This window comes from Athene noctua, chromosome 14 (assembly GCF_965140245.1).
Source record: "Athene noctua chromosome 14, bAthNoc1.hap1.1, whole genome shotgun sequence".
NCBI lineage: Eukaryota > Metazoa > Chordata > Aves > Strigiformes > Strigidae > Athene > Athene noctua.
In genome coordinates this window covers 12,777,148-13,065,505 of record NC_134050.1, presented here as the reverse complement: position 1 = coordinate 13,065,505, position 288,358 = coordinate 12,777,148, and the positions used below count along the sequence as shown (strand labels likewise).

Sequence of the window (288,358 nt, the reverse complement as noted above, 5' to 3'; positions counted from 1 at the left end):
TGATGAAAAAATAAAATATAGTTCTGCATTGAAACTAATGCTTAAAGGTGTTGTATATTTACTGTGAAAGTGCAAATGAGAGACAACTAATATGGGGTTGCATTTGTGGTTATTTTATAGTTAAGATAACCAGTCTGCTACCTACATTTTAAAATAAGAAAAGCTTTATAAATGAAAATATACTGTGCTGGAAATGTTTTACAGTACAGAGAGAAGGAATGGTTGACTATGAACTATAGACAGGTCTTGTTACATGCAATTATGTTATCATATGGAATTTGGTTTCAAACTTCATGAATATACATGGTGAAAAGTCATAAAAATCACACTTACGGTAGTTTTCCATACCTTCAGTTTTATGAAGCAAGGACAGTATGGTACTTGTAGCATGGCAGAGCAGAACTAGATGAAAATTGTCCCATTTTTCAGGCCATTGTGGACTTACACATTTGCTTGGGGGAGAAGGAGCTCAGTCTTCTGTTTTTAAACTAAAAAAAAAAATAAAAATAAAAATCCTTTTATTATAGTAAGAGGAATGTTTTGAGAATTAACTAAACCTGACCTGAACCCATACTTCCATATTATGTCAAAATATACGGGAAATCAGGTAAAGTTGGTTTGGGTAAGGAACACAGTGTAAAGCTGCTCCTAGTTAACAGGCTTATCAGAAGCCTATGGGATACAAGCAAAACATGTTAATGGATTTGGGAGCTTTGGATAAGGCCCCTACATGTGTTCTGTTGCTTAAGTTGTGGGTTTGGTTTTTTTTTATTTTCCACTACTGGGTTCCACTGAGTCAATACAGCATCTTTATGTACCAGATAAGTAAGAGGTAGAACACAAGGTGAAGAAATGATACTTCCTCAAAATGAACTGGATCCACTTTCAGGTGTAGTTTCACTACTTGGTTTGCTAGGAAAAAAACCCACACAACTTGATACATCTCATTTCTGCTAACAACACATTTTCAACTGAGTGCTTTAATTCAGGAGAGAATATTTTACTTGAAATGCTATGAAATTAGTTCATTATATCACTTATGTCAGTTTACTTTTTAACATCAATTTTCCTTTTCAGAAAATGCATACTACTTAAAAGCAAAAAAAAAAAAAAAAAAAGAAAGAAAATCAAACCTACTACATTTGTGTAATTCATTGCAATATGGTCAGCATTTTTGTGAGAGCATTGTATACTTACCAGTCTCACTAAATGTTTCCCAGACCATATTTTTAAAGCACAGGTCTCCCTTGCTTATTAGTTCAAAAAGCTTTTCTTCTAAGCTTGCTATAAAATGTGTCAGAAAATTAGGGTCAGTGAACAGATACCTACTATTTTGCACTGGTGAGGCAAAGACTATGTATTGTAGGATCACTGTGAAATCAAATAGTTTGCAGGACTGGGAAAGCTTCAGAAGAACTCTACAAAAGTGACTCAAATTCTGAAAAACGTGTCTCAGAGACAAGGGAAAAGGTTATGAGGTTAAAAGGTTATTTTGATACTTAGTGACCTACCTTGGTCGTTAGTTATAAAGAAAAAATAATTGATATTATACGGACTTTTAAAGTATCAGCCAAAGGTTTAACAAGATAAAACAATTGACGTAGGAGCTAGAAAAAATTAAGCTGAAAATATAATATTTTGCTCTTCTGTAACTCACTCATCCAAATCACGTTGCTAACTGAAAGCTAACCTCTTGCCACCGTGCGCAGTATTTCCACCACAGAAATTTTGTTTACTACAAACACTTTATACTTTTCTTTTGATTGCATGTCAAAGTAATATTTTCCATGAAACAATTCAACAATTCTGTCCTAGCAACCACTACATTTCAGTAATAAGAATCATCATTAATTCATGTCACACTGTTTTTAGACTAGTGAGCTAAAACTCCATGGAGTTAATAACAGTCACAAGAACTGAAACAGCAACAAGACAAAACAGACTGCTCTCAATTTAGGCACTGAAGTCCCAATCAACTGTCTTTCTAAAGAAATAAGTTTTGGATCAAACACAATTCATTGACTCAGTATAGGAATTAATAGATACATTTTATTCTGTAGCCTTATTTTATAGAAGTCAGTTTAGTCATACATTGCTTGTGTCCCTAAAGACAAGTGTACTGTTCAAAATGTCATAAACTTGGTTCCAAATTCTTACAATCTATAAAACATGTTCAGTTCTCAATCTAAGGTGCTATTCTTCGTTGAATGACAGTAAATTAAAGCAAGTGTGATTCACAGAAAAATATAGATGTGTGTAATATTTTTTACTGCTGCAAAATATGTATTCTTCAGAACAAAAACATAAAGTGGAAATACTATGATAAGTAAAACATAATTTTTAATTTTTCACTTTTCATTCTGGTATCAAGCTGTATCTCCTTTAGCTTCATAGTGTGAACATTGCCTTATTTGGCCTCATCTAAACTAAGACATCAGTAGATATAGGATAATAAAAAATCAAAGATATCAGAAATCTCAGAAAAAAATTAAGACATACACATAGGTGTACATATTAAGAGTACCGATATTCATAAAAACTGGACTGAATTCTTGTCCTGTATCTATTTCTTGTGATTTTGAGTAAAATATTTCAGTAACTGTGGTATCGGAATGTCTGTAAATTCAATTTACTCTTTCTGTATCATCTGTTTCCTTTATGCCAGTTGTATTCCTAATGATGTGGTAACAATAAGAAAAAGGTAAAATATGTGAAACTAAAACAAATACATTCCTAAAAAAAAATGTGTTAATATCAAAGCCAGTGTTTAAACTTGCTTTGTATTTGGTTTCTGTGACCATTACTGACTACCAAAGGAAGTATTAACCAGAAACATCAACTGTAAGTGTTTATTAGAGAATATACTTTGAAAGTAAATATTGATCTGTGTTCTACTAATCACATAATGAATGAAAAACTATATCATATGATCTGTGTTTTCAATCAAAACTAATAAAGACAGATTAAATTTCTAATATTTTACATCATACCATTAAAGCACAACTGACATGCAAAAACTGCATAGCAATTACTTTCAAGAAATTAATACACCTATTTGTGGCCTTTTAAAACAAAAAAGAAGATAACTTCTTCAAATAAATTATTTGCATCAAATTGCGTTTTTAGTTCTACTCCCAAAACACAGAAGTAGCTACTGAAAATATAATTGTCGCATCCTAGTGAAGGATGTCTGTCACTTTATATCAAAGTAAAATACTCTGGAGTTTCATTCACATGGCTTTAATTTTTAATTTTAAGGTAAAACACAAAATTAATATTTTAGTGCTTTTCCCCCAACTTTTAATCTCAAAATGTCTTCAATAAAAACTGCTGTTTGCTTTTATCCTCCAATTCTCCTTTCCAATCTCCCTCAGGACTTAAATCCACATGGAACTCAATTTGAAGAACAGAAAAGGGGAAGAATGTGTTCATTTCAGGACACGATACTGTAAGTACTGGCTGATGACAATGCCCGTTACTCTGTTATGCACAGATAGGACTAAATTCTCTCCAGACTAAGACAGTGACAGACAACAGATAACTTCAGCTAAAGAAATGAAGTAGGTGAAATGTATCACATGGAACCTTGAAAATCAGAAATTTTCTGTTCCTTTAGAAAGGAGCAAAAAGTACCACATTTTCTTAATAGGTTTCTTACTGCTGCAATGCAGGAAGTAATGTATTAGGCATCCTCGACTTCTTTAGTTGCACAAAGGTTTTCAAGAACTATTGCAGAGACCAGAGTCTCTGAGCACACTTGGAATAAGCAAAAAATCCAATAGTGTAGATTGCACAGGAAAAAGCAGCCCCTGACCCTTTCCTATAAGGGACCAGCATATGGGCCATACTCCTGGAGTGTGACAGGCAGCACTACTCTTTCGATATGCTGACATACTTTTGTATTTTAATGGATTTTCTTTTCGTTGGTTACTATTGTGTATGCTTCTATTCGTATATGTTAAAATAGAAATGAAATGGAAAGTATAGAGTACACCCCAGTCTAAATTACATATAAAAATCCATCACACCGGCATTGCCCCATTATGCAGAGGCAACCCTGTGCATTAACATTCATGAAAACAGAGTTCATGAGTCACCTCAGGGCTTATGCTCCCCATATAGGTAGAGACTGAGCCTGTCGTGGCAATAATACCCTTGGTACCAAGATGGAGCATGCCATCTGCACTGCAAAAGGAGCTCCGGCAGCTAGCAAATTACCAGGGAGGCATTCACTGTAGCCTAGAAGGGTCAAAGTTGTGATGGTAGCAATAATGGCTGTAAGAGTATCCTTAAACCCATTAGAGGAGCACCAGGAGCACAAGCTATTTTTCAGGGTGGGAAGAAAAGTAATTTGCAAGACCAGAATTAAAATCAGAAGATGATCTTATGGCTTTTGTATTACTATTTTCAAATTAAGCAATAAAAAGGAGTGTGAATTGTATTAATTCAAACAGAGTATTTTCATTCTTGTGTAGCCAATACAACAAGGGGTGGATTAATGTTACTTTGCTCTGACATTGTTGTGATTACAAAATGCTAATTCTTAAAAATATTTATATTGCTAATTAAGGAAGAAAGTCAGACATTCTAAACTCTGGCTGCAATCAACACAATTCACTGCTCTGAATTTTACAAGTTCTGAATTGTGAATTGTGCTGATTGCAGGCACTGCTCTGGATTCTTATTAGCCAGTCAAACCATCCCATTTCTACCAACCATTTTATAATATATTCTATTGTATTATGTTCTGCAAATCCTACTACTGGGATACAAATATTAATATCACGAAGTACAACAATAAAACTCATTCTGTATCAGCATAAAAAGTACACATAGATTTTAGAAATTAAAAAAAAAGGCAATAAAGCTATGAACACTTCATCATGCTGACACAGGAAGAGAAGTGAACTAATTGTACATAAAAGAAACTGAGGAACCAAAAGAAAGTAGAAAGAAAAAACAAAGAAAAACCAGAAAAAAGGGGGTCATGAAACTGTGTGCCTGTGTCTGCATGCTCATGTACGAAGTCTTAAGTTATAAAAAAATTCAGCTGTACGCAAACAACAGTAAAACAGAGGACAGAAATAATAACAAATGAAATGGCAAGTGGCAATGTTCTAAAACACTGGCATTAAAGCACCATCTGAGGGCAAATGAGAGAAGAAAAAGACTGAAAGTGGGGGAAAAAACATGCAAATACATTATGAAAGAAAAAAAGTCTGTGTAGACGTGACATTTCAGTTGCCTCATACGAACAGTAATTTATGCACTTTGCTACGATTTGTTTTTAATTACTGGGCTACCTTTTTATATTATTTAGCTAGTATAGGCAGGATAAGATTTTCAGAGAGGAATTATTATTTCGTAACTAAGACAAATGTTACAAATTATTAAAAACTTCAATGCAAAAATATGCATGTACTCTTACAAATGCAGAACTTTTTTTCTTCCTCTAATAAACAGCAGACTAGTAAACTATCACAGGACACAGATAACTTCTGCAGGGAGACCTGGCAGCACTCGAACACCGCAGTTAGAGAGTTATCACAGTCAGAGGGGCAGAAGAAAAGCCCTTATCCTGATTACAGTTTGTGCAATGCATTTGAGGATTTGACCCATAATCTGTAAATCAGGAACTTTGTTCTCCTATGTAGATCCAGACAACACATGAAAAAGAGAGGCCTGAAATTTCAGTTCAGTTTTATGGGATTTCACTGCAATATTCTGTAATATTGTTATTTCAGGATTAGAATGTGTTTCATAAGTCAAATCCCCCATTTTTAACACTGAATTGTATCTTTTACTTTATTCTTCATAGAAATTTGTAATGTTTACATACAAGCAATTATAAGAGTTCAGTCTTCTGTGAAGGTTTAGCACACGGGTTTATTTTTTATTTCAGTGTAAAGTGCTTGTATTATAAATGGGTCTGTACATTTTATATTACTTTTACAAGCTACTTACAGCATGTACATAATGACACCTATGCTCAAAATGTCACACTGTTGACTGTAGTCACAGGCACTGATAACTTCAGGGGCTGCCAACCAAGCAGAAAAAATTGTATTAATAATAGAAAAAAAAAAAAAATCTTTTAAATGCTTAAACACAAAGCATGAAGAATGTGCTGATGTGGTACAATTTATTCCCATACGTAGAGAGGAACCAACAGCAGATGTTTAAATGAATAATGTACAGACCTTAACAATTCATGCTGATGTGTCCTCACTTTTATCATTTAGCTGTTAAGGGGGTGGTGACATTGTGTCATTAGCTGTGTGATTAAACTTAGTATCCTTTATCCCCGCAATAAGTTATTAAAGCAGTATTCCTAACACACTGACTCAGAGTACTGCAAGACACCACACAAACTTTTCTTTTTTCCCCAGGTATAAGTGTAGTACATAACAACACAGGGTTTTTGCAAAACATAAGAGCCACTGTTTGCACATATTAGCTTGAATACATATGATGAACAAAATCAGTACCAAAATACTCTAAAATAAAAATTTTGAAACCTATTTATGTCTTAGATTAAAAATTCGCAAGTTATAATCTATTCACTAATAATATTGTTTCAGTCATATGTTAGAAAATGCTCCTTTTGGGCCATCTTAGTGATATTTTATCTACTATATCATCAGAGATGTGGTTGTGAGTTCACAGCAAGGTCTATGATTTTTCACTTCCAGAATAAATGGAGGTGACATACTTAGCCCCAGTAAGGAATAGAAGATAAAAACCTTCACACAATAGGAGATTGACAGGGACTATTTTATTTGGTGGTGTCCCATCAAATCAAAAAGTTTGTTTAACTGGCACCTCAGTTTTTTATGTTTTAGGTAGGTACCACGCTTCAGATATCTTATTATTATGTCAAGGAACTTAAAATGGTTAACTTAATGGTTTGATAATACCACAACTGGTAAAACAAGACTTTAAAGGAGATTCTTAACATTAATATTTCCAAACAGGATAAAATCTACGGTATTGTCTCATTTTTGATTGATTGTTTTGAGCACATTTTAAACCAACAGTAATTCATGCTATTAACATCCTGGGAAAACTTAAAGACTTGTATCAGTTTATATCCTTGTATACATATCCTACACAAAATGACTGAATCAGGAAATTGCTATTACTTTTTTTTTTTTTTTTTAAATTAATAAACCAGTCTGGTTAAATTGTGAATTTCCACAAGTCTCACACATAAGAAGGGACCATACAAAGCATGGTAATAAAAACAAAAGGAAAACATAGGCATAGAGGGGCAAAATCAGAAAGGAAAAATAAGGAGCCACTAGTAAGGGATGTAACTAAAAATGAAATAATCTATAAGTATATGAATAGTAGGAAGACAATGAGTAAAGAGGCTGGTATTGTGTTCAACCAAGAATGCAATTGATAGATGATGCTCAGAAGGCAAATGTATTTAATGTCTTCTTACATCAATCTTAACCAAAATGTCAACTGCAAGCAGTGGATAGCACAATCAATATCAATGACAAAGGGGCAAGACCTCAGTTTTTTACAGAGAAGCAAAAGGTTAGTAAGTACTTAGGTTGGAAATTTTAAAATCAGCCGTAACCGATAAAATTCATTCTAGACTACTTTAAAAACTGACGAGACTTTCCAAAGCTATTAGTGGTTCAAGAACTATTAGTGGAAGGTGGGTAAAATACTTGAAAACTGAAAAAGGGATTCATGGTATCTATCCATAAGAGGGTGGAAAAGCTGGCATCAAAGGATACAGATGCATCCCATTAATTTTAATTCCCAGGAAAAAAATTGAAATAATAAGCACCTAGAAGATAACAAAGAGGTAAGTAACAGCCATTACGCACCTGTCAGCAACAAATCTCCATGCTACACAGGTTGACAGGCTTTGGGGTTAGAGGAGGAATGTTAAATATCACATATCTCTTCCTTATTAAGGCTTTAGATACTGTTGCATGTAACCTTTTTCATAATACTGTCTACATTAAAACCTCACAGGAACAGCGCATGAATGCTTATAAAAATTGCTTCTCAGAAAGTAGTTGTAACCTGTTCATTGTCAAAGTGTAAGGCTGCACCAAGGAATGTTGTGTAGGTGTCTGTCCTAGGCATGATAACATTATAATTGATGACCTGGATGATCCAAGAGAGAACACACTTACTAATTCTGAAGCCAACATCAAGCCAGGAATGACTGTAAGTATATTGAAGGACAAGCTCAGAATGTAAACACAAGGAGAAGAGCTGGTCAGGTTGAAGCTCAAGGACTGTTGTAAATCACAAACTGAACATGAGTTAACAGTTCCAGTGTTACCGGACAATGACTTCGCAAGGCAGGATTAGCGTAAAACTGCCACTCTGGTGCAAGATCTCTGTGCACACCTGCCCTTTCTGAGGAGGTCAAGGCCAACACTCCTCCCCTTGCCTGGGTTAGAAGCCTATTTAAATATGCCAGATGAAAAACTGGCCAATAGCCTGATTCCCAGACCTTACCTTGTACTTTCATGTGAACTTTAGAGTCCTTAAATGAATTACAAAAAGACAGTCATCACCTGTGTTTTTTATATGCAAGCCTAAGGTCTGCACCACAAACAAAGGAATCCTTCCACCCAGCCCAGCACTAGTGAGGCTTCAACTAGATACTGTGCTCAGTTTTGAATACTCTTGTTCTGATGTAATAGTACCAAATGGAGCATGGCAAGTCAATCACAAATATTGGAAATGTAGGACAGGACTGAGAAAATTCATCCTGTTTAAAGATCAAGAGACCACAGGAGAAGTGTGATTATCAGATTGCTGAAAATAAGAAGGTGTCTACCTGCTCTTCATATCCACGATGGACATAGCGAGAAGTAACAGGCTGAAAATATGAAGCGCAGTTCCACCCTTTTCCTTAGCCCCACGCATAGGCTCCCACCACCTCCCTCAGGTCAGCTCTAGCAGTTATGTGGCTGCAGGTGAGTTAACTGAAAATTTGTAATGAAAAAAGCGATTAGATCATGGCCTGTAAGTATAAGTTTAAGCTGATTGTCATACTGAAGGTTCAGGGTAGGCAGGAGGAAAAATTTCTAGGAGGATAATGAAGCACCCGAATGGAGTGCCTGGGAAGATTACAGAGTCTCCATTACTGGAGGACTTTAAGTACACTTTACACAAATATTCATCAGAAATGACTTAAGTATAGCTGCTTCTTCCTTTGGACAGAGAAATAAATCAAATTACTTTAGGTCCCTTCCAGTGTTGAGACTCTATGTTTCTGTCATGATTAGTAAATTGGAAAGTAATTTCATCTCATGGAACCCCCTCACTTAAAGAAGTATTTAATACTACTAGTATTTCATCAATCAAAATGTCAGAAGGACTAATTATCTTCCTCCTAAAAGAATTTCTTTTTTGCTCCAGTTTGTTATAAGTAAGCTGTGAAATGCATTGCTGGTATATACCATTGAGGAAAAGTACTTCACAGAATTAAAAAATGAATGCTATACTGGATAACGAAGTGTATTATAGCATGGTGTATAAATCAGAAAGGGGTACAAATCTTTATATTATGGAATGCAAAGCATTCATTGCCTAAATAGGCAAATAAAAAAAAACTGAAAAGCTTGCCCTTTGGACAGGCTATATCACAATTACCTGCTTTTGTGGGTTTTTTACCTTCCATTTCAACACCAAATAGTAATCAGTGTCATACACTAGGATAGACACATTGTTTGGATGGAAATTTTCTAAGAAAACACTGGTTTAGAGTTTAATCCTATTGTTTAGCTGGAGATTCCTAAAAGTTTCTGCAGCACATCCCAAACTGAAAGATATAGGGAAATCCAAAATTATTCTTCTTAAAAGAGTATATTATTATACAAAAATACATAGACTCTAAGAGACATAGCAAACAGAGTTCTGCACCCTGGATTTCTCCCACCATAAATTACTGAGCTGTCCGCACTCTTCAGTGTCTGAAACGTTTCTCAACATGGAGTTTTCTACCCAAGATAGTACCTTCATGATCCAATAATTCAGTTCTGCAAGGTTATTTTAGAGGATGTCTACATTTTCACAGTAACTACTACTGAAACAGCAAGTCAGCAACAGAGAATTAGCATATGATTTATTAAACATCAAAGAGTGTTTTTTTCAATAAAAAGAAGAGGTAAGCATATGGCACATTGTGTTTAGCTAGTGAATATTTATTAATATCAAAAGAATCCTGTAATATATTTGTATTTCAATCAAAGCACACTCTAAATAGCTTTTTTTTCCCCCTAAATTACCCACAGATTTACATTAAATTGACAATATTCCTAATTTAAAAATTAATTACATCTCATGCACCTGGTGGCTTCCTGTAACTAATGGCTTGGGACTATGCTAATAAAGATCTACATGAATAAGGTAGGGTTACTGTAAGAATTTTTTTTTTAATTGGCCTAGATATATACTTATCTCTTTTTTTAAAAAAAAAGCCTTTTTCAGCAGTGGCACTTATCTTCCAAAATGATTTTTTTTTTTCCCTAATAACACCATTTAGTAGCTCATTTCAAAAGCTGCTAATAGGTATCAAAGTCAGGTATCCCAGTCATACCTGGGAGGTATTAAAACCAGTTCCTGAAGCAGAACTGTTACAATTGTCATTTTACCTTTATGTTTCATTTCATTTGCTTCATCGATGTCACTGCTTTTAAATAAAATGTTTTCCAGTTTGAGATATCTGTGAACAATATCTGACAAGAGAGATTAAGAAATAAAATGTTATCAGATGCAGTGAAGATATTCTGACAGAAATGTTTTAAACTCTTTCAACTGAGTAATTTCTTTGAGCAGTTCCAGCGCATTTCACTCTGAACTACTGCAAGCCTAACCAAAAGCATCTTTCCCATCTCATCCAAGGAGTCACGTATTTCAAATTTTCAAGTCTCATTCCTCCCCACAATCCCATAACAAAGGAAAAAGTTCACCTTGGTTCAGTCTTTAATCAGTAGATCGCCGGACATCATCTAACAAAAAAGTAGAGTTTATATTGTATAATTATCAAATTTGCATACCTGCAGTCCATTTTCATATCCCAAACCAGTAGAAGTTTTTGCCCTTTCAATGAGTACACAAAAGAAACAAGGTTCTAAACAAGGCACCATTCCATAACCCCATATATCTCTATCGAAAAAATGGTAAATGAAGGATTCCTTGAAGTAGTATGCTGTAACAGAGCAATTAATCATTTCTGTGTAAAAAAACTCCAGAATTATTCACAATCCTACACTATCTACCAGTTCGAACTTTTTGGCTGTATAGGTTAAGTCTTTTGTGGACTGTGCAGAATTATAATGCTTCTGTGTGTTGGGTGAAAAAGCTGATTTTTATGGAATCCTAAAGGCAACACCTACTGTTAAGAAGTACCAGAAACCATCCACTGCTGCTTTTTTCACCTCCTGTAATAGACTATACACTTCACAACTAAACAAAGTTGATGTTATAATGCAAAACAGTTGCAAGTTGGGAAATAATAATACATGTTATTATCATAGCTGGTACAGAAAGAAATAAAAGAAAAATGTTAGAAGTAATTGCATCTGTAAGAAAAATAAAGTTCTAAAAAAGCATTCATGTAGGATATTTTACTTTTCCTTTACTGAACTACTTTTTTCCTTTGAAATAAATAATAGATAAGAATAGTAATCAGTAACTGTTTGTTAAATGTATGAACACTTGAAATCAATGAACATATGGGAGAGACAGAAGCACTTAACTACCAGTTTTGTGAAGACACGCTATTGCTGAAGACTCTGAACTTGTCTCATTTTCTGTAAAATGTCCTTTACTACAAAGAATTATTTTAAGTTCTCCATCCTCACACAGTTCCATTGCAAGATATATCTGCTAATATTAATAAAGAGAGAATGTAATGATTTTGTTATTTCTGATTTTAGTTTCTTTTAATCTTATAAAAATACATTGTGTTCCAGCTGCAGTGATGACATAGAACCCCAATTCACTTAGTATTTTATGAACAGGAGGCAAAAGATAACTGACCTCCCACAAATATTGCCAGTGTTTACTACAACAAGCTCTCAAGCTTTCAAAGGATATACATTTTAAAAATATATAAAACTACTATGAGTTCAAAACAAGGACTAAATTTGGATTTAGCTTAAAGCCTCTTCCATTCAATGCATTATCAACAGCTTTTATGGAAAGTCTAAACAAGTACCGATATTTGAAAAAACATAAAAGTGCAACTTTTCAGGAACTAGGAATGGAAACTGTAATACATTACTCAAATGAGACTTCTGACCAATTCAGTACCCCAAGAAAAAAAACTATGCTTACAGCTAACAGCAAATACTATTTTACATGTGTTACTGCAACATTTATAATATAGTGCTGTCATTATAAAGTCCTGAGATCGTTTCTGTTCAGCTCAACAATAACACATTTCCAAGTAATACAGTAAGTTACAGTAAGTTAAAGACAGAATAGTAATAATTTAACCTCAAAAACAGGATTTCCACCGTTCTTCGGCTTTATAACAATTTCTGAAACAGAATTCTATTAAAAAATGGAAAGACTGCTTATGGACTGATGTTTCTCCTTGTCAGAAATCCTATGGACACACAAGAGGACCTCTTCCCTTGCAGGTTGTAAAGAAACAACCCTCCAGTTTTCATGGTGACTGTATTTAATTGTTGTGGCAATAGTTCTGAATAGAATGGGGGAGGGGGGAAAGGGGGAAACATGAGAATTGGAAGAAGGAAGAAATTAAAACCTAGGCTGTAGTAACTGTCTCTGCCTATCACTGATCAGCAAACAAAGCAGTCTTAGTCAAGGATTTCCCTTGACATAAACTGGTTTTGTCCTTTGTTGAACTGCTAGTTTATATTTCTGGCAACAGTGGCATAGCAGGAATTTAGAGGAAAATAAAATATAAATATTTCCACAATGTTTTGGCCAAGAGCTGTAAGATTTCTGTCAAACTATAAAAATGTTAAATAAGATATATGATGAGGTACCATGGAACAGAGATGGTTCTTTTGTTTGTTTTTCAGTCTATGGACACTAGTGCAGCAATTAATGAAATCTTAGCTTCGGTGCCTCAAATATCTCTTTGAAGTGTATTACATGATCACGGTTCACTCTTAAGATGGTCACCTCCTGTTCAAGTAGCTTCATGGCAGAACTTCCACCCTTAGTTATTGATGGGAAGCGCATTTTACACACATCACAATATCATTTTTTTCAACAACAGCAATTTATTTTTTAAAAAAGCCATAGGATGTATTGAAGAAATGAATGGGTCTTACATTCAGAAGTGTGACTACCAAGTAAATCTTAGTGTCTTTCAGGATTGCCTCCATTAATCTAACAGATTTGGCCCAAAACATCTTACAGTTTTAAATATGCAATTTCATGAAATGTCCTGTAAGCCTTCAAGTTTGAGTATGATGAAAATGGTTGTGATTGTATGCAAACACACCGCGGACTTATGAAACAAAATAAAAAATAAAAACAAACAAAAAAATTTTACTTAAATAGAATAGGTTGTGTTCAATACGCATATAAAATGAACACAAGAGAAATTTGTTGGGGAAATGGAGTTAAAAAAAATTTAATTATTCACATTGAAAACTAGCAAGCTCAGTGGAGCTAATACCCATGATCTCACAAATACATGAGCAAGACCAAATGAGCAAAAAATTATTTTACAGAGCACGAAGCATCCCAGTACCTAGCAATTAAATAATGGATTTTGGTATCAATGAGATAAAACAACTTGGCCTACCCTACATGAGGATATCCCATTTAAACATAATCATACCCAGTATTGCCACAGCTGCCATGTGCTAACAACGACCAAAGTGCAGTATTTTTCAAACTTGTTAAATAAACCAAAACTTAAAATAATTTACTATTGCCTGTTTAACAGTTTGAAAAGTTTAGACTATCAAGAGGAACAAAACAGTGTATCTGAATTTTCACTGGGTAAATTGTGAGTTTCAGGATTCATCATGCAGCCACAAAACTTCAGGCATGAAGTTATACTGCTAGATTCATATTGGCTCTAGGATTTTTTCCATTCACTCCTTTCCAGGAAGTTTTCCATAGATTTAATAAAAAATCCCACCTTTACTTTGTAGAAACCTTCCACACTGCTCTCCAGGAACTACCCTCATTCTTTCCAGGAAATCTGCTCCATTTTCTAGGAAATATCTTGCACTTCCTAGGAAATATTCCATGTGCTTTCTGGGAACTGTTTTGTAGAAATTTTCCCCTTTATTCTTCACATATTTACCTCGAATATCCAAAACTGTTGGTTCCAAAAATGTTTTGCTGAGTAGGACACTTTGTCTTTGCCAGAGGTACTACAAAGGTTGTGAAGGGAACAGGAGGGGGAAAAAATTCTTAAGGTGGCAGCAGGTGATGTAATAATCTGCAGAGAATGGAGATCAAACACAGAGAAATGCTTGGCTTGCCTCATCTGCTGTCAAACAAAACCCCACTGACTTCTCTGGTCAACCTGGAATAGTGACTGCTAGCAGTTCAGCTACTGAGACAGTGAGTGGATAGTCACTGTATAAATGCTAGTAGTAAATACAACAAAACAAACTACCTTCTATGATGCTTATGGCTTGGGAACTGCAAAAAACTGTCTGTAATTGAGAATTTACATATTAAAAATTGTTCTTAATAAAGTGGCACTCCCTGAATATAATACTGAAGAAACCAAGCGTTTCGTAAAAAAGTGTGTTTTAATCAAACTTTCTCATGCATTTTTGTGAAACTCCTGCAAGATCTAAAAGTGGATACTGTTTAGATGACAGCAATGAAACAGCCAACTAGAGAGCTACTACACGTTCAATTGCTAGGGGTAATAAGGCTGACTATCTAATATAATCTGATATTGCTCTTGCAGTACTGACAACATCTATAGCTACACATCTTTAATGTCCTGGTTGAGACTGTGTGTCCTCCTACTAACCACATTTCCCACATAATTTACAAAAGCAAATAACTGGTTGTATATTCAGACATGAGTAATTTTGGATGATAGTTACTTTATACCCATGTATACGAATATAAATAACTGTCTATGTAGGAATGCTACTTGAAAGGGGACCCATTTATGTTAATATACAAAATGATGGATTTCACTCTGAAATTTCAGTTTCAGTGTGGGTTTTTTTTTTTTAGGTGTACATAGAATACAAACTCCTTCAACAAAAGTTTTTAAAGTTTTCAACCAAACTATTTTAAAGCCTATAGTACTAAAGAAGGGATTATGATACAAGATAAATATGTCTCCATCAATGTGTTAACTACTGCAGGAATGATAAAAAAGAGACTCTGTACATTAAGAATGAGCTACAGAAAAATTAAAGACAATAAATTTCAAATCCAACTCTAAATTTTTTCACCTACTATCAATATAGTGTTACCATTTACACACTATTATATAGCTGAAGAGTACGATACTTGAAAGGTATCAAGGGTACAAGTGAGTGGTAGGAAAAACAGAAAATTGCTCACCACATGCAAACTCTGACTCCTAAAACAAAAGCTTGATTTTCAAAATATCAGGAACATGAAAATTTCATTAACTTCAACCAAATGTGTGCATTCCCAGTATTCCTATCTAATTGTACTTAGAATACTATTCAACAGAGCTGTAAAGCATGTGACCTCAGAGGTCAATTCCTCGGGAGCTGAACGAACAAAGAATCCAAATTCAGAGAAGACTGAGCATGTATTCACCGACCACGGGATGGATTAATTGGGTATCACCTGATCAGTGCTGACATGGATTTAATAGAGTTTTACTTACTTCTTTAACTTTATTGTTTTCCCTACAGTTACCCAGACCTAAATCCTTAGACTAGTTTATAACTTTAAAGCCTGTAAACATAATGTAACATATGTTAGGCTACTTGTAGAATTAATAAGCCCTTTCAGAGCATGTGTTTCTTCATCAGTTTATACAGTGGTAAGAAAATACATCTACTGGGTGTGTAGATCAACCTTCTTCATGAATCGACTCAGTCTTAAGAATTAAGGCATGCTATCACTAAACAAATATCACTACAAACAACTACACCATTTCAAAACATTATGTAATTCATTCCATTTATTATATTACCTTGAGATAAAACAATAATGCTAAAAGTCTCTTAAAAATTTTTTTTAAAAAAGATCACTATTTTAAGTTAATTTGTTCAACACATCTTCCAGTGAATGGGATTCATTTAAACAGTAAAACATATCTGCTGTGGAATTCCTGTTATGCCTACCTGATATGTGTTTTCATTAATTACTTGAAAACCAGCAATTCCTATGACCATTGAAAGTAATGTCATGTTTTCATTAGGTGAAGAATTGAAAAAAAGAATTCTCCGTAGAAGAGATTTTACTCTATTATTTAATACTTTAAAGAATTCGGTGGGAAATACAATACTTGCTTTAATTCAAATAAATTAACACTAGTAACTGTAGAATATGAAGAAATACATACTCTTGAAAATACACCTCAAAAATACAATAGCAAAGAAAGATAGGTCCAATTACAGTTTGTTTACCTCCTCTACACACGCTTTTCATCCTTCAAAAGGTGAGGCTGTTTGTTACCCTCTCTGCCACTGGCTGCTTTGCTGGATGCCTCTGCTAGCTCACCTCCAAAACACATGTGATCTTTGTTGCAATAGGGATCAAAAATAGAACGTTGCTTGGTCCCAGTGAGCCTGAGCACATGGTGCACTTTATGGTCTTCTATGTTCAGTCTTATATAGGCTCTGCCCAAATTAAATAAAAGCACAGAGACTGGCAGGAATGTGTCCACTGCTTGAAGAAATGGAATAAAACTGGAGAGACAAGGGGGCTGGTGGAACACAAAAAACCTTGTAGCCTAACAACAGCTGTCTGCCACACTGACGAGGAAGTAGATTGGCAATAACACAGCATACTGGTTCGGGCAGCAGATCTGCAAAACCAAAAAAGTGTAGCAAAAAAATAATACTTCAGCTTGTCTATCTACAGAATGCTGGTTGCATTCAGAGATGGCAAAAAACATTTTTTTCCACCAGACAGTACAAAACTATAATAGATTTTTCCTTCAAAGCAAATGGTATACAACACATACTTCATTAAACCTGGGAAGTTGTTGATTTGGAGTGTCAAATAAAAATGAACTTTTGCTTGTAACTGGCACCATGTGAGGACATACTTCAGCAGTACTACCAAGACAGTGATAATAACACAAGTATTTCTGGGTACTCTTGTAATTCCCCTGGAGAGCTACTGATTTGCACATGATTCCTCAAAGTCTACTTTTCTTTAAAAAAAGGAGCTGCACAAAAAGGTGCAGAGGGAGTTAAAATGCACTAAAGAAGGCATGCTTATCAGGGCAAGAAGGCTAGAACTCACAGTTCCTCCAGGGTGGAGAAGAGAGAAGAGGCAATACCTGAAAGTGTTGAGGAATTATCTAGGAAACTATTAACTACCTTTAACTCTTGGAAAACCATCAAGTTGAAGATGCCTAACTTTATAAAAGGGAGTTGTTCTTGCATTCCAGATGGCTAGCATGAGTGAGGCACAGACACACATGTGGTCACCCCTCACCAAGCATCTACTGCCCACGCTGAAGCAGCTGCTGCCCTGCCCGGCTGTGAAGGACATCGCTCATCTCAGGCAGTGGAGACCACAAGGGTGATGGCATTTTAGGGACCGAGAGAGATAAATGAGCTAAAAGAAAGATCCAAATTTCAAGACAATGGAAAACATTGGCTTAACCTGAGAGTGCACAACATGCATTTCTGCAGAAAACACTGACCAAAAATTTCAGTAGGTATTCTGCAAAATCTGCTCTGCTCCAATACCTTTGATGCACCTCAGAGATAAACTCAGATGTCATTTGAACATTCTTAAGCCCTTTGGTTCCTCCCTATCTCCTCACTTCCCAGATCTAGGACTTTTCTTTTTGAATGACAGATGGCTTATTAGAAAACAATAGTACAAAATCCTTATATGCAGGCAAAAAACTACTTAAGAGAATGTTCTTTTCTGATATAGTGCTTTTATAATGAGACATAGCTTCTAATCTCACTCAATAGCCTACATTCTGCAATTTACATGAAATGTGATTAATAGCCTATTTCCATATTTAAGTCCCTGACAATATTAGTATTCTTATTCCTACTATATAAGAAATTTTTAACTGTAATATGATAAAAGTATTACAATCTTTGATTCTATGAAACCTACCAGGAAAAAAAAATGTGGTAACTAGCACAAAGAAGAGATAATCTCAATGACACATAGAAATATTTTTGTTCTCTTGAAGATATTCTGAAAATACAAAAAAAGGCTAAAATCCTGAATTTATTTTACATTTTGCTTCTGGACAAAATTTTTGCATTAAAAAATTCTGAATAAGCAAAGTTTTCTGTTGACAAATCAATAAACTGAAGGATATATTAACATTATCAATAAGACTATGCAAGAAAAGGGAGGGTTTACTTTTCCAGAAAACCTCTGTGAACCTTTTGTCTAGCCACAAGATAGTGCTACTAGTTCAAAATAAACTAATAAATAAATAAGGGACCTACAGCTGCTTTAAATCAAGCTGCCACCAAAGGAAAAAAAAAAAAAAGAATAAAAATGATTATACATGAGCTTTTTCTTGAAACTTCCTATTATTGATACTTTAATCATCTTACGAGAGTCATGTAGCCTCAGACCCTTATGGTGGTCAGTACCATAGGACAAGACATCAGGAAAGCCTACCACAATGTCTCTGAGCACCTAACAGATTATTTTGCAAGGTTTTAGTATTCAACAAGAAACTATAACAACAGGTTAACCAATTAAAAAATGAACAGACAGCACGGCAGACAGTCCTATGGACAGATAAAAATAAGAGTGGCTGAGAAGAATCCAGCATACAGCAAGAAGAGACAGTACTCTGGAATACACAGTAGAGTTATTAGATATCCAAAACTCAAATGCTCAAGCAGTGAATTATCTGCCTTAACCACTCTAAGTAACTATGACAAATGCACATTTTATACAATTAAAAGCTGTACAGGAGAAGCAGATGAATATTTGTTTTGCTTTTAATAAACAGGGACAATATATCTTGCACGTGATACAAACAGAGAAAGAGCAGAGGAGGGAATGTTACATGACAGCTTTAGGCACCTAGAAACACTTCCCTATCATATTTGCAGCTTGCTTTCTGTTCCACTGTGAGTGGACAATGTGATCAAAAAGCAATTTGAAGTTATTTTTCCTTCCCAACTCAAAAGTGTTTTTAAGTGCTTTTGATCAGGGTTAAAATGGTGAGGGATCCAAAGGGAATGCGAGCTCACATTGATATATTTAGTTGTTACTGGCCAAGACAGACATACTAATAGATAGACTGTCCAGAGTGGATAAAGAATGGTCACACGCTAGGAATTCCTACTTTCAACTTTTTGGTGTCGAAAGGTAGGAGCTACATAGCCCACATATTAGAATCCAAAATCACAGATCTTTTATTTCAATTCCTCTAAGATTTTTAGCATCTGCAACACCTGAACTTGATTAAAAACCAAAACAAACCAGAATGCTGGGTTTAAAGCTTTATTGATTGCTCATTTCTACGTTTGGTGTATCTGCTTCTAAACTGAGCCAGAAATTAAATCTTCTCTCAGGCGTAGCACCTCCTTTGGGAGCTGAGAAGTTACATCACCCTCCTGCTACAATTTTCCTCATCTGTTAAGATAATGTCACTTATCACAACTAATGTTGTGAAATATTAATACATGAAAAATCATTTGTACAGGAAGACAAGTACTGCAAGAGCTATGAATGAATAGTGTGGCCTCCTCCTGCAATTGTTTATAAAAGAGCAACACCTAGAACACACAAAAACAGAGCCAGGACCTCATTGCAGCTGGCAATGTGTGCAAACAAAAGCAAGATGATGGTCTCTGTCTACACATAGCTTTCTACAAACTGTTCTAATAAAGCAGTGAATATCTTTTCATATTATGTAGGTTTTCCCAAAATCTGACAGAGCACCATTCTTTAGAAAGAAAAGCTAGAATTAATCCTACCCTCTTGCAAAAAGTAAAGGCTCAGCACAAAAGGCCTCAAATATAAACCATAAAAACAGTTGATCCTATTAGTTAATAATTTAATACATAACAAGTCATAAGAAATATGTTTTTACCTTCAGTTTAAATGAAAACAATGTAATTCCCAGAAAGTGAAAGGTGAATTCCAAGAAAGCCCATGATAAATTCCTAGCAAGAGGGGTAATTCCTCAAAAACATGTGGAAAATCTCTACAAAACACAGAAAACTTTTTAGAAAGCAGAAGGGAAATTCCTTTAATTTACAGGAGAAAATATCTGGAAAGCACAGAGAAAATTCCTAGAAAGCAGAAACCAGAAATGCCAAGGATACATTATCACCCCTTCCCTCAGTGCCAAAATAAGAAACAGAGTGCAAAGATAGAGCCATCATTTAGGTCAAACACTTCTAGAGACTCTCTTCCAGACTGATCTGTCTGTTTATTTCTGCAGCCACTGAGGGTCAGATACACAAAGAAAATGAGGCAGAAGGTAGGGGTGATCTTCCCTACCCTGTGTTGCAGGTGCTCAAAGTCTGAGCACACCTAAAACTCTGTTTTCACACATGCCCCCAGCTGCCCCACTTGTGCCAGGAAGAAAACAGCTCAAAAGTTATCTTGCATCTCAATCCAAACAGGGGTTTCCAGTGCAGTCTTCCCCAGGTGGCTGCTTGGCTACAGATGCTCAGAAAGCACCAAAGCGTTTCTGTCGGAGAGCTCTCTCCCTGGGAGCCCAGCAGCAGGCTGCTGTGCCCAGCACAGCCGCACGGGCAGGCCGTGGGGGGCACGACCCCCCTATCACTGAGAGACACAAGTGCACATCTTGCACTCTCCCTGAGGAGTGGGATGTTTTATCCTCATCAAGGGATCAGGACAGACTCCCCCAGCTCTTCTGCTGTGACTGTATAGGGTGTGTGCCGTGACTCTTCGTTTGGCCATGGGTTAAAGGAAGGTGAAGATCTTCTCAATTATTTGAGGGGAATGGTTCAGGGCTGTCTGGCAACAGGAGCCCTGGGAACAAAAAGACCAAAGACACATCCCTTTCTGCAAAACAAACACTACTACAAGACTACAGACATATCTCCCCATAGACAACAGATTAATATCTTAAGCTCTCCTACATAACTTAAACACCTAGAATTACCATGATGTAGTAAAATATTGACCATGAATATACTTCAAATATTTTCTTGATCTAAGTGTAAATATGCCAGTGGTTGAGGGCTTTAGAAATAACTTACAGATAATTATTTCCCCATATCCATACCTTAGTCAAATCTAGGACAGATGTTCAGCTAAAATGTATTACCATGTTACAATAAACAGGTATTTCTTGGTGTAAAAATACAGCCCATACTCACTTTATTCGTGCTTCTCCTTTGTTTTCCTATTGGTTTTGTTTAACATTTCTGTATTATCCCTAAATTACACTGAGCATGCATAAAAGGTACAAAGGACCTATTTATTAACAGAGATAACAGAAACTGGTTACTACTCAATTACTAGTTACAGTCAGCAGTTATTAACACAGATATCCTTGACCTTCATCAATCAGATCCTTTTATTCAAAATTTTAAAATACTGAAATGGGAGATTTTGAAAAGGACCAATAACAAACAGGCACAGGATTCCCATTAATTTTCGTTGGTCAGTAAAATAAAGGAATAAAAAAAGTACATTAGGCTCAGCATTACATTAACTGGTCCTATCCCATTAAAAGAAAAAACAGCAAAAACTACTGAAGGGTCTGCTGTGGAGAGTTTGGCTTACAAGTCTGAAAAGCAGGCTTCCAGTGTTAAGAGAAAGTCTTCACTAAATAGCAAACATTCACGTCTGTGCCACTGAAGACATCAGTGCTATAAAATCTGCTGTGAACATGCTATATTTCTGTTCTGTACAGGCCTAACGCCTTAGTCCCTGCTATGAAGACAGATCTCCTGTTGGCAGTATCAGAGGTGGAAAAAATGACTGCAGGATTAGAGCCTACATTTCCTATAGTTTTTATTTATGGCCACTTGCCAAAAGTATTCTAGAACACGTCCAATTATTCCATCCATCCAATGACACTCAAATATATTCATATCAGTTTCAAACTGACTATAAAGTCAGTGCAAAAGCTCATGAATAAAGAGAAATTCTAGTGACAAGCTGCAGGAATCTTAAAGCAGCTGAAGCTGGCTGTAAGACAATGAAAAGTCAACTAGTGTGTGCATTTAACACAATGACCTTGAGTCCTCAGTACAAACACACAGACAGATACACGACAATTTTAACAACTGGTCAGCAATGAATGCTATGTGAATAAGAAAGCTGTCACAAAGAGATGGGAAAAGTCATCTATGCCTTTCTTTCTTTGGTCACTTGTGAAGATCCTCTAGTGAAACCATAAATGCAGTGAAATAAATGTGGATTTCATTTACACTGAGCTGTTTCTGGTAATTCCAGTGAAGTCAATGAGCTCTGCATTTACACTCAGGTCAGTGGGATCAGAATCAAACCCTAAGTGATTAAAATCAACAGAGCACATCATCTGCTGATACCACTGCCCAAAAACTGGGATAAGCCTCAAGCATGCTATTATCAGGTTACATGATTTCACTGTCAGGTTGATGAGTTTGAAAAGCAAACTACAAACTGTGGAGGATTTAATTTTCCCAGGCAAAGGATATTTTCTTTCAATTAAAAGGACAAGACTATGTCATTTCTTCAAAGTTAAAACTAAGTTTTGTTCTTTGCTTGTAAAATGCTAGACAGAAACATTTTTGCCCTGTATTTTACCAGAAACACTATTTTTATCTGTGACTGGAATGTGAAGAACATGAAAGTTTGATTTAACTTAAGTGCTTACCATGCAACACCACCAGAGATCACAAGACCGTCGATATCACTATTACAGTTGACACAACACTGCGAAGTGATTCTGCAAATGGCAGAAACAGCGGCCACAAACTTATTTAGTTCTTAGTGATGGTAAGATATAAAACCATGTTCATCCTTCCAAACTCAGACAGAAGCTTGTCTCAATAAAGACTAATGGGATTACAAAAATTCTGGCTCAGGAAACTTCTAAGAGATAAAGTAAGTTGAAGTGTTATGGTATGAACTCAATACTTCTAGATAATCTGACAAAGATCTTTCCTTAACTCCACCAACACTGGAAATCTGTTTATGTTTTTAACCTTTTCACATTTTGATTGCAATTTCCTTTCCACAATCTTCCTAAACCATTGCTCTGTGCATTTCAGAGTGCTAAAATGCTCAGTTAATTACTCTGAGTTAGGAAAGTAGACACAAAACTTCCCAGCTTTCTAACTGAAACAAACAAACAAAAAAATCAGCTAATACGCAATCTTTATTAATCTGTAACTTTTTTAGATTACTCACAGTTACTAATTAGTAAACCTAGCAAAGCAGAGGTCAGTTGAGTAGTTTTTGGCAAAATAGAGTCCAGAAGCATAGACAAAAGGGGACTTAATTTTACACAGCTCTGATTCAAGATTTCTGGCTGCCTTTCTGCGTTCACAGTTGTCCTACTCCAAGTTTGGCAGGAATTCAGGGTGAACGTTCACACTCATCAAGTGCCAAGGCAGACTTCAGTGCTTAAAATCAGAACTGGAAGTCTTGTGAGCAAAAGAAATTCATTCTGACTCCACCAAACCTGAGGCAGCCAGTAAAACCAAATTTAGTAGCCACTACCAACTGCTCCATTTGAAACTATCAAAGTATGCCAAATACACACCTAAGCCCAAGGGTCTGGGAAACAACTAATGAAATACTGGGAAAATCTCAATGTTTGGCAGCCAAGAACAAGAAAACAACAGTTCAGACAAGCAAAATGTAATTAATCATTGCCTGGTGAGTTGTGTTTTAAATTCCTTCCCATACTCAGTAACTAGAACGCTCAACCTGAAGCTGTGACTGAAAAATGTTTCAGTATTAATACCCACATCTCAGGTGATTCTGTTTGACATTGTAATAGTCATATAATTTGTTAGGCAGTTATCAGTGCAAAAGCCTGCAAAAAGGACATTCTGTTAAATAATATTTTATCAGCAGAATAATGAAAATCTTAAAATAATCTATGCTAAATTGTTACAGTATATAGTAATGACCAGTGCTGTAGGCAGTTACAGAAAACCTAGCAATTGATACTATTGGTGTGTATGAAAAAAAATATGATTTTTAGACAAAAAACCCAACAGCTAGGGTAACCATCAATACAATTGTATACACTTGTACAAATATACATGTAAATGTAATATATCTTATTATATTTCATATATAATATATTAATATATATTGTTTGTGTATATATATACACAAAAATGTACAAATATACATGTGAATATATCTAATCGCACAACCAGCATAAGTGCCATTACACTTCAATTACATACTGTTCCTACTTTTTTTGAGATCTTTTCAAAAACGATGTTTTACATCTGCCATACTGCATAGCTATTAGACTGCTCGAGGAGTACATTAAAAGGGGTAAAACAACAGAAGCTATTGCTGTAATTCATTAGGTCCCATTCTAACACACTATGGAGTTGCGCACACTAGCTGCTGATAAATTTCATTTCCTCATATTTAACATTATTGAAAGAATCTATCACCTTAATTAATTTGAAAACATGTTTCTCCCCTATGTTTTTCTACAAGATTTTTAAAAAATAATTCATCTTTTTCCCCAACAAGTCAGTGTAGATCTGTAATTCTATTTCATCTCCTGAGATGGGATCCTACAGCTTCTGTCCAGGTAGAATTTTATTTGAAGTACTCCACAATATAAGAGACAAATCCCTAAGTTCAAAGGACTGGGAATGGCTTTGCCTAAAATAATCAAATGCAAAGAAAGACCTTCATACAGGAAATGTGGGTGACTGCATGTACACATAATTTCAGTGATAAATGTGTCCCCCCCCAAAATTTATCACTTATTTCAATATATTATTTGATGCGTATTTTTATGTTGCTATACATTTAAAGAGACACAAAATCCTAAATTACTTTTATCTTTCATTTTGTTCAAATGTTTCACAACGTAAGCCTATCATAATACAAGGCTCTTCAAGAGACTTAAATAGTATTAAAATACTATCTTCAATTCGAAGGGCAAAATACCTGGAAAATTAAGGTCACATAATGTTACAAAACCTAATGGAGTATGGATTTCTGCTTGAAGTACTTCAACCAGAAACCTCAGTAATCTTAAATCTGTCTCTCCTAGACATAATAAGTTTTAAAAGTTTGAATGGATTTCAGAGTATGTTTTGTATACCTTGTAACTTCTGAGCAGGCTGCAAAGTATTAAGTTCAGAATACTCAGCTGTCAGAGGAAAAACAAATCTTTCAAAACAAAGGCACTCTTACAGGACATTACAAATGTCCAAGTAATATATTTCGAACCAGTAAATATGATGTTACTTTCTTGGATTACATTAGTGTTTAAATATACATAAACACCATAGTAATAATAGGTCAAGGGGTTCTAAAGCAGAGCTTGGCATGCTTAAAAGATGTGCACAACCATATAGAAAAAGCTGCACCTGACAGTTACTATCAGAGTATTTACCTGGCTCCTTGGATGATTCTAATGTCATCAATTATTTCCTAAGGGTACACACCAGTTGACTTAAAGCATAACAGAGAACAGCCTAAAACATCTTCAGACTAGGAATTTTTTTTATATGCTGCAACAGATATTTTTTTTTTTTAGATATCCGACCTCTTATGGTCAACATCAGCCAAGAAAAGCCACCACACTATTATTCAGCCCCCAGGAGAGACCAGAGAGAGCACCTCTGACAGTCTGAGCCCTGACAGCACAGGGAAGAGCCTGTGCTACTACAAGAACCTGCAGCCTGCTCTGCAGTTCGTGGTGACAGCACGTGAGCAAGTAACACATTTCAGAACTGTGACCTGGGGTCAGGAATTCCACTACTTGCCCAGCTACCAAATAAAGAAGGTCTAACTCCATCTCTTGCCTGGAAGTAAAACCAGTCCTTTATAAAATAATCCAAGATGTCAGACGAGGAGAAAGAAATTGCCAGTCATGACTTCCTCAGCTGAACAGCAGAACTCCCATCTGCATTACTCCAGTTGTCCATACAAAAGGAATTGGACAGAAATTCTGCCTAATCTGAACTAAAGTTAGTCATGAAAAAGAAGAAACCTGCTTAGATATTTACATAGGTTACATTAACGATCCTCCCAAAATCTAGACAAACCACCAAGAACTGAATCCAAAGCCAAAGGAGCACTATGTTGCTCCTAAGAACTTCAAATGAGCAGAAATACCAGGTACTACATTTGTTTTAGTTGGAACCATGCTAACAAAAGCGGCTTTAAATAACTTCTGGGGTTTTCTCCTCTGAGTTTGGGATTTTTAACCCTTCCCTTAGAGGCTCATTGAGATTAGCAACCTGGTTTCCAGTAGATACCCGATGTACACATGATACATTTTAAATGGGGTACTGTCTTACTCATAAAATCTCAAAGGTAAAAGAAAAAAAGTATCTACTAACCTTTGAAAGAATGCTGCCAATAAGACCTCATTTGAAGACTGTAAAATGAAAAAATAATTTCAAAACATTGCAGCCTCTTTCAGGAAATGTCTGGCTAGCCATCTCCATGAAATATTAGAATTGCTGTCACAAGACCTCACTTTATCATGTGCTGTGTTCATGTAGAACTTGATTTTTTTTCCTTTGTACACTGAGGTTATAAACACATCAAGCTAGGGACCTATTAACTGTTTGGCACAAGTCTATTACTCTATGGTCCACTGGAAATGTAGAGTACTTTATTTGTCTAAGTTGAAAATAATTATATCGTATATTTCTGGATATCTGTCTCTGAATTTAGGACAACAGAAAACCACAAAACCCAACTATTACAGTAAAGATGCATTTACCTGTTAGATTACTGAGGCCACTGAGACTGTGGCCAAACCGAGGGGCAAGTACTCCCTACTGTGCACCATGAAGTTCTGATTCTTTGGCAATTCACATCAGGAACGGGATTGTGTCATGGCTGTTTTCCAGTACACACATCAGGTTTTTATGGAAATGGATGCTTCAGGAGAGGCTGAGTCCTGCTCTGCACATGTTGGAATATGTGAAGGGGTAAAGCAAAAGGCAGGGACTCTCAAGCAGCCTTCTCCAGTTCAGCCATTAACACGGAGAGGTAAGTTCTCAGGAGGTAGATGAATGCGAAGTCTCAGTTGCATGTGTGACTTGTCTTTGCTATTTGCAAAATTAAACCTTTTCCTCCCTGTAGATCATCATCACCATCTTCAAAAACCATAATAAAAGTGTTCTCATTAAAGGCAGATCTGAACACCTAGGAGTTAACAACCCTCTGTACAAGTACAAGATGTGTAATGCAAAGACTGAAGTTTAGGGAGCTGTTTCCTAGGTGGATAAGTACCAGGGCTAGATATGAATAGACAACTTCACTGGAGGCTGGATTTTGACTTGCAGCTGGCTTCCACGACAACCTGACACCAGTCTTGGTAACCCTCATTAGCTTATTTCTTGCTACATCTGAGATCTGGGTAACTCAGATGCTCTCCCACATGCACAGTCCCTCAACCAGCAACAAAATGCAGTTCCTGCATGGCAACAACATTCAAACTGGGAGTTGTGTGGGTCACAGAACTCTGATCTCCCCAACATGACCTATGAAAAAAAGATCTTGTACAGCATGTAGTTGCAGGAGTCCTTTTAAAAAAACGTCTAACAACACTGGAAAGTGTTCCCCACGCCATTGTCACAAAGTTTCACAATGCCACAACAAGCCTAACTGATTCTGAAGAGTTTGTTATGAGATTCTTATGCAATAAACTTGGGCCGAACAGCAAACACAGCTTTACCAAAGCAAAAGGGCAAAATGAATGAGTCTTCAAAAATCTCTGCAAGAATAAAGAGGACAAGTAAATTCAGGTAAAATGGCCAGAATAAGAGTAATATAGGTTTTATCTGAAGTCTTTCACGTGAAGCATTTCACAGACCCCTCTCACTATGTGGAAGCCGTACAAACAGAATACATGACCACTACACAATATTTCATAACAGGGGCAGAAATCAGATCTCTAACTGAAACTGCTTGGGGAATTTCTGGTACCCAGCTGGACTGTGGCATGGATACCAAGCATCACTCCTGTCTTCAGTTGAGAGCTCTCGGTAGTTGACTCAGCCATAGTCTGCTGGTCATATTTTTAAAGTATTGATACCACATCTCTCAGTGGTGTTCCCCATATACAGCATCCGTGAGAGGTCATTACCACTGAATGAGGAAAATCCTCATTGAAATAATGTCCTCAAAAATCTATAAACCTGCCCAAGACAAAGGTGATTCAAACCCATGGCACCAAGGTCTTCAGCCACCTGATATTTCAATAACAGCTGTAAAAAATCCATGACATGCAGGTAAGAAAGACAAATTTATACATGTACCGTGTTAATCTGGGTATGTAACAAGAATTCCAGAACAGGAACCTGAATGTGTCACTGTTTCATACAGGGAATATCTACAAAAACATTAATTTTGGTTACCCACTCAGGTTAGCATGATGGCATTAAAATTGTGCTTCAATACATTAAGAACAACACATCGAATTTGATGCCAAAATTATATGGTGATTAGGAGTATGAATGAAATCACATTGTGTGATTTTTTGCAGTGATTTAACACTGAAGACCAGAATGGTCCAGCTGCAGTTACTTCATACAAAATCACCGAACGTAAACTCCAAAAATAACTGTAAATGTTTAAGAAAATACAAGCTCAAATTCTAGCAACCCATCACAAATGGATAGACTCTATTTGGTAAACAAGTTATTTTGAATCGTCTACTGCATCATTTATTTCACCCACAAGGTGGCATCTTTATGCTACTATTTCTTTCTTTAATAGCCCAGATAGGACCAACCTAGCCTTTATAAAAAATACTGTAACCTCAGATGAAAAGTGGAGGCCACTGTACAAAGATATGTTAGAATTTATATTCAGAATTCATCACTATTTCTTCCTTTAAGATCAAACGTTTACGGAATTTACCACTGAGATAGGAATCAATTTGCAAGTCATGACATCCAGTTCAACATTTTTCCAATTCAACTTACCTACTAAATATAAAAGACAAATTGCTTTAGACATGATTGCAGAAATTCTCTTGGTATTATATGTACTAATATTGGTATTCTCAGTATTAAAACTTTAAAAATGAAAACTGCATAAACACGTATAAAGCTAGCTTAACCTGTAAAGCTGGCTTTACACCTGTCTGATACTGATCAAAACAGTCCAGTCATTCAATACGTACAACCAAAGATCTGAATTTTAAAAGTTATATAAAGTTTATTATTAAAAATGAAAATCAAACATCGGTTAAATATGTGCCTGCCAAAAAAGCATTCTGTGCTGCATGGTTACCTACTAGTACGTATATTACATAGGTAAACAGCTATATCATTATGTATTTAAAATAAATTATAAAATCACAAGTAATTATAGATTTACTGTGTCTGTGAAAATGCACTGAAGGTAGCACTAATTAAAAAGTAATTGTAAATTACACAAAGATTTCCTAGATGACAGTAAGGCAGATTTTAATGCAAGGTCACAAATAAAGTAATTCTATTAAGAGGAAAAAGCTAAGCAACTAAACATGCCTTTCTCCCTAGAGGTTATGTTAACCCTGCTGTCTTGTTTTCATCGCTGTTCTTTTGTGTTTGGTTTTCTGCCATAATCAAATGTATGTATTCCTTAATTCCATTCTTTGTTATCGTGAACTGGGAAGGTACCAATTTTTCTTTTACATTAAATAAAAAAGTTCACAGGAACACACATGGCTGCATGCACACAAACACATGCTGAGCTAACTACTTTATGCAAAAAAATTCAAAATATCAACTATAATTTCAAAGATTGGCTCTCAAAGATTGGAAGGGGGGAAAAGGGTACAGAAAACCATTCCTAGGATCTTCCTGAGTGTATCACATTAATGCATTTTACTTAGATCTTTCTTGAAAAGGAAAACTCGGTGGTGCTAAATTAAACGCCATTCATTTTTATCCTGCCATTGACATGCAATTTGAACAGTCATAAAAACCCGAACTCTATCAAAATTTAAGAATACCAGCAGGGGAATGTGAACTGTATGCACTGCTGTAAGATCATATTTACTGAATAGAAATGTCAAGAGTGAAAGTTAATTCTTACAGTTATGCTACTTCAGCCATCCAGCACAACTTTCTGTGTTCCTTCTTAAAGATGGCCTACCATTAAATGGAATACACTCGTTCCAAGCTTCTTCCATCTGAAGACTCCTAAAAGCTTTTCAGCAACAACACAAACTGTTCCAGAAATTTTGCACAGACTGCTGTATGAAGTACATGAAATTGTTTCCATAGTTAAACAACTAGTGTAAGTGAAATAGGATACGCAAGAAAAAAGTGTCCTCTTACACAGTAAAATAATTATCTTGGGCATTGGCCTGTGGCAGTGAAATAGCCTCCAATAAACTCTATGCACTTGTGACGGTTTATTAAAGACTTGTTCAAATATAATTTCATACCTTCCCTCTAAATTTCTGGCTGGACTGACAGTAGGTGAAAAAGAAAGCCTATAACCTTTCTACATCTACATGCTAAAACCGTGAGAAATTAGACAAGTTCAAATAAAGACTTTTCAGCCCTGGATAAGGAAAAAGTTGAAAACACATATTGTTTCAATGAAAAACAGCAAACAAAAAAAGCAAACAAACAAACCAACAAATTAAATACCCATTTGGTTGGTCTTTTGGGAGCAGGTACAGGAGCATGAAAGAATCAGCATCCCCCCTGTAACTTCATGAATAATTTTGGTCCGACTTTATTACTTGGTGAAAATTTATTAAAAAAAAAACAAAAACCTGTCAAATTTGTGAGCTGGACTACTACGAGAACAGAAAAAAGGAGATTTGTTATGTGCTCAATCGCCCTGTGTGTCCAATCACAGTCAACAGAGACAGTATTATTTGAAGGAAGGGCCTCTATTGAATTTTCTTTCAACTACATGCATGAGTTAAATTCCCTAAGTATTTTAAGGTGGACTTTTACTACTATAAAAGAAGGTGAGGCTTACAATGTGATGTATCTAGCTATCACAGATTAAGGAAAGACAATGAAAGCCCTTCAAACCTGACAGAAAAATCTTTTGCCACAGACATAAATAAAGAATCACAGCAAGGAGTCAATCGGAACAATGATGTGGTTTGAAAAATAAACTACAGAAACATTTCTGACATATGTTAAACAGGAGCTACTTGTAACAAAATATTTCGTATTTTACTGGCATCAAATATGGGTGAAGATAATAGACCCCTCACCCCTTCATTGGAGCTTATACCTGGGACTGATTCATCAAGTTCAATTCCATGCAGTTGCAGGCCACCACAGAAAGGATGCTTACCACATAACAAAATCCACATAACAATCTAATCCACATGCTAAAATACACCCTATAGGTCAGACAACATTTTTCAAATCCCGTGACAAATAGAGCATCTCTTGTAGAAATTAACCGAATTAACCAAAACTATCAACTATAATGGACCACAGGAAAAAGTAAGCAATCAATATCCAGAGCTACTGCAACAAATCATTTATTAAATAACATCTCCCTTCCTACCATTCTTTAGTGACTTCTACTCCTTTCACTTTTCATATTTAAAACTATATATAAACGCCTTACTCTAATCAAAGCTATCTGCTATTTCAGTACCATTTATGCATTTGGTGTTTTGCCGAGAGCCTCTGAGAGCAGGCGTCCCCAATCTCAGCGATGGATCCAATTGCTCTTGGAGCTCCTGGATGCTCTTCTGAGTATTAATGCATAACACCATCATTTGCTAGCTATTGCTAATTAGCATCTGTAATGAAAATGCTAGACACAAAATATGCTGCTTCTCCAGATGAAAACATTTCAACATCTAGAGAAATTAAGCAGTGTACAAAATTTACAATAGTTCCTCCCAACTGTATGAAACATTACACTATCAGGAATGCTTTTCCCACACCAAAGAAAAATTTACTAAATTGATTTACTAAATTGATTCCCTTCTTACGAAGCTGAAAGCACAGAAGACATTGCATACGAGTTTCCATTTCTTTTTTGTTGAAGTATTCAAAAAAAGTACTTCTTTCTGACAATTATTTCTCACATAGATACAAGGAATGAAGATCACAAGATTTTGCACACCTCCTGGACCAAATCTAACATAGGAGAAGAATAGTTTTAGAAGTCTTACAGCTTATGTGAAAATGTATCCTGACTATTTTCAAGGCAACAATTACCATGTGCCATAAAAATTCTAGAATGATAAAACATGTTTCCGTTATCCCTCAATACTGCTAAACAACATATAAAACATATACTTTGCTTGGAACTATATTCACTAGTTTTCAATTCACATGAGTATTCATATCTAAAGAGATCACAAACATTCTTATCAGCAATTTTAATAAACAACCATTCAATAATATGAAATAAGACTTTTTTCCTAATTAAGATGGCCTTTCTAAGTAGATACAAAATGATAAATAACTTTTGAAAAGGAATAACAAAGTATGAAGATTTTATTTCAAGTTCAACATACTTTTTCTACATGTACACAATGGGAACTACTTATGACGAAAAGAAAGGTAATAGCTAAAACATTTCATGATATTAAGCTATTTTCGTAAAACAACAAGAAAGTCTGGTTTCTGAAGGATAAAGGCATTTTCTATATGCAATGGATCAAATATTTTGTCTAACAACATATTAGTCCATATATGTTAAATGGAAGCTTAACTAACAAAAACGTCTGTTCCATTATAAACTGTGTGTTTATGACATTTGCCAACTAAATATATTCAAAAATGAAGAGAGAGAAGCACACCGATTTCAGTAATCTGCTGATTTCAGAAAAAATACCCCATACGTCTAGCAGATCCTACTCTCTCTCTCAGACTTGAGGATAAAGCACAAGATTAATCCAGTTTTTAGAAAAAGTGATTGCTTAGTTTTAACATTGTTTGTTACCTCCCTGTTTGCATAACCACAGTGCATTTCTGACAAACAGAAAAGGATGGGGGTGCACAGCCCAGCTGTGAGATCCAGACAGGCTGTTCTTTTATTACCAAGGTTATTAATAGTTCAGCTGTGTTTTCATTCCACTTAGACCACCTTTTATTTTCAAGTGTTTCTCTTAGACATACTCAGGAATCATTCAAAGTATTTACCAAATGGTTATTATTTAGAGGATGTTTGCTCTGGAAGAGTAGCAAACCACACGTTCTTTCAAAAACTGTTATGCATGTGTAGAGTTTAAATTTCATGCCATGTGATGTTCTAATAAAGCATATCTACAAAATACAGAAATGCTTTTCAACTGCTAGGTGGATAGGGAGCAAAGACTCACTCTTTTTAATCCTTAGTTAAAATTTTAGTTGATAGAAGAAACAAGATATGCAGGCATGCGTATTAAATGTCACACTATCTTGCTACAGTTTTATGAGTATTAATTTATGAAACACATAATTTAGGTATTTTTCTTTTCCCTTCAGTATTAATTATCACTGCACCTGACCAGTGCCAGGCATTGCTTTAACAATTTTTTTTATGAGTTAAGAAGTTAAAAGCAACCTAATGGACATAAAATTCAGAATTGTATCCAATATAAAAGCTGAAGCATTAATGACAATGTTGTATATATATAGAAAAGAATAAAATGAATAAATGATCTCATAAAGAATATTGAAGTGTCTTCAAGAGAAAAAGCTTAATCTACTGGAAGTTTGGATTGTATTTCTTTGCATAATGACTTATCATTCAAAACCCACAAGCAACTAACAGACCACATGCAATTTTTCTGAAGGCTTTGAGAATATATTTCACCTTCAAACATGCAAACACAACTTTCCCATTTGTGCTTGCAGTTTGACAGAAAATATGAAACAATAAATATTTAAAACATTTAGAATTCCCACTGGTTCTGGTCATAATTTTCCTCCTTCAAATTATTGAAGACAACGAACCTGTTCTTACTTCACCAAACTTAGGGGGTTTTATTATAATTATGTGAACTGAAATCATTCTCCAGTGCAAACAGAACTAACCCTACTACCATTACTGACATCACAATTGTTCATGACAAGACCAAATTTCAGGCATTCTCCCACAGAAATCTAAGATTATCCTCTGCAAAACACAGTGATATGAGTGAACACATTTCAAATCCAACATGACAGAAATTACAGACAAGTTACAAATAAATAAAATCCCTTGGGTTTGAGAGATCATGATTCCTCAGACGTTCCAAGAAAGGTAATTTACACCCTGTGATGTTTCAGCAAAAAGTCTAGACAAAAAACACAGGACCTGATCCTTCTGCTGGCTCAAATGAGTGAGACTTATTTACCTGAACATGCATTAAAATACAAAATTATAGAATACTAAAATCACCAATATTTTGTGGGCAGCTCAGTCTATGTTTCACACGCTAAAACTTCAGTTTAGATTGGCGTGTCAGCACACTAACATTTCTTAATGTTAATAAAGATAAAACTGTCAAAGAAGACTTTGCACAACACAGATGTTTGCTTGTCCAGCATTCAAGGTTGCTCCACAACCTTATACTTGGCACAGCAGGTTGGAATTAGACTAATATGAGATTCAGCATCAGGAATCTCCGGTAACTGTAATCTCAGCAAACTTCTCATTCATCTACTGATCCCAAAACAGTTTGGAATTTACTTTAAAGAAAGAAATGTTATTACCAGTATTCAGATAAACAATACTCCACTTTACAGGCTGCAATATTTATAGGAATAGGAACCATGAAAAATTGACATAACACAAATTTTTTCCAAGCTATCAGGATTTGCTGATTGTATACACAACGGGGTACTCCACTGCAAAAAGAAAAAGTATGCACAGGAATCAACAGAGATTCCTTTAAAAGATACTTGCATAAGAAATGGTGATGGGAAAAACTTTACACTCCATCTCACTCCCGTCTTAACTATCTCATTCTAAGTATATCATCAAAGCTGCCATGAGCAGTTGCTAACACTGTAATTAATTCTCAGGACCCTTTTGTTTTACTATAGGGAAAGAATGTGAAATAGTTGGGTGAACTAAATTGAGCATCAAGTACATTCAGTTTGCTGATGGCAAATTGATTTTTTCACAGCAGGCTATCAGTACAATTTCAGACAAGCATTTCATTAAGATACAGCATACATAACTCCTTATAACTTTGAACTACCTTCAATACAACATTAGGATCAAAGAGCAATCAAGTCTTTAAGACTATTCTTAAAATAAAAAATGGGCACTTGACACCATGTTCTCTAGACAGAGTAAAATAAAAATCAAATTCAAAAAGCTTGCTTGTATTGCATTCAAGTTTACTAACAACATAACTGGTATGAACTGTTGCATGGCAATTTCTATACGAATTTCCCAGCATTTTCTTTAAAATGTTTTAAACACCTGATGTCAGTTCTAGACGAAAAAACACAAAATCCCTGTTACTTTTTTCCCAAATGTCTTGTCAGAGAGCAGTGCTCCTCTGATGATTAGGCACAGAGGGCAGTTAGTTTAGGAGTGCAGCAGAATATGGAGAAACACTTTCCCTAGTGTCTGACAGGCCAGAAGGCCATTCCCCTGCAGCCTTCATGAAGTTTCTCACGAGGATGGTAACAGTAACAGAGAAATACCAAAAAAGAAAACTCTGAGCAGTGCTAAACACACAGTCCAAACCCTACCACTTCTCTCCAACTCATCCCACCTGAAGGTCTTCTACAACCTACAGCACCACCTGATGCAAAGCGGAAGGCTGAAAGGAATCTGGGCAGGATAAACAAGTGGGACTGAACTGGGGAATCCAGAAAACAGTATTGCCTAAAACTGATATTGAATTTCTTGCATTTAAGTAGAGGGTCAAATATGTTAATCATTTGGTTAGGTTGTAATTTGGGTTCAGCAGTGACTGAAGTTGTTCCAGAGTAACAAAACTTAAAAGTAACAAACTGTTCATGCTGAATTCCTTTTCAATAAAAAAAAAAAAAAGTTCATCAGTACTTCCTCTAGCCTCAGTTCAATTACCTGTGCATATATCAAAACCAGTGAAAAAAAATGCTGCCTTGTTTGCTGTTTTTTTTTTTCTAGCCTTTCAGACAGTTACTTGGCCTTTACTAGAATTTTTAGTTGAAAGCTCAGCCTTTAAATGCTTTCCAGCTTGCTGCCAGAAATTATGCTGCACTCTGTACAGCAACAGGAACTAACAATTTATCTTTCTCCTCTGTTCACTCGGGTCAGTTATCACTGGCCATCTCTCCTTCTGTCCTACCCATCCCATGGAGTCTTATCTCACATGTGCCAGAACTTCCTTATCTATTCCTATCAAGCACCTCCTATTACCTCCTGCACTCCCACTCTGCCTTTCCATAACCCCATCTAGTACTCACTAGCATCTTCACAGGCTCCAGACAGTCACTTCAGTGATGCTCTTTTTCCAGCAACTTCCTTAGCTATCTTTGAACCAATTTCTCCTAGTGCTTCGTCCCTATTCATTCTCTTTCACCTTCTCAATATTCTCCCCTTGCCTCTAGAAGAAAAGGCAAAAATCTCTCTAAAAGAATCCAAATTCCCAACCCCGTGGGAGATACCAGAGGTATTGGTCATCTTTATTGTGTCAGTCTAAACTTGAACCTGCAAGGATTCAGTGGAGTCCACAGTATCACACCAAAACTAGTGACAGGTAGCAGATACAGTTAAAATGATCAGCTGGTAAAGAATATACTCACCAACCTCTAATGCCAGAGTTGAATTCAGCTGTGAATTAAATATTTGAAACAGTCTTGTAAGTAAAAAACATTAAGTATTTAATTTAAGTGGCCCAAATTAGGACCGAGTGTCAGATTACAATTGGGGTTTTGTAACTGCAGGAATTTTTAAATTTTTCACGGTTGCCTAAAAAAAAACGTTAACTAAGAGTTTTAGATGGCTTGTTTTGTTCATTTTAGCTCGAGCCAATTATTCTGTGTACTTGAGTGTTTTTTAAAAATGCAAATTTGATGCACAAAATATGTCAATATGGGAAAATTCATTATTTTATCAATGTGGAACAGTTCAGTGAAATATCTAACTGTATGTGAAAACTCAAAGAACAAATGTAACTCACAAATCACAACTGAGTTTCCTCAGTTCTGTTACACTTGCTTAAGATGATGAAACACAACACTTCTTTTAATTGGTTGTTCCTTGTTGCTTCTATACAGTGCTGCTTTCCCTGAGAGATTTAAAATAAGTAACTGGAAATTAGGAAGAGAATTAGTCCATTATTCTGTAGCAATGACACAATGATTAATTATATTAGTTTACTGCCCCTTCTGCTTTCAAACCCTGCAGTCCTAAAATGAGTTTTGTTCAATATTCCAGAAGGGATATGAGAATTAAATTTATACAGTTTAACAAATTCCTGCAGGAAAACCATACTCATCTAAGATAGTAGATGGATGAATCCTCTAATTTACAATAAAATGCAGATGGCATACCCCTTACTGAGCAATGCACAGATAAGGAAGCCTCCCAAATGAATCCGAAAAAAAAAAGACTGTGCAGAGACATGGGTGGAAATACATCAGGCAAGTCTGAGCCTGTGTGCCCTCCTGGAAAGCACTAAAAAAAATTTTACTGTTATTCTGTCTATATGCAATAATTATACTTTCTTTTACCTAGTTCTGTTTAAACTACCTAATATTTTAAACACCCTGAGCATTTTCCAAGCCCTACTGAACATGAAATAAATGAATGGCTACTAGGGTCTAGGGGAGGCAGATGGAGGTTTAAATCACTGCCATACCAACACAAATCCCCACATATTCCATGTCTCTGGTTAAATAATGTATTTTAGAAAGAGTATCTTACTTTTGAGGAATAATGTTTCTGCCATGTTTTCAATGTTGGAAAAAACATTCAAATGCAATCCTACCTTCTCATTGTACACCTTTTGCATGATCTTTTACATAAATCAAAATCTTTGGTTTTAATTAACTGACTTTGCTTTTTCTCTCCAGAATTATGAATAGTATCAGAGTTCTAGAAAATTAAATACATAACTACAAAACAGCTATGGCAACAGAAGAAAGACTCTGCAGCTAACCTTTGTGCCTTAGCCCTGACAGGGACACTGTTTACTGTTTTTAGAATATAAAAATAAACTGATTGCAAAGTATTATTTCCATGTTTAAATGAATAATCCAAAACAAAACAAAGCTCCTATGTGAAGAATGCAAGAGCTTTATAGGATTAGGGTCTACACAATTACAAAGTAGATCTGATGAAGAGTTTGAATGTTTGAACTGCAATTTAATCAGGCTATAGCTACATTATTGGGAAAGAGAAAAAGCAGCAGTAAAGTTGAAGGACGTATTTATGGCTTGATTTAGTAAATTGGCATTTCATATCACCAATATGCTGTATTTCAGTAAAGTAACTTTTAGATGACCTTTTCTGTAATCTCCGGATAAACTGGATTATTATGGCAAACAGAGAGAGCTAGCAATACATGTTACCTAAGAATACTTTTAATATCAAAATTAAACCCTGTACTTTATCGCAAATTCAGTTCATAATGAAAAAAGACATACCATTAAATATGAGAAAATACTGAAGTCTTCAGCTACTAAGCCAGAAGAATCTAGATAGTTAAAATTTACTCATATTTGAGATAAATTAACTTTGTCATTTTCAACTCATTTAAAATAAGTTGCATGACAGGTAAATCACATTTGACATGTAAATAAACTTTAAGGCAGACAAAAAAAAATCCCCCACCTCCTGCACAACCAGGGGAGCTGCAGGCCATGTGTGTTCCCGCAGCAGGAGGGGCTGGGGGTGCAGGGCAGGAGGAGGCAAAGTTGAGGACACAGCCTCTCACTCGCAGGCAGCAGAGCCAGAGGCCCAGGTGCTTCTGCCTCACAGAGAGCATCCTTCTGCAGCCTGCTGCCTCCCTCAGCAGTCACCGAGGGACGTTCGGACACACAAGGGAGGTCTGGGCATGTCCACCAGCAGGCAAAGGGGCAGAGGCCACTACGAGCCAAAGCGTGGGGTTTTCACACGTGGCTCCACACGTGTCTTCAGCAGCTGGGTACGTGTGAGGGCAATGTGAAGATCTCACCTGGACAAGGACTAGAACACTTTCTTCCTTGAATTATTTAAGAGATGATGCAGTTAATTCAGGGGGGGGATGACGGCGGAATTAAAATCCTAACTCTTGCAGTGCTTTTTAAACCCAATCCTTTCCCTGGGCACACACCGTCCACGAAGTCAGACCCTGAGCTCTGGCTCAGCCACTCTGTGCCCAGTGGCCAAGAAGCCGCTTTACCAAACAAACCCTGTCCCACCATTCTGGGCCCAAGAGTGGCCTCCCCCACCCCACACCGCCCCAGGCTTTGGTCGGAGCTGCAGCAGCACCCACGAGTGCATGTGCTGTCCTGGGTGGATGCAGTAATTGCTCAACAATTAGCAAAAGCACCGTGTTCTGTTCCCCGAAATCACTATTGCACGGGTGGCAGTCAGACCCATGGCCAGAGACCTGTACCCACCTTGGCACTCCACACATGCCACAGCTTGTGGTGCCCTTAACTCAATTGTGTGGGGTTTTTTAAATTTAATTTGTTCCTACATCTGTTATTGCAGGTTTCTTTAAACCTATGGAGTTGCTGCTTGCCCCTCTGTAACACTGAAATTCAGAGCACTCCCCAGAAGGCTCCCTCACGGAGGTTTGCTACGGCTGGCTACACGCCATCACCCCAGCCCAGGCAGCAGCTGAACCGTGGCTGTCCCAGTTTCCAGCCCAGCACTGGACTGGTCCCACCTGCCTCCCAGATGTGCTATGCACAGACACACTCACCTGCTCTGACCCACTGCTGTGTTCCCTTTATCACTGCATTTTTGGGTGGTTCTTTGGTAGCCACGGGCTATATCCTTCAGGTAAATCCAGGTCCAGTGCTGTGTATTCATAAATTCTGCTCTGTTCATAAAATTCTGTGGGAGAAGTTGAACAGTAAGAGTTACTGCCTGGCCTGCCTGTAACAAAGAGCTTAATCCTTAGCATCAGATTATCTCAGACACAGATACATTTATCTTAGAAAAAACCCACAGCATTCTTAAATATTGGTATTTTCTAATTCGTTCAGAACATCACATATAATAAGCATAATTCAGCTAATTACACTTGTTTCCCCAAAGTTACTCACCGCTGGAGAGACAGCAAAGCCAGCAGGTGCACAATGTCATAGCAACGCTTATGCCTGCAGTCAGCTCCCAGCTCAAGAGACAGCACCTCTGGGGATTAGAACATTAAAAGCTATGTTCAAGCAGTAACTATACTTTTTTTTTTTCCTGAATTTTCCAATATTCTTCCCATGCCAAAAACATTGTAATTTCACTTTCATAGATACAAATGTCTGAAGTACCTGATTGAAATGGATTTGATTTTCCAGTAAAAAACAAAGGGAAAAGGTTCTATTTTAAAAAGTGCTTTTATTATGCTCATTATACATTATGAGATACGAATCTGAAGTTGCTGCAGTCTCCCTCAAGTACCACAGGGTGCTTATTTCCAGCTCCTGCTGAGTAGAAGTGGCTCACCTCAGTGGCCTCTCCCATTGTGGTACATGAGGAGGATCCACATCAACCCAGGGAGGTGGCATGCACCCCTGTTCACGTTTCAGAGGGCAGGAAAACAAACACGGTATTATAAAGCTGCTGGAGGAAAAAACCTAATTTCTGCATTGCGAAGCAGTGCATGACAGTGGTTTTGGTGAGGCTCCCTCAGCACAGGCAGTACACTGTTTTAAAGCTTGACTGTCTTACCTGAACACAGGAAAAAAAATAAAGGGACAAAGTAAAGAGAATGCTGAATAGTTAGGACACAAAAGGAAAACTGCTGTATTAACTTACTGGACTTAAGCAGGTATATAATCTCAAAAGGTATCTGAATGCAAGCCAAACCTAACAGTCAGTGAGGATCTTTAAGATGTCTGGTTTTTTTCCCTTTGCCTGGACTTCCAGTCTAGCAGCTCCTACCAAAACCAGTACTGACTCCCACAGTTTTCTTCAATAAGAATTGGTCCTAAAGATGCTAAATTTAAAAAGCCAGGCTTAAAAACATTTGGTTTCACCACATTAAACAGGCCTTTGAAACCAGTAGTATTCAAATAGACAGGTCAAATGTATGAGGTTTAGTATTAGATCTCAGATATCTGCCCATTAATTAACTGAGGTTTTAAGGACTAAGGTAATAGATCAATTAGTTAATCCAAGTAAATTGTTATGTATTCCTTGTATGCCAGTGTAGCTCTCATTAGTTTTTCCTCAAGATTCTTTATTTCCTAGACTTAAAGACATGGGTATGTATTTGTCAGCCCTGGAATAATCTGAAAGAAGTGAAATTGGCTCCTGTCAAAATTTAGGGACAAACTGGGGTTCTCTTTGCTTTGGGTACAATTTCATGACATTCCCACTAAAGTTTGAGCACTTGTGTTGTCCCTTCTTTAGGGATGTTAAATTTTTCCTTGCAAAGAGGGAGCGTCAGGGTGGAGTCCCCAGTTAGAATCTTGCTTTAACTTGGACACAGGACATCCAGTTCTGTTCCGGCTGACAACACTAGCTGTGACCAGGAGTTCCAATGCCAAGAGAGCTTTCTCAAAGGTTTATTTAATAAAAAACAAGGCTTTCCAGACAAAAAGGCATCTTAAAAAAAAAGGAACCAGTTGTAAGTATATTTAAATCCCTCAGTATCTGCTATCCCTAACAGCTTGGGATGAGCTCTATTACTTAAGCCACCTCTCTCTCTTGTCTTTTCAGGCATCCTTTCCAGATTACTTCAGTTTCAGTCTAAGAAAAAAAATACATCAGAGCAAGCAGAGCCCAAGGCGACAGTGAGTGACTTAGGTATGTCTGAGAAAAGCCACTTCCAGTAGAAGAGGTCATACATAATGTGCCAGCTACAGAAGAAAAATTGTTTGTTTGTCCACTGTGGCTTGTGAATCAAGAGCAACTCAGACTTCTCTAAGATACCTACATTGCAGATCCATGTTCCAACCCACAGTGGCCTAACAAGTGCATTATTTCCAGCACATCCACCCACCCCGAGGAAAGCAGGGCAAGAGCCAGCTCACACAGCCACCCAACAGTCACCTAGGGTAAGAGCGAGAGGTCTTCATACGGGGTGGGTGATAACGAAAATATGGAATCTAATCTAATGCAGGACTGTTTTCAGGGGGTTTTGCCCCACTGTCCCTGGCTAGCTGTATGACTAGCTAACTGCCTTTTTGGGACAACTAAAGCAGGACTGCTTCTCTGAAGTAACTGCACACATATAATGTGCGGGCTCTTTTTATAACCACAAGTAATCCCTCTATTCAGATCTGAGAGGTTTTAATATGACCTTTTCCAGCCCTTCTGGTGGTTGCTCCCAGCCTGCCTGTGCTGTAATTTACCTTCATCATGTCTGGGTTGAGCTGACCTGGCTTGTTCAGTCTCCTACAGATCCATCGTTTGTTTATTCCATTGGTGGCTGTACAGAGGAGACACAATGAATTGTCTCTGTGTTCCTTCCACTGAAAGGTTCCAGTTGAAACTGTCTGTGTACCTTGTCAGGAAACTTAAGACCAACAGAAGTAAATAGTCCTGTGAAATAAAGGGCATCAGTTAATAAGAGAATAAGCCTTCAGTATTATGACAATATGACAACAATAGCAAGGCTAAAAGACAAAACACATCAAAGCCTCACACAGAAAATGATACTTTCTCATGCTACATTTCATTTTTTAGTTCAAAATATTAAGTGCAAGTAAGAGCCACATACGAAGAAAGGAACCACTGAGAACGCTGCTGTGCTCCTCTCAGTCAGTACAAGACAATCTTGACCTTCATGCCATAATATTAAGCCAAAGTTCTTGAGAGGGAGGCATTGTTTCAAAAGCCAGATGTTTTCTTCAGGGGTGAGAAAAGCCTGTTAAAGACTAGGCTGAAACCCATGAGGTCACGTTATGTTTGACATGTGACATATAAACTTTATCTGAAAAAGGAATTTTAGAAAGCTCTCACTCCTCTGTGCTACTTAGCCGTGCTTTGAACAGAATCCAGCATAAGTGTGTACTAACGGAAAGTCCCTGGGAAAGCTTTAGATATGGCTTTAGATACCCTTGCTATTTATCTAAATATTTATCTTGTGATGTATGAGCATACCTGCTTCCCTCCTTAGGGCCTGCTGAAAGTTATTTTTGTCTTGGATAGGTATGACATTAAATACACAGGAGATAAAAGTGCCACCAGCTGCCGCCACCCCCCCATCAATAGCAACACCTGAGGAAATAGAGAGGTAAAATGATGTCGTCTATCGTACAGCAGAAATAGAGAGGTAAAATGATGTCATCTATCGTACAGCAGAAATAGAGAGGTAAAATGATGTCGTCTATCGTACAGCAGAAATAGAGAGGTAAAATGATGTAGTCTATCGTACAGCAGAGTGGCACAAGTAAGAGCCCATATACAGATGCACAGAAATTGTTACCTCCTTCACAGTACAGAGCATAATAAGCTTATCAAGTGCCAGCACCTTTAACTAATTGCCATGACAGTGACAATGTGACATTAAGAGCTGCAGTGTCACTGACAATAAGTGAAATTCAGGAAGTATTGTTTGAACAGACACACACAGCAGTAAATGCTTATCTAAATTTTTTTAGACAACCTGACTTTTCAAATCTTGTAAAGTGCTCCACTATACAATTTCTCAGTGCAGGTTCATTCAGGGGGAAAAAAAAATAAAAATTTAAAAAAAAAAAAAAATAATAGCAAAGGGCAAATATTAGCAGCACACGAAAATGCAGAATCTGGGCCTGCAGCGTGGAGATTAATTTCACCGCCGGCGCGGTGCGCGGGAGCCGCTGGCTCCATCTGGTGGTCCCGGGCGCCCCGCAGCAGCCTGCGGGAGCCCCCCCCCGCTTTAGCGGGACCCTCTCTGGGAAGCGGCTGCTGCAGGGTCTGAAGGTTCCCCGCGGCGTGGGGACACCCCGCACACGGTGTCAGCCCCCGGCAGCCGCGGTGTCCCCTCAGCCAAGGCCACGCCTGGGCCTCGAGAAAGGCCCGTGCAGGTACCTGACACACGGCACCTTCTGTCCGGAAAGATCTGGGTCGGTGTCTACGGGAGAGACAGACCCGGGCAGCTCCACTGGGCTGTGGAAAGGCTTAAGGACTTGGAAATGAGATCAAAAACCACTCAGACTCCACAGTAACTTCCAAGCGATATGGTACACGAGGACATTTCAAAAGGCAGGCGAAGCTGAGGTTTAAGGTACCCCAGCTGCACCTAGATTGTCAAATTCTTGCAGACAACCCTTTTTAAAAGTGTGCAATATCAAATATTCTAACACTAATGTCGCTAAAATAGTAAAAGTTATAAGTAGTAATTACCCCATGAGCAGACAAGTTCCCTTAGTCTTTTTTTTTTTTTTTTCTCCTCCTTTTTTCCCTTCCCCTGGCAGCATCTCAAATCAGTTCCTTTTCTGGCCATAGAACCATACCAATATCACAGTCAGTGCATCAGTCTGGCCTTTCACAGCCCTCCACTGAAGTGTTCACCACCTCACCTCAGGTAAAATAATCAAACAACAGCCAGGCTGTAACAGTAGGGCTTATCGGTGTTTCTCCTTCATGAGAATTCAGTTTAAGCTATTTACAAAGTTCTTTTTATCTCCAACAGCTTTGATACAACTGTAGGTATTTTTAAGAAATAGTATGTGTGATTAGTATCTATTTATATGGCCACAGCTTTATTAGATATGTGTCTTTTCCATAATTGGTGAGTTAGGGAAACTTTTGGAAAACACTGCTGTGTTTGACACTATCCATATACAAATAAAGCTCCTTTGACAAACGCTTTAAGCTTGGTTCACTCATATATTTGAATTGAAGCACTATCTTTTTCTAGAAAGAAAATAAAGGGGGAAATTAATTTCCCTCTTTCCCCATAATACCAGCTTGAGAGAGAGCTATCAAGAGATATATAAGCACTAACTGTTTTCTGCTGGATACTTAAGGGAAACAGATGGGTGTAATTATGGTTTTATGGAGGTCTTACCTAAAATGCTTACACTCAGCTGCCACATTACAGTTTGATTTTCAGTTATAAATACATATATTAATCTTTATAAAGGTCTGTGCAGGTTTTAAGCTAAAGGGGAACATACAACTTCATAGCTACTTCACAGGGAAAGAAACCACATCCAAACCAGAAGGCACAATGACTCTGGAACCTCCAGGACCTAAACGAGGAGAGTGCTCCTTGCTTAAAACAACTAAAATCTTGCTGCAAAATCAGCAGAGGGAGCCAACTGCCTTGTTTTAGAAGTACCAATCCTGCTCACTACCGTACGGGCAGCCCAGCAGCCTGCGCGGCATCTTTGCATTGCTTTACCACAGGGTGGTGAAGCTCCCGTTACCGGAGAGGAGGAGGTTGCCTCGCTGTGTTATTTGGTCTAAAGTGAATATTGGGAAGACTTGAGCTTTGCTGCATCATTAAAGTTTCATGACCAATCCAGGCTGTGCCACCACCTCTGAAGTGACCAGTACTTAATGCTTTGAGGAGCCTGAGAAAACACCTATTTGGTTGCAAAAGCTAACTGAGGGACAAATTAAAATATCTAAAAAAAACCCTCCTCCCACACCTTTACAACTGTGCAGGCATTTTATCTTTTCATACGAGCTGCAGAAGTTTTACTCGAATCAGTGGGGACAGTTACACATACCACTTAACCTCTCTGACAAAACCAGCAATAACAATACTGCAACACCACCCCCGTAGTATCGCCCTCTGTGCTTACTCACCTTTAAATCCTTTAACGGAATTCTCCTTTTTTTCCCATATAACGAGACAGTGTAAAACAACAGGTAAGCAAATAATTATCATGATGCATTTTAAAATCTGAATTGTAGTTTTGACAGGTAATATGAACACAAATGTCCATGTGATTTTTGAATCTCTAGTTCCAGAACCATCTTTTTTTTCCCCACAGGAATTACAAGAAAACACATACGAGGTTAAAAGACACAGTCCTCTTGCCCCCAGCTCAGAGAGCCTTTTCCTCATGACATCTGTTCTTCATTTCTCACCATTGAGAATGGTGGGTTTGAAGGCTAAACTATCTCTGAGTGACCTCAGTTAAATCAATCAGTTTTCAATGCATTTACACAGGTACTCTTGAGGGAACAGCTTGATTAGCTAATCATTTAATTACAAACTGCTGAATTAATAACACAGGCGAACTGAACTCAAAATGAGAAGGGTGGTACAGGACTGACAGCTGGGAAGAGGTGAGACAACCAATGTGAATTTATTTGTAAAGTGAACGTGTGATTTGGAAGCAGCAAAATCCAATAAATGCAGAATAAGATTAATTCTGCAGGTATCTTCCCTTCTCTAACCAGAAGAGTAGAAGGCTGAGTTCTGTAGCTACAAATACACTCAGATATTTACAGCATCTCCTAATTAGGGCCATTGAAAGGAGAGAAATTATTTATTCTCCTTCCATTCAATATCCTTCTGCCATACGAGTCATCTAGACAGCAGATGAAAGGTTTGCTGGAGTGACACTTCTCCCAGCTCCGGGCTGACTGTCTCCAGGGTGCTCCAGCATGTGTCCGCAGCACAGCAGCAGGCTGCCTCTCCCCTGCCCCAAGGATTACGGGCCCCACGGGACCCCCATGGCACGGGGCTCAGGCTGGCATGATGCAACACAGCATAGCACAGTACCAGCAGTCTGGGAAGAGCTTTGAACATGATGCAAGAGCTACCACCAAGCACTGAAAGTGCCACCACAGGTGATTGCTGCGATTTCCTTGTCCAGCAGACTCATGCCAATCAGTAGTGTTAACACTGCAGAGATTTTTGTGGTATTTAAAGGATCAAAAATAAATATTAAGACCTTCATCTTCCTCAAATGGTATGGAATATTACTTCTAGGTAGCCTTTATGAGGTTCATTCTCTAGAGAAAATCCAGCCTGTTTGTAATATCCCTGAGATAACCTCACTCAGAGATTATCGTTACAGTATCTGCATTGTTCAGGCCACTGTGACTGCTCCCATGCTGGCAGGCAGTGGTGGCTTTGCAGCAGTGGGTTCAGCATTGCCCTATAACTCTTCACTGGATAAAACTTCCCTGTAGGTAAGAAAAGGTTTGTGTGATTCTCAGCATCATTCCAGGACTGGAGATGCTAACCTCAAGCCCCATTTTCAGCACAGTGGCAGAGCCAAATCCCCTCCTCCATAACGAATGGTTTTAGCTAGGCATCCCAAACCTGAAATGCCTCACAATGCTTTCATTTAACACTGCCAGGTGACAACTCTGCAACCAGGTCCGAGGGCTACATTCAATTTCCAACTCTGCTGCTGTGGCATGTGTTGTTCCTGCCTAAGCGATAACCACCGGTGGTGGGCTAACGGCAGTGACTGGTTGTGATGGCTGCACCTGGCTCACCGTGGATTTGGGGAAGACAAATAACACTACAGTAGCCAAGGGCTAATTTGAACAATGTGCTCACCTAACCACAGTGCTGGTCAATGCCCAACTCAAGCCAAATTTGGAAGAAGCTAACACCTGTAATCAGTATGTAAATATGACTTAAGTCAGTTATTTTACTCCACGAACAATGGAGGCCCAGGGCCTGCTGAGCTCTCCTGCACGGCAGTGGGCTGCATGCCAGGATCTCCCCTTGAGCAGGGACACCTCTCAAGGTTACTCCTCAAGGTTGAGAGAGTCCCAACAGATTCTTGATAAGGAATTAGTATCATGCTACACTTTGAAATTCTAACTAAGTGATATAAAGGCTTGACTGTGCACATATAATCCTTTAGACATAAACCATTGACCAAGGCTGGGACTACGTCTGGATCCAGCTGCACCTAAACTCCTCTCTGAGAAGGAGTTTAGAACTGACGGGGGCCCTTTCTGAATCTCATGACTCAACGGGAGGGTCTTCCTGACAGTTTTGTCTGACCCTGTCCTCTATGCAGCAAATAGTCGTGTACCTTGCTGTTGAATCTTGTTAAACCACTGTCACATTTACTATCAAACTTTGTTAAATGTCTGTTTTATATCAATAAACATATTGCTGCTTCTGTCTTACAAGTGCAATGTGTCACTCCATCCACAACAGCTGCTCACTTGTTCCATTAGCTTATCATGCTGTTTTTCACAGTTATAAATGGGAAATGTCTGTAAGTACATCACAAACATGGATGAGAGCCAGTCTGACAATGTCTCTAAAGCCCTCAGAGACCACAGGGAAAAAGAAACAGTGTCCAGTGTTTGCTTAAAAGCACTTAATTTTTTAATGTTATTTCTCATAAACTGAAGCCCACCTGTATGTGTTAGTATACTGCACTGCAGGTGCCTGAGGTAGCTACAGTTATGTGTAAGATGCAGCACAGAGTTTGAGTGGGATGTAAGGATAAATTTTGAATTGATTTTCCCTTTATCTAAGCTCTATATTGTTTCTTTATTTATACCATAAAATAAAATATCCTATAAGTTTTTTGTTTAATTTCTCTGATTTACAGAACACTTTTGCATAGTCTGCTGGTTATATAGCTACCATCCCATTCTATTAATATTTTCATCGTTAGAGATTAAGGGTGTTTTCCATTTGCTGCTTGGCTGTGGGACAGGACTGATTAGCTTGGCCCAGTGATCTGTAAATTCAGGAGCGTTGCACTATGCACCACAGACTACACCATATAGTATAGACATGTGCATAAACTGTTTCCTGGACTTAAATTTAGGTCTGTTTAAATGCTGTTGCAAGAAACATTCAAAGTGTAGTAAATAGAAAAATGCAGTTATTTATAGAATGAACACACTGACTTGTAAATTACTGTACGGTCCAGAAGCGGCTACATAAAATAATCCCACCACTCCAATACCTAAACTTTCCTACGACAACACAGTTTATCTGTTTTACTTTCCATGTCTGAAGATAGCACTGTTCTGCTGCTTTTTCATGGTCACTCTATGCTGACATTTGCTGTGTCCAATATAAAACCAGATTAAGTTATATGAGTTTCTACAAGCATAACTCAACATTTGAAACTATTGGGGCACTGTGTTTGGTCATTCAGCCAGGAGAGAAGTTCAGCCCAGTGCAGGCAGTCAGCACAAGACCTGGCAACCAGCTAAGTCTGTCACGTCTATCCACAGGAGCAAATCTCTGTTTCAGAGGTACAATCCAAACACTAGCTCTGATTTGAATATTTTATGATGTTTTTACTGTAAATTTCCCATAAGGCTCCTCATGAGTTCCCTGTTTGTCCAATACCTGCACTACATCGAGAAACTCTTGTAAGTCTACCGCAAAAAATGAAATGGCACCAACCCATTTTCCTAGAGCAGGATACCATGGAATAATGAGCAAGTACTGAATTTATGAGAGATGCAAGGACCATTTCTGCTCTTACTAATGCCATCAAAATCAAGAGCAGGCTAATAAGCAAACAAGGAAAAATATTCAAGCATGTTTCATTTCCTGTCCAAATGTCAGTGTATAAAAATAGATTTGTTTTTTTTTTTTTCCATCTAAAGTGAACTCATGACTGTTATTGAGAAACATTGTCATTCTATTGTGGCAAACGATCAGGTGTATCAGGTAAGGTAGGAATGTTGGAATAAAGGACAGATATATCATCATGGCACGGACCCTCTAGGAACATAGCATCTATGGTATGCCTAAAATAACTAACATCTCCATCATCTGTACCAGAAACATGGATTCCCTCACTGACTTTCACAACAAATCCAATAAGCATTGCCTCAGTATCAGACTGCCTCTGGAACCCTTCTGTACTGACATAATTATCCTAGGTGCTACAATCAAGATCAAGAATAGTAACTTACAAACTAACATCCACAGCACAATCATAAATCAGTGTTGCTACTTCCATAAAACTGGTAACCATCTCAAACACTCTCCAAAAGCAGTAAAATACTCCCTGACCTTCAGACACTACCCTATTTGCTCTGGGAAAAACACTTGCATGTCTTATCTCCTTAACCTAAAAAGGACTTTTCTACAGCAATAATATACTGTGAGATAGCCTTTACAAGGAAACTGTTATAAATTACATGGTATGCAGGAAGAAGTTATCTGAAAAGTGTCTTTCAAGAACCTCTTTTCAGACATTCGGAATGAAAATGGAACAAGTGGAGCTAGATATTTGACAGCAGATCTGAACATTGCAGTTTCTCATCTCCACAGCAAATATTCCCACAGCAAACGCTTTTGACAACAAAGCCATCCAAATACCATGTTCCTTTTGTTACATATCCTAATTTGAACTCTCATGGATGTCTACTTAGTAAGTGCTACCAGTCTACTAAACACTCTCATGAAACTGCACGTAACTACACACTAAAATGGACTTTCATAAACATTTACTAAAGGGCAGGAACAGACAGCAGGATAACATTTCTCAAAAAACAATCACTCCACCTCTCACTTCTTGCTCCTGATCTACAAAGACAGCTTCAAAAGATGTGCATTCTCCTTAGCCCACAACTACTGCCTATCTTTATTTTCCCTCAGATTATCTCATTGATATCTAATTAAAATCAGAGAAACTCAGCTGCTATTTAGATTTGAAGTCTAGTGCCTGTATTTCACACTTGAAAGAATTGCATGCCCAAAAGCTTTTCTACATCTTCCTGTTTATACAATTTAAAAAGTTACCTCTATCAACAAATTCTCTCTTAATCATGTCTGAAGAGCAGTACAGCTGTAACCCTGAAAGGATTCCTTACCCCTCAAGCCAGTAGACCTCCAGGTCAGAAAGTTGCTGCTGATAGTTTTATACTCCCGTAAACCAAACTGAGAGGAACAAATAACGATAGAAAAACACCTGCAGTGTTTGCTTGACTTTTTGCCAACATTTTTGTTCTATTTCTTGTAAATTATTCCATAATTCTTCATTTTCTAGCATTTTTTTAATTTTAGAATATCTTTTCTGATTCCTTCTGATTAAATATGCTGCAATAGTGTTTTCATCTCACTAGTAAACACTGTGTTCCTTGGCACTTTAATGTATACATACGTTTAAACTACAAACATTTTTTTGTTATTTGTTCATGGCACATTTACGCTAGTTGAAAAACTAAAAGGCAAAATATCTACTTGGTATTGAAAACTCCATCACAAATAGTGAATTGATCTCCTGTGTAAGCATAGCTGCTTTTGTAACCATTCTGCTATGCCACCAGTAGTTATCAACTTAGCTAATAAGTGTTAAATGATATTATGTAATCCATGTTAATTGAAAGCAGATGTACTCAAAGTAAAAATTTGAGATTGATGTGCAAAAATTCCATTTCACATATTTTATTGTTCCGCAAAGCACATTACACATATAAACATGCAGTCATTGAATAATGTGAATTGTTAAACACCTGTTTGTGTTAACTCTAACACCATTCTGCTCTAATGATACTGGAAGAAGTATGTCTTTGAAATTGTCTGTAGGGGAATGAAAGTCAAATTTGTAGCTGTCATTTCTTCTTCAACAAACCTATTACTGAAGTGTAATTAAGCTCTTCTCCAACTGCTTAAGCACAAAGAGGATTTTCCCACTCTACATGTAACCCATTACTAAAGACAAGGAAAATTGTGCCCTTGGTTGCATTTGAGGATTTTCCCACTCTACATGTAACCCATTACTAAAGACAAGGAAAATTGTGCCCTTGGTTGCATTTGCAGGAGCCTAGTGCATTCGCAGGGTTTTCCACCGTGTTCCTGGCATTTGCTTCTGCTATAGTTACTTCCAGTGGAAAACTTCAGGGGTTCCTCCTTGCTTTCTTTTCTACACATTCTAGGTTGTGAAACAGGCTGTATGATAAAAGAAAAAGTAACTACGAAACCTATCACTTCTCTTTTGGGCTACATGGGCTGTCAGATTGTAGAAGAGAGACCCTTCCTTTCATACCCGTCAGTGCCATTGCCAGTGTGCCGTTGGGCTTCAACAGAGTAAACGCCCCAAGTATTTCAGGCCCTGGTGCTGTGGTGTCCAGCAGCAGGAGCATCACAAGCCAACATCCAAGCTGGATAATGTTGTTCTTATGACATGCAATGCACTGTGAAGCTGCTGACACACAGATTTGTGTTTGAAAGCATGTGAAGTCATACATATGAGTTTCAGGTTTTGTTCTGCTTACCAACGTGACAAAGTTTACAAGTATTTTTTTTAACTCTTACTATGTCTTAGAGAAATAATAAAAAACAAAGTTAGCCTTAAGAGTGCTCAGACCTTCAATTCCTGCCAGCACACATCCAAAGGGTATCATATATGGTGACAAACTGGTACACTTGTACTTTTAATAAAGGTATAATATGCCCTGAGTAAATTTTATTAAAACAGATGCTCTCCAAAACTAATGGTATAGTTAACTAACTTACAGCCTTTAAGAAATAGAAGGCTCTTGTTGGCTCTGCTTTTCCAGGAAAAGAGGAAATCATCAGTAGTCTCTCCCATTTTTACCTTTGCCCCTAGATGAAAGCTATACAGCACACAGTTTTTGTGCTATTAATGGTAAAAGATAGGTCTTTGGTGGAGGAATTAATTACCAACTGAGAAAAGATGATACCTGTAGCACAGATAAGGGTGATTAATTCAGTTACAAACCTGCATTAATTTCCCTGTGCCAAGACACTGTTTTGAGAACAGGAGTTTGACAGAAAGCAAACACACAGAAATTCACATACAGAAAATGTAAAGGCTGTCCCTTCATCTCACGGTTTTCCAGTCAGCTCATAATATCCAGATTTTCATTTCTTCAAAGAAAATAAAACAATAGCTGACTACCAAGTTAGTGGCAAACAGTAAGTCACATGGATAGAATATTATATTCATGTCTTATTATTTCGTATATAAACCTTTACTTTAAAGTGTTATCTAAAATAACATACATGGTTACCAGACCAAATAGCCCATATAATCTATGCTGAAAATATAATCGTTATTTGCAGGAACCTAATTAAAACTGTGTTTGAGAACTGCAACAACCCTACTCTTCCAGAGCCAGACCACAGTCCAGCTTTATGCTGCTGGGCAGAGCTCTAAGGAGGAAGATGCCCCTCACACACATGAAGAAAGCTTTGGCTACACAAAGATCTGGCTCACCTGCTTCTGGAAGAAGTGGGAAGAAGCTTGCAAACCATCACTCCCTGATCAGGTGTCATGTCTTGTTACCTATCCCACCCCTCAGGCTTTACAGTTACATGCCACCCTTTGTTCAACTGAACTCTAAAACTGCTCTTCCAGTCCTTGTAGGTGTTCTGCCAAGACATTGTGTAATTTAGCCAAAATAATAATTAAAAAAAAAAAGCTTAGACATCCTTTCATTCTGTTTGAGCTTCTACATATACACATTATCGTCATCTTCTAGCACTGTTGGTAATCACAACTACAAGAAATAAGCAAAGAGAAAATCAGGAATATATGACATTATTTTATAGGCACTTCTATAACCATGTAATCTGCTTCATAGTTAATTTACCAAATTTCAGTATCTGCTTTAAAGAAAAACAACTGGTTTGGGTTGTATAAAAATGCTACCTTTGAGACCCAAGAAATCCCACACTGCTTTACCAAGCATGAATTAGATACCTGAAGAATCATTCCTTGCAAACAGAGTGTCTAGTATGCACTCAGAAACAGCTCACACAGAGCCTTAGTATTAGCACTTGTTCTTTTGTGATTTAATAAAAAAATCTGTGCTTCAAAAGAAACAGCTCATCAGATAATCAGACTATTTCATAGGCCTTGAGCAGTCAAGCTTCCCCCAAAAAATCACTGAATAAACCAACAGGATTACAATTTTATGACTACACATTGTATTCATCACAAAGCATGGCCAACATTCACACTGAGGTTGCAAGATTATTACATGGCTACCTGTGCTCTATAAAATAGAGATATCATGTTGAACAGATTATAAAATGGTACTGCGGTATTAGATATTATTAACATATTACTTTTATTAATCTTCGTTACCTACCACCAAAACATTAGCACGTCAGTGTAAACACTGCAAAACATATACATGATTTAACAGATTGAATATTGACAGATTCCAACACTTTGTTATCTATCCACAAGATCTAGAAATAAGGCATATGGTCAGCAGATAGGAGAGTTTTAAAAAAACAGCCCAAGTGCTTTGCTTTCCTCCCACACACCTAAACTCTGCCAGTTATGCTGCTGGATTCCTCATAGCAAATCTCGTATCTTGAGGAGGTCATACCTGAGGAAGACTGTTAGCTGGCTGAAACATCATTCTTTTTGTTTTTTTCACTTTCCTGTGTACAAAGAAAACAAACAATGAATAGCTAGAGGGCTCAGTCTTTGTAAAAATCTTGACAGAGTTTTCTGCTAGGAAGATAACTGCATGGCCTGAGAGACTTCATTTGTTCGTGTTCACACATTTATACACAACTGACACTTTATTCCACTCAGAGGATCTTGACATAAAATTGTAGAACTGATCACATCTCTGTGACAGAAGCTTGACAGTTTTCCCACACATCCCTGTCAAAACTTCCCATCAGTAGCTGTAAACAGAATTAGCAGGGTGGCCACTTAGCAACCAAGTGCTTTTGCTTTTGCAATCTTACAGCATGGCGCCGTCTCCTTTTAGGCTGAATGCAGTCCTGTCCGTATGACGGCCACTGAAAATCCTGGGGCAACGTTTTGCTATTCTGACTCTCCACTTCTTCAGAATCAGAGTCTTCTTGTTCCATTGAAGGGAAATGCCTATCCGGAAAAATCTCCTTCAATTTGCCCTCAAAGAATACAGCTAGGCACCGTCCAGCCTCAGCAACCTCTGAATCTGGCTGTAAGAGAATAAATAACCATTTAGTGCTACTGCACACAGAAATCATTAAGGATCAAAACCAAATGACTACCCTACCCTAATGTCTCACCTTGGTTCTGCCTGCTACATCTCCATCAGTCTCCTACACGCTTTCTACAGTCCATTATTGTCTCTATATTTACAAAGTAAGTACAAACCAGAAGCTGCTATTAAGGAACACATTTCTGCACCTCTAAGAAGAAGAGATGTGTGGCGAACTAGAAAGAATAGCAGTCATCCTTGCTTAGGAATTTCTATGCACCTGAATTTTCCCTAGTTATTTTGCTGGCTATGACTGGCTTCTCCCAGAAAACTCAAGCATCATTCCAAAAAGTTGCCCACTAAGATGTCCCTCTTTCATTTTAGATCCATTTGTACCTTATGTTCACAGATCCACATATATCTCAATTTCTGTCATATTATTTCCAAAGAGCAAAACTGATTAATACTTCTGTTTATCGCAATCCCATATCTGATGTCAATGGAACCAATAGTTACATCGGTGTGACAGCTTGAAAGAGCAACTCTCTGGTTTGCATCCCCCCACCCATACATATTAGAGAAACCTACATAATTGAACTTTGCACAGTTCCAAAACATGAGACGCACGTCAGTTACAAGTTCGTCTGGTGAAGAATAGTGGGACTTGTTCTTTTTTTGCAGCTTGTTTCGTATGATTGACAAATCCATTGGCCTTTTGATGATCTGATAATAATGCCGAGCCTGCAATAAGAATAAAATGCAGGTATGTAACCTTTTTAATTAAAACATTTCCTCTCCAATGCATTCTATCCAAATTTGGACAGCAGTCACTGCAGAGGATTTCTTGCATCAGTTAAGAGAACTCTAGACTTTTGGTGCCTACACTTGCATATCTTCTTCCTGGGTGCTTTTTGGTTTGATTAAAAACATATTTGCTTGCAAGATTGACCTTGAAAATAGAACACTTCAGTGACTACTTTGCTATTTGCACTTTCTAAAGTTTATCCCCAGATATAAATGTCATCATTTAACCATAATCAGTAATATATGTAACACTGACAATTAGCTAACATTTCCCCCAAGCAGTTATAAAAATAATGCACTGAGATACTGGCAGCTGATACTGTGGGAAGTAGTCTGCCAAGATTGGCTAAAAATATGTTATTATGCACTCTTTCTAAAGTTCAACCAAAGTCTTTTTCAATGGGCACCAGCTACCACGATATCCCACTCTTTAAATCTTTCTGTGTCAAAACCTACTTGTTAGATAATGTGTTTCATAAGTACATTGCAAGCTTTATTAGGTGGAATGATTTTTATATTGTTATTTGGACTCTTCCTTTCCATAAAACCTTTTCTTCCCCCTCTCATTTTCCTCCTCCAACTTGTTTCACATTGCGTTCTATGGTTGCAGTAGCGTGAATTTACATCTTCCTTAAAATAGCCAGTTAATATTGCAAATGTTGAGTACATGGATGAAGGAGGAGTCTCTACATCTTCCCCCGAACTCAGTCACATTACTACCTTTGTGCAAAACACCAGAAAAGAGGGTGACCAGGGTTATTTCTAAAGCAGACCTCCCCTATGGCAGTGCAACATTCTCCATGTGTGAGACACAACTTGCAAAAACAGGCCCTAAAAACAGGTCCTCGTCTGGGCAGGACATGACACCATGTATGCAGCAAGTCAACTTTCTTAATCACTGGAACCCCTCATATACCTTTAGTATCCTACCAGCATCTTAAATTAGCACCCAAACCTTGCCTGAGAACATTGGCCAGCATTTACATGCCTCCAACCTGGCACCTTCAAAGCACTTGCAAGAGTGAAACACCTACTCCTCCCTAGGAAGCAACACTGTTCAGAAAAAAAGCTAATGAATATCTTTCAGGAAGATGAAGGAGAAACTCGCAAGGTGTGCCACAGTATTCTTTGGATTCCCTCTAACCCATGCATGTGCAGTACTCACCAGGGGGCTAACAGGTTCATGGAATGGGAGGCTCATACTGCTGCAGAACAGGGAAAGCACCAGCTTTTCACACTTCTGTAGAAGCCAAATTTGAAATGCATTTTAATTCAAAAAAAGAGTTTAATTCTTGCCCTTATTTAATCATAATACTAACAACAAGAGGTCTTTTCATGTACTTTCTGCATTTCTGATGTAAAATGGCACACTTGACTCTAACCTGGGGGATGTTTTGCCTCATAGCATTTTTATAGCTTTGAAAGTGAGGATAGTCAAGAAATTCAAGAAAGGAAATATTATGTAAAAATTTTTGTATGCATGTATCTTTCCTGTAAACTTTTGGGAATTCATTGCTATCACTATTTCCTTTCTGCACTCCAGATCTATTCCTTGAATCTTGGCTAAAAGAACAGCAGCAACAGTGTGGAAACAGTTACATGGAAAATGCTTCACTCTGTTCATATCCATTCATACAAATGGATGTAAGTGATGTAGTTGGTAGTACTGTATGAAAACAGGTCTGTTTAATCATCATTAACTTGTGAAATACTTATACTAGTCTTCATTTTTTTCACTGATACAAAATATGCACTACAAAAACATATAAAGCCATGTTTTCTCACAAGCAATGGACTTTCTAATCAACTCCATTTTCTAAATAGAACCTCACTAATCAAGACACAGATCCCAACTATTTCTGGCCAGTTGTACCCAATGCACTATAAACAGGGATCGCATCAGTGTCAAGATGTCCAGCTCTTCATGGACAGAGTAGCTCAGGTCTGGGAACAGCATGGATGAATCGGAGCAGTGCTGTGGCTATACTCATAGGCCTTGCCAGGGGGCCCCAGTGCTCTGACAACTATTGCTGTTGTCTTTATGTGTGGTGCCCAGACTAGACTGGTGCCTTATTCTAGGCTTCATTTGAGCAGGGCCAGCTCAGCATCTGCACTCAGCTGTATGGACTTAGCCTCCCTGTCCAGCTGCCACCAATATACACAGGATATTTATTTGGAACTTGTGGCTTCAGAGTACCAAATAGACTTTAAGAAAAGGTATTTTTTCATTTGGTAAAGGAAACTGGTAATGGGGATGTAAAGAGATAAGCTTTCATCTAGGATGAGTTAACAGTGCCTAGATGTCATCTTCAAGGGGGTTAATGGTACATACAAAGACTGTATGATGGTTTCAATCCAACTGAAAGTCGGAAAGTGTCTACATCACAAAAATTTCATTGCAACTGGCCTAAACAGATGGCTGAGAAGGTGCCAAGTCTTAAAGGAAAAAGATTCAGTGGCCGAAAGCCAGGCCAAGTTGACTCAGGAAAGCTTGCTCTGCAGCTGAGTGCAACTGCCCTGTTCAAAGGAGAAAGAAATTCCAGATTTGTTTCATCTTTCTATAAAATGTCATTCATTTTTAAGTTGAACAGCAATGTCTAGATAGAAGAGGGTGATATAACTAAATACTAACAATGATTTTGTTGTATTTACTACTCTCTGAAACATTCGGTAGCAACTGAATCAAAACAGCCATCTCCAATGAAGAGGCAAAGCCTCATGCTGAGATCCTATGTCCTTTTTTAAATAGTACAGTATATAGTTATTCACACCTTCTGGTCGTAGTCATCAAGGCCATATTGTGCATTATAGTTGTGACTGTAGCGTGTGTTTTCACAGTCATATTCTACCTCTGGCTTCACTGGATTACGGCAAAGCGTGCACACCCATTCTCCCCTGCAAAACAAGAAACCAAAAACTTGTGTCAAATTTTGTGAGCAACCTTGTCAAATAACAAACCTCAGGAACCACTGTATTTGGAAACAAGTCTCATCCTTAAGTAATATTACAATAGCCAGCAATCTGAAACCATTCATCATACTAGATGTTCTTCAAGAGATTTGAATCTAATTAGAAGTGTAGCATTTTCAGATTCTACTCTGAAAAGTCACAGAGAAAAAGGCAAAATAGTAAGTGTTTGAAATCATGGACCAGCAGTGTGTACAGCTGCTCTGATTCAAGCGCTGTTTTTAAAATAAAAATATTAAGGAAAAATAGCCAACAGTTGGTTCATAAGACAAAACCAGATCCATTTGATAATTGATACATTTATTATCAATTTATATGATAACTGACATATTTATTTAAGAAATCAACATTATCAGAAACAGTCATAAAATATGCTAGTACACATGTTCCCAAACCAAAGAGATGTCATTCTTCATGTGCATAAGTGCCCTTCCTAGTAGATGCACTTTCAGAAACTGCTTTAAGAATTTCACGAAGGCAGTGATGCAACTTCTGCAACATCAGGGCTTGAAGAGCAATCAATGAAGGTATATTAAAGAACTGTGAATACAGAACTTTAGTTCAAGGAATTCATTTACGTCATTAGAATTTAGAATTTTGCCAAGGAAGTTTATTTTAAAAGCAAAAGTTGGTTTTCACATTGTTTTGAAACTAGAGGTTTAATGACTTAGCTGTCAGAGAAAAGAGTGAAAACCCCAGGAGATGGAAATTCCTGCTTTTTGAACAGAAAGAACAACCGAAAATCTCCGAACCAATATCTCACAAGATATTTTCTCAGCTGAGGTGGTTATTTGGGCTCAGCACAAATGAAGTAGCTTCTGGTCCCACCCGGTAATGATTTGTAACAAAATTCAGAATTATACACCACCAGTAATGCACATTATCCCACCTCAATTTAAAGTTTGGTATGTCGATATGTACCTAATTCTGGCTCTTTGTCCTGTATAATTCATCTATGACAAGTTGCTAGGAAATCTGTGTCTTAAGGAAATCAATATCCTAGATATTTCCACAAAAGCCCAAAAAATCCTAAATTTCCCATAAAACTGGCTAGAAAACTGAATAGGAACTCACTGATTGCCCTTTCCTTGTGCTAGTCACTGTTCTGGCAGAGAAGAGTTGACATCTACACCACAGATGTTACATGGTGTTAGGATTTTATTTTTCTCCAGTAAGTGGTAAGAATGTTTTTAGAGCTCTGGTCTGCCCCCTCCTTTGTTGTACTGGTCAGATAACTGCAGAAAGGACATACATAGCAGGAAACAGTTCTTGCTAATAAATCATCAAGTTCCTAGTGTGTAAGACAGTTCTTCCCTTTGCAAGAAAAGTAACAAAAAAGGCAAGTAAGAGATGTGGTCTTGTCCTTGTTTAAGGTTGACACATACATCCCTGAGAATATATTCTGCCCCAAGGCAGTGAGCAGAAACGGAGCACATTAGCAAAATGTCATACACACTCACACTGGAAAGCTGAGCAGGGCTGGAACATGGCAGGAGAGATGGAAGACCTTGGGGCAGTGATCACAGCACAACAGTTCTCCTCCATTAAGACACACAGCACAGAAATCCTCATTTTCTATTGGATTGACGTCCTGAGTAACCGGAGATTTTTTCATGATAGGGATGCCATTGCTGATCTTCTGATCAACAGCGGGAGGATCTACAGGAGGAGAGTGTGTCTGTCCTGCAGCCTGGGATATGAGAAATTTTTTGTCCTCCGAGTTCTCTTCTTTGGCTTTCACTCCTTCAGTTGGTCTATCTTTATTTATCTTAAAGGAAGAAAAATTTGGGGTCACACAATCATTCTATAAGCATGTGACAGCAGTGGTTATCTGTGGACAAAATGGTTTCTTTGCAGTGGACTCTACTGAAGAGGGCACTGGGGTTCAGCAGGCCCACGCTCAGCTCGACATCTGCCATGGGCTGGCCAGGTCACCTTGGTGAAGTCATTCCCACCACATACCACAATGCAAGAGAGCTGTACAGACTTCATATCACCGATGATAGAAACAAGATACTTTACAATATCATTTGCAAATTTTACATTAAAAACATTAAACAGCTCAAAAAAAAAAAAAGAGTATAGTTTTTTTATTCCCATCAGAAATTCCCAGTTCCTTCTGTGGAAAGAAGCTCAAGACTACAATGAAGCCACAGAAAATAAAGATTTGGAAAATCTATTACACTGTGATTTCTGGAATTGGTTCCTATCATTCAAATACGCATTCGGGTCAGTTTTAAGCTTTTTATCCTATATTTGTAACTAGACAGATAAGCCAGGCTGTTTGCTAGAACACAAAACCACTACCAGCTATCCAATCCCAGACACAGATTTCTAAGAAATGGAGGTATCAGGGAGCTACACAGCAAGCTAAAAGCTGCTTTCTCTATTAGCTCCACCCATCACAGAAGTGTCCAAGGGCAAAACGAATCAACAGACCTGTTCAGTGTATAATAACTTTCAGAAACTCTGAGTACAAGTCAGTGGAATAAAGGGGAAAAAGCAGGTAAAGCATCAAGGAAATTCCACTCACCTTTATAGACATACTTGAAGACTGGGTCCCACATTCAATTATCAGGAGGAAGTTGCCCTCCTGCTCATTGTCCTGTGGCTGGAGCTTAAACACTGGGAGCTCCCCCACTTCTGATCTACATATTTTTAGACGTTCCAGTCGCACATAGGGGATCTTCTGCTCCTTAGGGCCAGCTCTTCAACCAAAATAAGACATGGTTAAATGCAGTCATAAATGCAAAATTCTCATCCCTACTCAGTTTCAACGTTTTTCATGCACTGTTGTTTGTGCTTCTTTTCCTTTGTAACTGTGACTCTAATGGCTAAACGTTGAAAATCTGAATTTTTTTTCTGATTCTTTAGGATTCTTTAAGACTCAGGCTGATTGTTTAAGAAATGTGAATGCAACCATTTTAAATTAATCATATGTGGAAGTGCATTACTAACTTCTGTGCTAAAACTTTGCCCTGCTCTGTATATTTTTGTTTTAATTATTCCAATTTAAATTATGCTTGATACTTCTCAGTGTATCTGGATTCAAGCAGGAACACAGCACATCAACTTTACTTTAAAATATTATCACAGCAGGAGCTGAAAACAAAATTTTATTAAATTTTTGAGATGTCAATCCTATTCTCGTTATATTTTTTAGGTTTAATTGGGACTAAACAGTTTCTAATCCAGTGAGATAAGTTTGCAAATTTGTATTCAGTCTGGAAAATTACATAGAATAACAAAAATACATGAACTCACCACTTCTTTTAAACTGTTTTCCAATTTAAGAGAATACTTTACAACTTACAGAATTATTATCTATAAAAAATCTTGCATTCTTTTTAAGTTCTCCATTACCATTAAGTATGAGAAATTTTCTAAATACATGCATAAAATTTCATGGCCAGTGCTTCTGTATAAAAAAAGACTCTGTTACCTAACATTCTGATTGCTTTTCATATCCATTTCAAAATGTTCCTTTTCACAGTTATTGGAATCTGGAACAGAAGATAAGAAAATGAATAAAATATTTATAATATCAGAGTCAGATTAGGGTAGAAAGTACTTCAGTATTCATGTATTTCTGACTGGTGTTTAATATGATATCATAAGTGAATTATGGAATCATTTCATCTATATGTATAGAAAATGTGTATGCTATTTTCTATTCTGGGATACAGACTTTGTCTTTCTCTTTGCTTTCAACCACAGCTTCTGTCCTGAATATGAAGAGCCTTTCCAAAATATTTTGTCAAAATGGTTACATTCCCAGAGAATTATATATGTACACAGCCATGCCATATTCATCTATATACATGCAACAACATAAGTAATCCTCTTTGCTATACAGCCTTCACTTGAGAAAAACAGACCTACTGAGGTCTGAACCCCTGAGGCTCAGGAAGTCTATGCAGTCTCCTGCTCCACGCTAAGAACCTTCTGGACAATTCTAGTTACTAGAAAACAGAAAGGAAATCTGCCACTGAGGGATGAAAGCTACGCTGTATGATTCCTTTCTCTCCTCCAACATATGTAACATATAAACATATGAATTCAAAACTATTGTTGCATAAGCACACAAGTAACTGTAGCTCTTGACTGATACTAGACACAAAAGTAATAAAACAACTTTGGAGATGGGATGGGGTAGAGATGAATGACCCAGTGGATGCCCTTGTAAATACCAGTCCACTGACAAATTTCATAGTAACTCCTCCTTTTGTTAGGAATTAGTCTGACATAAACAATACTAACAGCAAAGCAAACCATGTATCATGGCTATCTGGAGATAAGTGAGTGCCAGGAAAACAAGCTTTTTTTAAAGAAAATCTAGCTTGTGTCAATGGTACCTAACCCATGGCTTGAAAGCACTGTGCCTCTAAGATATCCTGGTGTTCCCAGCCACAGGAAACAATACGATCAAAACTGATAGGGAAAGGTGCATTTTACATCATTCCTGAAGTGTTACGGATTTGTGATTGTTTCTCAGGTGAAGGGTGGTAGTCATGGCTCTGGACAGAATTACTAAAGGGTGACTGCACACTGAGCTGAAGGAGCAGCTCTTGTGGCACAGTCAAGCCAGAAGATGTTCCAGTAGTGCTGGGTTCCTAATATTCATCAGCATTTCCATCAGCAACTTGTCTCATGAAATAATAGTACCTATAAAACTAGAGGGGTTGCAAACACTGTGAGCAATGCTGACAACTAAAAAATGAACTTAATACATCAGAGAAAAAAAATCTCCTAAATCAGTAAGACTGAATTGAGATAACTAAGTATTATGCTTATGAAGGACCAGATGACTGTAATAACAAAGGAAAATAACTGACTAGGGAACTGTTCTGTAGAAGGAACTAAAGGTTAATGTGGACCATTCACTACATGCAAGTCAACCACATAATGCTGCTGCTGCTGCAAAAAGGCAAATGCCATCCCGCAGTGTATCACCAGCGGTGAGGAATGTAAAACACAAGAAGTTGATACCCTGGCTCTGCATGGCACCCCAGAGGCCTCAGCCGCAGCTGTGGCTGTGGGCAGTGCTCCTTCACTGCGGAGCACCCAGAGTAGTGCAGCCGGAGTGAAGTGGTTTTAAAAAGCACAACCCTGAGCCATGAGGAGAGACTGAAACCATCAGATTTGTTTAGTCTAGGAAAGAGAAGCAGAGAGGGTTTATGCAAGCCATGATAAGAAGAAAAGTGGCTGTAAGAGGGAAAATGATGAAATTATGTACAATTTTTACCACATCCCTTGAGGCTAGGATAAGAAGTATTTTGTTGTAAATTAAGCTGAAATGTTTAGATTTGATATTAGAAAAGGATGAGTCATTGGAGATATATACCAAAAGCAGTGCAGTTTGGCAGCACATCACTGCTGAAGCCATCAAGTCCTACTGAGAACCTATAGCAAAGATTATGCTGCCTTTGCAAACAGTTCATCTCTGTCACTGGTGCACATAGTGACTGTATCTCCTCAGATGTCCCCTCACTGCACACCTTTAAACAGTGAGAGCAGGATGGGAGTTGCTCCCTCCTGATCCTTGTGAAAAGAACTGAATTCAGTGCTCCATCCTCTTGCACAACAGGACCTGCCCTTTGCACAGAGTAAATCTGTAACATCTGCTATAGATAGTGAGATTCTATATGTTGGGGATGCTTTCTGTGTGTGGTGTCACATGACCCAAACCAGATACTAAAAGCTGCTCCTCTGAAACGCTTAAGCCTGACTGAGGCACAGCTTTTTAGGGGTGCGCCTGATTCTTACAACTCACAGAAATGATTGTGGCTTAATTGTCACAATTTGGCATAGTGTGCATAAGAGAAGACAAATGCATCTCTTCTTGGCTCACTGAGCTAGGCCTCCTTTGTACTAATTAGAATTCTTTGAATAAAAATACAGCACAGAGATAGAAATATTAATTCATCTTTTACAGAGAAAAGCAGCCAAATACTGGCATAAGTCACAGGATAACAGCTTGATCCTGCAATCCCTTGCTTGCATGAATAGTCCCATTGACTTTTAGTGTTTGCAGGAATGAGGCTTTGCACTGTAGCACAAGGATGCTGGCAATTTGCCCACGAAACGAGTTAAATAAGGTCTAATTCTCCATCAAGGCTGAAGAAATAGGCCTTGGCTGAAGGGAATGTTCCACAGTAGACAGAGCCAAGCAAATGCACATACTGTGCAATATATTAACCCAACAAAAATTTGCTATGCTACTGATGTGAAGGACTTAGCAGAAGGCACATTACATTTCGGAAGTAGGGAGGGTTTTAATTAATTTGGACTCTTCAAACCAGCTCTTCAATAGTCATAACTGCAGGTCTCATTAACAGGAGTGCTTCTAAGAGAACTAATACTCCAGGTACTTCACACAGACACACTGATTTCTGGTTCATAGATGAAGGATGTTAAAAATTCAAGGCATATCATTTCCATGTTTTTCCTCCACAAATGAGATCAAACATGCTTTTCCATTGGATTAAGTACTCTGATAATATTTGAGGCTTGCTGCAAATACACATTTCTATGTAAGTACATTAACAAGCATACTGCTTTGCAATGCTTGCAATGCACAGTCCTAAGAAAGAAAGACCAAAAACCTAAATTAAATAACAAATACCTTCTTTGCTTCTAAGTTGTGTCATTCTGGCATTCATGGGCAGAAAAGAAGTGTTGCTGAGCAGTTCAGAAGGGCAATGCTGAGATTTTTTGATCGAAAGATTAATAGGTTCTTCTAGCACTTTTTGCATAGAAAGAGTTAATTCATTAACTACATCTTGTCCAGCAGTAGCCAAGCTGTTTTCTAGAGGATGATCTACACTATTGAAGTCTTCATTTTCCAGCTTCAAAGAAAAAAAAATATCAAATTTTATTAGTAGTTTTCTTTCTTTCTATCTTAAGAAAATAATTTGTAATCAGTCTTCACACACCAGATAAGGAAAGCTTTACTTACTGAAATAGTCAGTCAGTCGAAGGCAGCTAACAATAACATATGCTGTCAATGAAAGTGAATTCCCTTTCACTAGAGGAGTTTGTGCAATTCCTACCTTGCAATTAGTGCTGCCCTGGAGGGCATCTCCTGGTGTGAGGCCAGCGGCAGCCCCAGGACTCAGGTCACTTGGTGCTCTGCCCAACGCCAAGCTGTAGCTGGGCACCAACTCTGGTGGAGCATCACAGTCACAAAGGGCCTTCGGGGATGGGACAAGTGTTACAGCGGCTGCACCTTGCATCTGTGGCTCAGCCAAGCTAGATGGCCTTGTTGAAGGTAACTCCATTTCTAGACTGTTTGAAAAGCCCACAATGCTTAAGGATGCTGAACGCTGGGAAAATAAAAACCAACAATACGTTAGTAAGTTTTTCAGGAAGAAAATGCTACTGTTCTTTCTATAATGGGTGAGACACTGTTTCAGCTACACATAATCAACCAGCTGTGCCATGAGGTCTTGAAAGTATCTATTGTAATCTTACACCGGGAAAGGAGACACTTAGATTACTCTTCTGTGATTTACAAGACGTGTCTTCCTTCAACCAGTCCAAGGGATCCTGATTTTTAACTCCCTACAATGAACGGAGAAATCTAAGCATGTAGAATATTGTACTAAATCAATACTTGATATAAACCCTATAAGCTTCCATTAAGTTATTCCAGACAAAATAAGATTCAGATAAGAAATTTTATCACTTTATTCAAAAATCATCAGATGACTATTCAGAGAGAAGATTCAGAAGAAATAAGATTCAGATCTGACACAAGTGGATGAAACTATTGTTAATGATGCTGAAAACTTTATGCTAGTTAGTGAGTCTGACTCATTAAAACCTAAGGCACCTGCCTTTTAAATATTATAGTGTAAATCCAGAAACATCCTACATGTACTGAGGAAAGGATGTACATGTCTAGTTTCCAAAGGACGGGAATATTTACCAAAGTCTCTGAATACTTTTAGCAACATGCATTTTCTACTGTCACATGATTTGTTACTGCCAAAACCACAGAAATACTGTCATCCAAAACAAAGCAAATCCACCCGTCTAGGTGACTTCCTTAAGCTGCCTTACATCTAGGAATGTGTACTGAAATCAGGGCTCTTCCAGCATCCATATGAAGCAAATATAAGCAGTCTTAAGCAGCATGCAGATCAGTGTCATTTGAATATGTAATTTTCTATTATATTTCATTATAGTTCATTGCTGTTTCACCCTTGATAACTGACTGAATAAATCCTTTTCATTTGGCTACAATACAGTAAGTAGCACTCAGTGTAATATAAATCAAGACAAAAGAAATGTGTTGATTGCATCTGAATTAGAGTTTAATTTCATTGTTGTACTTAATTTTCTGCTAGGGGCCTGTGAATTAGAAGTGAATCTGAGACAGGACCCATTTTCTAAAGTTAGTTAGTATTTTTCTCAACTGTTACTCCATTTTGGATTTTGATACCTTTGTCCATCTTATTCCAACAGTCAAAGACAGTAGACTAGATTGAGTTGTCAGCTGTGCCTGTGTAAATCCTACATAATGCCAAAGTCAGTCTTTAATTCCTCTGCTTGCAATGCATATCACCTGTGTGCTAAGAGAACACTCTGCCCACATACTAATTTCCACCTAAGGATGTGTTTTAACTTCCTTTTCCTCAGTTTGCAATAAACACTACAGTAGGAGCTTTGCCTGAGCAGTGACCACTCATATTCAATGACAGAAAATAGGCTGCATTTGAGACAGAAAGAGATCAGTTCTTCTGCAGTGCTAGGGAAGTTTTGTACTATTCTACCACTCAGTGCTCTAGTAAGTCTTTTTAAACAGTGCTTTCACGTAGAAGGCACCCCAGAGACCCTGGTCTCTGCAGCCAGGGTATTGGCCATTTTCCTCCTCTTGAGGCAGAGTGTCCCTGAATGGAAGCAGTCTAAGCTGTAATAACTTCTTGGAACCAGCTGGAACTAGTCAAGCACCTTCTCCCTACCTTACATTTGAGCTGAAAACTAGAACACAGCAAACGAGGAAATGCATTGGTGGAGGCACAATTTTCCATATACTCTGATAGAGCATTTCTAAGAACGCTCAGGTTTCAACGGAATATATGTAGGTCAGAAAGGAATTCAGCTTTCATTGTCACACATCCTAAAGAAGTCTCCGAAGATGAAAAATGTTCATTTGCTGTCATAATTTTCTTGTGACAGGCTCCTGCACATGCAGTGACAATTGTGGCCTATCAAGTAAACATTTTCCTTTTCATTCCGTCACTCTTTTTATCACAAACCTTTTTCAGATGACAAAATAAACATGTGAATTGTTCTCACACCACTTACAGAAAATAACACAAAGAAGCAGAATTAGTGCTTGAACTGAGCAGATGGACTGTAATCAGTCTTGCCTTTTCCCCTTATTTCAAAGTCCACTGTGAGCATTAATTAAGTCCCTGTGAGGTAGTTAAATAATTAGTTAGATTCTCAAAAGCACGAAGCATCCACAAATTCCCATCCAAGTCAATAGGAACTACCTAATGCTGTGCTCCACTAGAAATGGGCATGCTGAGGCACACACGTGGCAGGCACACCACCCAAAGCTGCACAGCAACTTAACTGGAGACCTTGTGGCTATTCCCTTCTAATGGCTACACGCATCCTCCCTTACTTGTGTTCCAAGAGCGTGCCATCGCCTATTACGTATTGAGACCTGACCTGCTGCAGACCCGTCTGTGTGTAACTGTATACACTGCAGGTGAAATGTTAGCCCTACTAAGAAAATGGTAGGATTACTCCTGGCTTCAGTGAAACAAGTTTACTTACTGGGAGGAATTGCTGGGACAATTCCTAGTGCAGGAAAAAAAAAAAAAAAAAAAAAAAAAAGGCACATGCATACGACTTTGTTATAACTAAAATTTTTAGAAAGGTGAAATTCAATTGCATTGCATGGCTATATCTTTTTTACTCTTCCAGCTAGCATAAGTTTCTTCAGAGATCTTTTTAGATTATATAAGCCAATATAAAACCTTACTCTTGTTAAAAAGAAAAAAAGAATAATGAGGCCATCAAACTGCCATCAGTCTTTCCCTTGGGGCAAAAGTTAATTTTGTGGTTATTTTAATGATGAAGCAACATTATGATCTTTCAGTGCAAAATATTAAAACTCACAGTTAAGAACAGACACATTCCATTCTGATCCATTGGAGCTGCTGTCAAGTGTGAAGTGAACAATGCACTGGGAGCAAGGCTCATTAATAGCCTATTAATTCACTCCCTAAAATAATCATTTCTTTTGCCATTAGCAAAAATTTCTCTTATCCCTTGACAGTTCTGCTAGTTTTTGCAAATGGGATGCCTTTAAAGAATTGATCTCTGTTTTATATAAGCTCTATTGCTTTTACATTGCACCCTTTGAACAACAACAAGCATTAATTATGCTCCTGGGTAGAGGGTGGCTTCAGCTGTAGGTTAATTTTGAAACTTTTGACATTTTAATGTACAGCCTTGCATATCAAACTACATCTGTGTCATTATAATTGGAATTCTCATTGTCTTATAATTAATTGTGGTCTGATGGTCCTTATAATATAATGGCAGCAGCATCACCACCCCAAAATGCCTTTTACCACAAATTTCATAGCTATGGTAGTGAAAGGTAAGAAGAAAGAACATGCAAAGTGCCTTCAGAGAACAAAAAATAAACATATTGTTTAGTTCAAATATTTCTTTGATCACTGTTGCATTTAAAAAGGTCCAGTGTAAACATGCAGCACTAATACAGAAGAATTCTGAGAAGCAAATACTTACCTTGAAACACTGGGATTAGGATTTGTTAGGATTGTTTTGGCAAAGTCTCAAGGCTGTTGACATTAAGTGTCACAGATAAAGAAAGCTAAAACTAGGAACTGCCAATTCTCTTTGCTATAAGAGAAATAACACGCTGCAAATGGTTGCAGAGTAATGAACGGCTGCTATTAAGTGGAGCAATCCCCCTGGCAGCTCATTATGCTAGGAGGTTAAACAAATGTACTACTCCAATCCAGTTGTTTAACTCACCGCACACAGCAGCACCGATAACACTGTCTACACATGCTTCCTATTCGTATTTCTCAATTTCAGAATAGAATCCAAAGGATTTCTTTTCTGTATTCACGAGAAAAAGAATCCAAATCTTCCTTAACATTTTGTCTGAATAAACTGGAGCTGGCTTAAAGCAGAAGGAGGAAGAGATTGTATGGAGCAAGCAGCATCATGTTTTATTTATCCTTTTTTTCCAGGTCAAAGGAAAAGGTTTTTTTAAATTAACATTCTGGGAAATGCACCTAATTGCATGAAGCATGAACACATTTGTGCTGTAAGCAGCTCAAGTCTTTAAAGTCAAAAAATAATCTGATACTTTAGGAATTTGTAGGACTCTAAATTCCAGGCTGTTGTTGTTATTTCCTTCACCTTTAATCCCCTTAAAATTAATAGCAATTAGAAAAAAAATCAGCAACAAACCCACCCCGGTGCCGAGCTCAGATTCCAAGTCCTAGGGTTGGGTATTAAATTATTATTACTTTCAGTCACTAAATAATCACAACATGCTCAGTACAATACTAACAAAAATAAAACTTGTGCTGTGCCCCTCAACTCCTCTCCCACAATTTTTCACTTGCTTTTAGAAGAAAAAAAAAAAACCAAACAAACCATTAGTTAAGCACTTGCCATTGAGATGGAAGAGTTGTCATTAATAAAGTTTAGGACAAATGTGTTGGGGCAAAATACCCAAGAATGCTACCTACAACAGACTGAGATCACCTGTTCTCTCTGATAATCCTGTAACAGGAGCATCGGCATGTCAGAGCCTAGAAGTTCACAAGCATCAGGCCCCAGGAGAGGCTGAGAGGTTCCACCATGAACTGTCACTATGTTAATCTTGCATGAAATGCCACTATTGCATGTAACTGGAATAAAACAGAAGCCTCTCTCAGAGTGCTCCTTGGATGGCATGAAATATTTTCTAGGATATCCCTGTTTCAGGTACTTTATGGGGCTTGAGACAGAGTTATTGAACTAAGAAGCTGGGACTTACTATGAATAAAAAAAATAAAAAAAAATTAGAATTATAGCACTCTGTTTGCACCTTGATTATTATTTCTGGTCACCCTGTCTCAAAAAGTATTTATCAAAACCAAAATGGAAAATGGCCAAAGATGTAAAGGACTAAAGTATAGAATGGCTTCCATGAAAAAAAAAAAAAAAAAAAAAAAAAAAAGATACTAGAGACACCAGCAATCACTTTTCAGCTTCAAAAAGAAATGTTTGAGAGGAAATTCAATATAGACCTGTAAAATATAGTTATTATGAAGGTGGTGAAGGTGAAAAGATGATGAAATATTAGCTCAATGGGAGAAACCCTCAAAGGTTGCTAAGGAACGTAACCAAACCTGAGTTTGGCAAACGCTGTCCAATCTACTCACAGCTGATCAGTGTTCCAGAAGGCAGAAGCACAAGTGCCCAAGCCAGTTAGGTTTTTAGGATGAGTGGGGATGGTACAGAATGTTCACTGCCCTGGACACAACTCAACAGCTGGAGAAGACAAGGAATCCTCCCTCTCAGAAGTAAAGCCCCTGCTCCTAACTAGAGGAAGAGGTGCACTTATGGAGTCTGAGGAGGAGAGATGTTCAGCTGGCCCTGCAACACCACCAATATCTGTTGCATCAGCACCTGAGACTCAAACTACAAATCTGTGATACAGTTCTACAGTAATTATGACATTTCTTCAAATGCTAGGTACAACCTTTAGACCTCTTGCTCATCACAGCCACAAATGACAGATACATGTAAGCAAAACAGGGATTGTATGTCCTTTATTAATCCTGAAAACACAATTAGGCCAAAAATACCTTGTTATTCTCACCTCTGCTCCAGAATAGATGACCTCTCTGGTCCCGTGTGCAAATTAATAACTTAGCATCATACTATGTAAAACAACAGGAGAACCATATCATTGCAGAAGGCTGATAACCCTTTCCACAGAATTGTTAGTCTAATTGAATACTCATTCCTTCACACTGCAACTTAGCAATTCAATAGCTTGTATAGCTGTTTGCTACAGCTAGGCACAAGTCCCCAGAACAAAAGTGCAGGTATCACAAAAGTTATTCTGAGATTCATCCTCAGTCTTGCTGGCATTCCTACTGGAGAGGTTGGGTATTTGATAGGCATGGAGACAGAACAACTCCACAATCCAAAACAGAGGTCCTGGTTATGTGAGTGAAGTATACTGACAGGGGAGTGTGAAGAGAAAATTATATCCGTTTTGCACACAGACAGAAAACTTCCATTTCTAGTGTAGCATTCTTAAAAGGTGTTAATCAAGCCGAAATTACGCTAAGTGCAGTCCTTGACTTATATCAAACAATCAATCTTCTAAGTATAGAAACATGTATCCTGAACAAAAAATACAATTGACAGAGAAAGAATAGTTAGAGCAATACATAGGAAGACAGAAAGGCTGAAAAAATATCACCATTCTAAAAAGCAGTGAAACAAATAATAACAAGCCCCCACATAACTGAAGTGACATGTTTCAGCACTATACTATATACATGCATACAGAGCACATGGGCACAGACAGGAATTACTCTGAACTTTAAGACATCAGTAGCCTTGATGCCAATGTTTCTGGTCAACACCAGCTAGAAAACCCTACCTCATACAACTGGAAAGCCAAAATTCTCTCTGCTTAGTGAAGCATTTAATTTTTAATTTAATTAAGATTTAATTTTTGTGCTGATAGATGGTGAAATGTAACACACGAGGACATTTTACAAGTGCTTGAAGTGTTTCATCCTTGCTTCTCTACTTCTGCTTATCAATAACCAGCTTTAAATGTGAAGGATGGAAACTAGTGCTCATCAAAGTAACTTGAACAGGCATTCTTTGAACTCGCAGGCACTCACATGGCATATGAGTGCCTCATACCGTGGTGTAACGGCTACACTAGCACTTGTCTGGGATGATCTGAATAACGTTCTTGTGGTTTCCCTGTTTATGAGTAATGTTGTGATCCCAAACTATTAATAGCATCTGCTCTATATTGCTTCACACATAAATATGATCCCATATGCAGACAACTCATCTAGTTATCAATCAACAGTATCAAACGCATACTGTAAACATGTTTCAGAATTAATGCACAGATGTTTAATTACAGGGGCAACCAAGCCTTGCCCCCTCCAAAATAAGGGAAACCACTGGGCTAATGGAAGCTTTTCTTTTTTGACAGATCTTGGCAAACATATCATTAAACAGTTAATTCTGAACTTTGCTTCATTCTGGTTCACATGCAGGTTTGTCTTTAATGAAAGAATCTTAGAAGCCAGAGAATTACCTACTCCACCAGCAATTCTGGGCACAACAAAGGCTGTCAGAGTTCAGCAGAACTGCAGCACAAGACCAAGAAGTCCAATACCAATTATTGTCCAAAAGGCAGAATACAGTTCTTCTCCAAGTAGCAAAAGGTTTCTCTAGCCATTTCTCTACCATGTTTTCCAAGTACAATATTTTGGACTTCTCCACATTCACTTTTTCCATGTCCTTCAAGAACTTGAGAGAGATGAAATGTTCTGAATACAGGCTACGTGAAAATAAATGGACAAACACGTATATGGACATTTTTATCTGGAGATGAGCGTGAAAATATTTAATCAGGTGAAACAGGTGAAAAAGAAACACCCCTTTGCTCTTAAATAGGAACTGATCTCCCATTTAAACCTAGATTTAATATAACTGTCAGAAAAAGCAGTCAGATGTCTTTAAACAGCATTCAAGAATAATATATTTCAAGGGTTCTCCTTCATCATTTCCAGTTAGCCATTGCCAGTGCTGTCAGTACATTATGGTTTCATTGTGAACAGCTCGTTACAAAAGATCAATACAAGAAAAGTTGGGGTACTGTGTCTGTTGAATCTTGAATGTCCTCATTTCTTGCAGAGGTACCAGTAAACTAGTAAAAACCAGACAAACCTGTGTGTTCTGCACAAGAGCATATACTTCTCAGCACCATTGAAAAAATTTCCTTTTTTTTTATTTTAGAAGTATCCTCTTCTTGTTGCCTCCTCAACTTGTACAGAAATGAATTGGTCTATCTTCCTTTTTTCCTCCCCTTTTCCCATCAGACTACACTAGTCTTTCTCTTGCACATCTGCTTCCATTTTCTTCCCTCTTTCTGACTTGTCTTAAGCTGTTGGGAGTAACCTTCCTTTACAGGTCCAGAAGACAAATGAGAGCTTCTTCAACGTACATGTAGAAAAAGCCTCTGAAAGCTAGTTGGTTAGCATCACCATTAATTTTCACAAATAAAATACATATTTATGGTATTTTCACATAGTATGTGCTCAGGTTCATGGTCTTGCTCAGGCCTTAAATATACATCTTCAATTTTTACAGTCATACCCTAAAGTAAAGATATCCCTATCCTACAAAATTTGCATAGCTTTCCCCAGTCTTGTGCTCCATCATCAGAAGTTAAGGGAAAGAGCATCATCTCAGAATGCTGTGATACCATTGGCCTGATCCAGAAATTCCATCATATCTACAGGATTAAGTTAAAAATGGCAGATTTATTTGTGGCTTCCAAATCTAATTTTCATGCTGCTTCCAGACCCTCAGTAATCATTACCTTTCCATGTCTCCACAATTAACAAAATGATCTCCAACAACTCTCTGAATGGGTATTGCATCATAAATATGTTGGGTCAACAAAGCTACATGCTAAAGAAGGAGAAAATAACTTCCTTTTGGGGGCTAGTAAGGAAAGACAAGTTCTTCCACAAGATTCCACACCCAAATTCCAAGAAAAAATATCCATGAAAGACTTCTATATGGTATACAACATAAGTCATGAATAGAAGTAACAAGCAGATTTGAGCAACCAGAATATGAAGTGCTATTTGGAGTGTTTTAAACAAACAGTACAGAGAAGTAAGAGGCAGCTTCTCTGACTCCAGGGCATAGGTGATTTCCAGAGCCAGCCAGGAACTACTGATAAAGCTGAGCACTCCTGGGTTTATATTGCTTCTTCAATATTTAGGGCTTTCTAGTAGATGGAAGGATCAAAGCATGGCTCTATTATGTGCTGAAATATTCTAGAGATTGATAAATCTATGAGTTTTCTTACACATGAACAAGGAGAAGGAGTATAACAGAACCTTTCAGACCACCACATCTCCACAAGATTAAAAAAAAAATGTTAGCAAGACATTTTGGCTTACACAGTAATAATTAGTTGTAATTTCCAGGTCAACTATTCTGAAAGATTTCTCAGGCCTGATTTCATCCGAATATTCTTTTTTTTCTTTAAGTTTACTGCTGCTAGCATGTCAGTTAGCAAGTGCTGATAGTTAAATCCTTAGAGATAGGGACTGGACAGAATTTACTCAGTGAAGAAATAGGTCTTCTATTTATTTGCCAGTTCATGCTTAACAATCGTGCCAGCCAGATCTAAACACTAGAAGAGCTTATAGAAGAGCTGCTGATCCTGGCTATAGCACAGTGTGTAGGCATCTCACCGGGACATGCACACTAGGGTAGGCTATGACTGTCTTCCAAGGTTTACAAGCCATTTTGTTGACTTTTACTGTATTTTATTTTTTTCAACCTGATTGCAAATTCCAATGACATACTATATTCAATATTATCAACTAATGTTTTCCCTTTAAAAAAAAATTATTTTTTTTTTTTTAAATTCTTGATACCTTTCTCACTGGATGGATAGGTGTTTGTTGCAATGTGTTCTCAGGGGAGTGACTGCTGACACTGGCTTCTTCATCTAGTGACTGTGACAGGGAGGGACTATCACCTTTGTCAAGAGGAATTACAGTCTTCTGGGCATCCAGTTCAGTAGAACTCTCACAAACCTACAAATCACAATTAAGAATTTGTGTTTTCAAAATCACAGAAAGAGAAATGGCAATAAATTCACATCAACTCACAGCATACACAATATGACAAGACTGGAAAGGTTCCAAAACAACAAAGATGTTCGAAGTAACCCTAAGTGAAGTGATAAATGAATAGAGAAGGATTTCTCTCAAACATTAATAAATTAAAAAAAAAAAAAGTCAATAAAGCTGCTGAAGTGTACAGCTATTCCAAAAGCCTCCAGTATGCCCCTACAGGTAAGCCACTTTGAGAGTTATTCAAGGTGGGAGCTCCACAGAATTTACACAATGGAAAGTCTCAGCCACCATTCTGTTGCAATCCCCACTGCTCTGAATGAGTTTTAAAGCCACTTTATTGTGCACCTTACCAGCCTTGTAGTTTGGATGCTCACTGCACAGCACTGTCCCTTTTTCTAAAGCAAGATTCTTATCAACAGAGGAAAAGGGGAGAAACTAGCCCTGCTGACAAAGCTGTAACAGAACAGTGTGTATGAATACTGATGAAAATCTTATAGGACATGATGCAGTAGCAAAAGCAGTTACTAGTAGAATGGGAAATAACTCTTAGACCAAAGAAAAGGTGTTCTTCACTCTCTTTTCACTAATTATTCAGAATCAAAAGCGAATCTTTTTCAAGAACTCAGGACCTAAAATTTCCCGTAAAAACAAGTTGAAATGGAGAGTGAGACTACTGCAGTCCTCTGGTTACCTATTCACAAAGGAAGAATGGTGATGCTTTTATTTTCCCACCTGGTGCTCACCTTGTCTAATTAGAGATTCAGATCTTTGGGACTCAAGTTGTTTACGCAGCACTTCACAGAAAATTTTGGCCCAGTCCACATGAGGCATGAAGCCTCTGCTGAACCACAAACATAGGCAACAGAAAGTTCAATCAAATACATGAAATGTCAAAGTTGTCTCCCGTTTCTGAGCTTAGACTGACTAAACACAATACGAAAGAACTTTCAGAGAACTTACTTGTGCTTCATCTTGGATTTGTTGCTGAACTGGGGCTGGCTGCCTCACTATGTAGTTGATTTGACCAACTATGGTCTGTTGAACATGCTGAGGTGGCTTGGCTTGGTTCAGCTGCAAGTTGGACTGTCCTTGGGCCTGCAGAAGAAGCTCCAGATCCTTTTTCATCTCCTCCAGTTCAAACTGGTGGTGCATTATGTCCAGGCTCTGCTGGATGACTTGTTTGTGGGTGCTCTCATTCTGACCTGATGGTGGCGATGCTGGTGGCAGCTGCTGCTGCTGTGGTGGCTGCTGCAAGTGGTTAGATTTCATCTTCTGGAGATGACCGAGTTGCACTTGCACAGTTGATGTCTGCAAAGTAGTCTGTGTGCGGAATGGCTGTGGATGGCTTGTGTGAACTTGCTGAGCCTCATGCGATACAACAGCATAGCCCAGGGGTGCAGCCTGCTGCAGCTGCTGGGATGGTAAAGGCTTTCTCATCCTCCCAGACATGTTCTCTGGCTCTGACCACGGCTGTTCCAGTCCAGACTGCATTAGCTTCAGAGGCTGGGGGGCACCCCTTTGCTCTTTGTCATGTTGCTGCATGCTGTACTGCAGAGGAAAGGGCTGCTCATGCAGTTCGGGAGGTTGCCGAAAATTCTGATAGAGGCTTATGTCTTGGTAAGAAGGCTGAGCTTTGTTTGGGTGAGGTATGCTGAGGCAGTGCGAGCAACACACAGGTGTAGGACACTGAACTGCAGGAGGAAACTGAGGTGACTGACTCTTCACAGGCTCCAGTTGTGCTGCTGGTGAACGGTGCCCATGATACAAGGAGGTCTGTAATCCTGGCACGTTTCCACAGAGTAGCATATCTGAGTGAGAAATGTGTCCACCTTCCATAGTGAAAGCTCCTGGAAAAAACAGAAAAATTACTCCCTCCTATGATCTTGACAAATTTACACAACAAAAACTGTGAACAATGGCCATTTCCTTGTCTTCATTTCAAATATAAAAGATATTCAAATATCCCATCCAAACAGTCCTTCAACATACCTTCAAGACAAATTTTTCAAGATTTTTCTGTGATTTAAATTCATACCAAACTCCACTGATGTCAACAGAACTCATGGTTGAATTACCAGCAAATGCTTTGAAAAATTGACCTCAACTTATTTTTCTTTTAACTGATGGATAGGGCTTATACTTTCATTTTTCACTAAAGTATGAGCATATCTTCTCATCCATAAGCACAGGTACAAAAGAATGCTTCCAGGGTGAAAGTGACAAAAATAACAGATTGATGTTATGTAAGTGAGAACTGTAAAAGCTAGAAATAGAAGTGTCCTATGAACTGACCTTGTCCATACTTTTAGTCAAGAGAAGATTATTCCCTGTAATACTTTTGATAGTGTTTTGCCCCATCTAGTTTTAAATATCTTAAAATGGGAAGAGAACCAATCTTTTAGATCATTGATCAGCCCACCGGGCTGAATTTACTGTAAAAACCCAACACAGTTGGGAAGTTTATAGCTGGTGGGAAACAAAGTCACAGTATGCACATTCATTATACAAATAACACTGTAATTTTTATACAGCCAGTGTCTTAAAGCCATCGTTGTGCCCGTTAATTGTTAATGTCTCAAGCATTGCTCAGGTCCCTTGGCCCCCGAGATACTAAAGGATGTGAGGGGCTGGGCATGACTGAGCTCGGCTCCCCCTGGGGAAGGCAGAGGAAATAGCACAAGGCCCACTGCAGATACTCCGTTCCACCCAGGGTACTCCTTACAGGACTGCCAGTCACAGTGCAGTACAGAGCTATTGCTTGCTCGCACAGAACTGAATTTCAAATCCATTGGGCAAAGTCAAGGCTGTTTGATAGCCAATGACGCTTCACTTAAGGTCATTTCAATTAAAAGTTATTTGTTTAGCCCTGCACAGTGTTTCCACTAAACTAGTAGCTGTGTTCTTACATTGTGATTTTGTAAGACCATCAAAGATGATTATATATTTCTAAGTAACATTTATAAGGTAATAATTTTATATAATGTCTTTTAATAGGTGAATTGATATAAGTGGAGGGAAAAAAATGAAAGTTCAGCCACACTAGCTTTTCTTCAGAATGTGACAAAAAATACAAAACTGGAAGTCAAAATTTAAAAAAAAAAAAAAAGAAAAAAAGAGAGAGAGCACTTTAGGGAAAGTACTGTATTGTCTCTATGTGTCTTGTCTAGCTTTTGGCACTTGCCTAATAAACAAAAATATATTTTTCTTACCCAAATTGGCCAGTTGTTTAGTCCAGTAGGAGGGATCCCAAGTAAATCTGATCTTCAGCGGAGGGCCTATGTCTGTGTCACAGTTTGTCTCCAACAAGCGCTGGATCTGAAATACTATCTGGTAACAAATCAAAGGATGATGATTTTATTCACAATTATAAGACTATGAAAATACTTTATTCGAGAAACATTAAATCCTTAAAACAGTTCTCATATTTAGTGCACAATTTCAATTTACTGAGAAAATAAATTGTTCTTACCAGTTCTTTACTGAAGAGAAATGGTATGCTTTTTTTACTGCACACTGCCCAGCTGATGAAGTTCTGCACATGTTCTACCTGTCTGCTTAAAACCACAACACCTTGCAGCTGTTGCTCCAATTTCTGCTTCCTTTCACTGGTGATTTTCTGTTAATAATGTGAATCAGTAGAAGATATTTGTCATTCTTCAGACACACATAATGCATACAATCATTGGCACTACATTATGCATTACTTGCAGGGACACTTATTTAGAATTTCTTTAAACCATCAATCATAAAAAGAAAGCAAATCTTATTCAACAGATATGTCTGAATTCAGGGAAAACAATTACTTCTCCAGGAGCAAATAATCTACATTGTCCTGGCCTTGGTTTAACAGAATCACATAGCCCAGGAAAGCTGTAGAAGTTGGATCAAATTTGCTCCTGGACTGCTTTCTTGTCTCTTACAATACACAACAGAAGAGACCCAAGAAGGAATATAAAAAGAGGGGAATCATGCAGCATGTCCTCAGAATGGTCTTCCAGTCTCCATTCTTCTCAGTCTCAAAGACAGAGGCTACATTATGACCCTCAGCATATTTTTCTATGAATTTGTCTAATTATTTTTGGACCCATGCATAATATCTTGCAGCAAGGAGTTCCACACATTTACCATTTATGTAAAGAACTATCTGCCCTTGTTTGATTTGAACCCAGCACCTCCCAGTTGCATTTGATGCCCCCTACATGGACTTCAACACAGCACTGTGCATATTATTTTAAGTGTATGCACAGTCTGGTTGTGGTTATAGATAACTCAGGCAAACACTGAGATGTTCTCAGATCACATGAACACTGAATTTACTTAATCTTTAGTAATACTGAAATGAGAACATATGTTTCTCTTTTTTGTAAAGCTACTTAGCCGAGTTGCCATATTTGAGTCAAATACGTAAGTTCAAATGTAGTCAGCAAGTGCTGACTGCCTTGTCTTTCCAATATCTGCTAAAATTACCCAAGAATAACTGAGAACTGGAAACACTGATCAGATCTGATAGCAATTTTTGTGCTCAGCACATTTCAAAATAAAATATCTACTTCAGCTGGACATCCAAAACCTGAAGAGTCAAAACTGCAGGCTCTGTTACAGAAAGTAGATCAGAGGATCATTTTCAAAACAGGATATTAAATGTGCTGCTAATGGTCTTCTGTGAATTAAACATTAAAACCAGATGCTGGTTTGTTTTGTAAGTACTCAAAAGGTGCAAACGTATTCTCTGTAACTGCATTAGAAAATGTGGTTAAGTCATGATAAGCAAACATTTTGCCACTTCATCCCAAATCTTTCTTCATCATTGATTCCACATAAAATTCCACAGGAAAAAAAAAAAAAAATTGAAAATACAAGCAAAGGAACAGTAACTCTAACAGTCTATATTCTTTCCATTGGCACTGAGATTAAATTTAATTTAGTTTAATTTCCCAAGGTATGAAAGAAACTAGCCTTACTTACTTCAAGTTGTTCAAGAAGGATGTTTGTTCGTTTATTGATTTCATTCATCAGCACCATCTTGGCCGTATTTATTTGATTTTCTACCTTTTTGTATAAATGCTTTACTTCAAGCAACCTATGGGCAAGAGATACACATCCCTGGATGAGCCAACTGCTATGTCATTTATTCAGAGTTTAGTAATGTGTTACAAGAACTGTTCTAACTATTGACAGAGAACTCCAGTGAACATTGTACCACTTCCCATAAATTCTCCCACACTTCTCTTCAAGCATAGAATCATAGGCTGGTTTGGGTTGGAAGGGACCTTTAAAGGTCATCTAGTCCAACCCCCGTGCCATAGGCAGGGACACCTTCCACTAGACCAGGTTGTTCAGACCCCCGTCCAGCCTGACCTTGCAGGGCATCTACAACCTCTCTAGGCAACGTGTTCCAGTCTCACTATCCTCATTGTAAAATGTTTCTTCATTACATCTAGTCTAAATCTATCCTCTTTTAGTTTAAAACCATTATCCCTTGTTCTGTCACAACAGACTCTACTAAAATCTCTGTCCCCATCTTTCTTATAAGCCCCTTTTAAGTGTTGGAAGGCTGCTGTAAGGTCTCCCTCGAGCCTTCTCCAGGTTGAACAACCCCAACTCTCTCAGCCTGTCCTCACAGGGAAGGTGCTCCAGCCCCCTGATCATCTTCACGGCCTTCTCTGAACCAGTTCCAACAGGTCCATGTCTTTCCTGTGCTGAGGACTCCAGAGCTGGACACAGCACTGCAGGGGGGTCTCACAAGAGTGGAGTAGAGGAGCAGAATCCCTCCTTGACTTGCTGGCTGTACTTCTCTTGATGCAGCCCAGAACATTGTTGACTTGCTGGGCTGCAAGCACACATTTTCAGCTCATGTCCAGCTTTTCATCCATCAGTACTCCCAAGTCCTTCTCCTCAGGGCTGCTCTCAATACCTTCAATCCCCAGCCTGTCTTGATACAGGGGGCTGCCCCAGCCCAGAGGCAGGACCTTGCCCTTGGCTATGTTGAACCTCATGAGGTTCACATGGGCCCACTTCTCAAGCTTGTCCATGTCCCTCTGAATGGCATCTCATCCTGCAGGTGTGTCAACCACACCACTCAGACTGGTGTTGTCTGCAACCTTGCTGAGGGTGCACTCGATCCTTGTCTATGTCACTTATGAAGGTATTAAACAGTACTGGTCCCAGTACAGACCCCTGAGGGACACCACTTGTCACTGATCTCCAACTGCACATTGAGCTGTTGACCACCACCCTGGATGTGACATGCTAATGCTGACTGACTCTTTCAAACATCACACCAAGAACAGTCTTAAGGTCTTTGTCAACAAACACACACAGAAGAAGTATCCAAAACCCTTTCACTTTATACCAGAGTATAAATCATACAGATTTGTACTCTTTCAAGGTGCTTGAAATGGTTTTATTAATGCGGAAGAGAGATCCAACAGCTAACAAATACATAACCATTAGCCAAAATATTGTTTCTATAATGAAATATTTTAAATTTTACACTGGTCTTGGCTGGAATTTCAGGTTTTTTGAGGTTTATTGAAGAAGTAAGGTATTTTTTAAATAATCTTCATTTCTAATATTTTCATATTCTAGTCTGGAAACAGATTATACAAAGAAATCTTAACTCTGAAGTCAGCTGTCACATGTCTTACAAGGACTGAGGAATCATGTATTACAATGCCATGACTTGTCAGTACCACTTAAACAGGAATTTGATATTTTTAATCTTCCTATTATTTCCTATGCTCTAAGAAAAAAAAAAACCAACAACCCACATTTACATTAACTTCTGTTAACCTACACTTAGCGAAGATAGTATTTTTACTGATCACCCACTTTCATGAAAAAAAATGCATAGCAATTACCCGTCTTCAATCTCTTTAGCTGAAACCTGAATCCCATTTTTTTTCTCTTCCACTTTAGTTAGGACATTTTCCAGGATAACTCTCTGATTTTGCAAAGCTTCATCGAGATGTCTGAACCTGTGAAAGAAGGGGAAATTCTCACACCATGTTTTTTCCTGTTGATAAATAATCAACTTATCAGTTGATAAGTTTAGGAGACAAGCTGCCTTAATAACTGGACATGTCCTACTACAGATGTTCTCTGTGACCACTAAACTTTATCACCCCTCATATAGGCAGGCTCATTTCACAGAAAATGTCACTGTGTATAGACAATTCCTTACACGGCTCACACATTCCCACAGGCAAGCAGCATACTTAAGTGTTGGTAACTCTGGTCTTGTACAAATAAAGACAAACAGAAGTATTTGAAACATGCTAAGTATGGAGTTTAACTTGTGCCTTTGAGCACAACCACAAGGAACTATACGCATGCACACACAGTAGCTGGGCAGACAAAACTGGGAAGGTACACACTGCTGAAGAGCCCTGAGTAACCCCTGTGTTACACTGCTTGGGCACAAGACAACTGAACTGAGTTTGCTGTGGCTTTTAAGTTTGGACTGATCTGCAGTTTCAGCTGACAGGAAATGCAGATAAACAGTCTGAAATCTAAAAGAGCTACAGTTATACACCGGATTATGATTAAGCAGTAAATGTGTAGTACCTGTGCTCCTTATGCTCTGTCAGGAGGCAGCTGCGGCATGTAAGGGTATCACAGGTCTCACAGAACAGCTTGAGTGGTTCTTGAGTGTGCACTGGACAAAACAAGGAAAACTCACTTGCTTCATCTTCACTTACTAAGGAACATAAACCAACTGTGTCACTGACAAGGATTACTATTATAGTTCAGAAAGAGCTGTCAAACTCTCACAGTTTTATTAAAAGTCTTGATGTTGTTTTTAAAAGACCCAGACCCTGAGACCATCTGATTATATGAAGCAGGGTTTGTTTATGTTTTCCCTGGCCTTATACATCCTACAAACTGAGCACATCAAAGGGGTTCAGACACCAAATTTGTATAGTCATCTAAACTCTCATGAGTTTTAAATATCCCTCATGATTTTGAGCACTTGCCTCATGACTCTGAATGCCCTGGTTGGCAAACCAGTCAGTAAAACTGTACTGTAAAATGTAGAAAAGAAAACGTAATAAATAAACCTGTAGTCACAACAGAAGCAAGGAAATACTTTGTTCTTAAAAAGTGGCATGGATAATTGTTTTTCAAACTTGTGTTTGTTGTAAATGCAGTACATAAACTTCAGCAGCTAGGGGATATTGATATCAGGCACTAAAACCTGTTCTTAAAAGGATTTTCTAAAGTGTAACGTAATGAAGAGTAAAAATGGACAGTGGATATGTAAAGTGGAAGCATTGCTACTGTACAATCTATTCTTGCCTTCTTTCCTGCATACAGCAGAATTGTTTTAGAAAGAAGGAAGACTGTCAAGGAAAGAATGGGGGGGGGGGGGGGGGGAAGTTAAGCCATCATGAAAAAACCTCTTTCACTGAAGTTAGACGTTCACAAGTACATCTACATTAATAGTTAAGTAGGGAAGGGGAAGTTCTTTTCTTAGAACCTAAAAACAGACTTCAGAGCCTTATTTTATTAACCAGTGTAAGGACCAGCCAGCATTATTACTAGTGAAAATATTATTTTCTCAAAATGGTCAAAAAACACAAGTAGTGCTAAAGTACAATGACAGATTTCTGCAGGTCAGTGCTCAAATTCTCTGTCCACAGAACCATCAATATTATTAGCACATAAGGACATATATGGGGACAACAAGAAAAGCACATGATTGCATCCTCAAAGTATTCCTACAGACAGTGTCCCTGTCCCATTAAATAGGATAAATATCCCATTATTCTTTACCAACACACGAGAAATTAAACAAAACAGTTATTTTTAGGTAACACTTATTGATATAAGCTTGAAATGAAATAAAAACATTACTTATTTATATATCATTATTTGCTCTCATAAAATGAAAAAAATGCTTCAATTTTCCCACACCAAACCTATCTATCTTATCTAAACATTTAAGAAAAACAACTTGTGACAGGGACCATGCTCTCACGCTGTAGCTCATGTAAATGGAGCCCTTTATAGAATCAAGACTCTGAAGTGGTACTGTGACACACAGCATACAACCAGCTATCCTAATTCAGTCACTTTATTTTCAAATTGGAAAATGCACAATATAGAAGTAGAAAGGCTAAGAAAATCTGATGTCTGACAATGAGAATGAAGATATGGAGCAAATCCATGCTGTGCTCTAAAGAAAATATGCCAAATTTCCTTCTTTTTGGATTGCTATCTACTCTAAATTCTTCTGAGATTTACTTCCTCCAGTTCAATTGGCTTTCCCATCTGCCTTCTTAATATAATGTGCAAGAAGATAATTTTTGATAGATTAGGCCAAGACTTTTTATGTAACAGCATTACATAATTTACATTGTTATGAGTTATTTACTGTAGTGTCATGCTTTATTCTTCGGGAAAGTTTATTGGTTTATATTATTATTGAACCAAATGCTAATAGATGGCATTATTAAAAGAGGAAATTGGATCAGAGGTTTTTTTAGCCCACTCCAGTATTTTTTTCCTATCAAGGTACAAAGTGAACTCACCAGAATTTTTCTGATTGTACTGCAAATAGATACTTCTGCATTAAAACCTGCAGCTGACCATGCAAATAACATGTAACCAAGCAGGTCATATAAACAATATATAACCAAGGTGAATGTTGAAGAGCATATTTTCCTTCCCTATGGGGTCAGATACTCTATCTTGAAAGAAAAGTAAAAAGCCCATAATAACTCTTAATTTTCAGGAGTTGGAAAAGCCCCTCTAAGTGTTCAGTACCTGCAGAGCATGCAAGCTGTTTTTCCAAAAACTCAGGATCAAATTACCCATATTAAAACTCCAATTTATAGAGAGATGTGGTCTTTAAGGTCCAAGTATAATGAAGCCTAGTCACAATCTTATATAACAATTTCTCCATCTATCTCTGTCTGGAGGGTTTTTTAGCCTTCGGGTGATTGTAATCATCCCAGGGAAATCAGTGAGGTTTTTTGTACTGTGTCAGATTTAAGAGACAAGCAGATTTCAGATGCAAACTAAGGATAAAAATCAATGTTATCTAATTACAACACAGACCCACTGCCTCTGCCACTATTAATTCCCTGATTCAATTGACATATCAGTGAGAACTGCCACTGAGCCATGGTATTCTCAACTTACTTTATAGCTCAGAGCTGCACTCTTCAGTTTTAAAATAAGTTGGACTCTTATAAGTCAGACACTAAAGAAGCGCACATGCCTGCTTTTCCCAGGAGGAGACATCTTGACCACAATTACCCATGTTAGCTTCTTGAAAAGAACCTCACTTGAAGAATGGGGAAAGTTCAGTTGCCCTGACTTCTGAATTAACATCATTTGAGTCATCATTTTCTACAGCCTATATTTTCTTTGTCTCATGTGGATCTCTTGAAAAATTAACAGAAAGTTTTAAATCTCTGTTCCTCTGACCAGTTGATGTCAACTTCGGAAAAGCAATCTCATCCTGGCTAATAGAATCCTCCCTCAACTTGCATAATTCACAACGACTCAAACTTTGGTCTTAGAGGTTCCTACTCAGCCTTGAGACTCTGAAAGGAAAGGATAGTATAGCAAAGAGAAAATTATTCAGCTTGTGCACTAGCCTATAAATAGTTGGTATACCAGTACCAGGTCATTTACTTCTAACATAGTTTTGGGAAAGCATTGTTTCTACTCAACTGCAAAGCATAGATTTTCACTTAATGAGGAAAGAGTCTGTACTAATACTGAATATCCTTTTAAGAAAGATGGGACTAAGGGACGAAGAAGTTCTGGTGTTATGACCATAAGAAGTTCAAGAGCTCTGAACTTACAAGAGTTCACTTATTCCTAGTGCTAATGCAGAGCACTCCAGTAAAAGTTTTGTTCATCAGAGATTATTCCTGCTTAATCTGTCATAAAGCTTTGGCCCATGTTCCGAGCACCTAGTTCTCCAGTGCTTGGCTAATTCATTCCAGAAGCAGATTTCGGTGTTTCCACATCTTGTGATCACAGATGCAGAAACTTTTCAGGGCTTTTTTGGGTTGCCTTTTTTTAAAAAAAACTATCAGGAAAAATCATTGCGAAAAGCTGCCAGTACTGCAGTTTAACTCATCTGTGAGCCACATCTCAGCATCTCTTCATACTCATAACTAGCAGTAATAGTCTAGCACTCACAAGAGAACTGGTATTTTTGATAGTACCTCTGGAAAGTGGTTCAGCTAACAGGAATACACTGGAGCAATCATACAATATATAAAAGTTAGTGGGAAATTTGGCAGGGAGTGGAGGGATGGGAATCAAAGTGTTGTCCAGTGTGTGCTATTTATCTGGTGAAAAAAGAAATTAGGTCTGTTAGTAACAGTATTTAGGTGAACAGCTGTGACACAGACCACTCCCATAACTTCCCATTCTAGTTCTCAATAAACATGTTCAAAACAACGAAATCTAACTAGCACAACCGCCCCCCAAGCTACCAGATGTTACAGAATGCGATGGAGGTGAATAAAATAAAGCCGTTTCCAAACAAGAATGAAGCCATTTCCAATACCAAGAAGCCCTCACAGGGAATCCCCTAAGAGCATCATTCCTTTTCCGGGCCTTTACTTCAGGCTCACAAAGGATAAGTCAGTAGGAAAAAGAAAGGCTACTTTGAAATTGTTTTCTTCTTACACAACATGGCATTTTTCTGTCCCAGCCCAGTCCTGCCCCTCCCTACATGCTTAATTTCTAAATACAAATGTGAATGAAGGGTAAAGTTCTCACATGAAAAAAAAAAATCACAAGAATTTGGCACACTGGACTGCAGCATGACCTCAGGAATCACCAGGCTACGGGTGCTGTCTGGCAGCCAGCTCAGCTGTTCAGCTGCGTGAGCTGGGTCTCGCCCAGCAGCAGTCAGTGGCCCAGGAAGGCGGCAAGAGGATGCCCAGGGTAAGTTGATGGGGATGCTGACACAGAGCTGCAGGCTCGGCGTGGGAGGGGGTGATTAGATGTGTTACTCGGAGCACAGGTATCATGAAGGAAGAAGCAGAATGAAAGATTTCACAGGGAAGCCAAGCTCCTTTAGTTCTGCCACTCAAGAAAGAAATTGTTTATCAAAATGAAAAGGAATAAGCAGGACTCAATGTATCTGGCAGGTTTGGTTTTTTTTCTACTTCATTTCAGACCCAGGAAATCTTACAGTTTTCAGATGACAAAAGAAAGTCTGGCCCTTGTAAAGTAAGTGGCAAAAGATAGAACAGTTTAAAAGTGCAAGATCAGTGGGGTAGAGCCTCTTAATGCTTGCAAGGGCCTACAGAGAAGGTGGATGTTGTTCAGAACATACACAGACTGAACATGGCTACTGAATCTGGAAGTAGAGGATGATTATTTTCAGAAAAGAAAAGAAAAAGTCAGCCTGAGTTCTAGCATATCCTAGTATTTGCTTTCTCTGAAATATCCTGAGGGGATATCTATGTCCTAAATAAATAATATATACATAAATAATAGTAATTTAAAAAGCACAGATTACATCCCCATTAATCGTTTTTTAGATTAACTAGCTTACATATACACTACCATCCTTCTTGTTAATTTATTTTCTTTTTCAGCACATAGAATTTAGGACTACAAAGATGAGAAAGCATTTTAGTTTATATGTTTGCATTTTTTTATTTATATAGCACACACAAAACCACAACTAAGCCACAGGTATATTTTCTTACCATTATTTGTCAACAATATGAGCTGGTAATCTTGGTCAAAATGAAATGAAGTTATAAACAGTTGGAGCCAAACAGTTGGAGCCTCAAAACCACAGTCCTTATCTTGCCATCAGCTCAAGAAGAAAAATATATTGTCTAACCAATCAGGGCATTTAAGGGGGGACTGGGGGGACTTCAGTTTATATTATTCTCTAGAAGAGACCCAGAAAACTTTTAAATGTCATCTGTGGGTTTTATTATTACTATTCTTACAGACTTTTTTTTCTGTTTACACTCTATTTGGTAGTGGCATATCATGTCTCAAGTGCCTCAAACTGTTTGATACGAACACCCAGGACTTAAAAGAAATCCATCTATGGCAGACAAAGTACAGGCTTCCACAAGCAAAATCCTAAAGCCAGAAAAAAACCAATAATATAAAAAGTATAATCAGTGGGCTAGTTACACCTATGTTTATTCCTTGTTCTGTCTTTCATCTTCCTTGTGAAGAAGAATGATAGTGCAGCACAAACTCTCTAGCACAAATAAATTTATGTGAGCAACATGTAAACTTAAATTGTCGTATTAAATTGCAAAACTCTTAGGTTACAAATTGCTTACATAAGTTTAGGTTAGCACACTCTTCAGAGATTTATGACATATAAGTAAAGAAAATAATGAGCAGTAGTAGGAGAAGATAATAATTTCTGCAGATCATCATTGTACAGGGATGAGACATATTTGTCAGTGGGCTTCATCTGTGCTTGCTGATGGCAATACAATGGTCACAGTCAGGAACCACATTTGTTACTTCAGGCTTAGAAAGGGAACATCCTGTAGTGATCACAGCCTTTTGCTGCCTGGGACTCTCCCTCCCACACCTTGTTCATAAGAACAGGAGTTGCTTTATGGTAGTTTCCTGAGGGAAATGACCAAAAAGAGGACAGAAACACAGGAATAACCTTGGCCTGTTGCTGTTGTAGCCTACCAAAGCCTAGCCCATCACTCTGCAGACTGAAAAAGCCTGTAGATAGTCTCTGTGAAATGCAAATATCCAAATTTTTTCAAGTACTGTGAAATGTTGATTTTGGCAGAAGTTATAGAAAAGTCACCATCTCTTAACTGACACATACATATATTTCTGAATCCCACACACAAAGTGTGGTGTCTGTGGTACAGAGCCTGCAACTGATTGTTTTTCGACTGAATAACTGATACGAGAAGAAACAAAATTTCAGAGTTTGTCTTCAGTACCTGTGCAGTCCTTCAGGGATACAGACAAGAAGCGGTCTCCAGTTTCCTTGCCATGTCTGTGCTCCTCTGTGCATGAGCTGCACAGCCACTTATTGCAGCTGGTACAGAGGCTGTGAGCAGGTCTCTTCGCTTTACATGTGGAGCAGCTCTAAGAACAAAATGTGCAATTACATACAAGGGTAACAAATTAGCCATACAAACTCCTATCTTTAATAGACTATGATTCAGCTTGGTAAGCTTAATATTTTTCTTCCTCAGGCTAATGCAATTCAAGTGATATTAAGAGTCTGGTTATTGTTGTAAAAGAGCAGAATAAAATTAAGAACAGAACATCATAAAGGTAAGAACAGAATAAAATTAAGATCTGAAGCTCTTAAATCAAATTGGCTGCCTTTCCGTACTCTAGCACAATCAAGCATTGATTATGACATGATACAAGAATTATTCAGCAAACATCTGGGGTCCATGTTACATATAAAGTCAGAAGAAATAATCATAATGACTTGTTTCTTATGAACTGAAAAAGCCATGAAACTATGAAATAAGATGTCTGATTTCAGTTAAGGAGTGTTAGGTTAAAAGTTACTTTTGAAAATGACTGCTGTACTTTGTAATCCCTTTCTGTTAGTGTTGTACTACTTACTGATGGCTTTAACACATGAATGTACACCTTACTTTTATATCACCGAATTGTCTAGGTTGGAAAACACCTTGAACATCCTCCAGTCCAACCATTAACCTCACACTGACAGTTCCCAGCTACACCATATCCCTCAGTGCTATGTGGACTCTACTCCAACCCCTCCAGGGATGGGGACTCCAACACCTCCCTGGGCAACCCATTCCAACGCCCAACAACCCGTTCTGTAAAGAAATGCTTCCTAATATCTAGTCTAAACCTTCCCTGGTGCAACTTGAGGCCATTCCCTCTTGTCTCATCTCTTACTACTTGGTTCAAGAGGCTCATCCCCAGCTCTCTGCAACCTCCTTTCAGGGAGTTGTAGAGGGCGATGAGGTCTCCCCTCAGTCTCCTTTTCTCCAGACTACCCCCCACTTTCCTCAGCTGCTCCTCCTACGACCTGTCCTCCAGACCCTGCACCAGCTCCGTTGCCCTTCTCTGGACACACTTCTGTCACTCAGTGGCCTTTTTGTGGTGAGGGGCCCAAAACTGAACACAGGAATCGAGGGGTGGCCTCACCAGTGCGGAGTACAGGGGTAAGATCCCTTCCCTGTCCCTGCTGGCCACGCTATTGCTGACAAAAGCCAGGATGCCATTGGCCTTCTTGGCCACCTGGGCACACTGCTGGCTCCTGTTCAGCCAGCTGTCAGTCAACACCCCCAGGTCCCTCTCTGACTGGCAGCTCTCCAGCCACTCCTCCCCAGGCCTGTAGCGCTGCTGGGGGTTTTTGTGGCCCAAGGGCAGCCCCCAGCATTTGCCCTTATTGAAACTCCTCCAGTTGGTCTCAGCCCATGGCTCCAGCCTGTCCAGGTCTCTCTGCAGAGCCTCCCTACCCTCGAGCACATCAACACTCCCACCCAGCTGGGTGTCATCTGCAAACTGACTGAGGGTGCACTCGATCCCCTCGTCTAGATCATCAATAAAGATGTTAAACAGGGGTGGCCCCAACACTGAGCCCTGGGGGACACCACTCGTGACCGGCTGCCAACTGGATTTAACTCCGTTCACCACAGCTCTTTGGGCCCCGCCATCCAGACAGTTTTTTACCCAGCAAAGCCTGCGCCCATCCAAGCCACGAACAGCCAGTTTCGCCAGGAGAATGCTGACTGGCTGGCCAAAAGCTGAGGGATGCTCTGCCTTCCCTGCAATAACCAAACTCTTAAATCACAAGTTTACCTGAATAGTTGTTCAGCTATCAGTCTGACTGGCAGGCAGTGGTTAAAAGATAATGAGCAAGTTTCACTGATACATGACTTGACTGTTAATAAAAAGGAAGTAAGCCAAAAACTGTGAGGAAGGTTTGTGAGTCCCTCTAGGGTACTCCTATGCTCCAGTGAGAAATCTGCTTTACTGAACTGCTCTTAGGACTCCTAAGGGATTACAGAAAAGAAAAACCTTCTTTTAAAGAAGGTTTGGAAAATATAATCTAGTGCTTTTGAAGGCATTAGATATTCTCATTGGATTTTCTTTCTACACAAATTCTCATTGAAAGGTAAATGATGCAAGTCATGGTAATTAAGAAATCCCAGTAGAATAAGTGCATTCTAAACATTCAGCAACATGAATGTTCTTCTCTTTGAAGAGTGCATGTGAATAGACCACTTCCTATTTTAGATAAAGTTATGCTACACTCTTCAAGCACCTTACACCTGAAGATGTCAACACACTCTACTTGCATCAATTTTTTAATTTTTCCAGAACACTCCATGGATTAGGCTACACATTCTTTCCTTTTTAACAATGGAGAAAATGAAACACAGAAATGACTGACAGGGAAGTAGTATATCTGCTCTACACTTTTTTGCAATGATGTCACTGGGCAAGTCACTTGCACAATTTAAAGCAGTCTCAAGCTTTCTGCATGGGACAGAACTGACCTACAAACCATTGCTGCCCCTACAGGAGTTAAGAGGAGTGGAAGGATATATCTTCTGTTCTGCACTGTGGAAAAAGTGTTCCCCTCCACCCAAAGGCCCTGAAACTGAATCTCCAGTGTGGCTACCCAGTTCAGAATCAAGAATCCAGTGTGGCTACCCAGTTCAGAATCAAGAATCAAAAGTACAAAAGAGACAGAGGTCCAGGAGCTGGCTCAGAAGGTGAAGTCCAGCACCTTTGTTTCTTTGTCACTCTTCCCTTGCTTTGAATCACACTTTGGATAAAAGAGTCAGCAGATTACATAATAGTTTTCACAAGTTTTCACCTGTTTTAACTTCCAGCTACAGGTAATACTACCACATTCTGAACTCATTCATGCAAATAATAGAATACTGTTCTGTAACAGAGGGGGGCAGAAATAGCCAGTTTCTCTGTCCCTCCTCACGACCCAAAGTAGCAGCAATTTCTCTGTCCCTCCTCACGACCCAAAGTAGCAGCAACTAAAAAACTGTGAGAATAGTCCTGCCTGATAACTGGGTATTTAACAGAAGTGAAATCCATCTATGTACAGTGTCAATACAAGGCCAAGGTAGTAATCCTATGTGTTCCAATTGCCCTTTGCATCCACTCCCCAATAGGAAACTGAAATATGATGTGACCTTTTTTATCATTAAAGCAGGCAATCAGAAAATGCTAATTGCCTACAGGACCTAATGGGTAATCTTGGTGTAACTATTCAGCCAATAGTCTGCTTCTGATTACTTTGTGTTGAGAGCAGAAATGGAACAATGAGGAATCCAAGATATTCCATATCTTCCTAATATATTGATTGTCACAGATCCAGTCCTACACCATTGGTATCAATATTTTTGAATCAACTCTATTTTAAGTATATAGAGTCAAACTTATTCTTCAAATACAGTTTTAAAAGTACTATGAAGTCAGTATAGCCACCTCTAGCAGTGAAGCAATTACAGTGACACATAAGCAAACTCCAAGAGTCTGTTGTTCAGTACGAAGTCTGCTCTGTTTTCAAACAGTGTTCATCTGGTAGTATTTCAACAACTCACAAGGCACCCAGCTCAGTGGGTTTTACTTACCTTTGCCATAGCTGAATTACCAGTGGGAAAGTCCTTGAGAAAGAAATTTTCAACTACATCCCTTGCAAAGCAGGTCTGTTTGCACACAGGGCAGGAAAGGATACCTGAATTTAAAAAAACACCAAAACCACCACAAATAAAACAATGCACACCAGCCATGTGAACCAGGAAATTACATAAACCGCACTTCAGTATTGCTGGCTTTTTTATATCACACAGACACACATAGTTCCAGCAAACAAAGGCATTTTTCAAGACACAAATTACTTGTGGCTATTGACAGTTTAATACACAGGAAAGAAAAATAAAGCAACAAAATCCCTAGAAATACACTATAGTTCAGCTGACTGACTTCAGCATTGTCTGCATGTCCAAATTCCCATGAACTCATTAGGGTTTACTGCTTTGACAAAAACTGAGCTGCAGTCTAAATTGTATTCCTTTGTGGCAGATCTACTTGTGCTTTCCCATACTTGCTACAGTTCTTCTAGACCAGTTTTACATTACAGAGGTATACCAAAGCATAATACAGACATTGCCTAATGCTACTTTTACAGTGCAGCATGCTGTCCAATAGAGTGAACGAGAGTAACATGCTGCTAGCAGAAGCAACGTCAGAATAAAGAATAAAAAAAAGTTTCATAAATAGAAGTCAGAATTGCAAACCATCTATTAAAACAAATCCACAGGTGGCAAAATGTGATCGCCCCTAAAGGAAAGCAAAGTGAGCACCAAAACCTGGCTCCACCTTCATTAGCTACTGAGTGCAACTGAGATGAATCGTACTGTTTGCCTGGGCTGAGAACTAGCTCTTCAAGAAGGTGTCCATAACTGTATACCTGCATTTTCGTGTCTCTGCTATTTCATTCCTAGACTTCTTGGGCTAGGACTTACATTCTTCTAGAAGGTCTAGTGCTTTTTTTTTTTTTTTTAAAAAAAAGGAGTGTGTGCTTCTGACCACATTTCTGTAGACTACAGTAGATGTGAATACAGAACTTCAGAGATGGTGGTGGTGTGTCAGTCTATTTTTACCTTATCTTATCAAGTCTTTTTTTTAATCAAAGCTTTTCCATTCTGTTGAGAACATAATTTCAGTGCTATGCTCACCTTGCCAAGTGATCTATTTATGATAAATAACAGCTGTATTTTCCATGACTCAATGATGCAAACTCACTTAAAGTAAGATTAAAGCAAGATCAATGACAACTTTCTGCTGGACTGACAATGTTCGATGTGCTCTAAACTAAAATTATTTTTGAATAAGGAGAGTGGCCTGTAGATTAATTAAATCTTAAGATGTCTATTATTCTTCACATTAGACAAAGACTTCAATGTTTTCCAGGTGCTTAGTATTACCTGCCCTTGGGACATGGCTCTTGCAGTCCCTGGCCAGGTGCACAATTCTACCTCTGAATATTTCCCATTTTCAGAAGCACGCTACTGTTATTTTAACAGCAGCACTTTATATTACAGAGGCGCACAAACCCCAAACCCTTCCTACATTACCACTTCTGACAAAAGCACTATGCAGCCAGATGTCTGAACACATTCACTTTCATTCATAAAAGTTTTGAAGAAACTTTTGAGTTCTGCTACATCTCCTTTGAAGAGGACATCTTACTAAGAACCACTTCCATGAGGTTTAGGTCTTCTTTAGCCCAAATCTTGTTATAAAAGCAAAAGTATATTGTTTACTGTTTTCCAAGGTTGCATTTACAACAGAATTGTGATTCGGGGACCCAAGTGGCAGACTAGGGTCTACCTCATACTTGTTTAACCGTGCATTTCATACAACACTGAGCATTCATGTAGACACAAGAAGGAACAGGTGGTATCCATGGGTGCCTGTGCTACTCAGCTACAAGTCACCCCAGGGGAAAGGTCAACACAAGCAATTGCTAACACTTTGCTCATATTCTAGGCATGTAACGTGAGTCTTGTTTAGGTGTGTTCTGGTGACAGGAGTTACAAAGAGGCTAAAAATTCATCTGATAAATATGCCTGTGATGGCAGAAAGCTGTAGAAGTCTCTTAAGCTCTCCCTCTATTTTGCATCCTTAATACCAAGAGCACAGCTGAAAAGGTATCTTATTTACCTACAATATTTGTAGCTAATCACCCTCATATGTTACACCCTAGGACGATGTAATGCAAAATTTATATTAGTCACACTGAAACCTCTCCACGCTTTCCCAAATTATGGATGTGTCTTTTAGATATCTGCTAACAGCTCAGCTCTCTAGAGAAGTGTAAAACAGTTCTCTAGAGAAATGTAAAAACAGTAGGAGTACTGCAGCACCTAAGATGTGTTATACAGACAGTAGCCTCCTACTCCTTGTAAATGGTGCATAGTACAGGCGCCAGTGAATTGTAATGCTAATTCCTAGAAGGTGAAACAGTTTTTAAGTTTCCCTGTGAGCACTTTACAAAGTGACATAGTTATAACAGCGGCAGAAATAGACAGATAAATTTTGATTGATAAACTAGGAAGCAAAATACCTACTTTGTAATCAGCTTCTCAAAGAAGTCTCACAGGACGTGCTCTAATTCTCAGTGCAGTCGATAGGAAACCATCTACTGGTTTTACAGGGAATTGCCTCTAGCCCTTTGAGACTCTGAACCAGTTTCTTACTCCCATAACTGCATTGCCCAAGCAGTGTCAGTTCTTGATCTGGTTAATACAGAAAGAAAACCTCCATACTGAGACTACATAATATGCCACAAATTGACCAAAGGGGAAATTATCAACAGGTTACTTTCTGAGGTAAGAAATGCACGACTCTCAAACCTATTCCTTCATCTACATGCCATATGGGTGAGCACAGTCTTACACAAAACATTTCTGGAACGGCTGCTTCCTGGGAACCGAAAGCAGTGCTTGGACTTTGCCATAGCAAAGACAACTTCTGTCTACACACCACATAAGGTTAAAAAAAGTTAATATGGAAGTTACTATTTTATTACATTTTAGCACTATTCAGTTAATGCAGAATATTAAATCAAATTATACCAGTTGAATGATATTTAATGGAATGCTCATGGCCTCAGGCATGTTCATGTGAACTTTAAATTCTGCTAATTTGTTACAAACCAGTGAAGTATAAAATATGTTGTATAAAGAATGTATTAATTTGAAAATGGGAAAGACCATCTTTTTAATGTTTTCAAATATATTTAAAGAAAACGTCAATTTTCTCCCTAAGAAAACATACATCCTGCATGGATTTCAGTTCTGCACAAAAGTCTTGTTATATATAGAAATGCAGTGGTATTAAGAAATGTGGAACAGTCATGATTTTGGAGGTAGATGACATCACTGCTGATTGATATTAGGGGACATCTGAAAGTGATGCCCTGGATACGATGGGACAATATTTTGCGAGGTTTTAGACCCAAGTTATGCTACTGAAATCAGTGTTGTTCTAGAGATACACATGGAGTGCATCACACACACAATGGTCAGAGCTTTGTATTAGACTCACTACCACGGACCATCAAGTACAGCTTCGATTGTGTAAACGTCAAAGTGTGTCTTAATTATCCAAGTAACTGTGAATTCATAATGACTTCAAATTTAAAGCTCCCTTGCAATGAACACAAGACACATATAGCCCTCAGCTTAATAAAAAAAATCAGATCAAAGAGCATAACAGGTAACAGGAATAATAATGGGGATACCATGGCAATACTGTACTCAAAGTGGTCTCCTACTCGTAGGAGGACTAATCAGTAAGCACCTTCTCACCTGTCCTAGTACTGAGTTCTGTATTTATGACTTTATTAAAAGCACAGGAGATGGGCTTGCATGTTGCTAAAAGAGGGATTCCCTGAATGTGGTAGCTTCGGAGATCATACTTGGTCAGCTAATTGGGCTTCTTATTTGATTCCTTTTCTGTTTAATAAAAACCCTGTACTCCCTGGAAATGCCCAACCTTTTTCAATATAAATTCCCAAAAGAATGTAATGATAGCTTGGCATAATAAATACACTACAGAATGGTTTGTGAAGCAATAACCCTGAAATTAAACAAACCTAACACATATATTTGCAAATAGCCACTAGCAGAAGCTACCTCAACAACACAAAGCGAGCCCACCATGCTGTGCTCGTGCTCAGAGTGCAAATCACCAGTAAAGCACAATTGTCTAGAAACCTCTTACCTGTCCTGTGGATAAACAATCACTTAGAGAGCTACAAACACAGTCACTTGTGTCAGGGAGTGGGTGATTATTAAGCAGAACTGCACACACTGTGCACTCGCTGGAATCAGGCTTTGCTGTACTGCAGATGGAAGTCGCTATACCTTACACGGACTATCTGGGGCTGCTCCTCCTTCTTCAGCCAGAAACACTGACAAATCAGCAGGGCAAAAAGATGTACTGGGCCACTACAAGATGCATTTTTTCTTTTTTCTTCTTTCCTTCTTTCTTGTCCTTGCCTCTTAGATTCATTCAGGCCTCCCTTAACTTGCCTTGGTAGTACTTTTCCTGAAGTGGTGGAACAAAAATCCCATAGTGAGAATGAATAGCAGTGTCCTGCTTTCCTTCTTGTCTGGGTCTTCTCTCAGTCCTCAGAATAACCAGGAACAAGTGTGCAGAAGGACAGAGAAGAGCTTTTCCAGATTCAGGTAGCAGCAGGTCTTACAACTCCATTTACTTCCACAGTACATTTTGCAGACCATTCCCTAAATATTTTTTTTCTTGCTTTCCTACCTTACCACTGCCTCTAAACAACACTCTTAATTTGTTTTAAGAACCTGTACTTTGCAGACAGCTCATTTAAATATAGTATTATTACAGCACTGTGGGTGAAGGAAGAGTAGTCAGAAGCCCTAGAGACTCACTGTTTGTACGTATGAGAATGATGCAATTTCTGGATCTAAATAGCAATTCGACATGGAATTACAGGATTCAAACAACAGTTTACATACTAAGAGAGCAGAGGCCAAATTCAGATATGGTGCAGTCATGATGTTCAAATGAAGTCTACTATTGTTATCAAAACCTCTAGATGTAGCAAAAAGCTAAGAGAGTTGTCGATATGCTCTATTTTTGTATGGAAATTATATTGGTAGGAAGGAGTTAGGGATATTAGCATAAATTATTTTTTTAGAAGCTCATTACCTCTTGCTGTTTATTATTTGCAATCATTATTTATGACATCACATTTCCCTGCTAAAGAGATGACCATGAATTTAGAAAGGCCAGCAAGAATCCTAATGTTGGCTTTAAGCTCCATTTCACTGTGATATGTGGAATAAAACCCTATTTCAGAATTATATGCAGGATAAACCACACATAAGCTATTTTCAGTGCATTGGAGTTATCAGCTAGTACTGAACAATCACTGAAGACCACATTGCATTGAACAGACTCCCATGAAGTTTCATCATGTGAGGGATGGGGAGGAATAGTCCTACACCTACATCCTTCCAGGGCTCCACTACTCCTTCAAAAACCATCTGTAGTAGGCTAATGCACCTGACTACCACCACAAAAGCCACCGGCACCAGAAAGCAACATGCACACAGACGTATCTCTGTTCATGTTTATATACACACAGTTCTGAAGTCTGAAAAGCTTCAGCAGCAGATGTTTACTTTGCTGAATCAGTTTGCAGCCCTTTTTCATAAGCCACATGTTTACTTCCACTCTCACACTCCCATAAGCAATAGTAACTAGACAGCAGGTTGGGGAAAATGGAAATTCAAATGCAGTGGATCCGGTAGTCTGACACAGATACCCAGTCTGGACTCCCCAACTCTATGCCTGGGATATCCAAAATAGGCTTTCAGGAAGACAACAAGGTTCTGCCATGTACCGTTCAAGCCCTAGTTCCCCACAGGTCACCTTTCTCACACCACACAGCATTTTCTGCTAATGAGAGTTGCCACACTGCATCAGACCCAGGGAATAGTAAGAAGACATCAAGGTAGTGACCTTGATACAGAGAGTTCCTTTGTAGAAACACAAATAAAGAGCTAAAATTTCTGAGTTCTCTCAAGTTTGTACTCCACCTATATTGCATCAATCTAATTTGTGACAGAGCTGTGGATAACTTGCAGCAATCATCTCTGAAAGTGCAAACTGCAACTTCTCCACCACATATGGAAACGGAGTACAAAGACCTTTTGAACATCAAAAGCTGCAGCTCACAGTTTTGTTTCAAGGTCTTCCAGTCTGGTCAGGTTTAAATAGAAAGAACCCTCAAGCTGGTTGTCTCAGAAATAAATCAATGCAGATAATTAACCTATTATTATCATGAGAATTGATAAGCATAAAGAAACAAACAGTGGAGCTATCATACACACCACATTTATATTTGCTGTCCACATGTTGCACCTATTCCTCCGCTCTTTTTCCTCCAACAACCATCAGAATAATTATTCTCAGAGAGCATTAGCTACAGCTCAAGCTGCAGGCATAATTTACACTTCCTTGGAGACCCAATTATAGGTTATAGGAAACAGTTCTGAAGACAACCTCCCACTCTACAGCTTCATGTTTATATAACTAAACCCCCCATTGTTTCACTTGGCTTTTGGATCTGGTAACTGAACAACAAAGTGAGAAGGGCTGACTAACTTTAAATCCATTCTAATATTACTAAATACATACATTATGAACTGTTTCCCTCTTTAGAATTACCTTTCTACTTCCTGTTTTAGAAATAAAACATGTATTTGGTGTTGTGGATCTAATTAAAGCAAATGAGTATTCTCCTTCAAAATTAATAGGCGTGATGCACTGCATCACTTGCCTTATATGATTGCATCAAAACAAGGTTATTTGGGTCCTGGAGATATAACAGCTGTAGCACCAAGGCAGCCAAACTGAACTCCACTGCGAGACAAAATACGGTTTAAAGAACTCCGTAGATGTGCTTTTTTTTTTTTTTAAAAATATACAGGCTTAGTACAAGATAAAGCATTCTGTGTTGACACCTGAAGTCTCCTTAAGCCAGTACACCATACTTCTTATGCCAAAACTTCATACTGAAAATGAGTTTAGAGCCAAAGGAGTCCTAGAGCTCAATCTTTTTCTGAAATAAACCCCCTTGAAGATATGTCTGACCACATTAAATGCAAGTGTGACCAATGCTTGGCTGAGTTTTGGATATGCCTCACTAACAAGCATTCACAATTAGAGATCCATGGTTATATATAGCACCTACCTTACCAGCTAAAGAAAAACATATATTTTCAGCTGGAAGTAATAAAATGCAGCAAGTGGAAATCTGTCAACAGTTCAGTTGGAGTCACATTTGTTCTCTTTAATAGTCTCTCTTCATTTTATCCAATCGGTTTGCATTTCTCTAAAATATAACCTTGTTACAGTTCTTGGCATTTAAGTGGGAATCTCAGACCCTCTCTTGCATGTGGGAAGCTATCACAGCACAAGTGTGGACAGTTTTTGACTTATGCACAGAATGTGGATAGAAATTATGCAGTCATTTTCTATGATTTTTGTTATCCAACCTAGAAAAGCATAAAAGGGCAAAGCACGTTTTTAAAATAGAGTTTCAGAAAAAATAGCTCAACATACAAGTTCAATATAAAAGCATGATATAATTAAATCTACCACTTCCCAAAGCAATTCACAAAGCTGGGCAACTACTAATCACCTGTTACAAACATAAAAGTGTAACTTACAGGTTAGACAAATTACCCAATTCAGTCACAAAAGGTAAATAATACCAGGGCTTGATACCAGTTTGCAGAAGTCTGCAAGGTGTTCCAGCACATCTTTCCTGATCTGCCTTGTTCTCAGGAGTCCAAATTGTGACTAAACAGTGATTACCTGTGCTTTCGGTTTTTTTAAGAAAAAAACCTCAACAAAACTAACTGAGACAATCTTGCAAAAACATGAACTTCTCACAACAATGCACCTCCACTGCTCCCTATTTAGCTACTTTTGAAATTAATATGTTGGTGATATTTAAAGCACTAAACCAATTTAAATCGTTGAACATCTTATGAAGAGAAAGATTTGCACATAAAGGGTAATTATTTTGGCACCTACCTCCAATTCAGAAAGGAGGGATAAGCACAGGAACCCAGTTTTTAATGTATTCAGAACTCAGTGAGAAAGAGCCAGACTTGAGAAGCCAAGACAGCGTGCAAGAACCAATTTTGTATCTTCTCACATTGTACTGCAAGTAGCAATTCACACAGGTAGGAGCCTGGAAAAGTCCCCATCTGAGAAATTTCCCTTTCAGGAGATGAGGGAATTTTCTCTCTTTTTTTCTTCCCCAGTCCCTCTTCTTTAAAATTATTTCTTCCCATACACTAAAAGACTGAAAGCACACAACATGCAGAGCTGAAGAGGAGAAGAATGTGGATTCTCTGTTACATGAAGAGAGGGAATAAAGAAAGGAAAGTGACACTGGCCTTCAAAAAAAAAGAAAGACTGAGAATCTTAAAGTCCCCTTCATATAAGAAGCATGCACAGCAGCCAATCTCACAGAGATAAATTTCTTTTTCACTCAAATTAATTCCAAACTGTCAGTTCTCACAGCTTTGAACAAATTCTGATGTGTATTCAGCTTTTCCATGGCTATCTCAGAGCTTGCATGCATGAGTCATCTTAAACACATACAGGTATAAAAGTTTCCAACATCACCCCCCACCAAATACCAGGACCACTTACCTTCATCTTCTCAGCAATCTTAATACAACAGCAATAAACTACACAAGAGCTTTATGTTAGTATAGTACTATTTATAGTTAAGCATACCAAAAAGCACAAATTCAAGTATGCTTTTGTAGCAAATATCAGATGGACTTTATTTGGAAATATATTTACTTTTTCCATTCTTATATTTTGCTTAAAGAATTCATAGTGAGTAAGGAATACATTTTTGTTACAGGCAGTACTTCATGTTTACTCAGCTAAAATCATCTAGCACTTATATTTACAGTTTATCACTGGCACTTATATATGATCATACTTAAAAATAAAACTGAAAATTGAGTTGGTATTGTACTGCCCGTAACTCAGCAATCAGTGCAAATAAGACAAGCAACGTTTAGCATCATGCTATCAGAAGATTTCACAAATTGATCCTGGCTGACCTACAGCAGTTGCAGTTTCTGTCATTGACTTAAATAAGAGACACAGATGTTTTGGTTTTGCTGCTCTCCTTGCTCATATATTAACTGAGTCGCTGCACCTGGTGTCTCACTTCATTTACTGGGTCATCACCGTGCGTTATTTCTTTAGACTTGTTCTTTCCCATAGAAGTTCCCTATTTACAAGAGAACAAGGAACAAACAGAGAAACTTCAAGAATACAGAAATAAACTAGTATTTGTTCCAGTTTGCTACAGACAAATAATTCCTGATCCAAGCAGGAGCTTGCACTTCATCCAAGATCACCAAGTGGTATAAATGCACTTTTCCACTTGGCAAACACACATAGGAAGGAGAGAGAAATGGCTGAGCTGTCAAATGAGAACACATAAAAAGTAATGGAGTGGTTGTTTTCAGCAGCGTTTCATTAGGAAGTAGGTCCCTCAGACTTTAAGCCCGCTATCATTGGGCATTAAAAATTTTAAGGAGACATTTACTTGAAATGACTGCTTTGCTCTCTTTGTCTTCTTCTCTTACCTTTATTTCTTTTTCTGTCTGTACCCTACGCATGAATAGCCTTTCTCCTTTGCCATTAGGCTAGTCCCTTTTTCCTTTATCTTTTGTGTTTCGTTAGCCTTTCAACAGTGATCTCCTAACACTGTTTCCATTTGTTCTCAAACCTGAACTTGTCTAGTTTATGTTACCTCATCAATTCAGATTACCATCACCTCAGGGAAGGTATCTTCTCTTCCTACATGTTTCTGAAATCTGCTATGGAAGAGATAATAAATGACGCCTCTTATTCATCTAAAGTTCAAAGCCTGTGAAAATACAAGTAATCTACATGCCTTTGCTCTTCTTATAAATTAGTAATGAGTCTGGAATGCTTCCCCATGGCAATTAAGACTTATTCAGTTAAAATTACTCTATTCTATGATCTAAGTCCTGTCTTATTCCAAAAAAGTTACTTATTTTCTATTAACGTCACTACCAAACACTGTACAAATAACTTCAGGATTTCAAAAGCCACCATCACAAAACGCTTCTCGTCCTCACTAGTTTACTCAGCTTGTTAAGGTGAGTCACAGTATATCCTACAGAGGGCTCAGGTAGAGAGAAATCACATTTACAATGAGATAAAAGATGGTGTTTCAGTGTACCGCGATACACATATTCTAATAAAAATTATTATGACCTCTGTTGAGAACAAAGAACCGGATGTTTTTGTGTTGGTGTTGGGGGGGGGGGAGGGCAGGGGGGGGCACGGAAGGGGGAGGGAAGGAAGAGTAGGGCTAGGACCACAACTGTTACCATAGAAAGGTCCAGCATGTCTGAAAGATTAGGTAAAGATGTAGCCTAGATGTAGCATCAATTCATTTATTAAGCTAAGTAAATCAAATATTCATAATGTCACACTTGGTAACTGAAATGTAGCCCATTCTGGAAGATATTAAATGTATAAATGTATACATTAAATGTATAAATATATAAATAAAAAATGTAGAAAATAATAAAATATTAAATGACTGACATTTCTCTTCAAAACATTGCTGTTGGAAGAAAAAAAATAATGAGGGAGGCTTGTTCCCAACACACCCTCTGCTCATACAAATCTTCAGTCTCCTAGTTTATCCTTTTAAAGTAGTGCTGTAAAGGAACAGGCCATAAAAAGTACTTCTCAATACATCTATTTTTATAATACTCTAAGACAAAGAACACAAGCCAGAGATTCTTAAATATTACCTTCATATAGCAGTTCATACTCAGTGGGAATACAGCTATATCCTTGAATCAAATCTGGAAGACAGTCCTTACAGAAGGAATGAAGGCAAGGTAGCATCCTGGGGTCTCTCCTCCGCAGGTCCCATTTGCACACAGAACAATTCCTCAACAGATCCAGGGTCTCCATTTCTGCTGGCTGAAGTTGGACATCGAAAACTTGAAGAGTCACAAAATGGCTCATGACAACCCCTTCACTTAACAAAACACCTGATCACTCAAGCGCAAACTAGAAGGCAACAGCGGGATGCATGTTCTCAAAAACATTCTAGTCTTTGTGAAGAAAGAGGAAGTTCCTTGCAGCTGAAAATCACATACCTGCTTCACAAAAAAAGAGTATCTTTGCAGATTGTTGTGCAGGAAAGTGTGGTTTAAGGTTTACAAACCATGATCCCACTATCTCTCTATAGTACTTGCAACTTCTGTAAAAACTGAAGTAATCTGTGCTATTGATCTACTTGCAAAGCTGTTACCAGGATGAATTGTCACACGCTGTACATTTCCTGCTAGAAGCACTGAAAGTGAGCAATAAAAATTATTATATGCTCTTACTGCTTTTACAATTTCACCTCAATATTTTAGTTTTCAGCTAAAGCAAATAAGCATAACTGTTCATATGTCCATTGTTCCAGCAATGCATGTTAGAAAGCTGCCTTGATAAATGTACAGCATCTTCTCCCAATCTCCTTTATAGAAATTTAATTAAATGCACTTTGCAGTAATCAAATTTCAATCATCAGGATGACCACAAATTGAATTAGAGACCAAACCTGAGCTTCCCACAAGCAGGACAGTGTTCCTCTTACCAGCCTAAGCTCCCCAAAGTAAATTGAGAGTTTTGCAGTTCATGTTCCATCCTCGATTCTGAGAGATGTTGATCAGATACAGTGTACAAAGGGAAACTTGAAAGTTGCATTTAGAGGAGAAAAAGAAAATAGAGTCTCATCTCCCCTGGAGAGATTCCAGCTGACTGAAGCTCCCAGGGCCGGAGCCCCATGTAGCTGCCATTGCCTTGGCATGGTGACCTTGCTACCAGCAGAACCTAACTTGCAGCTACAATCTTCAGATTTCCCCAGCACAGAAAGGCAGCAGCTCTCATCTTAGGGCTATGTATTCTCTTGAGCAATTCTGTCTCAGGGCAGATTCCAGTGGAAATGGTTACTAAGCTTTATGGATACTAAGGTTTATTTTCTACAATACAAAAAATTATGAATGTCTCAGAAATTCACAGCCAGGAATTTTTTAAGTGTTGCATCCTGAAGTCATTGCTATTTAAAGTAGTTTAGAAAAAATGGACCATATGTTAAAGTCTGCATCATATTTCACACCCAAGACCCCATTCTAGGAACAAATGAAACTAGGTAGGTATCCACAAACTTTACCGGTACACACGAACTTTACTGAATTCACTTAGACAAATTCAAATCTACCACTAAAATTTATGACTGCAGTTTCAAAACAAGAGGTCCCTTTAGAAATGAGCTATGGTAATTGTACCTGTGGTTTGACTAATAAGCATTTTATCAGTGCTTATTATATGAGCTCACTTTTTACAGTGCATCTTCATCAACCATCTGTCAGAGGCAAATGTCACTAGAGCAGCACAGCTTCTCAGCTCGCTCCATCTCTATTGTTTCTTGCTACTACTGTTGCTAAGAAGACAAAGCAGCACCTACAAAAACATGCAATTTTGGCAGTAGGAAGTTGAGGTCTTAGACTATCACAAAGTTTAGACAGAGAAACCACAGAGAATCAGAGCAAACAAAGCCTAATACTGGGAAATGCTGTATCACCATAAAGGCCAAACCTGCGGCTGAGTGAGCAGAAGCAGGTTACCATACATTGATTTATGCTTTTTGCATAACATATGAAACTATGTACAAGTTTTTTGTTAGGAGGGAGAAGGATGAAGGCAATATAAAAGTGTTCAGAGACAGGTATGCAAGCCAGCAGTCAGGCAGCTGCATTACCAGCGACTTGGCTATGCTGATGGGAAACACCAAGTCCAGCAGCAGTGATTACAAAGAAAACTTAATTGTATTTGGCGACGTGAGGGGAACAAGGCAGGATGCAGGACACAAATGAAGATGGGGAGAGCTGGGAAGGCAGCTGGCAGGCTGTCACACCTGGAACAGGAAGAAAAGCGCTGGCCTTCTGGTGTGTAGGCCCAGACCAGAAGATCAGTCGTGGCCTGGGGAAGGCAACGGTCACCCCAACACAAACCAAAGGGGAACATCCAGGGAGCACAGGACTGGAACTTCCAGTAACACATTAATGCATTTCATACAAGAGGTTTGTAATGACAGACTCTCATAACTTTTATCATTTATGTATTTTAGAGATAAATGCTCCGTGCAAGTCTTTCAATTTCCTTTTTCTCAAATTTAATCTGATTTTTCTTTTCTTCCATTAAATGTGGATGTTGCTATACAAGGCTCATAACAGCATTTTAAAACATTTTAACATCAACTTTACAAGTTCTGTCTGTAACTGCTTCATTAGCAGTACTGTAAGTTGCCAAGAATTTGGAAAACATCGAATAAAAATATCCCCATCTACCAAAGTATAATGTTTATCAGTTTAAAAAAACCCAAACAACTAAAAAAAACCCAAAATACCCAAACAAAGGAAGAGCTTTTACATTTAAGAAGTTAGTCAGACTTTATTTAGCCTCCTCATTTCTCCTGGTTTTATCTGGACACCGTGGACAGCCATAGCGCGGGTTGCCTGCCAGCCCTCACAGGACCTTCCTGCTAAGGCGGTGAGTGCAGCTTGTGCCCGCGCAGCCCTCCCGCCCTGGGGAAGGCTCCCCGCCACCATTCCGCCCCACGCAGGGCCGCGAAGGCCGCGAAGGGCCGGGGCCGCCGGGGCCGCCGGGGCGCCGCCGCCTGTGAGGGGAGGGCGCGCGCCCAACCGCCGCCGCGCGGCAACGGGCGCCCCCGCGCGCCCCACGGCCATGAGCGACAGCTGGGGGGTGGGGCTAAGCCCCGGTCGGGGGCGGGGCCGATGATGTCAGCGGAAGCGGCCGCCCCCGAGGAGCCGCCGGGAGCGGGACGCCGTTGCCATGGCGAGGGGCGGGCGGCCCGGCCGCTGCCCGGAGCGCTCGGCGGCTCCCGGCGGGTCCTCCCCCGCCTGCCGGCCGGCCCCGCTTGCGAGAGGCCCGGCGGGTGCCTCACTGGGCTGCGCCGGCGGAGTCCGACGGCTGGACGCGTGGCAGCAGCGGCCCCGGCCCTGCCGCTAGGAGTCAGCTGGGAAAATGGCTGTGTAGGAGCGGGAGGCTGTGAACGGCTCAACCTCAAAACCAAAGCTGGATTTATTCCTCCAGACTGTTATTTCGGAAGCCAGCCCAAGGACAGGCAGCCGCCAAGGAAGGAGAAGTCCTGTCCCAGACTCGGTGTAGTATGTTACAGATTCAGCTATGCAAAAATCCCAAACCCACACAAAATACCCAGGCTGGCCTTCAGCGAAGCAGAGGTTGGAGCTGGTGGAGTCTGCATGCTTCCCACAGAGAACTTTTTGTACTCAAGACTACATAACATGGAAGAATTACTTAAGACATAAATATGTTAAGAATTAAATACCAAAGAATTGAGAGTGGTGTCTGTTGTGCATGTTAGTGAGCCAGTGTCACCTCCCTCTTGTATTGCATGCACAGGGTACTTCAGCCGAAGTCAAGCCTTCACTGTCTCTATGATCTGGTCAGCGACCTGGTTACTGACATGAGGGAGTAACAACGTTCCTTATTTTGCAGTCCCACGCAACTTACCTTTAAATCGAAACAGTTTTGCTTTGGCATGGACAAACAGCATCACATACTAGGAAATGGTGGTTCCAGTGGTCATGAAATAAAGTTCACTTTATAAACTGTTCATTTAAGATATGGACCTTCACAACTAGCAGTACCACTGGCTAAGATGTACTATTTTATCAAAGCAGTGCATGTCAGCTTTACCCTAAGAGGCCTTGAAATTACTGCCAAACACTAGGTTAGTTCATTATCTAGGATCATATCACATGTACTAGAAGGTAATTTGCAGCTATGAGCAGTATTCTAGCAGTGAGCATAAAAAATATGTGACAGTGTCTATATGCTTTTAGTCTGACACTTAGAACAACAGATAGCTCATTAGCTTTAGGTAATCGTTTGATTTTTACCATTAGATAAAGTTGCTTTGGCATGCAGGGTCAAGCCTTGCATTGGCAACTGAAGTCCTATTTTTAATTTTACAACTAAGCAAGCATTATTTTATGTAATCATTTTAAGCCAAATACATCAGAAATTCATACAGGGCAGCTCTAGAGCTGTGGCATTGCTTTCTATTAGCTGTGAGGAACGTTGAAGCTAGCTGGCACCCTTTCTGTCCCGCACATGGTAATGTTAGGAATTGTATCGTAAAAGTTAATGGACAGTTACTGTATTAGCTCAGTCATTAAGCAAGTTTCAGTACATTACTACTGTTAACCCTTAAAAGCACACCAACTCCGAACTGCCAACCTGTCAGTCCAGTAACACTGGCGAGAAGCTTTAAAAGCTTCTAGCCTAGTGTGCCACAACTACCAAAAGGATGGCATGCTGCTGCTACAACTGCTACCAATTAGTGAAATTCAGAATTAGTACGTGCAGAAGCAATTTCATTCTGTGCTGGAAGAAGTCAGCCTGATCTCTAAGAAATCCGATGTGTTCACAAGCTGTGCTCTGACTAAGATTGCAAAAATGTAGTGTTATACTATCAATGAAGAGGCAACTAGAGATGACTATGAGCCTCACATTCTGATGCAAACACCCCAGCTGGTACTCAGTACTACACCGGTAGTTTCCAAAAAGCACAAGGATTAAGATGGTCTATGTTTTGTACGCTGGCTGTGATCAGAAGCCAGACAGCTGCCATCCATCTAACAGCAGCTGAAGCACTGGAGGGACAAATGCAAGTGCTAAGTTAGAAAGGCCTTTCATTAACAATGCCATGAAAAAACAAAGTAACCACACTGTTGAACTAAATTTAAAGTACATTTTGTTTCTATGCAAAACAGTGATAATCACCGATCGCTTTCTGGGAGGCACAGCTGCTGTTGTGCAGACACACCACACAGAACTGTTCTGCACAAACCCAGTATTACTTGTGAGAAAGCTGCGTACTAGGCAGACCCTGTGTCTGCAGAAACCTGCTTAACTGCTGCTCATGGCCAAAGTCTGGCAGTAACAAGGTGGAAACCTTGAATTCTTTCTCCCCATCTATTTCAGCTCTTCCCTACTGTCCCACACTATTCCCAGGGATTTCCCCCTTCATTCCCTCCTATACCCCACCCTAGTGGAAATGGGACTAGAATTGTTTTGCTATGGCAGAAAGAAGCCTACCGATCACAACACTTACTGAGAGCAATTTCCCACACTAAATCTCTTTCATACAGCAATCTCTGGCACACTACTACTCACTTTGCATTGTTCCATGGCATTTTTGCCCACACTCCTGCTGTTTCATTCCCAAAGGCCAAGGCAATACCCCACCAATTTCACCTAGATGTCATTTTAGTGTACAAAAATCCCTGTCAACAGAACAGGAAGTCACCTTTTCAGAGTCAGCTGAAGAGGGGATCACCAACTGAAAGAGATGCACAAATACAGGAAGAATCCATCTATTTTGCTAGCCAGTAAAGAAAAAACAAGGAGGTATTTGTACATGTCAAATGCTGGACTAAGAAGCAGACAAACCACTAATCAAAAATGCCAGAAATAACTAAGCAGACAAGACTTAAGTGTGAGCAGAAGACTTAAGTCTCTGCACAAGTCAGGAAAAAAAAGAAATCATAAACTTCTGTAAATCAGCACATTTTACATACTGTCTTTATTCAAAAAATTTGAATAAAACAAAGGCCTTTATGCCACAAGCACACAGGCACCACCAACTTCTTTGATCTTCTCCTCTGCTCTTCTACTGAAGAACTTTGCCTTCACAATGACAGGCTGCTTGGGCAGCTTCCCCTTGCCCAGGACTTTGTAGTAGCCCTAGAAAGATGAAAAAACTCATTAAGTGTTTGTAATCAGCTTGCAGCCTTCTCCTACATCAAGACCTGTCTTTTAGCATACAGTTAAAACCAAACCCACAACTTCATTCAGTGTCTGTCTCCAAAATAAAATTGGTATGAATGGAAGAAAAATACCCTGCATGACCCAGTTGAGTTGCATTTGTTCAGAAAAGTGCAAACTGTAAACTGAACTTTTCCTGTTATTTACAAGCTGAATTTATTTTTTCCTCCCCGTATTCCATATACAGAAAACACTATGAAATCTGGTAAAGAAGTCACCACCCTTTCCCCTGTTTTCCGAAGGAGAGCAGTTGGCTGCACTCCCAAAGCTATCTACTACCCAGTGACTTCTGGTCGGTGCCCTGTACCTGCAAGGACATCCTGGTGCTTCTCAACAGCAGAGGATTCTCTGCATGTCTTAAACATACAGCTGAAGCTTTCGTAAGCTCTCATGGCAACAGCTGTTCTCTACTACTTGAATCCTCTCATTTCATTCCTGCCCTTTACGTTTTAACAAGGCAATCATGGCACAAGGTCTGCGTACACTACAGCTGCTGAAGCCACTGCAGGCACCTTGATCTGGGACACAACACACCCGCTTGGCAGACCAGCTCGTGTCACTGATTCGGTGGCTGGCTGAGATATGAGACATCACAGTCAGCGAATATGGATCAGGTTTTTATGTCCGAGAGCTATAGCACATCAGGACAATCAGACATGTGAAGATGTGACTCTAGTCTCGATATTACACAAGTGACTTTATATAAATGAGAGTAGTTCTGCCACATTTTTATACATACTTTCAGTAAGATTTTAAACACACAATCTTTCACCACCTTTAAAAATAAGCAAAGTCCCTGTCCACAATCACACACAAGTATGAGAAAAAGTTTTTAAAAGGAAAAAATGTAATAGTGCAAGTACCTGTGTCATTACTTATATGCCAAGATATTTGTCCCAAGAAGTTCACAAATATTCAAGCACTGTAACTTATTTACTGTTCACCATTTTCCTACTTGGATACTCAAAGCTAAGCTACACATGAAGTGACCAGGAACTGCAGGTTTGGACATGAGCAGACACTTACTGAGCGCACAACATCAATGACCGGGGCCAGTCCGGACTCCTTTTTTGCATAAATGAGCCTCGTCTGTTCACTGACAAGCGTCCACAGCTTGTCCAAATTGACAGTAGGACAGAACTTTTGGTTTCTCTTCAAGTGATAGTGTCTCATGCCTACTTTTCCAAAGTAACCAGGGTGACTGTGAAAGAAACACATTTTTCATTAGATTACATTTTGAATTTATCCTGAATAAGCAGGACTACAAATTAACACTGAATCAAACATATTACTTTATCAAAGCAATCAAAATGTCACATTATACTTTTATTTATATTAATACATTTAGTATTTAAGTGTAATAATCATTAGTATCCAAAACAAAGGAAAAATATTTTCTCTTGAAGTATTTTATTCTCCACTGAACTCACAACTATATCCTCCTCATTGGTGAGCCTGGTCCAGCCCTGTATTTCCAGGGCAACCCCAGCTCCGTGAATCCAGGGAGGGCTGCACATCTGAGGAGTTTCAGCACTCCTGTCACTAACCTGGTGACTGACTGAGTCAAGAATGGTCACAGCCAGTGAATATAGATTAGTGGTTACTGTCCGAGTACTCTAGCACACCAGGACAACAGGCAGTGTCCAGATGTGACTCTAGTCTCGGCAAGAAGTGCAGACAACATCCCTCACCTTTACAGTATGCAGCTAAATAGGATGCAGTTTAGATTTAACATAACATTTTGAATATACATAACATTTTGTGTGTGCATCATTAAGCAGGGTCCACGCTGCAACTGGCAAGTTTAGTCAAGTTTACCATACACTGCACTGAACTCTCAAAGACGTCTGGTTTAAGTGAAGAGGACTTTGATTTTAGGATAAACGGGGACATGAGTTGACTCTAACTATAATCCACACCTCACGTCTGAGGAAAAAGCACACAGGATTGCCAGGAATTTTGTTTATTCACATATAAAAGTTGTTTCTACTTCAGGAACATACATTTTGCTAGTATATATTTCAAATGTTAGCTTACTATTTATCAAAGTTAATCCTGTGATGGTGCATACCACCAGCATTACCACGCCCTCCAGGATGTTTCCTGTGCTTGCCTAAAAAGAAAAATTTAAGGTTGTTACACTAAGAATATTACATGTTAATATTTGAGCTTAGAGGTATGTTCAATGTCAGTTTAAGCCATTTACTCTGATCTATCTCCTCTTCTGAATTTGTCTCAATTCAGCAAGATGAGACAACAACAAAAAATATAACCACAGCATGCCTCTGGCTAGCTTGCAGGAGTACAAGAAGACACAAGTGCTAGCACAAGTGGTGTGAGAAGAAAAGGTAAGAATGGCCAAAGAGTTAGAAGGGATACAGCAGTGCCCCATAAGCTTAAACTGTCACACAAATAGTACTTATTGCCCCAGTACTACTCTGAGGTTAAGTTACCAGTCCAGCGAAGTCTAAAAGAATGTGCAGGGGCATCTGCCCCCGCAGAGCAATCACCTGCGCACGCTATAGCTTTCAGCACTGCTCGTTACTACCCACAATGTGCGGAGACTCCGCGCATTTTTCTGCGACCCGCGAAGACCCGCAGCACCGCCTCGGCACTCGGGCGGCACGGACGGGCACGCACTCACTGAGGGGCCCCAGCCCACCGGCGGCCGCCTCTGCACTCACCAACGCGGCCGTGGCCGTGGCTAACGTGGCCTCTCAGCTTCCGGGTCTTCCTTAGGCGAGAAGGCTGCGGGAAAGCGGAAAGAGCAGCCGTGAGCAGAACGGGCGGCAGGAGGCAGAGCTGCCGCCCGCCCTCCCGCGGGGCCGGCGCCGCTCCGAGGCCGCAGTCCCGCCGGCAGCCGCGCAGCCAGGCGCCGTGGCGGGCCGGCCCCGCGGGGGAAGGCCCAAGCGGCCTCAGCGCACCGCTCCCCCCCGCCGCGCCCTGAGCGGGCCGCGGGCTCGGAGAATCGCCTCCCCCCCCCCCCCCCCGCTGCTCCCCGGCCACGTCCCGCCCGAGAGCGAGGGGCGGCGGCGGCGGGGTCCCCAGCCCGGCCCGGCCCGGCAGCGGCGGCAGCACCCACCATCTTGTCGGCGTGCGCGAGGGAGAGAAAGAGCGCGGCCCTCGCGAGAGCGGGGAAAGGCGCGGCGGGGCGGGCGGGCTCTCGCGAGGCTTCGCGGAGGCGACGCGAGGTGTGGGGGTGTCTGAGTCTCGCGAGATCCGCCGGGGCTGTGGGGGGAAGCGCGGGGGGCAGAGGCGGGCGGGGTGGCCCGGGCGAGACCGGCGCCGGTGGCCGCTCAGGAGGAGCCGACCTGCGGTTCCGCGGCGCTTCAGGCTGTTTCTGAAGCGTGAGCGGGCTGGCGGCGCGGCACGGTCACCCGCGGCTGCGACAGGACGCCCCGGCTGCCACCGCCCCGGCTGCCACCGCCCCGGCTGCCACCGCCCCGGCTGCCACCGCCCCGGCTGCCACCGCCCCGGCTGCCACCGCCCCGGCTGCCACCGCACCGGCTGCCACCGCACCGGCTGCCACCGCACCGGCTGCCACCGCACCGGCTGCCACCGCACCGGCTGCCACCGCACCGGCTGCCACCGCACCGGCTGCCACCGCACCGGCTGCCACCGCTGGGCCCGCAGCCCCGGCCAGCTGCCCGCTCCGGGCGTTGCATTTAGCAGGCAGAGCGCTAAGGACTGCTCTATCTTAGTGACAGGCAGAGTTTGCTTTCTCTGCCCGCTGTGATCCGTAGCAAAAATAGGATTTTGAGCAGAACTTCGGAAAATTTGCAAGCTTGGTCACTTTATTAAACACCAACAACAATGGGAAAATAAATACTATGTACTTAAACACAACTGTCTGCCACACTAGAGTAACAATTCCTGGAGAGTGTTGAACTGCTTCTCAGACTTGTTTTCTATGTTTTATACCAGAAGACTTTAAAAATATATTCACTGATCGAAAACATGGCACTCAGTACTGGATTTCTTTTACTTTGGCATTTTCTTCTCAGTTAAATGGTGCACTAGTAATGTTCCATGCTTGGGAACACTACTAGTTTTAGCAATGACTATGCAAGGACAATACACTTCCTATTTTTCATTCTTTGGATCCTTTCAAAGGCTGCCCTCTGAGTAACGCTGGGATTGTTGTGTATAGCCATAGTTCGAGGATCCAGAAGGCACCTTGTCCAGTACTCTCCTCTGATTGACATTACAAAAACTGGAACATGTTGATAGGTAGTATGTTTAAAAGCTTTCTTTTAAAGTGCAGATGAAGGAAGACAGCTTTGGTGTTTGAGATGGGTTTTACTGCACCAGATTCTTCAGCATTCCATGGCTTTTTCTCACCTTTGTAGCAACTCCACAGCACTTTTCAGCTGACGTTTTATTCATAATTTTCTGCAGAAGAGTATGTATTTTCCCATATAGTTACTAGCAGCAGTTGTTTATAAAATGGCCACACTCCACCTGTACAAGTGAAGTTACTCCTTCCACTCGGAAGAACTACATCTCAAAGTCATTCTGGACCTTACAGCATATTATGGTGTGAAAGTAATGGAAATTGTTTGTGCTTACAGTTCCACTGAATCAAAAGCGTTTGATACAGACATTTCATGTACATTTAAGAAGCTTTTGTATATACACGAGTGTGAGGGAGGTAAGAAAAAAAGGAAACGACTTCACCTTTTTTGTGAATAATCCCTCGATTTTGTTCTATGAGGCTGATAGCAAACCAGAACCACTGTCAGGTTAGGAACTGCGCAAGCCTCAAAGCCGATCTAACTAAAGAAGTGATGCTGCAAATGAAGAAAAATACAGTTTGGTTTTGGGTTTTTGTTTGGTTTTTTTAAAGGTAAGAAGCTTTAGCTAATTTTCATTAGCTGTCAGACTTGCAAACATATTCAAGTATTTTGTATTTTCTTCTTCAGGCTAAGGGAAAACTTACAGAATCTCAACAGGAGTTATGTTACCACATCAAAGATGAATGTGGTACTTGGGCAACGTTCACAGCTGTGCAGAGGCCATGGCAAGCTAACCATTCCTGTCCTGCTGAAAAGCCTTCACTGAAATAGAAACACCACCCAAGCAGACTGAAGTTAATGCAAAAGCAAAGCAGACTCACATGAAACATAGGTGATCAGCTCATCAGAAATAAGGCTGTCCGCTACAAGCGGCTCGTATTCTGTTCTGATCATCTACCAAGGTAGCACAAAACCAACCTGAAAATACCACAGATCAGGAGCAGTATCTATGATATAATGACAAAAAGTAATTTGCTGCTAACCCATGCCAAGAAAAAAATGTTTTAAGAGATGCTTCTGCTAGAAAAAAATTAACAGAACAGGAATATGAAATGTCTTGTCTCAGCCCTAGTGAAAAACATTGAAGAAAAATGAAACTATGTCACGAAATAGCAAACCTACTAAAAGACAGGTTTATAACAACTATTTTATATTTTAATTACAAATTCATTTAAAAAAATCACAGGAAAGTTACTGGGTTTGTACCTACTCAACATCAGAAACTGCAGAGGTTTTCAATGAATATAAACAAACAGGTATATTTACAGAGTTTATTAGAAACCATACATACATACACTAGGAAAGGATGTACTGTACCTACTCGTTGCAGCTTGCAGGTCAAAGAACTGAGATCTCCTCAGGTCTAGCAGTCTTAATGCAGAATGGATTACAAGTAGTTTACTGACCAGAGTTCAAACCAAGTGGAAGTTTTGTATTGTGAACCAAGTACCTTATTATCAAGTTACTTTGTTATTTCTTTTAAAATTAATTAGAAGGAATAAAAAATGCCAACTCCGCCACATGAAAGCAGCCCCTGTGCGTACAACCTCTCCCACGTACCCGAGTCCATTCACCCCGCAGTATCCAGGCATCAGTGTAGCTCTCACAAACATCCGTGAAGTCAGTGGTTCTGCTGAGACAGTCAGCTGCACATAATCAGCTATTCAGTTTTGCACCAAGCATAACTCAATTCATACTAAGAAAAAAAAGCACCTGTTATTCTCAGGAATATACAAATATTTACCACAGTTTTCCTTGCTTATTACAAAATCAGTTACAAAAGCTTACAGCACATTATGTACAAATTCTACCCAAATACATAAAGGAGCCATCATCTGGCACACGGTCTAACAGCATCAGTTGTCACTTAAAGCTGTGGTCAGCTTGCTCCACTCTCCTCCCAAACTCTGAAACGCTGCAGGTGTCTCACGTGCAGCATCATAAAAAAAGTCTTTGGGTTGGTGTTTCCGCAGAAAGGCGTTAGTTCTTCTTGTGAAGGAACTTCATTTTGTTTCCTAAAGAAAGCACACCATCAGTCTCCTGTACATACCGAAAAGCCAAGGGCAATCAAAGGTGACTTAATAAATAGGCCTAATTTGTAATGAAATTGCTGTAGAGTAACTCTTCTACCTAATACCTGCAGGGACAACCAACTAACAGAATCCTGAGTGGTCAGCCGCCTGCCTTTTCTCCTCTGCCATTATGGTTTGGTTCCCCCGCCCCGGAGTGAAAATGGAAGCGTTAACAAGGATCATAATTAAGACTGGTTTTGTCAGCTTTAAGTATGCTTTCATTGTTTTCTTATTTCCTATCACAATGAAACTGCTTAACCGATTTCATCTCAGCTAAGGCTTTTTTAAAATTAAAAAAAAAAAGACATGAAAATTAATTTCAGAAATACTTCTACAGATTTTCCTCACCAAGGCCTCGCAGAAACTTGTTTACTCCACTTTGTTCCGTGTCTGGAAGCTCCTCCAAATACTGTTCAACCCTCTGCTCGAAGAGACCTGTGGGAGAGGGGAGAAAAGGGAGCTGGGGCGAGCTCTGTCAGGCTGAATCCGTTTCCCCGGCCCCTCTGCGCACCCCCAGCTTTTTACGTTTGCAGTCCTTCGCCGCTGTAACGCTGTACGATTTTCCTGCCGGTTTTCGCGCCAGAGCCGGTACGGCGAGCCCCCGGCCGGACGCGAGGCTGACGGATGGGGGGCCGCTCCGCCCGCCCTCATGTCGGCCGCGCTGCCCGCCGCTTCCCGCCTCCGCCCCGCGTCACGCCGGCACCGGGCCGCCCCGCGGCTGCAGCCCGGGAAGCGGAGCCGCCGCCGCCGCAAGGCCGGAGCGCCCCGGGCCGCGCCTCCCGCTCCCTGCCGCCGCCGGAGGCGGTCAGAGCTGCGCATCCCCCCGCGCCCAGCGGCGGCGGGCACCTCCCGCACCCCGGGCCGGGCCTGGGCTCCGGCTCCCGCCGGTGCCCGCGCAGCTCCCGCCGGCGCTGCTGCAGCGCAGGCGCGGCCTGGCCGCGGGGCGGCTCGCGCGGGCGGCGGGCCGGTTGCCCGCCGGGCTGCTCCCGGGAGCGCTCCCGCCGGCAGGCCGCTGGCTGCGGGGTGCTTTGTCCCCAGGGATGGGCTGCGGCCCCGGCCGAGCCTGCCCTTTCGCCTCAGTGATTGAAGGCGCTCGGGTGTGAATATTTTTCTGGCTAAAGGCTTTGCCTTCTCACGCCTCAGCTACCCTAGGCCCACAAGCAGCAGGCGATGTTTCCGGAGACCTGCCGGCCGCACAGAACTTGCTCGGTCCTGGCGGTACACAGAGACAGTAACCACAGGGCCAGAGCAAAACACAACCCGCACTGCAGCCAGGAAAACCACCCTTACCTTTTGCCCTGCATTTTCTCAGCTCCCTGTCCTGGATGAAGCCAGCAAACATTTGAGATTCCATAAAAACTTCCAAGAAGCGGCGGATACTCTTGGAGGCCACAGATTTACGGAAGGCCTCCCTTTGGAAGGCACGCTCTCCTTTTTCATTCTGGGTTAGGAACAGGGAATAATGGCCAACTGTCTCCACAAAGAATCGGATAAAAACCTCAGACACTAATCCATTCAGGGTGTTACATTCTGCAAAATAAGGTGCAATAAGACACCAAAATCAGCTGCTACCAGAGCTGTCAGCATTGTCATCCACATGGGGCCAGGTACTGTCACAGAGCGGTGTACTGATGCCATGATAGTCACCGAAGGGAGTTGTACCTGCTCCATGCAGACCTGGATATACATTAGATAAGGTAACAGCTTTATAATCAAGAGTGCCAGTCTGCATATAATTGGTGTATCATAACCAAGAGTCAACGAGAAATACAAATCCTCAGGAAACAGCTCCGAAAATTAAAAAATTTATGGGCGGTTCATCAAAATCATACCTCATATTTTAACTCGAGTAAGTTTTCCTGAGAAGCTTCTGAGTGACAGAATTAAAATATTTGCTCTGGGGATAATAAGTCTTTACCAAGAACTGATCAAAAAGAGTATGTTGTAGAATTTAGGTTTTCATAATTTCTGAGGTGTTAAAATAGTTTTACATATGTAACACAGATGAGTAAAAATAAATTTCTAAAACTGAACAGGGGCCAGTTTCATACTTTTTAACCACAGGCATTTAAATTCACCCTGGGCTGTTTCTGTAATTGCTGGAGGGAAATATGAACCTTCAGAGGCAACTCGGCCCCTCTTGCACTGAAACTATTTTCTGGAAATACCTGCTTCTCTCCTCTGAATATACCGAGCGCCAAGAGCGACTCCAAACTCAGCCACACCCCTAAGCATGTATAGTTAATCTGTATTGAATTAGGGCCAAGTTAACCACAAACCTCTGTTTGAGTAAAGGTTTAGAGGTACTCATGGGAGCGCATGTCATTTACAAAGAAATTGAAATAGGTCACTGACAATATATTAATGTGGGATGATACTATCAGTCCCATTCCCTGTGTGTTCAAAGACTATCTTTGATGTCGCAAAAGGTATTTGAGTACTGAAGTCCCATCTTTCTTTTGCCTGGATGGAAAGTCACAATACTACCTATGTGCTTGTTTATACAAGGCCCTGTTTCCAAATGAACTTACCATCATCGGAATCACTATCTGAATCCTGATTTATCAGTTCATTCTTTCTCTCTAGAGCCTGCTCCAGAGCAGCTTGCAATTTTCTAGGTAATAGTGTGTCTTCATCATCCATCTGACAGAGGAAAAAAAATCTCTAGATCAATTAATCTGTGCAGCAGCTACAGCAAATACTTTTGCAAGGTTTAAAATTCAGAAGAAAAACATTTTGTATCGGCTATTGTTATGCCTACATAAACAAAATAATGAAAATTATGTGCAACTACCATATATTTCTAAACAAAATTTCTTGTCACTCTCAATGAGATTAAAGGCAGGAATGATAATCCAAAAAGCAAGGTAAACATATAGAAACTTGGAATCAGCTCTTTACATGATAAAAAGTCCAAATAGTTGTTTTTAACTAAATACAGACCATGCAAAACCTAGCTACACATACACACAGCTGCTCTGGTTAGTTTTAGGCAGCTTCTTTGGTTCTTGACAGTTGTTTTTACTTTTACTTTAGTATATCTTGTTTTCTGGGTTTTCCCCCTGTTGCTCTTTTCATCTTACTTAATGCTTGTTCAGCAAAAGCGAGTAGACACAAGAATCTTAGCTCTGGAATCACTATTCACCAGCTGTATCTTGCAGCAAATTGTACAACAAAGTTTACTCATCCGACCTGCAGATTGTTTGTTAGTTTTGAAATTATTTAGTGCCACAATACTATCAGGAGATGGTGATCCTTCATCACTCTGTTTACATAGAAGGCTCCTGCTTTTCCTATCACATTAAAACTATTCTTAACCTTTTCTCTCTCACTCGGAAACTTTTCTCTACAATTTTTTCTCCTTTTCACCTCCAACAATGTGAGTTTTTGGGCTAACATGATGTTATTATCTTTGGATGTTTTTTTTTATATTGTAAATACAGTTCTTGATTTCTTCTGACAGTCACAGCCTCAATCCCTTCTGCATACCTGAAGAGTCGTACCTATTTGCAGGTGAAACTGAAAATGAGCACTTTTTTTTCCTAATCTCTTTCCCACTGCACAATCCCTGCCAAATACCTCTAATCAAAGAAACCTAATCATACTATAGGAGGAAACAGCTTGCTAAACTGCCTGGCAACATTTCAAGCTGTACTTTACCTGTCTGATGAATCGATCAGATCCCAGGTTAACCATCAAAGCCTAAAGAAAAGAAAGCACTACAGTGAAATATACCTGAAGAGACAGAAAACATTAATTTATGTCTGCCTTTTAATAGTGAAAGATCACCTGAATGGTCCCAAGCCTCAACATGAATCAAATTCCTACTGTGAAACAAGTTCTGTGCTTTATAAAACAAGAAGATGAAGTTTTTCTTTAGAGCTTAAAGTCTAATTTAACATAGTTAGATACAACATACATCACACTAGGTTAATATGCTAAAAAAAGCTGAAAGGTTAGGCAGGTCTTTTTTCTTAAACCTAAGCAAGTTACTGGTAATCATTTTTGTTAATGTGCAGATGAAAGTCTTTCAGAGGGGTTTAAAGAAAATTATGTCATTTGAGGCAGCAGGGCTTCTGAAAGGCAAGTGTGTGAAATGTTACTGATAATGAAGCAATAAAGCTGAGAGACAGAGCTGCAAAAATGTGGGAGAGCAATATTAGGAAAGTAGGAGGAAAACAGAGCAGAGATTTACATGGACCAGAGGCACAGAGCGCCTTGAAAGTGACCGCAAGAAGATAAAATTTCATAGAAAAATGACAGGAAACCAATAGGTGTAAGAGAGGAGAGTGTGCCCTTGAGTATTTTTGTGGTATTTTACTGGAGGAGCTGATGAAGTGCAACTTTTATTTGATTTCCAATATAGTATTAACAGTCTTAGAAGTAATAAAAAAAAATAATCTTAAAAGTTTTATTTTCTGTGCTTATGGTTTCATGCACAACTTCAGCATTAATAGGTATCGTAGCAGATAGCACTTCATGTCGTCTTCTTCTTCTTGTTCCAGGTACAACAAAATCAAAACAAATCAGCATATTTACAGTGTACTTGTTGACCAGGTTAACATTCACTTCTGTCGAGGTGCCAGCTATGTGAAGAAGGGCAGAATAAAGAAAAGACTAAACCTACTACCCACTAATTTTACCAAGAGGCAGTTGCCCATCAGAACTAGGCAGAGAAGAAACAAAGAGGCAGATTAAAAATTAAACGTGGATTTCTGTGGGAATGGCAGGCCCTCTTGAGGGCAAGGCCAGCCTTACTCCAGGCAAACAGTTGTGGTGCCAGCTCCTACCTCCTCTACGGGCAGCTCCTTCAGTTTGGGCAGAGAGCTGGAGAGCAGTCCCACCAGGAAGGGGGTCGGACAGCACACGATGTCAATCATGGATGAGGGCAGAACAGGAATGAAGGTGTGCTGCCAGGAGAAGGGGTACAGCAGGGCCACCACGGCGTGCGAGCAGCTCGAGAGGGTGCTGGAGAAAGAGGAACAACCGCATTAGCAGAGGTTTTTTTTGTCCACAACACACCTGCTGATAAACTTGGCGCGTTAAAATGTGAGTGCTCCAAGGGGCGGCCCTTCTATCACTTCTGACTTCAGGCAGCCCTTCCACTAGGAACTACCCCTGTACGGTAGTTCCTCCCGTTCACCTCTAGGTGACTTGAAACTAAAGGTAAAAAACTAGAATCAAAAGCAACTTCAGTTCTTAGCTGTTACAACCATGTCAGCAGCAAAAACGCGCAATACTGATGTTCTTGTGTTGAGCACTAATGCACGAACAAGGGAAAACGAGAATTAAATGGAAAAAAAAATCCTGAAGAAAAACTCTACTAAATCAGATGTAAAAAAATCCCAACACTCAATACTTACTCTAAAGGAAATCTAGTAAAAGCAACGTATTTTTCAAAGTTTGTATATTTTGGTGACAACAGCATATTTTTTTTTACAATACATCTTAACAGGCTTATTGACCAACTCTAGTGATAAAGGTATTAACCCTTCTCAGTAGAATACTCTAAAATATATGTTGGTATCTCCTAAACATTAAGGCTTGATATCATTTGTGGAAAATGTCTTGCCTTCGTTGTCCTTCCTTCTACTGAACCTGATTCCCTTTTACAGTCACATGGTTTCTAAGTTTTAAAATAAAGGAACATCATTACTAAGCTAGCTTTAGCATCAAGGGAATAAAGACAGGCTCTCCATTAGAGAGCTTTGATTTTGGACTGAGTTACAACGTCTGCTTCTTGCAGGATGAGGGTGACAGAAATTTGGATTTTTACCCAGCCCAGCATGACTGAGCTAATTTTCTCACAGGGCAAACTTCTGCTGTGCCTAATGTAGCCACAAAGAACTATAAATAACTAATAACTTCAGAGCTGTTACTGTTTGAGAATGCTGGCAAGAAATGCCGATTTCTTCTACTGCAAGACTTGCTGGAGACTTTAGGTGGCATCAGACCTCCACCGGAATAACCCTCGCAAGCATTTTTAGTTGTGGATTATTCCAAGACCAGGAGAAAGATTTCACCTGTTTGTTCCTGTCAGTGATTAACCTTTGAAGTTAGCTGAATGGGAAAAGTGAAAACGAGAGGACAAAGAGAGAAGAGGTTGGGGAAGAGCAAATGCTTGTCTTTTACTGCAAGTAATCGGTTGCATTGTTTTTACTTGACATTTCCTTTAAGATCTATCAATCACAGCGTGTTTTTGTAACATATGTTGCCTGACACAGATTTCCTGGAAAATGATGTGTTTCTCTCTCTCTCTCTTTTTTTTTTTTTTTTAAATAGCAGGCAATGATGCCGCTGTTGCCTCATATTCCGATCTCAAGCATCTACCATAGCAGGCACAGTGGTGTGTTTCAGAAGAGCTGTGGAGCATGGTACAGACTCCCAGCACTTTCTCAAGCTCACTTTAATAACTCTGTGGCATTTTCAACTACTACAAATTCAGTCATCTTAGCTGAGTGACTAAAAAAAGAGCCACGTTAAGCTAAAAGCAGGAAGACAAACATTCTTCTGATATTCGGTTAGTATTTTTTTCCTTTCTATAGAATGCCCTTTTGTAACTTGTTGTTTTACACGCAGTGCTGTGACGTAAATCAGCCCCTGCATCCTCTTGTGCGTGCTATTCCCACGCTAGGAGAGGCTTCGGGCTCCAGCCCAGGACACTGGTTTCTCTTCCAGAGCTTTCCTGGGAGCTGGCTGGGGCAAGGCAGCAGCTGAACGCAGCAAGCAGCCATGGCAGGGGATGTCCTGCAGCAGCACCCTGCTCTGCTCTGCTCTGCCACTGCCCCACGGGTCACACCATCGCCCTTGTCAGCAACGTGGCCTGTGCATTTTCTCTCTGTACAGTTTTTCAAACTTCAGCCTCAGAAAATCTTCCACTCTGAGATGTCTCAGGCTTCTGTGAAACACTCACTCTGAACTTTCAGTTCCCAGAACCTCCTGCTGCCCTCCCGCCCAGACACTGCTCGTGCAGAGGGCAGCAGGAGCCTCACACGCTGTTACCAAACTGCTTGTACTAAGTGCCTGCGTCCCTTCCACAGCTGGAAAGATTCATATTTAGAAAGGATGCGCATCTTTCACTTCAGTGTGAGGTTTTTACATTCTTTAAGGTAAAATTCATAGATCGTGGATGCAAGGGAACCTCCAGTTTAAATCTCTAAAATATGGTTCAGGTCCTTTTAAAAGGGTATTATTCATGAGAAGCATATTTGGTAAATTAAAAAAGAAAGCCTACCCTGGAAAACCAAATCCACTCCAGTTTTTCCTTTAGAGATGTGCAACTCACACATTGTCCCCCTGTTCTCGTTTATGAGAAGTAAGAAGGTCAGTCACATGATTTATTTTCTTTAAGGTGTGCGAAGCACACAAAGTAAAGCAACAGAATAGACAAATTATATTTTCAAAATATTTTCACTTTTAATAGTAATCCAAAGAGCTGGCTTTGAGTGGGCTTTTTCATTTGGTCTGTGCAGTTTTACAGGAACACTGCATAATGTTCTAGCTGTCGTTCTACTGGAAAACACTTCTTATATTACCCATCTGCAGGTAATTTTATACATGGGCACAAGAAACAAAACCATTGCATGAGTCACACACTAACGAGGAGCATAAACATTTCATCACATACTTCAGAGGGGAAGCACTGCCGGAGTCATGCACTAGTGGGAAACACTCTATGATGATCCCAGGGCTCCAGGCACCCCCGTACAGCATGGGGCCAGCTGTGCCCGGGCTCCCAGTGCCACACTGGTGTGTGCCTCCCTCCTTCATTCCAACACACGGGTAGTGCCCTGCCCCAGTGCTGGCAGCGCTAACGCCTCCTCCCGCCCCAGGGATGTGGACCCCTCCACTGGCCTGGGATGTGCTGTCTCTGCAGAGTTGCTCTGGGGAAGAGGCAGCCTTCTCCTTAAACCCAGCACATCCCCCTGCTCTGTCAGCTACAGGCTGTCCCGCATGCACACGTAACTACACGCGGAATAAGTCTACTAACAGTAGCTGACTGTCAGAAGGTGACTGTGTTTGCAAGTTTTGTGGGGTAAAAGCAATTTTCTTACATATCTGTATGTAAGGCAGTTATCCAGCCATACTACACAGCCTATGCCATGGAACTCATCCCATTAGCCTGTACTCATCCCAATAACTGCACTCCACTACAGCAAAATTAGGGAACAATTTCTAGAAAAATGCCCAGTTCCAACTGAATTCAAAACACAAGCAATCCACCACTTCTCCTTCCACTTTTTTTTCCACGGTTATCATCTTGTTAAAAATTATTTGGAATTTGTCCAGATTTTGTTTTTTCCTATGCCTTTTATTCACTAGATTAAAAAAACCTTCAGTGTTTGATCTTTTCCCCATGAAAGTATTAGTAGAGATTATGTAGTCTTACTGAGACATTCTTAATCACAAATTTCTCTCAAAGAAGAGATCTTTTATCATGTTATAGACAAAAGCTGACAACAGTTCTTTCCAACTCAAAGGTGATTTATCTTCCTCTGGGCTATTTTGTTTTCTAAATCACTGTCTCATGATGGCACACAGAAACTTTTCTTTGTTGTGTACTTGGTGCGGAGACACAAGACTCCGACTAACAGCCAAGGCACAGGAATTGCAGACATTACCGTGACTCAGCTGAATTGTGGAGACTGCTTGTGGACATGGTTTAGGCCCATGTCAAAAGCAAATTACTGTGACTTAACAAGAACATTTACTGTCCTTTAGATAGGAGGGTGTCTGCTATCAAGTTCTGGGTCAGTCAACCAGCAAACAACCCCCAGTCTAGGCTATATTAATATCTAATCGCAACACAATTACCATATTCTGAGAAGCACACGTCCTGCGCTGTTGCACAGTGGATGGGCGCTGCCCTGGCTGTGGGGGGCACTGCCGATGTGGCTGCTAGTGCTGGATGTGCCTGTTTCAGAGGACCATGGCTCGCTGCATACTGCAGATCACCAAATCTCATGAACCGTTGAAGTCATATTCAGCTACACATACTACTCATGTCAGAAATATTCCACAGATACGCTTAATAGCTCTATTTTCTCCATAGCAATAGCCAATAGTTAGATTCCTTCTCACTTCCCCCTCTACCACCTACAATTTCTCACAGACCCAAGGGAGCCTCACACACTGAGCATCTCCTAAATCCAGGACTAAGCCTCTAGCACAGACAACTGCTTGCTGGCAGGGCTCCCTCATCCTACCTTGCTACTCTCATGCACCCCCACAGTCATTTTGGTATTTTCATTGAAGGAGGGGAAGGTGAGAATATCCCTTCCTGCTCCTTTCCCAAGGGACAGACAAGCTTACTCAGCCAGGAGAGGAAGGGGGACCACCCCTGAGGGTGCAGGAGCCAAGCCACACAGCAGCTCCGTCACCCCAGGGCTGGTGCCAGCTCTGCTATGCCGATGGCTCTGGACCATGCACAGGACTGGGACCGATTGTTAGAATCCGGTCCCTCTGCTTCCTCAGATGGAGAAATGTAGCCAAAAATGTAAATTCACAAAGAAGTGTTTCCAATGCCTATGTTTACTTTTCCGCAACCTTTTCATGTTTCTCATTTCTCCCTGCTGATTTAATTATGTTACTCTGTCCACATTTGCTGAACTCTTTCATCTGCTGTGTTAACGCACACATGCTCCAGCCCACAACTGCTCTGTGACCGAGTTACCTCCCTGACCCACATCCTCTCGTCTGCTTGGAAGAGTTTTCTCCCACTTGGGGTTGGAGTCTGGATGTTCCATCCATCCCTGGTGTAATACCTCCACTCAGGTGGGTATTACACACCCACATGCCTCGTGACAGGCCACTGCTGTGCTTTTCTGTGATAGCTCCTACCCTTGTGCCATTGGTGAACTGTGTAGCAAAATCAGATGCCTGACAATTCCCTCCTATACCCTTCAACACCTCTCCAGATCCTGGATTAACTCCAGTCTGACAGAGTGAGAGAGAGAGAAGTTTGTGACAACTCTGCAAGATAAAATGGTCTGAGAGGTTTGTCTCTGTAAAAGACTCTGGGAAAAGGCTACGGAAGCAAGGATTCAGCCCATCTCTCCTCCAACACACACAGACTGCAGAGGCAGAGGGGAAGGACAAAGCAGAAAGCCTGAAAAGCATCAAGAAAAGAGAAAATGGAAGTAAAAATTGTAGCATACTGCTACAGTTTGGGTGGGAGGTGGAGTGCATATAGCATTGCTGTTACTGTGCAGGCATTTAGAGCAGAACTGTGCTGTACTGAATACAATACACAACTAAGCTCTGAAAAAATAAAGGTTTCTCTGTGTACATAACAATAAATAATAGCAGCACTATTTATCAGGTGGATAAGACTAAACAATAGCATCAGGAACAAGATATAAATGAAAACATATCAATATAGTAAGTGACAGTTGCCATACCCCAGCTGTCTCTCTGTAATCAGCTCCTGCAGCATTCCTGCAGGAAGCCAATTCTTAAAGCAAGTCCCTGAGGGTCCCTGACCAGTTGGAAGAGCTGGCTGACAACAGGGAGATGTTACCACTTTCTCCCTGCTCCACTGTGTAGGTGCTCAGCTCCAGTACCCACCCTGACCCCCAGGTGCTTTTCTGAGGCTGTGTGTCCCCACAGCCCCCCAGATCAATGGTTGTGCTTTGCTCCTGGGGCTGCTGTGCTGTGAAGACACGTGTTTCATTAACCCAGATACCACCAACTACTCACCAAATAGGGCAGAAAGGAATAAAATGAAGTAAAGTATGAAGTAAAGTATGAAGTAAAGTAAAGTATGAAGTAAAGTATGAAGTAAAGTATGAAGTAAAGTATTAAATAAAGTATTTGATACAATAGTGAAGGATATCTCCAGTTTTCTAGCCAGTGTAAAAGTGTCAGACATCACAGTATTCCTTCCTGGGCAAAATTATTGCTGATTGTTTCTGTTACAACTCTAGGATGTTTAAAAGGGGAAAAAACCCCTTCAATTCCTTTTTTTTGACTCAAACCAAAGAAACAACATGTTTTTGCAGCTTTTTAGCAAGAAGACCTACCCCATGAATATTTCAAAATAAAATCATGTTGAGTTATTGTTGTTAGAGGAAAAGAGCACGGCGATGGAGCCATCAGACTGCATGGCTGCAGCCCCAGGTTGAGAGGCACATTCAGAGGCACAGGATCAGATGCAGAGAGGGTTGGGGAGGGAGCCCTGGCAGAAGACCACTGCAGGAAGCGTATTGGGATAACCTTCTCATCGGGAACAACATGGAGTAATAAATACCTTTGTGCTTGTAAACGAATACTGAAGCAAAGCTGAAACGGAGATTTTCTGCGAAGCGAAGCTGTCACGGGTAACATCACTGCTGATGAAGGGATACCTCTGTGTGTTCATACACAGGGCTGCAACTACTGACAGGTCTGGGAGACCTGCCTATTTGTAGCATTGCTTGCATTTGTAAGGTGCTGTTTTCACATGATCAGGATTCAAAATTTAACTTGTCTTCACTGAACTTTTTAAGCTTATGTGTCTGCCTCTAGATAACGGTTTTGTTTTCCAAATTCACGCAAAATTATATAGAATCATAAAGTAATTCAGGTGGGAAGAGACCTCAAGGAGGTCAGCTGATCCAAACCCTTTGCTCAACATCAGATCAGTTTGCTTCCAAAACCAGATAAAAACTATGTTATTTTGTTATATAAAACATCTTTGCTGCCCTTTTCTGTGAAAGGCTGCCATGTTTTGGTGACAAGGACTTGAAGGCTGGCAGGAGGGAGTATCCTGTGCGCCAAGGACTTCTACCAGTGATGTCTAAACTCACTTCGACTTGTTTATGTTAGAAGCCACCTTAAAATAGTTCTTGTACATACTAAAGAGAGACTTATTTAGCTGCTGATTTCTTCAGAAGAAATTATTTGCACGAAGGAGCATCTTCCTCTCCATTGTAGTCCTTGACTACACATAGAAATGGGAGGCTCATCTGGGAGAGGAAGATCATCTTTATCCTGCAGGGAACCCAGGGAAGGGAAGAGAAGGAAAGGAAGGAAGGGAAGGGAGGAAGCTGAGTGAAATACAAAGAGGTAAAAATAAGACCTGTGAGGCAGAACTAGGAAGGGAGGAAGACAAAATGAGCCTGCCGAGCAGGTGAAAAGGAAACATAAGCTGAGGGCAGAGAGGCTGGCATGCAAAACTAAGGGACAAGACAGTGACTGGCTGGGCTGAACAACATAAGCAAGCACCAGGGAAAAAAATTTAATATGAATATAGATAAAGCTCTGTCACACACATGTGGCTAAATTATTAGGTCCCTGTGAAAGTTGTTCCTCCCTGTCGCTACAGGCAGATGGAAGGACTGAGAGGCTGCCTGATGCCAGTTACCCATCCTTCTTCGGTACCAGAGGTGCTGAGAGGGAAGGTCAGACATCGGCATAGCTGAAGGTGTGTGACAGACTCAAAGCCTACTCGTGGTACAGATGCAAATCAAATATAATCAGTGCTTTTACACTTCAGGCACTTCTGTACGGCTTCCCCCTTGCCCCACTATGCACAGCCTGCTGATAAGCCAACACAAAACCACAGTTTCTATCAGGAATAATTTTCAAACTGAAAGACAAGTTTCCTCCACAACAGTTATATTTACCTGTTTGTGAGAGACAGAAGATTATAATCAAAGCAAACACCAGAATTTGTGCTCAGCTTATTGCTGTTTGACCCAAATTAATTATAACACAGTAATTTATCTGGCCACTGAAAGAAAAATTAATGGTTACAGAACAGCAGAAATTATAGTCAGTTCATGCCTGGCTTCATCAATTAAAACAAAGCACGAGGGGACAGGCAAAATACTGGTTTAGGCTTTGATTCAGCAAAGTATTTCAGTGCAAGTTTCAGCCTTTAAGCTACTTTCATTGTGCTGAAATACTTTGACGAAATGAAGCCTCAAAGACCTTTTCCCACTTCTATTTTAATCAGATCAGCCTGCAGGTACACGCACAAGACATGACAGCCGCTTCTGAACCGTGAGTACCCTGACTGCTGTGGAAGAGTGCTGTCCAAATGGCTGTAAAGTCAGCCTCTCGTCACCAAGGAATGTTTCAGCTTCTGAAATTTGAATAATTTTTTTACTTTTCTAGAAGCCCTTCAGTGGTAAAACAAGCTACAGAGAATTGTTCAAGCCTTTATAAGGAGGTTTGGAAGTAAAGACTAATTTTTGAAGCTATTAAATAATTTAACTTTAATATATTATTTATTAACTTCTCATAATTTAATTTAATTTTTAATTAAATAATTATGTTCCAACCTTTTGGATTGAGAATTCCCTGTGTCAGAATCCTTCTATAAAGGGCCCACCTCCACGTGGGGTCCACAGGAAGGAGGACACCCCTGCCACTGCCAAGGCACTGCTCCTCACCTGAACTTCAGGTAAATCTGTCAAAATCTGGGTAGCTGCAAGAAGTTTAGGATGGAGTGGTTGCATACGTGATGTGAAAGAGGGTTCTGAACTTAATGAATTTCCTGTTACGAAATCTGACTTTTCTCTAGAGTAATTGATTAGATGTTTAAAATCAAAGTAGTGGGTGCATATTACATGGACAATTGAGTGAGTTTAGCTGTAAAAGCCAGACTAATAGTTTGCATTTTAATTTATTCTTAAAGCAAACACTTAAGAGGCAAACTAAGAGTCATGGCATAACTTTAGTAGCTGGTCTAAAGTATGCAGCTAATACCATATCTTAGATCAATACCCGACATCCTTCTTTTCAGGAAATGTGGACAAATCTGTATGGGCATATTTTAGGTTATTTTTCCTCTTGATGTCAGGGGAGACCTGCCAATAGAAGGCTCTGCTCCTAGTGTCTAAATAAAATAGGGAATTCCCAAGTGTAAATATGATCATGATTGGAGAGGAACACGTATAATTCACATGAGGATCATGGTGAGCCAAGTCCATTCGGGCCAACTCAAATGCAGCAGCCAGTCGTGAACATTTCATAACTTAATCACTACACACACTACAACAAATACTGCTACAGTCAATCTGTGCAACGGGGTAAAGAGATGAGAGATGTCCTCTGTCTGTTACAGACTGTAACATACATTACCCAGTCTTAGCAGTTAGCCAACAACTCACTTTTGTCCAGAAGCTGGTAAAAATCCCTCACTCTGCACAGGACTTGACAAAGGAAAAATATTATTCAAGAGATTAACATTTCCCAGGGTGGGTGACTGATTTAGCAAACCAGAAGCACTACTATTGCACTGTGCCTGTCAGCCTCCATGGTCCATCCACGGCTTCTTCGCCTCCTGAGCCAGGCTTCCCACAGGTGGCAAGCACAAGCCTGATGCAAAAGTGAGGACTTAACTGTGCTTTTGCCAGGGATGAAAGGCAGAGTCAAGTCACAGTGGCTCCCCTAATTTGAATGCTGACACGTTAGCTGCAAGTGACCTTTGTGATATCTCACCGAATGCAAACAAGGCCTCAGAGATAACACTGTCAGGGAGAGGGGGGCACAGACTGAGAAGGAAATGCATATTTTTCACATCACATCAGCCCAATTATCAGTTATTGTTCTTTGCAGAATCTTTTTAACTATGCTTACAACTCAAAGAGTGTAGCTACTTAACCATGACAGACCCTCACCCCTTCTGCTCCCCATTGCTTGGTGTACTCATGATGCACCCACACCCCTCAAAAGGTGTATTTTTTCTCCTCATGAAAACAAGCCAAACCCAAACCTCCTTTTTGCAAGAAATGAGTCACACTTCAGGTTTTATCTGGTGATTTCTGCAGTGCAGTCTGAGAAAAGCCAAGCTTGTAAAATTCTCATAAAGGAATCACAATATGACCTCACCTGTCTGGCAAAAGCAGTGCTGCTGTTCCTTCTCCGTGGGGCACCAGTGACGCAGTTAATGCTGGGACACACTCCAGTGATTACTGAAGGTGAGTTACAGAGAGCATGGGCACCAATTCCTCTGTGCTACTGATGATTCCAGGTAGGAGATTTTTTATGATAAACACAGCGGTTACAACCCAGTTTCTGGACTTGTTTTCTCTGACTTTAATTCATGGAGCCATGCTTTGCCACACTGCCATGTCAACGAGTACAGTTCGTGGAACAGACCTGCCCAGTGGTTTGCATCATCATCTTTGTCCCTTTTCTGGTCCCTCAACATATTTTACAGAAAACTGAGTGGGCAACATCTTCATCCATAAAGTCTTCTCTGACCACATCCCCTTTAACTTCAGCTTGCAACATCCTTTCCTGTCTTGTGCTATCTTACCCTGCCGGTACGGTTACATCAGCAGCCTCACTGTAATTATCTGAGCACGGCCCTGCAGTACATCACAGGTACACCAAGCAATGGGAGCAGAAGGGCGAGGGTCTGTCACGGTGCTTGCCTGTCCTTTCATCGCTCTCCCATGAAAGTTTGTTCAGAAGCATGTGGACAGAAAAGCTGTTTTGTCACTGTAAATGTCCCATCATACCAGAACAGAGAATGTCACAGAACTTCAAGTCAAATTTTGATACACTGGGCACTGTGCTAAAATACATGGTAAGAACAAGGAACTCAAATTTTAGTATTTTCTAAATACTAAAGACAAGATGACAACAAAGAGACCAAAGATTATACCCGTGATACTCCTGGCAGCTCATGTTGTTATGTAGGAGGGCTGCTGCAGCAATCTATCCAACTGCAAGTTATGTCAATGGCTTAAGGAACAAGCAGGTATGTTACAGTGCCATGGTGCAGCCAGAGGCAATGTCAGGGACAGCCAGCACCCAGTCGCTGTCTACCCTGCTGGGATGATGTCTCCTAGCTAAAGAGAGATGAACTCAAATATGATGTGCTATCAGGGATTCCTATTTTAAAGCCACTGGATTTGTCAGTCAAAGTAATGCAATTTTTCAATGTTTTATAATTACACAACTCACCAGAGGATATTATCAAAGTAGTAAGTGCAGAGTTCATTTTGACTATACAGGAGGCTCTCTTTTTGGTCTTCATCCAAATATTGGGAGATGGATATTTCATGCAAAATTTCCAAAGGTTATCATAACTTTACACAAATTGGTAAATTATTTTGCTTCACTAAGAGCTGCATTTTCAGAATCCAGCTCCCACCTTCCTGGAACACCTGAGTGACAGACAGCCTGAGGTCCCACAGATAACCTGCAAAGCACAACCCTGGCTCATGGCACAGATCAAGGTTGCATCATGTGGAGCTGAGAGCTGCAGACCAGAGAATGCACTGTCAGGAGATCGTTCTCCTGCAGAATAGCTTTGAAGTACTTAGCTTAAAAGAAAGCAGAGGAAAATTGATCAAAGGGGATTGTGGTTTTAATGTGGACATTATTTTTTGCTCCTGTAATACTTGTGTATGAGAGGTACATGAAAGCCCCTGGAGAAAGACACATGCAAAGTGCCTTTCAGAATGAGCACTTGGCTTTTCAAGCAACTGGCATTCAACCATACTTTCCACAAAGCTCAAGCAAATGGGATTTTTGGCCATAAGTCATTGCTTTGACACATCAGCCACCTGCCCAAGCTTTGTCAGTGGTTGAAAGAAAAAAACCCCAACTTTTTTAAGTGGAAAATTATCCTTAGTGCCCACAGAGTTATCCAGTCCCTTCCTGCAGGACAGTTTCTTAGCAGAAATCTGTAACAAAAGTGGTTCTGGCCCAGGTACTCCAGAGGAGTGTTAACTACTTGTTCTTTCCACACTGGGACCTTTGATCCCACCAGTCCTTGTTAATGTTCACACTGGCGGTTTCAGATTGCAGGCAGTCATTGCACTATTAACAACATGACAGCTGTGAAGCAGGATGAAGAATTTTTAGAGGTAGTAACAAAGGAGACGAACAATCCCAATTCCCTAATCCTTCCCATTCAAAAGCTGAAAAGAGGGAATTGTCTGAATCCCCTTGCAGGAGCTAGAGGCCAAGTTGGGAAAATGTTGCAATTTACTGTCATATGGTTATTGTGCCAATACGCAATCCCAAAGAGAATTCCCAAACAACATGGTCGTCTTCTTATCCCACTCCTTTTCACAGGAGAGGGGAAAGGAGAGAGAATTTTGTTGTGCAAATCATAAGTGAAAAACTGTTTTCCCACTGTAAAGTGTTGGCCAAAGCCTGAAGTGACATGAATAAGTATCACTGGAAAGAAGGGCAGGAGGAAAGGAGGAAAAGAAAGATCACACAGGCTCTACCCTTCTTGTGCTATGGCTTATTAAAAATGCCATCGAAGGTTACTGCATATTGAAAATACCATTATTAGATTGCTTTTCTCTGGGACTGTGGAATCTTAAACAAACCAGAGACTTAGAAAGTTCATTTTGTTTCTCAGGCTGTCTCTTCTGACTGACACACATTTTCCTACCGTCCACATACAGCTCCTCTGTTGGCATTAGTCATCATACAATCTGGGTGCCAGAGAAATGTAATCCAAGTGGTACAAAACGTAAGTATCTCTTGAGAGGGGAGAATAAAGTACAAAATTTCTCTCAAAAATCTTGAGAGACAGCTCTGCTAGTTACCTTTAACCACCAATTTCACATCACATTAAACACCACCAATTCTAGCATTTCGACTGTAAAACAAGGCACTCAGCATTTTGCAGGACCGGGCTGCATACAAACATCCTACTCAAAGATTACTAGCTATATTTGGTAGGAAAGAAAGAAGCAGAATATCAAGAAATTACAGCTACATCAGGCCAAATAATCACATACCTTACAGAAGGTTTAAGGGTTTTTTTCAGTATATATGTTTCTACTTAACAATGCTTCATAGTACAAGCAGCCTGAGAAAAACCCAGGTTTCATGAAAGGAAAGCAATTGCAGGTAGGTAACAGAGACTCAGACAGACGCTGGAGGCTGCTTCTTTTATAAAAGATGAAGGGAGCTGCAAGCTGTTGTCCCTTAGGTAAAGCAGGGGTGGTCTGCAGGTTCTAAATCACTTCTCAACAGGGGCTGATCTGGCTCTTACTGGAGGAAATGGAAACTCTCTAGTTACTTACATGAGAAATGGATGTTTTTGCTGTAGAATAAATTCTGTCTACTAGGCATGATTACATATTGGATAATTAGATCATACAAGAGCTCATTCCTTCCACTGCAGAAATTAGTGGAAGAAATTCTCTAGCTTATGTTCAGCAAGTCTGACCAGACAAGCACAATAATCCTGACAGTATTAAGAAAGCACTTCACAATCTTTGGATAAAAAAAATACCAGAAGAAATCTCAGACATCCATGCTTCTCCTGGGTTTAGACATAAGATCTGGGAGCTATTACACATTCCACAGGTACAGTATCTTGCACCTCTAAACATCTCCTTCTTCAATGCAGAGCTGATAACTAAAAAAAAGTTTTTCCCGAGACAAAGAACTGGACTTCTAGCTCCATACAGGGCTGTGCCAGATGTGACCAAGAGAGGACATAGTTGTGTCTCCTGTAGTCTGTGCTCAGAAATGGTACAGACCAGTTAGAGACTGGCAACAGTAAATTCTCACTCATGAGCTGTTTTCTGGCATGTGTGTGTTGTCAAATTTCTCTCACCTTTTTTTGGTGGAGGTTTTTGTGTCAAGGGAAAGTAAAGGGAATCTTTATTACTGGCCAAAGCTCACTGTCTGTTTACTGAGCACACTTTACCTCTTTGTCCTAACGTATGTGTTTTTACCTTTTAAGCTGCAGGTTGGCAGATTTTACAAGTGTTCTGATATGTTTCTACTGGAAAGGAGCATTTCCAGGCAGCAGGTGAGCCTGGGCAGGTCCATCATTGCCGTGATTAGTTTGTAAGAATTATATCCTACTTCTCTTAATAAAAAATAAACAATAAGGAAATAGGGAATGAGCTTTCACTTTAGTAACCTGCCCAGAAGTTTAGCTACTCTTGCTTTTCCACTTGACCTTGCTACAGGACTGGGGAACAATAGTTTACTCTTACTACTAATACCCTGCCACTTATCTCCTACTTAAACTTGAGTATTCTAACTTGAGCTAAAAGATCATGCTATGATTTTGTCTGTTAGGTTAAATCCCTAATACTATTTTTGCAAGTAGGCACTGAGAGACAGGAATCAGGCTGCTCTCAACTGCTAACTGTGCTGTTTTCTAGCGTGGCCTTACGATTCTCAAAACAACAGATTTCAAATATGAGGAGAAGCGTCAACGCTCCCCGAATATCCCGGGTGTAACAAGGGCAGCCCAAAGCTGTCTCTGTCCGTGAGATTAGGGAAACACCATTGTTTGTTCTGAAAGCCTTTGCCCTTGAATACGAGTACACACTGCTCCCCTTTTGCTCCACAAAGTTAACAGAAACATGCCTGCGGGATGACTTCCTCCAGTATTTACATATTTATGCTTCTGTCCTGTATTAGTCAGTGTTTCTGTCTGGAACCCATAACCTTTGGCCAGGTCTGGGATCTGCCTGGACTTTCTACAGTTGTGCTGGAAGACAGATTCCTTGTGGCAGTCCAAAATACTCTGGGGAGAGGTAGGGAGGTTTTTGTCCTTAACAGGATAAAGTCTTCCCACCTCATAGGTGCCAAACTTCTGCTTGCAGCTCTTGACTTCATGGGACAAGTGCTGCAGAGGAGGGTTTTGGGGGGCTGCAGCACACCAGCTGACAGACTGCTGGTCTGTGTTGGGCCAGGGGACGTGTGCTGGCAGAGGGGAAGAGAAACATAGAGGGGAAAAAACTCTCCTTGGGAAGACAAAGTCATCTGTGGCCATGCCTAAGGGAGGATGACACTGATGTGCAGGAGATTTAACTGCACTGAAGTTCGCTGTCATCCAGCACTGCCTCAGCCTCATTCCCTCAGATCTCCCCTGCATACAGGTAAGAACTTCAGGGTTTATTTACAATATCTCATGAGATATTGTAAATTCAGCTGGCTCACACCCAAGGATGGTGCATGACAGACACCTTTCAGTGGCAACGCCACCCTGAAGTGTGCCCATCCCAGTGCTCTTGCCCACCCCCATCCCCAGCACCCTGCTCTGACCCTCTCCCAGCCCAGGAGCTTCTGGTGTGACATGGCCAAGAGGCCCATCTGGTTTGGAGAAGCTCTGCAAAAGGAGTAATTCCTACTGCAGCTGTGCCAGCACAGCCTCCTAGGTGAGGGAGAATGGCGCAGGACAGGAGCAAACAAGGGGAGCAGGAGGGGGGACTGAGATGGCACTGCCACTTAGAAAAACCCCTGGCCCACCTTCGCCTTGGGGTATGTTTCCAAGTTCACCTATACAGTTTCAGAACATAAAACCCACTGCTGTCAGAGAGATTTTTTTCCTTGAGGCCCGTGCTCCTGCTTCACTGAGAAGTAGCTGAAATATCTCGTATAAAAACAAAATTTACAATAATGAGAAGTTATTTTGTCTTTTACAAGAGCAGGGACTCTCTATAGAAACCTTTCACAGCCCCTAAAGCTTCAGAAAGGCACTGAAAGGAATATTCTAGGATTTAGATCCACAGCAAAAGACAAGTCTCATGCAAACACTGAATCTGGCTGGCATTGAACTGGACCCACATGTGAAATGTAAGCAAAATATGCTCCAAGTCCTTTACAATATAGTGGATTACAGCAAGAGTGTTTTTTATTTATCAAAAATGGGGTTATAACAAAGGGACATTGAGATGCTCAAGGCCTTCCTTTCCCCTTCTCTAAACATTCAGGGGAAAAGGCAAAGAGACTCTCACATGCATAGATAAGTCACTCACCTCCTCAGCAAATATGTCCACAAATTTGTTTCCCCAGCATAAAACTAAAACAAGCAGAGAAATATTTTTCTTCCAGTGTTTGCTTTCTATTTATTTTCTGTTGCTACCTTTGTGCCTGCAGAAACACCAGCGTTCCCTGAGCCCCAGAACCCATTCATTTTGCATCTGCTGCCCAGCCTTTCAAATGCCTGAGGACTGCACTCGAGCAGTTCTCCCTTTGCAGCTGGCAGTCACAGGACGGTTTCAGAGTTGGGGTGAACAGGCAGAATGCCTGGAACATAAATAGAGGCTCCCAGCTGGGTATTGGAACTGGGATGGGACATACCACCTCAGCTGTGCTTTCAGCAGATGTTTAAGGAATTGGAACTTTAAGTTACCTCTTTATGAGTTGTTATTATTATTATTCTTCCAAGTTTCTCTACTGTTATCTTTATTTCTCTGTTGACTTCTCAGCTGTTCATGGAAAGCAAAATACTGAAAGTTCACTGGCAGATTCAAATTAAGTTTTGAAGGTCAGCAAATAGTCACAGGGATTTATTCGCCCATTTCCAAGCAGAAAAATATACATAAGCAACTTATTGGGAAAAAAAACCCACCAAGCCTAACTGCACATATCTAACCAAGGCAACCTCACAGTCCTGTCATTCAAAACTTTACTATTGTTTCTTTATTGCTGGTAGCATCACTTTCTGTGTCGAAAAATGGCAACCTCTTCTGCATGAAGATCAAGAACTATAAATTTTCACATTCTGGGCACTATAAGAACCATAAATAACAATTTATTGAATGAATCTCACTTCACTAGGCATGACTATCCCTAACTTGTATAATGTGTGAAATCATTTATTGCTTGGAGACCTGTTAAACAGGCAGCCACAAAAGCCCATTGCATCTCATTGTTTGAAGCATAAACCTCAACATCATTTATTTCTAAGCTATTTTTTGGGTACATGCAGAAATCAAACTCTTGTAAAAGCTTTTTAATTTCCTGCTCTCATTCTTTGGGCCCACAGACTGGACCTGTAAGATATTTCACGTCTTTTTTTCCACATTACTGGTAAACTCCTTCAGTTTCAGCCGTGATGCCCATAAACAAAATTCACGTCAGACAGGGCAAAGGTTCCAAGACAGACAGTTATTAGCTCAAAGCCAGAGTGTTTCATTTTAGACTTCATCCCCATTTAAACCATGAAAACCTCAATAAGTATTGAATTTAAATCCACTGTCACTTTCGCCAGGCCTTTGTCAAAGGACTCATTATTAGTTTCTATTTTACAGTACCTCCTAGATCCCCATGCTGAGAGGGGCCACACTGTATTCAAGTAGAGCTGCGTGCACACAGAGCAAGAAGCGGTCTCTGTCCTGTAGCATTTAGGATCCCAGACAGACCAGACAAAAGATAAGAAAGAGGAGCTACGTTTCCAGCATGCATCACAGAGCAGGTCAGAGGGTTCAAGAGAGCTCAGGATTCACAGGTCTTAATCCAGAGCCTTATCTACCACATCAGATTTTGTCATACCCTTTTTAAACAAAACAAAGTGTGTATATATATATAATAAAGAGTACATGCAGATATAATAAATATGAATATAAATCTTTTTGAAAGAAATGTTCTGTCCTTCTTACAGGAGCAACCACAAAACCTCATAAGCCTCTTGAATCCATCTGAATCCTCTCCTTTCTCAAAGTATGTGCTAATGGCCCCTAACCCAATGGCTCCCTCTCACAACAGAAACAACAGTTTGCTGAAGCAGAGTTTTTGCAGGAGTGTGCAATGTTTGAATATGTGTTTACTGAAAGGGATCTTTAACCTTTCTGGTTCCTGTTGTCCTGGTGCCCTATTTCTGTGTGCCAAAAGGGAGAGAGAGGAGTACTTTGCCTGAAGTGGGACTCTGTTATGCTCTGCTCTGAGGCCTGTAGGATTAGGCAGCTATCAGGAGAAAAGCTGTTAGCTTCCAATCAGGCTTGCAGTGTGTATAAAACCCTGGTTGCCTGATGAAGTCCTGGGTTGCCATGAGCCCTCAGCATCAGCATCATGAGTGTTTTCCAAGCTAAGCTGCCTTAAGCCTGTCAAAGTTGGTTTAATTGTTGTTTCTTTTCTCTGAACAGTGCCCAGAAGCGTTATATGACGTTGGCTAGGCCAGCTGTCCCAGAGAAATGCTCCAGGGAACACTTTCTGTCCCAGCCCTCACAGCTGAGGATGCCTCCTGCAGCAAGCCATCCCCGCAGTATTGTGCCCACGGCCCATGGATTGAGGCTCAGGGTACTTTGCCAAACCAGGACAAAGGAGTAACTGGGAACTCCAAAGCAGAGCAACAGTTGGCAGCAGCACAGCACAGCCCTCATTTTCTCTGCACCTTTTCTGTGATTTTCCACTCAAATCATTGTGCCATTTGAAGGAATGCAGACCTATGTCATTCTGAGTTACAGTCAGACTTGTGGGTGCCACTAATTCTGCTAAATGAACAGTAAAACAGAAACAGACAGAATGATGTGATTAAGCATGCTGTAGAAAAAGAGTCAGAAGGAACACGCCAACAGTATTTTCAAGAGCCACCTGCCCCAATATTCATGGTGTGACTCACATATCTACTAAAGTACTGCAGAAACCCTGGACTAGCTACACATCTCACCAGGAGTTTATGTGAAATTAAGTCATCCCAAATGGTCTTTCAAACTAAGGGTTACTGACAAGGGAAAGGATGAAATAAAATGTTCCTGTTGTTCTAGACAACAAAAAAAGACTGCTAAGGAAGTAACTTTATAACCTGAGAAGGGTCTGCAGCTTTAAGAAATTCTCCCCTAAAGGTTGTAAAGCTTTTACTATGCAAAGTATTTTTGCTATTATATACACTGGCGGCCACTAAGTGCAGCTATTATTTCTGGCGGTCATTCAGAGAAGGTCGGGGCTGATAAAGTGTTTAACAGAGTTTGTTTGGGTAGATCCATCTGTGTTTTTAACCACCCATATAGTCTTTTGTGTCCTTTTAAAAGATGCTGGATGTTCCCAAGTCTAATAAATTACGATCTTTATTTTTATTTGCCATCTATTATTATTTATCATGCCACAGCAAAGAACATCTTTAAGTGTTCATGCCTTTCTATATGGATTACACAAGCATCTAAAAAAGGGATGATTCTTTGCTGCGGGGCAGGGGTGCAGCCTACAGAGAGCTCCCATTTCCTTGGTAAAGGCCATGTGAATTCGTGACCTGTTGCTCTCACACTTTGGGTGTGTTCATGCCTCAGAGGAGTGAAGGAGGGAAGACTGCAATCAAAGGGCAGGGAAGTAACAGGTTTGTTGAAAGGATGTAGCAAGGAGCCCAAGATGGAGCTTCAGAAAGGAACTGTTTTCAGGTCACATGAGCACCAGGAAAAATTTCCTAACGAGTTGGGATGGACCATAGTAGCATTCTTAACACTCCCACTGGATAGATTTGGTAGGGCAGGATTTGAAACCTAGCCCCATTATAAACTCTCTGTCCTGTATGGAGCAAACCAGGTAAACTCTCAGCACCCCACTTCCCTGCCTGGCTGTACTGCATGGCCACAAGGTAAAGCACCTCAATGACAATCTCTGCTACTGTTTATGAGTACTCTGCTCCAAAACCTGAAATGAAATATTGCCAGGACTACAGTGCTTCAAAATGCTGTGCAAACATGTGCTGACTATGAAGCAGGTGAGTATTGGTATCACCATTTTATAGATGGGAAGGTAAGACAGAACAAGTGGCTTATAGCTAGTGACTGCTAGTCAATGTGTGCCCCAGCTGATGCAAGTAATTTCCACTGATGTAAAAAATTATTTAAATCCTACAGTGAGAGGATCTTCACATCTAACAACCATTCGGGACATTTCATAAAGCTTTTGTGTCCAGAGATAGTACTGTCCTGAACACGTGGCTCAGGTCCCTTTGACACTTACCTGAGCTTATCTGCTACAAAAATCACACGCCGCTCCAACAGGAGAGAAGCAAAGATCCTGATGATCTGACGAACGCTGAGGCACTTGAAAAGGCACTCAAAGTCCACGTGTTCCAGGCGCGAGTCCATGGGCCGCCGCAGCTCAATGACCTGAACACATCCGACAAACATCAGTCAGCATCACCGGTCAGGGCTGACAGCGCCGGGGTGCCCAGCACCCCAGCCCAGGCCCGCCAGCACCGCTTCATGCTTCCTCTTGGGGGGACACAGAGAATGACCCCCCTCCTCTTTTGCAAACTGAGGCTGGAGGCACAGCACTCCAGAGAAATGGCATATTACACAATTCACTAGCAAGTTATTCTTCCCAGAATACAGTTGTGCACATTAAGTCTGCTGTCATTTCCAAGGGAAACATAATTCTGCCTTCTACACACCCTGTCAGAGATGTAAAGCTTGGCTGAGTCAACCATATGAAGCAACAAACTGGAAACACAGGAGCTGGAAGCTTACAGGGTTAAAAAAGCCATAAAGACAAGGTAAATTTGGTTATAAACTTGGCTAGCAATTCAAATTCCCATCTAGATAGAAGCCAGGGACTGAACTTAAAGGCCAGGCAAAATTTAAACTCAATTTACTTAATTTTCACTCCTCTATGATGCATAATTCACTAGGTAATGGTTAAAACCTTTTTTTTGTCATAAAGATATATACATATATATACTTAACTGGGGAGTCAGGACAAGGTCTTAGATGGTGACTTGTGACATCCCTTTAAAGTCTAATTTTCATACTTCATCCATGACCTCAGGCCCTCTCCTTCCTTTTCTCAAATGCCTTTTGCTCGATTCCTTTATTATATCTTCCTTTTTACTCTGCAATTGACATGCTCAGATGTGGAACTTGAAGGTGGAGGACAGAAAAAAGAAGAGGGAAAAATAACATGAAGAAGAGAGTAAGAGAGGGAGAAAAATATGAAGTGCAAGACAGCAAATGATGAACTACTGAGGAATTTGAGGAAATAGAAGGGAAAGGGGAAAAGTTGGCCAACTTGAAGCTGTGTTGAAATCTCTGAAGACATATTAACAGGAACATATATATATCTCCTTTTTTCCATATGTCCAAAAATCACCATCACTTTATTGCTTTAGACCACTTTTATGTTTTCATGCGCATGACACCACATTCCATGAGCATACTGTACTGGGTTTAAACTGGAGTAGCCCTTACAAAATTCCTCACAAACACACTGTTTTAAGGATATGATCAAGACCACAGGATACTGGAAACAAAACAATTCATACCAGTTTAGTTGTAATATTGTTTGTGACCAGTACACAGGACTGTAAAAAGAAAATCATTGTTAGAACAGTATTAGTGTACAGATTTGATATTTTTAAGGCTGAAATACAGAAACATTATGGTGCCAAGAGTATTAGATACCCATCACTCAGCTGTTGCCCCAAAGAGCAGTAAGAATCAAACTGTGGAGCGATGGTGTACCATGAATACCTCCTCAGGAAATGCTGCCTCTGCCTACCTCTTTCTCATATTCAGTAAAGATGCCCACTCCCATTCCTTAGATTTGGGATTGCAAGCTCAAATCATATTTATGTGCCAAATCATGAGGAGCTGGTTTTACTGCAAAACTTCCAACGCTAAAATCTTGCTGCGGGGTAGGATGCAATGCAAGTTACAGCAGCTTTTATGAATGCCATGCATGTTTTCTGTTGCCTGGCAAAGCCTTCTGCTTCAGTCTGCTAATCACAAAGAAATATACTGTCTACTTCCCAATTAATCATCATCTTTGTTTAGGCCAGAGGAGCCACAATGGAAGGACAAGATTCTGTTCCTAATTAAGCCAGCACATTCCATTTAAATAACGAGTTTGTACTAGCATAACAGAGAGCAAAGCTCAACCAGAAGAGAGTTATTTGTTTGTTTGGAATTATCTCAATGTTTTTCTCTGGGAGAGTTCAGAAGCTTGAGCAGAGGATAGAGAAGTTGCAGATCCATGGTTCCCAGATATATTGACATCAAAAAAGCATTATCAGCTCTCACCACTGTTAGGCCAGTCAGCCTTTCAGATTTCCTTTGCTTCTCCAGAAGAAAATGCTTGTGACTTAAACATGCCTTGCAAGTCACTTATACAAGGAACCCTTCACATTTTGTACCAAGTAACATTACAGCCCCACTCCGTTCAAGTCAGTGGCGTTACACTTGAGGAAAATATGATTCGATGTAAAAATAGTAATAGCACTGTAAAACTAACCCTAAGGAGTGTGAAATAACCCTAGAGGGGAATTTTTTTCCTGCTTTCACTAAATGGGCCAAATTCAATTCCTATCTGCAGTAATGTATTTCCTCTATACGCTTGCCCATCTGAGTGGAGCTACTGTTAACTTACATAAGAACATGCAGAGAGCAGAATTTGACACAGCAAATGGCTAGCAAGTCTCAAGTTACAAAAAACTTTTTAAGCAAGGCACCACTATTGCCATTTTCCAGTAAGGCATATGTTGTATGTACTTAAGTCAGTAATAAAAGGAAATGAAATCCATTATATGTGTGCATGCACACACAAACTTTTATATGACATGCTTTTCCAAATATAGACTATTCCTTTAAGGGCCAGTTAAAGGGTATTTATTGCCAAAAAGAGCCATTTAAATGCTGCTGGTCACTCCTCCTACCAAGGCCAGGCCCAGCAGTAATGAGGTTTGCAATAACAACCAGCTGCTGACCTGTTCAAGCACAGTCAGCATGGGAAACTTACACTTGCTTGTTATCACTGTGATAAAGTCCAGCAACACTGTCGTCTGTTAACTACACTAGACCAGGCATACTAGGGCATTTGTGTTGTTTGTGCTTTTTTCTTAAACACAATATATTAATAAATGAAAAACAAATACGTAACAATAAATTGGCTTATAATCATCAATGGGAACTAGCATTAGCATATCAACACTGGTGCAGCTCCTCGCTTCTCATTTTGAGAGTGTGCCACCTCATATGCCTTGCAGTATCCATGTGTCTCCTCCTGTTTTTCTTTTGCTGTTTGATATTGGAGTGGCGAGGGGGGAGGCTTTGACTCTTAATGTTTGCAGTTGCTTTTTACCTCATTTCCAGCTCCAGGCAGAAAGGTTTTGACTTTAATTGTCTTTCCAGGTGCAGGAAAAGGAGATTCCATCAGACTCCTCATAAATGGATAAACCAAGGCAGCAGATATTCCCCTTCTCCTTTCAACCTCATCCAGGATCTGATCCATTAGTAAGACATACGAGAGAAAGAGACAGAACATGTCAGCACACATACGCTTTTGAAGCGTCTTTTGACCCACATGTGCGTAAATACATGGCAGATCTAAATTTAATTTTCCTCTGCCATGCATTTCTTCACTACCGTTAAAGCCACAGGATTCAATTGTACTCCAAAAATGATACATTTTCCAGTTACAAAACTGAGCCTGTTTGTGAATGCAGTTAACACAGAGACGAGGAAGAAATTGGAAAGGAGAAAGATGACAGCATGGCAAAAGGGATCTATATTGTTGGGATTTTGCCTGAACAACAGGGTGAGCTGAAGGAGAGAAAGATCAAGACAAATCCCATGATCACAGATCAGGTCAGCATCATGTCTCAGTGGTACATCCTGAAATATATATTAAGGAGAAACACTTTCTTATGCCCTGAGCATCTCTTCCATTTCAACTGAGAGGGCAGGAAAAAGCCAGACCAGCAAGAAAAGCAACACTGCCACACTATGATACCAGCAGGAAAGAGCTCTGGAAGAGTGCCGGCCGTGGTGGCAGCAGTCACGTCGCAGCCTGTGCTGAGCTGGAGCCAGCCCCGAGCAGCCTCTTGAAGCATGCCCAGCTGTTTACACCGGGTGCCTGATTAAGGTCATTTTCTGTTTGACATGATGCAGAGCAGGCAATCTAGTTTCGAAATAAGCAGATGGAACTTCTTACAGATAGAGAGGACTATTATTTTCTTCTCTCTTTGGTCACATGGGCCAACATAAATTAGATCACAGCTAAGTTTTCCCACATTAGACAGACCATATAGATGATAAACCTAAAGAAGACGAGAAAGCAAGCTTCAAAGGAGTTAGTGGTTTGACCTGAAATGGTGATCTTTTAACCACCACTCAAGAGCAAAAGGCCATACAAGAGTTAGTGGGTCTGAGCCAGGCATTTTCCCTTGTTTCTCTTGGAAATGCTTTTCACTGAAACAGAACATTAAAAGATACTTAAGCACAACATGGTGACTTACGATATCTAGTGACACCAAATGCCAACAGAGGCATTCATTGGTGCATAGTTTCCCCCTTCTTCCTTGCAACACAGTAAAGACCTAACTAAAGCAAAGCTGACCCCATATACATAGCTTGCATTCCAGTCCATGGAAGTGGCAGATAACATAAATGAAGACATTAATTTCAATCTTGATGTAATTTGCAGCACAACTATCCTCACCAACCAAAAACAGCTACCCCAAGGGGAAGTAGTAATGAACCAAGGCTATGCCCCAGGTCCCTTCGTGCTCACACACACTGCTGGCATGCAGTTGTAGTGTGCCCAACACATATTCCCTCTTCTGCAGTCACTATTTGATGTTTTATGTTGCTGGAGTTGGGGGCCATGTGTGTGTCATACCCCTGTCCGAGAACCTTCACAAGACAAATAAAAAGGAGCATTTAAACGAAATAAAAGTTCAACAGAGATCTCAGGAGATAAAATAGTCAAAAACATCTGTTGAAACCATGACTAAATGAACTGGCTGGAAGTAAAGATATCTGTGGTTCTCACGTCTGTCTTAGCAGTGGGTATTACAACAGGGAGCATAAAAGGCTTTGAGGAAGATTAAAATAACACAGGTTATCAGAAAGAGGATGATAAACATTTTAAAACAGGACTCCTTTTGCTTTTCTGATAAATAATATCCAAGGTTTAATATCTTGTGGTCTTTCAGGACTCATATTTTTCTGTAAAGACAACTGTTGCTTGTTTTGACTAATTCAGCAAAGTGCACCCTCATGATTGTTTTCCTGTTTCACTGGATTTATCAGTTAGGACAGCCCAGGTTCCTTTTACTAGGCTGGAAAAAGAGACTGCCTCACTTTTCAAGAACTTTTGTCTCCATCCACACCACATCTGTCTTCAAAACCAACAGGGATGCTGAGGCTCAAACTCTTCCTCCTTCATTTAATAGCTGTTCTGTCCAAGCACCTTCTTTCCAAATGCAGTGCTTGGAGTGTGTGCTGAGGAGCTGTGCTAAAGCCAGCCCAGGGCTGGAGTCAGCCCCGCGTGCTGCCCAACCCTGCTCCCACCCTGCGCCAGTACCGTCGGGAGGTGACCAGCCCTCTGCAGGGCAGCACCGCTGTGGCCAGACTCCAGCACAGACGGGTCCTTTCGTGGCCCAGCCCCTCCACAAGCCAGGTAATTGAAGAAGAGCTCAGGTGTGTTATGGCCCCATTCAGGGCCCAATATGCAACTGGGTGGGAGCCTTCCTTCCCACACAGACCAAAAGCAGCAAGGCAAGACCCGTGTGGCCAGGGCCAGCCTGTCACAATGCCTGGGAATAGCCCCTGCTGAAGCCAGTGAAATTACACTCACCCGTCAGCTTTGGGTTCACTTTGGCTGGATTATCAGACACTTTTTTTCAAGTTACAGATTGAACTGGGAAAGCAGATTATTTGCAGTTGTGGTGCAATGACCTTCCTTGTCTGAATGTATACCTCAGCTGCAGTGATACTTGGTTGTAAGGAGAATACTTAAATTTTCTTTTCTTTCTCTTTTTTTTTTCCATTTTTCTGCCTTATTTTTCCCCTCTCCCAACTTTTCCTATGAAAATTAGAGCACTATCAAAATTAGATAAAAACATAAAAGCAAACAAAGAGCCCCAGGACATCCCTCCATACCACAGATCTGGTGAGCTGTGTTATCCTCCCAGAACAATGCATTCCATTTTGCTCACAGATATCTGTGTTTAGATACATATTATGTTTAAGAGACACTGTGATAAACTCTTGATTTCAGAGCTTTATGAAAGATGTCAGAAGCAGAACTGCAACTAACTATTGCGACCCAATGTTTTTTCTTCATACAAGATTTGCGTTAAAGTTTTATCTAGAAAAGCTTGAAAACTGCTTTGAAGATAACGTTCTGTATGATTATTAGGCCATACAAACAATACAAATGCTACGATTTTTATTAACTTCTATGATTTACTTGTTCTTTTCAACTTTATTCCTATACAAATGAACAAGAAAAATATGTGTAAGTTCTGTGAGATTTCCTGTTACTGAAGTGAAAATCTTTGGCAAATTAAAACAATATTTCTATGAACACTGTATCAAAATTGGAAAAGGGGAAGGGAGCCATTTGACATTAGACATATTATTCTCCAAGATCACCAGCAAATCCTATACAATATTCTGAGGTGTGCACTGGATTTTGCAGGACGTTCTCAGAGGACTATGAGGCCCTGAACTGGCCTCCTAGTCCTCTGAGATATTTCAAATGTTAATCAATCAGAAATGTTATTACTAGTTAATTTTAATAACCTTTTGTCTTACAAAAGAAGAATGCTTATGGCTCTGGAGTGGACTGGCAGTTAACTGTTTCTATGGCTATTCAATCCCTCAGTTTAGCTGCAATGCCCTGCGTAATGTCTTGAAACTCTTGTGTTAAGAAATGTATTACCTAGGTAAGCCACATCAGCATACAATACAGCTTTGGATTTGTTAATGTGGAGGCCTATTAAAAGATTATCCACGCTTTCCTAGCCTCCTACGATAAAAAATCACGTCAATAGAGTTAAGCGTATAGAATTCACTTATCAAATAATCTTCTTTCTTAACCTCATCATTCCACAGCGTATTGGAGTAAAAGTGGTACTGGCCCATCATTCAAACTGCAGATGCCAAGAATTACAGCTCAGCAGAGAACAGCTTTAGAAAACAACGGAAAAAACTTCAGTTAGCCAGATCATACAGACACCCAGATGTTTTCTGAATCAAGTTCTGCCTCAGTCACAGAAGTAATAAGACATTCTTTGATAAACCCAATAATAGGGATGGAATATCCAAAACAGCAACTGTAAAATACAGTTATCTCCCATCAAAGGAAGAAATTCTTCTCGTCTAGTTCATCACTGCGGATGTGTCTCAGTAAACAATCAAATTAAAAAGCAATACTGAAAAAAAACAAATCTTCTTACCTTGGAAAATAAGTCAAAACACCCCAGTCGGCTGATGACACAATAAACTTCAGGTAGGCGTGGGCCTTTTCCACTTGGCTGATAACAGTAAAAAGAAGATTGAAATTACATATTGATTTGGAGTCATAAGGAAACACACTTGTCTGATCACACAGCCATCATGTGACATCTTTCACTATCCGCTTCTTCATCAAAATAGTTACTCTTGGAAAAGCATCATATTTTTTCCATAAGACAGGAAACTAAAAAGCATAAGTAGTGCTTATCCACTTTGGAAATCACAGCCCACTGGAGCTATATTCCAGTATCACTCCAGCTTGCAGCCATAAAAGCACATTTAACTATGACTGTAACTCATGCCTGTGCTATCACTGTCCTCTGCTCCTGCTGCGGCACAAGGAGCGGGACCACGCTGGGGTGATGAGCTGAATGCTAAGGAAGGTTATGATGGCTTTAGTTCCCCACTCCATGATGTTCAAAGAAAGCCCAACTTACAAAAAGCAAGCTCATAGACCTAAATAAAGGCAAACTGCATAAGGTAAATCATTAACTTCCTCAGATTAATGCATGATGAACATGAAACTCTTAAATAACTTTAACAGTGGCAAGTATGAATAAATGACACACACCCCTCCCACCCCCAAGAAAACAACTATAAAGATCGTCCTCTATAACCATCATATTGAAGATATTTCCTAAAGAAAAAATGGTTTAAACTGGCATGACTGATGTGTATGCCCTCATCATGCTGGACTCTGCAACCCTGCCTATACCACCGCAGGGAACGGCCCATCAGCACTGTGTGTGAGGAAAGGGTACAACTGCTGGCTGGATTCAGCTTATTTACTGGAGAAGAAGTACAATTAGGCCAGTGCTGAGCACTTTAGAAAAACCATCCTCACTGGCAAGGTCCTCAGAGCAGAGAGCTGGTCTTGCCTGTGTCCTGCATGTGTACAATGCACACAGATGGCAGTGACATCTGTGTACAGCAGCTTCCCACTGTACTTTCAATAAGCTGTGATGCAGCATCCTACTTCTGTGTAGTTGCAACTGATTTTCACCAGATCAGTAGGCACACACTTCCTAGGGGCTGTAATTTTAATAAGGCAGCTTGTTGATTTCAGATGCAGTCATATGTAGTCCCAAGACACAATACAAGGAAATCTTGGTGCTGCCTCGTCCAGGAGCTATGTCCATCTTGGCACAGAAGGGCTGCAGGTACGCTAGCAAACCCCAGCACCCCAGCAGCAAAAAGCTGAAAGTGAGGTCTGAGACAAGGGTCGAGGCTGCCTACTTTCTTGTATCTCCTGGAGCCAGCTGTGCTTGTGCTGCAGTGGAGTGAAAAGTGGCTTTAAGAGAATCCCTTGGCATCACTTGGCCTCTTTGTGCAGCTGTACATTATTGATATGCAGCAGTGACAGAACCATCTCCATTAATAACAACTCTGTGATAAAGGAGCTCAGTCACTGTTTCCATTAGCTTCTGCCTACTTGTACATTTAACCAAAGTGGCTGATCACCTCCTCTGTATCCACATAGAAGGACAGTGTATTTTTATCTTTGTCTCATCATCAGATTCTGCCGATAGAGTGATTAACTTCCCCACGGTGTGTTTGACAGTTACATGCCACACAGATGTCAGTCAAGAGATATTGAGGGGTAGCTGTGCTTTTTAAATCTGAATATTGCAATCTAGACTTGGGACTGTCAGCAGGTGCCTGCCTGTTATAATAAAGACCACAAAAAAATACCACAGCTAAGTGAATACAGATGAGTCTATTTCTGGATCCAAACCTGCTCACTACACGTCACATCTCTGAAAAAGCAGAGCCCTTTTTTGTCCATATTAGGTATAAAACCCTTTCTAAAGGCACTGAGTGATTATATCAAGCATGTGGGATTTTGGTTAAAATCATTGTGTCAAATCTGCAGGAATGCCGAAGCCATGCCAGGAGCCTTGGATAGCTCCCAATCGAGAGCTGTCTCACTGAGTGCCAGTAAAAACATCACATTCCTGGGTCATCTATAAGACCAGAAACAATAACTGCTTAGCACTTACTCAAAGATTCTCCTTTATGAAATAACATTGCTTTCAAACATCTTAAAGGCTACACGTCTCTGAGAGCTGGGATTCTTCCCTCCTTGCACTCATCATACAGAACGTCCTTTTCTGTTGTTTCAGAGACTTTCCTGCAAACAGCCCAGCCTCCCAGATGCATACAAATCATCTGTAAGAGGCAGCGAGCAAAAGCCTCACTCAGGCTGAGCCATTCTGAGAGGCAGGGCTTCTCAAATTTCTAATACTGGCAAGTCTTCACATAACCTCCCCTCTCAGCCATTAGCCTACACCTCAAAGATGGCTCTGAAACACCTGCTCATTGTGCTTTACTTTGCTTCTTTCCTAGAAAAACTTCATACGGGACATGACACTCCCCTCTCTGCCTGGATTCATCTCTCTTCACTAGGGGAGACTTGGGCACTGGGTCTGGCCAACAGTACTGGTTTAACCTAGTCTCTTCCCAGAAGAGAGTGCTTCCAAGTTGCAGGCTGTGCTCTACAAGCACACGTGCAGCTACAAAGCCTTGCAATCATGTCCTTCAAGGCTCAGTCTTCCACACAATGAATAGGTCCAGTTTAGGGAAGCTGTATGGTAAAGCAGCACAGCTGAGAGGCATCTGAGTGACTCTGCCTTGATGCAGTGCACTCCTCCTCCTGGAAGAAGAGGAATGGCAAGGATGATGTTTTGGTTTTGATTTGTTTTCAATTTGTTTTCATAGAGCCCAGGATATTTTCAGCATTAGTCCAGTATCATAAATGAAAATGCTAATGAGTTTTGTTGATAACAAGACAGTTTCCCAAGAGGATGAATATAAACTGACAAGAACTTGGCTATGAGATGGAGAAGCTGAGATCTGCATCAGGGCTGGTCCGCAAATGGCTCAGGACAGTTTTTTTTCTAGTGAGTTTAATCTGAAGTTTACTGACTAAAGCTCACTCCAAAACCTGCTTTGGCAGGAGAAACAGGAGGCTTTTGCTCCAGAAAATAAGTCTGCCATTTCTCTCTTTCGAATCACACCTCCCTGCCCATGTGCTTGAAATCTAGGGGAGGCTCCAGGGATCTCCTCCCAGTCTGACATAACACTTAAGGGTCTCTCACACACTGTACATGCCTGCTTTCAAAGCAAGGCAGGCTGTCCTTGCTGAGTTACATACTCACCAGCCATTCTGACACATAATTCAGTGGTTTGGGTTTTTCAAGATACTGGGGAGGCTGCAGGGTGTCAGGAAAGCTCCTGGTTTCATAGCCTCAGAAATAACTGGGGAATGCTAGTCCCAGCATGCTGACATCAGAGGAACCAAAGCAGTGGGGACCAAACGTGACATTTTTCCTCCTGCGCTTCTCCCAGCTTCTCCCATCTATCTTAAGATACACTGTGTGGAGAGGAAAGGCAGCAAAAACAGACCTACCAACAGCAAGAAAGAGAAATATGCACCATAGTCCTATCTTCCATCTCAAAGAAGCAGAAGTGTGGAAGGAACAGACTAGCATCAACCTAAAGACTCCAGAAGGGCTGTGCTCCTTCCTACCCAAAATGGGACAGAGCATCTCACCTGAGATCTTCTAAATGATTTGCCAGAGAGCATTATTTGGAAAACCAGAGGAAGCAGCAAGGGCTGCCCCAAGGCCACGTGAAAAAGGACCATCACGAATGCAGAGCAGCAGCTGAGTTGTCTGAAGGAACCGGCTTTTGCAAAGCACATGCATTAGCTCTGCGTAAGCTTCTAACACCCTGGGCTCCCTTTGAGACCTAAACTGTAGATGCTTCAATTACAATTAGCTGTAATTAAGGCAATGACCATATAACAGAGATAGTACATAAAAAATATTTAACTCTAAATGACAACACAAATGCCATTTTCACACACATATTGTGTAATGTTCATTCCTTTCTGCAAGAGAGTGAAAAGGACACTATTTTAATCCTACCTGTCTCTAGGACTGTCTTGATCTTTGAACATTGAAAGATGCAGATTCAATACAAAGCTTAAACAGGGAAACATGGTATTCCTGAATAACCTCCCAGCACATTTCTCCTGCTCAGTTATATTAGAGCCACACACAAGCTGATGGGGTGCGTAGCTTGAATGTATGACATCAAGAAGACAGAGGAGATGCCTCCCGTGAACATTTTTCTGCACATACTAGATAAGGCTTGGAAACAGAGATGTTCCTTAATGGTGTCAGGAATCAGAACAATTCAAATGTGGAGAGTCTAAAATGAATACATCAGTCACAAGCCATCTTCTGTGGCAGCTCTTGATCCCTTGTTAGGGCCAATCCAAATTCAGACTATGAGAAAACTGTGGGTGTTCTAAATCCAAAAGCTTGTCTTAAAGTCTTCTTGTTACATGCGAAACATTAACTTTTAATGTCAGAACACCCAATGTGCACAGGGCTGTCAAAGGTGCTTGGGGCAGAACAGGATGGAGGGAAGAAGGCAGGGGGAAGAAAAGGTTTTCTAGTGAGCTTTTTTCAGTTCCATAAACATTAGTCTGCATCCCACAAAAGTTGCTTTCACAGTGTATTCCCTTCTCCTGCCCCAGCAAATACAGGATGAACTAGTCCCACCTAACAACTCATGTTTTAATGTACATGCTTCATGTTCAGGCATTCACTCCTCCACTGACTCCTGGGGCTGACTAGTCTTAGCCTCAAAAGTGGTGAAGGAACATTTTTTTTATGTGAGAGAGAAGAAAGAGGTAGGATAGGCCGAAACAGACCCTGAAAGTTTTCATCTTATTTCTGCAAGTACAAAATCATCAGCCAGAAAATCCTGACATTGTCAAGCTTTCTGCTCTGAGAACTGGGTCTTCTCAGATTTCTGCCCTATATGATAGAAGTTTGTGTCCTACTCTTCCCGTGAACCAGCTGCCCGCTGTGGCAACAAACGGCAGGACATTGTTTTGAGGATGCAGTATCTCATACTCCAGTATTATCCCACTAGCTAGAACTAGCACCCCTCAGCATCTGCAGCAACTCCCATGGCAGTAAATCCCAAGATGCTTGTGAAGATCCCATAAAACAGCAGCTTACATGCCATGACTGTCCCTGGGGACAGGGGCTGGCACAGCTGTGGATCCCACCCATAAGGCCGCTGACAGCCCAGGCTGCCAAGGAGCTGCACTGGATCCAAGCACCTCCCAAAGGATACAGGCCTGGTATCTCTCTGGCTGTCTACACCCTCTTTCTGAGCTGCAGAGACTGTTCATGGCCTCCAAGTAAGGAAAGTTTTGCAGATTTTCCCCTACTGGTGGGTCTTGCAGCTGAGACTCTGTCAGCAGAAACCTGCTGAGAAGGTCCCTGCTTTCACCACTGTGATCCCTGTATATCCACTGTGCTCATTCTGGGCACAAGCCTAGGGGGTTGCACAGATAGAGAACAGCTAACACTTCAGTCACACCCTTTAGAAAGCCATTTATTAACATATTAAGACAATTAGTAAAACAAAATTCTACACTAAACCAAATTAAAAATCTGTATTTTCTGAGGTACACTCAGATTCACGCTACACCTGCTTCACCTCTGTTCCTTCCCCACCACATGCTCCTGCTGTTCCTGTGCTCCTGCTCTCCTTTCTGCCCCTACCCAGGTTGCTGCCCCACAGCACCGGGGACACTGTCACGTCCACTGGAGAGGGCTGTGACCGGCCGGGTGAGGCTAAGCCCTCGGCAGGAACCGCTCAAATCATGTGTGCTGCTGACACGTGCGTATCGCAGAGCCACAGCCCACAAACAGCTCTAGAAAAGAGCCTAGCAAGTTGATGGATTCATTAGCTTGAAAAAGAAAGTTAAATTAATCTGAGTTAAAGAAAAATGTCTTATTTGCATAGTAGCGAGAGTTAATATCTCTGGTACATATTGGCCCATTTCTTTTTATATGAAGATGCATACTTCTCACATCAGGTCACTAGGAAAGCTGCTACACTATTGCCTTGGAGGTATCAAGATGTAACTGGAAAACTTCATGCTAACTATGAAAGTGCAGACTGTTTGCTATGGTACAATAGGTTACATTCCATTCTAATCCTGTTCCAAAATGAAACAAAACAATATAAATACATTTAAAGAGGATACTGTACAGGATTTGTAGTACAAACAGAACATAATTGTCACTGTATTCCTTGAGGTAGTTTTGGCAGGGGTTTAGCACACACATCCCCAAAAAAAGGGTCTGGAGGAATCTGAAATCTGAATGCAGAAAAGAAAAAATGGAGCAGGTTGTTCGTATCACAACATGCCAAAGAGGACAAGGCTGACAAAAAGAAATTGTTTCGTACACAAAGGGATCAGAACAGCAGCCTCCGCAGAAGACACAGCCACCCTCACAGGATCAGGCTGGTTGGCCCACGCAGCCATGGAGCCTGCTGCCCAGGGCTGCCAAATGCTCTAGAAGGTGTGAGACACCTCTCGCTGGGTATTACAAGAGCATCTCTTGCCAGGACAGCTGGGGAATATTTTCTAAGGAATTAGCCTCACAGCAGTTGGCTTGTCTTGAAGCAGAGCAGTTTATAATGACTTTAGGGTTTTCTTATGGTTCTATATTACAAAGTATGGCCCCACCTTTCTCTTATGTAATGTTTGCCAAAAACTGCATGTAGTTCCCGAATTATGGTTATTGCGTTTGACAGAACCTGTGGGTCAGGAATGGGACTAATTGGAGGAGATGCTGTGCACTCCTGCACATCAGAGCCACCCTGACTGAAGCTTTCAGGAACTGCTCAGGAAATTGGACACCCAAATACAAAAATCTGCTTTAGAACCCAAGCCTCGAGCATATAAACAGAGCCTGCAGAATTTACCTGCTCTTTGTTGCCTGTACAAACTCTGTATGTGCATATATAAATTAAGTATGCACAGGACTCTAAACAGAAATATCACGCCGAGGTACACATCAGTGAGGCTGTTCCACTCATGCACTGACATTTGCAGGGGACATGAAATTGTTATGCCTTGTGAGCACAGCTGATCCCTCAGAAGACACTTTGGGTAACAACCCCAATTCCACCATTTCTCCCAGCAGGACAGAAGGAAGTTGCAGGATGCAAATAACAGTAGATCTTTGCTAATTTTGCCATTTCCCCAGACAGAGAAATGCTGAGATGTTTCTCTGCAGCTTCCAAAATCCTCTTTCTTTCTAAGCCCCAGACTGTGCCAGTTTTGCTCTTAGAAGGCACAGCAGGATTTGCCCCAGAAAAGGACAAGCTGGTAAAGTCCATTGGTATCACCCCGCTTTCCTCTGCTGGGTGTGCTGTACCAGTGAGATCAGACATGTCAGCTTCTGCATGTCAGGTTTTGAATCAGATGAAACATCCTGAATTAAGTGATCTCCCAGAGCAGCAGCAGATCAGCTTTGTAATTATTAGATAAATTTAGCAAGACAGTACATATTTTTCCCTTTTTAAAATTATTTTTTGCTATCTGGTTGATTGATTTTTGCCATAGCCAATGGAGGATAAAAGCAATCTTCAATGCTGTCCCAGAACACCATTTCTACAAAAGTGTGTATTACCGATTGAATTCTGTTCCCAGTATTTCCTACTATGCTAACCTATCTTCTGCACCCGCTGAAAGTCAGTGTTCTATTTTTATGTCACCTCTAATGCAGAGTGGATTTCACTGAGCCTTAAGTGAGTAAAAAAAGCCAATGTTAATCCTTCGTTGACAAACTAATTCAACACTCCTGTGTATACATTTTTTTATTGTGGTTAATTATGTCAGTCTCAGCGGGGTCCAGGATCAATTGTTTTGCATTTCACAAATGTAAGTTCTGTACATGATTCCAAACTTCGTAACATTCCCAGAAAAATAAAAGTCTTAAACTTGCTTTACCTGGTAGAGTGAAAACATTCCATAATTTATATTCCAGCCAACATCTTCAGAGGTTTTGTTATTTTTTTCCAAATATACCTTATTATTCTTTTAAATGACAACACATTAAAAAGTAATTGAATTGTACTGCTGCCCTACATCTTGTTCTGCTTATTTACACCAGCAGAGATACCTGCTAGGTACTCCACTTCTTTACCTCTGAATCACCCCCCGACCAGCCCTAGATTTACTGCAACACAATCCTTCATTGACATTTCCTTTCCACATATAAACGTTGTTGTGGCCCACGCTTACACACTGTGTTATACAGAGTAAGCAAGTCTCTGTGATGCTACCTATGGCAAATACCGCTCACAGAATTGATAAACAAGTTTTCTGTTATGTTAGTTTAAACGAAACTTCTTACAAATAGAGGAACCACACACAGCAATACCTCCCAGACAGAGCATCTGCTGTCTGCACGAGAAGGAGCTTTGCCATAGACAAAGAGCAGGCTAAGAGCAGGGTCAGGCACAGGCAGCATGCAGGATGGAGAGTGCTGTTCTAAGGACGGTGAGTTGTTCTGTTTACTGGAAACCACTGAAAGCTACTGAAGGCAGGTGCTCCCTGCTTGGAAGGATGAGAAGTCATGCCAGAGAGGGAAGGAAAAGTGCCAGTGTCCCTACCTCTTAGACAGGGGTACCTATTTACAAGTTTACAAGCTGCTGCAAATATTCATTTTGCACAGAGAGTATGCAGAAGGCTCCTGCAGCATCCAATATCCATATAAGTTCTCCAACCAAGCACAGGCAACTGTCATGTGAACGGTACAAAAGCCATGGCTCCCCACCTAGTCACTCACAACCAGCTCCAAAACTGAGAGGTGAACAGCACAAGGTAGTGCAGGAAAAACAACTGCTTTATGCTTTGCTGCCATACAGTCAGGCCTGCAGGATGGACAGAAAAATCCCTGTTTGCACTGTGCTTCACCTGCCTTAATACACTTTTCAGGCCTTTGTGCAGTTTTCTCCCGCTACCCTGACACAGACACAGACACACACCACACACCCCCCTCCACCATGCTCTCAGTTTATCAGGTGACCAGTGATTTTCCAAGTGATGAGACAAAACTGGTAGGCTGAGTCAGGTTCCCACACCACCAGTTGACCACTCCTGGTCAGGAGGACTAAAAAGAAGCCTGAGGACCTGGGCTTCCTGGCACTGGCATCAGCTTATTGCATGGTGCTGAGCAAATGGTGATGGTGGTGTGCTCTCCACTGCTGCTGCCCTCCTCCTCGACAGGGTGGCTTATTTACCTACATCACCGCCCTGCTGCAGACTGGTTAGGCAGTGCTGGCAGAGTACTTGGGAGATGTAAGCAGCTGTCCAAGAGATAAATGCTACTCGCAAATGTTTAGAAATACCACATTTGCCTTTGTTTGCAGTGTTATAGTATTTCTCATTCTGCTTGAAAGCATGTAATATAAAGAATTTTAAAAGTAAGTGCTCACACAAGAAACTTTCCACATTCTTGGGACTGATTGAGACAGCCATTACAAATTCTTATTTTACTTGAGCTCCTTACATTTCCAAATTTCAGAGTGAACAACTCCAATTTCTTTTAAAACCATGAGACACACCCTGTAAGTACAGACTATAGTTCTGAGATATTGTTTAAACTGAATTCTGCATTTTGAGGTGAAGATGATGTACTTACCAACAGTCTCCTGCAATAACCAAACCGCCGGCTCCCATCTTCCCCAGTCAGCATGAAAGAGAAAGTCTCACTAGAAAAAAATAAATTGCCCAGATGTTACTATCAGAACTACAGCATAGCTTCAAGGCAGATCATTCAGAAAGGGATATTGCCTTATCCAGTGAGAGATTTTGCCCATTGGAGGGTCTTCTCTCCTTCTGGCCCATCATCTGGGCATACTCTGTGGACAAATTCCATCAGCAGTAGATAAAAAATACCTGCATGGTTGTGGACAATCTAGCTATCTTATAAAAAGAGATGGGTGCTGAATTTCAGTGACATGGCAGTCTCTTTGTACTGGCTTTGAGGGCAGTATTCAAATGCTCTATCTCCCTTACCTTGTAGTTAGATTGTGTCTTTGGACTGTCCTTTGCTCTTAAAGGGAGAACCTTAGATATTCTTTAAGAATAAAGAAATCATTTTCTAATCCAAAAACATCAGAGATTTCCAAAATCCAGCTCATTTTATATCCCTGTCTAGGATAAGTATCATTCATGGCAGAGGAGTAAACCAACAGTTTAAAACTATAATTACAGCACAGGTAAAGGGATTGGTCTGTGAATTTGTGCCAGGACAGAGAAATATTCCCAACTGTTTTGCAAGTTTTAAAAATCATTATATGAAACACTTTCTTTGTACTGGAATGCCAGGGTCTATATAATTACAGCTGTATATGGGAAGGATACCTTGTTTCACAAACATTGGCTCACAAAGGGTCTGTCTAGGAGAGTGACAGCAGAAGATGTGAAATTCTGTGTAGGCAGGGCTGTGCTTCTCATACCAGTGTTGCCCACACAGTTGTCCACTTCTCCTTCAGTGTTTTCAGTCACTATTCAGGTGCTTCCACATACTGAATAATACAGCCAAGCAACACAGAATATAATATGTTTATGTTGCATGTGCCATACGTAAGCCAATAAGAAGTTCCATACATATTCTTGGCTCCAGTAATTCCTGCAGGTGAGTGCCAGTTACTTGTCATCATTGAAAGTCCCTCTAGACACAGTCTGAACAAGTCTTACTTCATTTATAGGTCTCAGATCATGCTTCTTAAAAAAAAATCTCATATTCTAGGGGAATATGTGGAGACCCCACCTGCAGTGCTGCATCCAGCTCTGGAGACCTCAGCACAGGAAAGACATGGACCTGTTGGAGCAGGTCCAGAGGAGGCCACAAAAATGGTCAGGGGGCTGGAGCACCTCCCCTGTGAGGACAGGCTGAGAGAGTTGGAGGGGTTCAGACTGGAGAAGAGAAGGCTTCAGGGAGACCTTATTGCAGCCTTTCAATACTTAAAGGGAGCTTCTAAGAAAGGGCCTGAAGCAATAGGACAGGGCACAGTGCTTTTAAACTGGAAGAGGGTAGATACAGACTAGATATAGGGAAGAAAAGTTTTCCAATGACGGTGGCGAAATACCAGAACAGGTTGCCCAGAGAGGTTGTAGATGCCCTGCGCCCGGAAACATTCAAGGTCAGGCTGGACAGGGCTGAACAACCTGGTCTAGTGGAAGGTGTCCCTGCCTATGGCAGGAGGGTTCCTTCCAACACAAACCATTCTGTGATTCTATCCCTTCTGCCTATTCTACTACTTCTACACCTTCAGATCAACAGGCTCTGACATATTGACGCAGGGGAGAAAAAAAAAGATACATTTTTTGAGGTTTCTTTTGAATGAAAAAGAAAATACAAGCCCAGCTCTCCCTTCCTTTGCCCTTCTCCTGTGGTCATCCATCTCTGAGGAAAGGAAGATAGGGCCCCTCTTCTAGCATAGAGCTTGGCTCCTAAAAAGTTCTCAGAACAGCATTGCTTTGAGACAAATGAAGAGGTATCCTGCCACTTTGACAAGCGTCCTGGGGTAAATGACTAGGTGGTGGGCAGGACCCTGTTCTTTTTTAGATTTATTTGAAATACTTCCATTTATGCTTTTGGGTTTAGCACTGACAGGAACCTTCAAACCTCTTCCCCTCAGCCACACAGGCCTGTGAGGCAGGCAGAATGGGGAAGAAAAATAATACAGAACTTTAAAAAAAAAAAAAAAAATTAAATACAGCTGCTCAAGCCTGAAGTGGCCAAGACTCAAACTGCTACTTCCTTAATTGGGCATCGGCGAGCCTGTGGCTGCTCCAGATGCACTCCATCAGCATTGTGCAGCAGAGGAGCACCGGAGGGATTACCTGTTGTATTCAGAGACAGGGAGCCAGTCCTTGGCGTCAGGAAAGCAGAACTGGGGGATAGCCTTGAGACGCTCCTCCGCTTCACGCATTTGCTTGGTTGGTCTTTCTAGCTGTGGGGAAGAAAATTGAGGTTCAGTCAGTTACTGTTAGTGCCAGCTTCACAGCTCCTCTCAAGAGCGGGGGGCTACTAATGAGCTCTGAAGAGCAAGGGCACATCAGCTTGTTCTTTATTGGTGCTTGGCAGAGTGAGGCATGACCCCAGGACAGGCTTATAGATGCTAGTACAATAGAAATAATCACTGCTGTGGGTTTTCTTAATGTTTTTTTTAAATTGCCTGAAACTCCCTTATTGTACAACGGCCACTTAAAACACAGTCCTAACCCAAATTCCTTTCTGCTGCAAGAGCACATGAGAAATGCCATAGATCAGCAAAAGTCTTTCCATTGACTTCAGTGAGTTTTGGAACAAATCCTAATATAGCCAAAATGAGTTAAAAGTGAAATATTTAGAAACTGAATTTAAACACAGTCCTTAAAGCACCTACCATCAGGACAAACTCTCCAGCACTGGAAAAGGTAAATTTATAAACAGGGAAAGCTTTCAGTCACTTTCTCTATGCCCTTCACTTTATAACAGATTGCTTTGGAACAATGATGAAAGCTGAATTATTAACTCCATTTTAAAAACAGATTTCTATTAATCTTCCCACTTACTCGCTTTATTGATCTTAGAATAAACTGTCTGTAAGAATTTTTCTTTTACCTTGGGAAACTGATACGTCACTTCTGGGAGGTAAGTGTTTTTAGAGGGCTTCTTTTTCAGTGACACTACCACAAAATACTCGAATAACTCCCGTTCCTGCCATTCAATCAGCTCCAGTTCCAGGGTTCGATAACTTGGAGCCCTCTTCAACATCGACTGGATGTGTACTAGGCGCTGGGTATGAGCTAGCATTTAAAAAGAAAAAAAGACAGATCATTACCTGGGACTGTAATGTGTTTGTGTAAGCCATAGTCATTCACAAAGGACTTTCCATTTGCCAGCATATTATTCCAACCACGTTCTCTTTTCAAAAGCAAACATTCATATTGTAGTCTCCCTCACTAATTGCACCCATAAATCAAAACTCTCTCCAAGTACTGAAGTGATGCAACACTAAGTCACTGAAATAATTTGCAGTTCATAACTGTTACGATGCCAAAGGTTTGCTTCTTCTTTGCACATAAGAGTGGATTGTAAGACCTTATGTGGGTGTGCAAACGCACTAGGGCCTCCAGGGTGACATACCTCGTGTCTGACTTGGACCTGCTTTATATTGGTGAAAAACAGTTCTGTGGCCTGTCCCTACGTAGCACAGCTTTATGCTAAGAGTCACTGAAGGTGTATTTTCTCCTTTCTTCTACAGCAGAGGCACAGTCCGTACAAGCCATGGAATGATCTCCAGGGAAATGGGAAAGAAAGTAACGAGGTACAAACTGCCTCCTGTGGGACTGCTTTGCTTGTGCTAATTCAGTTGAGGGGAAATCTTAGATTCATGGTCATGTCCAGTCCCTATTCAAAGATATGCCTTGATCCAGCAACTTGTTGCTAAACACCTATGCTAGTCAGTAACATCATCACCAGTTCTGGTAGACGAGTAAGTGAAAACAGCTAAGTAAAACCAGCTTCCTGCATGCTTTTTCCCACCTCTTCACACCAGGATCTCTGTGTGATACTAAATGAATGATTAGCAGCACATATCGATCCCTTAAGGCTATATTCACTGACACTGCTCACAGTTTGTAAAAGGTGGACTGCCCCTCGTGGCAGGGAAATAAGATGTCACAAGCACTTGATCACAGCAGTAAGTAATTGACAGAAAGGGAAACCCCTTGATGACCAGATGTCATACAACTCGTTCAACAACACAGAAATTAAAAATTATTTTGATAAAGCACTTGGGTCTTGGTTTGACCACGCAACTAGGAAAGCTAAATCCCAAGAAATAACCTGCCTCATCCTGCCTTGAGATAGCTCCACACTGCTGGCCAGTGCTTCATACTTGCAAGAGGTGAAACCAAAGAGTCCCCATCACCCCAGCAGATGGGGATGCAGTGAATCCTGTCATGTTACACACGACAGCTGGATCCTTGTCTCAGAATGCCCTGAGAGCATCAATGCAAATATAAGGTCACGCTGGAGCAGTCGGTTAGGGAGCCAGCAGAATGAAGATCCTCCGTTCCACAATGTGGGAGAAAGCTTCCCAGCTTCCAGAGAAGTCAGAATATCCTCCCAATAACAAGAGAGAGGCCAGGCACTGTCTGTCTTCTTTCGTGGTCTATGAGCAAAAGCAACCCTTACATTTTTTGACACAAAGAGAAACAGAACTGAACGTGCTTTTGGGGCTGGTACCTGTCTACAAAGGAGCGATGAGACTTCTTCCACACACCACTGTACAATGTTGCATACAGCCTGTTTTGGGTGGTCTTACCACCTCCTATCTGGAACAAATTTTTTTCTCTCAGACAATTTTTTCCAGCTAGTTTTCCTGTATGAACCGCAAGCAGGTGACATCTGCAGTAGATAGACATGAATGGTTGCCCCTTATCTTATAACCACAGAGCTGCACTCTGGGGGTTTTTTCACCTCACTAATAACATGATAGGTTTTTAGTAATAAAATCTGTTGTTGCTGCCTTCAACTCTTTTATAGTCCTCTCTGTGTATCAGGACTCTTGAAAATGAGGGACTTTCACTGGCCTGGCTCAAGCAGAGTTTGTGCAGGTGCTGTGCACTGATAAAGGAATTTCTACAATTTGGAGACTGCAGACTTATAAAAGAATATAAGAACCGCTATGCTGGATCAGACCCAGAATCTTGCCTCCAACAGCAACTAGCAGTAAACACTTAAAGCAGTGTATGAATAATAAGAAGAGAGCATATCTATCCAATCTCATCCCTCTAAGCTTGCACCCAGTAGTCAGTCTGGAAAACATCAGCATCTGTGAAGTGGCTGACAAAGCAAATCTATCAAAGGTCCTGTTCTTCATTATATGACAAAGTTGCCAAATCCTTGTTAGATCCTCACAGCTCATTTTGTCCTTGCTTTCCACATTCATGCTCCTGTGTTGGAAACTTTGTGAGCTCTGCAGTAATGGAGTTAGCATAGTTCAGGATGGAAAATATAGGCCATGGACAGGAACAACATGCAGTAGCAGGAGAATGTATGTTGATAAGGTCCGTGACAGTGGCTGACTAGAAGTTATGGAAGGCTGATCCCTTACCTTTAAACCTGTCATCTGAGTCACTCTCACTCTCGCTGTTCTCATCTGCAAAGGAGATAGAGGGATCAATTAACACAAAACAAAAGCAAACAAACTCGGTTTACCATGGTGAAATCAGGAAAAACCATATCTCACGCAGCCTGTGATTCACTCATGCTCTCTCCTCAGTTTTAAAATAGCTTGAAATAAACAGTTTCAATGACTTCTTATATTGCATTTTCCTTGGATTAAGTTTCAATATTGCTTGAGAATAAGAGCTTTGTTTTGATGCAAGTGCAAAATTAATTCTCCATAACAGCGACTGGTTGCACTGAACCCCCATTTATGCTGTGCTACAGAGGTGAATGTGTCATTTGGAAAATGGATTTTAACCCTTGCACTTCTTTTTCAGACTTTAATTTAAACAAAAAAATGTTACGCAGCACTAGAGAAATCGAAGTAAACCTCATGAGTTTTGTCTGTCTGGGCAACATTTTCAATCACCAGAACTCACCAAACCGAGTAAGTAACATGCAAAAGTAACCTTATGGCAACCTCATTTCTGAGGTGTACTCTCATTAAAGCTCTACTGTGCTCCTACTACAAACATGGCCTGAATTTCTTTTTGGCCCCTGCTTTTTCAGAAGCAGTCTGAAGCACAGTGTGAGTTACATTCACATGCCAGAAAAAAGCATGAATGAATTACAAGGTCAAAACTGTGAATTTTGGATAAAACTTACTGAAGCAATTACTCAAGAAGTGAACTAAAGAAGCAGGTGGGTAAATCTAGCTGATCATGGGATTAACAGGATAGACAATGCTGAGAATCCCATTTATTTTTAGCTCATCCCCATTTTCTCCTCTTGCAGACAGAAAGTTATCATTGCTCATAGACGAAAATTCTAAATAAAGTAGAGCCTGGTGTAGATGTGGAGGAAAGAAGGGAATCTGTTAATCTTGTAACGTTCAAATGGATTCACTGAACCATGACGTTTGTGACATACCTCGTAGGGACGCTGTCTCAATATTGGACATAGAAAGTTTCTTCAGTCGTTTTTTTCCTCTTTTTGCACTGTAGATGGAATTGATTCTTTGTACAAGCTGTAAAATAAGAAAATGAGGAATCAGTAAAACCAAACACTTTTAATAAATCTCTCCAAACAAAGAATTTGACCACGGATGATAGGCCAGCTGAACCCCCCAAAGCCTCTACTATTTCAAAGGGCATTTCTTATCTCTCTCATTTTCAATCCCATTTGTTTGAATCACTTATTTTTAATCTCACTCCTTTACCTATGGACATATTGTTAAAAATTATTAAATAACTCAGAAACCTGATTTCTATTTTCAAAAATCTCATAGACATTTGCAATAAAAGCACAATGAGCCTGAGGATTCAAATGTAGCTGTTATCCTCTACTACCTCATTCCTCTCTCTCTGCTATCGTTTCTCTCTTCACTTTTATTGTCTAAGTAACAGTGATCCATTAGTTATATCCAACTTTTCCAAATTCTCATGAATCTTAAGATCACATTGAATAGAGAAGTAACACCTGTGTTAGCACCTCTCTGAATTAGTGTGTTCGTATAAGCACAGAAGGAGATAGCCCAGACTTTTAAAAGCCTCTTTCAGGTACAAAGTGAACCACCCGAAGCTGGTTAGTAAAATATAGTAAATATTGTAAATATTAAGGATTAATTTCTTCCTTTTTGTTTGTTTCCTGCTTAGACAGAATTTCAGACTAATTGACAGGAACATAAAAATCTCCTGCTACTGACAGTATTTACAGCCATGTCCTTTGAAATATGCTCTCTAATAAGAACAGGAAAGAGCTGAATGTACGTAAAAATCAACTTTGTTCACAAGCCAAAAATAAATATATTGGCAGTTCTCCCCCTCTCTGTTGCTATTGTACCAGGAAAGGTTTGCTGGGGTTCTTGTTTTCTGGTGGCTTGGGGTTTTGTCACATCCCATTTTGAATTTGAAAACGCCTTGAAAAATGGAAAATTAATTTTTACTTCAAATCCATCAAGACAACAGGGTTTTCAGGATGGGGTAGGTTGTGAGTAAATGACGGGAAACATATTAGGCCAATAACAGTTATTTTCCTGAGATAGGTAAACAAATGATGGGGAAAACAACCCACTTCAGGTGCTGCTGCATGTTAGAAATAATTGCTTGGCCATCACACATTCAAAATGCTAAAGTTAAGTACACAACAATGCTCTGGCCCACAGAGCTTAAAGAAAAGTGTGAAAAATAGAACTGGGTTAAAATCCACTCTGTGCAAGGATGGCAATCTGATGTTCACTGCTCTTGGACCAGGGCAGAGTTACCCACTTCTAGGGAAGGGATTTTGACAGTACAGCTGTATGTGAAAAAGGAATAAGTCTTGGCTCCTGAGAGTTACTGTTTCTGTTTTAAATCTCAATTTTCCTTTAGGATACAGAAAGATCCCGCTAAAGGCTGGATAGAAATTTGCAGGCTCTTGCAGACAGGTGACCTATCCTCAGCATGAGCCCCGTCACCCTGCCAGTACCTTTGGGATCCTCCTGGCTCGCCGTGTAGACAGCAGCTCACTTGTGGTACTCAGGCTGTCCTCATTGAGGCTGGAAGGGGAGGAGGGAATGCCAAGCTGAGCCAGCAGCAGCATGTCGTCATGGCTGTGCCGCTTGGGCAGCCGGGGTAAGCGGTGGCTCTTCCTTTCTGACCAGTTCCCGATGCGCAGAGACTGGCTGCTGGGCTTTGAAGGTAGCTGCAGGAACAAGAACAGCTTGAGCTCTTCCCCTCCTCAGCAACACTTAGTGCAGAAGCAGCGCTTTGTGAGTGAGTGGTGGCTACACAAGGACATCACACCAGGTGAGCCACTGCTCTGCGGGATACGTGTGAAGAGAGGGTTTGAAGTTAAAACAAAGGGATAGGGGTCACTATCTAAGACTTTAAGGTTCAAAGAAAACAATAGTACTTTTAGCTTTGGTGCATTTCCATGCACCTACATCACATCAATGCTCCGAGCCTTCAAACCTAACTTAAAGGGTTGGCTGACATCAGAACACTGACCCAAGGGGCCTGATCCATCTCTTTCACTTGCAGTAGTGAAAATTAAGAGCAACTACATTGAAGTTGCTATTTTATTCTAGAAAAAAAAAAAAAGTAGAAAATCAAGCCTGCACTATTTCCATGGCGTTAAGATGTTTTAAGATCTGTCAGTGTGCAGAGGCGTGGTTACAGCTTTGTCCTGCGTTCCCAAAGAATTCCCTTTAAAACATGAAATCGTTATAATTGCAGCGGGAAGGTAAAAACTCACTGACAGGATTAAGCACCAAGTAACAGCTATCTTTAAAAAAACGGGGCTCTTTTGGTCCTTCAAGCAGTTTTGCCCAGCTCTCAGAAGGTTAATCAGCAGGCTGGTAAGGCTGCGTCCCTGCCTTCTCCTCTCAAACACAAACACCGTAAGAAGTTTAACCAGCATGTCTAGAAAAAAGTACTATTATGTCAAACAACTGTCTATTGGCCTTTACTAATATTCTATCAGCAGTATTATGAGCTATAAACCTGCAGTAGTAAACGTCCCATTTGTTCTACTTGGAGGGCTTACCTATTACAGGGCCATACTATCTGGGATTAAGCATAGGTGCTTGTGTATGTGTGGGTTTTGCATCACAAATACAATGTCATCAATAAAACATTCTTTTTATATCTGATGACTTCCAAAAGTGAAAATAACAAACAGGAAAGGAGAAGACACATGGAATTCAAAATGACCAGTGTTTCTGAGGTTTGTGCTTAAACCACAGGTTAGCATGCCAGGAAAATCTGCAGCAGTCTATACTTTAATGAAATGAATTCTTTTTGGAGATGATTGTTGAAAGTCTGCTGACCTTCTGATCTCTTCCATCTTGTTTATCATCATCCATGACTGAAAAGTCATGTTGCTAATCCAGCTATGTTGCTATGATGGAAAAACTGGGTGATAAATCGTTGCCAAAACTGCCATTCTTCAGAAAATTGAGACTTTTCTATTTCTGGTCATTGGAGAATTACCCAGGCCCACAGCTGACCTGCTCTTAGTGTCTCTTTGCTTTAAATATCAGCACAATGACAGCGCAGTTATGGCAGGACTGACTCCTGGCAGCATTTCAGAAAGAAGCTACCAGAATAAAGATAGCCCTGTTTCAAAGATACTAGAGAATACTTATTTACTGAGCAACCCTATAGAAGTCATTTTAATCTGTATATTCTTTGGTCACCCTGTGTAAAACAGAGAACAGCCAGGATCTTACTATAGACCTATATGATTCCTACCTTAATGGTACACCCTCTTGGATCTTCAGATGCTACACAATTCCTCTTTACACACACACAGCCAAAAATAATGGGTATGTATAGTATGTCTCTCGCTACGAGGTTATCTTTGTGGCTGCAGTTTCCGATTCTCTTTACTCTGCCTGATTACTACTTTCCACTTGTTCCCTTTTCAGCAGCTTTGCTGAAAACATTCCTGCTTTCAAATGATGTGCTAGGTGCAACTAAGAATCCTGATGACAGTTCTTTTGTCTCTTGGACTGTGATGCTCACATGCACGCAAAATAAGTGAAAGAAACTATATTCAACTTTGTTCTAGATGTCTTTACAAGATGAAAATGTGAATTATTATGATGTTTTGTTCAACTGCAAATTTTCTGTTGATTCAGTGCAAAACAAAGTACCTTTAAAAGGTGTTTTGAATCTCAAAATTAAGTATGTGATGAAATTTATACTTTTGCTTATGAACACAGTGATCCCATAAACAACAAAGCAACCTGGCATTTCATAGTGTTCACAAAAAACAGACTGCTTTGGAAAATTCACTATAAAATAGAAAGTCTGCAGAGTTCCTGGTCTTTTACGTTATGCTATAAACACAACTTATACAGCCTCATTAAATGCAGACACTCAGGTTTTTCTGATTATTTTATTATTCATTTATTTATTGGGAGGGCATACTTGGCCTTCTCCATTTTATAATAAAACATGCCACACTATATACTTCACATGAGCAAAGCTGCTATAGGCCTTGTGTAACAATACATGGGCAAGATTAAGCAGCTGACTTTTTCCCTCCTATCCCTACTAAAAGCCCAGCAGCAAACACGGAGGCATGCATGTCACAAAGACATGCAGCAGTACAAATCATTTAAGGCCAGATTCAGCTCACAACCAACCAGTGGAAGGATTCTGCTTAAACTCATCAGGCTGTAGTCAGCACAAAGAGGCATCGGCTTCTGCAGCGCAGCGCTGAGAAGCTGAGCTACAGCTGCCGAGAGCGTTCCCAGTAACGACTTATGCATTTGAGCGCGCTCTTTTCCAGACACCCTTTTCTCATTCAGTACGGCTGCTCTTCCTCTTATGCCATGATTGATTTTCTTGCAAAAGTTTTAAATAAGCTTCAAGCACAGAAAGACCGGTGCTGTCACGCCGTTACCTGGGAAGGTGATGTGTATTTCCTGTCCTGCGGCGTCCACATCCTGTGCAAAGAATCTAGGGAATTCTCGGAGAGCTGATGGGATTTTCGGCCCGCGTGACGGCCTTTCAGCTCCACATCCTCGTACGGGTTTTCCTTGGGTGACTCGCCTTCATGGTTTTGGGTTTTTTTTTTTTTTTTTCAAGAAAAGAAAAACAGACAGGAATGTAAAGTTAAAAAAAAAAAATCATGTGAACCAAGTGAAAGGCTTTTAGAAGAGCTCCTCGGCTTTCAGCATGACTCATCCCTCTAGCTGCAGCTGGAAGTATTTGGAGGAGAACTTGGCTATGAGGTCGACAAGTTTCTTTGGGTTTAACTGCCTTTTTTTTAAATAAAATGCAAAGATTTCACAAGACATGCGTCTGAGCATCTGCAGCTGTGGAAAATTTATTGATATATAAAAGCTAAGGCACATAACTACTTTAAAGTGTATCAGTAGATTTTTTAAATCTATAGCAGCCACTCATAGGGTGAAATGAATAGCAATAAATAACTGTTCTCAACATACCACCCTTACACACAACAAGACAACTTTTATTTGATGCTACCTTCACTTTCTTCTTCCCCTAAGAGAAGGCAAAGAAAGAATAAACACTTCATCTCAGCAGTGCCAAGAGAGCAGATAGGAAATGTAAAGATGAGGGAAGCATTTCTGCCTCGACCACACAGCACCGTCAGAGTGTTCTTTAAAACACATCTTGCTTTCTAATTAAACAGCTATTCATTTCCATTTATGTACAATTAATATCTCCCAGAAGGAAACTTATCTTGCTAATAATATATAAAGGCTTGAACAGTTAACGACTAAATATGATATAAATGAAAACTACATCAAAAAGTAGACTGCAATCTTTGAAATTTTAGCATCTGAAAATCAGAACCAAAATTTTTAGTCCAGATTTAAGTGAGATCCAATACCCTTCGAGAGCCTAAAGACCAGTGGAATAACCCACCATCTTCTAAGAACTCCTGAACTCTTTAAACCTATTCACTAAACTAGGAACCATGAACGTGAATGAGTACCATCAGTAAAATGAACATTCTGCATCCATTTCTTCAGACAGTTCATAATCAGCAACTGGTTTAGAACTTCAGGTTTTTCGAACACAGAGTCCTTCCAGTTTTCCAATCATCTTACACAGCAAATCACCCCCCAAAAGTGATCCACTCAAATTCAAGACTTGAATTTGCAGAAACTTGAAATATGCATGAAATTCAAAGCTTTTGAACCAACTTGCTTTTGGTTTTATATGTAAAGATAACTCTAAAACACAGGGTTTTAGTATAAATATATTGCAAAACAAGCTATTAAATATAAGAAATTCAGATTTTACTACATACTTGTCAATTAAGAATTGAGGACAGAATGCTATAGCATGGTTTATTATTCACATTGTTACAGAAAATATTCACTGCTTTTACAGAAATGACAGTTGATGCATAGGTGTTTTCAATGAAAGCAAGCCTTGGATTAATACCCAGTTTATTTGACTACCAAGTTTTTTGTTCTAGACAGAATATTACTTTTCCTTATTGCACAAAAGAAAACAAAAGCAGTTTGTGCTCTCTATTGTTAGGCCTGGAAGCGTGAGACTGCTTGATTCATCAATTATAGTGATGAGAGCTTTTGCTTAGCAAGTTCATATATTCACAATACAAATAAAAATATACTTTTGCTTCAGTAGTGCATCATACTAAGATTTCTAGTCAAATATAAGCATAAGAGTGAATGTTTTAACTTTGTTTTAATTAGAAGTCTGAATAACTGCTGTTCTTGAAGAATGCTTGAATTGGCAGTCACAGCTTATTATTTCATCCAGAGGGAATCTGATTCTAGAAGCTGCACTATCATCATAGTCAATCTGCATGTCACATGGAAAGAACACCTTCAGGTGCATGGGGTACTTAGAAGAAAGACCTTTGATGAATGCAATGAACAGGATAAATCTTAAGCAACAAATATTCCTTAAAAAAATTAAAGCTACAAATGTCCTGGGAGGACTATGGAATTGATTGATTCCTTCTGTAGGAAGAAAAATAAACAGATATTGCACACTAATTCTCTTACTTGTAAACTGTAGAGCTCTAGATATAATAATCATAACAACAATAAATAGTCAACTTTGCAAAATGCTGTTACTTACAGTTAACTGGACTGTACTAGCATAATAAAATTTCTTGTAAGCCCAAGTCAAGTATAGGTCAGCAAGCATTTGAGAATGGATTAATAGATTTCAAAATAAGCAGCTAGATGAGACAGTGCTTAAACATATCCTTCCTTTTGAAAACAAATGTTATTACGTTAGTCTGCATAATACCCAAACTTCTGAGAAGAAACAAGCCCATCAGTTGAAAAGAAACCTTTTTTAAATCTAAAGCATTTAAAAGTTGTAGGGTGATCCTCTTTTCCAAGACACAATGTAAAACAGAATTGCTTGAATTTAATGATATTGAGTTAAACTCAACATTACTAATGTTGACCTAAAATATTAAGTATAGAAACAGGCCCAGAGAAGTCTTGGACGAGAGAAGAGGGAGGAGAAAGGAACCATGAGCAGAGGCTGTTTTTCTGACTCAGATTCTCTACCAAAAGAAAGCTTGGGCCAAATTCCTCTTCAGTGTAATGTGGAGGTCAGCGGAGACACCACAGGGATTTTAACCCTTTCCCTAGAGCTGAGAGAGCTTCTTTAGATGACTGGTTTGATATTCAAGAACACGTTTATTTTTCTCATTTCCTTAAAAATTATTTCAGAGGGTTTTTTGTGTTTTTTTTTTTTCATTTTAAAACGATGCCTTGAGACCAAATGTGCCTCACCTATTCTTTTTTTTAAAAGAGTAACCTCCTTCCACACCAAATCTCTGATAATGGAATAGTCTGATCAATCTGTAACAACCTAGTTTTGCTGATTTGGCATTTGAACCAAGAATCTGGTTCAGTCAGTGAACTAGAAGAGATAATTTATTTGTCTAAGTATGCAGCAATTTTCAAACCTTAGACAAACACCGTTGTTTAGTATATATCCTCTCCCTCATAGATGAGACACAAAAGACCAGATATGCAAAAAAAGCATAAGGCAGCCCAGACAGACTGGCAAGAAACCCAAGATGTCAAGTAAGCTAAAAATATGTGGGAAGATACGCTGAACTGCCTTAGAGCAGCATTTAACCTCACCTGACTGCACAGGGACTCCCTTCCATGGGAGAAAGACCTGGAACTGGTGGCCACCAGCAGGTGTGGGTCCCACACCGGAGGGAGGCTCTGGGGATGAACTGCTGCTACTGCTGCAGCACAAAAATGAGAAAAGTTTCCATATAGCTGGGCTGGCTCAGAGGTTTACAGCTTTGATCTCTGCATTTCTCCTCAACACCATCACTTCTCTAGTCCCAAGACCCTGGCAAGGAATGTTCACAATCTGCAAGCTGCAGTGTTTTTGCATTAATTTGGATTTGCTGCAAAAGGAAAACACATTTACAATGAAAGAGCAAGGAAACAATCTTGTTCCTTCCATATGGATGTCTCTATTGGAAGCCAAAAGGAGAAACATTATGCACTACAGAGGCCAGGATTGTCTTAATGAGGCTGATCCAACTGCCACACAAGACAACAGCAGACTATCACTGACTTCAAAAGAAGCTGAATCAGACCCCCAGAATGCATATGGTCATATGAAATAGCAAGTCTTTGGCAAATACTATCTCTAATCACCATCCCTGCTTCTGGATCAGTTCCTTTTACAAGCATGGTTTTCGAGTTTCCCATTCTCTTGCATTTTACGTACCGAAATGATGAGTTAACACAGGACATTTATCTACACGACATTTATCTTCAGGAGATCTCACAGGCAATTTAATGATTGGTCCACAGGGGAAAGAAAGAAAAAAAAAAATAATCAAATAACCAGTGATCTTTGGAAAAGTCCTGAGGAATGCAGTGCCTTGAGCTTAAGCATCAATGAGTTTCCTCCAGCAGTTGCAATTCCTCACTCCGTGATGCTCTGCGAGTCAGCCCCACTGAGTCCTGAGGCAGCACACAATGTTCCTCTGCTCAGCCTCTCACACGTGGCAAATGGGAAGCAGAGGCAGACTCAGCAAGCCTGTCTCATGCTGAGAAAGGAGTGAAAAGTAAGGCTGAGGGGGAAAAAAAAAAAATGCAGGCAGACACTTCTCTATAAATGGCAGAAAGCAGGGAAATGCATCATTTCTTTCTAGATGAGAGAAATAATTATCAGAGGAATGAAGTGATTCACTGAGTGCTGATTATAACTCCTGCCCTTTGCACTGCCAGGAAGCGAGAAGAACCAAACAGCAGGTCTATACAGTAAGCAAAAGGGCTCATCAACTTGTGTTAACTCGGGTGCCTAAATTAGGAGCCGGTGCTCGCAGAGGAGATACCGTCTCCAGAGCGTGATGCTGAGTGCCCAAGCTAAGAGCCCACCACCTTCCCTGCTGGTTACATAGAAAGCCCAGGGCCCTGAGGTGTACTGCTGAGTCAGGCAGAGTTAGCACCTCACAAATGACAAAATATTTCCTGCGTACTAGAGCATGTGCACAAAATATAGCGCAATTAATGTATTTTACATCATAATGAAATGGGAGATGCAAGCTTCAGCTGGAGAAAAAGCAGCACATACCTCCAGAGGCAAGGAGATGGAAATATTGGCAATAAACAGGCAGGAAAAGAGGCCCAGATAGGCAGAATCAGAACTGAATAACAGACAAGCAGAAACACCCCAGTGAGCAGTCTGTAAGAACCTCTGCTGCTTTTGTGGCACCTATCCCCTCAGCCTTTGCACAGTGTTTCTGTAACAACAGACACAAGGCGCAACATCAACTCCTCTCCACACATAATCCCTGTAATGGCACCTACAAATCCTTGAACTACCTGTTTTGCCCTCTGCCCGTGACCTCTGTTCAGTTGTAGATACAGCCCACTTCATCCAGCCCACGCGCATTTGGTACACACAATCCCTTGCAGAAGATTAAGGTAAAATACAACTGGGCAAGGCAGAAGCAAGCAGAGAAGGATGGTTGGGGATTTCTGCTTTTGCTGCCATTGAAGAGGAAGTAATGGGAATGAACCTCTGGGTGCAAGCACTGCATGAGGGAACAGCACAAGATTCACATGCGGTGCAGCCTTTCAGCTCCACAGCATCTCTGGGCACTTAAGCTCAAAGAACTGCTCAGTGGTGAGAATCCAGGTGCATTCACTGCAATGGATATGCGTTACTCATTCATTTTATTCATAAAATTACGCAGATGCAGATTCACACTACCAGTGCTGGAGGAAAATTCAGCCACTGGGATGTTTATGAGCATGTTCATATCAAATGGATGAAAACCACAAAATCTCCACATTCTCATAAAGTATCTGAGCTTTAGTACATAGATGAGCTCTTTCAGTACCAGAGAAGCTGCAACTGTGCATTTTAGCTGAGGAATTTACTCCAGGATTCTGTAGAAAGAGGAACTGTTTCCATATCAAATTACAGCTAAAACACATTATATTTGCTTTGAAAAGCTGTTGCTGAACAGTACTAAGTTACAGACCATTGCTTATAATCCTACCACTCTGTATCAGCTCAGTACCACGTTCTCATAAAAGTAGTAGAGCATGTGCAATATGCAGAGTGACAAGTCTAAAATGCGATCAGCCTTTTGAGCCCTGGTCCATGGAGCTTGTAGGCAACAGCCTCTGCTCTCTGAACTTTTCCAGTTTTGCTTTGCCTTGCAATAAGCAGAAGAAACACTGCAGATACTTTCAGCTCCCTGCTATCTCTTTAGGGACTGTAAGAGCTTAGAGCTGTAATCATAACAAAGCATTAGATGGAGAAAAATCAGTAAGGCTGATAAATAGCATAAGAAATTTCACTCCCCCAAATCATCCATTTAACACTCAGTCCAAAATCATGTGCATGAAAACATCTGATGAGCAACTGTTAGCACAATACAGCATCAGCATGCCTAAACTGCTTGTGCTTCAACAGAGGTTTAACCCTGCCGACTTCAACACAGTCTCTGAATATAAACTGGGATTCAAGAGAGCAGCCTCATGGTCATTTTACTCTGTTTTACTAACCTGCAGTACTGACTAGAAACCAGGCAATAAAGCTGACAGAGACCATCAAAAGAAGCTGTAGTGGATGGTGTAGCGGTGAGACAGACTCCACAGAGAAAAATGGAGATCTAAATAAAGCACGAGATGATTATTAAAAATAACTGAAATCCGTGTATCCCAACGTAGCAACAAAGCAGCAGGCTGACTGTCAATAGGATCAGACAGCTAGAGTATTTGGCCTTTCTTTAACAGGCCCATATGGATACTGTTTGATTTAATGTGCTCTGGCTGCCATTACCCTACAGTGTCTATTATTAAATTTGCCACTAGTACATGTTCCAAAAACTCACATGTTTTTAGACTGTGAGAGGCAGACTAGAGGTATGGAAGAAGACAGGAACATACGTTTCCCTGATTACAGCCTGTATCATCATTTTGTATCAATCCTAGCTCTGTCTTTGACTAACAACTATCCAGAGACCTTTTGGTAAGGGTCTGACTAAAAAACCAGAATGTTTTCAGAGAAGCAACAGCACTGCTGGCATTGGTGCAATCTCTCTAAGTTTGCCTCAGCTTCACAGCAGCCCAGCAATTCCAGTTTCTCCCAGATTTGTACAAACCTTTTGATGCGAGATGATAACGTGACAGACAATAATGCGATACGAAAGCATGACAGGCGATAATGTGGCATGTGATTATGTGATTTTACTGGAAAGATCAGCTTGCTGTCTTTCTAACCTTTTTCCACATTTACTGGAAGAACTTTGCAAATGTTCTAATTTGAAAGCAATGTCAAGCTGGAACATCTTCCAACTGGACCTCAGTCATCATTTCTGCAGCTCTTGGCACACACAATGGAGGATTCAGTAAAACAGCTAAATCATCCCATTTGTTACATGACATGCACTATGTCCAATTTACATCAGCATTCAAAACAACTAATTGGTCTAAGAGAGATGAGGTGCCTTACCAGGAGGCATAAAGGGAGTGACATGCTGTTCTGGACTCCACAGGGAAGGTTAAGCCACTGACATTCCCTCCCCACTCAGAATCTTGCTTGTAGGTCCACACCTGCCTATTTTAACTGCTCAGGCCCCCACCTGGGTTAGGCTGCCCTGACACTCCATTTAATAACGCTGATTTGAGACATACTGCTCCATCTCCTCTCTTACGAGTTCTGACATATTGGGAAATAGCTCAGAGACCCAGATTCGTCTGTTTTCATCGCTCTGGAAAAGACTGTACTTAACCGAAGTACAACAACCCAGCCCTAATTAATTTCAAGGAGAGATGGCTACACCAAAAGGAGGACATTTTTCTTCCAGAAGGATTATCTGAAACCTGTATACAAGATTTATGTGGATATTATTTTACTCAAAAAAACCCCAAATAACTTTTATAGGCCTGGTACCAATCTGACAGGTTTAGGGCTTTATAGTGATTTATTTATCACTCAAATCTCTGACTGTGAAGATGACCCATGCAAACCCAGAACTAGTTGTCCTGTTATAGTGCGGAAATAAACAAGCAGATGATTCTCACCAAACTCAAGCGAGATATTCAAATAGACAGAGGGAAACAGCTGAACAATCGTGTATAACTACATTGTTCCACTTTGCAGTCACCTTGGGTGTCAATTGAAACAAGGTTCAATCAATCAAACACTGATTAAGTTGGTGTCATCAGTCTAACTCCTCTGAAGGTGCAAAAAATATTTGTCAGGAGAAGTATCCAGCTATTGAAAAAGGGCTCAAAATCTCCTAAACATGACACTGAACAGGTCCAGGGAGAAGAAGGGTGCATAAGAAACCCTTCCCATGAGGGCTGCCCCTGGGACCATGGACTGCAGAACAGTCTCAACAGGAGACCAACAGCAAGATCAGAAATTCATGCTGGTGTTAGAGACCCCACAGTAATGTTTCTGGAGCACTGCTCTACTTCCTAGACTGTCAAAGCAGACACAGTAGCTGTCAGCAGCTGCTTCTCCTTCAACTATCTCAGTCCTGCTGTTTGCCTCCTATTTTCATTTTCCCCCCTCCTGACAGATTTCCCACACAATTTAACTATCACCTTTTATTTAAAGCCAATCTGAAATGATCTGACTCTGTTGACTGAGAGCTTCACAGACTCCAGAAGAGCATTCTGACTGGCTCTGCCAATTACTTCCCAACAAACATAAATACAACCCAAAATGGGCCTGAACTCAAGCTCTGCCTCTGAACATTTATTTTTGACCTGGGAAGAAGTCTGTATCCCCATCAATAATATGTGACTGACTCTAGTCTCCTCAATGGACAACAAGGGAACTGTAATGTAGAGATAGGGAGAAATGAGGAGAAGTTAGAACTGAGTTCCAAGACAAGATTTCAAGTTGGCCTCTACCACCACGGCCAATATCAAAACCCCAGATCCAAAGGCCTGTGAACCAGAATACAGCTGCTGAATCCTAGCTTTAAAATAAAAGCATTTCAACTTTTAACTTTGCATAACACCTGTGGCATTACCTGGAGGAAAGATTTTTTTCACAGGAATTTCTGCCAGTTGCCTGAACCACCCACTTTTAACTATCCCCTTCTCTTGCCCATGTTATCCATCCCTCTTCAACAGCTAATCCATTTGCCCAGGTTCACATTCCAGCTGCTGGAATCTCCTTGAGAATGGCATTTCCTCAGCCAGTTGGTATTTGATGGACTCCATCTTTCACAGTATATCCTAAAATGTCAGTTGAAAAAATATCTGCATTTAACGAACAAAGGAGCCCCATGCTGCTGACTAGATCACCTGCAAGGTTACAGGAGAGATGCACAGCCTAGTGATCTACACAGCACTGGGACCTGCCACCAAGCAGCCTTTGGCACACCACCTAACTTCTGGCATAGACCAGGCCTGGCTAGGTGTAACTGGCATGTGCTGGTGTCCCCAGACTTTGTGTTCCTAGGGACTCTGCTGACAGTGAAACAGCAAAACTTCCTCAGGGCAGTATCTGACACTTATGTGCATCCTCACAGGAATTTGATGGAGAGGAATAAACTAAAAGATCTATTTCAGCCCTGGTATGATGCCAGTAGATCTATGTACTGGCCTAGCAGGAAGCCTGCCAACCAGCACAGAGGAAGGGCTAATGTCACCCCAGAGTGCTGGGCACATGCCAGTGCATGTGACCAAGCCAGGCAGAGCATGGGTTTGTCCACCGCCATGCAGTATGGTGAGCACTCAGAAGAACTCCAGCCACAAAGTCAAGCCAGTCTTGTCCCAAAGAAAAGTACGGCCTAATCCCAGTTGGGGAGTCTAAAAGATGTTAATTCATTAGTGTTGTCTTCCATGTTAGTTAACAGAATTCTATCTAAGGGTGCTTTGGATGATTGCAATTTAGTGGCAGGCACCGGTCTTGCATGTGACCCAGTCAGACAGAACGGGAAACTTACTGGGGCAAGACCTCTCTGCAGTAATATATGTGGCTGAAATAAACCCATTCTTACACAAATTCTTATTCTTAAGTAAGAGACTACACCCGTTAGAAGATGAATAATCTGATACTCATACACCTGGGCTGCATACAGAATAGTCCACCTGTGACTTCAAAAACAGCAGAGAAGCAAGAAACACTGTTAGTCACAGATCTTCAGGAAGGAAAAGCATTTTAATCACTTTCTTCTTGGGAAAAAAACTGTTTTAAATGAGGGCCAGGCAGCTATAAGAGCAAACAGCCCTTGCTTGGACAGGGCAAATGGAATTGTGCAACATCAAATGAAACATTCTCAATCTTCAATGCAACATGCACAGCCCAGCTGAGCAATGGGTCTCCTACACATCTTTGTAGTGTCCTCTTAGAGGAAAGCTCCACCTGTTCTACTCTGTCCAGCACTCTGAAGAGTTACAGAGTAAAAAGGCTTGCCTTGACAAAGTTTTCTTCCACTGTATTTAATTTCTGAACTGAGTGCAATTTCTTTTACAAACCCACACTATATTTACATGAGTTTACTGGATTTTCTCAAAATTAATATTGTGCCCTTAACCTTGCCCTTCACCTTACTCCTTCAACTTTTTTGGTGATGGTGAGTGCTGTCTTCTAGATATCAGGTGAAAAATGCCTCAGAGACACCAGACCTTAAATAACAATATTCAAATCTCAACTGCATTTAGGGGAACAGACTGGAAAACTGAAACCGTATGGTACATATGATCAGGAAATACTGTTGTCCACAAACACAGCAGAAGCAACTGTCTCAGACATCTCTTAATACTATGATAGTTCCTTGAATCTGCACAAAGCCAAGCATGGTTTTCCCAACTGGAATCATAAAGCCACATCAATTTTGGTCTGATTAAAGACTCATTCAAAACCACAAAAAGCAAAACAATGTTAAGTTTATACTATGACTGCCACATTCCTGTGAGTGCTAGTACAGAAGATGAATGAAGTCCACATGGTTCCTTGCACATGGAATACAGCCCTGATTAGTATTAGGAATGTGCATCCCTTTATACAACTGCTTCTTGATTAATGCAGAATGGATCATTATGTCCCAATACAATACCTGTCTTGAACTTAACATTCAGGTATTTCATCTATTAAAGTGTACAAAAATATTACAAAATTAAACCAAGCATCTGGTTCATGATGTCACTGTATTTCAAAGCACAATCATTTTTTGTTTTAATGTACCTTAAAACTGGTTTTGGGGTTTGTTTTTTAAGTCAGCTCTCAAAAATACCATAAACTAGCCACAGCAGTTCATCATTGTCCTGGTCATTAAAGAAGGAAACAGTGTAAGAGCACCAGGAGAATGACAAAGGTTTAGTGTGCATATGCGTCACACAAGGAGGTCATACAGTACCCAAAAAAACAATGACTCTAGTCCTAGCTCTTACGTGCTTACCAGCTGTATTTTCACCATTGCATAAGTCTGAGTGACAGCACTCAGTAAGTACCCCACACAGTATCTTGTAGATATCACAGAATCACGGAATCATCTAGGTTGAAAAGGACCTTGAAGATCATCTAGTCCAACCGTTCACCTAGCACTGACAGTTCCCACCTACAGCATATCCTTAAGCTCTAAATCGATCCTACTCTTAAACACCTCCAGGGATGGGGACTCCACCACCTCCCTGGGCAGACCATTCCAACACCTAAGATCTAACATTAAATATTCTTTTTAGAAGATACTCTCTGATAGATAATTCACAACTTATCTACGGCTCTCCTCTGCTTTTCAATGAGGGAGAGACGTCTGGCTGAGTGGCAGTAGGCTGGGGCACACAGAGACAGACAGGAGACCTGGGCTTCTGTTCTGGGGTACCTCAGCAAACTGAAGGAACAGCTCAACAGGAAATTCAGGAAGCTTAGGAAAGACAAATACAGTCCTACATGTGTGTCAGAATAACCCTGCGACAGTACATGCAGGGTCAAGGAAGACCAACCACACCTTGGCCTGAGAGTGTGGCCAGCAAGTCATGGGAAGTGGTAATTCCCCTCTCTTTGGCCCTTGCAAGGCCACATCTGGAGTATTCACAGTACCAGAGAGACATCAACAGACTGGAGATAGTGTAGAGCAAGGCTACCAGGACTGCTGGGAGCTGGAGCACACAACATAAATGAGAAACGGCTGAGAGAACTGGAACTGTTTAGTCTAGAGAAGCTTGGGAGGGGAACCCAACTGCTGTTTTCCACTGCCTAGAAGGGGTTATGAAAAAGGCAGAGCCAGACACTTCTTGGAGGTGGACGGTGAAAGGATGAAAGGCAATGGTCACAAATAACAACAAGGGGCATTCTGACTGGATAGAAAGAAAAATTCCTTCACAGTGATATAAAGAAAAAGTTCTTCATAGTGAAGGTTAAGCAGTGGAACAGGCTGCACAGAGAGGCAGTGGAACCATCCTCCTAAGATACTTTGAAAAGTCAACCAGATGTAGCCCTGAGCAACCTGATCTAACTTTGAAACTAGCCCTGCTTTGACCAGAGGTTGGACAGCTGACTCAAGTCCCTTCTAACCTGATAGTTTTTTTTATTTTATCTCATAGTGGAGTGCTTAAAGCATTGCTCAGATTCACAGCCTTTCACTGTTTTAACACCTGCATTAAATGTTTTAATTCTACTTGGGGGAGGAGCGACAATAAAACACTTTATTAAGTTTATTACTACAGTGACAATGTTTTAACTACCTACAAGTTATTAGGAGATTCAACCAGGTATAAATAAAACGCCCACCATCACCTCTAGGGCAACTGTTTGCAAAGAAAACCCAAAGCAGCAGTTTCGGAGTCCTCTATAGCTTTGAAGCCGATGTAAATCTATAAAATAAACTCACTGTTACAGACACCTGGTTTGCATGAGTACAAAAGTGCTACTTAGAGACTGGAATCTAGCACTACTGGTATAAATTATGCAGATGTGATACACAGAACTGCAATAGTTTCTTTAAAGCTGGAGATCAAACTACTTTGGCTTGTCTTTAATCACTCTTGACAGTTTATAAGAATTATACTGATCTAGTATTCCCTGCACTGCCTGAATTGAATGAAGTACTTTGGAAAGTGGCTGTTAAAAAGCAGTACAAAACAATGAAGTTCTGTGTTTGTCCACAGATCTGAAATTTTGCATTCTCTTCCCACTGCTCTGCCAAAATACCCAAATTATAATCTGCAGGGAGCTGGTTTATAGTTCCCAGGAGCTGGAAGAGTCCATTATGACTGTGTTTTACTGAATCCAAGATTTCTTCTCATCTAAAGAAAGCTTCTTACCCTCTTGCACATTTTATTTTGATATTTAACAAGCCAAAGCAAGGAAAAGAAGCATTATCACCTAACATCTGGCAGCACGTTGACAGGTCCTGAGCAAAGATGAGCACTGTCATTAACGCACAATACATTTTCAAGTATGAATTGCACCATGGTCTGACTGTTCATGGAGAAGGCTGATGATTACGTAAGGTTGCTTTCCACAGAAAAAAACTTTTTAGTATCTACATAAACTGTCATTTTTATTAACAGACACTGAACAGCAGCATTTTTTTGTGTTCTGAAAGCATTTTTTTGAATGACATAGAGGGGGAATACAGCTGAAAACAGAAAGAGTAAATTCCTGTTTTCACTGAGGCTGACAAGCCAGAGACAGAATTGGGGTATAAGGACAAAGAGCCCCTTGCTGCAATTTGTGGCCACTGTTCCTTGCTGTATCAACAGATATGACCAAGAAGAGTTTTGTTCCATTTTCTTTGTTTGCCCTTCAAACATTTGTAAGCAGTATTAGAGTGCCTCTGGTCCTCCTTTTTACTAGACTAAACAAGCCCAGCTTGTCAGTGTCTCTTCAGAGAACATGTGCTCTAGGGCCCCTGACTATCTTGGTAGCCCTCCAGTTTTCAGTAGATAAAGATTCATTGTCCAAAGTAAAATGAAGCACCCTTTGTATCTGTTGTAATAATACAACACTGAAAGAGTTAAAAACAATTCAGATATTCATCACTTGTGTGGAAAATCTGTGCTCTGAAGGGCTGCCCAATTTTCGGTAATTATAACAATTTTTTTGATGTTAAAAGAATGTATGCATAGGCCATACATTTCCTTCTAAGACCAAAAGAAACATGTTTTTCTTGTGAAGCTTAATCAAAACAGTGTTTTTGTTGTGCATTCCTGATGGCTGTATAGTTAAAGGAAATTAATTTTTCTTTAACCAGCAACTGGGACTTAGGGGAGACCAGGAACAGTGCTACAAACAACTGCTTTGGGGCAGTCCACACAGGAGTCCTGAAAAGCTCAGGCTGACCACACAAGGCCTGTGAGGTTAATCCTTCTATTGGATAAGTTCTGTAAACACTATCTCCAGTTCTTACATTTTTACACCACTGAAGGCTTCAAGACAAAGAGATATCTTTTCTTGATAAAAAGAACTATTTGGTTCTTGAAAAGCATGGCAAAAAGCTGACCAAACTGTCTGTTTCCAATACCACCCCAATGAAGTCTGAAGGAATCATGACCTCCTGCATGCCAACTGAGAGTTATGTTTGCACTGATGCATCGAACCCATTTATCCTGAATCTAATCTCTCTTTACTGACAATAATGAACATTCTTGCGCAGGGCATGTGTTCCGACAGTACACAGTGACCACAACTGCTCAACATCGTGCTGTGAGCCCATGTACTGCAAGAGGTTCTTACCTACAATGTCTTCATAGGCATTTTCTTCTAAAGTGCTCTTGGATCCAAATTTATGCTGGCTCTCAGTCCCATTTTCAGTTGGGGAAGGAGGGTACAGGGATTGCAGACTTGACGCATCCTCAAACTCAAACGATTTTCTAAAGTTTTAAAAAATAAGTAATTAGTGGCTTAGAATGCAAAATGACTCAAATATTTAGCTGAGCATTTGTTTGCTAAGAAATATATATAAACTGGCCAACAACAACAACAAAAAATCATACCTCGTGCTTTAAGGACTAACTTTTAGAAGACCTCAAGTCCTGTGCTCACAGCAGTCTTTCATATAGCAATCTGTGACACTTTTATGAGGTTGGAAGTATTGTTGTCCCCATTATGCGGACAGGGAGAAAATACAAAGAAAGTATGTGACATTTTTCAAAGGTTACAGATCAAGTTAGAAGCAGAGTCCTCAGATTAAAAATTGCTTTGCTTTTGCCAGAAGCCCCAGAAACACGTGGCCCTCTCTCCTCAAGACAGACATTTCTTTGAAAAGCATTCCTCCACCGGTTGCTCTGGGAGATGTGGCCCTTAATTTGAAAACATTCACATGTCTTGAACCTTCAGATATGTTCCTGCATAAAGGTCAGTGTACAAATGCCAAAGGCAGACTTATGTGAAAGTCACCCATTTTCCTTGCACACCCTGTGTCAAGCACTGACAGCAAAGCAGAAAGCACTGAGGAAATGAAGGCTCTCTGGGGTGGACGAGCAACCCAGGCTGATAGCTAGAGCCCTCAAAGGTCAGGCTTTCTGCAGGAATGTGAGGGGCCACTGGGTCAGATGAACCCATACAAGTGTCTCCCCCCCCAGGTACTCAAAGGAGGGGCAATTCACCACCTCTCAACCACACCTGCCCCAGTGCTGCGGAGCAGCTCTAGGGGAAGAGGAGACCAAGCCTTCGCGATTCTCTAGATTGCCCAGCACTTGTTCTCTGAGGTAATATCTAAACCAAAGTTGAGGGGTGCACGGTTTGCACTGTCAGCTGTTCAGGGGCCAGCATTCATCTGATTGATTTACTGCTGAGGATGAAATGGTATGAAAAATGGGCTCAGGTCAGAGAGTAAATCCCAGGGTGCTGTAAGGCTTGCAGAGACTGTGCTGATGCCCACACTTCACTCATTGATACCCAAACTAGATTAACAGTAAATCATCCTGCCATCAACCCCCTTTCCTATTCTCCCCAGCTGGTGTGAACAGCACATCCATACGGCCGTGGCAGAGTCTCCTGAGACATACTTCAGCCTGTTAACAGGCTCAGGAGTATCTGTACAGGCAATTCAGTGGCTGTCGGACAGACACTGCATTTGACAAGAGCATTTCCTACTTGTCTGCTGGAGCAGACTTACGGGTCTGGGGCAGGCTTAGGAGCCCCCTCTCTCTCCTTTCTCTAATCTTAAGAATACCCAGGTGCATATATGTACATCAGGATCATGGCAGAAACAAGCGGTACATTTCATACCCAGACATCTGCTCCTCCACACCTACTCGCAGTTATAAAAGATGCTTACGCACTGAAGACACTCACTGTGTATGAAATGAGACTTTCTAAAGTAGTTAAACATCCAACTCTTACAGATTTCAAGGCAACACTACGATGCAGTGACACTGCATAGGACCACGTGATGGTTTTGTGGACCAGCACTCAGCTGTTGTCCATGTGTCCCAAGCCTATCCTGCGGCACTCCTCTCCCATGCCGTGTCTGGGCCAGAGGATCTCCAACCACTAGGAAACATCCAGCTCACACCAATCTGAAATGTAAAAGCTACTGTTGGCACCAGGTCCTCTCAACACAGACTGCCTCTATGCTAGCAAGCAAATATGAGAGGCTTCCTCCATTTTACTATAATGTTGCGTTAACCACCACAAAGAAAACCAGCATTTTTAACCAAAATATTAGAAGAATAAATATCCACAGTTCATTCTCATGACATTCTAGTGAGTGCAAACCACATGTATGTTCAATATGAAACACAGCTACAAGCTGTAGACATAATGACTTATGCCTGGTCTCAAAAAGAGAACAGTTTAGAGACTGAGATTTCAATAACTATATGTTAACGAAATACTATAATTCTTAACAGTATTTGTATTGTTTCAAGCTCTTTGTAAATGCTGGAATACTCCTTACTGTAACTAAAGGAAAGACAGTAGCAAAGACAATTAAGATTTTATAAAGCATTTCCACCCAGCCTTGAAGTCAGAGGGCAAACTGTGATTTTGGGAGATTGATTTATACTTACTTAGATCATTAATCAGAGGTAAACCCAGAGAAATCACTAAACTGCAGCAGGGTAAAGCTGTTACAAACAAACGGAAATCTACACTGTACAATGTCAGACTGATGTGCAAGAATCATCAGGTACAATGATAACACTGTAAATCCTACAATTTATACTCCACTAATCACAACTTAAATCGATAAATATTGCTTTTGTTTTGGGCTCATACCTACTAACCCCACCCAGGACTGAGGCTCCATTGCTGACCCATGCTGTGGTCTAACTCTGCTATGACAGGAGACTGAACCTGCAGAACAGTGGGTGCAAGCATGAATCGTACCTCTTCTTCAAGGAATCTTCAAAACTTCATCTTACAAACTCAGTATAACAAAATACTGTGGTTCTTAGATGACTTGTATGGTCTCAAACTCAGCGAGTGTGTACTTGGAGACTGGCTTGGATCACTTAGCTCTAGGTCACATGGTGATTTGGTGCAAGAATTATCTCCTGTTTTTCATTCCTCTCCACCACCCACCACAGACCATTTTATCATTTGCCCCTTCATTTTCCAATAAAGTCTATAATTTACAGCAGAACATTTAAAAATTGTTGTCTTCTGTACATTGGAAATGCTGTGCTGAACAAAATGATGTCAACTTTATTTCACATATTCTTGTTAAAAACTGGATTTACTTCCTCTAACTAAGATTATTGCCAGAACTCAAAGATAAGCACTGCTAATTAGAGCTTGGCTTTCCACATTTCCCCCCTCCCCCCCCCCCACCGCACATCAGCAGAGCTGTTTGATCCCTTTCAGAAGCAGGTGTTCCTTGAAAATAAAGAACAGCATCTGAAGGTTCTTCTTCTCCTTTTTCTGCCTCACCATACAGGTCAGGTTGTGCTGACATAAACTTTTAATTAATTGAGCCAACATCAAGCACCAGATACTGAATTGTTAGCGTACATTTGAGATGCCAGTTAGCAGTTACTTGCAAAGCTCAGCACTAAATAACAAGAGCGTGTGTGTCTATCTTACACATGCACAGATAGGTTAACTTTTAAATGCTTATCAACAACTATGCCTACAATTTTTTAAGTGGTGAGCAGAATGAGTTTTACCATTTCCAAAACTCAAGAGGAATCATGTAACTAAAACAAGTCAAGCTCACAGGCTGCTGTGGAAACGTAGCCATATACTCTGCTCATTACTAACTCAGGAAGGATATAAAGGCCTTTCTGTACTAAAACATAGTTTTCTCAGCACTAATCCTCTACAGCTATTAAGAGTAACTTAGGACAACATTTCTAAGCACTAAATTAAATAAAATCACCAACATTGCATAAAACTGACACAATTGCTGCGATAACAAGCTTTGGAAACACAAACCCTCTGCAGGTATGTTTTGCAGTGAATAGGCAAATAAAACTATGACAGCTCAACTACGGTCCCCCTACAAGAGGATGAGGAAATTATGGTCCATTAAACATCTCAAGTTTAAATCAAGGGCTTATATGGCAAAATGAGAAAGATAACCTTTAGCACACACGACCTAGAGCTTTTTCCAGGGATTGAGGAATGCAGGCTGGAGAACTCCAAAACTGTAGCCAAGTAAAGGTATTGTACCAGTGTACCTAATCAGTGCAGTCCAGCAGAAAAAACACTTGTCTTGCACGCAACTGTTAGCATTTCTCAGGTCAAAAGCATTGCATTAGAGGAAGAATTTAAAATATTGTTACTTCAAAAATACAGCACATTTATTTATTTGAAGATCGAGTACAAGACATTTCCTTGAATTTTACCTATTCTGGGATTTTCTGTGAAAGCGCGAGTCTTTCTTCTGCCTTCTGGTCACAGGGGGTGCAGGGGTGGATGGGAGGGGCGGAGGAGCAGCAGGTGTAGGAGATGGAGGTAGGCCATTGCTTGGTTTACTTTTGTGGTTTTTGTCTGCTTCATATTCAAAGGTGCGTTTGGGCTTGGGGACAGGATTCACTGCGGTGTTAGCTGGGCTTTCGAGCAGCAGTTTAGGGTCAGCCAAGTTTGCAGTAACCCCCTGTTTTGTCTTACTGCTTTTCTCAGCCTCAGTAGGTGTTTCGGGTTCACTCCCCAAAATACTCCCTCCTTTGCTATCACTTAGGGTTTCACTCAGTCCCTCCACAGTACTCAGAGTCACAGACTTTTTTCTCCCTTTGTCAACACTGTAACAGCTACTTGGCAACTGGGGGAGGCCTCTGCCGGGCTGCTCTTTCAGTGCCTGCTCGATCTTCTGTATTCTGTTGAGCACAGCAGAGGACTCTTTCCTGACATGGCCCTTGAAGAATGCAGCAGAAGGAGGCTCGCTCCTGCCCGTTCTCTTTTCAAACCGATGGCAGGAATCCCTGTCCTGCAGTTCCTCCTCCTCTGTTTCCGGGTAAGAGCACTCGGAAAACGTTCGGCTCATTCTTCTGAGCCCTTTGAAATCAAACGTCTTCTCGCTGCAGGGAGAGGTCAGCACGCTGGGGCAGCTCTCACTGCCCGACCTCTCCCCAGCATCCCTCTTGTCCACGCACACGCTCATCCTGGGGGAGAGCTCCCGGCGGCACTCCCATTCCGTGATCTTCTGCCTGATGTCCAGAGCCTGGGAGCGGACACTCGCCCGGCTGAGGGAGAGGTTCCTCAAGTTGGTGGCAGTGCCCAAGGACAAAGTACTCCGGGCGAGTGGATGGCTCCCTATCGTGTCCCCATCTTGAGCCTCCTTCGGTCTCTCTTTTTGGTCCTCAGCCTTGAATACAGACAGCCTTTTATCCAAAGCACCCACGCTAATGGCTTTTAGAGGGTGGCTTGGGGAGTCGGTGTCCGATGGGCTCGTGGAGGTGCTTCGCAGCGTAGACGTGCGGCTGCTCCAGTCCTTGAGGCGCAGTCTGGAGCTGGAGCCTTTGGTGAGTCGAGCAGAGCGGCAAGAGTCCTCACTATCGCTGAGGGGGTAGGCTGGGCTTCTTCGTGGGGACAAAAGAGGCGGTGGAGAGACTGACTGACACCTAGAAGCAGAAAGAAATAGAAAATCAAGTCCTTGGGGAAACTAGAGTTATTTGCCAAACATCTTCTGGCTGCAGGTAAAGCAGAGGATGTCAGCATGCTGCAAAACTACCCCAATGCATCACTAAGACACCAAATACCATTCAGCCACGGAGTCGGGGGCAGGGGGCAGCAATTAACTGATGTCAGTGATGAGCTGATGAAGAGCAGAGCATTCAGCACCTCCCAAGCCAGTTTTCTCACCTCTGTTTAACTCCCAGCTTTTCCAAGTTTCCTGAGTTTAAAGGCAGCAGAGATACTCAGTGAATCTTTGCCTTGAATGCCTCTACCACCTCCAGCAGAATAGCTCCCTGACCTCCCAAATTAAGGAGTCCCTCTGCAAGAAAAAGGCACTGTCAGGGAGAAGATTCCCCCTACAACAAAAATAGGAGAAAATCCGACCAACAAGGAGGACAGTTTACTCACTGGTTGCAGTGAGGAAACCAATTTAAAAAGATGTCAGGTTTTAATTCATAACTTCTGAAGCAAAATACCTCCGTGCTCAGCTGCTGCAGTATTTTAGCAAACCCCTGATGTACACAGTAAACTAAATAAAACAGCAAAAGGAAGGCCTGTTTTGTCTTTGGTCTGACATTGTGGACAACAGATTAAATTCTCCTTATCAAAAATAACAGAAATAACTTCTTATCAAAAGTGTATCACAGACTGAAAAAACATACTAAGCTGTCCACACTATGTGTTGAAGAATATAAACTATATGGAAAGGTCTCAGCGTTACCTTGGAAAAAACCCTCAGAACAAAATTTTGCCATGGTTTGCAAGATCAGCCATTGTTACTGGGCATTTGTACATTGTTGCAAAGATTAAGAACAAAAAGACAAAAGGAAATTAAACAACACATTAATCAGCTGTCTTGGCTTTCAAAACCACGTCAAAAAAGGGGGTTTACTGCTCTGCCACAATACATACATACAAACAAACCATAGCAGAACTAATCATGACTCTTTTAAAATTTTGTCTTAGAAACCTTTCTGTTCCGAACAGTACTGAAAGAAGAAGAAAGACCCAAAACTAATGCCTTGCATATGCAGTTAAGTTTTGTTCTATGAAGACTGTGGACAAGTTGGTTTTTTGTGAACTCTCCTGTACACACAAAATTCAAATGAAAGACCTATTTGACCAAAAGAAATCATGGGAGCAAATGTCTCCACTATAACAAAGGGAGAAAAGATTCAGAAGATCCCTGACACTATGGGTTTTCTCCCCAACAGTCAGCCAGCACCTATAGGCACAGGTACCAAGTTCTGTGCATTAATCTGAAAGTCTAGAGCATTGGGGCAATTTCTGAAAAATTTGCTTTTTCTTCTCCTTCAAACACATCCCCAAACCAAATTATTAGATTTCATTCTGGTTTCCTACAGTGGATACTTTGCAAGCAAAGCTCAGAAGTATCACAAAGAGGAAGGTTCTGGTCAGAAAAGGACACCGATCAAATTATTGCAAAAGGAATCATGTCTTTTTTAGAGTCCTGTGATAATCAAGCCTTGTTGGCACAGAAATTGCACTGCTTGGTGACTTCTGTTTCTTCATCATTTTGAAAAATAAACCTGTCTATAAGAAAAGAGAGATCTCATGCCAAAGACAGTGGCAAATACTTCACCAACAATTGCTTAAAGCCTCCTCATTTCAGGACAGAAAGGATGCCTGTCAGAAAACACCCTCTTCTTTCTAGAAGATAAATTTCCTGCTATTCTATACTGCTTCAGACAGGTGTCATAAGAGATTTCAGAAGATCAAAAGCAGGCGACAGGTGATGAGTGGTTTTGGCTGGTTGTTGCAGCATAGAGTTTGAGTGAATTACGTAGAATTATCGTGGCCTACATACCTTTACCGTATCTGAAGATGAAACCTAAATCAGTCTCCTCAGACTTGGTGGGGTGCCCTGATTCTTCACAATTCCTGGCTGTCCTGTCTTCATTTCTTCAGTTTAATACCACAAAGTCACAGATTTTATATTATTCTTAACACTCCTTTAGCTTAGACTTGAGATCATGTTCTTCTAATCCCTCTATGTCACACAGGTCTGCTCCAGACCTGCACTGACTTTTCTCTTAATGAAACAAGTATGACCTGGTGGAAGTGTATTTTACATATAAAGACTTCAGCGAGGGGATAGGGACTGATTTTGCAAAGAGGCCATGCGGAATGCTTTAGCATGTTAAAACTCATTTATTAGATTCTAAATTACAATCTGTATTGACAATAGCAAAAATACAAAATGACTGGGGTACAGTCAGTAATGGGACAGCAGAGGTGAAGGACATGCTGACAATCCTCTCTCTGCCTTTGACTCGCTATATAGAAAATACCATAGGCATAGTCCCTCATCTCCTTACACTCATAAGAAACATCTTTTCAGTTGTTTCCACTATCAGGAAAAGGTCTGTTGACTCATCAGAGAGGAGGAAAAGGGTAAAAGCATGATTTGCATAACCTGCAGAATTTGCACAATGTTTCTTCTTAGAGATATGAGCCATTCGTAACGTAACTGCACTTAAGGCTCTATCTTGAAACCCCTGAATTCAGTTGCAAAACTCTCACCCACTTCTACTATGCAAGATTAGGGCTGCAGAGCAACAGGCCCTCTGGAGCTGTATGCTGTTCAATACTTAGGATACCATAGTTAAGAAAAAGATTCTGTTTTACATCGCGTTATACTCTAAATCTAAGTAATCCAGATAGAAGCTATAGGACTAATTCAACAAGAAAAAGAAACAAACCTTTATATGGCTTCAGGCATGTGTCCTCTAAAGAACAGTAGCAAGTAATAGAATGAAAAAAAGGAAGTCCAAAAGTTGATCAGTGGATAATAAAATAGTCCTTCCCCAAGAAACTTACTTCCATTAGAAGATTATTCTCTTGAAGGCACAATAGTTCCACAAGACTTTAAGACTAGTATTATTGGACAGAGACGAATAATTAAATAACTTGCAGTCGTCCATACAAAGATTGTAAAGCAAAATGTTTTTATTGAAGTTTTCTACATACACAATGGTACATGCGGCACCTTACAAAGCACATCATTAACACACACCTTCAAAATAGTATGCATAAACAGCATAAGTAAGATTATGGAATGAAGTTTAGTTTTCTTAACAAGTTCACTTGTTAAGCAATGACATTTCTTTGAGAACATCAGCATTTCACAAAACACATTGCAATAACTTGCTCCCATTGCCTATCTGATAAGGATATTCTTCCAAAACACGGCCTTTGTGTGCAGCGCTCAAACCAACTGGCAAGTCAGCAGCGAACTGCAGTCTCAAAGGCAAATCACCTGCCAAGCAGCCCTCAATGTCTTGTAAACAGGTCACAGACCCTCAAACTACCTTCCTCCGGGGACTCATTGCTGCACAGTGAGGGAAGCAGACAGAATCTGAGAGGTGGTTTCAAGCCCTCTAGACCATGCTAGCTTTGCTGTGTGAGTTGTTCCCAGAGAAATCAGCAGAATTACCCACAGTAGGAGAAAACTGATAGTATCAGTCACATATGTTTGAATTCTAGATACAATTGATCTTCAAATTCTGGTTCAGTCCTTCTCTCCAGTTTCTCTTTTTATCACCCAAACATAGAAATAATTACAAAAACTGTAATTCTCCAGACCCACTCTCAAATAAATACATGATTTCCATGGATCAATGTATGTATGCATATTGTTTTCTCTAATAAAGGCTCGTGTCAACAGGCATCTCCTTTCATCAGTTCCAGTGAACGGACGCCTGTGGATAACATGGAGCTGTATTTCATCTGCACCAAGAAGAGAACAGAATTGACTTACCACATTGCTTTGAGCTAATTTGCACCCTACTCATCACAAAGCAAAAGATGAAAAGGTGAACTGAATACAAGCCAGCAATGTGTACTCAAAGCCCAGAAAGCCAACCATATCCTGGGCTGCATCAAGACAAGTGTGGCCAGCAGGTCAAGGGAGGGGATTCTGCTCCTCCACTCTCATGAAACCCCCCCTCCCCTCAGTGCTGTGTCCAGCTCTGGGACCCCCAGCATAAGAAGGACATGGACCTGCTTGAGCGGGTCCAGAGGCCACAAAAATGATCAGATGGTTGGAGCACCTCCCCTGTGAGGACAGGCTGAATTGAGACTGTTCAGCCTGGAGAAGAGCAGGCTCTGGGGAGACCTTACAGTGGCCTGCCAGTACTTACAGGGGGCTATGGGAAAGCTGGGGAGGGACTCTGTATCAGGGAGGGTAGGGATAGGCTGAGGAGTGATGGTTTTAAACTGAAAGAGGGTAGATTTAGATGAGATCTAAGGAAGAAATTCTTCCCTGTGAGGGTGGTGAGGCCCTGGCACAGGTTGCCCAGAGAAGCTGTGGCTGCCCCCTCCCTGGAAGGGTTCAAGGCCAGGTTGGACGGGGCTTTGGGCAACCTGGGCTAGTGGAAGGTGTCCCTGCCCATGGCAGGGGGTTTGGGACTAGATGATCTTTAAGGTCCCTTCCAACCCAAACCATTCTATGTTTCTGTGAAGAAAGGCAGTACCTGCCCTCTTTGTGAGGCCTCTCGCAAGGCTGGCTTGTACTAAAAAATCTATGGTGATGGAGAAGGGCTGGTTCTTGGTGCCATAAATGCCTGAACCCTCACCCTGTATCTGACCCAAAAGTCAAAAAAAATCTATAATTTTGGACAAGACACAAATCTTCTCCTAACTGCAGAACATAGGTGCTAGCACTTGGCTGTGTATAAAAAAGGGAGAATTTAATTCCTGGGGATGACTCTGAAAGTGGGCAGTAGAAGATCAGTACCAAAAGCAGTGAGCCTGGCCTTTTGATCCAGCTGATCAGAAGCACAGCTCCTGCTTTCTTCCACTGCCAAACATCAACTCCAGAAGAGGAGAATGAGTGCAGACAATTCCCACAACTTCATGAGATATCTTTTAACAACAGAAGGCAGCCAGAATGGTGGCCAAAGAGCTGGCTTTATAAGTCTTTTGGAAATCAGAGTACAGTGGATAACAAGAATGTGAATTTATTGAAGAGTTGGCATTCATGATCCACACACTTTTTATAAATACTAATAACAACATTAAGTTGCATTTCAGACCAGGGATTAAAGGCGACGAGGATGGTTAAGTGATTTGCCTTGAAAGAGTTACAGGACTCCTCTCACTGCCCTGCTCTGACCTCTGAGGTAAGCAGCTCAGACTTCACAGCCCTGTTCTAGCTCTCCTGAAGCATCCCGAGTGACTCCACAGATCATCCTGTGCTGAGGAAAGACAAGTTGGCAGAAGCTATTCAGCAATCTTTCAGTTTTGCAAATCCCATCTGCCCTGCTTTAAACCAACACTTACAGAATAATAAAACAAGTTTTTGGCTCGCTGACCCAGGGAATTTCCCACTTCAACATGCTCATGCTTGGGAGCCCGTTTACTGAAAAAAAGAGCAAGAAACATGTTGACAAAAAGGTACTGGGTCTTTCCAGGCTCCTGATGGTGAGCTCCAGTCATTTCACAGGAACACTGATGTTTAGTAAAATCACACGAAGTCACACAGCGCTGTTTTTATTCCTCGGGACTTTCTCACCCCTTCTGCTAGGAAAATATTGTTTTCTTAGTATTTTATTTAGGCTTTCTGCTTATCCCTGATTTTTCTCAGAACAACCTAACCTGTTCCCGAGTAATAATAAAGTCAGAATCAGTTGTGACCATAAGCATGTTAGTTCATGTGTTGAGCAGACTTGGCCTGCCACACAAGGCTAGAAGCTTCTTGTTGCTTTAGCCAACATTTAAAGAGATCTGAAATAGAAGCAACAGAAATTTCTCCTTGTAAGACCAGCAAAACTCTTTTTTAATATGGGCACTAAAGCTGCCCTGATTTCAGGTAATTGAGGATGTAACTACAAAGTCCTCTGGAAATTTGTGAGAGAATGCTAAGAAATGCTCAGCTACCAACTTTCAAATTATTCATACAATACTACAAATTAATAACATTTTATGATTAATAAGAATCTTAATTTCTTTAAATAAAGAACCTCTCTCAAGCAAAAGATTGCACAAAAATGATCATTTGAAACACTAATTCAGAGATCCATTGTTAACACTCTGTCAGAAAGAACGGTAAAGCCCTCACCTTTCTGGTATCTTGTTAGACTTTTTGGCTACTGAGTAAACAAAATCGATGTGTTCAGACTTCAGGATGAAAAACTGAAATTGTGTTTATAACTGAATTTCAAAAACCCCCTAAATCCTGGGGATTTTATTTTGTGTCTAGATGAGCCTTCAGACAGTTGAAAGGCAAGAGAAATAAGAAATGTGGAGAACAAGATATAACTTACTGGGTTCTTAGATTTTCAAAAGGGTATTTTTTCCCATGCAAGTATAACTTCTCACCACATTAAAAAGCTCTGCTTGCATTTTTGTATTCAGACTAAAAATGGATTGTATTATGGGTTCAGACCTGACCAGACCCATAATTCAGGATGCAGAAACACAAATGAAAAGGCACGTTTTTAACTGAGCAAGCGGCAGGACGATGTGCATCTGAAAGCAGCGCCTTGTACACTCAATAACAGAGTGGTTCAGGAGCACACAAAGGTCCCCTGAGTAAGGAGCAGCTCCTACTTTGTGGCAACCACTGTGAGTGTGAATACTGAGATCAGTCCTTCCCAGAGGAAGGCAAAGTGAGAGGGAAGTGCACCCTGCTCACCTGTTCCCTGGAACCAAGTGTGCCATGCACATTTTGATGCACCACTACCTAGAAAGGATGTAATGGCACCCATGGTTTTACATACAGAGTACTATGGCACTCATTTCCACTGAACTTCCACTTGATATGACATAGCAGGCAGAGGAGAGAAAATGTGTAGAGACCAACAGAAGCTCAAATTAGAACCAGTGTTTCTGTGTCATTACTTCTGTGCCCTGGACAAAAAAAAAAAAAAAAAAAGGCAGTTTTGAAAAGGTTCAGTACCAACAGCTCCTTGTAACTAGTACAGTTTCACACCACCCTAACAGCACTGCTGCCAGAAAATCACCCAGCAAACCAACCACGAAAAGCATTCTTCTGCCTGTCAGACACATGCTTGCGAAAGCTGCTGGTACCAATCAATACTTTTGCACAACTGAAAACTGAACACACTACTGCAGTACAGCAATCTTCCACCTGTGCCTCTTCAGGTGCAAAAAAGCAGAGTAATTCAAAGAAGGCCAAAAAACCTTAACAACTTTGAATGAAGCAATGTTGAGGGACACTTCCCAAAAAATTTCCTCTTCCTCTCTAGACAAGAACTAGGAATAATTTCCTCTATGCTTTCCTCCAAAGAGCTATGAGAAGTCCACTTTTAGCTACCAAATGCTACCAGTTAGTGGTTTGGTTGCATTTTGAGATGAGTTATGAAACAAACCACTGGACAGAGAAGCAAAGATTCAGCATAATTTGTTTGTGACACTGTGCCATTTCCTTTCCTCAGCCCTAGCGATGTCCTCACCAGTGGGGACAGAAAGGCAGTAACTGATGCTGCAAAGCACTCAGCCAGGCAGGACTGTAAGGCAGCAACAGCGAACGCTCAGGGGAAAAATGCAGGTAGCCAGACTGGTCTAACTGTGTTTCTGGGTAGTCAAACATACAACCATCACCAAAATACATGGTAGGAAATGGCTCTGTTGCTTAGTTGAGATGGCCCAAGAGGACCCCCACAACGGATGGTACTTTGAGTTTTGACATTTTCTTTTCAAACATAAAGAAGCATCTAGGCTTACACAACTGCCTTGTATACTACAGCAAAGATGACAAACTGCAGCTTTCGCTGTATTAATTGTATCAGGAGTACAAAAGGACTTTAAAATCAATGTTACTGTTACTCCTTGTAACTAGGGATTATGGGAACATTAAGACCAGACAAAAGGGACCTTCTACACTACTGAATTTAAATCCAACCTTGTTTGGCAGTTGCAACATGTTCTGCACTCTGGCATAGCACACAGTATTGTAATTTTCCTACATAACTCAGGTAGATACCTACAGATGATATACAATTATCTTAAATCTAAAAAAGAGCTTATGGTGAGTAAAGGAGGTGAACTTTTCACACTCAGTGCTGGGCACATAGTAGTAAGGTGGTTTTTGAGCTGATTCAGCTTGGTAATGAAGCAGGTAGTACGACTTGTTGCATCTTGTCTCTCACTTGGAAAGTGATCTAAGTGGCAACAGAACAACTCCTCCTTCACCAGACCCTTTATGATTTTTGAGCTCTCACCAGGAGTATGGCCCAAAATTCCCAAAATTTGCATTCCAGATAATCACTTCCCTTTATTGTTGACTTTGAGATTGTGACAAAAAAAAAAAAAAAAAAAAAAAAAAAAAAAAAAAGACAGAAAATACTTTATAAACTGAAAAGTGAATTTGCATTATGAAACTGTTGGAAATAGGCTCGCTGTCATGGACATGTGCTAGTCATGGAAAAGTCCCACCATTTAGAGAATGAGGAGGCAATAAAATCGAAGTGGATTAATATCACAAAATGTTTAAAGATAGAAGAAAAATAGAAACTCCAATTATTTTTGTTTGTACTTTTGATGTTTTTTCCCCAAGGAATTTTGATACTTTCCATTTAAATGAAAATTGAGACTATGTCAGAACTAGTTACCAAAATGACAGGCCATTAGGACTGTGAAACAAAAAAAAAGGATCAAGCTCTGTGTGCCGTTTCTAAAAGCTCTAGTTTCTGTGCTCCCAAGAAGTTCTGAGTTAATGATAACAATCGTGGTATGCATTCACGGGAGTGCTGTGGTGAATTCCTGCGTATAAAACCCCTCTAGACCTCTGGGTCTTTGCAGTCATTTCATAAAGAGAAGTACACAGAAACTCAGCTGACTGCAGTTGAACTGTGTTTTTATGGCTTAGAAACAAAACGTCTGATTTACACCAGTGAAATTCAGGTGTCTGTCTGCCAAAGTAAATTACACGAAGTGGCAACTATGCTCTACAAGTCTTCAAAAAAAGGGCAAATAATGCTGATGAGTCAGATCCTATACACTTGCATTAGACTGGAGCTGCAAAGCAAGACAGCAAGAAAATCTGACACTGACAAATGACTGTAAAATAAATTGTGATCAATCAGTGTGCACTAGATACACGTGCATTTGCCAAGAAATTTCTACGGGTGAAGAAGATAACAGGAAATTGTGAAATTATCTAGACAGAGAGGGCTAGATTGCCTGCCGCTCTAGGTTTATGGCAGTCTTCTGCTTGTTACAAAGAAAGTGCAGGATGGTTTTTAAACAATGCCATGTTTAGACCTTTTTCACCCCCTCTGTTCAGATACAAATAACTACCCGAAACACAGGGGGTTGACTAGTCTGTAATCAGAAGCTGACTGCACATGGAAAACAATTAAAAGCAAGAATTGAAATATCAGAGCACACCACTCTTTTCCACTGAAGTACAGTGCACTGGTTCCATAGGACCCTCTCTCGTTTTCTCCTCAAAAAAGTAGTATGATTTAAATTGAAAATTGGAAGCCTCCCTCACAGTTACTCTTTTCCCATAACATGTTCTATGCAATAGATATTTCCACTGTTATATCTCCACTGTTACTTTTTTTTTTTTATTATTATTATGTTCTAGAAATGGTTCAGCATGTTTAATTCTCACCTGCTTTCTTAAGATCTTGTGAGTTTTGTTGGAGAGAGTGGCAACAAGCAAATGACAGCATTTTCTTAAATCAGGCAGAATGCACAAGCTCTTATTTGTCTATTTAAGAACTGCCAGTCCTTGAAACTTGTTCTTTAGCAGCATGTCTAAACATGACTGTTCAAACTCCCAGCATACATGGAAGCTCTCAACTTCGCTTTTTCAAAGCACAGGTGATTTTTCAACATGCTTGTTTATCTACCCTGGAATCTCAACACAATAAACTCTGTGGAAATAATTCTGCCAGAGCTTTGAATGTTTTCTACACTTACATTCACACAATTCAGGAAAGGTTAAAACTTATCTGTAGAAATTGTGATGTTTAGTTTCCACATATCTGAAGCCATTCTGCATTTGGTGATCTCCAAGTCTGGAATTCTGGTTTGGAAAAGCTGTTGTAAATAGGTCCATCCCTCTTCTGCTCTGACAAGTCAGAAAACTTTACGAGGTCACTGTATAGTTTACTGAAATACTCTATACCCAAAGGGAAAACAACTGAACTGGAAGCCACAAAGTCATGAGTCCTGACTGCACGCTAATCCAGAATAAAACCCAAGCCTGGTTTCCCTGCTTTACATATAAATCAACTTCAAGGCCACACAAAACATCATCTAGTAGACCTAAGAATAAATATCAGACAGAAAGAGAATGGGAATTCAGGACTCTACCCCATCTTTAACAACCATTCTCAATCTCATCCACTCAGTGAAGTTGCTCTCAGAATAAATACAAAATCTGTTCTTTGCATCTCCCACCAGTATCCACATTTTCCTTCCAGACCCATCAGCTTAGCTCTGGTCTTTCATGGGCTGCCAAAGTCCAGTGAGGTGTTTCTGTAGAGATTTGCTTTTTACAGTTTTCTAGTTTTGTAAAGTAGTTTATTTAACACAGTGAGAAAGCATCCTAAAAGAGCAGGTTATAAAACTGAAAACCACTATCCATCTGTCTGCTATGAAACAGGCATTCTTAATTTCTGCCATCATTTCAACTACTAATATCACAATCCAGGAAGTTTAAAGCCCGAGACATCTGGAGAAAATACAGTATGTCCCAACAGGGTAACATCAAAGTGATTCAAAAGATCTGAAAATGTCTGTGCTGCTTGCAGAGTTACTGCACTGCATATGAAATCAAATAAAAATAAACACAATAAAATAAATAACATGAATTTTAAAATACTGGCAGAATAGAAGCTCCTGCATTATCTCTGTGAATCCGGAACAACCCCAACATCAGTGCTGTCTGAATACAGCCTATCCAACCCAAATCTCTCTGACTGCCATGCAAGAGAAGCTCATTACTTGTGAACTACCTTCACAATACATGCGGACTATCTGAGGCAATGGAAGAGAAACAATAATTCTGATTTCGTCTAAAGAGTGCTCAGGCCTCTGAGGGGGTCTCATCTCTGATCAGTAGCTGGGTGCCATCCTGTCACCAAGACAACTGCAGCAATCCAGTTCAACTGTCTGAAAAACTTCCCTGTAAGCAAAGCTGAAATAATGGCATACAATCAGCACGCTCGTGCTAAGTTACACGCCACTAAGAAAGCTTATTTGTCCTCTGAAAAGCACTTTTTGTACATGTTTCTATAATATGCATGAAGCAGTCTGACAGCTTTTTGTTTCCTACTGTATTATTCTTAGAATAAGAGTAGAGAAATGTACGCTTGTTCTTCATCTTTAGCTTCATTTTATAAGTTTCACCCTCTCTCCTTTGTCCCTTAGGAGAGTGGATTCCCACCTGCCTGGATCTCCAAAGATCTCTGTGCCTAAAACTTGGACTATTTTTCCAACATAATAAAGGATATTACCTTCCTCTGTCAACTTCCCAGTCACTTCGTTATGCAATTGCACCCTGATAGTTGACATTCATTGCAACCCTTGAAGATGGCCAAAACAGTTTTCCTAACAAAGGCTACTCTTTTTTTTTTTTTTAAGAACAAGTCTAACATTCATAACAAGACTTTGTAGAAGGGAGCACTAATAATATCTCTCACAACACATGAATTTTGTGTGAACAACTGCAGGATTTTTTTTCAGCACCCGGAAAAGCAGAAAATAGAAGAACCAGTTGATAAGTGAAATATGACTCATGGAGGTGCCAAAGCAAGGGAGAGGGAAGAAAACACATGGACACTTGATGCTTTCTCAAATACCAGAAAAACATGCTCAAGTGATAGGTAATACTTCATATGTTCAGCAGAAACAGCTAGTACAGAGTTAGAGCACAGTTTTGGAATCAGGACAGATTAAGGGTACAAAGAGCATTTCAGAAGGTGCCACTGCCTGCCACGACTTATACTGACCTTTAAGTTGTGAGCCACTGTCCCTCATCACATCACATACAACCCATATGACAGACCACAGCTGCACTGCCTGATACTCACAGATTAATATATATATTTATTTTATTAAATATAATTATTTATATAATTAATTTATTGATGTAAATGATTTAATATAATTATATAAAATACAATATTATTTTAAAATATAATTAATTTTAATTTAATTTAATCATTTTACTTTATAAAACACTATGTTTTACAGACACTATGGTGAGAGAAGCAAGGGAACATAATTATGGATGAAATAACATAAAATACACATTAAGAGTCTATCGGGTACATGTTAATTGAGTATATGTGTCTCATCTTTGGAGGCTGCATTCTGCCTCTGAAGGAAGAAAGATTTGAAGGTTTACAACCCTGGCCTCTCTTATCATCATAATTTTCTTTAGTACCTCTGACCTTATGGAATGTAAAATAAATTCCAGCTATGACAGACAAGCATGACCCTTGGTACACGTTACAGTGTGCATAGATTTGTACAGATTAAGAAGAAATTGAATACTTTGCTTGAATTTAAGAGGGAATTTTCTTTCAGTTTCAGTGATGGTCCATTTTCATTAACTTTCTTTAAATATCTTTGAATCAGGGTTTGATTTTCTTCTGTCTTATGTCAGCACAAATTAAGAGTTGCTAAAAAGAAGTCACAAAAGATGCAAACATGCAAAAATTGTTGTTATAGGAAGATTTAAGGCATTGACCTCGCGCAAATGCACATATGAAAAACAAAGTTTCAGTCTAAATAACATCTTCACTGAAAATTAAATGAGGTTACTATATCTGACTGGTTACTGTATGCTTCATTCTACTTTGTTTAGCTAAACAAGCCAGGAAAATAAGGAAATGTATTGGGCATACCCACAACCAAGTGTCATATGAAAGACTTTGCCAGCCAAGAGTTGTTGCGTTTTGGGGTTTTTTTAGTAGAACACAGATTTGAAAAAATCTTTGATCTATTTATTCCCCAATCTGTTGGCAGACATAAACTGAAACAGTAAAAAAAAAAAAAAAAAAAAAAAAAAGCCAAGCTATAATTTGCCATAATTGTTGGTATCATACTTATTTACCCAAGTGTCCAGACAAGGTCAAATTTAACTTGACCAAAGGCTACATGTGGCCCTAATTCAGTGTCACTGAACATTAACAAAAGAGTGAACAGCCAGTGCTCGAGCACTGCACACACCAATATTGAAAACATGATCTAAAGGAAACTTTCCAAAAGATTCAGACATTGGCTTCTCTCAACTTTCTACTGACCATAACTGTCAACAGGAGCAGAGTTAGGTCAGAGAAAGACACTCCCCATCACTTTCTTCACCATGATCAAGGGTAACATAAACGTGTATATTACTCACCCAGTTGAAATGAACCTCCCTGATCACATTTCATCACCACACCTATAAGAGCTGTGAGATTTCAAGTCTAAATTTGGAATCAGGATAAAATCTGGGGGATTTATATATCCTTTATAAACATTTCATTCTCACAAGACCTTGGCTTCTTATCAAACTCTGGATTTAGTTTTACACTCTTCTGTTGGCCTATTAGGTTTTATAAGGAGCTGGACAATACATTTTTACTATTCATACCTTATGAGAGAATTTACATGTATTATAACCCTGAGGATAAAAACGTTTTGCTACCACTGACATGCAACTGGAATGCTGCTCAGTAATAAGAAACTGCAAGTTTTACTTAATTTAGGGCAACTAAACTTAACTTAGAGCAACTAAAAGCAAGTGGACATTTCTTATATCACCCATCCTTTCCTTTCAGGACAAACATAAAGCTCATGTCCCTACAGGAAAATACACAGATAGCATCAGGCAAAGCATCAAGACAATGAAATTGTTATGGAGCAAATGAGGCAATACCAACACCTATGTATAAGGCAGCAAGAAAAAGCAACTAGCAGTGTTTATTATCTCATCAGCTGTGAAAATATTTGCTCTCTAAAGACTACAAAAACTAACAACAAGCTCCTTGCATGGGCTCTCAACTAATGAATATCTGAAGCAACAAAGTGAAGTCCAGATTCTGACCCTAACCTACATCCCTCAGAGCCCCCCAGAGTTTGGCCCACAATACTGTTTTTTTTTCTTGAAAAGCACAAACCCGTAAGACTTCTGCTATTTATTCAGTGGAAAAAAAACTCAAGCTGTCTCATATCCCTGAAAGTAAGTTTCTTAGAAAACATATTTAAAAAAAAAAAAACAACAACTGAAACCAGGCATCAAAACCAGCACAACACACAAAAGTGTGCCAGCGTTTAACACCGTGTTTCCATCTCAGTGGTTGGCCAGCATTTAGAAAAATTACAGCCAGTGTAAGCCATATTCAGCCTAGGTATAAATAAGTATGGCCTCTCCCTAATGAACTAACTCTTTCTGTACAATAAAACCAAATTTAGTTTAGCATGTCCAAAGTATGCACCCGAAGTATGTCAGAAAAAAAGGTGTCATTCCTCACACACACTGTCATCCAGGGGCAGATCTGAGAAAGGAAAGTATGAATACAGCTGCGTAACTCAAAAATCAACTTTAAGAATTAAAGAGGAAAAAATGGAATCTCATCAGACTATACAATAAACATGCATTTAGCCAGGCAGAGAAATTAGGTTCTGTCTGAGAACAAGAGAGGGAGGGGGACGAGAGGAAGAGAGGAGCTGTAAAACACAAGTTTTAGTCCCACGCAGTCCCTTGTCCTATACCAGAGCTGCAAACTCTGGAAATTAAAGCTGCTCCTATTGGTGCCTTTAGTAAGTGGAATGCTAGTATCAGGTTCCTGCCCTTTGCTGTAGAAAGCCCATCTACTGCAAAACTGCTTATAGGAAAGGACATTAAAGAGTTCAGTGCTATGGCACTTCATGTTCTTCACTTCTGCTTTATTTAGTTTCCTCCCCTCGTGCCTCTGGCAAGCACACAGCTATCCATCACTGTGATCACTTCAGCCTACCAATCCCAGACTTACTCAGAAGCTCTTCCCTTCTGGAAGTACGCAGAATGGAGATGAAGGAATTCTGCTCTCAGTCCCTCATACCCTGCCGTAGCTTCTCTGCTTCCTGAATGCCGCCTGCTTCACTTGTCCAGCAACAAATGGCACACGGTCCAAGTGCGTTTATCAAACCTGTCCCTTTGTATGCTTAAAGGGAGGAAACCGACATTAATGTTTAACAAAACTAACAGTAGCAAAGCCCTTCTCTGTGATCTGACATGCTGACTTTGAAGGGACAGGTGTGTGAGAAATCTGGCAAGCCAGAAGTTTCTCCCTGGTTGCCCATGGCTTGACAAAGATCTTGGTTTGTTTGGGTTTTTGTTTTAAAGTTGCAGGGGGCAACAGTTTACAATTCATTCCCGAACCTCTGAACAGAGGCAATCCAGCTGCCTGTTGCTCATGAACACAAAGAAGCTGTGTCAGGTACCAAACCACAGGCAGACACAGTGAACGAGCCTGCCAGACTCAACACATATCTTGAAGTCCACACGGGTGACAGTGCTGTTTGACAGGAAAGGGAGAGGTTAAAAATCCACATTACAACGCTTTCGCGTCTCTGCCAACAGTTTCAAACAGACACAGGCTATCTGCCATCTCCCCTGTTTGCCTATGTTGACATAAAGCCGTTTTCCAAATCAGCAGCAAATCAAGGGGTTAGAGGTTTCCTGTGAGAGCAGTCTGATTACTGGGCATTTGTTCAATTGTCTGTACTGACAAGTCCTCTCACAGCCTCAGCCCCTGCACAGTAAAGCTGCTTCCCTGGGTACGTGCCCCGCTGTGCAAAAAAAAAGGGCGAGTCAGCCGGAGTTACCTATGCCGTGATAACAGGAGGATTAACCAACACTACCCATACCTGAACATCATCAGTACTACCCCATCCCAATCCACAAATGTCCCCTGTAGCAGCAATCCACCTGCCTGCCAGCATTAGCTGAAAAAAGACCTTCTGAGGTTTTGCTAGCAGGATTTGAAACACAAAGCATTTCTATGCTACTGCCACGGCAATAATTTTGTATTTCCACAGTTCAAAGTTACATTGTTACCTAGAAAAGATTACTTCTGAGAAATTCTGATGCAAACCAGGCTTATTTTATTAATCAAAATGCAAATACCATTTCCATCTATTAGCTGCTGTTAATTGTTGGTCATAAAGGTGTACTCGCTGTACAGCCAGTATTGTTGATGGCCTACGCTGAAGAAGTTACCTTGCCTTTGCAATTCTGACATTTTTTCTATAGCTAAGGAGAGAAGAAAACAAATTAATCCTTTTGATTTACCCCAGGGTTTTTCTGCAGCTCCCTCATAATAAAATATTAAAAGACATATGCTTATCGTTAATATTAAAATCATAAAATATTCCCTTTTTTTTCCTCTCTATTTAACTATTTTCTATATTACTTTAACACAGTGCTTCAAGAGGAACATTTGGGTACCTGGAACATAATTCCTGTACTTGGATAATAAAAAAACTTGCAATATATTTAGGCTCCCAAAGAAGCAGTCAGGTTGTCACAGGAACTGACATTCCCATTGACTACAATAGAATTTTATGAATTAGCTCAATAAATTAATTAAAAATTTAAAGAAAAACGGTAGTAATATTTGCCTGTTAGGAACATCATATCTTTTACAATTGTTATATTTCAACACTGAAGTTCATCCTACAAGATGCCTGCACCTTGCTGTCTGTTGTTCAACAGCTCCAGAGGGTGGATGGTTATTACATTCCCTCGTGGCACATCCCTATTTTAACACCTCATTTTAGGGCCAGTTCTATATACAGGAGCTGGCCAAAATGGAAATAATCTGATGTGGTTGATGGGAATAGTGACATAAGTTTTGAAAAAGCCACATCTAATGCAAAAGATAAAGATGGATGACTCAAAAGTCCTATGCATGGCTGAAGTCTACAGGCACACTTTTGCAAGCTTGGCTCTGTGCTGACAGCAACAGCAGAATAATCAAGACCTGTTGCTCTCCTACAGAGGGCTCTCACTGACATCTCTTGCTCAAAGTCTCCTAGGCACTATGGGCATTTATATACTGTAATAATATGGATGGCACCTGTGTATTTCCATTAGCTCCTATTTTTCTGCTTGCAGGAAAACGCTTACAGTTTCATTTGCTTTTAAAGGCCATTTGTTGTTAATGTTCCTCAAGTGGGAAGACAAGGGTAACGCTTAGTGTAGAGACTGAATCAAGCACTTAGCTAATTCCCAGTTTCTGTACCCAGTATCACCTGGCGAATAGTTACTATGCTATTTAGAGGATAAAGTACATGAAAAGATCATGAGGATGCTATATCAATGCACTTCTTGCTTTGGCTTTCTGGACAAACTGCCTTTTTCCAATCAGGGAAGAAATGCACAATAATTCATTTCATTATGCTCAGATCTTCCTTTCAGTCTTAGTCTGTACAAATTCTGCTATGGTTTCTTTTAATTTTCTGTTCTGCTCAAGTGGAAAGTATCTTTTTAGGATAACCAAACAGTGCAGGAAACTGGTTAGAGAACACAGACTCTTTCATTTCTAAATCGGTGATTCAAATCCAGTCTGATTAGGGCACAGAACGGAAATTGTTCTCCCATACTGATGGCTTTTCAACAGCTTGGGTGTAAAGGGATGATGGTCTCAGACCAGCTCCTAATGGACAGATACTCACAGAACATGAAACATCATTAGTAATGCTCATGACTTGGTATCTCTGTTGGTCTTTTCAGTGAGATTGCCAGTATCTTTCTGGACCAGAAGGCAATAGACTTTCATTCCCAAGAACAACTTCCTCCAGAAAAATTGAAATATTGACATTGATGTAAAAATGTTTTGCACATGACTGCTATCCTATATTCCCTGTGAACTTCTATCTCACTTCTTATCACCACCCAAAAAAAAAAAAATTCACATCAGACTCCTGCTCTGATTTTGATACTACACTGATGGGGACTCGTGTAAGTATTTTAGCAACTATCTTGCTCATCGCTTTTATTCACTACATTTCAGTGCAGTAAAAAGCACTAGAAAGACATCAGAAACATTTCCCAAACCATGCCGTCATAATGATTTTCTGCAAAAATATGTAACAGTTTAGTTCAGGTCTTAGTGCTACTGAGAACTCTAATGTAAATATAGTGATTAAATAAATAAAGATTGCAGTGTTAGTCTAAGCAGTCTTTGTACTGGAACAGACACAATTGCATTAAAAATGCCACTTTTAGTCTAACTTGTCAACTACAACTCTCTGCTTTTTTTTTAAAGACTTGTTACTTTTCATTTTTTAGTTAGCTTCCAGTGTTTTTAACAAATGTAAACTTTGATAGAAAAGCTAATTTTAATGATGATATATGATTTCCTGCATATAGAATCATAAAGCATTCAAAGTGCCATGAGAATTACACTACAATGGGAAGTCATTTGCCAGGGTACATTCCTGCAGCCTCCGAGTAATAATAAAACAAACTTGATCTGAAGCTGAATGAAGCAAAATGCAATCAAAATTTTAGGGTGGTGGTTTTGTTTTTTTCTTTAAAATCTGTGCAAATGAGAAGGATATATTAAGACAAATTCCATCTAAGAAAGCGATTTGCTTGACTGACAAAGTGCATGTAAAGTAAGTAATGCTTCTTCCAGAACAGACAGCTAAAATTCAAGTGAAACAAAATAGCCAACAATAGAAATGGAATAACAAAATTCCCCGCCCCCTGCCATCAACAGTTTGAGGAAGCCTAAAGGATGCATCCAAAAGCAGGTCTATTTCTTCAGTTCTATCTCTTGATCTAATCAGAAGCTGTTACATCATCTTACAAACCATTCTGCTCTTATGGCCCTAGACCACTGTGCTTACAAGAATATTTCTGCCACGCAGCTAAAGGGATTTCAAGAGATTTCAGTATGCCCTCTGATCCACTGCCCTGAGGTCACTACTGAGCAGGGTGAGGGAGGGGAACACTATTCCTGAAACCATCAGAAATCAGCACCCCACCAATGTCAGATAAAGGACAGCAATAAAGTCAAAGTTGTATTCAAGCTCTTCCCAGTTTCAGGGTCATTTGAATCAGTGCTTTGACTTGTTCCCACTGCTGATGTTTCTGTTCCTGGTGACAGTAGGTGCTCTCCCACCTCCCAGAGCCCAGTTCAGAGTTGAGCTGCCAGAGCTATGTGTCCCAAACACACATTCAACCTCACAGGGTAAATAACAGCTTTTATTCCCTTCTGAATCAAAAGTAAGTTTGCGCTGCTGGGAACTGACCTGCTGAAAATTTGTCAGCTGCACAGTTCAAGCTGTTTCTGCATTTAAAGGAGTACAATACTTGCTAATAGATTTCACATCAGTTATTCGGCTTTCACAGTTGTTTGGCTGAAGTTTATTTGTATTGTTTTCTCAACCCCAATGTTTTTTTAAAAAAGCAGTGCCTTATTACGGCTCCAATAACTCAGCATATTGCTTACTCTTAACAGAGTTTTGTTGAACCACTAATCTTCCCGTTTTCAAGTTCACTGTCAAAATATCAAAACTTGATTCTTTTTTAAAGTAACAAACATTTTCTATGGGTTTTGTTTCACAAATTCATGAAGAGCTTAAAAGATTCTCACTCGTATTTCTGAGCAGTAGGCAAATACTTTTGGCAGGAAAATACATCCCAGCAGCTCGGCACAGAGCGCGTCGTTGCCGTGAGCCGCACTCGGCTGCCAGGAGCTCTCCCGCAGCGGGGGCAAGTGGTCCCGGCCCTGGCCCTAGCCCATCTGCTGCCTGGCGCAGGCAGCGGGGAGAGCCTGGGACACGTTGAGAGCACATTAGCTGAACTCATGCCACTGGCCTCTTGGTGCTCTAATAAAGTCCCTGAGGGCTGCTCTGACTGGGAGAACTGGGAGCTGGTATAGCCCTGGCTACCCCATGACTGACTGAGCAAAAGAAGCTTTGATTTTAAAATGTATGAAATGAAGGCTTGGCTCCCTGCTTTAGGCATACGCAGCTTGCTCTCCTTTCTAAGCTATTCTCACTCCTCCCTCGCCAGAATCCATTGAAAATAAGAACTTGTACACCCAAATATGCATGAAACAGCAACCGCTAACCTACCAAACCATACACGAATCTCCCTAAAGTTGTGCTACCATCAACCACTTTAGACCCTCTGCCTTCTCTGTTGCTATTTTCTGCACCTAAACCTGTGTGTCTCCTCCAGAGAAAGGTTTGCACTGAGACACACTGCTCCTGGTTGGCTGGGTAAGCTTCTCAGCACACAGTTGGGGCAGCAACATTTTTTCCCACGGCATATCATAACACAAACTGAACTGGCATCCAAACATCCCACTAAACATTCTATTAAGCACAGATGGGAACATCATCCACACAGAAAATTTTACCCAAGTGTGAAGAATAGTATAGCTACAACCAATATATAACCAATGCTTTATGGAGACTCCTTTAAACCACGCAACTAACTGTAGAGCCCAGACAGAGAGCCTTTTGCCTGTAATTCAAATGCAGCCATCCACAAAAGGGAAAGAAGCAGCTCTTCTATCACTTGCAGCAACACTGTCCACATCCTTAGCAAAGAAAAAGTATTCTCTCATGTCTTATTCTATCATAATTGTGCTAAGACAGTGGCAATCACACATAATTAGTGGGAAAATTGTATGCATTAGAGTTTCAAACAAGACCAAAACCTCATTGTTTTAGAGTAACGCACGGAGCTGAAAATGCATCCTTTGATTTCCAAGTTATTGCCTTCTGCAAGATGCTCTCCATTCAGAAAACTCAGGACATGTAATAAATATCATGGTCTTTATGTTTACATGAAAAACATAAATACAAAAAATTACATTTTGTTTGTATTAATATTTTTCTTACAGTAGGTTCAGGGCTCCATTGTGGTGGATGCAGAGTTATCTCCCTCACCACGCTCTGTCACAGCAATGGTGAGGGAGCTGTTGTTCTAGGCCTGCCTTATCTGCCACACACCACCCCCCCCCCGAGGCATCCAGCCCCGGAGGTGAACACAGCTCTTTTGTATTAGTCGTGAAATAATTCATTTGTCAGTGCAGGCAGACTGGACTGCATCTGGATTAATGACCTGACAGTAAATTTGGACAGTGTCTATAGTTTAACACAGAGCTGAAGAGCACTGGTTTAGGTTGGGTTTTTTCTTTTATTAGGGGTGAGGAATTACAACAGCAGAAGGATTGAAATTATATGAATTAAGTTAAAATCATATTGTTACACATCAGGTAACAGCAAGCAAAAAGCACTGCAGTTGCATCCATGAACTGATCGCTCTAAATGAGAGCAAAGTACTGCACAGGCACTGCATCTCTGAAGACAATACTTCTCCCTATACAGACAAGTTTTTCTCCTCACATGAGATCACCTTTGAAATGAGAAATTTACTGTGGAAAGGGAACAGAACACTCCCAGGACAAACCAGAAGAGCAAACAACTGCCACTGCCACCCACGCTCCAGCACTGACACCAATGGAGCACTGCTTAACCCCAACGCCAGACATATCTGCACATTCTTTTAAGAATCCTGGAGGTCTCAATTCCTAAAGCAAAATATTTCTAATCCTCTGCCCAGACCACAGCCACGTAACCCTTTTTTCAAAGGAAAGAAAGTATTTCAGTTGGGTTTATTAATGTGGATCAAGAATTAATTTCACTTAAAAATAAATGATTTCCTGTAAAACTGAATGAACTTGGCTCGACTAGGACTGATTTTGAACGTGATTGTACATCTCAGTTTTTTAAGACTGAAACACAGACATGATGTCTTCCTTTATCTAAGATTTTTCTTAAAGCTTATTGTTTCTGCCTTCATCAGAGAAACGCAGTAATAAAACACAAGACCTCGATGTGCACATGAAGTAGCTGAGCATGGATGTGTGTGCACGAGGGGGACAGGTAACCACCCCAGAACAATACGACTCCACAGCCTGGCTTTGCTGTGTTCTATCATGCTCAAACATCCAGACTGTTGCTGTTAAAACAAACAAGAGAGGTTCTGCTTGCTTACGCAAATGCAGTGATTATTTACCAGGTTCCCAAGCAAAACAATCAGGGTGGATACTGGAAACAGAACACTTGCATCTCCTGCAGTCACATCTATAATCCCAAAAAGCAAGAAGCAAGCACAAACCATGTGCAAAGACCTGTTGTTCCAAAGGGGAAGCACCTGGCCTTCCCTCTACACGACTGATGATGGTTACGCAGAAGCCGAGGCCCTGCAGAAGCAGGTCCAGGTCTGGCCTCTGGTTTAGCTAGCAGCAAGTGAATGCATCACCCTGAGGTGCCCTCCCTCTGAACTTCCAACAGTGATGTTACCTGCGAATAATCACAGCATAATCTCAGACTTTAGTAAAGTTGGACATAACACTACCTTATGGGCTCCTTAGTTAAGAAACAGAAGTCATTTTATTTGATATTTAAACAATTATAAACAATTCAGCTGAAGCACTCCTTAGCCACCTCTAGAGTTCCATTAGTCCAGATAGTAATTTGGTTTCTGTGGTGCATCTCCGTTGCCTTCGCTGGAGGTAAAACTAGCTCCTGCCAAGTAAAATTCTATCCTGTTAACATAATTTCTGAAGAAGGCCTGAGCCACAAAGCTAGCACAGACATACCTCAGTACATGTTAGACTAACGGGGCTGACAAATCGTCAGCAACAGCAGGAATGGTCTCACACAGCACTGGGAGATAAAAACCAAAGCCTGTATTTAGAGGTTTGTGGATACCAGCTCAGTTCTTCCCAGGCAAGGAGAAAGACGCAACTCAGAGATCAGATTTCAGTTTTAATCAAGCAAGAGTATATTTGATACAAAGATTCAACTAAAAGTATTTAGAAAGGAAATTTTTATGAACGTTATTAGACTAGGAACTTAACTTGCAACTTTGTGCTCCCAGCAATTTGCAGATGTAATCCTTTGCTAGCACAAATTTCTGATGCCTTGCTATATGACCCACTGACATCAGCACTCTCAGTTTATCATGTCATTAAATCAGGATTTCTCAGCTGGAGAACATTCTCTAACTCAGTGAGGATGACACCTTTCCTGTGTGGACTGGGTGGAAAGATGACAGCCCACATCACAAAATCCGATCCACGCCAAAGCTCACATGATTCTGGTGATGTAGGTTTCCTCAGATGCATACGCCTCTGAGAACAGCTCTCCTCAGACACATAGTTCTTTCACACAACTGGAAACAGAATCCGTTTCTGCTTTGGCTATCTTCCCAAATCAAGCCCAGAGACTTTAAACTAAAACGATGTTTGTTCTGGCTCATCAGAGCAGTCCCTATATATATATACTGCTAAAGTCACCGTGCTAGTAAAATGCTTGCAGTGAAGTTGATTTTTGTACAATGTAAATGGTATACAAATGTGCTTAAGCTTTCAAAAGCTCATTCCTAAATTTTGATTTGTGAAACTTGTATGCACACATTTTAAATGTGCTTTACATGGGATAGACTTTGTACTGTTCTCTAAGAAATCAGAAGACAATCACCTTTACTTGCTTTTCAAGCAATTGAAAATAACTGTAATTACATCATTTTTAGATAGCTTGTAAAGTGCATCTATTGCTTAATTAATAAAAATATCTTCCTAGTTTTGTCTACATTAAGTATGCCATTTACAAAAATAGATACTAATGTGTACAGGGTTTTTTCCAGATTAACAGATATTTAGCTGAAAGCTATTAATCAGGAAAGTATCTCAAATCAATGTCTAAATAATCCTGCTTGCAGGGATATATTCTGTGCTTACAGCAGAAGGACACTGCTCATTTTTAAATAATTAGATAATTTATTTTAAAACCCTATCCAAAAGTAAAAATATTTATTTAAAAATAATATTTATTCTGTTTCTCATTCCAACACTGCCTGTATTGGGACAGCAATGCCTGGCAGTTCTATTATTTCCAGCTCTGCATCCAGCTCACAAGGTGGGACTCATACATCAGGCACAGCCTGCACTGCAGAAAATGTTGGAGCTAAAGGGAAATTACTTATAAGTACATTGGAAGAAGCCTGTATCTGCAAATTCTGAAGTTACTTACACCTCATGCAATACCCTCAGATAAAAAAATGGAAATTGATGGGCTCTTCTAAAAACAAGCACTTCCACACTTGCAGTACTCCAGCAGTACACTGCAGTAGGTGAGAAGGCTCAAGTGAAGTGTATGAAGTGCCCTGAGATCCCAAGATAAGAGATGGCATATTAGTCAGAGGTGAAGACATTAATAATGATTTACAGAAGTTATGTAGCCACACTTACTCTAAACATTTCTCAGCTCTAGACTGATGCTTGTCACATCTAACATCCCAAACTAAGCTGCAATTTTAAGATAGAATAATATATTAATATATAATTTTTTTGTTCAGGTTTTTTTCCTCCTTTTCTCTGTTAGATTAAACAGACTACAAATTTGAAACCTATGCTTTGTTAAGTAGAGCATGACCTCACAGACATAACTATAGGCCTGTTTTAATACAGTATAGCATTGAGGTGATATTTAAGTTAGAGCTGGTACTGCCATTTCTACATTTACCTTTGTACTGCAGCAAACACAAAATTAGGACAAATACTTTATAAATTAATTCAAATAACATTTCTGCATAAACACAAAGACTACAGATAAAGATTAAATCATTTGCTAAGGGAAAGCAAGCCACAATGTGGGGAGAGCACTACAAACACCGCTATGCATTTTCTTTGACTTCTGTTTTCTTAAAGTTTCCTCATAGCTACACTGATCCTCTTAAGTATGGTGCAACCAAACCAAATAGTCATTTGATGCAAGTATGCTATGGGCTCCTTTGTCTCCTGTTGAAGAGTTAATATTTCACAGAGCTGCTTCCTGCCAGAATTGCTAAGAAGCTGCTTTCAGCTGCACATAAGGTGCTTTCCTCACCTCCTGTTCTTTAGCGTTCACCTCAGTGACTCACAAGGAAGGATTAAAGTTGTGTCCCTGAAGTTCACCAAAAGCCACAAAGTCTAATTTTGTAAGTATAATAATCCTTTTGCAAACTCTCCAATAACTGCTTCCTATAAACAGCTCTTGTTCCAAACAACATCAGAATGTCCCCCCTAGCTTGGGCCAAAGAGCATTTCTAGTCCAGGCTCTGTTACTGACTGGGACGGTTAGCAGGTGCCTAGAGAAGAGAGTAAGAACAAGATGAGCATGCAGTGCTGCTTAATCAGTTTAACAATCTGTTGACTCACAGATTTTGCTTCTGTGGCTAAAAGCCTTGGGTAGATTTTTTTCTTCCATGAATTTGTCTGCTTGCAACATCTTGTAGGAGTAAGTTCTGTAGTTTAAAAACAGAGAAGTATCTTCTTTTCAACTGCTTTTCAACCTGTTGTCTTCTAGTTTGATTTGCATTGATTGTTAAATGGAAATAATTTTTTTCCCTATTTACCGTCTCTGTTCCACAGAAGTCTCTGAAGCAATATATTACCCCTTCTTCCCCTCCAATCTTTTCATTTCCAGGATGAAGAGTCCCAGTCAATCTACTCTTGCCTCACAGTGAGTGTTCCATACATTCAACCACCCTTTTCATCTTTCTACAATTTACCTAGTCAGAGCACAGTCAAGTTTGTCACACCCAAGACACACTAAAATATCAATTTGTAACAAGCGATGAATGAACTTCCAATAACTTCAGAAAGAATGCATTAGTGTGGATGTTCATTTAAATCACTTCACTTTCTTCAGATCCAAAGGTTTTCCACTCCTGTGCTAACAGCAGAAACCTATGAATCCCACAACCAGTTTCTCAGGCGAGACTCACAGTTATCCTCCCAAATAACATCCTCACTTTGCTCATCTGTCTTTCCCTCATTTTCTAAACTGCCATTAGCGCAACTCTGGTGGAAAACTGGCCTGTCGTGCCTCATGCAAGTGGTACCCACATTCCAGTGAGGACCAAAGGAATCTTAGTTACTGCAAGAATCTTGATACTTGTAAAGCATGCAGCTGTGTAGCTGTTTACTTGAAGGCACCTCCTTTCCAGTGAAGATTTTTATGATTAAAATTTAAATCCATGACCTACAAGGGTCTGATTCACAGCCAAGGTCATTAGAAAGACTTCTATAAAACTTTACTGACATTCTCTTCTGACCTATAAGGAATCACAAAAGGTTGAACCAGATGGTGATGCTACATCAATGAAACACACCTGGTGTCTTAGAATCATGGAATCATTTAGGTTGGAAAAGACTTTTAAGGTCATTGATTCCAACCAAAGAGTCTTGCAATAAAACTTGAGGTGACAAGAAAATAACACTAAAAGGATGTCTTAGCCACCAGGAGAGTAATACACCTGTGTTATGCTAGTATCAGCACTTACTGAAACTCTACTCCCACAAATCATAGAGAAGGCACATTTGAACATTTCCAAATCTCCAGTCAAATCCCACACTAAACAGAGACAATGACTGTTCAGTTTAAGCGAATCCTTGAACATGTTTGCAATAAATCCAGCAAGACTTAAACTTTTATTATACCAGTACTTACTCCACTGATTTACAGTCTGACTAGAATGAAGAATCCTCATGGTTGACTCAAATAACATCCTTACAGGGTTTCACAAAGACAGGTGAAGAAGATTACATAAGGCAAAATAAGGGATGGAAAACTGGTGCATGACAACCTATTCATCTCCTCATTTGTCATGCAAGTACAACTCAAAGATTTTCCTTAGCTTCAGGTCCACATTTGTACTTACAAAATCTTTTCCTGACAAATTCTAATCAAAACAGATGGTGATGATAAGAAAAGACAGTTTATTTGACAGTTATTATCCAATAACTTAGTATCCCACAGTACTTCATAAGCTATTTATAATGGAAAAGATTTTAAAACAAAAGAGTAGGTCCAAAGTTTGCTGAAGTATAAACCCAAGTTCCCAGCACCAATCTGTCTGCACTGATGGAAGGATGATAAATGACTTGAGAATGCCAGATATCATTAGGGATCTGGTTTTAATATTTACATATGAATATCTCTCTAGAAATTCCTTTAGCCGCACCCCCACCTCCCCCACCCCATTTTATGTTTTTACTGTTTTGTAGTAAGAGATGCCAAACACACAAACTTACAAACTGGGAAGCATACAAGGATAGGAAGCCCATTTCTGCTGAGTTTTAACACAGCATAATATGCCTAATTAAAGACACTAGAATGGATGCTGATTATCTGTATCTTTCAACAACTGCACAATTTAAAAAGTGAAAAGAGAACAGCACCAGGGGGAAGTAAGGCAAATCAACCTAATGAAAGATTTTGATGCGGGAGGGGCGTGACAATGCCACAAATGAGGTCACTAGCAGAGACAGGACTAGGGTCAGGGTTCTACCTAAGGCTCTCAATTATTAATTCAACAGTGCTTTGTAAGTCAACCTATCCCTTGGTAATCAGGGTGAGGCCATTTCATCCAGCTCAGGAAAGTTGCCTGAGATTATTGTGATACAATAATGTGTGTAGATAAATGGGAAGGTGTGGCAGAGAGCTGAAAGAAATAAATTATCAGATACAGAAGGCAATGCAGAGGCAGCCATATGTGCATGAAATACAAAAAGACAACCATAACTGAGAACAAATCCAGAGTGTTTAAACACAAAACAGAGATGTGTCATTAAAAAGAGGCTTTCCTTTAAATAAAAACAGAAAAGAAATAAACTGCTAAAAAAAAAAATCTTCCATTGATTTCACCCTGAAAATCTCAGAATTTAATTTATATTTTCCCTTTCCCATTGCTTGTGCTTGGAAAAATTCATCATACAATGGCAGGTATGCCAAAACAAGCCAGTGTACAACATCACTTTCAAGCTGACCTACAGCTCCCTACTAGGACCAAAGCCAACTCCCCTCAACTCCTCTGTCTGAATTTCTCCATCTGTGCCAGCTATTCTACCTGGCAGCTGCCAAAACAGCGACTTTTTGCTTCTGTTATTCCATTTTCAAGTGGATAAAATCAAACAGTAATTCCATAATCTACTCACCCAAATCACAGCCTTTACTACAGTATTTGAAACAGCACACTTCTCCCAGTATAAGCCTCCTACGCACATACTGTACTGCTGTCAGCTTGGAGTAACCCTGGCACAGCCTATCAGGTGTGGTACCCTCAGCCAGGTATGGCTAGAACAGATCCAACCTGGCCTGGACAAAGCGGTCAGAGCATTTCTTTGACAGTACACCCACGTTCCTACCCCAAAGTGTCCAACAAATAAATACAACCTCCACTGCTTTTCTACTTTACAACAGCAATGTCTGCACACAGACCTGTTTTACTGCAGCCTACTTAATGACTTAGAGTTACTTGTTGAACTTTATAAGGCAAAGAGTGTCCTCCTTGTTTCTATGTCCAATACCTAGCATAAAGGTATTACTGCAATACAAAAAGTATTACTGCAGTACAGAGACTCTGTATCAGTGCAAGTTATTTGCATGTTCCTCCTCTATGCTGTTTACAATGGGGTTGAAGTCTTGTTTTGAGCCAAAACACAAGAAAAATTAAGATATGTTATTGTCTAAGGTAGTGTAGAACAGCGTTCAAAACAGAATAGGACCCATGCAAGAAACCCCTGGAGAGCTGGACAAAACACTACAGCAAGGACAGAGATATGTCAACAGACACTATGCATTTGAAGAAAGACCCTTGACAGTTTGTGTGGCTGTCTGCTCACCTCACTAAGATGACATCCCAAGTCTAGAGATTTGCTTTTGTGTTCAAATGATTAATTTATAAAGGTTCTTTAATCCAGTGGCTGCCTAAACTTTCCCAGTCAAAGCATACCAAGGCTGCCCGAGGGGGATTGCAGATTTAAGTGAGGGTTTTGCAACTGTCAGTCCCAGAATGAGAGCAGCTGGTGGGCTTACCCTGTGTGAAAACCACGGGCTGAATCACTCGGCATTACTCTGTGAAGGCTGCGGCTGAGAACAAGACTGTCTAACACAGATATGTGAACTTGTTGGCTGCAGGTGAGTTGTTTACTTGCATACCAAAGCAATATTCCAAAGCAGAGTTGCCCAAAGAAAGTGTCCGCAAAACACCGCCTTTGATGAGTGTAAACTGAAGGACAAGGGAGCAATAACTGACTCTAAACTTCTTGCCATTTCACTGTACTAATTCATGAGTGAAAGGTATCTGTTATTTACATGCATCTGCACCACTGTGTGCAGTTGCATCACAGCCTTCTGATGGACTGGAACTTTACTGGGATAGTGTTTCTCAGCCACAAGTAAACACGCACAAATTTGCAAGCACACTTTGTTTTCTGGTCCACTCTAACCAGACCAATTCCCTCTGGATTTCCAGGCTTGGGGATTTAAGGTGTCCTTGCTACAGTTTTCCCCTAGCTGTGAATGATACAGTTTATCTAGTTTGTAAAGTACTTTAATGCTACAGAAAGGAGGACAAGTGAGTAAAGCAACAGAGATGAACCCTGCACTTTACATTCAGTCCTTTCACATACTCTGCCTGACCTTTAACAGGAGGCAGTTTCTGCCCACTGTCTGTCGAGGCAGATAGCAGAGAAAACGTGACAGAAACCAATACAAAATACAAACTGGAGACTGGCAACAGACAAAAGCTGGCATGCAGTCATATGGCCAAGAAATTTAGCCCAAACCCCGCAGGCCCTTCCTTGCACCGACTTTCATCATAACCAGCTGGCAAGCAGCAATAGCTTGACAGAAATATGCCAGAAGCAGACCTTTCTCATACCTCAGTTCCTCCAATCCCTACAAAAAACTGCTCTTAGCCCAGCAAAACTCTCTGTGTCAGAATAGAGATCGCTTACCTTTGAACAGAGATTTTGTTCCAAACACAGACAAACCTTCCTCAGAATCTACAAAGCCTGCAGTTCACCACTTACCTATCCAGAGTGTCCTGAGGCACTTTACTCCCTCCAGCTCTGCTGTTGACACTGGCATTCTTGTTGGCAGTCATGGTCATTTCTGCTTTCTAGAAATGTGGATATCTGTGAGAAGAAAAGTCAATTAAGCTTCAATAAGCCCGAACGACAATTAAACTTCAGGACTGTGAGAAGCACTATGCAGTGTAAAGGCAGAACTCTGGGCCACTTTTCATTCAATAAATTGCAGTCAGTCTAGTTACAATCCTGAAAAAATAAACCTACCTCTCTACTGCTGCTCTTTCACATCCACAGCCAAGTTTATCAGACCCCAGTGCTATAAAGGCAGATATCTTACGGGAATTAGGTTCTGGCATGTCTGATGAACAGAGCTTGATACAAAGTTCACAAAATATCACGGGTTTGGTGTGGTTCTTCCATCCATCAGCATACGTGGAGAACCCAGTAACTGTACTGGGTGATAATTGCAGATACCATAGCTATGGCTGGCATTTTGACCACACAGAAGCTATTCCAAGAAACAAAGAAACTATTCTCAACTTTAAAATGAAGCTCTATTATGGGAATATTTTCTAATGGTCAAATATATTCAATGGCAAATATGTTGAATACAATTGTCAAATCTGTTTGTGATACAAGAATATCTACAAATGGTTTACTCTCTTGGCCCCAAGATTCTTTAAGTGAAACTGTCTTAGGATACTTGACCTCTGATAATATAAAGAATCATTACTAATTCCTAGTTACTTCCTAGTAACTTGGTAACAACCCAAAACCTATAAATTTCATTTCAGCCATGGTAAAACCAGGACACCTGCATATCCAGTTAAGCACCCAAAAGATGGGCTTTCCTTCTGTAACGCTGCCACATATCAACAAAGAAACAGCCCAGTACCATGATTTATTTTGCCTTCATCCCATTATCTTAATAGGAATGTTGTGCTGCAACTGAAGGGAGAATACGATGATATGGATATAGGCCAGGACATAATCCTAAGGATGCAAAAGCAGTAACCTCTAACATTATGCCCCTCTGATGACTATAGACCATGTTTCTCTGGTGTAGAGGGCAGCTCTTAATGGCAATTTCCTCCATCATTGTAATCGCTTGAGAAATATTTTACAAAATGAGGGAGAAATGTATTTTCATGTCATGGTACGATTTCTAAAATGCCAGCAGAGTCCCTTGTGAGAGAAATGGAACGGTGCTTACTCCACCTGATGCTGCAGGAGTTATTTATCAAGGATGCTGCAGCTCTCCTGGCATGTGCTCTGAGTGGTTTCTGAGATGCTCCTTAGTTTATAGGCTGAAATATCTACCACTGTTTGCAGCACTGCCACCCAGGGTCTGAGCAGAACTACCAAGTTTTATGACCGTTAATGGCAGAGCTAATGCAAAAATAAGGACTATTACAAAACTTCTTGTTTACTCAAACCCACAGTAAGTCCAGACTGCCTGAGAAGCCAACTGTAATGTGATGCTGAAAAGTGAGCTGGGTACTGACAACACACAAAATCCTTGTACTAACAGACCCATCGTGGTGAAGAGGATGTTCTATAAACCACTTTATTCCAAATAGTTCTGCTACAAATAAGGTCAGAAAATCTCCTGCAGGTTGCAACTCCAGAGGCAGAGTCAATCATGCTGACCAGAGACTCCAGGTCTACTTGTCCGTCTCCAATTATCTTGCGTGTATCAATTTTCCCAGATTAAGTAGAGATTTTTTCCCCAGTTGGTAACGTTCTTTTCTACACTGAAACTCCCCAGATTCCTCCAGCATCTCACGGTTAGTGTTACATTAGCAAGATAACAGGACTGTTGAAGAACTGCCTGTTCCGACTGGAAAAGGGCTTGCTTGGGACAAGAAAGGAAACCCGCTGATGCTGGCCAAGCTTTCTAAGACCGTACATTCCACAGGGAGCCAGCAGCCTTCTTAATGTTTTCCAGCCACCAGTTCACTACTACTACTACTGTGTGAAATCTGTCTAAATCACTTATTCACAATTAAGGTGAGAAACACAAGAGATATATATGTGGCATAGAAGTACACATATTGTATATCAAAGCTTGCTAAAAAATCATTGCGGTCAGTTTTTAAAAGTGGTTATTTAAATCTCACATTTCAACGCTACCTTAAATGTCAAATAGGCCAAACTGGTTTGTTTTCAGCAAAAGAGGAACTGAGTTCTAAAAGGCAATTTCACAAGATATATAAAATTTAGCAACATAAGTGTGTTTCAGTTGAGTCTGGTACATATAGTGATATCAACTGTCTTTTCTGTGCAATTTTTCTTTAATGCTTATTTTGCATTAATGTTTTACTGCAGGTGATGCTGGTATCATCCCAGCATATGCAGAGAAAATCCAAATAACCTGCACATGGCAGAAAAATAGTCAATTGGCAATTTACAGAGGTGCCTGGAAGGAAGGGCATGATACCAAAACAAAAAAGCCACCCCAAAACAAAAATGGAGTCAGAAAAAAAAAATCTGAACTAGATTTTATGGTCATGTAGCAAGTTATTTCAGAACCTTCAAACAAGTCTGACAGCCCTGTAAGTTTATATGAATCATTGCATGGTAAGAATCTTATCCCTTGGGTTTGTGTGAGAACATTCTCCATCACAGTATTTGCAAATTATTCTTCACAAAGCAATGAAAACCAAAATCTCTCAAGTATTGTGACATACTGTTAAAAACAAATCCAAAAATAGTCATTTCACAGACATTCAGCATGGCCCAGTTAACCATGTAGCTTCCCTTTGCCTAACAATGCAGAATTCTGTTTTATTTGTAAATGTAAAGAATTACACAGAAACCCTTATTTAACCGTAATTTGTGCTTTACTCCAGGCACAGTCTCACTAATTTCACTAGGACAACTCTTAAATTGGTAATTTAATGAGCCCAGATGGTAGAATCTGGACCTTTTTCATTATTACATCAATTCTGTCTAAAACCTCCACAAACCATTTGGCACAATCAAAGACAACAGACAAATATAAAAAATGGTGTGATGGCAACATGAGGCCAGGCAAGGTTCACCATCATGACTGAAAATTGCTGCTGCAATGCAGATATTTCCTAACAGATTTTTATCATTGCAGGAAGCCCTGATGACAGAACATTCCTTATGGACCATGTCCCCTCCTCTTAAAGGTTTTCTTCCACTTCAAAATGAAAGTGTGGCCTGGAGCTTTTTTATGGACAGATGGGGCACTAAAAAACCATGACACTTTGTGCCAGTGAACCTTACAGCATCACTGAATCTTTAATTCCATTAACAGGTGTTAGCAGGGGAGGTGTAAACTCTATGCTCTCCGCACTGCAGTTTAAAATTATTCTTAATTTCCTAAAGCATCCCAACACTTTGGAAGGACCCACTCTCAGTCCCACTACAGTGCAAGTTGTTCCTCAGCCCACTCCCATTCACAAGTGGTTCAAGGCTAGAGCTAGGCTTGGAGCACCTGAAAAGCCACAGCAATCAAAAGTACATTTTTTTTGTACTATTCCAGAGCCTCCTAAGGTCTCAAGAAAACCTTCTACTTTCTTACACACAACGTATCCATCAGTTACTGCATTGCAAGAACTGATTCCCTCTGCTCCTTCTGTAGAAGGTGAATAACATTATTCATGTCAAGGCTCAGATGTCTTATACATGTCATAAATCAACAGATGTTTTTAGAGAAAACATTTTCATAATTTGAATCATGACGTCTTCTATTTTGTTAATATAATGGGAGCAGAAAAGGGCTTTTCAATTAAAATTTCTTCAGTTCAAGAGATGCATAATTTTTTGTTTGTTTGTTGGGAGGTTTTTTGTTGGTTTTAATACCATGTTCAATATCTCTTCCTATCCATATAGTCCTTTTCCCTACTTAAGTCTTAATTAGATTCATTTCACTCCATTTTCTGCACTCATTTCTAAAGCACATTTTCCATGAAATATACCGTTCCAATAAAAAGTCCTTAGAGTATGTTGGTTTTCTGAGCATCAGGAACACTAGCACTGTTTATCTGGCAGCTTAATGAAGAAGAATCCACATTCTGCTGCTTACTAATGAACACCGAACTTGCACCAACAGAAGGCAACGCCTACATGGCTCCAGCCAGGCATTCGCTGGGACCCAGGCTACAGCACAGAGCAGATGAAATTAGGAAGGTGACAACAAAGAATATATGCAGGGTTTCTAATGACTTGAGAAAGGAGCCTCTGAATGTAGGCTTCCGAGGCCTCTCCTGGCATTATCACCAACACAGGTGCCAATTCTATAAAGAAAATTACATCCAGCAAGGATGTTGAACATGTTCATAAGACTTCTCTGCTCTGGACTTCTGCTTTTATTTTTTGAGAGACATTTGTCATAACAGTCGGCTGTATGTAAAGTCCTTGTTGTCTCATATGTTGCAAAGATTAACCTACACTTAACTGTCCTAGACTGAACCACTCTGTACTGCAATCAATATAATTTGCAAGGTATAGTTTGGATTATTGAGATCCGCATATGTTCTGAAGCCTTTAAGGCAGCCAATTTTCCTACTGAAATTCCACTGATATGGGATCTGGAAAATATGGGGAAATACTACTGCTTTGGTCTGCCCCACCAGGCAGAGACCTGGAGACGTAACAGTAAGGCATTACAGGGAAGAGCTACAGTCTGCTACGACAAACACATGCTTTTGAAAAAGTACCTTGTAATAAAGACAAACTCTCAGAAATATATTATTAATAATAACTGATTTAGTCTACTTATTTTTCTCTTTGACAGCAGCTGCAGCAGAATGTCTCTAAACATTGAGAAGTTAGTTTAAAACAGTATGCTTTTCTGAGTGCTTAAAGGAAATCTTGCCCCCATTTCAAGAGGTGTTATATAGCTAAACTTAGCTTTGTGGCAATTTGCCTATTCCCTTCCAGTAAAACAGATAATTATGTCCTCCCAGAACAACATCCGTTCTGATGAACTGGAAAGTCCAACAGAATCTCTAAAGATTTCTGCCTTGAGAGAGCTTCTATAGAGACTCCAAAGAATATTTCTATAAGAACTACGTGCTTTTATCAGGTATACCTCTTCTCTAAACTGGGCCCCTGTAAATTTAGCCATGCAATACCATACAAACTAACATAAAGAGCTAAATGACCTGCTCAGCAAGGACTTGGCATGGAGATACTCAGAAAGTATTAAATCAACTATCTCATCCCAAGTTTAGTCTACAGCACACAGATAGCCTAACTATGATCACATCAACAGGCCTCTTGCAAGACGTGAGAATTAACTGCCTTCAAGGCTAGTCCTAAAGACTGGAGAAACAGACCCTGTGCTACCAGTCATGTGTACATGCCTGAGCCATGTTACACTCTAGTGTAACCTCTAAGTGAGAAAACAAGATCAAGCCATTCACACAGCTCTGTATATCCAAGTCCCTGATTGAGAATAAGTGACAATGTTTGTGGATAACAGAGCCAAAGGAAAACAGTTTCAAACTTCTCATCTTTATGACACTGCAATAGGCACAGATCTTAACTGGTATTAACTCCACAATCTCATCCAAAGTTTCCCTCCCAACAATCCACAGACAGCCTGTTTCCAATCAAGTCAGTGAATGGTCTCTCTGCTAGGTTTTCACAGTTAGGTAACAAGTTCATTTCCCACAAAAATTTCCTAGTTTAACCAACAATGGTGGTGGACTTGGCTGTCATTGTAATCTTACATCAAGCTATATTTTTTTCCCTTGAATTGAAAATAGGCAATACCTAGTGGAGAGAACAGACCACACTTGAAACATGCTGCACTCCAAAACCTGTGTCCAAATGTAAGAACTCAGCACTAAGGTCTTCTATTACCTTCAGCGCTGCTCTGCCAATTGCAGTTTCGAAATGAAAGGAAAACAACATGAAAATCAAAGAGAACAGTGTTACTATGCAGATTCACTTGTCTTTTATGAAGGAATTTTCATGAATACTAGGGTGACCGTGCTTCTCAGACTATGGAGAGCATATTGTATTGGAAAAACTACTGAATTATGGGAGCTCTCTGGTGCTCAGGGTGTTTTCTTAATCTTGCTTGCTTCAGTATTAAAACGAACTAATAGAGGTTGGTGTGTGCTTTGCACTCTTACATCACTGGAATTGTACCTCAGCTGAAGAAGCTGGTCTGAATCCAACCTCTGTTCTGAAATTTTCTTCCTTTCTCCATACAGGAAAGAGGTATCGATTTGTGCCACATCTAGTAAAGTCACCAACAGCTACTTTTCACCTAGTAGCCCATACAAGACTTCCCATTTAGATAAATTACAGCTATTGCTGTACCAGCAGGGAAGTAACTTCACTATGACTTCTACTGACTCACTTGTGCTAAATGAGTGCTTAAAGAGCTCTCACTGAATATAACAAGTTCACATTTATTGATAAATCAAACTGGAATAAACTGAATGCTCCTTTAAAAGTGACTGCTCCCCAGGGAAGCAAGAAAGAGATATTAAAAAGTACATTGCTGCTATTGAATCAGAAGTTAGTATTTTCCTGCGCAGGTTGAAGAAAAGGTTTGTATTTTTAAAAGTACATTGACTAGTTCCAGCTTAACTATCTTGATTTGAGAAAACAGAGTAGAAACAGTTCACAATACTTAACAGTACAATTCCCTGGTATTATTATAAGCTCAGAGGAAACTTAACTATGTTTTGGTGGCAGTGTGAACTCACATGGCTTTAGCCAGTCAGGAAACACACCGTCAATACTGCCCTCAAAAGTGATGTCCATCTGAAACGCTATGGTCTTGTTTCCTCATGCCTACACTAGTCACACATTCTCACCCCATCCTTCTTACAGCTGTCTGGTTCAGGGAACTGATTCATCTGAAAAATCAAAAGTCTGAGGGGGTTTTTTTCTGTTGGGAATGCTGATTTTCAGCCATTCATTTGGGTTCTTCTGGACTGTAAGGGAAACATACCTTTTAAATGCCTTCAAAATACTTGTTACTTCAAACTAAATTTGCATGCTTTCTATTTAAGACAGAAATCTTTGTAATTGTGGACAGCATTCTAAATGTATAGGCTCCTACAGCGTATAAAATACAATTGTGGCCTTGTGAACACGAAAGCTATTTTTGCGTTTAAGTTTTTGAGAACAAAAAGAGACAACGTTCACCAAGGTATCTTCTCTCTGACGTGAATGCAGCAGAAACTCATGTATTTAATATGACAAAACCTCTTAGATTTCATATGTGAATATTTGGTTTTAGATGCAAAGTATCTGCATTTACTCTCATTTGGCTTCAGCAAGCAAAACGTGTGCACCTCAGATCTGGATCAGACTTTACTACAAAAAAGTGACTTCTGGTTTCCTTCTGCTGCACTTGAGGGTCAGTCACGGTCTGGTAAGTCTTCTCAACAAGCCCTATAATAAACTTAATGAATCCTGGTTTGTTGAAAGCCCTCAGTAATCACATTTTGCAAACAAGGCTTAGTACAATATAATCAGAGGCACATATATTTTGTCTTTGCAACACAGATATGTCTATGATGACCAGGCATCTCTATGAAAACAGCTTACTTACAAATTGTGTCTAACATGCATCACAGTTCCTTGGTATTATTCTTCCTTGTCCTTTCCCTTCATCCTCAGGATATTTGCAGGAGAACACCCATTCCAGTCGCAGGAGCTCACCTGCTCTGGTTGCTTATTCCTCAATAAAGTCATAGTCCTCTAATTGCAACATCAACATCATTTGCACAATAATGAATTGTTTCTTGTGACACAACAGATTATAATTTTGCTAAGGAACAATAGTAGATTAGCTTTAAGGAACAAAGGTTCTTTTTCATTAAAAGTTTTGCATTACAAAGAATATGAGAAATGAGAAAAAAACCTGTCTTGGGGTATTTCCCACAGGGTGTCACCAGTCCCTAAAAACATCACAATACAATTCCAAGCACAGTTCACTGCTTAGTACAGACTGCCTGGGAGCATGGGCTGCAGGGGAGGCACAAAGGGAACAAACCAAGCTGCAAGTCTTAGTAAATCTTGAAAGGAACTTCCCTGTTGAGCTGACACACTGATGACTGAACCTTCCTCACCCCAAGGCTGACTGAGTCTGCCGGACAGCTGAGAAGCTTCCCGACTTTGCAACTACTGTAGGGTTTGATTCATTAGAGCATCATGCGAGGCAAAACACAGGTCACAGCCATAGCGCAGAGCAAGCTGCTGGCCCCGGTGTTGCTAGCACACCTCCCTTCCTTCCTGCCAGACACACGTGGCTCCCACTCAGAGCACCTCCAGAGCACAAACTGCAGAATTAATAGCGGTTATATGCCTCATACAAGGTTTTAATAATACATGATGGGGGGAAGGGGAATCTTGATGCAGCTGTGTAGAGACTTGAGAGAGGGGGATTCGGTCTTCATTTTGTCATACATTTTTTATGAGTCACTGGGTAAATGGCTTGAGTTATGCTAGTTGAGCTATTTCCTGACTACTTCTGTGTATGGAGATCTTTTCTAGAAGCAAGCTGTGCTACCCAGGAATGTCTGAAGCACACTCAGCCATAGAGTGTGGCTTAACAAGATCTCTATTATACTATACTTTAAACCTGAATTAACTTTCCAGTGTAGACAAATTACCTTAATTTTAATTTCTCAATTCATACTCTATAAAGCATAAACAAGTCAGAACTTGTCTGTATGCAGAGGAGAATTTACAGTATCCTAATTACTCCACGAGAACTCTCCACGCAGATGTTCTTAGTGCATGTTTAGGGTGGGTAACACACTTTCCAAATTACCTTGTAGAAAGGCATACTTAGTAGTAAGAATATAACCAGTGAACTACCTCAGAGCAGGCATTGAGCTATATATTAATAACTTGGCTTCCCAGTGCCTGCACAAACAGACACTTGAGCTGCTTCTCCCCTACCCAGAGAGACAGCAGTGAAGTTGACACAAAGCCTGAAAACCCTTGAAATGGACTTTCATCTTGCCACTGACTATTTGTGACAATGTGGAAAATGGTGCCAGACTGAAGGGCTTAAACAGCCAGCTCGGCCACTGCAGCTGGTAGTGCTATTTTATTCCATCTTCAGAAGGCCACGAGACTTCTTTTAGCATGTTTGTCTCAGTCTCCTTCTGCAGAGCCCTTCCTAAGATGACAGAGGAGGAAAGACACCAAACAAAGGCTGGGATGGCCAGGGAGACACTTTGCTTCCAACACCCACCCAAAGAAATGGTTGGTGATGGCAGAGAGGGAGGAGGGACAGATTTGTATCTCATCCTGGCTCTCCTCCCCTGACAGAGTAAGTGGCAAAAAAAAAGGAAATGGTGTAAAAAAGAAAGGAAAAAGGGAAGATAGATATGCTGCAGTGGAGAGGGGGCAGGGGGCAGAGAGAAAAAAATAGGAGATCTTAGTGGAAAAGCAAACAAAACAGTAAAATGAGAAATAAAACAAGGATTGAATAAAATGTTAGTCCCAAATCCAGTGCAGCAATTTAGGTTCTCTGCCACGCAGAGTATTCAGGTTCGGGCATGCTTTGCTAAGAGATGAGGTGACCTTCAGTATGCTGGCCCTGACTGTAAATAGAGAGAGAAACAAAGTGGTTGCATTGTTCAAGTCAGAGCAATAAAGGAAAAGCCCTGGATCAGCATCCAGTGTATGTAACTGCCTTTCCACAGTGCTAAGCAGAAAGGAACAGGCAAGACAGCTAACAGGATTAGGAGAAAATCTGAGAACATTTAAGGCCCAAGTCTGTAGAGATCCAAAGAGTGTCCTGCTCCCAGAGTGTCCTGCTCCCAGAAAAGGCTGTAAAGAGCATTCAGCAAAGGACAGGCTGAGGATAACCAACTCTCCTGGCCAATGCAGATGTCACCAGGAACACTAACTTCAGAGAAAGGTAGCAAGGACATCTGGAGAAGGATATGGAATGAATGCTTCGTGAGTGTCAGAAGCATTGAAAAATAGAGGTCCTCAGCAGAAATAACTGATGGCAAGTACTGATACTGTCATGTGCAAAGTCCTTTGACTTCTATTACCATGCAGTAGAAGAAAACTAAATTCATCGGTACAAGCAGAAGGAAATCTGACATTGGCACAAAGTGTTTTTAAGTTTCAAGCAGGAGTGGAAGATCTTTTGATAATACTGCCTCAGTAAGTTCAAGAACTGGTATGTGGCGTTACTGTGAATTTCCTTCTGTTTAGATCACTATGTCCTAGTAATTGTCTTACTGTTCCAAGTCAGTATCTCCAGGAAGCAGGTCCTGTCCGTGATACCTATGCCAATGCTAACACTTCTAGTGAAGCAACTATTAGTTTGGATGGACTGTCTCAATATGATAATATAAAAGCATCCTGGGAGGATGAGGAACTGGCTGGAGACCTCATGGATGTAAGTAGAAAATATTAGCCAAAACTGTCTTGGCTTGTACAAGGAGATGAGAACAACCTTGGGTCTGTCTCTTTTGCTCTTGGAAGTCACCCAGGGAATCTGTAGAAAGGCATAAAGAAGATCTTCATTTCCCTGTATCCAAAGTACATCCAGAAGTGATCCTGGACACAGGCATTAGCAGCAGCAAATGAGATGCCAAGCAAGTCTGTTGTTTGTATTAGGGATTTGTGCAAGAACCCTTCAAGAGAGGTATCTGTTTATATTTAGAAATTATGTTCTTGCATTCTTGCACTTAAAGCAACATCTGTAGAGTGCAGGAGCTCTGAGGTGTGTTTGAGCTTTGACATGGGTTTCTTTTGCGGCCTTAGGAAAGCTGCTTAGAGGCAAGATCCTCAAATTCAATGCCAGAGAGTAAACCCCATCAACCACATTCTGGCATCTGGTTGAGTGACCCATTTTCTCTGAAGTGGTCCTATTTTTCATACGCTACTTCAGAGATTTATGGTTTGACCACTCCTCTACCAATGAGCCAGGAGTAACTTTATGACTTAGGCCACACAAAAGCAGTGAGGACATGTTCTTTTGTAAGTTCAAGTTCTCCAGAAATATAGTGGGGCCCATACATGCAGCTATCACTAATGGTAAACACATCAGTAACAGACTCAAGCCATTCCTCACCAGCTTCTGCAGTCATCAAAACCACCCTCTCCTGTCTGCCACAGCTGCCTTCCTGCAAACTGGCATCTCCTGGGGCAATCAGCACCTGTTTTGTGCACAGTGGTTTTCTGACTCTGATCCCCTTCATGTTTATGAACCTCTTTGCTCCTGCCTCCCTCTCCTTCAGACACTCCACGTTCTAAGCCAAAACAAATAAAACCAGGCTCCCTGTGCTCCCAGGACAATAAGCCACAGGCATGGTGTGAGCAGGCTGACTGAGACGGTATGGTCCATGCCCTGCCTGACTAAGCTCCATCTCTCACCTCAGATGACTGGACAGAAAGAAAACATGGGAGAGAAGCATAGTGCCATCAAAATGGGTGAACCTCAACCTCCCTCCTAGCCATGTCACTGAAACAGAGAAAGCACACTAAAGAAGAAACAGGGAGGAGGGAGGAGGACCAGACAAACATCAGAAGAGTTGCAGACTGGTAGAACAAGGATGAGATGAAGGGTAGATAATATACTGTGTCAGAAAAACACAGGTGGGAAACAAGGAATTTAAGATAAGATATTTTTAGAAGAAAAAAAAGGCAGTAAGAAACACCAGGAGATAACAGAAATACACTCCCCTTCTTTCCCTCCACACTGGGAAATGCATTTTGTGTCCCCCAGAGAAAGCAGCCTATCTTGCCTCATGCTAAGGGAGGTTTTCACTCTATGGCTGAAGTTTTCCTCATGGAACAAACTTTGAATTTTCCTAAACACAGTTCAAGAAAAAGGGATCTGTGATACTGTGGTCACCTGATGTGAGCTTTACTGAAAGAGAAGCTCTTGCTGTCCTGCAAAGCAGGTACAACTCTACGAGTGTGGGAAGTGTCCAAACTCTGGGTAGCTGCTCATTCAATACACAAGCACAAACTCAAATCCAGACTCAAGGTTTTTGAGACCCCAGTTCATGAGTAGAAGCCTCATCCCACATACACATACAGCTCTGTAGTGACTGCAGGAGACTAGCAGTTCCCAGACTCCTGCAGTTTCTTCAGAGAATTGACTCTAGGGGTGAAAAAAGAGGGGAGAGGAGAAAGGACAAAGAATATTGGCAGCTATACTAGAATCACAATAACATAAACTAAGCACAGCAAACTATTTCTTATTGCGTTTGTTAACAAAAATTATAGTAGCTATAGCAACATAAAAGGGGGGGGGGGGGGGGGGGGCGCAAAAAAAAGCCCGAGACTTTTTAAAATCCCCAAAGAACACAGCTTTCTAATATGGAAAAATCAAGATTTATTGCACCAGCAGCTCCCACAAGGCAGTGCTATAGTAGTGCACAATGGTTTCAATTAAAAGCACGAATCATTAACCGGTGCAGTTGGGCTTAGTAGTTGGCAGACAACATCATCTCTTCCAGTGAGCCATGACTTCAGGGACTGAACTAGATTCTCTTGCTGTGTGATGTGCCCTTCAGTCCTGTTTCTGGTGGCTTTACCTCATATCCTCTGTCAAGCCCTATGACAGAGTGACTAATGCCACTGCTCAACAGAGAAAATCAGGGAAAATACTCCTGGGCTCAAGTCCTTGTGCATATATAACCCTTTCCAGTCATCACACACTGATACCCTACGGGTGCTGCCCATAGCACCGCACTGCACACCCAGCAAGCATCTCAGAGAGAAAAGCATTTCAGTCCCCTGCTGCCTGTGTGTATTTTTCTTCTCAAATACACACACTCGCAAGCTCAAAGAGGGGAGGAATGTCTGGCACTTCTGCGGTGACTATCTGGCAGAAGCACCGCTCCATTTTCTGGCAACTCAGCCAGGGTCTTAGAACAATTATTTCAGTTCCTGATTCAAGCACTGGAGACAGAAGATCAAGTTACATTTCTCTCCAGCCATCAACACTAATTCAGTTTTCACTAAGTCAGCCTTGCTGGAATTTCACTCTTCCACACTAAAACAAAAAAGGAAAGTGTGAATCAACATTGAAAAGCCATTAGAAGAAACATAAGGAATTTCAAGAGTTGCCCTTCACAAATGTAAAAAATACCAATAAGATCCATGGAGAAGGGGGTGTTTCTTCCTAGAAGGGACATTTTTATAAAGGTAAAATGATAAAGAACTGAATCTATTGCAAAGGAAATGGTACCATGGCCCTCAGCTATATCCACTGGCTTTATAATTACTGTGTAAATAAGATTTCTTCCCTTGCTACTACAAGCTGCTTTGTGAATTTGTAGAGAGCATCTTCCCAGCTATTGTTCAGTCACAGGTGTACGCAGCTGTCAGAAGAAAAGGTGCTTTTCTCAAGAAAAGAGTTCAGCTCCCATAGCACTGACCTTTGTCATCTGCATGAAAGGAAAGTTTTGACAAGCTACCACAACCATAAGTGTTATAAATCTCCTTTCATCAGGCCTCCAACCACTAGACAGTGAAACAACTGGAAACACTTAAACCTGTTTTAACATTCCTTGTAGTAGGAGGCAGCAAAACACACACCCACCCACCCACCGGAGCCAATTGCAGCCACCTAACCGCTGTGGACTGTGGCTCCTGCCAACAGAGGGTTTCTGTGGAGGCTTCCTGGAGCAACAACCCTTCCCAGCAGAGCGAAGAAGCCGGGCAACAGCCGCAGACACGCCAGCTCTGTTCCCGCGCACACCGCATTCACAGTGGCAGAAGGGAGCAAGGGGGTTTTAGACAGAGGCAAAACAAAAACAAACCCACAAACAAACCATGAATGATATCAAATACCTTTTAAACCTTTCCAGGCTATGAGATGGTATTTAATGATTTGAAAGAGCTTTCCTTTTATGAAAATGATTTACGTACTGCTGTGTACATGACATGTTAGAGTCCTCTCAAGAGGCCAGCTGCTGTTCCAAAGAACTTACACTTCTATGATAGGAATTTCATAAATGAAGGCACTAACTATCTTCCCAGATGCAGGCTTGAATAGACCCACTGTACTGGTGAGTTCTGAGGGAACAATCTTTCTCCACAGTCCGCAGAGCCGGAGTAAATCTGATGCACAGCAGCATTACAGACTTAACTGTTTCATTCTTTCATTGGAGAGGACCGAGACCTGCAGGAGCAGTCAGACAAGCACTGCAGCCCTTGAGCCCAGCAACCGAGACCCCATCACACGGCCTCGTGTAGGCTGCTCCCACGCTGCATCTTGCATGGGTGATACACACACTTCCCAAACCCCACCTCTCTGCTCACATTGCAAGTCTTAACAGCTGTAATGCCAAAGAGGGCACAAGAGTATACAGCCTCAAAAATGTGTCAAGAAGAAAGCGTGATCCCATGCCCTTCCAGTCAGCTGGATGTATCCAGGAAGAACAAGTAGCCAGTGCGTTCAGGAATAGAGTCCCCTTTCTTGTTTTCAGATTGGCTGCAGTGCCGTAACATGCTATCGCTTATGTTTAACAGTATTGAAACATGTAACATGAACTCGAAATATTTGTATGAAATGATTAATTTTTTCCAGACAACATTTGGATTGTCACTCCGGCACCAGCATTTATACCCAAAGTTTTAGCACTGGTGTTCCTACTTTAACTCAATTCAAAACTGTGAGTAAAATATAATTTAATAGCAATTTGATTTTGCAGTGATCTCATTGAAAAGGCATAACCAGCATTGCCCTTGCAACACAGAAACGGCCACAGGATAAGCCTGAGGGACATAGATTAACACTCAGATCAGATACAATTTCAGCCCCTTCTCCCGTGCAGGGAATGTTCTGGCCTCTTGCCAAGCAGAGAGCATTCCACACACAGTAGGGTAAATTCAGTATAGCACCCACATGGAAATATCTTCTTTAAGACAAGGCCAGGGTGTAAAATCTATTATCTGAACACATGTGCTCTCACTCCAAAAGTGAATGGGCCTACAGCAAAAGTTTAACTAAAACTTTTCCCATCTCATGGGAGTCCATATTTGAGCAAACTTTTGAATGGTAGTGTCGTACACCCCAGCACTGAAGATGGCATTCATCTTCCTTTTCTTCTTATACATTTAAGTTGAACACAGTAGAGGTCTAATTCATATCTGCTCCCTATAAAAGACTATTTTTATTGTCTCTTTTAAAGTGTGATTACTATAGAAAAGTAACACTGCATCATCAGCCCGACCTTCAGAATTACACCTGCCTACTCCCAACACATCAACAAACAAAAAAGTCGAAACACATTTGTAATTATCAGTCATAACATATAGTTCACCTATTGAAAGGGCAAACCTGAATTCTACTCAGCTTTCATAGAATTTATGCTTATGCAAGTTGTCAGCTAAACTTTATAGTTTCAGGCACTCCTTTGCTAGTGTTCACAGAGGATGCTATCAGAAATTAAATCATATCCCAGGCTTCTCTCCTGTCTCCTACTCCTTCACTGTTCTTCCTTCAGTTCAGCTGTATGCACACTCATCTTTCCAGTACCAGTCAGTAAGCAGAGAACTGAACATGTGAATCTACAAATAGATTAATTATTACAGATACACAGATGCAGTTATGCACATATATGCACAATACTGCACACACAATTTGTTAATAAAATTCAGAAAACTTGTCTTCCACTAAGTAAATTAGCTAGAATAAAGTATATACAGAGTATAAATAATGCTTTCCTACTAAAAATTCCATCATCATAAAACAAATACAGCCTTTGAGGCTTATAAAATCTCTTCTGTGAAAATTCTTCATGTGAACATATTTTTTTCCTGGGTTTGATTAACGAACAAATCTAAACATTCAAGACAGAAACGAATCCGTTTTGTCTGGCATGAAGTCTGCATTACCAAATTCCACGTGGTTTCTAGTTGCTACCACAAACTTGGCCACAGTTCATTCAAAACTCAGACCTAGTCCTCCAAAAGGTAGGGAAATACCTGTGAAACTTTTTATGATGCTGAGACAGGGATTTTCATTACAGAGGCAGATAGAATCCTACCTATGCTCACCACACAGTGGGCAAAAGCTGACTAACAGCAGATTTCATCCTGCTAGAACAAAATAAATGTCTTGTGCAACTCCAAAAGGATTTTGATTTATGATTTTTTTTTATTTTATGAGATTATGAATACACATCAAATATCTTTTGTGGCTATCTACTCATCTGTTGATTTGGGGCTGAAGTATTTTAACTGGTAATTTGCCTTGACATTTATAGGAGTTATAAATGCACCAGGATTCACAGGTTCCTACTGAGAACAAATTCCTGCAGTTTCCTGATGGAGTAACTGCATCTCTTTTCTGGTGTGTGCTTAATAACTGCGATAATCTGAACTCCTACCTCATTTCCCCCAGACAAATCTTTTCCTGTTTAACCTGAAGGAAGGTTGCACAGTGGTACAGCCCATACACATCCTATGTTTTCGATTCCAGAGTCATGCTAAGGATCCTTTTTCTGATCCTAGGAAGTCTAAGGGTGTGAAAACATTAAATTCACTTTAGCTGAATCTCCACAGCAGCTATACTCTAGGTGGAGCTCTGAAGAAAATACACACGTGAAGATGGTTTGAGGTTTGAGGGCTTTTTTCCAAACTGCAGTTTACAGCACAGTTTCATGGTATTATCACTGCTGTTCCAGACACTGGCATTTTCTTAACCATTTGACCAGTCTTCCTATTAAAAAACCAATAGAGTTGGAGTTTCTGTGAGTGACAAATTTGCCTCATACTGTAGCCATACCACCAAAACTTCAAGCAACTGCTCCATTTATTTCTTACAGAAGCAAGTTTTGGCCCTTCCAGTTTTAACAAGAAAACTGGAGCCACAACACAAAAAATGAGAACCCTTTGGTAATGCAACCACACCCCACTCATTCTGCTCTGTGCCCAGTGCCCCCACCCAGCCACAGATACACAACAGAGAAACACCAATTGTTGAAACTTTGCAGATGTCAACTCCAATATTGTGCCATTTTGGACTTTCTCCTCAAAGGATCACTCCACATGGCTTCTTTTATAGGGTCAGGATTTCTTTTCTTGGGGGGATGGATATTTGGGCATGGAAAATAGCTGTGAGCATGAACAATGGGGAAATAGCATTTATAAACTGAAATAAAGTCTTTCAATTTGTGGAAACAGCTGGAGGGAGGAATGAATCTTATGAATAACGTAGCTGAAACTGAACAGATTGTTGACAGCAAGTTCTTTCAGATGCTAACTACAGCTACACTCTTAGATGACCATACAACACTTAAATCTATAACTTTATGCACAATGATGTATCCAGCATTTTCTGGTTTACTATGCTGTGATTAACCAGTCCATCCTTTCCCTACATGTAATTTTTAGGGAAGAAAGAGTAGTTTCTTCTGTAATTTGTGTACTTAATAGTGCTAGACATGTGCTGAAATGAGCATTTGTTTTCATTGCTATACAAGAGGAACATATACCTCTGCCAACATAGAGGTGCTCACCGAAGGGAAGCACACACTACTTGCAAGTCTTTGACTTGCTGACACAAACAGCACAGTCTCCACATGGACTATTCAAAGGCAGCTCTGCAAAGCACCAAATGGACCTTCTGTACGGGAATTACAGCATGGGCTGAACATCCCAGAGGTAAGGACAGCAGCTTGGCATCAAGGGAATGCATGTGGACATGGATCTGCCTTACAGGTGAAGTAGAGCCAGGCTTCTACTTGTTCCAGCCTCTCACTGTTCCTGCTTGTATCTCCTCCCCGCTCATTTGATTTGGTGCATAGCATCTGCTCTTCACAAGCTGAAAGAAAACAGACTTCCAGCAGACACCACTGCTCCAGGCAACTACCAACCACTACCTTCATATAATTCTCAGAAACACTTAACAGAAGTCTTATGTACTCAGGAGCTGACATATCATTGCAAGCCAATAGAATGCAACTGTGTGAATCATTTACGTGCTTTTGAAAAAGATGAATCACCCTCAACACAGCTGATATAAACTGCATGTTATCAGCTTTAAGCAGGCAATTCACTCAATGCAAAAGTATTAAGCTAGGCAGTCAGCCTAGGGTGTATGTGCACAGACACCTTAGAGGGAGCATCTGCTGAGTTTCATGTTTCCCAAAACAATGAGGCTGTCAGGAATCAAGAAGTAATCACACTTCTTACAAGAAACAAGCGAGAGACTCAAGTGTATGTCATTTAGTACAACACCTTTTCAACACAGCATCTTTTCAGAGTAACTCCACAAGTGAATGCCCAGTGAAAACGGATAACAAATATAGAGCCAAAATTCCACATGAGAAAACACCTGAGTAATGTCTCTAAATGTATTACAGAAATCTTTCAAAACACTGCTAGCAAGGTACTTTACTGATGCTAAGCAGCAGCACACCTATTTCAATAATTTTTTTTCTTTTTCTCATGGAAGAAAAAAAACCTATTTGCCAAATAAATCTTTTCTTTCAAAGCTACCCTGCTTCAGCCAAGCCCCATTATTCATTGTGCTGTTAGACAACAAGATTGCTTTGATGTCAATGGATCATACAGAAGATTTAACACAGTAATCTGTCTGAAAAATTCAGTGGTAAGGTCAAGGGTAAACTAAGGTAAGAAGTATTTGCCCAGTTCTAATTTAGTCAAGAGCTTTACTTGCTTCACATAAACCCATGGAGTTGATCAACTTGTTTATTTTATTTATCTAGCACTACATACTCAAAACTTCCATCTTCTCTTATGACTACTGACTGCCTTGTCCAGTCACCTGGAAACTCAACCATCTAAGGAGAAACAATGACTAAATTAAAATACTCTTGTCTATAAATGGTCTGTGCAGAAGGCACCATGCTTCTGTAATCAGTTATCGAGTTTAAAATTACAGGTTCATGTTTCAGAAATCAACAGCTACAGAGACATGAAGAAGAGGAAAGGACATGACCAGCATTATGGAAAAACACCATGCCCAGAGAGTCTGGAACTACTTCACTTCTAATTTACAGAATTGTCCCTACTGATAAATCTGTCAGCCCAAAAGCTCAGTGAAATCAAAACCCAAACATTTTAGTCTGCTTGCTCAGTAAACACAAAATTAGAAGCAGTATTTCTATTAGTTTTTTTCTGTAAACAATAGTAGTTCACAAGTAGGAAAGGTGCACTGTTTCAACACCTGTCTATTCAACAGCAGTGTTCTCACAAAATACGGTCTTTGTGCCAACACACTGAATCCTGAAGTACTTTTATTCCCAAAATCAACAAAGGTTTGCCTGAATGATTAAAGGCCCCTGTTGCTTCCACTAGGCATCACAGGGAGTTCTGGCATCTGGACTTAAGGCCAAGGGCCACTGTATTTTAGTCTGAATCTTATTTCTAAGGCTTACTTTAAATAGCACCAGTGAGTTCTACAAACTCAAAAAACCAACCCCAGGAGCTGAGGACAGGAAAAGAAAGGTTGACTTTGAATGAAGGGACTCAAAGACCCTGTTCAAACTGGACAAGTAATTTGAGTCTTTTTCTTAGCCAACAAGTGGTGTTCAGTTATATGCTTTTGTTCAGGGCTGTGGGGAGATGAAAGGTTTCACACAGACATGTATAGGCAGAGGAGGTGAGGCAGGGTCTTCCTACAGATTTGTCATGAATGGAGATAGGCATAGCCATAGAAATACCAGGATGCCTGCTTTGTACAAACACAGCAGACAGTCAAGCAGGTCAACACGTTTATAGTCCAAAGGACACAGAAACATAGAACCATATGGTTTGGGTTGGAAGGGACTTTAAAGATCATCTAGTCCCAACCCCCCTGCCCTGAGCAGGGACACCTTCCACTAGCCCAGGTTGCCCAAAGCCCCGTCCAGCCTCGAACCCTTCCAGGGAGGGGGCAGCCACAGCTTCTCTGGGCAACCTGTGCCAGGGCCTCACCACCCTCACAGGGAAGAATTTCTTCCTTAGATCTCATCTAAATCTACCCTCTTTCAGTTTAAAACCCATCACTCCTCATCCTATCCCTACCCTCCCTGATACAGAGTCCCTCCCCAGCTTTCCCATAGCCCCCTGTAAGTACTGGAAGGCCACTGTAAGGTCTCCTGGGAGCTTTCTCTTCTCCAGGCTGAACACACTTAACTCTCTCAGCCTGTCCTCACAGGGGAGGTGCTCCAGCCCCCCAAGCATCTTCGTGGCCTCCTCTGGACCCACTCGAGCAGGTCCGTGTCCTTATGCCGGGGGCCCCAGAGCTGGACCCAGCACTGCAGGGGGGGTCTCGCAAGAGCAGAGGGGCAGAATCCCCTCCCTTGACCTGCTGGCCACACTGCTCTGGGTGCAGCCCAGGATATGGTTGGCTTTCCAGGCTGTGAGTGCACAGTGCTGGCTCATAGACATGACAGAGGCAATTTTACACTGACTAAATCTAAAGCAAGCTCCTACTTTCTGTACCGATCTCTTTGATAGTTCATCAGCACCTTCCCAGTTGCTTCCCATTGTTCTTCTCAAAGTCCCCAGTAAGCCCTTAGAACATGGGCAATACATGAGGTTTGGGATTTGTTAGGGCTTGGCGTATCTGAAAACTGAAGTTCTCTTTGGGCACTATAAACAACAAAAAAACCCCACACTGCCTCTATCAGACAGTGAATGGACCCCTCAAGAACTAGTTTCAGAAAAAACTATGATTAAAAAATGTGCTGGAAAACAGTCAAGTTATGGTTTATGAACAAAAAAGCATTAAAAAAATTTACATTGGAACTTCCATTAAGAAACCAGAAACAGAAATGTAGGGACAAATAACTATTTAAACTAATGTAAGATAAGAATTTTAAAACACTGCTTAAATGGATTTGACCCAGATTCCTACCCTCTGTTTTAAGAAAACATTCTGGAGAACAATTCACAAGCATGCTGGTTCTCCTAATTTATCTCAATTGCGTAACAATTTACAAAGCTTCAGTAAAAGACTTGCAACAACCTTTCCCACTTTGCTGCCTGTAACACCTCCTTACCAGTGAAGGCTATTTAAGAAAAGCTGAAAACAAGCAAAATTTAAAGTCATAATCATTATTTGAAAGGGAAGGGTGTAAGTAACCCTTCTACGTAAAAAATAAGGGACCCAAAGCATCTGCCAGTAATCTTAGCTGCCTCTGCCATTTCAGATACTCCCTAGTTCTTGTGACAACATTCTTTTCAGTCTAAATTGTTGTTTGCTTGTGTTCTGACTCTTGTCCCTCTTCCCCTCAGTTCATTTATAGAGAAATATCAAAGCCCCTCCCAGCCTTCCTTTTGCATTGTTTTTGCAAAGCTCCACTCCTCTGTCGGTTTTTTGGTCCTCTGATGTTGAGCATGCTGACAGCTATTCTCTGTGCTGGCTGCAGGTCAAATATCACCCATTTGAATGTGGATGACCAGAATCACCCACAGTCTGCCAGGAGGAGGTTCCTCTGTGCCTTCCTCATCTCCACTGAAAATATGCATATTAGATTAGGTTTGCCATTTTCACCACATTGTGGTACTAATCAGTGCACTCACTTTCTTGTCCTCATCTTCAGGTGATGACACTGACATGCCACTTCAGTTACTTCAGCCTGATAAATCACCAACTCAGCTGTGTAGGAGAAGCAAATTTAACTGCATATTTCTTTTAGTGAACATTTTAATGGAGATAGCAGATGAAACCAGCCTTGAGATGCTCATGTGGCAGTTCATTACTAACCTCCCTACAACATGATATTGTTCTCACAATGCTAGCCCTTATCTTTTTCTCCCTACCAAGTCACTTCCCAGTTGCTCTACTGATCCAAAGTTCTCTCAGTACTGTCCACTGTGGTTCTGCTAGGAAGCAGAAGTTCAAAGAGAACAAACCTGCCACTTCTCTGCCTTTGCAATAGAGTTATCATAGAGAGATATTAGATAAGTCACCAGAATCTACCTTTTACTTTTAAACTCCAAGACTCCCCATATTCTTTCCCTCCAAACTGGTTAATCATGATCAGAATCACTGATCTGCCATTTTTCCTCTTCTGCAAGAAACTCTATTTGCAATTTCCAAGCACATGGTATAAGTCCTACCCTTAACGGTTTGCTGCTGCACCAGCTGTTTTCATGTGCCTTTTATCTTAGTATTTCTTCTTTGCCTCCATGGCCAATCTTATTCATCAGGTCAACAATATTCATCAACCCCTTTCACTCCCTTGGGAATGAAGGCAGAGCAAAATTCAGTTTCTGCATATTCTGTGCAGCCACTAAAGCATTCTTCTCATGCTAACTATCCCACCTATCCCATGCCTCTTTCCTACTTCTGTTTTCATAAATTTTGGGGAAAAAAAAACAAACATACTTTGTTTATTTTAATATCCTTAGCAGCATTCTAATCCAACTTCACCTCTGGCAGTCCTCACTTGGTATTTATGCTTCTTGACCTCAAAATTGTATCTCCATTTCCCCATGATTTTTTCTCTCCTTTCACTGCAGACTTTTCCTATTTCTTCTTTGTGGCTATTCCCTGGGACTCTCTTCCTGAGAGAATGATTCTTGGTGGCTCTAGAGTCCGTAACTTCAGGAAATTCCAGGCCTACTTCATATTTAGGTACCTGTCCAGGTCAGCCCAGCTCATGCTACTAACTAGTTGTTACAAGTCTGTCACAATCTGGTCTTTGAAATACAAAGCCTTGTTACAGAGCCATTTTTAATTCTTCCCATTTATTTAAAAAACAAGAATAATTGATGTTTTCAAAGATTGAGTGTTCTATTTGACCAGAGCTCCTTCATCTCCTTATTAATTACTAAAACCAAAGCAAAACCAAAACTCTCTTGTTAAGTGATGAAGAAATTCCTACATATCAATAAATATGTGGGCCCCATATTATTAGCAGTATTTTTCTCCTATTTTGTTGCAAAGATGATGCATGGACCACAATAAATTAGCATTTACTGAAGAATCTTTCTCAACGATTTCATAATCTGTGCTCATAATTTTAGTATTAACTGAAAAACAAAGAGGTAACTTCTGTTTCCAGCTGCCTGGACTAAATGCAGACTAACTCAGCTGATTTCAGTATAGGCAGATTGATTTCAGTTGGTGAGACAGGATGAAACCATTCGCTCCTAGACTTTTGCTGAGATGGGCAACAACACCCCTTTCAGAACAACAGGGAACCTGTGGAGATAGGCCAGCATCCTTCAATAGAGTCCAATATACAAGTGGTCATTTACCCCTCCTGGCCCAATATGCATGAAAACAATGTTAATAAACTGGTTAAAATGAGCTATTTGTATTGCCCCTATCCTTCTGTTTCTCTCAGGTGTAACTCAGGCAGCTGCTTTTAAAAATCTCTCCCAGGTTTTATTCTCCGCTCCACACACTGTTACTTAGAAAACATTTTTTATTAGCTCAGAGAAAAAATCTGACATTTCTATGACCTAGCAAAACCAGCAAGAATGAAGACATAAATATATCCTTAGAATAGAATTTACCTTTTCTTAGCCAAAGTTAGAGCAGCTCAGCATCTTTAAATATCACAGTGAGAAAGAATAAAAAAATTTAGGTTTCCAGTTAACAGATGTAAAATCACATCTCGAACTTTTTGCTGAAGCTTTTCTTTTCTTTTTGCATCTCAGTTTTGTTTCTGTCAACATTATAACATAATCCATCTGAGAGGTTTAAAACTAAACGGCTTTAAGCAGTGGGTGAAACCACAGTATGTTAACTGACGGGAGGTTTTGGCTCCTTCATCTTTAAGCATCTAGCAGGGGCTAGAAAGTTTATAGACTTCAATCCAAGACTCCTAATTTCCTAATACATGTTGCTTAAGCATGTTTTCTTTTAATTTGTTTGTCTTTGATAACTACAGCATTATTTTCTTCCAGCTTCTCATTTGAATTAACCAATACTAATCCACATTTACTATAGCTAGTGGCTGCTTTTGTCTAAACATCTGATTGTATCAGATGATAGTAAGCATTGTGCATGGCTGTGATGCCACCCAGCAGTCATCTCCATCTGACAGGTGACAAAGGTGACAACCATAAAACAAGACATGGATAGTGAAAAATGGAGGTAAAGCAGAAGTACAACTGTGATGCCTCTGAACATTAGCCAGTTCTCCTTCAGCCAAATATAAAGCTATTTCCAATATATAGACCGCAGACAACAGTTACTAACCTGTTTCTTTTCAAAAATAAAATATTTCTCCTATGTCACATACTCCACAGCCATCTCCAGCACAAGAGATTCTATATTTGAACAATCTGAACAGTGGAATAATGAAACCTTATAAAATACATATCCTTGTCCATATTGGATATAGCACAATTCCAAACCAGACTAATGCTGAAATACAATCCAGGGGCTGTGCTTCCATTCATAAACTGTTCCATTCAAACACAGGGTCTGGAATGAATTTTATCCTCATGTTCAACCAGAGAGCCACAATTTATTATAGTGCTTCGCTTTTCAATTTCAATCCACACAGTTCCAACCATATCCCTAATGTTTTTCTCTGTCAAGTCTAATGGAGATTAGCAGACTTCTCAACCAGTATCATCCATAAAGGGAAAATGCAGCAGAATACAACTGCCTGGACACACAAAGATGCAAGTCCAGTTACATACCACATGACTAAAAGAAACCTACCGTGTACACACAGCTTCAACTGTTTAAGCTGGAAAGGCATCAGAATGGTTCTTTCGTTCGCAACAGCATAAATGGGATCTCAAGTGTACTTACTTTAGCTCTGCCTTTAACTCACCACTAGACTATCTATACAGCAGGCTAGCTCTATTACTCCTTCGTAATATCACAGTAATGCTCCCTGACAGTTTCAAACCACAAAATAAATAACCAGTGTTTCTTATTCACTGCATATGCTGCATCTGAGATGTGTCACAAAGGTGCAGGGTTATTTACACCAGTTGAATTTTCAGAGCTGTCTCAGACGCCTCCCTGGGCTCTCTAGGGAGTCACTACCCTCTGATGTCCAAATTAAAGGGAAATAGGGATCCAACTACACAGGTCAGTATGACCAGTCAATCTATAAGCTCACTACTTTGTACAGCATTTGTCTCCAGGTTTCCACAGTGTCTTAAAATATTTCTCTGGTAAAAGGACCCCACCAAAAATTGAAACAGAGCTGACAAAATTTTCATCAATAGTTCTCTGCATACAGCAAGATGAGAGAAGCATCTGATGCCAGGATACCACAAACTAAAAGCAATTTAAATAACTACAACAAAACCCCCATCAACTCCTGGGCCAGCACAATTTCCACCAGTGGGAGGGGAAAAGGAAGAAGAGGGAAAAAAAAAAAAAAGTCACAAATCCTTTAAAATAGATAACATGGTCCTTCAGCCCAAGGATGAAATCCAACAATCCAATCTGTGATTTAACACGTCATTTCTAAATATTTATTTTGCTCACAAAGCTTATTGCACTAGAAATCTCTATCAACCAATATATACTCATACCACACCACAAATCAGATTTCCACAGTACATGGAGAAGTAGAAACTAGGCTTAAGTTAACATAAACTTTTCAATGAAGTCAAAAGGAAATGATGACAGCCATAAGGTACAGAATTCTTCTACAAGTAAAATTTATTAATTGGTTATCTATTAACCAAACTTTCACATACCAGTAAAAAGCTTTCCATCTGTTAAATTAAAAAGCATGTGTTTTGCTCAGTGTAAAACCACCATCATGTCTCCTTTACATAATATTCTTACATTTTATCTGCTTGGTCACCTAATAACATAAACAGTGAATCAGTCTAGATTCCTTCAAACTCTCTTTGACTGACGCTGGGCAACTGTTTTACAGGGTGGATGACAATTTAAGATGAACCTGTTTTGAATACAGTTGCTGTAGAATATGTTTTAAATTCAGCTCTGAGTGTCTTTATTTGTGACTAAGGTAAGAAATATTTTTAGCACAGCAGCTATACCTCCATCAGAAGAAGCCTCATCATCTGTTCTGGAAGGCAATATGCCGAAAGAACTGTGGTGCATTTTCATTCCCCTCTTGGCTACTACTTCTTCTAAGGTTTCTGTTTTAAGACAGCCAAGACCAAGTTCTGTGAATCATGGCTTGAATGAGATCTAATTATTCAATTATTTTTAAAGCCTTTCCTTATTTCTTACAGCTTTAAGGACCTTTTACCCTTCAGGGCATTTGTCCTCATGTCTTTCCAACAATCGAAGTGCAGGCAATTTCTTTGCCAACCATTAAGAGCTTTCAAATTGAGAACTGAATACAATACTCTGCACAGCCCCTTTGTATACATTCCTTTTTATCTAGGAGGAGAGACAGAAGAAAAATCTGTATAGTCACCTAATCATAGACACAGTTTTCTGAGAAATGATCTGCAGCTTTGTGTACATCACAGATCTATTGCCCCTAATCTAGGGGAAAGTTAACTCCCTCACAAAGATACGTCACATTTACCTTTACCTGAATATCTAGGATTATTAAATCATTGAATGGTTTGGGTTGGAAGGGACTTTAAAAATCATCTAGTCCCAACCCCCCTGCCTTGGGCAGGGACACCTTCCACTAGCCCAGGTTGCCCAAAGCCCCGTCCAACCTGGCCTTGAACCCTTCCAGGGAGGGGGCAGCCACAGCTTCTCTGGGGAACCTGTGCCAGGACCTCACCACCCTCACAGGGAAGAACTTCTTCCTTATGTCTAATCTAAATCTACCCTCTGACAGTTTAAAACTGCTATCCCTCATCCTATCCCCCCCTACACTCCCTACTAAGGAGTCCCTCCCCAGCTTTCCTGTAGCTCCCCCTTTAACATACCCTCAGATATGAAACTGCAACTAAATGATCCACCTACATATGTTTAAGTAGGGGAAATTTAATTTTAACCATAAAACACAAACTGCTTCAAAAAGTGAATTAACTGGAAGGTTTTGATGAAGGGGAAAGAGAAAAATCTCTCTCAACTGTCATTCTGCTGAACATCTCTCCTAATTTGCATTGTGCAGATGCTCCCCCCTTACCCTTTTTCTTTCTCCAGTGCTGCTCAAAGTTCCATGACTCCCAAATGGATTCACTTGGCCTGTGATGAGCCAGCTGCTTCACAGCTCATAAGGACAACTTTGTTTCAATTTCTCTTTCCATTCAAAATGCAGACTTTTTACATTGCTCACAGTAGTTGCTGACCTGAAAATAAACTTTTCTATCCGAAAAAAACATAAATGCATTTTCTGTTTGACCAAGGACTTCAGAAGCAGTTTGAATATATAGTATTTTAGCCCACTATGCATACAGGAGCACCTTGCAAAGGTGCTTACAGGATTTGAGTTCTGCTTTCAGAGCAGTCAGGACTTCAACATTTCTGGAAGTCAGTGGGACCTCAGAGCTTTTGAGAACATTGTCCTTAGACCCCAAAAGCACAGTTACAGATTTCCAGGTATCTGACTGTTTAGTGGAATCGCCACATACATCGAGAAACTGAAACAATTTTTATTTCGATGGAACTTCAAACTGCTTCTTACAATTTTAAAAGTTTTCTGTGCAAACAAGTGCTCAAATAGATCAGAAAACTGATCCTGCGTGTCTTTAGAGGGCACTTGTGAATTTGAAGAATTATTTTGCCTCCAAAATGGTTGCTGTCTGGCTATTGTAGAATATGTTACTACAGGGACTAAGGGACTTAGCATTACAACAGCCTGAATATTAATTCTCCATTTTACTTCTTACCAGTCCCATCATTTTTTGTTTTGGCTGCTACTACGTCAATACAAAGAAAACCTGTCTCTGAATAACGACATCTGTTTTCTCCCTATATGATTACACTCAACAGAAACAATAATGAATAGTATAATATAAATTTACAACTAATTCCTAACTATCTGTTCATCTTAGTCTTTAAGACCGTAACTCCAGGCAACAGTGATCCCTCAATTCCCAAGGAAGATGATTCGGTCACTTATATGGGAATACTTCTTGGGCTTCAAACTCATTTTTCTGGGGGAAGATTTTAAATGCAGAATAAAAATTCCAAACTAGGATGCGGATAGCTAAGAGACACTTGTTCACAGTTCTAAGAAGATGTTTTTCCACTTCCCTGCTTGCAGGAATGTGCTGGCTACAGAAACACAACAGAAATGCAAACTTCTCATTGAGATACAGGACAGAGAAGTTTTGTAAGTACTGCATTTTTAGCCACAGATTTGTGACTGGACTGGGAGAAAGTAATGAGCAAATGGATATGCACTGACTCGTTCTCACTTCCTTTTAACCAAAAGATAATTAATGGCTCTTCAAAATCAAAATGTGTGTATCTTTTGGAGAGCTACAGCTAGAAAAAGCAGTATTTCTACTCAATTCAATAGCGATGCTTATGAGGCCTAATTTTTATTAACCCAGTTATTATTACAGCCACTATATCAGAAACTTAGCCACAGATTAGGACTTGGCATACTGAACACTACACAAACAAAAAATAAAATGTTAGTCTCATTTAAGCAGTTTCTCTTCAAACATTATGGCAGCCCGAGTTTGCTATGACATTTTCACAGTTTCTTACACCATCAGGTGCAATGTCAGAGGTAACTTGCTGGTGCTGACTGTTACTAGGAGAGGAATAAAACTTTGCAATAAACTTCGTGAGTCAACTAACACTTCATTTTGCTGTAGCTTTGAAAAAGTATATACAATACAAAAGGTAAGCCAAAAGGTATTCCCTCAGAAAATACCCAGCTATGCTGAGGTACATGGCATTTTTTGAGAACAAACACATTTCCATCCCTCGTCTTTCATTCTCCTATTGACTATGCCTGAACAGTCATAAAGATGGTCTGTTCCCTCCCTCTGCCATTGCTCCTGTGGAGGTCAGGAGTAGACATTTGCCATTAGTACATGACAAATTTTGTCTGAGGTATATCCTGATTTCTTTTTATTCAGTTTCCCCCTCTGCACCTAGCAGATATGAGCTGTAAAATAGGATTCACATGTTTCACTTGGCAGCTTTGACTAGAATTTCCAACAATGCTTGAAAAAGCACTCGCTTAATTTATAGCAGTAACCACATAAATAGTCATTAGATTTATTACTCATTGCTTTAAAATAAATATATTCGCCTATGTGCGTTTCAGTCAAAGTCATCACCTTTTGAGTTTGGCGTGACACAACTGTGGCACTATAAACAGTGCACTAGTGAGCAGCAGAAGCATCACCATTTCCTATCTCAGAGATAATGCTGGAAATCTCAAGCCAGGGAATTACTCAGTACTGCCTGTGCACAGGCTTGCTGCAGTCAAATGAGACGCTCAGTCCCAGAACACAGTCTTGAACTAAGCAGGTTTGCCTTTACTCTCTTGGAAAGCTCTCTTGGGCAAAGTTAGGGTCTCCCAAACAAAATTTTCAACCTGATTTGGAGATAAAATGTTCCTGGTGAGACTTCTACTACTTGGAGTCAGATAATACAGATAGTTGAAGCGAGCAGTAATTCATACATACATAGGTTATACAGGTACACACAGAGCTACCAGCTAAACCGCACAAGAGCGGTGTGTAGCACCAGGATTGAACCTCATGACCTTTTGATACAGTGCCCCAGTATCTATCACTTCAGTTAAAAAAACCTCCAATACCTGCCAATATTAGCAAACCTGCATCCTGTTTGCGATTCCCTGCAAAGATGGACTGAATGTTTGTAAGCAGATACGATTCTATTCAGGAAAGGGCAATCATGTTATACTTCACAAAGCTCTGGAGCCCTCCTCATCTTCTTATTTATGTCATATTATCTAATTTATTCAACTAGTATTTCCCTCCTTTCATCTTCCCTGCATAAGAGAGTCAAATACTTCTATTACAGATCCAGATAGATTTCAAAATACATTCATGATAGAAAGAGATCTCAGCATGTCTATAGTTTTATCCTTTATTTTATGTATGAGTGTGATTTGGCATGCAACATACTAATAGATGACCTACAGATAACAAACTATTACAGATTCCTTCATCTTGTAGTGTTTAATGAAGAATTTCAAAGGGAGAATACTTGAATATAAATAAAATGCTCCTGCTCTTTTTTTTTCTTTTTTTTTTTTTTAAAGAATTGCAAAAGAACAAGTCTAACCGCTTACCCCACTGGTTCAATTGTGGCCAACAAACCTGCCTGAATCTCCACAACCTTTCTGCAAAAAAGCCAGTTTGATTCAAGGGTGCCCAAGCCTGCCCTGTAATAGAACATCGGTGCTTCTGCTCCATTCCTCAAAACGTCAATCTGATATTTAGAGTTTCCTTGGTCACTAAAACAATGAATAAAACTTAAAGGCATTAATTCATCACTGGTTCAGCCCCATACAGGAGGTACTGCAAATTACAGAGGAATGCAACTAGTCCTAGCTGGCTAGTTCACATACAAAAAGTAGAATCAGTAACAAAGAGCAGGAAGAATAATTTTCTCTTCTTATCCATATGCTTTCCTGACTAGGGCCAGCAGGGGATTTTCTGGGGGATTTACTGATAAAACACAGCTTTGTCACGTTTGTCAGACCTGAAGCTGTCATGGAAACATAACTGATGTGACAACCATTAATGAGCCACTGTCACGAGGGCGATCTGTCCAAGCCAACAGATCTGCTGCTCCTGTTCAGGAGCAGGCAGCAGTAAAACAGCCTAGCAGGCTCTCAGCGTCACCCCGCCACCACAAGTGTCCTAGACTATTTTGTTTTGGGAACACCATGTGTTCATGCTACTGAAAAAATACTTTACAGGATCTCCAGTCTGCAATGATGGGTTTGTTGGTTGGGTTGTTTTGAAATCAGATTGTAAGAAAATGTTGACATGATAAGTATTACACTGAGCCAGAACTCTGCGTTTTGACTTTGCTCCACTTCTGCCCACCTTGTGAGAAGTCAACCACTCATCCAAAAGAATAATTACCTTTTAACAAGGTTTTCTTTCCTCTTTCACAGAGGGTTTTTTCTGCACTCTTCCTCCAACCTATTCCTAACATCTCCATTTTCTACCCAGACTCAGGAGTAGCCAACTGTTCCCACACTGCAAGCAACAGGTTTCTACTTTTCTCCTGACAAATAATTTTTAATAGTAAATATTTTAAATACTTCCATAAGCCAGCACACCATTCGGCACCAATACAGGAAGCAGGAATTCATCCTGCTCAGTGGCAGTTCACTTTGGAGTCTGTCCTGTCTCTGAGGGGCACATGTGATGCCAGATCTCAGAAGACAGTAAGCCCATGTGCATTGCTACTGTAGGCAAGGTCATACATCTCACCAGCAACACAACTGCCAAACTGACATTACGCACCCGATACAACTTGGCAGGAGGCTGATGCACAAACGAGTTTTACCTAATGCAGCCTGGTTCTGCACAGAGTAATTTTATTGAGGTGGAAAAAAAGAGTAATGTGGCCGTTTAGGATTTCAGGACATCACACAACCTGACCAGAGCAGCCATTGACTGACACCCAGAATCTCTGGATAAATGGCCACTTTGCAATCAGTCTGCCCTATCCAGAGCATGAACTGCATAGATTTAAAAAAAATAATCATGGAAACCTTTAGCATAACTCCACTGGCTTCATCTTTCTCTAACTGAGGATCCGGCCATACTTTTAGAACAGGTAGGTACACCCATGCTATCAGAGCCATCAGTGCCACAGGCACAGGCACTGTGCTGGGATCTGCCACAAGGTGCTGTAGCTGATGACCTTGGGCTGCCTCTTGGATGCCCTGTTCTTCCAGATAGTCATAAATCCCCAGGAAGCATTCTGTGCTATTGTAGTACACAGCACTGAGTCATGCTTACATTTGTTTTCTACTGTCCACACATGTCAGCCAATAGTAAATAAAACACAGCAGGGACCTTAGCTCTTGATGTGTCTCAGCAGAAAACTGGATGATGTCTCCGTAGGAGAAGAAAGCAGATCTTAATCCAAATGCCAGATTTGACAGTATATTATACTATCCACTGACTCTGGCACAAGAAAGATTATAACCTGCTGATGGTGTCCCCTGTACAACCAGCTTGTATCGCAGCCCCCTCACCACACACAAAGGCAGCATTTTAAAATGCAGTAAGGTTCAACCTCTGCCTTCATACAACCTTTACCTTAAACAACTCTCATTTGCAGGGAGATGTCTGTTGAGAAACAAACCTGGACTTAACTGCTGGATAGAAAGTGAAACAGCCTCACTCTCATTGCTACCCTTTCCCCTGTCTCCATGGTCCCTAAGGTGAGGAGGAGGAGAGCGGAGGCAGCACATGGCAACAGACAGGGTCTGTCAGGACCTCAGCTCTGCCTGTGTTTTGGAACCACCTCCTCTGTGCCTTGACAGCAGCTCTGGCCTGGCTCAAGGGAACAGCGGTCCAGCCCAGCTGATCACCCAATCACCATCAAGGACACAAGCTCTCTGGGCTAAAAATGCAGTCTCCTGCCAGCCCATGGCTACTTGGGAGCAGTGGAACCTTCTCACCTCATGCCTCACCTCACTCCTTGATCTCACCTTTTGTGACTCCTGCTCCCCTGAGCATCCATCCCAAGCAGGGGCAGAGGGAACAGTCCCATGAAAGCAGGTGACATTACAGCATCATGGCAGAGGCTTACTGCTGTAGGAGATAGAAAATGTAAATGGATCATCTTATGCAGCTCCAGGGACAGGACTGGCTCTCCTTCTCCTCTAAAGTCTCAGATCAGGAAAAGAGCTGTGCTTCAGCTGCCCAGGCTAGGCTTACAGGTGGCACACAAGGGTAGTGCTTTCCACAGGACACAAAAGGGGCGGCCAGACAGCCGCCTGTGCATGTCCCAGGGTGATACCACTCAACTTACTGTCATGTGCTTCTGCTAATAAAAGAGCACTGGAAAAACAGCGTTTGTTCTTAGGTCTTCATATGTTCCCAAAACCCAATCTGCTGCCCTGAGCATGAGTGTAGCGGAGTCAGTATAATGGTGAAACCCTGCCTGACACACAGCAAAGCAGCTCTAATCCCGAGCATCAGCTTGTTACAAAAAGCATATCCATTGTCCAAAAGTGGGGTTTTTTCCATTCTTCACTCTGAAACCAACTTGACTCATCTCCAAAAACCAACACCATAATGAGTCACTTGAAATTATTTTTTAGGCAGGTTTCTGAAGACTGAGTTGCAATATGTCCCCTTCCCTGTGACAACATGCCAGAAAACCCCTGGGGAGCTCTCCCAGGAACTGCTGGGGGATGAATGCACCAGGCTGAACCCTTCAGCTTCTCACCTCCCCCAGCACAGGTTTGAACATGTTGACAGCAGAGTGGTATGAAGATGGTTTTGTCCTCTGCAATTCTTTTGGATAAACAGGATTGTGCTCTACATCAGAGATTTTTCTTTGTAACTTTACTCAATACTTTTCTTGGCTTGACGCTCTTGACAACTCAGTCATAAAACAGCTCTCTCTGGAATACGCCATTCAAATTAATCAGCTGTCAGCTATTCTCCTTTTAAAACTAATAATAGAAGATCTGCACGGGCCTGTGAGAGACTGAAACATGGGAATGCGAACTGTGCAGCTGCAAATGTTTCCATACTGCTGCAGCTCTCAAACTGCTTTTTGCTCTCTACCAAAAAGGCATGAAATAGCATTGCAGGGAGCAGGTTCTGTACTGTCAAAATTGTCCCACTATCCTCAGCATGTCCATAATGTGGTAAACACTTAGTGATGCTTTTTAACTTTCAAACATGCTTTAAAGACGGGAAGGATGTTCTGTTCATAAATCAACAGGCTCTGCTGGACCAGGAGCACAGATAATTTGATGGCTTGTATCCATTTGATGCCAACTGCACAAGGGATGCCAAACTGTGCTCTTGCCATTGGCAGAAGTTTTAGCCTCTAATTCATCTTTTTGTCACCAAACTGTAAGTGGAGGAGGAAAAAGTTGTTCAAGGACAGAGCACTGCCTCTACCAGGATAGGGAAATGGGACTCTCTTTAACAGCCCCTTGCATACTGAAGTTTGGCTCCAAGTGGGCAAAGAGGATTAATGCTACACGAGGCTTGAACTCATAATAAAAGCTGGCACTGGAAGAAAGCCAACTGTGCAACACTCCTCTAACTGCTTAGGGGACTCTGCTGTTGTCACGTGAAACCGAAGTACTAGGAGACTCTGTTCAAAAAGCACTCGCGGTGGAAGCACACTTTCAAAGCCTGATGAAGGAACAAGAGCAGCACCTGCCTCTTCCAGGTCTGCCTGCAGCTAGTACCATCAGGGGACTTTGCCTCTATAAGCAGTAGGTTCATTTTCAGTCTGAAAAATATTGTTAAAAGCCTCTCAGGCTTTTAAGAGAAAGAAGTTTAAATCCCAGACCGGAAGCCTTAATTATAATGGATTTGTGTGAAAGTTGCCAGATCTCTCCCTGCTCTGTGATCAGGGCTGTGCCAAGAGTCTGCTTTGTGTCACACTTGCAACTACGTTAAGTTCAGCAAAGTAACTGGGTCAAAGATGCAAAGGCAGAACAGACATCACTGATTAGCACTAATGATAGTCTAGTCTGCGGAGCAGAATGACAGTGCAATCATTTCAAGGTTCTTGCTGTAATTAAAGGTAGCCACACTCACCAGCTGCTGGGAACAAATCCTTCCGCATGTCACATTTTACACCTTAGAAAGTCACACAGAATCACCATGACCTGAAAACAGCCCGTGAGAGGAAACAACTGTGAGAACTAGTTGTTCATACTGCTGGAGTTGAAATTAACTTGCAGAAAATAAGGAAAGATTTAAGCATTGTGATCAGCTCTTCTAAATATGCAGCACTGTTGTTTTCAATCAATGAATTCCATCTATTGTGAGCACAGGGTTACAGATGGAAAATACTGATCTCATGTTCAAGAATTTAATGGTGCATCTGTCCACAACTGTAATGCCAGGTGCTCTGAAGATCACTCAACCTTCAAAGAAAACAGCAGAAACGGAGACAACTACAGTGTTTTTCCAGTGTCTCACAGACTTTCCCCAAGAAGAAAAAAACAGAGATGGGAGTTATTTAGAGAAGGGAGTAAGAGCAGAAATAAATACTGAATTACTGAACTTACTTATTGAAAGTAAGTCCTAGTCTTCTAGACAGCCTCAGCTCATTTGCAAAGCAGTGTATTTCCAAGTAATAAAGACAAATATGTCAATAAAGCAATTAACCTGGAACTCACTGCAACAAACAACAGGGAAACATACACTGTCAACCTATGGATAGAGGGAGTACAGGCAGAAAAAATGGTCTTATGCAAGATAAACAAGCAATTAAAACATTATAACTCAGAATATAAAAGGTATTCATTAGATAGTCAAGAAGAAAAAAAAATATTTCTACCATGTTCTTTCACTTTCCTTCTAAGTGCAGTGAGACAGGACACAACTAATCCTATCAAAAACACACATTAATCTCTCCGGAAAACTCAAGCCACTGACTATCCACTGACAAAATGTGGGTGTACAGCCACTGGCAGAAACGTGGTGGACACACAGGACCAACAAGGAGATTTACATCAGGACAACAACATAAAGCAACTCCCTTCAAGATACAGAAATGAATGCACCTATAAAGTGACAACTACAGCAGGCTGCAAACGCTGAGCTAAGGACCTGTCCGCAGGAGCTGTGTCGAGCAGAGCCGCTACGCCTGCACAGACTGCTGCAGGAACTCCACATGTGTCACCAGGTATAGCAGCAGCCTTCCTGAATCACTTAGTGACTTTATGGATAAAAAAAAACAAAAACAAACAATGTGCCAACACCTGTGTGCTTCTGGTTACATTTCTGCCCAAACACAGTAAGTCAGCTATAGAATATATTATTATGAGTGTAGTTATATTATGATTTATGGATTTATTTTTTTTTTAAATTTCCTACTGGTAAGGTATATGTAGTGTATAACATATGAAAACTTCATTTGGAACCATTCAGAATGCTAGGACATATGGAAATTATATTAAAGGACTACGGGAATGATGCCTTGTATCACTTTTCAAAGTAAAATGTAAATACTACAACACAGACCATTAAGGAAAATGCCACTCAGCCAGAAACACTGGGAGAGAACTCACCAGGCTTCCTGCTGCATTGCGCCACACAACAGATAAACGCCACAAAGCAACTGTTGCCTTTGAAATGCCCCATTTGCAACACCGTGCAGAGATCTCTCAGGAGTCTCAAGCTGACCATCTGTAAAATGTAAGCATTTAAAAGCAGTGGTTCTGATTTTGAAAATCATAATCTTTGTCTGTCTCAGAAATTTCAGCGACTAATAGTCTTTTCCCACACATGAGCCTTAAACTTGAGTAATCAGTGTTGTTTCTTAAGGAGGAGGATGGTTCAAATTAACACAGCCGCTCCACAGATACTTCATTTCTTGTCAAGAATGTCACAAGGATTTCTTATTAAACTGCTTCCAACCAAACAAATGAAAAATTATTATTTTTTTCCAATAACCAAGTTTTTTTCCATAACCAAGTTATCAATTGATATTCACTAACAGCAGTATTTTATTTATGGAATCAAGCTGGTCAAATCTGGTAGGCAAGAGGGGCACACAAAGTGTTAGACTGTGCTGATCAGCCCTCAGTTCTCAAATGGCAGCCATCAGTTAGTTCTGCACACACGTTGCAGAAAGATCGCCTGCTCCAGGACAGCCTGCTTCTCCCTCATGATTGCTCTGCTGGCAGATCACGGCGATAACAGTGTTTTCCCCCTAAAATCTTCCTGAAACTCCTCCCTGAAGCACAGCCAACACCGCCCTTTAATCAAGGAACAATTTGCACACACAGACACACACACTCATAAACAATGGCCACTTGTGAGGAGGGGAGGTGGGATACAAGGATCTGATTTCCAGTCACTGCACTTTCCCCCTCTAGGACGGTTTTAGGAGAAAGCGGAAATAAGCATCACTATTATCTCCAGTGTGTGTTAGCAGCCACGCCGAAGCCAGTCAGCAGCGCCTGGCATTGTTTGGAGGAACACAAAAGACCTTCTGTTTGGAAAGTTCAAGAAAGAAAGTGGAGAGCCTGTGGCCTGGTCCTGCAGTCAAAAGACTGAAGCTGAGGCTGAGAAGTTCTCAGGCAGAGGCTGATCTGAAGCCCTTTGAAGTTGACGGGAAAACTCCCATGGACTCCAGCAAGCTTCGGATTATGCCTGAAACGCACAGAAGGGAGCAACGCAGCATAAAAGTACAACTGAGCATCTGCTATAGGGGAGTTTAAACAGCACATGGGTGACCTAGTCTTTTTATCATGGTTATCAGTACAGTGTGATGTTCGAGGAAGCAGGATTATATCCATTTTCTAAGTCTTTTCATTAGGACATAGCAGTTGTACAGAAATCATTAGGCATTTTTCTGCTTAAAATGCTATGCATGCTATCCTAGTGTTGAGTGTTGAATACAGCATTTAGCAAACATCTCTGAGGAAATGGGGAAAAAAAAAGACCCTTTCAAATTGCTGAAATTACTAGTTTGTTGCTTTCTTCCCTGCTACCCTCTCCCAGAAAAGGCTGGTTTGATGCTATGAAAAATACAGCCCAGGACTAAAAACCTTATTGAGAACAATGCTGCCAGCATCATCTATTCATAAACAGCAGTTTGAGAGGGAGCCCAGCCCAGAAGAAAATCTTTAGCAGCACATTCTCCAAACAATTGCTAAAGGATCCCAAGTGTGTGGAGGTTCCAAATCCTCTGCTTAATTAAGGTGAAATTAAAGATGAATATAGGAGCACCCACGAAGACCGACATGTCTTCTGAATTCTCCTAACGCTTCCATAATTATTTTCTTGCATATAGGAGTAATTGTTGCAGTGGTTTTACAGTTTGGTGCTGTCTAGATCCTAAATGACATTTTCTGTGAATTAATTTCTTAGCAACTTTTTTTTAAAAAAAAAAAACAACCAACACTTTACCAACACTTTTTGCAGCCTTTGCACAGGATTCAACAAAAAGCCAAAGTATTTTTAAATTTTTTTTTCCTTTCAAAAATGCAGGATGTTTCCTCTTTCCCTGGCTAATAGAATCCAACTGTTGCCGCATGACATCATTCCCCAGAGCTAGGGAATCCAAGCTTGCTCAGACATTCGGCTGGGAGTAAACACCGCAGAAAAAAAAAAGAAAAACAAAACACACCAAACTTTAAAATGGGAGGAAATAACATTAAAAAGGCAATTTTTGTTACCTGAAATTTGGAGCATTTCCCTTTCCACTCCATTCTCAGATTTGTATTTCCCAGACAAAACTCTGTCTTATTATGTGAGGCAATCAGAAAACCAGTCGTTTAGCGTCTAATACCTGCTGTGCTTCCCACAACTCCTTCATATGACCTTTCGCAGCACTGATTCCAGCTAAAATGATTGCAGAGAACACAGACTGGCCAGGCCAGTTGTCATGGAGATCTCTCTCTCTCTCTTTCCATACGCACGCGCGCGCATACACACACACACAGATTTAAACAATTCTGGGAGGCATCCACAAAACAGCATGCCTTTTCATCAACTAAGTTTTTGAAGCATTCCACCCCTCCTCCAAGCCCTCCCTAGAGTCAGCCCAGGAAGCTGAGCTTTGGTCATGAATCGATTGTTCAAACTGGAGATATTGCCTTTTAAAAAAGAAAACCAGCACAGAGCTTGTACTTTTTTTTTTTTTTTTTTTTCTCCCCCCCCCAGGAAGGAACACTGAGGTGTTTGCTTGCCAAAGCTCTGAACTAAAAGTAAATCCATTGCATTCAAACCTGTGGGCTATTTGTCTTCACCCGACTTGTTATGAATTTGATATCTGAAAGCACTAAGACTCTATTGAAATACAATCATGCAGATTACCAGAAATGCTGCTGGCATGGCCTGGCTGCTTACCTTGCTGTTCCCCCAGTACCCAGCCAGTGACTTAATTAGCACAGGTATTCATCGTGGTCATGCAGAACTTCCTGTATTCTTTCATGTTTCTGTAATTAAGAAGTTAAATGTGCAGGTCAGGAACATTCAACTCAAACAGAAAAATCCCCCAGCTAAACATGAAAAAACAGATACATTTGGAAGTTCTCATACTGACTATAAGTTTACATGTCTCTTACCCAAAACTATCTCCCAGTTAAAGGAGAAACCCATTTCAATGACGTCTGCAAATACGAGAACCGATTAATTTACCATATTCACTGGCACAGTGGTTGCAAAACAAAACTTATTCCAAACATAAAACCACAATATTTTTTCTGTGACAAAAAAAATTCTAAATTAATCTCCAGTAACATCATATAGTAAAGCCTGGACTCATTAATGAAGAGAACAGAAAATACTTTAAAAAAAAAAAAAGGAAAGAAAGAACATTTTAGTAAGGAAATGCAGTATAAAGTATTTGGACTCAGAAGAACAGCACCATGCCCAAAGTCTTTACACTTCAAGGAATAGCGTTGGAGACTTACTCTTTAGAGGATTTAACCAGAGTCAGTCATTCAAAGTTTTAAAACTTCATAAAAGATACTAAAGGGACTGCATGACTTTGCTGTCTGCAATGAGTAGTGTAAGCAACAGTCCCTCTAGTGGGCGTAAAATTGCAAAGCTGGCTATGTCCTACTTGGGAGAAAATCAGTTTCTTTTTTCCTCTATCAAGCACTTCATTATGCCGTTATGATATTCTACTCCTGCATTAAAAATTAGCATGCGAAACCATTTATATGTTATTTAGGGAGCTGAATACAAGAGAATGTGTATGTACATTACATAATCAACACTGCTAGGTTTATACACAAGGAGATATAAAAGAGTTCCAACCTATTACTCTTCTGACTGTGTTTGTAACATGATAGCAAAGGTGGGGTTAGAACAAACCTAGACAGTGAGGTAGCCAAGATGTTCGATGAGAACACCTATCTCTTCATATAGCTATTATAATATTGACTGTACTTCTGAAACCTCTACATTTTGCAAGTGACAGAGCTCCCAGCGGGTTGTACACTTAAACCACCTCTCCTTCTATCAAAAACACTACCCAAAGGCATGTACATGAGGCTTATTTTACAGTTACCAAAAACTGCATGCAGACTATTCACAGGTAGATGAGTATAGAGACAGCTACTTCAGCTGTCAAGAGTCCAGAAGATGCTGACATGCCATCACATGAAAGTTTTTCTAGACATTGAAATACCACATGCTATGCTTACAAGTTCACACTAAATTCCCTTAAGAATGCACCAGTGAAGTCCAGCAGAACCACAAGAGCCAAATATAAAAAAATCTGACGTTTTTGTCTTGAAATTTTCCGTTTGGTGTATGACCTGAGTTAAACTCATAGCATGCTACAAGTGGGCACAGTTTCACCAGCATAACTGGGGAAAGAGGGAGACAGGTAGCTTCTCCCAAGAAAGGCCTATTTTACTCTACAGCACTGCAGAAGGAGTGCTCAAAGACATGGAAGTAATAAAAAAAAAAACAAACAACCTCGAACCTGATCAGTGGACAGATGAAATGGCTGATCAGTCTCAGATTTTCTATTGAGCCCATTACTAGTAGCATGGGAGTATGTACAAACCATCTGCATCACATCCCACTCCAGAGTTTATCGCAAGGCTTTGTAGCACTTCATTAGGTGACCACATCTACATATACAGTCAGGATCTCAGGGGAGCACGCAAGCTAACACTTATAAACAATTGAAAATGCTCATTGCATTACAGGTACACTCAGTTACAGTTTAAAGTTCCAACCAAAACAAATGAACTAGTTAAAATATATTATGCATGCACAGATATGTAGGTACAAAACACAGTAGTAAAACTATAGCCCAAGCTTTGGTCTTGGGCAGGTGGCTATCACAGAAGACCCCAGAGAAGCACTTTTCTATTCTAAGCCTCATAGATATCATCCTAATCAATTCATTACCAAAAGGTGAAATATTTTGTTCAGATTTGCCCCAGTGAAACAAGAACCATTCCTACCTTTTACTTTTTTTCTCACTGGGCTTTTCTATGAGCACATCAAGACCTCAGAACAAAATTTAGGATCAGGACGGAGTTTGGGGTGATAAACAGAGGACATCATGAGCAGCTGATGTTAATTACAGTGTCATGGCTACACTGCATTAGAATATGTATCCTCATCCCCTGCAGGACACAGACAATCCATTACTCACACATGGCTGATGTTTAGCTTCATATTTCCGATACACTTCCCATTTCTGACGGGTTGAACACGCTCCTTGCTACGCTCTGCGGTCCCAAGCGCAGGAGGCAGAGGCCACGTGAGGCGTGCAGGAGCAGACCTGCACTAACAAGATGAGTGTGTGTGAGGAGTCCTCACCGGGGCACACCTGGCGTCTCTGCCCTTGAGCCTGAAAAGGAAAGGATGAGCCGCTCTCTCCACAAGCTGAGGTCTGAGAATCTTTACTGAACACTTCCCAAATCAAATGGCCATCATCAGCAACAGGAGAGAAAACAAAAATCAGATTTGCTCCTAAATGACTCATGAAATTTTATCTCTTTCAGTAGGTGAAAACACCACATGAACTTTGGGATTTAAAAAGAAAAAAACAGAGATGAGCTACAGACTAAGCTGCCCACAACAACAGCACAAATCTCTGGTAGGTGTAAACAGAGATTAATAACTACACAACTTCAGTAACATTTTCCTTTGCATTATTTAAATAAAATGAAGTTCCACATAAAAATACTCTTGTAAAATTATTTATGATTTTTCCACCTCCCCCAATAACTTTCTGTCCTTCAGCAGAGCTGTCCCCTTCCCATAGAAGATGCCCGCCTTATCTCTCTGCCTCTCATGTCACCTCTACACCACAGTTACTGACCATTTTTCCAGTGACTTCAACAGATACATATGTCTGAACTTAGATAAATTTAAGACTCAACAGCAAAAAATGAAGCTTCAATACCCTGTTCCAGTGTGGTTTTAACTCAATACTATGAAGAGGCAAGTGCCTGCAGCTCCTGCTGACCTCACTGGGGGAGGCAGAGCTAGGCAGAGAACTTCCTCATCACCAGGCAGTGACTTGCAAAGGTGTGGAAATAAGGGGAAAGGCTGCAACAGGCCAATACTACAAAGAGTGCATGCACTACAAAAACTCTGCTCCCTGCGCTTTATTTAGAAGCCCAGCCCTCAATACTTTTGCATAGGGCTTTCTGTGACTACCAGGTGGGACAAGACAATGACATCCAGGACAGCAGCCACCATACTCTGTGAAGCAGTCCCATACCACCATTGAGTTCTTTGAATTAACAGCCCACAGCACTGGCCTTTATTGTTAACACTCCAACACAATGTACTGCTTTACAGCAGTAAAGCACATGGCATAAGATAACACCTCTGACCCCAAAAGCATCATTCTACTTGAGAAAATAAAACTTAGTGACTTCAGTGGCATTAATAATTTTACCTCACTACATCATGTTTTGCTAGGATTATGGTATCACAGTAAGTAGTACGAAAGTATATTGTACCCCTGCAAACAATAGCAAAGGAGTTGACCCAACATACGAGCCCCCCCCGGTTGCAAGGAGACTGCACAGGTGTAAATCTAAGATCAGTCACTTATGAACTTGCTTTCTTCCTCCATTTCAGCATCAGATCCATTACCCATAGTATTTCCACAAGTCTCTTTACAGGAGATGTAAAAATTTCCATGAGTTCTTTAATAGCCCAGCAAGGATCATGTCTGAAGCACTGTAGTGATTTCACTAACCCAAAAAAAAGTATGTGTGTGTATATATATACACACACACAGAGTGTATATGTATATATATATATACACACACACACACACACACACATATACTCTATGTATATAGGAAATTACTAATAGCTGTACACTCTTTGAGATGCTGCCAATCCCTTTATTGCCCCATATCCCATTTCAGTTTGATCTCATTCTGCAAATGAAAGCCTACCATACTTGGGTCCAACCCTGACATCTCAAGCTGGGTGCAAGACAGCAATCTGCAAAAGCTGCTAAGTGATGCAGTGAAACTTAGAGGATATCTGTACCTGGGGGGTCATGACAAAAAGCTGACACACATTCAACCCCTGTGCAAACACTCATTCAGAAATAAAATCACTTAACTTTGTGGCTATTATTGTTTTAGGCCCTGATTCAGCAAAGCACTTAAACATTGACTTCAAAAGAGCCTAAAATATGCCAAGCATGTGCTACAATATTTTACCAAAGTGGTGCTTTAGTAATGTTGTGTATTTCAGAAAAGAGAGAAAGAGATTTTATTTGGCAATTAAAGCTTTAAGATGTTTGGTGATATAACCAGGACATGCTCCTCATGCTAAACCTACTAATGATGCTGAAAATCTGCTGAGCAATAAGATTAATAATTCCTTAATAAAACAACTTCAAACCTGAACAGTGTGGAATTAACTCATGTAAATGCCTGGTTTGAGAATTACCCATACCTATAATCTGACTCATGACAGGAGACACATATTACAGCTCACCCTGCTAGGAAAAAGGTGCAAAGCCAAAGAAGCCATACAAACTGGCTCTGGGCCCGGGCAGCCAATTCAGCCAGCCCTCAACACCCCAGTGCTGCACACTGTGTCAGATGGCACCAGGCCAAGACACAAGCCAAGCCATAGGGATAACCAAAAGGTGGAAACCTCATGTAAGTCAGTCCTTGTGCTCCTTAACTCTCCAGAACCAGCCCTGCCTGCAACCCATCTGCACTCAGTCAACACCCTTCCTGTGCGTGGCTGTGCTGTATCCCAGGCATGCCTGAAAAGGAAAGACAGGAAGCTGTAGGACCAAAATCGATGGAGTGGGGAAGCCCCCAAGGGAGGATTATTTGTCCTGTCTGGACAAAACAAGAAAATTTTGCCCTTTATAGGTGTTAGTCTCTTCCTATACCATTTTTTACTGCATATATCCCCATCAAGCATGGATTTATGTCCCAAGAAGGGCAAATGAGACAAACAGGCTTCCTCTTGGAACTAGCCGTATCAGGACAGTTGTCAATGAATTGCTTGAAATTCCACAGAAATTCTGATTTGACCCTACATGAATGCGAGGGATCTCAGTTTGTCTTAGTTCACTACTGTTTCTTTTAAGTAAAAGCCAAAGGACAAGTTTCTGTTACCCTCATTCACAGTACACATCCTGCAACACAAGATGCTACACATGGGACTCGAAGACAATTTAAAAAACAGATCCCCTCACACCTGGAATTGCAACGCAAGAAGGACTTACTAGAATATATCTCTGGAAGGACTAAACCTTGCATGCAACCAAGCAAGCACTGCAAAACTTCAACTTAATGGGAACAGAGGAGCAGAATCCTTCTCAGAGCACATAAATGATGGGAACACAGATCCTTTAAGCCAATCCCCACCTGAAGAGGCACTTTCAAACTGTTGTCAAGGTAGCCCTTCCTCTACTTGCATTTAGGTAGCGGGACAAAGAACATGCTGCTGTTGGGAACCATCTTCATTTTTACGTTGGCTCTACAGAGCTAATAAAGGGAAGAGTCTTAAGCAAAGCAATGGACATGAGGACAGGTATATTCAAAATGCAGCACTGGTTTCCAAAGCAGAACACGGGTGGTGGTTGGATTTCTTGCATTTTTTCCCCACTGCAAAAGAGGTCTTAATTTAAACTCAAAATGGAAAATAACAGGGCTTAAGGCTGAGCATCCAGTACAATTTCACCTTGTTTACATGAAAAAAAATCACAACCAATAGCACTGCGTGCTCTTTGAACTTCTAAATTAATAAATAGATAGATAAATAATGACAGAATGTGTTGTGATTCCTTTTGATCATCAACTATGAAAGTTCACAGGAAGTTTATGCAACCCTTTCTGACTGGATAGATCTTATCTTCCAAAGACTATTAGCCAAGAGACTAAGAAGAACGTGTCAGCCTGATGTTCCTTTGGACAAAAAGCAATGACTTCTCTGCGTGCTAATTCTGCAGTTGCCTTCCTTTATGTTAGTCATGACTTGAACCTCCAAGTCGGCCTGGAAATCCTGCGAACTGCTGGTAACATGCTGGGGGATGCCTGTGAGCCCTGCTTAGCGTCTCTGGGGAGGAAGGGTACTGCAGGCACCAGCCTGGTACTAGTGCCATCACCTACACCCCATTGAAATCAAAGCCAAATGCGACAGCATGTGTTTCCTTAGGCATACAAGCTTGTCTTTCATATTGTCATAATCATCACAGCAGGCAGATTTTTCAAGCCACAGACAATAAAGCTATTTTCTTCTCTATTTTGGATAGAGCAGATAAACAAAATACTGCTTGGAATATGCACAGCTCCTTTCATTCATGGTCCTCAGTGTGCTTTACAAAGCCCAGTAAACTGCTGTGTGGCTGCTTGGAAAAGAGGAGTTAAGCGGCTTGGCCCCTCAGACACAGTGTGTCACCAACTGGGTTCTGAGCACCAGGATCTGCTGCCTCCTCTGAGATCACAGTTAGGACCTGGAAGACAGCTGGGGTCAGCTAAACTCCAAGGGGTATCAGAACTTTCTTCTTCCTGGAAAACAATTCAGGCATGGGAAACAGCTGAAATCAAGCTTTCCTTCTAGCTGGTTTCCAGTGCCATGGCGGAAATGAAAGTCAGTGACAGTGGAGTGACTAGGATGAGCTTGTGCAAAACAAAAGAAATCCAAAACCAGAACATGCAGACAGTTCAAAAACATTTTGTAATCTCAGTGTTGGATTCTCAGTACCTCACTGCTTCCTGGGTTTAGCAATGGAGTGTGGTACAGAGATGCGCAAATGAGCTGCAGCCACTGTAACTCCAGAACCGGCAGCAGCACAGCCCCAACAGCACAAGGCAGTTCTTGAACCACTGCAGCTGTATTTTTTCAGGAAGGCGGTCGTGCCTCTGCACAGTGCCTCACTGCGCCATAGGGCTGTGCAGACCTCCTGGAGTCAGCTCCCGGGCTCTCTGTGCCCAGCTCCATTGTGTGGCACAGACATCCCCTGAGCAACACGCTGCAGACCACAGAGGAAGCCAGTCCCAGCGCAGGGAATTCAGCTCCCAGCACCCATGCTCCAGATGAACGCCTTACAAGCAAGGTCACTCCTCCTCCTTCAGTTCTGTGTGCTTTCTCAAACAGAGCTGGGAGATGCCTCTGAAAACAGCCCCACATCCCAGGAAGGACTCTCCAGACACCCCCTTTTAGGCTGCTGGGGAATCATGCACCTACCTATCTGTCTCCTCTTCACCACTAACAGTAGAAGCTATTATTTAAGAAGAACAAAGGTCTCATTCTGCTTTACTCTCAACGAAAGAGATGGCCGAGATAAGATTTTGCCTCCTGACATGAAAAAACATAATTTCTTCTTTTAATTAAAGTATTTCCCATCTTAAAGACAAAAGAAAAACAAGAATCAACTTTTTTTAAGGGCGGAACTTGGGAAAGTACCAGTGCTTTTCTTCCAAGTCTGGGAAAACTATACAGCTTATATAGGCCAGGACACTGTTACAGATATTTTTCCTTTAAAACACTGGATAAAGTCCATGTAGTCATGTGATGTTCCCTATTGCTATGTACATTGCTTTAAGGGGATGGACAACTCACCCCCTGGAACTGCTGCTGCTTGCTGTTCATGCTGTGAAAATGGTGAAAACCCACAACACAGGCCCAGTGTTAGCCATTTAGTGTGCAAAGACCACACACCAGAAAGCTTGCAAAAGACCTTGCTGCCAGTGAAGAAGCGCTAGCAAAAGCTCTGCTAAAAGTCTTGATTTCTAACTAACCTCTAACCTGGCCTGTAACAGCACAAGCACTGACTGCTGCACCAACATCTCCATCCAAACACTACAGTAGGACCAGACTTTTAAGGCGCTGGCCATTCCCAATTGATCACAGAGTTATGCCAAGATTTATCTATGTTACTTATGGCTGTTGCCCTTGCAGTTGGGTGTGTGTATGTTCACTGCAAACACAAGTTAGTGCCTACAGTGCTGGAAGCAGTTTATGGAAAGTCTGAACCATAAGATTCAAATCATTATGTCCATGCATCACAACTTGCTTTGGGGAAAATTCCCCATTCAAGAACAGACATGCTGATTAGACTCCAATTCTCTGATTTCCCGACGTGTGAAAGTCCCATCAGTAAACATGAAAGCTCTGTGATTACTGAAAGCATAAAGCAACACTCTCAGTTTGCCAGAAAGTGATGAAAAGGCTGCTTTTTTTTTTTTTTGCACATATGCATAGGGTGGAAACCCTCTATTCTGCTTCCTGCACAGTGTAGAGGGACCTAACAAGGAGTCAGAAGAATCAAATGTTGCTCTGGATTTTGACACCATCCAGTTATATGACCTTGGATGGCCTTCTTCACCTAGTAGCACAATACCTGTTTGGCTTTCTGAAGCACTGAGAAATCAGAAGCAAACAGTATTGGAATGATTCAAGTAAATTGCAATCTCACCATAAACTTCAAACAATACGTATCTTTGATCACCTTATACAATTCCATACCCTAATCAGCCTCCAAGGCCATTCCCAGTTTCTCAACCTGCTTCACATCTATGTATTTTTGCTAATCCCTCCAGCCTGAAAAAGGCCAAACACGAACAAGGTCTCTTCATCATCTCTACCACTGTAATAAGAAACTTTCCTCACAATTTACAAAGTCCCAAAGTAAAACAAACGCAAATGTAGCCCTGAGCCAGTGAAACATTTAGAGCCTGATTTTCCCTGCCTTAGTATGACAAAGTCAGAACTTTGCCCAATTTTTCTTAGACAGATATTGTATCAGGTCACACTCTAAAATATTAGATATCTGCACTGCATAATTTAAAAACAAACAAACCAAACAAACCAAAAAACTATGTTGTGGAACATTTTTTAAATCCCACGCATCCAGCTGCATTCAAAATAAGCTGCACTGCACCTGTCTTGCAAGAACCTCCACAATGGTTAAAAATTCCAAAGTCTCACGTTTTATCACTAGTTTCATCTCTGGTTCACCAGGGTGTGACCTGGAGCAAATCTCAGCAATTCTAATACTTCACCTCCTCTCAAGTATATCCCAAGTGTAATTCACATGCCTTGCAAACCAACTGTAAAATAAAACAGGAATTTGCAACCCCAGTTCCTAGACATCTAAGGCACTTACGGAAAGAGAGCACAATATAAAAGACAATTGTAAAACATAGTGCCATTTTTACATCCATTTGGAATAGCACTTTGATATTTTAGGAAATACAACCCTCCTCTATTTCAGCATGAACCACAGGTAACTGAAACAGCTTTCTGTCTCAGTTTCCTTATCTCTAGAGTTGATAATAACCAAATCTATTAAAAAAACCCTGTTAGAATAAATTTATTAAACTTCATAAGTTGGCCACAGACTGTGGGAAGGAAAACATCACTGTATTAAGAGTGACGCTGACTATACTTCTTTTAGTTTAACGAAATTCCACTACTAAGCCCATTTAGGAGGCTGTATTAATATAATCCTCAGAAACATTTTCACTACACAATTTTATATTCACGAGCTGGGTTAGGGAATGGAAATGTCATGCACTGTCATGCACACACAGAGAATGAGAGTCAACTGACTGAAGGCTGTCTCCTGGAGGAAAGAGCAAGCCCATTAACAGAAGGGGATCAAAACCCCCATATGCGGCACAGAGCACCTCTAAAAGCCAAAACAACAACAGGCATTTGAGGTGGAGAATGGAACAGACCGCTATGACTCATAGGCTATAAGTCTAGTCAGTGAAAAACCTGGCAGAAGTGTGCTGTTTGACTATGTCTGTACATTCCCAAGAGATTTATAGCTGCTTATTAAATCATCTGTTCCTGCTAAACCCAAAGAAATTGTATATGTTTCACTGGATTTTACATCTGCTAAAAAGACCCATTGACCATTAATACAAAGTAGAGTTTTTTTCTATTGGGCAAGCCATTCAAAAGATTTTCAGACATTACTTGTAACAGGAAATAAAATCTACGCAGAGGTTGGGCTGCAGGAGGGTCTGAAACCTGCTACATCAGGATGGGTGTCCCTCCTTGGCATCTCTGGTCTGCCTGGCTAACCTTCAAAACCAGTTGGGTCTTTCGAGTGACAAATAGTTTCTGCAGAGGAAAGGAAAGGAGACAAGTACTTTCTACAAAGCAAAGTTCTACTGAGAAAATAGTCATGTCTTCAAGAAAGTGCTGTGGCTTGAGACAGGGTTTGTGTAGCAGGTTCATGGAGTGTGGTGACATGCTGGTGCCAGAGGACCTGTCAAACTGTGAGGAGCTGGCAGTGATATTGGCCATTTAACTAACTTCCTTCACACAGAAGTTGCTAAACTCAGGAGCTGGAGTGAAAAATACCAGTAGGCCTGCAGTTTCATCTCAAAATCCAAGGGAAGAGGAAAAGGAGCTGTGCACAGCCCTGCTCCACACATGAGCACTGCTGCCTGAGTGTTGGTTAGTTCACAGAAGAGCAAGATGATGGGTAGGGCTGTCATTTCAACCCACCCTGTCTAGCCAAGCAAGCTATTTTGTTATCTCAGAATGCTCCTAGAACACCTCTGCCCCTACCCTTCACACACATTATCCATTGAAAAAACCTGCACAAACAAAGAACCTTCCTTCTCCCATCTCCCCTCCCCTTCGACTTACTTTTTTGTTCTTTTTCCACCCTTGGGCACATCCACAGCTTAACTCTCTGAGATAGGCATCTCTCAATGGTAATGTACAAAGATGTTATTAAATAGGAGCCATTTGCTGAGGCATACATGGACTGAATGTCATGAATTCCCAGAAGGTAGGAAAGTTTTACCCATTTTAAATTAACCCCTTAAAAATAAACAAAAATCCAGGCACATTTGCCAACCATCTGAGAATGCAGAAATACTGCATCCCTGGCTACTTCAGGGCTGATACTGGAATAGAGACACACTTTAAAAACACAGAAAATGCCCTTCTGGGTCAGAGCAGCGGTGCATCTAGCTCAACAGTCTGTCTTCAGAGGCAGTGAAAGGCAATGCTAGTCAGGGCAAGCCCAGGAACCTAGCTGCATTTTGGCCATGTTTCTTTGTCTTTCCGAGAGTGCAGGCTGGGGGTGAGCAGAGCTGAAAAGCAGCAAGATTTGCAAAATTTTGCCAACAGTGCATTTGTTACTCTTGCTGTACCAGTGAAATCCTGTTAAGTCTGTAAAGTGAAACATGACAGAAAGCCACGTCTGAACTGCCGTACTTAGCTGAAAAGTCAGCAACTTGGGAGTTTGAGAGCACATTAATAAAATCAAGACCCACACCAGCTCACACACACAGAATGCCCAAAGCCTGCAATCGAGGGAGCCAAGCACCACCATGCCCATGGGTGCAGCTGTGGCAGATTTGCCAGCACACACTGGATGGGGATACAAGAAAGGATGGGTTGTTAGAACATTTCTATGTTTTTGAATTGCTGCCTTGTAAAAGTCAATTTGCTAGAAAACATGACAAGATAATGGTGGGTCCTGCTGACTCTGCATAGCTATGCCATGCCAAACTGATTTCTGAAGTAAATCACGTGCACTCTCAAAACACAAAGGCCGGGCTGTGCAGCTCTGCGAACTTGTTTGTACTGTACATTTATTTTTGCCAAAAATGACAAAATGTCTGTCAGCCCTTGTTTTTTCTCTTTCTTATCTCTGTATTGAACTGTCTTCACCTTAGCATGCTGATTCAGTACAGAAGGAACAAACAAACACGCATGGTGAATCTGATCTCCCTCCAATCTGTAGGAAAACCTGAGTCAGCATGGCTGTGCTCAAAAGGTCATCACCAGTCTCCTACCCTACAGCTGCACAGACCCCAACCATCACCAGCTTCCCACCCTTCACAGTAACTAGCTTTCTGGTATGTCAATTGGTCATCACCATGTTGAGGCTGATTTAGTGTTCTTCCTCTTAAAAACACACTATAAAACCACATGGGGGGTGAGAGGGAGAATTATGGCACTACCCATACCCAGCACAGTAATATCACATCTCAGGCCATTCAGGGTGAGACATTGTCACTAAGGTATATCATCCCTGCAGCAGACTGCCTAGCAGGCTTTGGACTAGTCACATGTTACAAGTCTCAGATGGTGGCATGGAAAAATCAATTATTCAGTCCTGAATAATCATCTTCATATCTTCTGATTTGGCTCTCCTTCCCTAATGGGAGGCAGCAATGCTAATTAACATAACTTGTTCCATGTCAGCTTCGTCCCCTGTGCCATGCACACAGCAACACTGTAACTCACAATTGGTGAACTTAGAGCAAACGTGAACCTGGGCCAACTCACTCCACCACCACCACATCAGTGGATGTCAGCCACACACACAAACACCTCCCCAGTGATCCAGTCACATAGTAAGTTTTTTCTTCACACTGCAGAAGAGTTTAGCACTGCTAGGGAGGAGGAGTGATCATTGTATTTCACAAGCACAGGAAGCACACAAATACTGCTGTCCACTCTCACCAGAGGAAACACTGAGAACAGTTGTGAGAACTACAGCATGAAACCTGAGTCAGCCCTTAGGCAAGCTGCAGAACTCAGTGCTTGGCGTTCAAGCACATGCTCATGTATTTGGCTGAGCTGGGACCATTTTCAAGTGTGGGATGCAGAATCCCACTCAATGGTCACTCCAATGACAGACTACAAAAGTATTCTTGATATATAATAATGCAGTAATTTATGGGGGTGCGTTCTCCCTTAACCAGAACCTCAGACTCAGTTGTTCTTCACAAGCAATTGTTTCTTAAGGAGTGTTGCTGTGCCTCTCATCTGCAAACACTGAGAGAACAGCTGCCAGCCGCAATAGGAAATGGTTTACATTGACTGAAAGTATTTCTGAAACTCCACCAATTCGGCTCCACAAGGAGAAAAAAAAAAAAAAAAAGAAGAAAAAAACAAAAGCAAAAAACACCAGTAACAACAAGAAAACCCAAGAGAATTTGATAGTCTTTATTCTTCATCTTTGCTGAGAAGTAAGGATCTTTGTTTTCTCTTTCAGACCATCCTGTTATTCACACAGTGAATTACAGACCTAACCAGTTCTATAAATGGTTGTTCCCTGAACTCATGGTTTAAGTTTAGGTCAAAGGAAGATCATTCACATGTGAAGCGTGACTCTTCTCCAGCAAAGTAAAGCCATTCTGATTCCTGACAATGTTATATTTAGCTTATTTTAACTGCCCTGATCTGCTCCTCCTTTTCCTCAAAATCATTAAGTTGCAGCTGACAGAAGAAAAAGATTCTGCAGTCCTCAGTTAGAAAGAAAGGTCACCTGGAGGCGAGCTCGGAGCTGGGAGCCAGGCACTGCCATCCCAGGTCTCACTGCCCTCCCCCAAGTGCACGTCACATCAGTGCAGGTGCAGCCTGTTGCCCGCTGGTGAGAGCACAGGCACAGTAAGACTTTCAAACCCCTAAATTTCAATTATTAATGGTACCACCAGCCTACCCAAAGTTACATCAAAAGCTCAATGCCTTAGTGCAGGAATATAACACTTGTTTGCCTAATTCATGGATTATCAAAAAGATGCAGTTATTAATAAACCAGATTGCTACCATTTGTAGATGAAATGTTCTTCTGATGCCCATAAAACTGTGACTATTACCTGCAGACTATGACCACTGGTGAAACTGATGTCCTGTAAAAGTTTTTTTAAAACAAACACATACTAAGCAATACAACATTAACCTTGTGACCTTAAGGTAATGCAAGGTAAACCATGCTAGCTCTCTACAAAGGTACAGCACCTACCAAACAGAGGCTGCTTCGTTGAGTGGAAAGTGTCTAGTTTTACAGTTACACTTCATGCCTACAAAAAAAAAAAAAAGCGCCAAGGTTTTAGATGCCCAAGTACCTGTTTGCACCTGCTAATCAGGCGGTGAAATGACTGATAAGAAACTTTATCCACAGACAGTTGAAGGCAAAAGATTGTTCCTGTCATTAATGTGTCCACAAAAACGCAAACACCATACCAGCAGCTGGGCTCCAAAGCTGACCCAGAACATACAGCTATTTAAATATAGACAGCTCCCTGGTAATCTGCCCAGTTTTAAAGCTGTAATGATGCAGTCAAATAACAGGCTCTCTGGAAACCACACAGCCAAGTGACTAGCTACACCCCGCTCATTTGGTTATTATCGATGCAGAGGCCTTCCTCCTGCATGCCTGCCTTACTGCCTGAATGCACAGGCTAGTTTCTATGAAACTTCAAATCCTGGGAGGGTTTTTTGCAGCAGGGGAGTTGGGGGAAGAGTTGGATGAATTTTTTTTTTTTTTTTTTTTTAAAAAAAAAAACAGTTCAAAGCTTTCAAACTGTTTGTATTCTACCAAATAAAACTGGTTAGGCATTGAAAGGTGCCATGGACCAATCAAACCTTCCAGGGTCTAAAAATGAAACCTCAGAACACTTTGTTCCCAATTAAAGACCTTGGAAGCAAATTAGACTAACCTCATCTGGGTGGCTGGCAGGAAAAAAAAAAAAAAAAAAAAAAAAAGACTCAATGCACAATCACATCTGATTTCCAGCAAAGCTCTGCTCCAAGCGTTAAAGGAGGTGAGTGCCTGGGTAGCAAACAGTCCAGGTCAGACACCCCCACTCACCTTCACTGCAGACTTCAGTGTAGTTACTAGAACAGGAGCAAAGAGGAGATCATGGTCATAAAGATGAATTATCCTGATGCAGAAGAAAGCTTCCAGCCTATGAGTTAGCACCTCATTTTAAAATGGAAGACAAAAGCAGAAGGAGATTCTCTCTGAAAGGTTATTCCTTTTCTCTTTTTTTTTTCCTCTCTCCTTCTAGAGAAAGTATTCTTCAGACAAACTGCATACAGTATGTGCAATACTCCTGCTTGGAAAATTTTGCCTGTTATTAAAATCAAATGCAAAGCAAACAAACAAATCCTTTTTTGATGGGCCTGCTTGTCAATGCCAAGGCCCCCAGCTTCCATTCTCAGGGATTTACTGAAATATTTGTTTATTTAGACAAAGCTGGAATTCTGGACTACCAGGTTGTCTTCTGGCAAGATCTTCGGTCATGCTAAGAGGTGGTAGCAATATTAAATATATTTCCAGTGACATCAGTAGGAAAGTAACTGTGCTGTAAATAATAACAGTTACACAAAGGTGTAGGTTTGACTGCCCCTTGTAGATACTCATCTATGTTAAGGATAATGAAATATATCTATCACTTCACCCATGTCCCAAGACAAGGTGACAGTTCCTTGGCAGCGACCACAATGGCTTCACCACTCCAGGTTAATGCAATTTTCTCTTGTCATACCTATCAGCTCACTGAGAGAAAGGCTGAGTCACAGGCTCATCTCCTGCTCTCTCTCTCTGACACCACACCAGTAAGTGGACAGTGAGAATAAAAAAAACCCTTGTACTACTGGGTTTAAGTACTTCAGTGCCTTGAGACAGGTGCCTGAGACACTGAGATGACCTAAACAAATCACAAAATTCTAGGTATAAATAAAGGTTGAACTCCTTCTATTAGCTTTACAGCCTTTGGGACTCATGTTTCCAAGCTTTTCCATTCATGTAGCTATAAAAGCCAGAGAGGGTCAAGATTTCTAATAATCACTGAACTCCAGGAACCTGGACCTTAAAAGAAGGAAGAAAAAACTCAAACTAATATTAAAAAAAAAAATCCCACATTAAAATTGGTAGAGTTGACAAGAATAAGAAAAGTTGCGTTTTTTCTTTTGTGTTTATCACCCACTGTCTCCCACACAATCACACTGTATAAGAGCACACTGTGACAAAACACTCCTAGCTCCCACTTTAAATGTCCTTAGCTGCTGTAATTGTATAGAGAGCAAACAAACACTGCTTCACTTGCCAGCAAAACACAGCAGCATGTGGACCACAACATGGCAGCCCTTACACGGTCCATAAAGATGAAGGAGAGTGAAAAGAAATCAACCAGACTGGAATTTGAATACTGGAAGGCTACACCAGCATACCCTGACCCTAATGCCTGCAGTGCTACATTTAATGACATAAGTGAGAGACATTTCTCTCCATGTGTGAAAGCTGACAACTACTTCTTGCAGGATGCCGACATGATACAGCTGTAAGTCTCCCTGGGGAGACAGGGATTCAGCATATGACAAACCCCATGTTCTGACACCATGTCCTACCTACTGAAGGTCAACTCTTCCCTGCCCCACACCTGCTGTGTTTAAGAAATCAGAGGAATTCATATCCCAAAAATGGTACTTCTGGAGATGAAAAACAAGAACAACATAGATGGGAACCACAAACCCAAGGCACAAGGTTTCACACCATCAGAACTTTCTGGTATCTTCTTGGAGCAAGTATCAGCATATTTATCTGCACATCAGGCTTTTCTCAACAGGTTATGGTGTTTAAGAACATCCCCTTCCCATTCACTAGCTCTATTTGTAACCCCTCTCCATAGCCATTCCTACCATTAGTTTCCAAATCGTTATGTGCTGCTTATACTTCAGCTTCACTCCCCAAAAATATCTCTATGACTGCAAAAACACACTGCCAAAGACCCTTCTTCCAGATCAAACTTCAAGCAAGCAAGCCTCTGTGTGCTCCTGACCTAAACAACCTGACTAGAACTTTCACAAAATAAACACACAGGAATCCCACATGCAGTAACTTCATCCCAGTCCTCAGGGAACATGTGTGTACCACTCAATCCTGGGGGACCAGGGCACGTCTGATGTTCCCTTCTCTGGAGAGGCCCCACACTACAGATGGCAGCTGTGTGGAAGTATACTGCTGAGGCACAGATCAGCCTATGAATATTTCTCCTTGGATGTATAGCTCCCTTTGAACTCTCTCATTAATTGCACCAGCCTTGTGCACACATGTTCATTGCCTGAACTGTGGGTGGGAGACACGTCTGGCACCAGCTCTATGCAAACCTTGTAAGGCTTCATTCTCAAGACCACTGAAGTCAACATGGTCCTTTTCCACAGGCTTCTCCAAGCTTGTGACCATACCCATGTTCCCTCATTTTAAAGGACATCAGAACTGCACTGAATATTTTCAGGCAAGTGTAGAGTCACCAGGCTACTGCTGAAAGACCAAGAGAGTGACCTGCTCAGCCAGCTTTTTCTACAAGCTCTCAGGGCAGACCTAATGAATGCTGAGTGCAGTGAATGATCTTCTCATTGCCTCGAGAACAAATTAGACAGAAACTGGCCACAGATAATCCTAGGTTGGAAATTAGAAAAACGTTTCTAACCATTGGACTAGCGAAGTACTAGAACAGATTTCCTACAAGCAGAACCACAGTGTCAAAATGGTACCTGCTGCATCACTTAAAAGGGATATGTCCACCTCCCAATAGCAAGGCATTGGCTGTCTGCCCAACCTTTCTCAGACAGCTAACACCAGAGGGGCACCACTGCACTGCTGCAGGGCAGGCAGGTAACCTCCTGGCAGCGGGAACCCGATTTCACACCCTGAGCCCTTCCTGCCAGGACAGCTCATGAGCACTGTGTAGCCAACACCCAAGAAGAGAAAACTGGAGGAGAGACATACTGTTTGCTGAGCTCATGTTGCCTGGAAATACCAGCCCCTGGGAATTTGCCACATGCCAACGAAGCCAGTGTTGGAGCTGGAAAGGCCACCTAAGGGGTGATGCTTGGGTCAGTAGATGATACTTCTCCCTCCCCAGCTTTCTCATCCATGTGGATTCTGCACCAGTACTTTTCAGCAGCTCTATTTAATATTCAGAACAAAATCATACACTGAACCAGATTTATTTTTATGCTCCTTTAGCATGTAGGCAGAATGTCAACTGGTCCTAAAGAAAGAGAATCAGGGAGAACACTCTTTTTCTCCCCTTTTCCAAAACTCATATTCACCCAAACTCTTCATTAACACAAAAACGTGCCTCTCTTTGGCATTCATAAATGTAATTAACACACAAAGGTTATAATGAAAACACAAATACAATGCTGTGCTTTTCACTTTGTTGCATTTGGTTCAACAAATAAAGTTCACCCGTGCCACCACCCAAGGACAGTCTTGGGGGCCCTTTGGGAATCATCCCACCCATACTCCAAAACAGTACAGGTCAGAAGGCAGGACAGGGGGAGGCTGCCTTAATGGAAAGCTTTAATTTATCTTGCCAGACAGAAGCAATGCCAGGAAAGCTTTAAATGAAAGATGTTGTAGGGCAGAATATGCCTATCTTGCACTAGTAAACATCTCCAGAGTGGAGCAGTCCCCATTACTCAGGAGGCAACTGTATGCCAGCAGAGTTCACAGTTCAACCTTAGGCATGTGTGAAGCGTTATCACAAGGACTAGCTAGAACAGCTGCCCAGGTAAAGATGCACAATGCCCTTCCCTGCCCCACTGAGCCTTTATGAGAAGCACAGAGGAGACACGGGCTTCTGCTAACTCAGTGTATCTTTTCCCACTCAAGTGGGCAGAGACAGTGGAGAGTGCTGGCAGTCCTGGATAACCCTATGAGAGAGGGAGGGAGGGAATCACCCACCCCAGCTGCAGAGAGCTTTACCCTGGGACTGCAGGGGACACCAGTATGCAGAAGACAGCAGCTCCGGCCTGTCAAGACATAACCCATTTCTCCGTCTGCCCCTCAGGAAATGAAATGTTGGTCTCTCTCTTGCTTTGGCTTGGGGTACACTCATAACTCCTCCAGAAAGGAAGCCCTACTGTTCCTTACTCACACTCAGTAGCCCTTTATTCACTGAGCTGTCTCACAGAGCCCAGAAGGACTTCTTACAGAGTAAATAGCACATGTTATCAGCATGTGAGTGTCTGGCCCATGTCAGAGCAGGTGTCAGGGCCCTGAGTATACCAACAGCCCTTAAATGCCATGACCAGCCTTACCTGGGGTCTGCACCTACACAGCCACTGCCCAAGGGACCAGAAGCCTGGTTTAAGCTCAGGCTGAGCCATGCTGCAGGTTTGCCCACCCCCAGACCTGTCCTTTCTGGGCCTGACTTGCTGCCTGAATTGAACTTGGTCCTCGCTCTTCCCTTTGCATCTGCCCACCAATCACTGAGTTGCCAGTGAAACCTGTCACTGTCACCAACCTGGTCCCACTCGGGCACGTGGGACTGCACCAGTCAGCAAGAGCACTGTCCTGCCTGCACCATGGTCACCCTCGGCTCCTGAGTCATCCTCCCTCACAGGAGAGCCCTTGCTCTCTGATCCCTGACAGCACCATACACACCACACTCTGTTTCCATCTGCTGGGCATCCTCCCTGGCTTGATGGACCCTGAAGCATGATTAGGACAAGCATCACAGGATAGCCAGGCTGGCTGGCATTAAAAGGAATTTTGGAGGAAAGAGAAGTACCAGAACATCTTTTCCAGAGGCATCCAGCATCTTGCTTTTGACCCATAAAAGAGCTTAAAAAGCAGCAGCTATGCTGGTATCAGAGCATCTTTAGGGAACAGGGTCACTGGTTTTTGTGGTGATTAATTCCAGGGTAAGATGCCAGTCTGGTTCAAACAGAGTTCAAAACATCCCTGCTTAGACAATCAGATATAGTGAAGAGGAAACGCATTTTTACAAGCTAGCATCTTTCCTTCCAACAGAAATACAGTATCACAGAAACATATAATTTCCTGCTCAAAGGGCTGATGGGCAAATTCATTTATTCACACTTAACAAGGTTCCCAGCTACACAGATTTTCCTAGATAACCTGAGGATAGACACAAAAAAATTATTTTAAGATTGCTCTCCCCAGGGAAACAAATTAGCAAAAGCTTCTGCCATTTTCACTAAATATAACGTGTCAAGGGACCTTCTTCGCAGCCCCACAGCAAAACTAGAACTACACCAGAGAGCTTTCCCCAGGATACACAGCAAGCCTTGTGAGCCCTCTGGCCTCGCATTACTCTGTCTGTTTGGAGCACAGGCTGGAGGCACCGGCAGAAAACTGGAGTCTGGTATTGGAGCTGGTTTTTTGTTGGTTTTGGAGATTCACTCCTCTTTACACACCATCCTTTTGAAACAAAACAAAAGAAAGTTTTCTTTCTTTCCTGTTCATAGGTAAAGGCAGAGAAACCCAGAGGATAAAGACAGACACCAATGATCAGGTGCACTGTATGAACTTTCAGAAGCTATTGCAGGTTTTGCAGAGTGCCACAGTGATGTGCAAAACTAATACAAGCCAGAAATGGGGCATATGCCCCAACAGAGAAACACATGAGTTTCAAATCTATTTTTTTCAAAATGGTATAAAATGCATAGGTACCTTCATAGTGGCTTCACTACATGGCACCAGAAAACCAAGATACAATTTCTTGATTCAGGTAATTTTGTTTGGAGAGTGGTACCATTTTACATACAGCTCCCTACTTTCTAAATAACCTACTTGCATTGTTTGTTTGTTTGTTTCAATTTTCAGAAAGCAGAGATTGCTTTAAAAGTCACTATGGTACCAGGATCTAGAGGAGATTAGGAATAAGTTATCTCAATCTTTCCATGACTGTTAAAATAGACAAAAATATTCAAGCAAGTTGAATTTCTTTAAACATTTTGTTCATCAAAAAAGTAAGATTTGGTGATACAAAATCCATGCTGAAATATTTTTCCTGTAAATAATTAAGGACATGTTTCTTCTCTTCTAAAATGAAGTGCATTGAGATTTCATTTCAAAACAAAAATTGTACTTTGAAGTTTAGCTGGAGTTTAATTTCAAAATATAAAAAAAAAAAAACCCAAAACATTCCCTTTGATTCAGGTTGTATTTCAAGAATAAAAAAAAAAAAAGAGTTATACCAAAATGAATCTTCCTTCCTCTTTTGCAATTCAAATAGGGATATCGCCAAAAGTCAGTGAAGTCCATGACTGTTAGCAAAGTACACAAGTGTTAACCTCACTACTTTTCCTGTGCTTGGCAGTAGTGTGCATAGGGAGAATCCAAACTCTACCTTTTACTTAGAATATCACTCTGATAAAAAAAAAAAAAACAGATGTATCTCATTAAATACATTAGGCCTGTGACAATCTAAGCTGTCGCCTGGCTACTAGCAAAGTTTTACTTTCTTAGTCAAGTAAAGAGGCAACACCTTTAAAATCAATGAACCAGTCCATCTGCAGTGATTCATATCCTGCATAGCAAACACCACTTTTCAGAAAGAAAAGCCATGGAGAAAGCCTGTTCCTTAAAAGAAAACAAACTATACTTGAAGTCTGAGGCAACACTGATGTTTCCCAGGAGCTTTACCCAAAATCTACTTACTCAAACCATTAGAATGACAGTCCCTTATTTCAACAGACTTCAGCTCAAACTCTGTGTTCAGGTATTACATGTCGTTATACACAATGGTTTCATGAGACACCAGGAATCTGGACAAGTTAAATTTTCTTGCAGTAAATTGTACCACTAATTATTTATTTTTTTTTTAGTTTAGAAAGATGTTGTCTCTGTAAATAGCCATGCAAAAGCTCTTGCAGTATCACTGCCTACATATTCTGTTTTGGGGGGCTGGTTTTTGGGTGTCTGTGTTCTCCCTAGAAGGCAAAGAGGGAGTTTAGTTCACCAACACTGGCCTCTTGAGCCTTTGGTGGTCATTCGGGTCCACATGCCTACAAAAGATGCACTCATGTCCTGTATGAAGACAGTATGAGAGATAATAATAAAGGGCAAAAGTGGGCTGGCATGGGTGCCCTGGGAGTCTCACAGGTAGTTCAGGTTTCCAGGAGGGAAACCTGGAGGAAGAACAGAAATCCTGCATGTTCTCTCCATGAGGACACCTTTAGGGCTCTGACATCTGTCTGCATTGCTCCATTTCAGTACTACACTCTTGCTCAAAGAACCAAAACTCACTTTCCCCAAAGGGTACTCAGTTCTGAAGATACTTGTACTTAATGCTGACCACATTCAAAAGGTCTTTAACATAATAAAGAAAATACATAAAACAATGTTCAGCAATGAACACAAGCCTTATGGGAACACAAGTCATTTGGAACTGAACCCAGGAGTTTAAATCATTACGTTTCTGGATGTGGTGAAAATAGCCCAACCCTATCACAGGAGAAAACCTTCCCACAAGGTTCACAACACAGGAAAGGTTGGGAGTAGGAACATCAGCAACTGCACGAAAATAAACTTTATTTGAAACTAATCGGGTATTAACTACTTGAGGAAAATTATGTCAACTCACCATATATAGATTCTTTATCGGAAAGGGTGAAGCACTATACTTTCAATTAACAGATGTGAGTTACACAGTTATTTGGATTTAAGATATATGTTCTTCAATTACTCTTCTCATGTTCCTCAGAGGGACAATGGAAGAGGTTCCCAGCATGAGGAATCTCTACTGAGACTCAGTTTATACACAGTCGGTGTATTCCACCTTCCATATGGAAAGTGGATCAAGTGATTTACTGTGAGATTTTCTAGTGAAGCAATAAGATTCAAGCACTTTCTTGATAAATCTTTTCAAAAAAGATACATTCAACAATTCACAGTCCAAATACCACAAGAAAAACTAGGGCAGGTGTGTGAGGCAACTTAAGTGGGAGGACGTGGAGACAGAATAAAAATATTCTCCAGAGGGGTGTGAAACCAAAGGCAAAAATAAATATGACAGCAAACACAAAGGGAAATTAAAAAATAAATTAAAAAAAAAAAATCAAACTGGAGCAGTTTGGAAGAGGTCTGTATACAAAGGGGAATGCCACAAACAAGAAAACAGAAACAGAAGAATTTTTAAGAACGCAAAAGGTGTTCCCCTAGAGCCCTCTTGCCATCAAATCCAATGTTAGAAACGTTGGGTCCCAAAGGTTAAGACATGACTTGGGCACAGACCCCAGTGAGCTATAAATGAAGAGACAACTCCAAAAATCAATAAGAATTGTGAAGGAGGATGAGCATCCACTACAAGGAAGACTGAAAGATAAGGCATATGCCACCACTGTTTTCAAACTCTTTGCAAACTTACATGATTTAGAGTATTCAGTTATATTCAGAAGTACAGAAACAGCCTGCTGTAATGCAGGCAGAATACAGAATACTCCACAAGATTTTTCTATTGCTTCATGCAGAACTCCAGTTTGCTGACTGGAACTCAAGACCATAGAATCATAGAATGGTTTGAGTTGGAAGGGACCTTAAAGCCCATCCAGTCCCAACCCCCCTGCCCTGGGCAGGGACACCTTCCACTAGCCCAGGTTGCCCAAAGCCCCGTCCAACCTGGCCTGGAACCCTTCCAGGGAGGGGGCAGCCACAGCTTCTCTGGGGAACCTCTGCCAGGGCCTCACCACCCTCACAGGTGAGAATTTCTTCCTTACACCTGATCTAAACCTACCCTCTATCCTATCCCTACACTCCCTGATAGAGAGTCCCTCCCCAGCTTTCCTGTAGCCCCCTTTAAATCCTAGAAGGTGTCTATCAGGTCTCCCTGGAGCCTTCAGGCTGAACCCCCCCAACTCTCTCAGCCTGTCCTCACAGGCGAGGTGCTCCAGCCCTCTGATGATTTGTGTGGCCTCCTCTTGACCTGCTTGAGCAGGTCTATGTTTTTCTTATGTTGGGGGCCCTAGAGCTGAACACAGCACTCCAGGTGGGAATTGGCTCTTGATGCTTCTCCTTGATCAGATATTAGCTTTTCAGGTGCTCCCCTGGTGCAGCATAACAACATTTCCAGTGTCTGTCAAAAACAGTGTCTCTAAGGTGACATCTGTCAAAAGTTCATTTGTGCTGCAAGGCCACAGGGCAGCTCCAGTTCAGAAAAAATTTGCTGGAGGCTTTAGTCATACAGCAGAAAGCTGTGCTGATTGCTCCCAGATAGAAAAATGAAGATGCTTCATATCCACATGCATGAATTTGTTGGAAGTACTTTGCCCTGAAATTTGAAAGGCAAAAACCTGTGGTACAATCAGTTCACTGTCAATTACAGACTTTCATAACTGACGCCCAGCTCCTTCAAAGAGCTGAATTTCTTCAACTGTAGAGGCCAACAGACCCTCTGTTCTCAGAATTTTCATGGGCAGCGTCCTGAGGTTTTACAAAAACATAGACACAGGAAGAATGCCTCTCTATCTTCTGCAGGCATTATCCTTGCATAAAATGAAGCATAAACGTTTTCACTAGACACATGCTTAAGGATGAACACAAGAGTTACAGGTTTTGCTCTATCCCCTTAAGCACCCTAAGGCCTCCTACACAACAGCTGAGACACGCTAGCTATAATCTCCTTAAAACTATTGCTGTTGATGCGGTTTCCTCTAACCAGGGAGGTCAGGGATATTTTTTGGCCAAGAACCTTAATGACCTAACAGCACTAGAGACAAACCTTTTTCAGCTATTCGTCTGCATTCTTCAGGCATGAGGACATGAAGAAGGGGAAGCACTGAACTATGTAAAGCTATGAAGGAAAGAGAGACATTCCATGCTACGAAGCTATTCAAGTTAACATCTCATTTATATTCTGGGATATAAACATAACTTCTCTACCATATGCAATGAAGATTCCCATACATAATTTTTCAAGACCAACACAGCATAAACCTGCTTAGAGCCCAGTTACCCCACAACTTTTGATAATTTTTAGAGAGTGACATATTTGACTACTTTTTAGTATACTACCAATAAATGGATGAAGGTTAACACGCATTGCTCCTCCTGCTGTCCACTTCTTATATCTCCCTTTTTCCAATCAAAAAGGGACCTTCGTTATTTCTTATATACACACAATTTATGCGTGTAGAAAGACCAATAAATCTGTCTTCAATCACTAACTGGTGCTTGTAGACAACACTGGAATATGAATAAAGGTAATAAAAGTCAGCCAGTGGAAAAGACATCCAAGCAGACCACAGACTTGTTAGTGAACAGCACGGCATGGACAATGAAGGTAGGTATAGCGACAAAATGCAAGGGAAATAGATGAGGTAGGAGGGTACTATGCCACCCGGATTCCTGCCAACACCAATAGGAATAAGAGAGATGGGTTTAGATAGACAGCCAGGTCTGTCTCCAAGATAAAATCCCCAATGTTCCCAAAAGAAAATAGGAGTGCGTTTCTCTCTGTTATTCATGCATACTTTAGAAACCTCCAGAGACTGCTCTGCAAACTGGAACGATAAAACAAAATGTCAAGACAGTAAATGGGGCATTGAATCTCTTGCCATTCTTTAGAGGAAGGCCTTTTCTTACTTGAAGGCAGTACATGTTTTTACTTCATGAACAGCAAAGCAATGCAGAATAAGCATTGTCTTTTAGAATGTTCTAAAAGAAGATAGAGTGGGGCAGCACAGCACTACTTGGCTGGATCAGTTACTTTCAATAACTTCAACATGAAATCCATCCTGCCACAGGTACATCTTAGTGTTTTCCTGCTATCTATTCTGTATTGTCATAACAGGTACATTGTCAGAGATAGAGAAATAGCAGGAATCTGTTTGCTTTTTTATAATCCAAGGCAATTCATTCCACTTCCACCTTTGCTCCCAAACTCCTATTATAATCCGAGACAGTCAGGACTGCTGCACTGTATCAGCAATGACACAGTTAATGTCTTGCTCTCATTTACACTGTAAGCGTTTAAAGCTAAGGGTAGACCTATCCTCCCTTTTTGCTGAATAGCAGGATCACTATTGTTATTTATCTACACACTTTGCTTTGCTTGGAACTGTAAATTTAATTTCTGGAAAAAAATAATAGTGCTTACACAAAAGTGGTAAAGCAAGTACCTTGTTAAACTATAATGAAATACCAGAGAGGTAGCTCTGTGGCTGGAAGACTCGAAACCTCAGCTCCATCTTTGGCACATCAGGCAACTCCAGTCATGCAAGTAATTTTATTTCCCTCCACTTTGATTTCTTAATCTACAAAATGGAGATACTGGCTGAAGTCATTCAAGGACATGACAATATTCACAGTTTCATTCTTTGCTTTTATCTAATGTTTGAATGAAACAAAAAAAAACTTTGGGTTGTACAATAAGCCAGTTGTGCCAATATGTTCTGCTTTCCCATAAACAGCAGTTGCTGGGTTTTTTTCTCTTTAATTAGGTCTCTAGCCCACTCTGGCTCCTTATGAAGCTCTCCTAGCATCAAATTAATTCCACAGTGTTCAGCACCATCAAAACTGCATATTTTAATCACGCTTCATTTAATCAAAAACTTTCAATTAGCTCTAAAATTCTAGATCTCCAATCAGCTTTGCAAAGCACTTCGGAGAATTGCAATAAAAAACACCGTAGTGGAGTTAGGTATTATCACTTGCACAAATATGACCTATGACCTGAAGACTTCAAAATACATACAAGAAATATCTTTATGCCTCTGTTGACACAAACACTGCTCCAAGTTACATGATATACCTCAAGGAAGATTTTCAAAGCATTTAACAATTAATAACCTTGCAACACCTTTGAAAAATAAATAGTGAAAAGTGGGTACTCACACAAATTTCTTCATCTACTGCTGAAATACAGCTGTCTCTGGAATGAAGCATAATACTCATTTAACAGCACAAAGCCACAGAAATATAGAGGGCACAAAGGAAAAAAATATTATTGTATCCATGTAGAGCAAGAGTGGAAGTTTGTGGAGGCCAAAGTGCAGTTAACCAAACCAGAATTTAAATAGCACCCTGCACTTGATGCCAAATTGGTCAGAAATATCCCATGTTTCCGAATTTGGTAATCTTCCAAGGAGGAGTCAAAAGCAACAAGTCTCTGTAGGGGTTGGTAAAAGGGAGGTATTTTCTTGGTTTGATTTACTGGCTAACTTAATCTGTACTGTTTATGATTGTTTAATAGTGTTGGTGGGCGATCTTGTGTTATCTTTAGATGACACATTAATGTTGCAGGGCAATCATTATTACATTCTTGTGAGCTCAGAGTGCCTAGAACGATTGTTTAAACGTAAGAGATGTAATAACTCCTCAGGCAGACAGGCACAAGTGTTAAGCCGCTTTAAGTCCAGCATCTGATCCATATCTCATTTGAAAAACCATGGTCTGCAACAGGACTGCGCCTTCAGCTCCTTGCTGGACCACTGATACATGCCTTCTCTGTTCAGGGAACAGATGCCATACACTGAATCACAGAACCAAACATGCTCTTGGGAGGTCTCCTACCCACATAGCAAGCCTTTCCCAGTACTGTTTAGCTCATGAGAAACTGTTTAGCCAGAAAGTCTTAGCGGACCTTGCAAAAACTAGTTTTGCATCACACGCCTCGCTTTGCCAAACCCACTACTCCTAATTCAAAGGCAGATTCCACACGGTTTCCAATCCTGATGAAAAATTTACATTCTTCTTTAAGCAAGGGTAAAACACTATCATACTGGGATTTTTTTTTTTTTCTTTCACCCTTCCACATTAAGTGGAGTAAGAAATACTCCAAGAAGCAGGGGAGTGTGATGCAGGCTACTTTTCTTTATCAGTCTTTCAAACATCACTGTGGAAAAGACTGAGATTCAGCCTGACAGTAAGGAAGGCACTGTAGGTGGTCATTGCAAATTCCAAGCAGGAGCATGCTCCTCACAGTGCAGTGATCCCCCAGGAGCTGCCTTCTAGACAAACGGAGCCGGAAACCAAGGTATTAAAGATGTAGGTTTTGCTACAGCTGCAATCCCAGATGGACAACAACTGGGCATCGCTCAGCCCAGTTGGAGAAGGATATATAACCCTGATCTTGTTAACTATGAGCCATGGAAAAACATATGTTTGTCCCTGGTTTTTAATTCACTTGCAGTTGCTTCTAAGCACAGTACAAAAAACAATCAATGGATCCGGTTTCCAAATGGTAAACAAAACCACTGGGAAGATCTAACTTAATTTTCACCTTGTTGGGAGGTTTTTTCCATTACTTCACTATCCTCTTCTAAGAAACACGGTATCATGCTGTTTGCATGCACTTTAATGCACTCGCATTTTGCTGAGATAACTCAAATATTTATGTAGTTCAAGGTTTAAATTTCTATTTCCCCTATTTTGAACAACATCCTTTACAAAATACAATACATTTTCAGGATTTTTTTTTTTCTGGCTAAAAAAGAAAAAAACAGATGGGGTTTCATTCCCAAATATGCAATTGGCATTTAGCCCGGTGTAAAGACATGCCCAAACTGCCTGAGGATGGAGCAGCTGTGGGGCCAGAGGGCAGGTCACAAACTGCCTAAACCAGGGAGACTGCAGGAGTGATTCCCTCAGGCCAGAGAACAGCTCTGAGGAAAACAAGCTGTAAGTATACTAAAATCACCTCCATTCAGTCTCTCGATACACAGTTGAAACCACTTTCTGTGCCTTTAGTGTTCCTTCTTCCCCCATCCGAGCCAGAAATTGCCACCCAGCCTGGTCCCTTGTTTAAACCATCTCCCACCATCGACTTACAAGGAAAGAAAGTTTCCAGAGTAGCAACAAATCTAACATGGTACTGAAAGAAACTTTTTGGTAAATACAATGAAGTGCTGTCATGAAAGATCAGCCAACTCAGCTCGTGATCCAAGCTCTGTGGAAATGTCTACATGAAAGTAGAAAAGGACCAGAAAAATTACTGGAGGAGGAAGAGAGAGCAGCTCACTTAGCCAGCCTGCATCTCCTCCACAACAGAGGCAACAAGAATAAAACTTACAGCTGTGGTACCAAGCATGAGTAAAAAGACACTGTGGAAACCAAAGCATAGTTGAGGATGTAAATAAGGCTCCTGTTACCTGCTTATTTCCCTCCTTCTGTATTTTATCCACATGGCTTTTAAAAAAAAAAAAAAAACCTCAAGTGCAATCCATTTACACTGTACAAAAATGTATTTGGGAAAAGTTGTACTGAGGCTTGCTTCAGGGGACTCAAGTTGCTCTAGGAATTCAAACAAGCAGCATGTATAAAAACCTAACAGAGTTCCTACAGAATCCAAGGGACCGAGAAGGAGATAAGGTTATCTGAAACATTTTAAGGGAAAGTGTTATCTAAAACCCAATTTAACCTGAAAACTTTAGAGCCCAGTAAATGTACAAGGGAGACCTATTTCCTATGAGGTGACTGCCAAACAGATTTGCTATACATTTAAAAAAGAAGTAAAATAAGGTATGTTTAACTGTAAACATATTTGTACTATTTTGTTTAAATGAAAGTGTAACCTGATAGATGCTGCAATTACTGAACAATGGGAAATGTGATGAGAAAAAGGAAAGTCAAAACTGCTGCATCACAAAAAAACAGTCCCCTTGCACAGCCCTGCTTTAACAGGCCTACAAAACCTATATGCTTTGAGCCTCTAACAGGAGTGCCCAGCCTGCAGTTGGTGAATTTTTAGGAGGCCTGGAGGGTCCAACTACTTTGAGGGAGTAGTCTGGGATACACTTTGCTGGGTCATACATCATTGCTATTCCCTCCCGTCAGGACTTCACCTCATATTTGGCGAAGAAGCATAGCTGCAGCTCCTTCCAATGTCAACACCTTTTCTTTGCTTGGCTAGAAGTGTCAGTGCAGAACAAACACAAGGTACTGCCTTCCAAGTTCAGAGCTCCCCAAATCACAAGCACTTTTCAGGCTCAATCTTCTGCTCACTGAAACTTTACAGTAAAACTGCCATCACCCTTCAGAGTGCAATTTCAGCCCATCACATCTTTTCCAGGTTAGGAAAGAAACCCAACAAACTGCAAAGGCACATCTCATAACAAATAGCTTAATACAAACGTCTGGTAACTTTTGCTTCTTTAATGTGTAGATCTCAGGAAAACGTGGAGAGGTATCAGTTATCCCTTTACAGATGCACAGAGAAACTGAGATTGCAGGTAATGGAATGACTTAGAGGACCTCTGAGCAAGTGAGCAACTAAGTAGGGAGCAGGACAAGAGATTTGCAAGACAGTATCTCTTTACCTGAGTTTACGTCTTTCTATAGACATTGTACTTAATAATAGTCACTTCTAAAAAAGAGATTATTCTATTTTGGAGAAAGATGAACCTGCTCTTTACGAGCAATTATTCCCAGAGGATAAAAATCAAAAGGATGAGTACAAAAACATTACAGAACAAATGTGTTTTCTTCCAAGTTTGAGAACAAAAGTAAAGCAGATATTTTGGGGTAAAATTGTTTTAAGAAAGAGGTACTTTCCTGTTTCAGTAGAGATATAATCAGATATGTATAAGTATCTTTAATACAAGGAAAACAACGAAACAATAAATTGCTGACTTTTGCTTGCAACACTTAATCACATTCCTAATGTGAAGATCCTGAGTTCCCCCTAAGAAGAACATGTGGATGCTTTATTGTTAAACAATTAGGACAAAGCCACACTGAGGATTGTTGTATCTGGTTCAAACTGACTTTAATGGAAAATAAGTATCTAAGAAAATCTCAGCAGGGTTGTACAAAAAGCCAGAGCTTTTTTTATTCTATTTGAATCTAGTCTGGTTAAAGCTTTGTAAATAGAGGGCTAAGAATCCATAAATAAAAATAGGAAACTGTGAAGGCAGAAAGGGTCTTTGTTTCCTCCACTCCATGGTCAAAATGAAGTCCAGGGATAACTGAAACATCTGATGTGCTAACAATTTACATTTACATCAATAAAAAGGGGCTTACAACTAATTTAATCACCATACAGAAAATTCCGCTTGTGAAATTATATGGATAAATTACTATATTTTGAACAGTTATGATAAATATACTCCACATAAGATGTAAACCTGCACACTGCTGTATGAGAGTGTATCTTTGCCTCCTGGCATGAGGGAGGGGGGAGGTGGGGGGAATAGTAGATCCAAAATAACTGCCACCTTGTAACCAGAAATAATGGTTCACTAAGTCTCAAAAAAATCAAACATGAGTAGATACCGAAGAACTCATGCTTTTCAATTAAAGAATGGGTTAACAATCAGGTATCTCTATATACACTGGTCCATTAATATTTAGGATTAAGTAGTTAAGAAACTTGGTATTAAAAGCCTAAACTATCCTGCTAATCTCAGCACCTAATCATAGAAATCTTGAAATTAAGTGATTTCACTTGAAATCACCTTCTAGTTGAAGAAAAGTGCTTTTGAAGCACTAAAGGGCAGCAGCATTATTACTGTCTCAAAAGCAGTACTCTGGGTGGTTTTTTACAGTTTACGATGAAATATTTTGCCTCACAGTATATTTCTGATTTTTGTAAAACAAACTG

The 288,358-nt window shown here is 40.5% G+C and overlaps 3 protein-coding genes and 2 non-coding genes across 5 annotated transcripts; all 5 read right to left on the bottom strand.

Annotated features, from left to right (window-relative positions):
• Positions 1 to 53,841: 53,841 nt before the first annotated feature.
• TRIM66 (tripartite motif containing 66) lies at positions 53,842 to 104,369 on the bottom strand. The gene is made up of 20 exons (XM_074918143.1): positions 104,150 to 104,369; positions 93,338 to 93,441; positions 89,684 to 89,831; positions 83,328 to 83,460; positions 82,622 to 82,738; positions 80,727 to 80,841; positions 79,231 to 79,377; positions 78,971 to 79,088; positions 76,722 to 77,608; positions 75,558 to 75,719; positions 65,898 to 66,170; positions 65,471 to 65,693; positions 62,288 to 62,348; positions 61,379 to 61,553; positions 60,306 to 60,613; positions 58,650 to 58,773; positions 57,044 to 57,118; positions 55,663 to 55,815; positions 54,859 to 55,072; positions 53,842 to 54,542 (listed from the first exon to the last, which is right to left on the bottom strand). Exons 1-20 carry the CDS (start codon positions 104,367 to 104,369, stop codon positions 54,478 to 54,480), a joined length of 3,822 nt encoding a protein of 1,273 aa, XP_074774244.1. The 3' UTR covers positions 53,842 to 54,477.
• Positions 104,370 to 110,005: 5,636 nt separating this feature from the next.
• On the bottom strand, positions 110,006 to 113,442 carry RPL27A (ribosomal protein L27a). Its single transcript, XM_074918070.1, has 5 exons — positions 113,353 to 113,442; positions 112,955 to 113,018; positions 112,308 to 112,383; positions 111,297 to 111,471; positions 110,006 to 110,189 (listed from the first exon to the last, which is right to left on the bottom strand). The coding sequence occupies exons 1-5, from the start codon at positions 113,353 to 113,355 to the stop codon at positions 110,061 to 110,063; spliced, it is 447 nt and encodes a 148-aa protein (XP_074774171.1). The 5' UTR covers positions 113,356 to 113,442; the 3' UTR covers positions 110,006 to 110,060.
• On the bottom strand, positions 110,822 to 110,953 carry LOC141966277 (small nucleolar RNA SNORA3/SNORA45 family). The gene has a single exon (XR_012634571.1). It is a non-coding gene; the product is annotated as a small nucleolar RNA SNORA3/SNORA45 family (small nucleolar RNA).
• Positions 111,805 to 111,936, bottom strand: LOC141966276 (small nucleolar RNA SNORA3/SNORA45 family). The gene has a single exon (XR_012634570.1). It is a non-coding gene; the product is annotated as a small nucleolar RNA SNORA3/SNORA45 family (small nucleolar RNA).
• Positions 113,443 to 115,721: 2,279 nt separating the features above from the next.
• DENND2B (DENN domain containing 2B) lies at positions 115,722 to 256,726 on the bottom strand. Its single transcript, XM_074918158.1, has 20 exons — positions 256,508 to 256,726; positions 218,412 to 218,516; positions 187,281 to 188,495; positions 183,223 to 183,359; positions 168,971 to 169,119; positions 166,046 to 166,261; positions 164,510 to 164,606; positions 163,527 to 163,571; positions 161,027 to 161,211; positions 160,264 to 160,373; positions 158,054 to 158,123; positions 148,469 to 148,546; positions 144,364 to 144,504; positions 141,250 to 141,398; positions 121,428 to 121,605; positions 120,298 to 120,339; positions 119,169 to 119,280; positions 117,928 to 118,167; positions 116,986 to 117,072; positions 115,722 to 116,580 (listed from the first exon to the last, which is right to left on the bottom strand). The coding sequence occupies exons 2-20, from the start codon at positions 218,489 to 218,491 to the stop codon at positions 116,546 to 116,548; spliced, it is 3,366 nt and encodes a 1,121-aa protein (XP_074774259.1). The 5' UTR covers positions 218,492 to 218,516; positions 256,508 to 256,726; the 3' UTR covers positions 115,722 to 116,545.
• Positions 256,727 to 288,358: the final 31,632 nt, after the last annotated feature.

What these genes read in the sequence shown, in the direction of transcription:
- TRIM66 (XM_074918143.1), bottom strand. Translation starts at nt 104,369, where the DNA reads ATGAGCCATTTTGTGACTCTTCAAGTTTTCGATGTCCAACTTCAGCCA. An exon ending in ACAGAGCATAAGGAGCACAG is followed by an intron (nt 82,739 to 83,327) that starts GTACTACACATT and finishes CTTCTTTCACAG; the next exon opens with GTTCAGACATCTCGATGAAG. An exon ending in TTCTCTTCAGTAAAGAACTG is followed by an intron (nt 79,089 to 79,230) that starts GTAAGAACAATT and finishes ATTTGTTACCAG; the next exon opens with ATAGTATTTCAGATCCAGCG.
- RPL27A (XM_074918070.1), bottom strand. An exon ending in CCACGGCCACGGCCGCGTTG is followed by an intron (nt 112,384 to 112,954) that starts GTGAGTGCAGAG and finishes TTTTCTTTTTAG; the next exon opens with GCAAGCACAGGAAACATCCT. An exon ending in AGGATTAACTTTGATAAATA is followed by an intron (nt 111,472 to 112,307) that starts GTAAGCTAACAT and finishes TTTCTTTCACAG; the next exon opens with TCACCCTGGTTACTTTGGAA.
- DENND2B (XM_074918158.1), bottom strand. Translation starts at nt 218,491, where the DNA reads ATGACCATGACTGCCAACAAGAATGCCAGTGTCAACAGCAGAGCTGGA. An exon ending in GTTATTGCAGGAGACTGTTG is followed by an intron (nt 148,547 to 158,053) that starts GTAAGTACATCA and finishes TACTGTTATCAG; the next exon opens with CCAAGTGGAAAAGGCCCACG. An exon ending in GTTTTGACTTATTTTCCAAG is followed by an intron (nt 144,505 to 148,468) that starts GTAAGAAGATTT and finishes CTAATGGATCAG; the next exon opens with ATCCTGGATGAGGTTGAAAG.